Source organism: Dasypus novemcinctus, chromosome 16, assembly GCF_030445035.2.
Source record: "Dasypus novemcinctus isolate mDasNov1 chromosome 16, mDasNov1.1.hap2, whole genome shotgun sequence".
Classification (NCBI taxonomy): domain Eukaryota; kingdom Metazoa; phylum Chordata; class Mammalia; order Cingulata; family Dasypodidae; genus Dasypus; species Dasypus novemcinctus.
The window spans coordinates 38,335,832-38,579,624 of NC_080688.1; the positions used below are offsets into that span (position 1 = coordinate 38,335,832).

The window sequence follows — 243,793 nt, forward strand, 5'->3', positions numbered from 1 at the left end:
GGCAAAGGGAAGGATTGTTCCTTCAGAATGCAGCATATGCATTCAATCAGAGACCTCTACATGGTATTATGCCCCCCGTAGAAAGAATGCATGGGTTTGGGAAGGAAGCAGGAGTGGTATCACTTACCATCATCTCCAAAATCTTCTGTGCTTCCCATCCTAGCAACTTTGGGTGCTGCAGGGTTGGAAAAAGGTATACACTCTTGTCAAGTGATACAGCAAGGGTCCTGTTTGACACAAGCCATGGCTGCCCCCAGAACACTTCAGACTCCTTATGTCCAGGGACAAGAAGGCAAGAAGATTAATCCTCATTGTGGTAGGAATAATACAGCCTGATCAACAGGGGAAGATAGGGTGGCTTTTATACAATGTAGGCAGGGAGGAATACATGTGGAACCAAAGAAATCTACTTGTTTGTCTCCTGGTTCTTCCGTGACCCATTGTAACCATGAACAAACATGTTCAGCAACCTTGGTCCAAGAAATGTATGATTACCAAAGCTTGCCAAGGCACACAAATGGAGAAACCATGGTGACAGAAATGGAGGTACATATGGGTAAAACAGAATGAACTTTCATTTACCATGGCAAATCTAGTTACTCCTATTCCAGAATAAGCTTTGAGTCACAGGTAAGCCATTTGTCGAGATGATAGCTGAGAAGAAGATAATTTAGAATGGATAAGGGAAGAGGGTGAAGATGACTACAAATTGGGTCCCTGCAATGAACTTTAGCAACAGGGCCTATAGTTCATCCCACTAACCTCCTCTTCTAAGTTTCTCCTCAGGAAGAGAGGTCCAACGACTCATGTAGGAGTTGCATCCCAAACCTGTGTGAAGATTTGCACCCCAACTCTGTGTGGCATAAGGATTGGACTGTGGTGGTCATGAAGATGTGACCTAAGATCCCCAATTATGAGGCATAATTGACAGCCTCAGATCCTTCCCTTCTGTACACACTACTCTGTTTTCTTCAAGGCTATGCTTCTCATGTGTGCTCTTGGCTGGAGGTATTAAAACAGAGGTATTAAGGCAGGCCCATTTCAGGAATGTGGAGGACGCCTCAGTAACTTTGACTTGAAGTGTCTACATCAGCCAGGTTGAAACTTCTTTGGAACTGTGCTATAGTCTGAGCTCCTCTTACTCAATTCTCCTCCTTTCCTTCTCTTCTTCATGTTCTGAAGCCTCTCCTACCTTCCCCTGATCCTTCCACCAATAAAACTCTTTTCCTGTAGGACCTGATCTAACATACCCAGGAAACCTAAAGGATTATGGAAAAAAGGATCTACATTTATGTTGGCAATCAGAATGCTTTTTAAGACTGAAAATTATACAAGGGGATCGGAGACTTATTTCTTTATTTTTACTGTAATGGAGGTAATCTGTTAAGGGAAGCAGCATCTGAGGATGATTAAGAAAATAAATCTGGAGCAAAAATGACTTCGTATCTAAAAATTTGCAAAAAACATAGTTAGGGTAAGAAAAGGTTGATCCAGTCTTAGTACCAAGGTAAAAGAGGGCCTACTATACTGTATTTCTGTGTTGGTGCCACTGACACTGATCTGCCCAGAGCTTGTCTTACTTGTATTCATAACTTATCTGAAAATGTTTAGAGATTGTCATTCCTAAATCAGCATTTTTGGTTTGGGTCTTGGTGCAAGAAACACCTTTAATTTTCTAGTTTCTATTCATTTGCTGTTCACATGGCTGTGGCCTCACCCACAGAATAATAACTGGTTCTCCTGTTCTGATGGAGTAAAGCTAAGTTAGAAGCCATAGTTTGGTGGACTCTGGTTAGATGACTCAGGTTCAGCCAGTGTTGTGGTTGACTTAACCTAAAATAAAGAGCAATGGTCCATTCATTTTCTGGACATGTCCCAGATTATAAGAGCAGTCCAAAGTCAAATTGGATCCATAAAAGGTGTGGTTTTCTGGGAATCACCCAGGATCCTAGAATTATTCTTATTCTTGGTGACTAATGGACAAACCACGTCATGTCTCTGGGCCTTTATTTTCTAACAGATAACATACACTTTCCCTTTAAGAAGATTTTGGTGTTTTACATGTGTATATATAGAGAGAGAATGCCTTGAAATTCTTTGTGTGAAGGAAATGAAAGCTGTAATGTGTACCATTTTTAACTTTAAGGCCAAAGAAATTGATCAAATTAGGTATTTTCAACTTAAACAATCTCTTTGAGTGCGCATTTTATTGGCACTTTTATTTCTCAAGGGTGTAGACTGTGCCTATTATATCTTGGGCGGTAATATATAGTACATATCGTATCAACTTGCAGGAAGCAATGTGGTAGAATGAAGGGAGTCACTGACTGAGAATCCAGAGACCAGGGAGCTAGTTCCAACCTTGATTCTTCCACAAATCACTTGGCTTTAATTTTCTCATCTTCAAATGAGAACACTGGGGTTAATTATCTCTGAAATAACATGCAAGTTAAAAAAAAATGATGATAATTTGTCAAGTTGTTACTCTTTTATGTTGCTCTAATGTTGAGCCACTTTAAAAAAAAAAAAGAAATATGGAGGCATTTACAAGTAAATACTTCTATTTTATTTTTCTCAAAATATGTACTGCTTTTTAAAAGCCTCTGTGGTATGTATAGTTCAAAGAACATTATACCTGTGTTCTAATAATGAATGTGCCACTAAGTACTTTTGGGGACTATGGGAAACTCACCTCACTTTTGTTGATTTGTTTCCTTAACTGTAAAATTAGCGTGTTAAATTGGATTAATTCTCAAGTCTCCTCTTAATCCAAAATCCATTCCAGTCCTAATAGTCTATGATTCTTGAGGTGATATTTTTACATGTCTATGTTTTTTCCCCTTCTATTATAGAGGTAATACCTGCTCATTTTTAAATGCCCAAAGAATACTAAAACATATTAAGTAAAAATTGAGAGTCTATCATAATGCTATCCCTTAGAGATTAGTGTCAACAGCTTGGTATATATTCTAAATTTTCTATGATACATTTATATAGTATTATTATTATTATTTTACAAAATTGAGCTCATATAAGACATACTTTTATGCTATGTGTTTTTTCATTTAATAATATATCACAAATATCTTTCAATTGAACATATGTAACTCTTTTTCATGACTATTTCTATGAATGAATGTAGCCACTTTATTTACCTTCTCTTGATAAACATTTAAATTGTTTTAAAAATTTTATAATAGGCATTCTGAATCATATAGAGGTATTTTTTTTTTGTTTATTTTTATACAACTTTGGAAGTATTTCTCCAGAGTAAATTCCTTAAAATATGCCAAAATGCTCTCCAAAGGAATGTTATCAATGTATATTCCCTGGAATAATGTATGAGATAATAACACTAGGTGGTGCTAAGCATGCTAATTCAAGCTTATTGTGGGGACAAGAATTTGAGAGGCTTATCTAGTTTGGGCCTTGTCCCAAAATGAATCTAGATTATTGCTGACATGGTTCTCCATCAGACATAGTATATTCAGTCCCAGAAAGCAGAACTAGTGCCAATTTATGGAAACAACAGACAGATAAATTCTGGCTCAATAGAAGGATGAAACTTTCTAGCAATCAGAATTTTCCCATAAAAGAGTGCATTGTTTATTATTAGTGAGTACTAATGGTAATCAACTGAAAGCTAGATGACCTTTTGTTAAATAAGTAATAGGACCTAATGGCTTGTAAAGTTTCCTTCAGATTCTAAGACTCAAGACACCCAGATCTGAAAGGCAAGAATTATCTGAGCCTTTGAGGCAAAGGTAAGAGCTGAAGTAATTACCTAATCCAAAAGTAAATCAAACAAAAACACATTTGCTCTGATTGTCTAGGAAATCGCATATGTGTTTCACTTCACCTGTGGGTCTGTACAGATGAGAAACCCCTGAACACTCAAGAACATGATGACTTCTATGGCCCCAAGCTTGATTTCACATTTCCTCTGACAGAGGGCTACAGAAGCAAGAGAAAGCAACAAGAGAAAAGGTCTACAGAAGGCCTGGGTTGAATTGTATATGTTTATGAAGAAAAGTACCAACTAGACCATATGTACTAAGGGGGAAATATCATAAAGATATTTCCCAAAGAAATTCCTAAGCCAAACCCTTTCTGAGGCAAAAATATCATCTTAGGGCACATTCCTCTAGTCATGCATGCATGAGCAGACTACTTCCTGTTGCAAGCTCATTCTGAAAAAGAATTGCAGTCCACATGGCAAACCTGGCTTTCCATGAAAGCAAAGGACAGAGTGAACAAAACAATCCTCACTTTCAGTGACATTTCTTTATTTTAAGTAGGATGTAGAATATTCAGGGAACAGAAATTCTGTTGAGAAATTCTGGCCCTTTGAAATAGAGTTGAATATCAGTTTTGAAACACCAGTTAAACTTGGCCAAAATCTTTTATTTTATTTTTTTTCACTTTCTTTTTTTTTTATTGACTTTGTAATAATATTACATTAAAAATATATATGTGAGGTCCCATTCAACCCCACCCCCCCTCCCCCCCCCCAACAACACTCGTTCCCATCATCATGACACATCCATTGGATTTGGTAAGTACATCTTTGGGCACCTCTGCACCTCATAGACAATGGTCCACATCGTGGGCCATACTCTCCTCCATTCCATCCAGTGGGCCCTGTGAGGATTTACAATGTCCGGTGATTACCTCTGAAGCACCATCCAGGGCAGCTCCATGTCCCAAAGACGCCTCCACCTCTCATCTCTTCCTGCCTTTCCCCATGAGATTTTTATGGCTCAGGAACTTAAAAAATAATCAATCAATTATTTCTTTACAAGGTTTCCAACTGACCCCGAGTACAAATGATTATCTTATATCTTATGATCAAAATGTGTCCCTGATCAAGGGTAACTGGGAATGTCACAGAGGCATACATGATACCACTCAAAGGAGGAGGCTAACCCATTTGGTGCCTGATTTTCACTTTAGACATTAATTCCTTTATTGTCATCAATTTCAGGAAGAATTCTGTATCCTGACATGGAATGTATACTTGGACTTATTTTTAGATTGAAACAAATGAAACACCCAATTTTGGACCTCCAAGAACAGCAATTTCATATGGTTCAGCCTGACCAAGATCCCATTCCTCTAGACCTCAGTTTCTTTATCTGTAAGTTGGGGCATTCAACAAGATGCATGAGAAGGTCTAATATTCTACAATTCTAAAAGTTACAGGATCATGTTCATACACAGATTTTTATGTGCAGGATTATGTATATGTTATATGTGGGGTTTTTAAATTTTTTATACTTGTATGAGCTTATTCAGCTATTTAAATATTTAGAAGGGGTAGAATTCCTTGAGCTTTAAGTCAAATTTAACTTTGTGTGTATTAATTGCTTGGTCATGTATAGGAATTCTAAGAGGAATACTCAATAATTACAGTCATAACCTTCTTCCAACACCTTCTGGAGCCCGCGCCTGAGTCTGTAAATGAGAAGGGAACATATCATGCCACAGGAGTTTCACAACTCCTTTTGGGTACTTACTTCATCATAAAGGATAATTTATGAAATTATAAATGTGCCAGATTCTCCCAGAGTAGGTGTTCACTCTTGTAAGTGCTAAACCACTAAAAGAGCATTAACTCTTTCAGACAATCATTCATTCTGCAAACATTGCCTGGGTGTTTATTATATGTGAGGCAATGGGCTAGGGTTTGAGATATGGAAATAAACAGTTCCTATTTTCAGAGATCTCACAGTCTATTGGACAAAACACTAATGACATAATGTGGCAGGAGAAAGGCAATGGAGGGCTTACTTTACAAAGAAAGTGGCATCTTAATTGGAATGTAAAGAATGAGAAGGCGTTTACCAGTGGCAGGGAGAAAGGATACCACAGGTCAGTATATCATCATGCACAAAATATGAAGACCTCAAAGGGTATTCCACATTCAGAGAAAGGTGAGAACACCTCTAGAAAGATACTATAGGAAATCAGACAAGAGGGTAGATTGGGACTAGCTTTTTAAGTCCTAAAGGCCACACTAAAGAATATGAATTTCATTTTTATGTAGTGGAGAACCATTGAGAGGTGTTTGTGTGTATCGGGGGTGGGAAGTTGGTAAACAGGATAGAAAAGTGACCAAATTTGACAGATTATCTTTTGAATGACAGTGTGGAGGGTAGTTTGAAAGGAGATAAGTTGGCATCATCAAGATCAGTTAAAAGGACAATCCAATAATATGGAAAAGAGATAAAAGTTTAAATTTAATGGAGTTCCACTGACTAGCACCCAGAAACTTAAACTCATGCATCTGCAGCATTCAATCCCAAGTTTTATCTAATCATTAATTGATCAATTAAACTGGCTTAACTGATTTTTTTTCAAACAAATTCACTAGTTTTTGTGGCATAGCATAGTAATAATTAACTGTTCATTAATTATCATAAAATTATTTTAGGCTGGTGAGACAACATGGAAATTTTTTGGTTTTCTAAAGGGTTTTAGGATGAAATGGATGCCCGAAGGGCATTTGTTAAATAGGTGAGGGAAAAAAATTTGGTATTACAATTAAGACCTCCTGTTTGAATGGCATACGAACTCAGTACAGCAAGTTATAATTTTTTATTGTAGAAAGGAAACTTCAGGGATAAAATAACAGCACACAAAGGAAAACTCAGAGTTTATTTGGAATCTTTCAGGTAACTCTTTGCAGCAACAGAGCCATTTTCCTATGCTTTGCTTAGAGGACTTTAAAGATTGGTTTTCCTTATTTGGAAAACATGTAGGAGGCAGGCCCCAAGCAAACTAGGGAATGGCAAACCTGAAAGTCAGCATTTGCTTCATATAATCCACAAATGAATTATGCACATGCCAAAAATAAAATTTTATTCTCAATTTCTAAATCGCAGACAACTGATAAAAATTAACAATTATGCTTGGTGGTATTCTCATTCTAGGTATAAGACTCTGTATAGGGTGGAAGGAATGAGGTGGTCAAATGAAAAGAGTGAATTATCTGCACTCCCACCAACTATAATAGGTCAGAGACAGGTTTCTCATGATCTAAGGCAGGCCTGAGTGAAAGAGGGCCCCTGGGAATCTTAGACACTGCCAAGAAAAGACTAGAGATTGGATTCCAAAGAGATGACAATAGAGATGGATACCAAGGAAATGAGTAAAAAGGGGTTCAGGGTCACAGGACTAAATTATAGCACAGTGGAATAAAAAAGGGGAGGGGGAAAGGAGTACCTATATAGAAGGATCAGCAGATTTTGAGTAATGTAAAAAGTTTGTCTTTTCATTCAAAACAGTGTCTCTGACTGAGCAAAAGTTTTAAAATTTTGGTGCAGCCCAAATTCTAGTTTCTTTTATGGATCATGCTTCTATATGTCTAATGCCAAATCATGAATATTATTTCAGATGTTTTCATCTAAAAGTTTTACGGTTGTTGTATTAGTCAGCTAAAGGGGTGCTGATGCAAAATACCAGAAATTGGTTGGTTTTTATAAAGGGTGTTTATTTGGGGTAGGAGCTTACAGATACCAGGCCATAAAGCATAAGTTACTTCCCTCACCAAAGTCTATTTTCACGTGTTGGAGCAAGATGGCTGCCAACTGTCTGCGAGGGTTCAGGCTTCCTGGGTTCCTCTGGACTCAGGTCCTCTCATTTCTCCACAAGGTCAGCTTTAGACTCTCAGGCAAACAGCTCTGTCTCTCTCCCTGGGGCTCCAGCTTCAGCATCAAACTCCAACATCAAAATTCCAACATTAAAAGCCCTCAACTCTGTCCTTTGCCATGCTTTTTATGCCCTAATGATGTGGCCCAATCAAAGCCCTAATCATAACTTAATCATGGCCCAGGTTCAGACCAGTTTACAAACATAATCCAAATCTGTTTTTGGAATTCATAACTATGTCAAACTGTTACCGTTTAATTTTACATTTTTACATTTAAGTCTATGGTATATTTTGATTTAATTTATGTATAAGGTATGAGGTTCAGATCAAAGTTAATTTTTGCATATGTATATCCAACTATTCATCTTAATCAAAAACCAATTGAGAAAAAGAAAAGTGAACAAACAAAACAAAACAAAAAACAATTGGATTGTATTGAAAGTTCTTGTGAGAACAATTAGGCAAGAAAAAGAAATAACATGCATCCAAATTGGAATGGAAGAAGTAAAAGTTTCACTATTTGCAGATGATATGACCTTATATACAGAAAATCCCGAAAAATCTACAACAAAGCTCTAGAGCTAATAAAGGAATTCAGCAAAGTGACCAGGTACAAGATCAACATCCAAAAATTAGTAGTGTTTCTATCCATAAGCAATGAACAATCAAAGCAAGAAATCAAGTAAAAAATTCCATTCACAATATCAACTAAAAGAGTCAAATATCTAGGAATAAATCTAGCCAAGAATGTAAACAACTTGTACATAGAAACTATAAAACATTGCTACAAGAAATCAAAGAAATCCTAAATAAATGAAGGACTTTCTATGTTCATGAAACGGAAGACTAACTAGCATTAAGATGTCAATACTACCCAAAGCAATTTATAGATTCAGTGCAATCCCAATAAAAATTCCAGCAATGTTCTTTGCTGAAATGGAAAATCTAATCACCATAATTATGTAGAACAGTAAGGGCACCCAAATAGCTAAAGCCATCTTGAAAAAGAAAACTGAGGTTGGAGGACTCACACTTCCTGATCTCAAAACTTTTACAAAGCCACAATAATTAAAACAGTATGGTACTGGCACCACAACAGACATATAGACAAATGGAATAGAATTGAAAGCTCAGAAATCAACCTTCACATTTATGGCCAACTAATTTTTGACAAGGGCACAAAGACCATTCAATTGGAAGGAATAGTCTCTTTAAAATATAGTGCTGGGAAAACTCAATCTCCATTTGCCAAAAATAAAAATAAAAAGAGGAGGATCCTTACCTCACACCATATACAAAAGTCAATTCAAAATGAATCAAAAATTGTTATGGAGGGAGGAGTGGGGTGAGGGGGGTGGGGGGTATATGGGGACCTCATACATTTTTTAAAGATTTATTTATTTATTTATTTCTCTCCCCTCCCCCCCACCCACCCTGGTTGTCTGTTCTCTGTGTCTATTTGCTGCATCTTCTTCTTTGTCTGCTTCTGTTGTTGTCAGCGACACGGGAATCTGTGTTTCTTTTTGTTGTGTCATTTTGTTGTGTCAGCTCTCCGTGTGTGCAGAACCATTCCTGGGCAGGCTGTACTTTCTTTAGCACTGGGTGGCTCTCCTTACATGGCACACTCCTTGCGCGTGGGGCTTCCCTATGCAGGGGACACCCCTGCATGGCACGGCACTCCTTACACACGTCAGCACTGCGCATGGGCCAGCTGCACACGGGTCAAGGAGGCCCAGGGTTTGAACTGCGGACCTCCCATGTGGTAAATGGATGCCCTAACCACTGGGCCAAGTCTGCCACCCTGGGACCTCATATTTTTTTAATGTAATATTAAAAAAAAAATAAAGACAAAAAAAATTAATCAAAAACCTTAACATAAGGCTAGAACTATCGAACTCTTAGATTAAAACGTAAGTAAGCATCTTCAGGACCTTGTGTTAGGCAATAGTTTCTTAGACTTGACACCCAAAACACATGCAACAAAAGGAAAAATAGATAAGTGGGACCTCCTCCAAATTAAAAACTTTGTACCTCAGAGGACTTTTTTTTTTTTTATTTCACTCCTCCCTCTTGTTATTTGGGCTCACTGTCTGCTCTCTGTGTCTCTTTGTTGTATGCTCTTTGTGTCTGCTAGTCTTCCTTTTAGGAGGCACTGGGAACTGAATCCAGGACATCCCATGTGGGAAGAAGGTTCCCAATTGCTTGAGCCAACTCTACTCCCTGCTTGTTGTGTCTCCGTTGTGTTTCCTCATTGTATCATCTTGTTGCATCATCTCATTGCATGAGCTCACTGTGCCAGCCCATCACGCCAGCTTGCTGTCTTGCTCGTCTTCTTTAGGAAGTACTGGGAATTGAGCCCAGGACCTCCCATGAGGTAGGTGGCCACCCAACTGCTTGAGCAACATCTGCTTCCCCCTCAGAGACTTTATCATGAAAATAAATTGACAACCTACACAATGGGAAAAAATATTTGGAAACCACATATTTGATAAAGGTTTAATATCCATAATATATAAAGAAATCCTTCCACTTAACAACAAAAAGACAAACACTCCAATTTTAAAATGGGCAAAAGAGTTGACGTGACTCATCCTGTAGCACACCTGCAATCTACATCTTGGATTGTGTACTTACATCTTTTCTTGTTTCTTAATAAACTCTTTACTCCCTTGCCTACTCAATAGCATGTCCTTTAATTCTTTTACATGACAAAGTCAAGAAACTAGAAGCCCAGACCCCAGAGCATTCCACTAACATATTTGGCAAACCAACCCAGAAGACAAAGGAGCAAGTAATGCTCCTGAACCCCACTGAAGACTGTCTGCTTGTGCCTAGGAACTTGTAAATCAGGTTTGGGGTTCACTTGTTACAAATTGGATAGCAGTGAAAGGATCAATGTTGCTGTAGCATGCTGGCTGTGTGGTGGACATACCAAGTGGAACAATAAGTACCACAGTAAGAATTAACCAAGAGCATAAAAAAACTCAAGCAAACAATTCCCACGTCCCCCCAGCATGACTCCTGGAGATGAGATTCCCTGTCACCGAGAGATTACTACCAAGCAACAACCAGCAATGCAACTGGAAAAAGACCTTGAATAAAAGGGGGAAAAGGCAAAGACAAATGAGTTTATAAGGTTAAGAGACCTCAAAGTGAGTCGGGAAGTCATCCTAGAAGTAACACTTTTTCACATCTCAGCAGGATCTCACTGACTGCCAAAGTAGATACTATCCCAAATAGTGGGACTGCTGAGGGCTCTGAAAACACCCAGGTCCTATGGTTAGGGCAGATAGCTCTGGAGTTTGGTGCCTTGCCAGTGGGCCCTATTTTGGAATTTGTGCTCCTGAGTGTGACAGAGTAGGACTCAGTTATGGCTTCCCTACACATGGCTCATCTGTCCCTTCTGTTTGAACCTATAGTTGGTGCAGGAGTTGGTAAATGTGCATCCAAAAGATGTATATCTTTGGGCTGTCCATGTGCCAGCTGGGCTCTAAGCCTCACCAGAGTTGCAGCACCTACTCTCAAATTCACTGGACTCACCCAAGACAACTAACAAGGAGGTAAGGATCGACAACCACCATACCAAGGAAACGAGAGTCTAAACTGCAAGCAAAACAGTTCCGTCCATCAACTAGCTGTATGGGATTGAAGCCCCCTATCAATTAGAGATGGAGTGGACATCCCCATCCCAGCATCCTTAGGATTGGGGTATGAACTATGGACTGGAATGGACTTACTGGTGTTCTACTGTAGACTAGCAATGGAAGAAACTATATCATTGATGTGGAAGCAGTGGCCACTGGAGGATCTGAGGGCAAGGAGAGGGAAAAACAGGTGTAATACAGGGGCATTTTCAGGTCTTGGGACTCATCCTGAATGACATTGCATGACAGATATAGGCCATTATATATCTTCCCATAACCTACAGAATTGTGTTGGAGAGAGTGTAAACATAACGTAAACTATAATCCATGCTCAGTTCTCAAAAATGCATTTATCAATTGCAATGAATGTACCACACTAATAAAGGATGTTGATGTTGTTAATGTGGGAAAATGAGGGAGATGTGGGGAACAGGGCATAAGGGAATCCCTATATTTTTTATGTACATTTATGTAATCTAAGTATCTTTTTTAAAAATACTTTAAAAAAAGAACTCAAGGATGAATGCTGTTTCCCATCGACTTTGGAAGGATGCAGCCTCTGAAGGCACCTGACTTTCTCACTCTCATGGTCCAAATCAACACCTTCTAGAACAAGATATTAGTCATGTTGGGATTTACAACAATGGTGCCAGACCCATCTTCCCTTAACCTCAATAGAAAAGCCAGAGAGTTTTACACTTTGTCAGGCAGGGCCTATGCCCCCTAAGCAGGAAGCAGCTACATTGCACTTCAGCTCCCCCTTAAGAATAAGGGTGTAAACTCTCTGAGGGAGTGTTGAGTCAAGTCAGTATGGGGATAAGAGGGAAGACCCAGTAGACCTGGCAGAGAACATGGTCATGAGACCCTGCCTGGAAACTCATTGCTACTAAGAAAGCCAGAAAGACCCCACAGAGACCCTGGCCATGAGGTCCCACTTGGAACTCTTTCCAGAGTGAAAGGGAAGCCCTGGATACTTCCAAACAAAAGCTCTCATTGGGCCCCCGAGAGCTAACAGGTGGAATAACCAATCAGAACAGCAAACAGCTGGGGCCTCTCCCCAACATTAGGAAGGGTGAGGAGGAAAGATCTTTAAAAGGCCTAACCTGGGGCCCCATAAGTGCAACTCATCCTGAAGCATGCCTGCAATCCATGTCTTCGGTTTTGTACTTACCTCTTTTCTTGTTTCTTAATTAACTCTTCACTCCCTTGCCTACCATTTAATACCCATTAGAATGACTGCTATTTAAAAATGGAAAACAGCAGGTTTTGGAGAGGATGCAGAGAAATATGAACACTCATTCTTTGCTGGTGGCAGTGTGAAGTGATACAGCCACTGTGGAAAACAGTTTGGCAGGTCCTCAGAAAGCTAAGTACAGAACTACCATATAACCCAACAATATCTGGGTCTCAAGCAGATATTGGCCCACCAGTGTTCATAGCAGCATTATTCATAATTGCCAAAAGATGGAAGCAACCCAAGTGTCCATCAACTGATGAATGGATAATAAAATGTGGTATATACATACAATGGAATATTATTCAGCAGTAAATTGGAATGAAGTCCTGATGCATGGACAACATGGATGAACCTTGAAGACATCATGTTGAGTGTAATAAGCCAGACACAAAAGGACAAATATTGTATGATCTCACTGATTTGAAACAATTAGAATAGGCAAACTTATAGAGTCAGAATTTAGAATATAGGTTAACAGGGTCAGAGTGGGGATAGGGAATGGGCAATTAAGGCTTAAAATGTATAGCGTTCTTATTTGGAATTATGGAAATGTTTAGGTAATAGAGATAATAGAGGGTGGTCATAGTAGCACAACATTGTGAATGCAACTAACGACACTAAAATATGTAACTGAATATGATTAAAAAGGGAAATATTAGAGTGTATATTTCGTAACAGAATAAAAAATTTTTCTTAAATGAATGGAACTCCATTATACAAACAATGAATCCTAAGTTAAACCATGGATTTTAGTTAATAGTACTATTATAAAAATGTGCAATTGTAACAAATGATCCATACCAATGCAAGGTGTTAGTATGGGAATCCTGTATTTTGTGCATGATTGTTTGGTAAATCTCCAACTTCTGTAATAAAGAAGAAAAAAACCAATTGGCTATATTTGTGTAGGCTGGTTTCTGGACTCTATTTCGTATCACCGATCTGCATTGGTCTATCCCTTCACCAATACCACCCTGTCTTGGTTACTGTAGCTTTCTAGTAAGTCTTAAAAATAAATAATATGAGTCCTCCAACTTTATTCTTCTTTTCAAAAATTGCTTTGGCTATTCTAGGATTTTTATCTTCCCATATAAATTTTTAAATTGATATGTGTGTGTGTGTATAAATGTTTTTTCCTGGGATTTAGATTAAAGTTGTATTAAATTTATAAAACAAATTGGGGAGAGCTAACATATTTACTATATCTTCCAATCCATGAATGTGGTATGTCTGTCCATTTATTTTTATATATTTCATATTTTGTAGTTTTCTGTATTCAGATCCTGTACATATTTTGTTAAATTTATACCTAAATATTTCCTTTTTTAGCTATTGTAAATGTTTTCTTTTTTATAATTTCAGTTTCCAATTGTTCATTGCTAGAATATAAATATAATTGAGTTTTATGCTCACTTTGTATCTTGTAACCTTTCTAAAACTCACCCATTTCGTGGGGGCAGGGTTGGTAGATTCCTTAAGATTTTGTAAGTAAACAATCATGTTTTTTTCTAGTAAAAAATTTCATTTCTTCTTTTCCACTTAGTATACATTTTATTACTTTTCCTTGCCTTAATGCACTAGTTAGGGATTCTAGTATGATGCTGACTAAGAAGGGTGAGAGAGGACATCCTTGCCTTGTTCACGATCTTCGGGGAGCATATTATATTTTCAGCAAGCATGATGTTAGCCATAGGTTTTTTGTAAAATCCCCTCAACAGGTTGAAAACCTTCCCTTCTTTTCCTAGTGTTCTGCGATTTTTTTAAAAATCATGAGTGAATGTTGAATCTTGTCAAATACTTTTTCTGCATCATTTGATAGGATCATGTGTTTTTTCTTCTTTAGATTGTTCATGTAGTGGATTGTATTGATCAATTTTTAAATATTGAACAAGACTTACATTTCTGGAATAAAATCCCACTTGACCATGGTGTCTTATTTTTCTTATGTATTGCCATATTTGATTTGCTAGTATTTTGTTGGGGACTTTTGTGTTTATGTTCATGGGGGATATTTTATTGGACTGTACTAGTCTTGTTTTGATATTAGAGTAATTCTTGCTTCATTAAAAGAGTTAGGAAGTGTTCCCTCCTCTTCTATTTTCTGGCAGTGATAGTGTGGAACTGGTGTTATTTCTTCTTTAAATGTTTGGTAGAATGTGCCATTGAAACCTTTTGGGTCTGGAGATGTCTTTTTGAGAAGCATTTAACTAAAATTTAATGTCTTTAATAGACTCAGGGCAAGTCATGCTATCTATTTCATTTTGGGTAAGTTTCAGTGTTTTGAGATATGGATACATTTAATCAAACTTAACATTTTATGTGTGTAGAGTTGTTCATACTACCCCATTATTATCCATTTATTATATACAGGAACTTCAAGGACATCTCCTCTTTCATTCCTGATACTGAGAACTTGTGCTTTCTCTCTTTTTCCCTTTGTCAGTCTGAATATAGCATTTTTCATTTTATAGCTCTTTTGGAAGAACCACTTTTGTTTTCTATTTTTATTTCTATTTCTATTCTATATTTCATTTATTCCTGCTCTAATTTTCATAACTTTCTTTCTTCTGCTTGCTTTGGTTTTAGTTTGTTGGTCTTTTTCTAATTCCTCCATGTGATTAGGTCTCCGATTTGGCCTATTTCTTCTTGAAAATTGTAAGCATTTAGGGCTATAAATTTTCCTCTGAGCATTACCTTTAAGGCATCTCATAAATATTGCAATGTTTTGTCCTGATTTTCATTAGTCTCAAGATATTTCCTAATTTCTTCTTTTGCTCATTAATAGTTTAAGGGTGTGTTGTTTAACTCCCATCTATTTGTGGATTTTCCAATTCTGTGTTATTGATCTCTAGCATCATTCCCTTGTGGTCAGAGAAGACACTTTGTAAAATTTCTATCATTTTAAATGCATTGAGACTTGTTTTATGACCTAATTATGGCCTATCATGAAGAATGTCCCTTGAGCACTTTGGAAGAATTCATATCCTCCTGTGTTGTGGGACATTGTTCTGTATATGGCTGTTAGGTCCGGTTCATTTATCATATTGTTCAAGTACCCTACTTCTTTACTGAGCTCCTGTCTAGATGTTCTATCTAATGATGAAAGTGGTGTTTCAAGTCTCCAACTATTATTGTAAAGGTGTCTATTTATCCTTTCAATTTTTCCAGTGTTTGCCCTCATGTACTTTGGAATGCTGTGGTTAGGTGCATAAATATTTATGATTGTTATTACTTTTTGGTCAATTGGTCCTTTTATGAACTAATATTAATCCTTCTAGACTACCTCTTTCATTCACAATCACATTTATAAATCAGCAGTGTTAGTTATACTCATTATAAGGTGCTACCATCAACTCTATCCATAACCACATATTTACAATCAAACATTAAACATTCTCCATACATTCAGTATCAGCTCCTTTTTCTCAATTCCATTCTGTCTCCTACTAACCTATACTCAATAGTTTAACACCATAAGTTTCCTCATCATATTTAGTTCATATCAGTGAAACCTTTTAATATTCATCCTTTTGTGTCTGACTTATTTCACTCAACATAATATCCTCAAGGTTCATCCATGTTGTTATGTGTTTCCCTAGTTCATTTCTCCTTACAGCTGAGTAGTATTCCACCATATGTATATACCACATTTTGTTTATCTATTAATCAGTTGATGGGCACTTAGGTTGTTTCTGTCTTTTGGCAATTGTGAATAATGCCACTATGAACATCAGTGTGCAAATAACTATTTGCATCCTTGTAGTTCTTCTAAGTCTATTCCTAGTAACAGGATTATAGATAATATGGCAATTCTATATTTATTTTCCTGAGGTACTGTCAAACTATCTTCCATAATTCTTTTAACCATAAAATATATTTTAAAGAACTCAACGGATTGTGGGAAGATGGCTATGAACTAAAAGGCAGAGCTGAATGCTCTCACAAAAACAATACAGAAAGAGCCAAAAGCTGTCCAAGAGACCTGCTTTGGAGGTCAGCAGACAAGGACAGTGCTATACAACTCCTAGGAGGGTGAGGGACAGAGAGACAAAGAAGCCAAAACAACAGATGTGAGTTACCAAGCCCCTGTGGCAGTCGGAAAGTGTTCCCTTCTCTCTCCCCAAGATATTAAGCTGGGATAAAACCCCTGGCTCACTGTAGCTGACTGAGAGGAGAATAGACATCTTTCTCCCTGTCAGCTGCTTCAAGGGAAAAGGAAGGGGATATCAGGGTGCTTTTCTTCAGTGAATTCAGACAGCAGAGCCCACTGTGAAACTACTATCTGAAGATTCTACACAGGAACACAGGAAAGCAAAGACTGAATCACTTCTGTGGAAAGGTGTGTTGATGAGCAGTATCTGCTTGCCTGTCTACAAATTGCATGAACAAAAACTGTTCTTGGTGCTTTCTGTATCCTACTCCTGGGAGAAAATCTGGCCCCACTAGGAAGTCCCTGACCTGATTTTGATAACTTAAGTCAGGCAATTTTAAGACTTAGAATAAGCTAAAACAAACATCAAAGAACTGTGGGGGGAAAAAAACAGGCAAGAGATTGGCCATCAGAGAAAATTCACCAACGTACCCAGATGCCTAGACATCAGCAAAAACTACAAGCCATACTTGGAAACAGGAAAAGATGGTCCAGCCAAAAGAACAAACCAAAAGTCCTGAAGAGATACAGGATCTAAGACAACTAACCAGTGATAATCACACAAATCTCCTAAATCACTTCAAAGAATTTAAAGAAAATATGACTAAAGAAATAAAGGATATTCAGAAGACACTAGGAGAGCATAAAGAAAAATTTGAAAGCATGCAAAGAAAAGCAACAGACCTTATATTTATGAAAAACACAATGGATGGTATTTTTAAAAACCACATTAGAGGTATATAAGAGCAGATTTAAATTGCTTAAAGACAGATTAAGTGATTTGGAAGACAAAACATTTGAACTGGAAAAGACAGGCAAACAGAAGGAGAAGAGAATGGGAAAAAATGGACCAGAGTCTCAGGGAATTGAACAACAATGGAAAAAGTACAAACATTCACATAATTGATGCCTCAGAAGGAGAAGAGAATGGAAAAGGAGCAGAAAGAATATTGAGGAAATAATGACTGAAGACTTCCAATCCTTATGAAGGATATAAATAGCAATATCCCAGAAGGACAATGCACCTCAAACAGAATAAATTCGAATAGAGCTACCCCAAGACACCTACTATTCAGAATGATAAATATCAGAGATAAAGAAGATTCTGAAAGGAGCAAGAGGAAAGCAAAGCATCACATACAAGGAAAATGCATTAAGATTAAGTGTGCTGACCTCTCATCAGAAACCATGGAGGTGAGAAGAAAGTAATATAGTGTATTTAAGGTACTGAAAGAGAAAAACCACCAGCCAAGAATTCTGTATCTGCAAAAGTGCCCTTCAAAAAATGAGGATGTGTTCAAAGTCTTCACAGACAAACAAAAAAGTGATAGAATATATTACCAAAAGACCAGATTTACAAGAGATACTAAAGGGGATGCTGCAGCCTGAAAGGAAAAAACAAAAAACAGGGGAGAGGGATTTGGAGAAAAGTTAAGCAATGAAGATTATTAGGAAGGATAAACTAAAGGATAAGAAGATAGACAATAGGATGATATAACAACAGAGAGCTGAAGGACAAAATGGATGAAATAGTGTCTTTACAGTAATAAAATGAATGCTAATGGATAGAACACCCCAGTCAAAAGACATTGACTGATAGAATGGGAAAAATATATATATGAGCCATCTGCATGTTGTCTACAAGAAACTCACCTCAGATATATGGCACAACCAGGTTAAAAGTGAAAGGTTGAAAAAAGTTATTCCATTCAAATAGTAACCAAAAAAGAGCTGGAATAGTGATTCTAATATCAGACAAAATAGATTTCAAATGCAAAACTGTTATAAGGGATGAGGAAAGTCACTTTATACTAATTAAAGGGGAAATTCACCAAGAAATTAGTATACTAAATATTTATACACCCCACCTGAATGCCCCAAGATACATGAGGCACACTGGCAAAATCGAAGGGAGAAACAGATGCCTCAAAGTAATAGTTAGAGACTCCAATACACCACTCTCAGTATTGGATATAACATCTAGGCAGAGGGTAAATAAACAGAGAGCTTGAATAATGTAACAAATGAATTAGACCTAACAGACATCTATAGAGCATTGCACTCCAAAACAGCAGGATATACTTTATTTCAAATGCTCATGGATCCTTCTCCAAGATAGACCAATACGTTGTGTCACAAGACAAGTCTCAATAAATTTAAGTAGATTGAAATTATACAGAACACTTTCTCTGATCACAACTGAAGTTGGAAATCAATAATGGATGAAAAAAGGGTAAATTCATAAATATATGGAGATTAAATAACATACTTAAATAATCAGGGGGTCAAAAAATTGCAAGAGAATTCAGCAAATAATCCTGAGATGAATAAAAATGAGAACACAACATAACAAAGTCTAAAGGGATACTGCAAAGGCAGTGCTGAGAGGGAAATTTATAGCCCCCAATGTTTGCATTGAAAAAGAAGAAAAGGCTAAAATTGAAGATCTAAGTGCAACTTGGAAGAACTAGAAAAAGAACAGTAAACCAATCCCAAACCAAGTCAAATGAAAGAAATAATAAAGATCAGAGCAGAAATAAATGATATTGAGAACAAAAAAACAATAGAGAGAAACAATAGACACAAATAAATAAAATCAGAAATGAGAAGGGGGACATTACCACTGACCCCACAGAAATAAGAGAGACATAAGAGGATACTATAAACAACTGTATGCCAAGAAAACTAGACAATGTAGAGAAGATGGACAAATTCCTAGAAACATGCAAACCACCTACACTGGCCCAAGAAGACATAGAATACTTCAACAAACCAATCACAAGTAAAGAGATTGAAATAGTCATCAAAAACTTCCCAAAGATGAAAAGCTCAGGACCAGATGGTTTCACAGGTGAATTTTTCCAGTCATTCAAAGACAATCTGATACCAATCTTGCTCAAGCTCTTACAAAACTTGAACAGGTACAATGCTACCAAACTCATTCTACAAAGTCACCATCACCCTAATACCAAAACCAGATAAAGTTACTACAAAAAAAAATAAAATTACAGACCAGTATCTCTAATGAATATAGAGGCAAAAATCCTCAACAGAATACTTGCAAACAGAATCCAAAAAAAACATTAAAAGAATTATACACCATGATCAAGTGGGTTTTATCCCAGGTATGCAAGGGTAGTTCAACAAAAGAAAATTAATTAGTGTAATAAACCACTTTGATAAATTGAAAAAGAAAAGTCACATGATCATCTCAATTGATATAGAAAAGACATTTGACAAAATGCAGCATCTTTTTTTGATAAAAACCCTCCAAAAGATAGGAATAGAAGGAAGCTTTCTCAATATAGTAAAGTACATATATGAAAAACCTATAGCTAGTATAGAAGTCAATGGTGAAAGACTGAAAGTTTTCCCACTGAGATCAGGAACAAGACAGGGATGCCCAGTATTACCATTTTTATTTAATATTGTGCTAGAGATTCTAGCTAGAACAACAAGGCTAGATAAAGAAATAAAGGACACCTATATAGGAAAGGAAGAAATTAAACTTTCACTACCCATAATGATATGATCCTATATCTAGAATCTCCTGAAAAATCCACAAAGCCCCTAGAACTAATAGATGAGTTCAACAAAATGACAGGATACAAGATCAATACACAAAAATCAATAGTGTTGCCATACACTACTGATGTGCAATCTGAGGAGAAAATCAGAAAAAAACTCATTTAGAATAGCCCCTAAAACAAATTTTTAGGAATAAACTTAACAAAGGACATAAAGGACCTGTGTTCAGAAAATTGTAAAATATTGCTAAAAAATACTGAAGAAGACTTTTAATTAAATGGAAGGACATTCTCTGTTCATGGATTGGAAGATTAAATATCATTAAGATGTCAATTCTACCCAAACTGATTTACAGAATCAATGCAATCCCAATAAAAATTCCAATGCCCTTTTTGCAGAAGTGGAAAAACCAATTATCAAATTTATTTGGAAGTTTAAGGGACCCTTAATTGTCAAAAAGATCTTTTTAAAAAAAGAGATGAAGTTACAAGACTCCCACTTCCAGACTTTAAAGTGTATTACTGAGCTACAGTGGTAAAAACAGCATGGTACTGGCATAAATACAAACACATTGATCAATGGAACTGAATCAAGGACTCAGAAATAGACCCTTACATCTACGGTCAAGTGATTTTTGACAAGGTTGTAAAGTCCTCCAAGCTGGGCCAGAATAGTCTATTCAACAAATGGTGCTATGGGAACTGGATATTCATATCCCAAAGAAAGAAAGAAGATCCATCTCTCACAACTTATACAAAAATTAACTCAAAATGGTTTAAGGACCGAAATATAAAAGCAACAACCATAAAACCCTAGAAGAAAATGTAGGAAAATATCTTCAAGATCTTATGGTTGGTGGCAGTTTCTTAATCCTTATACCCAAAGCATAAGCAACAAAAGAAAAAATAGATAAATGGTACCTCCTCAAAATTGAACACTTTTGCACCTCAAAGGACTTTGTCAAAAGGGTGAAAATCAGCTGATTCAGTGGGAGAAAATATTTGGCAATGACATACCCAATAAGGGTTTAATGTCTATGATATACAAAGAGATCATACAACTCAATAAAGAGACAAACCACCCAATTAAAAAATGAGGAAAAGAATTGAAAAGACAATTGTCCAAAGAAGAAATACAAATGGCAAAAGAACACATGAAAAAATGTTCAAAATCACTAGCTCTTAGGGAAATGCAAATCAAAACCACAATAAGATATCATTTCTCATCTATTAAACTAGCTGCTATTAAAAAGTTGGAAAACTAAATGTTGGAGAGAATGTGAAGAGATAGGAATGCTTATTCACTGTTGGCGGGAATGTAGAATGTTATAGCCACTGTAGGGGACCGTTTGGCAGTTCCTAAGGAAGGTGAATATAGACTTGCCATGTGACCCAGTAATACCATTACTAGGTATATATCCAGAAGAACTGAGAGCAGAGACATGAACAGCCATCTGCACACTGATGTTTATAGTGGCATTATTCATGATTGCCAAAAGTTGGAAACAACCCAGGTGTCCATCAACTGATGAATGTATAAACAAACTGTAGTGTATACACATGATGGAACATTATGCAGAAGTAAGAAGAAAGAAGTCATGAAGCATAGGACAACATGGATGAACCTGGAGGTTCATTATGAAACTTTCAACATTATTTTGAGTGAAGCAAGCCAGACACAAAAGGACAAATACTGTAGGACTGTGCTATTATGAACTAAATATACTGTGTAAACTCATGGAGTTAATAATTAGAATATAGGTCACCAGAAAATAGAAAGAGGGTAGAGAATGGAAAGCTGAGGGTTAATCTGTGAAGAATTATTTAAAAGGTTGTTTGTAAATGTTTGGAAATGAATAGAAATGGTTAGAGTATATCATGGTGTTTGTAACAAGCAGTGCTATTGTATGGGTATGACAGTGATATGAAAGTTTAAGGTCATGTATATTACTAAAAGAAAGCTAAAAACTAACATGGGGCTGAATAAGATTGTAAAACCTCATGTAAAACATGAATATGGGTGATAACACATATATAAGACTGTTTTTACAAAATATAAATACAAATATATTAGAGAGAAGGAAAAAGAATAGCAGCTATGAATGGCAGGTGAGACATAGAGAGATTGAGTGATGATGAGTTTTGTTTTTTGTTTATTATTATTGGAATAAAGAAAGTGCTCTGGGAGTGATTGGGGTCGTGAATGCACAAACATGTTATTACACCGAATACCACTGATTGTACTCTTTGGATGAATTTATGTTTTATTAATATGTATTAATAAAGTTGGGGGAAAAAGGACTCAAGAAGAGAAGAATCTTATATTTAAACAGATATTTATTAATACCATTCATATGTTTTCCCTTCATTCCTGATGCTCCAAATTTCCTTCTGGTATCATTTCCTTTCCATAGAAGAACTTCATTTAGTAATTCTCTGAAAGCAGGTCTGTTGGCAATTAATTCTCTTAGTTTTCTTTCATCTGAAAATGTCCTTATTTTACCATCATTCCTGGATTAACAATTCTTTTCTTTCAGCACTCAAAAATGTTCTCTGCTTTCTTCTTGCCTCCACAGTTTCAGAAGAGAAATCTGTGGTCATTTGAATAATGCATCATTTTACTTTTCCTATTTTCAAGATAAGTTTTCTTTAGTTTATTTTAGAGTTTAATCAGGATGTTTCTTGGCATGGATTACTTTGGGTTTAGCCTATTTAAAATTCACTGAGCTTCTTGAATCTGTAGGTTTTATATCTTTCACCAAATTTCAGATATTTTCAGCCATTATTTATTTATTCAAATAATGTTTCTGCCCCATATTCTTTCTCCTCACCTTCTGGGACTCTAGTATGTTTCTGAGAAGTTCTGTTCATTTTTTCCATCCTTTTTCTGTCCGTTTTTCAAAATGATCTATCTTCATATTTACCAACTCTTTCTTCTACCTTGCTCATCCTCCTATTAAGCCCATTCAGTCAATTTTTAAATTTTAGTTATTGTATTTTTCGGTTCTAAATTTTCCATTTGATTCTTTCTTATATTATCTATTTCTTTGTTGAGACTTTCTAGCTTCCATTATTTTCAAGGGTGTATGCCCTACATTTTTAGAATGTAATTTGTAGGACAATAATACCAAAATCTGTGGCACATTGGCATTGGCATCTTTGATTTTTATGGAAGTTAAGATGTTCCTAGTTCTTCATAGTCTAGTAATTTTGGATTGTGTCCTGGTCATTTTGAATACTACGGTCTGAGATTCTGGGTCTTGTTTTAATCTTATGGAGAATTTGGCTATTTTTGTTCTAGCAAGCAATATATCTGGTCAAGTTCAGGCCACAAGTTCTGTGGAATGTGATTTCAATGTCAGTTTTTAAAGCCTGTCCCATGTGTATGAACTCAATGGCTAATGTAGGACTGGGCTGTGCTTTATCCCTTAGTTTAGTTTTCAAAGTTTTTGGTATTTTGTTTAAGGTCTGATCCATGTATGCACAGTGCAGGGGTGAGCCCAAGAGTTAATAGAATCTTCATGGATTTTCTTCCCAGGAACTCCCCTTTTCATGATCTCCCTGGTACTTTCAGTTTCCTGGAGATCTCTTTTCAATCCTCAGTCAGGAAGCTGAACTGTTCTCCATTCTTACTGAGACTGGCCCCTCATATGGGGCCAAGCAGCAGGAGAACAGAAAGAGAACAAAAAAAGCAACAGCATTCTATTCTTTAAGGACCATAGCTTCTCAAATCAGAGAAAACAATTCCCCTCCACCAGTGTTTTAGGTGTCTGAGGACCCCAGTTGCTGTTGTTCTTGCTGGGTACTGGAGTACAACATAATTGATAAAATATTACCAAAAAGAAAAATAAAAATGGGGGAATCTCCCCAACTTTCCCTGAGTATTATCTGATCCCTTTTCTGTTCTTCTAGCCAGAACTAGTGGAGGTGTTCTCCTGGAGCTCTTTCTGCCCATGCCAATGCTCATTTCTTGGTTTTGGACTGCTCAAGTTGAGGTTGTGGGCTACCAGAGGATAAAAAAAAATGGTAATCTCATGCCCTGTTCAGTGATATTTTGAATTCTGTTTTTCTGCCTTCTTCCTGCTAGTATTTACTTTTAGAGTCCTCAAATAGCTGCTCCATGCATTCTGTCCAGGTTTTATAGTTGTATTCAGTGGGACAGGCAGGGTGGATTGTGCTTACTCCATCCTAGCTGGAACTGGAAACTTAACAGATACTTGAATAGATTGTGCCTGTACTTTCAAAAATCTTAATTGCAGCACTGCTTCCATTAAGCCAATATTTGTTTTCTTCATTTTCTTAACTATAACCCAGTTATATTACATTAGAATTTTGCTATCCATTGACCCACCAGAGATACTGTTTTTTTTTTCAGAAATCAGAAGCATACATGTTGATAATTTCCCCAAATAACTATTTGGCCATTTTCATTTCTACTACTTTCTATTGTTTTCTATTTTACTAGACTGAGAGACTACAGTACCTTCAATTATGTGAAGACATAATTTGTATTTAGGAGAAGAAAATAACAGAATATTGTTTTGCTTGGCTTAATAGCAATTTGAATGCCTGTGTGGCTGGGCCATTTAATTATGCTATTTAAAACAACTAACAACACTCTAGAAAGTCCCAACATCCCAACAACTATCCAGTTGAATGGCAAGTGACATAAAAAAAGAACATGTTTTTAAATAAATTTGTGCCGCTGTCTAATATTTTGAAGCAATTGACAATTCTGAATTATTGAAATAAAAGAGATTTTCCTCTTTATGTGCCTAGTTTTTCAATGCACTTACATTTATTAAATCTGAAGACCCCCATGGTCTTTTATAGAATAAAAATGCCATGAAAGAAGTATAGGCATGAAATACTCCCAAAAGGCATTTGTCTTGTGTACTCAAGTGTAATGTTAGCTCTTTTGGAGCAGAAACCATATCTTTGTTGGTATATTCTATAGGGCTAAATATATTACCTGGCAAATGGAACTGCCAAAGACAAAAATTTGGATAATAAGTCTGGAATCTAAGAAAGACACACAAAGGCAGATGGTGTAGAAAGAACTGATAGAAGTAAATTGCATGTATCTCCAAATGTGATGGAATTGGCTAGAAGTGTGAGGAGGCGTTGAATAAAATTTACCAACTATCTTAAGGCTATGGTAGGAAAAAAAGAGTGACTGCAAATGAATATAACTGACTTTTCAGATAGCAAAGAGAACAAAATTTATGAGTCTGTCTAAGCATAGCAGTCTGATGATAATAGTTCACTAAAATCCTTGTTTACTAATAAGCATTAAAAGTTAGAAGCACAGCACATTTTTAATATGTAAAACATTTCTTATCCAATAAAACTTTGACGAGTAGCACATATTTTTATAAGAATTTGTATAAAAACTTTTCCCAAGACTCCCTCTCACTCCAGATAGGAAAAACACATATGGTTTGAAATGGAAACAACAAATATACAATGTTTATCCCAATAGTTCCTTGTGGAACTTATAATATTAAAAATTGTTGAAAAGGGGAAGACAGGTTTCCACCAGTCATTCAAATTGCAGGGAGGAAGTGGTCACAGAAAGAATGTGTGTGGAAAGCCCTCAACTATCAAGGTTAAAATCACCACTTGCCAATTTAGGGTTATTGGCCTGGGCTAGTAACCTGATACACAGGAAGCTAAAGCTTAATTTAAAAGACCATATTTTTATAAGCAGAGTAGGTTGTCCAGAGAAAAATACTAAGATATATTTTTGTGAAGCTGGTGAAGAAGACTGATCCCACAACGAGTTGTTAAAATATAGCCATTTTCTCTTTAGGAGTTCCTCTGTACCTAGAATGGCATTCTGCACATAGCAAGTTCTCAATATAAGAGAATCAGGTCTATGATTTTGTAGTCATATTATGTTACCCTTTGATTTGATTCAGTTTAGAGTATCCAAATGGATTTTCTCCAAAATACACGAACAATATAATATGTAGTTTATTATTACTATCAGTCTTAAATTATTTTACCTGCTTTAATGAAAAACAGAGAGCCTTTGAATAGAGTGGGCATTCAATAAATGTCTGAAGGATAAGGACATGAATGAATGAATTAGCCAGGTTTTAACATCTGATGAAGGAAAGGAGGTTACCTGATTCTCAAATTGACCCATTCTCTCTTGTGGCTCCCTGCACCAAACTTCCAGAGCCAGCACGCGCACAATGAAAGAATACATCTGAATGAAGCTTCTCAATTGCTCTCTCATTACCACTGGGCTTCTGGCATCCAGCACGACTTGGAGTCCTAGTGTTAAGGAATGCATTCAGAGCCTCTGCCGGCACAGGCATGTCACAGTGATGCTTCTAAAACAAAGTAGAACTCAGGTTTGTTTCAAGTCTTCACTTGCTTTTCATGGAGGGTGTGCTGGCAGCTGTTGTCATCATTAGCCTTGTGGCAATGGTTTTTTCCCTTAAATGTCTAATGTCTCATATGAAAGCTTAAAGCTTATTAAATAGGGAGGGATTTTGGCATATGTGCCAATGTCAAACAGTAAAGTTTTTATTTTCTCCTGTTGTAACAGCTTTAAAGATCTGAATTTCCAAATCTCAGTCCCTAACACTACTCAGGATTTTAAAATTAGATAATGGGGTGAAAACAAGAGGATCCCAATTTCTTCTTTTCATTTATGATCTTTGCCAGAAAGCTAGCAAATGAAAGATTTAGAGCCCTCTAGGCACTTTTTAAAAAAAATTCTCTTGTAATCCTAGTGTTTATGGGATGAGTAAGCTGTCCATCCATGCTTCTATAAACTAGGGTTAGATATCTGAGTCTACATGCTCAACCCAAGAGAGGCTACAGTGGCATTAGCATTTCTTTAGCAGCTGACTCAAGTAGCACATTTAGCAGCCCATAAAAACTAGTGTTCATTGAGCACTTACTATATGCCAGGTAAAATCTTAAGTGCTTTGCATCATACAATTTTTGCAACACACTTTGAGGTAGATATTTATCTTCATTTTCCAGATGAGAAAACTGAGGATTAAAGAGATTATAGTAACTTGCCCAAGTTTGTATCCACTATAAGGAAAACTTTTTAAAAAGGGCAATTAGCACTGTCTATTGTTATGAAAACATCCACCCAATTAGACTGTACATTCTTCTAAGGCAAGAATTATATCTACTTCATCTTTTTATCCTCTACAATACCTGGAACAATGCTCCACACATACGAATTTCTTATAAAAGCACACTGAACAAATAGAAGGTCACTTAGTTCTAGAATAGCAGTACATTTCTTTCTCTGGAATTTTGTAATTTTTTTCATATTAGAGGATGAGTTTAAGTTCCAGAACCCTCAAAGTCTTTCATACTCATATACACACATACTTGTTTAACCAAGTATAAATCAGGGTCCCTTCTTCTAATCCTAAAACGCACAAGCCTCTGGGGCCAAAAGCAGCAGCAGCTTAATAGGTAAACCTCAACACTAAGTAACAGGTTGGGACAGGTAATTAAGGATACCGAATCTATTTGAAATTGCAGTGGAAATTTAGGGAAGTAGAATGCATTTATCAGAGCTGGAGTTTGGCCAGAATTCTCAGGAAAATACCAATTACCTTTGATAATATAAAGTACTGTATAAACACTATTTAACTGAATTCTGTCACAGGTAAGAATTTCAGAGACCCACAGAAGGGACCTATTATCCTCCAACTGATAAATTCTTCCATTGAGAAGGGTTCTTTGTACTTTCATATTAAACCCTCTGATTCAACAAAGAAAATCTCTTGTTGTCATGTTATTAATAATAGTGAAAGTGAATACTAGTTAATGGAGTAGGAGAAAGTAAGAGTTCTTTCCAGTAGTACAACCTATTGCACACATTAAATTAATGTAGATAGTTCCCTTCTGCAAAGTATCACCAGAGTCTCTGACATCTCAATAGAGACCCCAAGAAAGCTGATTTCATCAAAATGGAAACTTTTTCAGACAGTTCCTCGCTGTGCCAGATAGTTTAGGTGTAATTTTGCTTGGGCTGAAATTGAGGAAATGGATTAAATGACTTTCCAAGGTCTCTAGCCAGCTTCAATTTAGGAATTATATTAAAAGATTTAACCGAAAACATAAGAAATTTTTAAGAGGTGGAAGAACTATAGATTTAAAAGATATCCCAACTAAACACAATGTGTAGACCTGCTTGAAACCTGTCTTAAACAAACCAATTTTTTAAAGATATAATTGGAGAAAATGAAAACAATATTTGATGGTATTAAGAAATTACTATTAATTTTAATTACTATTAATATTAATTTTATAAATTTTAATTTTTAAATATAATGATAATTATATTTTTTGTCTTTATTTGTTTTTTTATTACATTCAAAAAATATGAGGTCTCCATATACCTCCCACCCCTCTCACCCCCCTCCTCCCCCCATAACAACAACCTCCTCCATCATCATGAGACATTCATTGCATTTGGTGAGTACATCTCTGAGCACCGCTGCACCTGATGGTCAATGGTCCACACCATAGCCCATACTCTTCCACAGTCCACCCAGTGGGCCATGGGAGGATATACAATGTCCAGTAACTGTTCCTGCAGCACCACCCAGGACAATTCCAACCCCCCAAAATGCCCCCACATCACATCTCTTCCTCCTACTTCCTACCCCAGCAGCCATCATGGCCACTTTCTCCACACCAATGCCACATTGATAATTATATTTTTGAGATATATACTGTGATGCTTAGGCTATTGTGTCAACTTGGCCAGGTAATTGTGCCCAGTTGTTTGGTCAAGCAAGCACTGGGCTAACTGTAATACAAGGGCATTTATGGACTTCAGTCACCATTGACTTCACTGCAGTGGTAGATCATAGATACTGATTATAATTACATCAGTCAGGGAGATTATCATCAGCAATGAGTGACACTTAACCCAATCAGTTGAATGCCTTAAAAGAGGAAGTAATTCCAGCATTGAGAGAGAATTTCCAAGCTCGTCTTTGGACAGTCAACATTTCACAGAACTCGTCAAGAATCTTCACTGGACATTCATCGGAACTTCTGGTTGCAGCCTGCCTGCAGAACCTGGACTTGTGCATCCCCATGGCTGTGTGAGACTCTGATAAATCTTTTACTATCAACAAATATCCCTTGTCAATTCTGTTTCCCTAGAGAACCCTGACTAATACGTATACTATAGTAGTTATGAATGAAATTACAAAATGCCTGGGATTGGTGTCAATATAATACGAGATGGGAGAAGTTGGTTGAGGGTATACATGAAACAAGATTGTGCTGATAATTATTGAAGTGTGGTGATGGGTATATGGGGGTTCATTACACTATTTTTACCACTTTTGTATTTGTAATTTTCCATAACAAAAAAATTTTTTAAGAAAAAAGTAAATTAATTTGACTATTCACCATAGATGGTGGCATAGATAGGATGGCCCATGCTCAAATGCAATTTCTGATATATTAGTAACACCACAATTTTCTTTCCTCTCAAAAAAAAACATAAAAGAATGGAAATGTATGACAGGAACATGATTATAACACTAATTTTGAATTTGCACTAATTTATAAAGTAAGTAGATTCTTCTAAAACACAATTAAAAATAAAACATGAACACTTATATTATTGTTTACTTCATGTATGTTTGAAATTTTCCATTATAAAAAGTTTTTTAGAAAATGAATCTCAAACTCAAGCAAATCACATTATTTTCTAAATTCCAGGCTGAGCTGAAACCAATTAATTAATGACATTTTACTGAAAAACAGATAAATCCAAAGCACTTTTTAAAAAGCATTTAACTTTTAAATATCTAATAAAATTATTCATTTTTTGTTTGTAAACATTCAAATGATATTTACTAAAATACGACAAACTCCCATTAACATGCTAAAAGATATCGTGAATACCAGACAAGAAAAATATGGTCCCTGCCTTCAAGATTTACAGTCTAATTTATTTATTTTTTCTGTCTTTTGTTTTGTTCTTTTTTTTAACTGCCTAGTTTAAAAGATGAGATTTACATAGGAAATAATTAGGGCATAATAAAAGTCTGCATACCCAATAAATTAATGTACAGTGCTAATTAAACTATATTTTGTAAAAAATAAAAACAATGCTCTCTAAACAAAACTGAAGCCAACCAATTTCTCATTCAGTTCAAATTCCTACATCTGTCAATTTACTTCATTTATAATTATCATTGTTATTACTGCTTCCATGTTGTTGTTGTTTTAAAGATTAATTTTTTATGTATTTCTCTTCCCTACCCCCTGTTGTCTGCTCTCTGTGTCCATTCACTGTGTGTTCTTCTGCGTCCGCTTGTATTCTTGTCAGCAGCACTGGGAAACTATGTCTCTTTTTGTTGCGTCATCTTGCTGCATGAGCTCTCCATGTGTGCAGTGCCACTCCTGGGCGACTCTCCTTACAGGGTGCACTCCTTGTGCGTGGGGCTCCCCTATGCAGGGGACACCCCTGTATGGCATAGCACTCCTTGCACACATCAGCACTGCATGGGGCCAGCTTCACCACACAGGTCAGGAGGCCCTGGGTTTGAACCTTGGACCTCCCATGTGGTAGGCAGATAGTCTACCCATTGAGCCAAATCCACTTCCCTCCATGTTGTTTTAAAGATTCTGTTGTTGCCTAAAGTCTTCTAAGCATATATGGCAGACTTTAATTGATCTCACATGATCCCCACTGTCCACCGTTCATTCCTTTGTGTAATCTCCTCCCCTTAAGGGTGGGCTTCTAAAGACTAGAATATAACAGAGATGGTCAGATGGCTTGTCATTCCTGTGATGATGTTATGCTTTATACAACTCTGTCTTACTAGCAGATTCCCTCTAGAGATTCCTTTCATGTCTTCATATAGTAAGCAGTCAGCCATGTTGGGAAAGGCCCACATGACATGCCTACTGGCAGCCCAGAGGAAATGCAGTCAGCTGCTAGGATCTGAGGGCAGCCCCTAGTCAAGAGCCAGCAGGAAGCTGGGTCCCTCAGTACTATAGTCACACAAAAAAAATTAATTCAGCCAAAAACTTGGGTGTGCTTGGAAACAGAGTCTTCCCCAGTCAAGCCTCAAATGAGAATACAAGCAACACCTTGATTGCAGCTTTGTGAAACCCTAAGCCAGGGGTTCTTAACCTTTTTTGTTCCATGGACCCCTTTGCTGGACGGGTAAAATGAATATGACAGTAATTTATTTATTTATTTATTTTAAAGATTTATTTACTTATTTATTTCTCCCCCCTCCCCCCCCCCCCCCCCCCGCAACCCCAGTTGTCTGTTCTCTATGTCTATTTGCTGCGTGTTTTTCTTTCTCTGCTTCTGTTGTTGTCAGTGGTACAGGAATCTGTATTTCTTTTTGTTGCGTCATCTTGTTGTGTCAGCTCTCCGTGTGTGTGGCGCCATTCCTGGGCAGGCTGAACTTTCTTTCGTGCTGGGCGGCTTTCCTTACTGGGCACACTCCTTGCGCGTGGGGCTCCCCTACATGGGGGACACCCCTGCATGGCACAGCACTCCTTGTGAGCATCAGCACTACGCATGGGCCAGCTGTACACGGGTCAAGGAGGCCCGGAGTTTGAACTGCAGACCTACCATGTGGTAGACGGACGCCCTAACCACTGGGCCAAGTCAGCTTCCCAGTAATTTATTTATTGCATGCTTTCATAAGTGAAGGAAATGCTAGATTTCAGTTAGAGGTCAGAGAAAATAAAGATATTAAGTTGATTTTTTTTCAGTTCAAGCTTATGAACCCCCTGAAATCTTTCCAAGGACCACGAAGGGCCCCCTGGTTAAGAACCCATGCCCTAAGCAGAGGAGCCTGTTAAGTCAGTGTCCAGACTCCTGGTCCATAGAAACTGTGGGGTAATACATATTGTGTGTCGTTTTAAGCTAGTGAATTTGTTGTAATTTATTATACAGCAATAGAAAGCTAATATAACAAAATTTAAAATAATATGCAAGAGCTAACTGAATCCTTTATCTTGTGTGTTTTATTTGTTTTGGTTTGTTGAAAAGTAAAAACAGAAGATTTTGCCTGACTAAAGTCATAAAGTCTATTAAAAGGACTTCTATCCCACCCTGGGAAGAAAACTTTTTCAGATTTACTCAGATTTTTAGGGGGACACAGTGATTCCAGGGAAAGAATCTAAGAAAATTGGACTGTGTTATATCTGGGTTAGATAGGAAAATGGACAGTATCTCCATTAATCTTCAACTTTTTAAGCTTACTTTGAATTCCTGGAATTAACTCCACTTGAACATTATGTATTATCTTTTTTACATATTATTGAATTTGATTTGCTAAAATTTTGTTAAGAATTTTTGAATCTATGTCCATGAGGGACATAGGTCTAGGTTCTTTTCTTGTAATAACATTGTGTAGGTCTGGTATCAGGGTAATGCTGTCCTCAGACAATGAGTCAGAAAATATTCCCTCTTCTTCAATTTGTTGGAAAAGTTTGCATAAAATTCGCATTATTTCTTCCTTAAATGTTTCATAAAGTTCACCAGGGAAACTAATCTGGGACTGGAGTTATTGGATTTTTTTCCCCTCTGGCAAAATTTTTAACTACAGATTCAATTGCCTTAATAGATACAGGGCTATATGGGTTATCTGTTTAAACTTGAGTGAGTTTTGGTAGTTTTATGTCCTTCAAGGAATTTCTCCACCTCAGCTATGTTTTTGTGGTTGTTTTGTTGTTTGTTGATTGTTTTAGGAGGTACCAGGGATTGAGCCCAGGTCCTCCTACATGGGAAGCAGGTGCTCAACCACTTGAGCTACATCTGCTTTCCTTAGCTCTGTTTTGAAATACATTGTCATAAATTGTATAGTATTTCCTTATTACTCCTCTATTATCCTTTTAATGTATATTTTTCCTAATATCTATAAAATTTTTAGTAACATCACCTCTTTCATTCCTGATATTGATAATTTATATTTTCTTTCATTTTTTTCCTGATCAGTTTGACTAGAAATTTACCCATTTTCTTGACATGCTCAAAGAATTTTTGGCTGTATTGATTTTGCTTTGTTTACAATTTCAGCAACTTGTTCTCTTGTCATTATTGTTTTCTTTTTTCTGCTTACTCTGGTTTAATTTACTCTATTTTCTAGTTTCTTCAAATAGAAGCTAAGATCATTCATTCAAAACCTTTCTTCTTTACTAATACAGGCATTTAATACTATAAATTTCTCTATCAGGTTTTTCTTTGTGTATTTTAAAGTCTATGATTAGGCATAAAAATGTTTAGGATTGTTATATCCTCTTGATGAACTGACTCCTTTATTATGATGAAATGACCCTGTTTAGCCCTGGTAATATTCTTTGCTCTGAAATCTATTTTGATATTATTATAGCTACTTCAGCTTACCTTTGATTAGTGTTAGTATGGTATAACTTTTTCCATCCTTTCATTTTTAATCCTTTCTGTGTCTTCAAAATTTTTTTAAAGATTTATTTTATTTTATTTATCCCCTCATCCCCACTTGCACTCACTGTTGCTCTGTGTCCATTTGCTACACATTCTTCTGTATCTGCTTGTACTCTCTTTAGGAGGTACCAGGAACCAATCCCAGGACCTTCCAACATGGGAGAGAGACACTCAATTGCTTGAGCTACCTTAGCTCCCTGGTTTGTTGTGTCTCTCACTGTCTCTCCTCTATATCTCTTTTTTGTTGCATCATCTTCTTGCATCAGCTTGCTGCACAGGCCAGCTCTCCATATAGACCAGCTCTCCATGTAGGCCGACTCACCATATGGACCAGCTCGATTTCACCAGGAGGCCCCAGGAACTGAACCTGGGACCCTCCATATGGTAGATGGGAGCCCAATCTCTTTGGAGACATCCACTTCCCATCTTCAAATTTAAAATGGGTTTCTGGTAAACATTTCAAGATCATTCACATTTAACGCAATTATTGATATGGTTGGTGTCATTCTACCATCTTCCTGTTTTATTTCTATTCCCCACCTGTATTTTGTGCCCTTTTTCTTATTTTTCTGCCTTTTTTATAGAATGAGTAATTTTTCTTATTTTATTTTATCTCCTTGTTAGCATATTTGTTATAATTATTTGTTCCAGTTTGTGAGTGTGTAGGTGGTTGTTTTAGAGTTTACTTATCACAATCTACCATCAAATAATATTATATCAGCTTCATATATAGTTTAAGACTGTTACAATAGTATACTTCCATTTCATCCCTCCTTGCCTTTGTGCTATTGTTTTCATATATTTTATTTCTGCAGATGTTGGAAATATTGCTAGAATATTTGCTTTAATAGCAGTTATCTTTTAAGGAGTTTTTTAACATAAGAAAAAAGTCTTCTATATTTAACCACAAATTTACCATTTTCAGTCTTCTTCATTCCTTTGTGTAGTCCTAGATTTCTATCTGGAATCATTTTCCCTCTCTCTGAAGGGCACCATTGTATTAGCCAGCCAAAGGGGTGCTGATGCAAAATACCAGAAATCTGTTGGCCTTTATAAAGGGTGTTTACTTGGGATAGAAGCTTACATTTACCAGACCATAAAGCATAAGTTATTTCCTTCACCAAAGTCTATTGCCATGTGTTGGGGCAAGATGGCTGCCGACCTCTGCAAAGAGTTCAGGCTTCTTGGGTTCCTCTCTTCTGAGGGCGCATTTCTCTCTGGGCTCAGCTGCTGTGCTCTCTCCACAATGCCACGAAGGGGTGGGGACTCAGTGCCCTACAGATATGGCCCAATCAAAGTCTTAATCATAATTTAATCAATGAAAAGTGATACCTCTGACAAACCATTTTGCAAACATAATCCAATAACTATTTTTGGAATTCTTAAACAATGCCAAAATGCTACAATCATTTTCTTATAGTGTAGTCCTATTTGTGATTACTTATTTCATTTTGTATGTCCGAAATGTCTTTATTTGGTTTCATTGCTGAAAAATATTTCCACTTGGTATAGAATTATAAGTTGACAGGTTATTTTTCTTTCAGCACTTTGAACATGGTGCTCCATTGTGTTCTGGCTTGCACTGTTTCTAATAAGAAGTCTGCTGTAATTCTTACCTTTATTCCTCAGGACATAATGGTTCCTTTTTTTACTGGCTGCTTTTAATATTTTCTCTTTATCTCTGGTTTTTTAATACCTTCTCTTATCACTGGTTTATTGTGGTGTGCAGTGGTGTAGATTTCTTCATGATATTTGTGCTTAGAGTTTGTTAGCTTCTTTAATCGCAAGATTTATTATTTTTCATTATTATTTTTTCAAATAATTTCTCTGTTCCTTCCTCTCATTTCTCTCCCTTGGCAATTCCAAGTTCATATATATTAGGCTGCTTGAATTTGTCCCACAATTCACTGATGCACTGTTGTTGTTTTTTCCAGTCTTTTTCTATCTGTGTTTCACTTTGAATAGTTTCTATTTGTATGTCTTCTGTTTCACTAATCTTTTCTACTATAGGTCTAATCTGCTGTTATTCCATATAGTGCATTTTTCATCTCATATTCTTTTCCCCTAGAAGTCAAATTTTGGTCTTTTAAAACATCTTTCATGTCTCTACTTAACATGCTCAACCTTTCCTCTACATTCTTGAACCTATGAACATAGGGATGATAACTGTTTCAATGTCTTTGTCTACTAATTTATCACTTGTATAGTTTTTGGGTCTGCTTCAATTGCTTTTTCTCCTTGTTAAGCATCATACTTTCCTGCTTCTGTGCATGTGTGGTAATTTTTGACTGGATGCCATACATTAAGATTTTACTTTGTTGAGTGCTGGATAATTTTTGTATTCCTAAAATTATTTTTCATTTTGTTCTGGGATGCAATTAACTTTCTTTTCAGGCTCACTAGGTAGGGCAAGGGCAGCATTTGGTTGACGGATACTTTGCCCCACTCCTGAGACAATATCTTTCTGACTCCTCTACCTGGTGCTCCATGAAATAAAAGATTTTCTACTATGCCTGCTGGGAGAACTATTCCCTCTGATCCTTTTGGGTGTTCTTTCTCTAGCCATGGATAGTTTCTTCATATGCATGTGCAGATCAGTATTTAAATGAAGACTCAAGGGGAAACCCTCTGCAGAACTCCAGGGCTTGCTTTCTATGCAGCTATGTCTCTGGTACTCGGCCCTGTGAACTCTATTAATCTTGGCCCCTCATAACTTCCATCTCTATCTTTTCAACTCAGGGATACTACTGTTTTACACATGGGATCTTCTCTCTTTACTGCACTGTGGAACTCTCTCTAGGCAGTACTCTAGACCAATTATAGTGCTTTCCTCATTTGTTTCCCTACTCTTAGTGATTATTGTTCTCCACCACCTGATTTCATTGCCTGAAAACTTGTTTCATGAATTGTGTTGATATTATTGTTTTCAGCCAGGAGAATAAATACAGTCTCTGGTCTCCATCTTTGCAAGAGTCAGCGTTTTCTCACTAATCTTAAATAGTATACAATGGGTGTAAATACCCTGTCCATGAACTTTGGTATTTCTCATCCTGAGAACTACATTTATGTCTCATATAGTACAATATCTCTTAGTGCTAAACCACTAAAGAAAAAACAGGAATGTTTATTATGATAAATAATTTGGACAAGTGTAGATTTACACCTTATTTTAAAGAAATGAATGTTCGTGACATTGAATTGTACACATCCAAGTTGTTGGAAATGCACACTGACAATTTTTTCTAGGGATAGATACCTCTACCCTTATAATCCAATAAATGTAACTTTTCAGTCCCTGTAAAACAGGGGAGAAATTGAGTGCAAACAATTAAGTATATTTTATTTTTAAACTCTTCTTTTTGAAAAAAATTTATTAGTAGATTTGCTTAATTTTCTAAAGGACTCTGTGCTAGAAGAACATGGAATTTGTACTATTTCTATAAAGTGGATAGGAATTGCTGCCACTGCATATTGGTTGCTGCCTCCAGCAAGAGCTTTCAGGGTAAGTAAATGGCAGGAAATCTTCTATTTAGGAGTTTTCTTAAGTCCATTTCATCACAGTCTGTGTACTCTCAAAGGGCCCTCTTTACTGACTCATGAGGAAATAATGGTGTATCATTCACTAGTTCTGGGTGGTTTTTTTTTATTCAAAACAGTTGTTGGGTGCTTTATTAGTCCGCGAAAGGGGTGCTGGTGCAAGGTACCAGAAATCTGTTGGCTTTTATAAAGGGTATTTATTTGGAGTAAAAATTTATAGTTACAAGGCCTAAAGAGTCCAGCTCAAGGTTACTTTCTTATCAAACTCTTTTGCCATGTGTTGAAGCAAGATGGTGGGCAACATCTATGAGGGTTCAACCTTCCTCTTTCCTCGTAAGGCTCTATGGGTACAACTTCTTTCAATCTCAGCTGTAGGCTGGCCTAGGGCTCATCTCTCTTCCTGGGGCTTATTTCTTTCTGGGCTCAACTGCTCTGGTCTCTTCACAAGGTCAGCTATAAACTATCAGGCAAATGGCTCATCTCTCTTCCCAAGGCCTCTGTTGTGTCTATGGTCTATGGAGCTGTCTCTCTTCCTCTGTGTATCTTCTCTGTGTTTCTACTTCTGTGTGAGTGTCTGTTTATATACTTCACCAAGGAGGCAGGAACTCAACCCTGCATGCCCTAATGACACGGTCAAATCAAAGCTCTAATCTTGATTTAATCAAGCAAACATAAAGCCTTTGACTTTAAATCAATCAAAGGGTATAATGCCCAGAGGAACAGACCAATTAACAAACATAATCTATAGCTCTTTTTGGAATTCATAAATGATATCAAACTGCCACAGGTGGTATTTTAGTTTGCTTAAGACTGCCAATGCAATATACCAGAAATGGGTTGGCTTTTCTAATAGGAATTTATTAGGTTAAATGTTTACAGTTCTGAGGCCATGAAAAATGTCTAAGTCAAGCATCAGCAGAGACGCTCTCTCACCAAAGGTTGGCTGCTGGATCCTGGGCTCCTGCCATGTGGCAAGGCAAAATGGCAGCTCTGTCAGTCTCTCTCTGTTTTCTCCACCAGGCTTTCTCCCTGAGTTCAGCTGTGGGGATCAGGTACAGTGGTTAGTCTCTCTCCTCTCCTCTCCTCTGGGCTTCATCTCTTCAACTTTGAGATGCTCCATGATTCCAGCCTCCAGCCTCTTGGGGTTTTTCCATCTTTCTGCAGCTGTAGGCAACCCAGGGTCCTCTCTCACATGGCAGGATAAAATGGCAGCTGTCTTTCTCTGCATTCCATTTATGTAAGACTCCAATAAAAGTGTTAGGACCCCACTGTAGGTCCTGCAATCTAATCAAAGGCCCTTAACTGAAGCCATCTAATCAAAGTCATCTAATCAAAAGGTCCTTTGACTGAATCTAATCAAAAGGTTCCACCACATAAAACGGGTTTACAGGTCCAGGAATGACTTAGCTTAAGAACACAATTTTGGGGGGTCCATAAGAGACTCAAACCAGGGCAGGTAGTTTATCTGATAAGAAAAATGAGTAATAAATTTGAATGGTATAATTTGCCTCTTGTGGAGTCCAGTCAAGGAGGACAAGATTGAAAAGCTCTAGTGATAAGGAAGTACTGAAAGGCACAGCCATCACATTTGATTTTACATAATGTAACCAAGCACAAACAAGAAATGCCTCACAACTCTGCCCACTTATTGTAAGTCCTCCAATGTATCTGTCCAAGCACGTCCTTACAGTGTTTAAGCCGATAGCAAGATTATTTGACTTGCTTTGGCAAAGTTCTGTGTATTTTGAGTGCAGAAAATTACTTTAATAGATTCAATTATATATACTATGCCATGTTCCACTAGGACTAGTCAGGGTAAAGACAGTAACAGAGCTGACAATGAAAACCACATCAGAACAGATTGTTTCTTCACCTATTGGGAAAAGAGTAATTTAACTGGCACATGTAGCCTTTCTAAGATTTGTATATTGAGTGCCAAAATGGAAATAATGACATTCTGAGTCACCCTCATACTTTACCTGACACGAGCTATTTATTCCTTCAGGAAATAAGTTTTTGACCAAAAATTATATTTCTTTCAAAAATTTTAGGTTATTGAGGGAAGATAGTCTCTGACTTCTATTGTTTAGCTGATATTTACTTGTTGCTGAGCTACAAAAAATACCCTGTTTCATATTTTCCTTTCAAAGGAAAAGTTGAACATTTTTCATTCATATCCCTAGCTTTGAGTCAGAGTCTTTATGGTTTGCTTGCCTGATGAAATAGAACAGCAATTCCTGTTAGAACCTGAAATCAGCCTCTGTGCTTTCAACATAATCAGAAAGCCTTCATCTCATTTGCCTCCTTATCTGTTACATTTGATTACAGATAGTGATAGATACAGGTGATACTATTTTTCAGTCTTTGAGGGGAACATATTTGTTTAATACTCCAAGACTTGGAGTTTAGCACCTTTCATCCAAAGACCCAATTAAATAAATTAACAAGTGAAATAAGACTAGTAATCAGAGCTTATTTTTGATAGTGTTCATATTCATTTGGTCATTTGAACAAATATGAATATGGCAGTACTAGCTACACAATTTACAGAGCCTAGGGTAAAATGAAAATGTGGGGCTCCTTGTCCAAAATTATCAAGAATTTCAGGACATAACATTAAACCAAACACACACAGTCCCTTCAGAGCACAGAGCCCTATGCAACTTCACAAATCACACATGCATGCCCCATACAGAGCAGATATTCTGAGACAAGAGCTATCATTAATGCCCACTCTTCTGCTTAATATTTTTACCTATTCAGATTATCACATACATCATTTATGATGTCTTAATACCAATGAGGAAAAGACACTAAATTCACTGTAGAATCAGTGAATATTCAAATTCTATTAAGGAAAAGGAGAAACAGTTGCTCATAAGGAAATAGAAACATCTCTACATGTTTTATAAACTGCATAATAATCATTACTTAATGATTGAGTTTAATGGTACTTGGGTCAGATGATTTTAAGTCGGCTTTAATGTGTAACTAGATCAGTGGTCCCCAAACTGGTAAACTCTTTTATGGTTCTAATAATTCCTCCATCTGAAACTGGTTAATCAATATTGAAATCAAGTTTAATATTAATGGGAAGTCAAGGGGCAGAGGTAGAATGAGTGAGAGAAGGCAGCTGAGCTGAGGATATTAATATATTGATATCCTATGACTACATAGGGCTAAGAAACTATAACACATCTACAAATAATAAATACCATATGGTGAGTGTCTGCTATACCTGGAGCTGTGATAAGCACATCAATTTATTCCTCCTAACAACTCTATGGACTAGGGAAGAGAGAGTATTCACAAAAGTAAAGTAAGTCACTTAAATGGACATCACAAAAAAGATTGCATTATGAACAATATCATCAGGGAGTGGATATAGCTCAAGCAGTTGAGCTTCCACATCCCATATGGGAGATCCCAGGTTTGAATCCTGGTGTCTCCTGAAAACAAACAAACAACAACAACAAAAAAGAACAACAGCAAAACAAATGAAAAAACCAACTCAGGGAAGCTGTTGTGGCTCAGAGGTTGCCCACTGGCTTCCCTCATAGATCCCAGGTTCAATCTCTGACCCCCAGTACCTAAAAAAAAAAAAAAAAAGAACTATAGCACTTGTGGTCCAAGCACAATCAAAAAAAGGTAACTAAGAAGATGAGAAGAGTTGACTACAGAGTCTATTTACAAAAGTGTGGGCATATTTTAGAGAAGCTGATAAGGGAGCCCCAAGGGGAGGAGGTGTTCCTGTAGCCTGCAAAGGGTAACAGTGTGCAGAGGCCTGTCAGGACTGTGGCCCTCATTAGGACACAGACAACCAGTGGTGACCTCACAGAGAGAGAGCTGGGAAAATAAATGCCAAGACCTCCCCACCCATGCACCCCATTAATCAAACCTAACAGAAGCCACAAGATAAGGGAGCTTAATGATATAGTCTATTGGTTCTCAAACGCATCAGATACACCTGTAGGGCTGGCTTGTTAAAATACAGATTGCTGGGCCTCACCTCCCCAGTTTCTGACATAGCAGGTCTCAGGTAGCACCCAGGAATTTGCATTTCTAGTAAGTCCCCAGATGAGAGGAATGTTGCTAGTTTAGGCACCGCACTTGGAAAACCTCTGTGTAGTCTAAGCAGGTCAACCTCTCTGGGTAGAGAGATGGAGTGTGCAACTGGAAAACACCCAGCACAGGAACAATGGAAGTTGTTTTGAGGACACTAGACTTGTTTATCATCAAGAAAACCACTCCACTGATGACTGTTCTTTTGTTTTGTTCTTTTTTTTTCCCCCAGGAATGCTGAAAGATTTAGTTGTTGCCTTGGTAAGATCTAAAAGAGGCTTAGAATATTTTCAGCATACCTCCTGAATAGCTCCTTTAAAAACCCAAAACTTCAGATAGTGTCTAGTCTAGACTGCCTCTTACCAACCAAAGCCGGTGCCTGCAGGAACGAGGGTGTTGACAGGCAAAGCACAAAAGAGCATTGACCTTTCCTTTTACTACTCTAAGTTCAGGAGACTAGGGTGTACTTTGTAAAAGATCTAGAAAATTGAAGGTCTCATTGCTAAATCCATGGCAGATGTTATGACTTTCCTGACGATAAGAAAACATTAGTAAGTTTTTGGTGGGTGGAATAATCAGTCAAGACTTGTACTTAATAAAATATAAGGCTGAACTAGAAGGTCTATCACTTATATCGCAGGGTTTGCTATTACTGGTCCTTACTTTGTTTTCATTGAAAATCAACAATAAGATTATGTGAAAGATAACGGAATCCTCCCCAGCAATGCAGAAATAGAATGCAAAACTCTAAGTTAAAAATTTACCCTGACCTGTATACACAAAGTAAAGCATGTCAGATTAATGAATGACCTGGTTGGGAAAACTTGTAGACAAGAGTCTATAACCTGTATGTGAGAGAGGAAAGGTTGTATTCATTTTCTGGCAGAGATTTCAGAAAGACATAATTTATATGAAAAATAAAAAGTTCTCAAGAAATATGCCAAGCCATAATTATCATATTTATCCCTTCAAGTGCTTAATATTAACCTTAAGTTGCCTACTCAATATATACACAGTATTTTTGTTCATTTGTCTTTTAGAATTTTTGTTAATTTTGGAAGATGTGCACTTTTTTTCATTTTATCTGGAGAAAAGCTGATGAGATGGGAGAAATAGATTAGGTTTAAATAAGTTATTTAAATCCGAATTCTAGCTACTACATTCCTAGGGGGAGGAATGGTGGTAGTTGTTAACATGCACATTCATCATTTATTTACCTATTTGCAGGCAAATTTCTAAGGCTATAATCACCTTAGCATTTTTAATTCCAAATACCAGTTTAAGAATCAAAATGAATAATTATTTTAGACAGGAGGTCATTTAATTGTATTAGCATTTTTAGTTGACAGTGTTTCGTCCATGAACTGGACTTAACATCATGTACTTCAAAAGCTGGATTATGATCAAAATGATGCTGAATCACATAGAAAGGAACAGATGCATCAATATCCACTAAAGAACAGATTAAGCCTTTTCATGAAGATGGTGCCAAAAGGGAAGAAGGAAATACCTGCCCCTCCTAAAACGGAAGCCAAAGCAAAAGCTTTGAAAGCCAAGAAGGCAGTACCAAAAGGCGTCCATGGTCACACACAAAAAAAGATCCACACATCACCCACCTTCCGGAGGTGTAAGACACTGCATCTCAGGAGAAAGCCCAAATATCCTTGGAAAAGCACCCCCAGCAGAAACAAGCTTGACCACTATGCCATCATCAAGTTCCTCTGACCACTGAGTCAGCCATGAAGAATACTGAAGACAACAACATGTTTGTGTTCATTGTGGATGTCAAGGCCAACAAGCAGCAGATCAAGCAAGCTGTGAAGAAGCTCTATGACACTGATGTGGACAAGGTCAACACCCTGATCAGGCCTATGTTCAACTGGCTCCTGACTATGATGCTTTGGATGTTGCCAACAAAATTGGGACCATCTGAACTGAGTCTAGCTGGCTAATTCTAAATACAAGTTTTTGACCATAAAAAAGGAGAGAGAACACTTTAAGTTGAATTATTTTTTTAAAATTTTTATTTATTTATTTATTATTTTTTTTTAAATTACATTATGAAAAATATGAGGTCCCATTCAACCCCACCGCCCCCGCCCCCCACTCCCCCCACAGCAACACTCTCTCCCATCATCATGACACATCCATTGCACCTGGTAAGTTCATCTCTGAGCATCACTGCACCCCATAGTCAATGGTCCACATCATAACCCAGACTCTCTCACGTTCCATCCAGTGGGCCCTGGGGGGATCTATAATGTCCCGTAATTGTCCGTGAAGCACTATCCAGGACAACTCCACATCCCGAAAACGCCTCCACATCTCATCTCTTCCTCCCGTTCCCCACACCCAGCAGCCACCATGGCTACCGTTCCCACACCCATTCCACATTTTCTCTGTGGACATTGGATTGGTTGTGTCCATTGCACATCAATGTCAAGTGAGGGCTTAGATTCCACATGGGTACTGGATGCACTCCTCCTGCTTCCAGTTGTAGACACTCTAGGCTCCATGTTGTGGTGGTTGACCTTCTTCAACTCCATGTTAGCTGAGTGGAGTAAGTCCAATAAGTCAAAGTGTAGGAGCTGAAGTCTGTTGAGGCTCTGGGCCTGGGTGTCATATTATCAGTCCAGAGATTCAAATCCCCTACATATATCTTAAACCCAGCACCAACTACAATTCCAATAAAGTTGAATTATTTGTCAAATAATAGAAATTGTCAGTCCAAAGATGAATGATTATAAACCACTCTGCCCATAATTGTATTTGCCTATTCATCTGAAAATAGCTACTTTGCTCTAATTGCACAGAAATAGCAATAACTTAGGCATTTATTGGGCCAATATTACCTTTGACATATTAGGGCTTCCACACTGGGGTGGAAACATAAAGAGAACTGAAGCTAAGTAGATGCTTGAGTCTGGTCAGCAATTCAAATCACAGTGCCTGGAGCAAGGCAGCCAAGAAGGTGGATGAAGTGGACAAGGCATGAAATACAGTCAACCTCTCTGGGGAGATATGATCATCAGTTGATGGAAGAGCAATATAATTTTTAAAAGTTAAATAAAATAAATACTACTTGTCATAAAACTTTCAAGCAGTACAGAAGTGCATAAACTGAAGAGTAACTTTACCCCTCCTTTCTAATCAAATTTCCAAGAATATTTGTGCTCATCTAGGCATTTTCTATGCAAATATAAAAATGTAAATATGAATACCCTTTGTTTATGCAAAAAGTAGATCATACTGTACATAATGATATGAAAATTATTTTTCATTTAGTATACCTTAGAGATTTTGCTATAGTGATTACATATTATTTTGAATTGCTACATAGAATGCATGTACCGTAATTTAATTAGCCAATTTCCTATGGATGGACATTTAGGTTGATTCTAGGTTTTTGCTATTAAAACAATTTGCAGAGCTAGAGGACAGGCTGAAACAGTCTGAAAAAAAAAGATCTTGTAGGGTTTAGGACACCAGGAGAAGGCTGGACACCACCCAGAGGAGAGAGGAACAGAGGGAACTCACGGCAACAAACTGTGAATTGAAAGCCTCCCTGCTGCTGCTGGCGCCCTCCCCCCACTAAAGACCCTTTAGAATACTCAGGCTTTGGGGCCAGCAGCTACTAACAAAGGGGGTCCAGGGACTCACCACCCCAGGAAAGGGTAGAGAGACACAGCCAAAGGCTGACTCAGCTTGACACACAAATTTGGTCTGCAGTGTCCCACGAGCCCTTCCGGGTTGGGTGGGACCACACCATTGTTTTTCCTGGGAGCCAGCAAGGGTCTAAAGACATAGGACGCTCCCAATCTCCTTCCCTGCTAACCAGTACTGACTGCTGAGGACACAGAGGGGCGTGGAAATATTTCCTACCCAGGAAAAGGTAGGGGACTGCCAGAGAAGGCTGGAGAACTGTCTCTAAGAAAGTATGAATTACAAGGCTCTTAGCCTTCAGGCAAGAACCTCTATCACGTTGATCCAGTCAGTGTTGCAACAAACACAAGGCATTCAACTGAGAGGGCTGCCAAAGAGCACCGTTTGCAGGCAGACCAAGGAAGTGCATGGGAGAAAATTAACAGTAAGAGATGTTTTCCCGGCCTTTATAGCCTCCCTCCCCAAGGTCCTAGGAAGTGGCTCTGCAACAAATTACCAGGTCCAGAGCACAATTTTGAGCAACTAGCCAGGACAATGCTGATTGAACCAAGAATCAAAGAGCAGCAGGAACACACAGACTCCTGCCACTAAATCCCTATAAATGAGGAAGAAATTGAGTATCTGAGTAAACTACATCCTAATCATCAGCAAAAAATTACAAGCCATACTAAACAAAATGGAAAACATGGCCCAAGAAAAGGACTATATCAAAGCCCCAGAAGAGACATAGGATTGGAGAGAACTAATGAATGAGGTATGCACAAATTCCCAAAATCGAATTAAAGAGTTGAAAAACAATATGGCTAAAGAGATAAATGACATCCAGAAGACACTGAGCAAGCACAAAGAAGAATTTGAAATCCTGAATAGAAAGTAGCAGAGATCATGGGAATGAAAGACACAATAGGTGAGATTAAAAACACATTAGAGGGAAGCGGATTTGGCCCAACAGATAGGGCATCTGTCTACCACAAGTGAGGTCCAAGGTTCAAACCCAGGGCCTCCTGACCCATGTGATGAGCTGGCCCACACACAGTGTTGTTGCACACAAGGAGTGCCATGCCACGCAAGGGTGTCCCCCACATAGAGGAGCCCCACGTGCAAGGAGTGCACCCCTTCAGGAGAGCCACCCAGCACAAAAAAAGTGCAACCTGACCAGGAATGGCACCACGCACACATGGAGAGCTGACACAGTAAAATGATGCAACAAAAAGAGAACACAGATTTCCACAGAAGAACACACAGGGAATGGACACAGAGAGTAGACAACTGGGGGGTGGGGGTGGGAGGGGGAGATAAATAAATAAAAAATAAATCCTAAAAAAATCACATTAGAATCATACAGCAGCAGACTTGAAATCACAGAAGAATAAGTGATAGTGAAAACAGCTGAAATTGAAGAAAGACTAGAACAGAGAGAGAAAAGAATGGGAAAAAATTGTGCAGGGACTCAGAGAGTTGAATGACAACACAAAATGCAACAATATACGTGTCATGGGAGTTCCAAAAGGAGGAGAGAAGGGAAGAGAGGCAAAAAGAGTATTTGAGGAAGTAATAGCAGAAAATTTCCCAACTCTCATGAAAGAAATGAACTTATATGTCCAAGAAGCACACCATACCACAAACAGAATAAATCTGAATAGAACTACTCCAAGACACCTACTGCTCAAGATGTCAAATGTCAAAGATAAAGAGAAAATTCTGAGAGCAGCAAGGGAGATGCAAACCATCATATACAAGGGACACCCAGTAAGACTTAGCATGGATTTCTCACCAGAAACCATGGAGGCAAAAAGACAATGGTATGAAACAATTAGAATAGTAAAAGAGAAAAACTGCTGAGAATTCTTTATCCAGCAAAATTGTCTTTCAGATATGAAGGTGAGTATAAAATATTCACAAGCAAACAGAAAGTAAGAAAGTTCTTAAACAAGAACCCACCTTTGCAGGAAATATTAAAGGAAGCCTTAGAGCCTGAAAGGAAAAGACAGGAGAGAGAGGCCTGGAGGAGAATATAGAAGAAAGAATACCCAAAAGAGTAAAAAAGACAGACAGAAATATGATAATGACATATGAAAACCAAAGAATAAAGTGGTGGAAGTAAATAATGCATTTACAGTAATATCACAGAATGTGAATGGATTAAATTCACCAATCAAAAGATACAGGCTGACAGAATGGGTAAAGAAAAATATGCTACTTACAAGAGACTAACCTTAGACCTAGGGATGCAAACTGGCTGAAAGTGAAAGGTTGGAAGAGGTACTCCACGCAAACAGTAATCGAAAGAGACAGGGGTAACTATACTAATATTGGACAAAGCAGACTTTAAATTCAAAAAAGTTGTAAGAGATACAGAAGGTCATTATATACTAATAAAAGGGATAATCCACCAGGAAGATATAACAGTCATAAATATCCACACACCTAAACGAGATGCCCCAGAATATATGAGACAAACTCTGGCAAAACTGAAGGGAGAAATAGACATATCTATTGGAGACTTCAACACACCAAGCACATCATTAGACAGAACAACCTGACAGAGATCAACAAGGAAACAGAACCTGAACAATATGATAAATGAGTTAGACCTAACAGACATATACAGAATAGTTGAATCCAAACTCAGTGGGTTATACATTCTTCTCAAGTGCCCATTGATCGTTCTCCAGGATAGACCACATGTTAGGGCATAATGAAGCTCTCAAAAATACAAAAAGACTGAAATTATACAAAGCACCTTCTCAGATCCTAATGGAATGAGATTGGAAATCAATAATAGACAGGAAAAAGTAAATTCTCAAATGTGTAGAGGCTAAAGAACACATTCCTAAATAATCAGTGGGTCAAAGAAGAAATTGCAAGTGAAATTAGGAAATAGATTGGGACAAATGAAAACAGGAACACAATTTATCAAAACTTATGGGATTTAACACAGGTAGGCTTGAGAGGGAAATTTATAGCCCTAAACACTTATATTGAAAAAGAAGAGAAAGCTAAACTCAAAGATTTAACTGAGCAACTAGAGAAACTAGAAAAAGAATAGCAAACCAGTCCCAAAGCAAGAAGAAGGAAAGAATAAATATAGATTAGAGAGAAATAAATGAAATTGAGAACAAAAAATACAGAGAAAATCAACAAAACAAAAGCTGGTTCTTTGAGAAGATCAAAAAAATTGACAAACCCCTAGCTACACTAACAAAGAAAAAAAAAAGTGAGAAGATGCAAATAAATACAATCAGAAATGAAAGGGGGCAAGTTACGACTGACCACACAGAAATAAATAGGATCATAGGGATATTATGAGAAACTGTATGCCAACAAACTAGACAACCTAGACGAAATGGACAAATTCCTAGAGATGCACAAACAACCTATACTGATGCTACAAGAAATAAACTTAACAAACCAATCACATTTAAAGAGATTGAAACTGTCATCAAAAATCTCCCAACAAGGTCCGCGGTTCAAGCCCGGGCCTCCTTGACCCATGTGGAGCTGGTCCATGTGCAGTGCTGATGCGCGCAAGGAGTGCCGTGCCACACAGAGGTGTACCCCGCGTAGGGGAGCCCCACGCGCAAGGAGTGCACCTGTAAGGAGAGCCGCCCAGCGCGAAGGAGGGAGCAGCCTGCCCAGGAATGGCGCCGCCCACACTTCCCGTGCCACTGACGACAACAGAAGCGGACAAAGAAACAAGACGCAGTAAAAAGACACAGAAAATAGACAACCGGGGGAGGGGAGGGGAATTAAAGAAATAAAATAAATCTAAAAAAAAAAATCTCCCAACAAAAAATTCCAGGATCAGATGGCTTCACAGGTGAATGCTACCAAGCATTTCAGAAAGAATTAATACTAATCCTGTTTAAACTCTTCCAAAAAATTGAAGAGGAGGGAAAGTTAGCCAACACAATTTATGAAGCCAACATCACCCTAATAGCAAAGCCAGATAAAGACACTACAAGAAAAGAAAATTACAGACCAATCTCTCTAATGAACACAGATGCAAAAATTCTCAACAAAATACTTGCGAATTAAATCCAACAGTCTATCAAAAGACTTATGCATCACAACCAAGTGGGATTTATTCCTGGTATGCAAGATTGGCCCAACATAAGAAAATCAATCAACATAATACACCACATTAACAAATTAAGAGTAAAAAAAACACACGATCATCTCAATCGATGCTGAAAAGGCATTCAAAAAATCCAGCATGCTTTTTTGATAAAAAAAAAAAAAAACACTTCAAAAGATAGGAATAGAAGGAAAAGTCCTCAGTATGATAAAAGGCATATATGAAAAACTCACAGCCAACATCATACTCAATGGGGAAAGGTTGAAAGCTTTCCTTCTAAGATTGGGAACAAGACAAGGATGCCCACTATCACCACTGTTATTCAACACTGTACTAGAAGTTCTAGCTAGGACAATTAGACAAGAAAAAAAAATTAAAGGTATCCAAATAGGAAAAGAGAAAGTAAAACTCTATTTGCAGATGACATGATCCTATATTTAGAAAATTCTGAAACGTCTATGACAAAGCTACTTGAGCTAATAAATGAGTTCAGCAAAGTGGCAGGATACAAGATCAACATGCAAAAATCAGTAATATTTCTTTACACTAGTACTGAACAATCTGAGGAGAAAAGCACTTACAATAGCAACAAAAACACTCAAATATTTAGTGGGTGGAGAGTGGTTTCTTTGTGGTGAGTTGGGCCAGCTGAGCCCCCCTTTGAATCTCAGAAGGGACCCTGACCAGATGAAGAGAGAAGAAGGGGGATCCCTCAGGCAGGCTGTCATGCCCGGGGAGAAAAAACAATTAGATTAGAGAGGGAGTAGGGATGGAGCCTAATCAGCAGAACTCTAGAAAGCTGTAGAAATCTAAAAACACCTAGGGGAAAGGGGACAGAGAGCTCTCTGAAGACTGAGAAGCCTAAGGAGGTAATTTAGCTCGGTGAAGGAACCCCTGCCTTCATAGACGAGGTCCCTGGTTTGATTCTCAGGTCGACCAAGCAAGTAAGCTGCCTGCTTATTAGACATCCAGCTGATACTTTATGACAGGGAACACATAGACATTCTTTTTGTTTTAGGCTTTCTTGGATATGTTATTTTTTTTTAAAGATTCCTTTTTAATTTTTTAAATTATTTTTTTAGTCACTAAAGCCCAGTACACCACCTGCAGAGGGCAGGGGATAGGGTGACTGATTGATTGATGCAGCCTGAGACGCTCCTTATGGGCCTAAAGGGAAGGCTATTTTTCATTGGTTGTTTTTTTGTTTTTGTTGTTTTTGTTGCTCCTGTTTTGTTTCGTGTTTGTTGTTTTCCCCTTCCTTTGTTTACCCATTTTTTTCCTTTAACCCATTTTTTTTCTGCCCACATTAGTCTTTTCTTTCCTTCATTTTTCTATCTTCTGTTTTCTGTTGTTTTTCATTCATTCCACCTCTTTTTGTTTGGTCTTCAGTTTTTATGTTTATTTCTCTCTCACACTTTTTTTCCTCTGTTTTCTTTCCTTATATTTTTCTTTTTCTTTTTCTTTTTTTTTTTTTCTTTTTTCTTTTCCTCTCTTCTCATCATTCTGGTCTTTTAACTCATTCTATATATTTTTTTCTATTTTGTTTCTTATTTCATATTTTCTATTCCACTTTTTAAATCTTATTTGCCTATAATTTTTATGATTTTTTCCTCATGTTATTTATTTTCCTAGGTCTTGTACGGTTCCTTGTCTACCTTTTTAAAATCATTATTGCTATTATTCTTTTTCTCTTCTTATCTCTTTCCTTTTCTCTGGTCTTAATTTTTGGTATCAAAGGAACATAAACAACAGCAAGGAAATAGAATAAGAGGAATGAAGTATCAAGTGAAACCTTACAACACACAAAAACAACAACAAAATAAAACCCTAGAGTAGAAAGAGAAGCTAACCAATCAAAAAACCGATCAAGATAAACAGATGCCTAGACACCAACAAAAAAGTATAAGCCATACTAAGAAACATGAAGACATGACCCAGTCTAACGGACAAACTAAAAAACAGGAGCTGATGCAGAACATGGAGCAACTAATCAAAGATGTCCAAACAAATATCATGAATCAACTCATGAAGTGAAGGAAGAGATTAAGGATGTTAAAAAGACACCAGGAGAACATACCAAAGAAATTATAAACATACCTAAAAAAAATAATGGATATGATGGTTCAAAAATGAGGGAGAGTTCAAAATATTCACAGATAAATAGAAATTAAGAGAGTATGTCAATAAGAAACCTGCCCTTCAAGGTTCTGCAGGTTGAAAGGGAAAAATGGGAGAAAGAGGGTTGGAGGAGAGTACAAGATTAATTAAGAAGAAAAAAAGAGAAATAAAAATAATATATGCCATACATAAACCTAAAGAAAATATGGCTAAATAAGTAATTCCTTGACAGTATTAACACTGAATATTAACAGCTTAACTCTCCAATCAAGAGACACAGATTAGCAGAAGGGATAAGGAAATATGACCCATCTATATGCTGTCTACAAGAAACTCACCTTAGACCCAGGGATGTGAGGATGCTAAAAATGAATGATTGGGAAACAATTTTACATGCAAATAATAGCCAAAAAAGGGCAAGAGTAGCTATACTAATATTGGACAAAATAGACTTTAAATGCAAAACTATTGTAAGAGACAAAGAAGAACATTATGTAATAATAAAAGGGGAAATCTATGAAGAAGAACAATCATAAACTTTCATGCACCTAACCAGTGTGCCTCAAAATACATGAGGCAAACACTGGAAAAACTAAGTGAAGAAATAGATGCCTCTACAATTATAGTGAGGGACTTTAATACACCATTATTACCATTAGACAGAACATCTCGACAGAGAATCAATAAAGAAACAAAGACCTTGAATAATACAGTAGAGGATCTGGACCTAAAAGACATATACAGAATCTTACACCCAAATACAGTGGGAAATACATTCTTCTGAAGTACACATGAATCATTCCCCAGGATAACCACAAGCTAGGCCACAGAACAACTCTCAGTGAATTCAGAAAGATTGAAATTACACAAAGTAATTTCTCTGACCACAACAGAATGAAATAGAAAATCAGTAAGGGGCAGAGAAGCAGATTAGGCACAAAGATATGGAAGTTAACCAACACACTCTTAGACTATGAGGGGGTCAAGGAGGAAATTGCAAAAGAAATCAGTAACTACCTTGAAATGAATGAAAATGACAGCACAATGTATCAAAACCTATGGGATGCAGCAAAACCTGTACTGAGAGGGAAATTCATAGCCATAAATGTGTATATTTAAAAAGAAGAAAGAGGTAAAATCAAAGACCTAATTGCACACCTAGAGCAACTAGAAAAAGCAAACTAACCCCAAAGAAAGTAGAAAGAAGGAAATAAGAAAGATTAGAGCAGAGCTAAATGAAATAGAAAATAAGAAGGCACCAGAAAAAATAAAATGAAAAGTTGATCCTTTGAGAAGATTAATAAAATTGACAAACACTTAGGTAGACTAACCAAGAGAAAAAGAGAGAAGATGTAAATATCTAAAATAAGAAATGAGGAAGGGGATATCACCACTGACCCCACTGAAATAGAGTATCTAATTTTATGCCAACAAGATGGATAATTTAGAGAAAATGGACAAATTCCTAAAACACAGAAGCAGCCTCAATTGACAAAGGAAGAAATTGAGGGACTCAACAGATCAATCACAAGTAATAAGATTGAAATAGTCATCAAAACCTCCCAACTAACAAGAGCCCAGGACACAGTGACTCCACAGGTGAACTCTACCAAACATTTCAGAAAGAGCTAATACCAATCCTGCTTAAAGTCTTCCAAAAAATGGAAGTGGAGTGAACACTGCCTAACTCATTCTATGAAGCCAACATCACCCTAATACCAAAGCTAAACAAAGATGCCACAAGAAAGGAAAACTATAGATCAGTCTCTCTAATGAAACCAAATGCCAAAATCCTCAACAAAATACTCTCTAATCATATTTAAAAACACATCAAATGAATTATATACCACAACCAAGTGGACTTCATCTCTGGTATGCAAGGATGGTTCAACATAATAAAATCAATCAAAGTAATATACCACATTAACAGATTGAAAGAACAAAATCACATGATCATCTCAACTGATGCAGAAAAGTATTTGACAAAATACAGCACCCTTTCCTGATTAAAAAAAAAAAACACTTCAAAATATAGGAATAGAAGGAAACTTCCTCAACATCGTAAAGAATATATATGAAAATCCCACAGCTAACATCATATTCAAGGGTGAAATCTTAAAAGCTTTCCCTCTAAGCTCTGGAACAAAACAAAGATGCCCACTGTCACAGCTCTTACTTAAAAGCTCTGAAATAAGACAAGGATGCCCACTGTCACCCCTTGTATTTAACATTGTGTTACAAGTCTTTGCTCAAGCACTTAGGAAAGAAAAATATGTAAAAGGCATCCAAATTAGAAAGGAAGAAGTAAAAATATTACAATTTGCTGATGACACAACCCTATACCTCAAAACCCCTGAGAAATCTACAACATAGCTTCTAGAGATTATAAATTAGTTCATTAAAGTTGCAGGTTATAAGATTAATGTGCAAAAATCAGTAGCATTTCTGTATAGCAATAATGAGCAATCTGAGGAGAAAACCAAGAAAAAAAATCCCATTTACAATAGCAACTAAAAAAATCAAATATCTAAACATGTAAATGACTTGTACATAGGAAACTACTACACAAGGAAATCAAAGAAGACCTAAATAAATGTAAAAATATTCCCTGTTCATGGATTAGAGGACTAAACATCATTATGATGTCTATCCTACCCAAATTGATTTACAGATTTTACACAATCCCAATAAAAATTACCACAGCACTTTTCACTGAATTGGAAAAGCTAACTATGAAACTTATTTGGAAGGGAAAGAGGCCCTGAATAGCCAAAGACATATTGAAAAAGAAAAATGAAATTGGAAGAATCATACTACCTGACTTTAAAGCAAATTACCAAGCTCCAGTGGTCAAAATTTCATGGTATTGGCACAAGGATAGGTATACTGATCAATGGAACTGAATTGAGAGTTCTTTTTTTTTAATTTATCCTTTTTTTTAAATATTACATTAAAAAATATGAGGTCCCCATATACCCCCCACCCCCCTCACCCCACTACTCCCCGCATAGCAACATTCTCCTCCATCATCCTGAGACATTCATTGCATTTGGTGAATACATCTCTGAGCATCGCTGCACCTCATGGTCAATAGTCCACATCATAGCCCACACATTCCCATGTTCCATCCAGTGGGTCATGGGAGGATCTACGATGTCCAGTAATTGTCCCTGCAGCACCACCCAGGACAACCCCAAGTCCAGGAAATGCCTCCACATCTCATCTCTTCCTCCCATTCCCCACACCCAGCAGCCACCATGGCCACTTTCTCCATACCAATGCCACATTTTCTTCGATTACTAACCACAATAGTTCATGAATAGAATATTGGCAAGTCCACTCTAATCCATATTCTATTTCTCCCTCCTGCGGACCTTGGATTGGTTGTACCCATTCCACATCTATATCAAGAGGGGGCTTAGATTCCACATGGATGCTGGATGCAATCCTCCTGCTTTCAGTTGTAGACACTCTTGGCTCCATGGTGTGGTGGTTGACCTTCTTCAACTCCATGTTAGTTGAGTGGGGTACGTCCAATAAACCAGAGTGTAAGAGCTGAAGTCTGTTGAGGCTCAGGGCCTGACTATCATACAGTCAGTCCAGAGATACAGATCCCCTGGGTATAAATTAAACCCCAGCACCAACTACAATTCTGGTGAAGTAACAGGAAAGGCTTGTGAAAAGAGATCACATCTGAGTCCAGCTCCAACACACAGAAACACAAACTCCAAAGAAGGGCCAGCTGACATGGCCCTGAACTCCATCTGCCATGACCATAAAACCTGTGGGTCTCTGTAGCCCTCAGAAGAACCAATACCTGGGGTTGTATCTACTTTATCTGTCTCTGGGACTCTGCTCAGATGTGCATAAGGGCAACCCGTCTGATAACCTCCCGGGTCTTTTTTAGAGACTCATACCATATAAACTCATTTGTCCTTTCCATTTCCCACTTGATTTAGGTCAAAAAGCATTTTTAACTCCTGTTGTTATATGTAGACAGAGATATTCTGCTGGTCCGAGTTGAACCTTTTATTCAAGGTCATTTTCTAGTTACATCATCAGCTGGTACTTGGTAGTAATCCCTCAGCGCCAGGGAGGCTCATCCCTGGGAGTCATGTCCCACACTGGGGGGAAGGCAATGAATTTACATGCTGAGTTTGGCTTCGAGACTGGCCACATTTGAGCAACACAGAGGCTCTCAGGAGGTAACTCTTAGGCACACTGCTGCTCTAGGCCTTGTTTTTATTTCAGGTGCACAGGCTCACAAGCATAGTCATTAGTATCAGGGGCTCATTGTTGGACCTTCATTCTTTTTTGGTCTTTGCCGTTGCACTTGGGGGATTGTTGCTGTTCCTTTAGGGACTGTGATAGAGCTCCCCTGGCTAGGAACTCAGCACTCCCTCAGTTGTTGTTTTTAATTGTTTCCACGATGAAAATATCCAAACATTTTTATGTACCCTGGATATATGCCCTGTAGAACTCCCTGCCAACTCTGTGTCCTCTGTCAATAACATCCCACACCAGTATTCCTCCCCTGCCATTGTTGAACCTCTCTGTGATCCAAAACTTCCTGAAAAGTGAAGCCCAATATATTGCCAGGTTCCCTTAATAGTAAAATGGAATATAGCAATGAGTTTAAAGGTTAGATATAGAATACATATTAATTTGGAAAAATTCTACATCCTATCTTTTTCTTTTCTTTTTTCTAATTATTAAGCTTATCTTCACAAGAGTTTTAAATCACAGTATGAATTGAGAGTTCTGATATAGATCCTTGCATACACAGTAAACTGATATTCAACAAGGCCAAAAAGTCCATTCAACTGGGAAAGAATGGCCTCTTAAACAAATGGTGCTTGGAGAACTGGATATCCATATCCTAAAGAATGAGAGAAGAACATCATCTCACACCTTATACAAAAATTAATTGATGATGGATCAAACCTCTAAATATAAAAGCCACGACCATAAAGATCTTAGAAGATAATGTCAGGAAGCATCTATAGGATCTTGTATTAGGAAATAGTGTCATGAACTTTATACCCAAAGCACAAAGAACAAAAGAAAAAATAGATAAATGAGACCTCCTCAAAATTAAAAACATTTACACCTCAAAGGAGTTTGTCAAGAAAGTTAAAAGGCAGTCTACTCAATGGGAGAAAATGTTTGGTAACCTTATATCTGATAGGGGCCTAATATCCAGCATATATAAAGAAATCCTATACCTCAAAAATAAAAAGACAAACAACCCATTTAAAAAATGGAAAAGTGATTTGAATAAACACTTCTCCAAAGAAGAAATACAAATGGCTAAAAAGCACGTGAAGAGATGCTCAACATCACTAGCTATTAGGGAAATGCAAAACAAAACTACAATAAGGTATCATCTTATACCCATTAGACTGGCGGCTATTAAAAAACAGAGTACTACAAATGTTGGAGAAGATTTAGAGGAATGGGAATCCTTAAACACTGCTTGTGGGAATGTAGAATGGGGGAGCCATTATGGAGGACAGTTTGGCAGTTCCCCAGCAAGTTAACTATAGAAATGCCAAATCATCCAGCAATCCCACTGCTGGATATATACTAAGAAGAATTGAAAGCAGGGACACGAACAGGTATATGCACACCAATGCATTATTCACTACTGCCAAAAGTTGGAAATAACCCCAATGTCCATCAACAGATGAAGAGATAAACAAATTGTGGTATATATGTACAATGGAATATTATTCAGCTGTAAGAAGGAAATGCAATATTAAAACATATTAATATTTTATGTTTTATGGATGAATCTTGAAGATCTTATGTTGAATGAAGCAAGCAAGACACTGAAGGACAAATATTACATGACCTCACGGATATGAATTAAGCAAATTGAGCAGACTCGCAAAGCTAGAGTCTGGACAATAGGTTTACAAGAGACAGGGAGAAGAGGGTTGTGAGCTAATGCCCATAAGGGCAAACCTATGATAAGGTGGAAGTATGAAGTTGTGTAATGGATGGGCATATCAGTGGTGCAGTCATGCTATTGGATTGGGCGGTGCTTGTTTGTGAAGGGGGTAGGGTGGGGAGGATGAGTTGGACTGTCCATGGAACTGGGGGGAGGGTTGGGGGAGGAGCCAGGAGAACACTGGGGATTTGCAGGCATATGGTTGAAACTACAACGTTGGGAATATTCTTTTGGCAATATGGCGGGAGGGTTACTGGCTTGGGGTGTTGGATGTGGAGGGCATTCAGGATAGGGCACACTTGAGGCAGGCTTCTAGTGAGTATGGAAGTATTCATCTTATCATGGTGTGTTGTGTCAGTTTGTGGAGACCCACATAATGAGTGGGAAGGTGTTGGACTCCCATTCTGGGGAGTCCTGCTATGTTCTCAAGTAGAGGAGCAAGAGTTCTGGAGAGCATAGGCAGTGCTTAATAGGGGAGGACAGACCAGTATGTCAATCCCTCAATGTTGTTGCAAGTAACTATGAATCTTGTTCTTCAAGGAGTGAAGTTTGGTGGCTGCCATGGGTCCTGAAGGGAGAGGGAGGGAGGAATAGAATAAATGGAACATGGGGCATATCAGGGGTGATGGTAGTGTTCTACATGATCTTTCAATGTTGGATACAGGCCATGTTAAATTTCATCAAAACTTATAAAAGCATATGGTACAAGATGTAAACTATAATGTAAATCATTGACCATGGTTAGTAGCAATGTTTCAATATTTATATATCAATTATAACAAATGTACCATTCACATGTAAAATATTATTAAAAGGTGAAAGGGAAAAAGGGGGATAATGTTAGGTATTTGAAAATCCCCTGTATTCTGTACATGGCTTTTCTGTAAACTAAAGCTTCTTTGAAGACAAAATGAAAAAAATAAGACACTGGGGGAATAAACAGAAAAATAAGTCACTATACATACAAGACAACAAATCTTACAGTGATAAAAGACATAATGTAAAAAAATTTTTTTTTACTTTTATATTTTTTAATTATTTTTTATTATTCCAAAAAATTTTTAATTTTTTAATTTTATTTATTTTTTAAACTATCATTATTATTTCATTTTCTTATTAATTGTATTTGGTTATTTTCTTAACTTCATTTCTAAGAAGTTTGGATCACAGAAGGGTCACAACTGTGGCAGGGGAAGATCATTGGTGTGGGATATCAGTGATGGGGGATGCATGGGAGGAGGTTCACCTGGGATATAACTAAAAGTCATATAAGTGTGTTCAAGTGTCCATGGGGCATTGTCATCGTGGGTAGAGATTCAAATAATAACCAAAAGAATATTGAATTTTCATCCTGGGGAGCTCTACCACATTCTCTAATGGGACAGCAAGAATACCCCAAGTACGGGGGCAGTAACTAGTGAAGAAGGATGGACCATTGATAGGCCCTTGATATTGGTGACTACTTATGAACTTTAACTTTTGAAGTTGAAACTTAGCCTAGTATTATATATTGCCTAAAAGTTACCTCCTGAGAGCCTCCTTGTTGCTCAAATGTGGCCTGTCTGTAAGCCAAACTCAGGATGTAAATGTATTACCTTCCCCCAGGGTGGGACATGACTCCCCAAGATCAGCCTCCCTGGCATGGAGGAATTACTACCAAGCAGCAACCAGCAATGCAATTGGACATAGACATTGACCAAAAGAGGGAAAGGGTAAAGACAAAAGGGTAAAGTACACTTACTGATATTCTACTATAGACTATTGTGATTCTAGTAATGGAAGTACTTTCATCATTGATGTGGAGGTAGTGGCCACTGGAGGTTCTGAGGGGAGGGAGAGGGAAAAACAGGTGTAATATGGGGATATTTTCGGGACTTGGGAATTGTCCTGAATGACATTGCAATGATGCACAAACCATTATATATCTTGTCATAACCTACAAAATTGTGTGGGAGAGTGTGTAAACTACAATGTAAACTATAATCCATGCCTAGTGGCAATGCTCCAAAATGTGTTCATCAATTTTAACAAATGTACCACTCTAATGAAAGATGTTGTTAATGTGGGAAAATGTGGGGGGGTTTGGGAGCGGGGCATATAGGAATCCCCAATATTTTTTGCGTAACATTTATATAATCTAAGTATTTTTTAAAATAAAAAAGTACACTAAAATATATATATAGTAAAATTGATCTTGAAATTTGAAACTAATATCAACAAAATGGTTTTTAAAAACAATTGAAGAGACCAACTCCTTTGTTCTATTCTCCCTGCTACCTCATTTCAGGGTCTTACACTTTGGATATAACTTTTATAGTTTATTATGGAAAAAAAAACAACATTGAAGAAATGTGAGCTTGTCTTTACAATGAAGTAGGAAGGTTGCACAGGACTTCTATAGCCCTCAGTACAGAATAGTTGCTTCATGATTAAGTTCAGATTAGTTAAGTTTGGTAAATTGGACAAAGAAACAATAATACACACTGTACTGTTACACTCTTGTTTTAATTAACAAAGCATTTAGCGCATTGCTTTATTAATCAAAACACTGCAATTGGAAAAAGTAAAGCTAGATAATTTATCAATTATTCACTATTTTCATATAAACTTTATAATATTTATAATGAAAGGGGAAATTTAAAAATTCATAACCATGGAAGCAATAGGAATCATGAAAATCTAAAATATGCACTCTATTCTAGTGTGGTATACTTCAGTTACAGTTAATGAGAGAAAATAGGGATTATACAAAAAACCTAGAGACATGAATGACAATAATAAATTGTTTGAAACTTCAAGTTACATAGCCAGAAAAGAGATACTTTGATAAGTGGTATCAATTACTATCTCTTGCATTGAAGAGATGAAGTCTTTAAGTAATTCTGCCCCCCTTTTTCCTTCTCTGCCATAGCTTGCCCCAATGATCTGAGATTCATACCCTCTTATTCTCTGGGGAATAACATGAAAGTGATTGTTTGAAAATGAAATGAGGGGTTGAAACCCTATACTTCAGAAGGCAGAATTAGTTCCCTGACACACAATACCAATCCTTGCTGTGTTAAGAATGTCAGTGTTTCACATGCCCCGCTCAGGAAGAGTTATTTCAATACACACTTCTGTGGTGTTATTCAGTTTGGTTACACCTTGGGGAATTTAATTTCATGCTAAGCTTTCAGATAGTGCTTTCCAGTGACAAGAGCAAATCCAGGCATCATAATGCACCAACTGGTCATTCAGGGAAAATGAAAACAACTTAGTCTGCTAAGGCTTGATCAGAACTTTGCCTCTTACCCTGGAAGTTAGCCTTAGAGAACTGAGAAAAAAGTTGAGCATTGGCAACTCCTGAGATATTAATACAAAAGGTAAATATAATTGAACAAAAGACAGTATGATTACATATGGGCTTCTCTTATGGCCATGAAGTAAAATGGCAATGAAAATTGGATGTCAGAGATATAACTAAACTCATGAGATTTCACGAGAGGCTTAAGAAACAGCCTGACTGGGAAAACAGAGGTAAAACACCTGCACTACTAGTCCACACATGAACAATGCATTTATTTTCAAACAAAGAGCAGATAATGCTCAAGCTGCGGAAAGGGAGATCTATTTTTCAGAAAAACTAGGGACACCTGAAAGAAACACAAGGGGCATTGTGTTTAGGAATGAAACATGTGATCTAGGGAAATGCCAGTTTATCCAAGCTTTGGCTGGGTTACTTCTTTGTTAGGAGAAGGGACATATTTTTGAAACAACTGTGATTAACTGAGGTTTAATGTGCCTTCTTAGAATTACCTGTAATTTTAAAAGATTACATCGTAGCTTGTTACCATAGCTAAAGAGTGAATCAGATGATCTAAAAAAAAAAAACAAATCGCAAATATTTTTTGTAAGATACTTAAATTACATAAATGGGGCAGTGGACTTGGCCCAGTGGTTAGGGCATCTGTCTATCACATGGGAGGTCTGCGGTTCAAACCCTGGGCCTCCTTGACCCGTGTGGAGCTGGCCCACACGCAGTGCTGATTCACGCAAGGAGTGCCGTGCCACGCAGGGGTGTCCCCGCGTAAGGGAGCCCCACATGCAAGGAGTGCGCCCCATAAGGAGAGCCACCTGGCATGAAAGAAAGTTCAGCCTGCCCAGGAATGGCACCGCACATACGGAGAGCTGACACAGATGATACAACAAAAAGAAACACAGATTCCTGTGCCGCTGACAACAAAGGAAGAGGACAAAGAAGAAGACGCAGCAAATAGACACAGAGAACAGACAACCAGGGTGTGGGGGGGCGGGAAGGGGAGAGAAATAAATAAATAAATAAATAAATCTTTTTTTAAAATTACATAAATGTAATTTATGCCCTGCTCGCTATCCTTCCACATTTTCCCACATTAACAACATCCTTCATTAGTGTGGTATATTCATTACAACTGATGAACAATTTTGGAATATTGCCACTAAGAATGGATTATAGTTTACATTGTAGTTCACATTCTCTCCCACACAATTTTGTAGGTTATGACAAGATATATAATGGCCTGTATCTGTCATTGCAATGTCATTCAGGGCAATTCCTAAATTCCAAGAATGTCCCCATGTTACACCTGTTTTTCCCTCTCCCTCCCCTCAGAACCTCCAGTGGCCACTGCCTCCATATCAATGATAAAAGTTCATCCAATGCTAGAATCACAATAGTCTATAGTAGAATACCAATAAGTCTACTTTAGTCCATAGTTCATTTTCCAATCCTGAGCATTCTGGGATGCTGATGCCCATTCCACTTGTAACAGAGGGAGGCTTCGATCCCGTAGAGCAATGGATGGACTATCTTGCTTGCAGTTGCACACTCTCTGTTCCATCATCATCTCCTTGTTAGTTGTCCTGGGTGAGTCCAGTGAATTAGAGAGTAGGTGTTGCCACTCTGTTGAGATTCAGAGCCCAGCTGATAAATGGACAGCCCAAAGATTTAAGTCTCCTGGACATACACCTACCAACTCCTGCACTAATTATAGGTTAAAATAGAAGGGGCAGAAGAGCCATGTGTAGGGAAACCACAAGTGAGTTCAACTCTGTCACACTGGGGAGCATAAATTCCCAAGTAGAGCCCACTGACAGGGCACCACACTCCTGAGCTGTCTGCCCTGCCTGTACTGTCTGGATGTCTCCACTATTTGAGGAAGTATTTACTTCTGCAGTCAATGAGATCCTGCTGAGACATGCATAAATGTAACTTCTGGAATGACGTCCCAACTCACTTTGAAGTCTCTTAGCCTTATAAACTCATTTGTCTTTACCCTTTCCCCCATTTGGTCAATGTCTATGTCCAGTTGTGTGGCTAGCTGCTGCTTGGTAGTAATCCTCTCATGCCAGGGAGGTTGATCCCCAGGAGTCATGTCCCACTCTGGGGGAAGGTAATGCATTTACATCCTGAGATTGGCTTAGAGAAAGGCCGGATTTGAGCAACAGGGAGGCTCTAAGGAGGTAACTCTTAGGCAATATATAATAATAGGCTAAGTTTCAATTTCAAAAGTAAAGGTTTATAAGTACAGTAAAGGTTCATCAGTATCAAGGGCCTATCAATGGTCCATCCTCCTTCACTAGGTACTGCCCCTGTACTTGGGGTATTCTTGCTGTCCCATTAGAGAATGTGGCAGAGGTCCACAGGATGGAATTCAATATTCTTTCAGTTATTGTGTGTAACTCTACCCACTGTGACAATGCCTCATGAACTTTGAACACATTTCACATGTATTTTATTCTTTATAATTTTTCCCCAACACAGAGGAACTCTAAGTGTAATTTTTTTTTAATTCAGTTTGGTCTCTCTCTTGACCTTTTGTTCCTTAACATGGTCATACCAACACCAGTTATTTTATATTTCTCAAAGTTTAAGTAATCATTCTAGTGACTGAAAAATCACTCTGCAAAACTGAAATTCAAAAAAGATAATTTTTCACAATTTATCTTCAATGGGTCTCCTTGTTTCATATTCTCCTTTATTCAAAGGATAGTATCTGAGTGAATTTTTCTTATACATACTAAAACACAATAGCACTCATAGACACAAGAAGTCTCTGGATCATGAGTTAGCTTAAAGAATGAATATAAATTGCTAGTAATGCCATTTGAATCTCATGCAATTTCTGAACAAGAAGGCATTCTTCTAGCTGAAATTACAGAAATATATAACTATCAAACAGAGCAGGAGAGAGGAGGAGAGAAAAAAATAAATAAAATTGATCCAACCAATTGAAAGAAGATGAGAAGGGGGAAACAGAAGAAAAAAAAATAAAACAGAGTAAAAGAAAGCACAAAATAACATGATAAAAGTCACTAAATATGCCAGCAATCACTAAGCAGGGTAAATATACCACACACAAGAGAAACACTCGTAAAATTCTTATATTTTTTAAAATACAACTATATTCTTTTAATAAAAGACATTTAAAACCTAAGAGCACAGAAAGGTTGAAAGTAATATTATAGAAAAAGATATACCAGTCAATTACTAACAAAATTAAAAGACAGAATTCCAAAATGGCCCTCAAGATTCCTGGTCCCTCACATACATACCTCTTTCCCCAGTGATTTAGTCAGGTATTGCTGTGATGGTGTACTGCAGATGTCCTAATGAGTTAACATTAAAATAAGGAGATTTCCTTTCTTTTGTTACATGAGCCATTTAAGTCTGTGTCTAGAGGTCAAAGACAGGGGAAGTCAGAGGTTCAAAGCATGAAAGGGAATCAGTGGATGAGAAGTTCTCCATCACTGGCTTGAAGATGAAGGGGGGCATGTGGCAAGGAATGCAGGTGGCTACCTGGACCTGAGAGTGACCTCTGGCTGGCTATTAGGTAGCAAACAGGGACCTTGTTCCTCCAGTGAAAAGGAATTGAATCCAGGCCACAACCACAGGAGCTTAGAAGCCCTGAGTTCAAGAGAATAGTACAGGCCAGCTAACACCTTTGTTTTTATCCATGTGAGATCCTAAACAGAGAACCCAGCTGTGCCTTTCCTGGACTGTACCTCACAGAATTGTGAGGTAATAAATGAGTGATTTTCTAAGCTGCTGAATGCAGTAGTTACACAGCATAGAAAACTTAGAGTATTTGGTACCAGAAATATGGTTCTGCTATAACAAATACTTTTGGAAATGGTTTTGGAATTGGGCAGTGAGGTATTTTGTGGTACTTGACAAGCTGATTCTAAAATGTATATAGACAAAACAATGGACTAGAATAACACAATTTAGAAAAAGAAGAAAAAGTAGGAGATATAGCATGAATAGATATTAAGACATTATAGAAGCTCAATAATTTAGACAATATAACATTGGCACAGAGAAAGACAAATAGACCATAAAAATAAAAAAATGGAAAGACCTGATATAAAGTATATATGTTTTCTCTGTTATGATTTATAAACAATTCAGTGGGAAAAAGGTAGCATATTCAATATATAGCACTAGGCAAAGTAATAATTCATATGGAAAAAAATAAGTTCATCCCTATCTCACACCAAAAAAAAAAAAATCCATTGTGGTAGATTGCATTATGTACCCCAATTTAGGCATGTTCTTAATCTTGTTTGCATTCCTGTGGATGTGAATCCATTATAAATAGAACCTCTTGAAGATATTATTTTTAGTTAAGTGTGGCCCACCTGTATAAGGGTGAGTCTTAAATCAGAATACTGGAGGCCTTACAAAATAAAATCTCAGGAAGGAGTCCAAAAGGAGAAGTTAGCCAGAATCAAAAGAAGAGGACATCACCATGTGACAAGAGGCAGGAATGCAACCCAAGGGACCTCAAGGATTGCTGACATCCAACAAAAGAAGGCTTGAGATTTGGGGTAGAAAGTATGGTCTTACCAATTACCAGAAAAGTTGGTTTATCCAGAAAAGTCCATTTTGCATTTAAGTGGTTCTGCCAACAGAAATTGGATTGAGAATGCATACCTCTTGCCAACAGTTTTGCCAGGCTCTCTCTTTTCCCCTAGGAGACCTTCTGTATGTGTTACTCCTTAGCTGCTTGTGCTACGCCGTGGGTCTCTGTGGACTTGAGTCCTAGTGTCTGGGTATGTGTTGTTCTAACTCAGTGCTGTAAGTGACTCAATAATCTGCATCTGTGGCAGGAAAGAACCAGGCCATGCTGCCTCTGTGAAACTCCCAAGCTGTGCAAATTCAAGTGAGGAAGAGGTATCTAGACTAGTGGATCCAGGAAGAAAATCTCCTACCTGATCTCAGGGGTCATTTGTCTTTTTCTTTGATTCAGCATTTGTAGAGTCCTGCTCCAGTATCTATTGCCCTCCAGAGTTTCAAACAAGTGGAATTTGTTCTTTTATTAGTTGATTTTGAGGGGAAACTTTTTCATAGAATGTCTTACATTGCTATGTTGATGGCCCAGGGTTTTCATTCTTATTACAACCTCCTATAAGTTTGAAATTATTTCAAAATAACTTTTTTGAATCATTAAGTAGAAACTGACAGAAATATAGGAAGAAATTCAATACCCTTTTCTCAGCTACTGATAAAATAGTAAGGATAAAAAATCAGTAAGGAAATAGAATACTAATTGTCTTGACCTAATTAAGACACACCAGCCAAGAACTGCAGAATGTACATTCTACTTAAGTGTACATGGAAAAATCGTTAAGAATATATACTAGGCTATAAACCTCAAAAGATTAAAATCTTATCTATGTACTCTGGCCACAATTAAAATAAATTAGAAATTAATTATTATAAGATAGCTAGAAAATTCACAAATATCTGGAAATTATATAAGGTACCTCTACTTAATACTGGAGTCAACGAAAAAAACACACAAGGGAAATTATGAAGTAGTTCTGGTGCATGCCACCCATGCCCCTCTGATGCTTTTCCCAGTGACAGGGAAGGAGCAGAAAGGAAAGCAGATGAGGCTCTAATCTAAATTTAGTCTCTTGCATTTTTGTTAACTTTCTATTTTGAAATAGAAATCACAGAAAATGGCAAATATAGTACAGAAAGATCCCACGTACCCTTCACCCAATTTTCCCCACTTCATCTTATGTAACTGTAGCAGAATATCAAAACCAGTAAATTGACATTGTGTCATTATCTGTGCATTTACTCACATGTGTAAGTTCATGTAACTACCATCGCATTTGAGATACAGAACCATCACCACAAAGATTTCCCTTGAGCTACCCATTTATAGTCACAAACTTCACTGTCCTTGACCTGCAACCACTAATTTGTTCTCCATGTCTATAACATTTCCAGAATGTTATATAAATGGAATTATACAATATCTAACTTTTTCATATTGGTGTTTTTCACTCAGCATTATGTCATTGAGATCCTTCTCGGTTGTTGCATGTACCAAAAGTCTGTTCCTTTTTATTGCTGAGTAGTATTCCATGGTATGGATGTATCAGAGTTTGTTTGCCTATTGACCTACTATAAGACATTTTGGTTGTTCACAGTCTGGGGCTATTAAAAACAAAGTTTCTATGAATAATTGTGTAAAGGTTGTTATGTAAACATAAGTTTTCATTTTCTGGGATAAATGCCAGAGGTGCAATTACTAAGTTATAAGCTAAGTATGTTCAATTTTTTACAACACTGCAAAACTCTTTTTCAGAGTGGTTGTACCATTTTACATTCCCACCAACAATGTATGAGCCATCCAGTTTCTCTGCATCCTCACCAGCATTCCATACTCTCAATAATTTTTTTAAAAATTTTAGTTGTTCTAGTAGGTACTTGGGGGTATCTCATTGTAGTTTTAATATGTATTTCCCCAATGGTTAGCAAAATTGAAAATATTTTCATGTGCTAATTTGCCATCTGCATATCACCTTTGGTGATGGGAAGAGTGTCAAGGTTATATTGGAAGAAAAGCATGTGGAATAGATAATGTTGCAGTCATAATCTTATAAAGGGTATTTGAGAAAGTAGATCTTGAGTTGGACAGAGTTTGGATAGGCAGGTATAAGGAAAGGCATTTTGGGCGTATTTTGTTATATGCATTCTATCACTGAGAAATTTAAAACAATGCAGTGTTTTCATTTACTCAATAATGTATAACTGGAAAGAAAGATATGGAGATATGGAGGACAGGGCCCAGCAATTTCACTTAATAAAACCACCTAAAAATACCATTTATTCATCTTTATATCCCAAAACTTATTCCCTTTGATAATTGCCTGTATATCTTCAGCCTCTACTCTTTCTCCTCTTCTTCTCTGCAGCCCTAAACTTCAACCTGTATCTGTTCTCCTTAAAACCAAACTGCTATTTACTCAACTTCTCACATCCTCTTCCATCATAAGTTCAGAAGAAAATAAAAGAATTATGTTGATATTATTCATCCTTTAATTGTCAGGAAAGGACATATGTTCCTTATGATTTGTAAGGTAACCTAAGGGAAGAGCAGAAGTTTTATAAATAGAGTGTGAGAGAGATAGGGTATCGTCATTTTTCACTGGCTTCAGAGCAATGTATTTCTATATATACCTATGTGTTTATGTGTGCCTAATTAAATGCATTTATGGATTAGTAAACTAATGTTCACAAAATGAACACGTGGCTTAACAAGTCAAAGAAATGGCAAGTTGAAGATAATACTGACAATGTAAGCATAATACCAAAAACAAGGAAACAGCATAATTTCTTCTTCATCAATCCCATCTTCATTTAAAAACAGGCAGGACTTGCAGGAAGATGGCATCAGGCTAGGTAGGCAGGGCTCAACTCTCACAAAAATAGTGGAGGAAGGGCTAAAAGCTGCCTGAGGGACCTACTTTGAGGAACTGTAGACCAAGAGATTGCTGCATACCCCCCAGGAGGCGAGGGAGAGATGCAGCAGAAATGAAAACTGTAAATTACTAAAACCCACAGCCAAGAATGGCACCCATCCCTCACCCTCAAGGCAAATAGCCTGGATAAAGCTCTATGGGAAGAGGGTGGGGGTGATGGAGGCCAGAGAGTGGTTTCTCTTTAGTGAATTTGGTCAGCAGAACCCACTTCGAATCTCAGCTCTGTCCAGACCAGAATCAGTCAAGTGGAGATTGAGTCACCTCTACCAATGAGCACCATCTTCTAGTCATCTAGGAAACTACAAGGAGAAAAAAAAAACAAACCCTTTTTTTTTTTTTTCCAAGCCCCTGGGAGCAGATCTGTTCCCCATTAGTGAGCCCTTGACCTTATTTTGATTACTTAAACTGGACAATTTTAAAGACTTGGAATAAGTTGAACCAAAATTCAAAGAAGAATTGTAAAACAAAACCACTAGGCAAGAGAGAGAGATTGACCATCAGAATAAATTCACCAACATATTCAGATGCTAAGACATTAGAAAAAATTACAAGCCATACTAAGAAATAGGAAGAGATGGCCCAACCAAAGTAACAAACCAAAAATCCTACTGAGATACAGGGTTTAAGACAACTAATCAATGATAACCACACAAATCACTTAAATCAATTCAGAGTTGAAGGAAAACATGACTAAAGAGATCATGCATATTAAGAAGACACTGGGTGAGCATAACGAACAATTTGAAATCCTGCAAAGAAAAGTAACAGCTTATGGGAATGAAAGTCACAATGCAGGAGATTAATAAATGAGGGAAACAAATGTAGCACAAGCAATTAGGCTCCCATCTACCATATGGGAGGTCCGGGGTTCATTTCCTGGGGCCTCCTGGTGAAGGCAAGCTGGCCTAAGTGGAGTGCTGGCCCATACAGAAGTGCTGGTACACACAGGAGTGCTGGCCTGTGCAGCAAACTGGCCTGAGCAGAGACCTGGTGCAGCAAGATGACACAACAAAAACAGACAGAGGAGAGACAATAAGTCATGCAGCATACCAGGCACCTGAGGTGGTACAAGTTACTGAGCACTTCTCTCCCACTCTGCAAAGTCGCAGGATCAGTTCCCAGTGCCATCTAAAGAAAAGACAAGCAGACATAGAAGAATGACAGCAAATGGACAAAGAGAGCAGACAACAAGGGGGGAGGGGAAAAATAAATAAATAAATATTTTTTAAAAAATAAATGAGAAGCATAGAGTAGCAGATTTGAATTGATGGAGGACAGAATTAGTGAAATCGAGGACAGAACATCTGAATTTGAAAAGACAGGAGAAAAGAATGGGAAAAAGGGAACAGAGTCTCTAGAACTTGAGTGACAATGTGAAATGCACAAATATATGCATTATCAGTGGCACATAGGGGAAGAGAATGAAAAAGGAGCAGAAAGAACATTGAAGAAATAATGACTGAAGACCTCCCAACCCTTATGAAAGACATAAATATCAATATCCAATAAGGACAATGCACTCCAAACAAAAGCACCTGCATCACATACATGGGAACCTCAGTAAGACTAAGTGCCAACCTCTCATCAGAAACCACGAAAATGAGAAGAAACTGGTATGTTGTATTTAAGGTACTGAAAGAGAAAAACTGCCAGCCAAAAATTCTTTATCTGGCAAAATCTCCTTCAAAAATGAGGGAGAGGGGAAGTGGATTTGGCTCAACTGATAAGAGTGTCCACCTACCATATAGGAGTTCCAGGGTTCAATACCCAGGTTCTCCTGACCCATATGGTGAGCTGGCCCATGTGCAGTGCTGATGCACACAAGGAGTGCCATGCCACACAGGGGTGTCCCCGCTTAGGTGAGCCCCATGTGCAAGGACTGTGCCCTGCAAGGAGAGCCGTCCCATGTGAAAAAAGTGCAGCCTGCCCAGGAGTGGTGCCACATACACAGAAAGCTGGCACAGCAAGATGATGCAATAAAAAGAGACAGATTCCCAGTGCCACCAAGAATGCAAACTGACACAGAAAAACACATAGTGAATGGACACAGAAAGCAGACAATGGTGGGGGGAAAGGGGTGAGAAAAATAAATAAATAAATCTTTAAAAAAAAATTGAGGGAGAGGAGAGCCAGTGTAGCTCAGGGTTGAGTGCCAGCTTCCTACAAATAAGGTCCTGGGTTCAATCCCCAGCCCTGGTACCTCCGAAAAAAAAAGAGGGAGTGATTAAATTCTTCACAGGTAAACACAAAATGAGAGAATATGTTACCAAAGGACCAGATTTACAAGAGACACCAAAGAGACTCTAAAGCCTGAAAAGAAAAAATAAGGGTGAGAGACTTGAAAGAAGAGTGTAGAAATGAAGATCAAGGGTAATCTAAACAGCTAAAAGGAAGAAAACAGTAAGATATGACAATGGAAAGTCAAAGGATAAAATCAACAAAGTAAGTAATGCCTTTACAGTAATAACATCAAACATTAATGGATTGAATTCCCTAACCAAAAGACATACACTTGGAAGCAGATGTGGCTCAACCACTTGGGCAACTGCCTACTACATGGGAGTCCTGGATTCAGGTCCCAGTGCCTCCTAAAAAGATGATAAGTAGGTACCATCTCCTGCCGCAACAGAACTAGACACCACCTCCCACTGCAACAGACTAGACACAACCACAACAGAGCTAGACTTTACCACCACAGAGCTAGACACTGCCTTCTGCCACAATAAGCTAGACTCTGCCCCCACTGCAACAAGAAGAGGCCACAAGCCAGCAGACACTGCAGCCCACTGGGAGCAGATGTGGCTCAGTCCATTGGGCACTCATTTCTCATGTGGAAGGTTCAGGATTCGGTTCCCAGGGCCTCCAAGAGAAGTCAAGCAAACAATGAGCAACAGATGAGCGAACTATCTTGGGGGAGGAGGAAATAAATAAAGAAAAATAAAGTAAATAAAAAATAAGCCTTTAGGAAAAAAACATAGACTGACAGGTTGGCTAAAAACTTATGAGCCATATCTGTGCCATCTACAGGAGACTCACCTCAGACATAAGGACACAACAAAGTTGAAAGTGAAAGATTGGAAAAAGATATTCCATGCAAATAGTTACCAAAAAGGATCCGGAGTAGTGATATCTGACAAAATAGATTTTAAATGCAAAAGTGTTATAAGAGATGAAGAAGGTCATTATATATTAATAAAAGGGGAATTCAGCAAGAAGAAATAGCTATAATAAATATTTATGCACTTAAACTGGGTGCCCCAAGGTACATAAGGCACACACTGGCAAAGCTAAAGGGAAAAAATTAAAATCTCTGCAATAATAGTTGGAACCTCAATACGTCATTCTCAGCACTAGTTAGAACATTTGGACAAAGGATAAATACAAGGAAACAGAGAGCTTGACTAGTATGATAAATGAACTAGACCTAACAGACCTTTGTAGACCATTAAACCCCAAAAGAGAAGGACATACATTCTTTTCAAGTGCTCATGGTTCCTTCTTCAAGATAGGTCATATGTTGGGTCACAAAACAAGTCTTGATAAATTTTAAAAGTCTGAAATTATACAAAATTATTTCTCTGATCATAATGGACTGAAGCTGGAAAGCAACAGCAGACATAAAGAGGGAAAATTCACAAATATAGAGAGATTAAAGAACACACTCTTAAATAACCAGTGAGTCAGAGAAGAAATTACAGAAGAAATCAGTAAATATCTTGAATATCAAGAATAAACCATATCTTTGGGGGCAGGGAAACGGACTTGGCCCAGTGGTTAGGGCGTCCATCTACCACATGGGAGGTCCGTGGTTCAAACCCCAGGCCTTCTTGACCCATGTGGAGCTGGCCCATGCACAGTGCTGATGCGTGCAAGGAGTGCCATGCCACGCAGGGGTGTCCCCCGTGTAGGGGAGTCCCATGCGCAAGGAGTGCACCCGTAAGGAGAACCGCCCAGTGTGAAAGAAAGTGCAGCCTGCCCAGGAACGGCACTGCCCACACTTCCCATGCCACTGACGACAACAGAAGCGGACAAAGAAACAAGACGCAGCAAATAGACACAGAGAACAGACAACCGGGGGAGGGAGGTATTAAATAAATAAATAAATAAATCTTAAAAAAAAAAAAAACCTTTGGGGGAAGCAGATGTGACTCAAGCAATTGAGCTCCTGCCTTCCAGATGGGAGACCCGGGTTTGGTTCCTGATGCCTCCTGGAGAAGATGAGCAAGACAAGCTGGTGTGATGGTGCAGTGAGCTGATGCAACAAGATGACACAATAAAGAGACATACAGAAAAAATGCAATAAGAAACACAATAAAGCAGGGAGCAAAGGTAGCTCAAGTGATCGAGCACCTCTCTCCCACATGGAAGGTCCGAGGTTCAGTTCCCAGTGCCTCCTAAAGAGAAGACGAGCAGACACAGAGCACACACAGCAAATGGATACAGAGAGCAGACAGTGTATGCAAACAATGGTAGGGGGGGCAATAAATAAAATAAATCTTTTAAAAAAAGAGCTATGGGATACAGCAAAGGCAGCACTGAGAGGAAAACTTATAGCTCTTATTGCTATAAAAAAAGAAGAGGGGAGCAGATGTACCTCAAGTGGTTGGGTGCCTGCTTCCCATGTACCAGATCCTGGGTTCAATCCCTGGTCCCTCCTTAAAAATAAAGAGCTAAAATTGAATCTAAATTCACACTTGGGGGAACTAGAAAAATAACAGTAAAGAAATCCCAAACAAAGAAGAAGGAAAGAAATAATAAAGATCAGGGCAGAAATATATGAAATTGAGAACAAAAAAATAGAATCAACAAAACCAAAAGTTGGTTATTTGGAGAAGATTTTTTAAAAATCAACAAACCCTTAGCTAAACGGACAAAAATAAAGGAGGGAAGATGCATATAAATAAAATCAGAAATGAGAAGGGGGACACTACCACTGAACCTGCAAAAATAAGAGCGATCATAAGAGAATACTATGAACAAATGTACACAACAAACTAGACAATATAGATGAAATGGATAAATTCCTAGAAACCCATGAACAACCTACACTGTCCCTAGAAGAAATAGAAGACCTCAGCAAACAAATCACAAGTGAAGAGATTGAAGCAGTCATCAAAAACCTCCCAAAGATTAAAAGGCCAAGAACTGATGGCTTCACAGGTGAAGTCTACCAAATATTCAAAGACAACCTAATACCAATCTTGCTCTAGCTCTTCCAATAAAATTGAACAAGAAAGAACACTACCAAACTCATTCTATGAAGCCAATGTCACCCTAATACCAAAACCAGATAAAGATACTATAAAAAAAGAAAATTACAGACCAATTTCTCCAGTGAATATAAATGCAAAAATTCTCAACAAAATATTTGCAAACTGAATCCAAAAAACATTAAAAGAATTATACACCATGAAAAAGTGAGTTTTATCCCAGTTATGCAAGTGTGGTTCAACACAAGAAAATCAATTAGTGTAATAAGCCATATTAATAAATTGAAAAAGAAAAATCATGTAATCCTCTCGATTGATGCAGAAAAGGTATTTGACAAAATACAGCATACTTTCTTGATAAAAACACTCCAAAAGATAAGAATAGAAGGAAAATTTCTCAACATGGTAAAGAAAATAAGAAAAACCCACAGCTAGCATTGTGTTCAACAGTGAAAGACTGAAAGTTTTCCTGCTGTGATCAGAACAATACAAGCATGCCCATTTTCATCTCTTTTATTCAATATTGTGTTAGAAGTTCTAACTAAAGCAATTAGGTTAGATAAGAAATTAAAAGGCTCCCAAATAGAAAAGGAAGAAGTAAAACTTTATCTAGTCCTTACGATATGAACCTATATCTAGAAAATCCTGAAAATATACAACAAAGCTACTAGAACTAATAGAAAAGTTCAGCAAAGTGGCAGGACACAAGATTAATACACAAAAATCAGTAGCATTTCTATATACTCTTGATGGGCAATTTATAATAGCAACTAAAAAAATCAAATATTTAGGAATAAAGTTAACCAAGGACGTAAAGGACTTGTAATCAGAAAACTACAAAACAAGACTGAAAGAAACCAAAGAAGACCTAAATAAATGGAAGGACATTCTGTTTTCATGGATTAGAAGACTAAATATTGTTGCAATGTCATTTCTACCCAAACCAATTTACATATTTAATACAATCCCAATAAAATCCCAACAGCCTTTCTTGCAGAAATGTTCAAGTCAATTCCCAAAAATTTTTGGAAGGGTAAGGTGCCCTGATTAAACAAAAATGTCTTTTTTTTTTTTTTAAGATTTATTTATTTATTTATTTCTCTCCCCTTCCCCCCACCCCCACCCGGTTGTCTGTTCTCTGTGTCTATTTGCTGCATCTTCTTTGTCCCCTTCTGTTGTTTCTTTTTTTTGCATCATCTTGCTGTGTCAGCTCTCCATGTATGTGGCACCATTCCTGGGCAGGCTGCACTTTCTTTTGTGCTGGGTGGCTCTCCTTACAGGGCGCAATCCTTGCATGTGGGGCTCCCCTATGCGGGGGACACCACTGCATGGCAGGGAATTCCTTGCATGCATCAGCACTGCACTGCAGCACCGTGCGTGGGCCAGGTCCACACAGGTGAAGGAGGCCCAGGGTTTGAACCACGGACCTCCCATGTGGTAGATGGACGCCTTAACCACTGGGCCAAGCCCGCCACCCCCAAAAATGTCTTTAAATAAACAAATTTGGAGGACTGTCACTTTCTGACTTTTTTTTTTAAGATTTATTTATTTATTTAATTTCCCCCCTCCCCCAGTTGTCTGTTCTCCATGCCTATTTGCTGCGTCTTGTTTCTTTGTCCGTTTCTGTTGTCGTCAGTGGCACGGGAAGTGTGGGTGGTGCCATTCCTGGGCAGGCTGCACTTTCTTTCACACTGGGCGGCTCTCCTTACGGGGCGCACTCCCTGTGCGTGGGGCTCCCCTACGCGGGGGGGACACCCCTACGTGGCAGGGCACTCCCTGCGCGCATCAGCACTGTGCATGGGCCAGCTCCACATGGGTCAAGAAGGCCTGTGGTTCGAACCGCGGACCTCCCATGTGGTAGACGGACGCCCCAACCACTGGGCCAAGTCCGTTTCCCACTTTCTGACTTAAAAGCATATTACGGGGAGGCAGGGCAAGATGGCATCTGAGTAAGTACACCATCATCATCTCTCCTGCAAAGGACCAGCTGAGTGGTGACAGAATCCTGCCAGAGAGGGCTGTTTCAGGAACCTACAAAGCAGGAGGGGTCTGGACTTCAGTCTGGAGAGACTGTGACAAAATTGGTACTTTCTCAAAGTAAAACTTTGGGTTTCTAACACTGAACTCAGAAGCTGTGGGAAGGGCCACAGCATTCCCTGAAAACTGCCAGTCATGGAGCAGAGTTCCCAAGTCCCGTGTTCCCTAAATGCACAAACCCTAAGCCCATTTTCTCTGAACCCCCACAACCCACATTTCACAGACCCATGTACCCTGAGTCCACATTTTCCCTGGCCTCTGTTTCCCAAACCTAGCAATCCCAGAAATCTGGCATTGCCCTAGCCATCCAGTCTTGGACTAACTCCAGGCATGGGAGGGTTTAGGTGGGAGGTGCAGATGGCCCCAAGGAGTGTAGGTTGAACTTTCTGGTCCCCCTTTTTACTGAGTTGGAGGAGCATATCAGCCAACTTGGGGAGAGCCTAGGAAGAGAGGAGAGGCAAATCTGCTGAGAGAGGTTGATTTACCTAAATGACCTGGGATAGGAAACTTGGTCTGGGAGAAGGTGGAGTAAGAAAATTAACTGGCCCCCCTGTAGCACATCTAAGGAAGAGGGACAGTAGGACGTGCTTTGCAGGCTTCTAATAGCATATTTAGGGTTCCTGGCAAGGGGTAGGTGCTCTCTCTCAAGAGCCATTTGAATTTCCTACCAGAGCCCTCACACAACCTTCCTACTGCCCAGGGAGAGAGGGAAGTGAAGAAGGGAGAAAGGGGGAAGGTCAGATTCCTAAGCAGTTTATTCAAATACAAAAATGATTCCTTGCTTGAGGCCTTGTCTGGTCTTTTTTGTTGGTTTGTTTTCTTGTTTTTCCTTCCACTTTATTCCCCCATGGCCCCCCTTTTTTCCTTTCTCTTTTTCTTGCTTGTTTTTTTTTCTTTTTTCCCTTTTCTTTTTCTTTATTCTTCTTTTTCTTTTTTTATATTAGGTTCTGCAGGCAACATTTCTTATTTTCTGTGTTTCCTCATCCTCAATTTCCATTTTCCTGTGTATACTGATTTTGGCTACCAATGCTATCCCCTTTCCTTTACATCTTTCTACCCTCCATCATTTATTGTTTCTCCTACATTCCACCACTCTTTGTTTACCCCCAATATATTTGATTTTTTATCTCTAATACCTCTATTCTGTTTTCTATCTTTTATCCACTCTGTATATTATTGTCCTTTCTGTTCTCTTTCCCTCTCTCCTGACCACAATGACCTCTTATTCATAGTATATTCCTCCCCATATTCAGTTTACTATCCCATTATAGGTACTCTACTTTTTTACTGTTATAATTCTACACAGCTTACATGAGTTCAATATCCATTCTCCAAGATCTCACCTAGTTCTTCTGCTAACATTCGCTATCAATACTACTATTACATTTTTTCTTTTCTTGCCCCTTTTGCTTTCTCTGGCCCTAATATTTTCCTTCAAGGGAACTCAGCCAACAACAAGGAAATAGAATAAGAAGAACAAAGTGACAAAGAGAAGACTTAACATGCACACAAAAACAACAACTAATTAAAGCTGAGATGAAGAAGCTAATCAACTGAATAAACCCAAAAAGATAAAGTGATGACCAGACAGCAACAAAAAACTACAAACCATACCAATAGTCAGGAAAATATGACCCAATCCAATGAACAAACTAAAAACCAGGAAGAGAAGTGGAACATTGAACAACTAATTAAAGCTCTCAAAACATATATCATGGACCAATTTAATAAAGTGAAGGAAAAGATTAAGGTATTAAGAAAACACTTGGAGAGCATACAAGAGAAATAGCAATCATATGCAAAAAGATAGCAGATATGATGGGGATGAGCAGCACAATCCAAGAAATCAAACAAACACTTTCAGCAAATAATAGCAGATTTGAAGAGGCAGAGGAAAGAATTAGTGATGTGGAAGACAGTACATCTGAAATCAAACATAGTAGAATTGATCGATAAAAAGATAGAAAAAAATCCAGCAGGGACTTAGGGACCTGAATGACAAAGCAAAATGTGCAAACACATGCATTATAGGCATCCCAAAAGGAGAAGAGAAGGGAAAGGGGACAGAAGGGTGTTGGACGAAATAATGGCTGAATACTTCCCAAACCTATTGCAGGAGATAGAGGTACATGTCCAGAAGCACAATGCACCCCAAACAGCATAAATCCCAACAGGTCTACCCCAAGACAAATACTTGTCAAATTATCCAATGCACAAGACAAAAAGAAAATACTAAAAGCAGCAAGAGAAAAGAGAACCATCACATACAAGGGAGGCGCCATAAGATTAAGTGCTGATTTCTCATCAGAAACAATGGAGGCAAGAAGGCAGTGGTATGACAGTCAAGGTACTAAAAGAAAAGAATTCCCAACCAAGAATATTCTATTCAGCAAAGCTAGCATTGAAAAATGATGGAGAGTTCAAAATATTCACAGATAAAGAGAAACTAAGAAAGTGTGCCAACAAGAAACCTGCCCTTCAAGAAATATTAAAGGAAGTTCTTCAGAAGGAAAGAAAAAAAACAGGAGGGACAGAGTTGGAGGAGAATGTAAGAACAACTAAAATGACAAAAAGAGAAAAAAAAAATCAAGCAACATATGACAAACAGAAATCCAAAGAAAATATGGCTAATGTAAGTAATTCCATGAAAGTAATAATACTGAATGTCAATGGATTAAACTCACCTGTTAAGAGACATAGATTGGAAGACTGGATAAGGAAATATGACTGATCTATATGCTGTCTACAAGAAACATATCTTAGACCCAGGAATTCAAGGAGATTGAAAGTGAATGGCTGGAAAACAATCTTACAGGCAAACAATAACCAAAAAAGGGCAGGAGTAACTATATTAATATCAGACAAAATAGACTTTAAATGAAAAACTATTTTGAGAGACAAAGATGGACACTACATATTAGTGAAAGGGAAAATCTTTCAAGAAGAAAGAACAATCATAAACATTTATGCCCCTAAGAAGGGCACCTCCAAATATGTGAGGCAAACACTGGAGAAACTAAGGGAAGGAATAGATGCCTCTAAAATTAAAGTGGGAGACTTTAACACACCACTATCACCATTGGGCAGTACATCTCAAATGAGAATCAATAAAGAAACAAAGACTTTGAACAATATATTAGAGGATCTGGACATCATAGACATATGCAGAACATTACACCCAAATAGAACAGATATACATTCTTCTCAAGTGCACATGGATCATTCTCCAAGATAGATCACATGCTAGGCAACAAAGAAACTCTCAATGAATTCAGAAAGATTGAAATCATACAAAATAATTTCTCTGACCACAGTGGAATGAAGCTGGAAATCTGCAAGGGCCAGAAACCCAGATTTGGCACCAAGATATGGAAGTTAAACAACACACTCTTAGAAAAACAGCAGGTCAAGGAGGAAATCTCAACAGAAATCAATAACTACCTTGACACTAATGAAAATGGTAACACAACATATCAAAACTTATGGGATGCAGCAAAAGCTGTACTGAGAGGGAGATTCATAGCCATAAATTCATACATCAAAAAAGAAGAAAGAGCTAAAATTGAAGAACTAACTGCACAAATGGAGGAATTAGTAAAAAAAAAAAAAAAAAACTAACCCCAGAGAAAGAAGAAAGAAATAACAAAGATCAGTGCAGAACTAAATGAAATGGAAAATAAGAAAGTGCTTGAAAAAATAAACAAAACAAAGAGCTGCTTCTTTGAGAAGATCAATAAAATTGACAAGCTCTTAACTAGACTAACAAAGGAAAAAAGAGAGAAGATGCAAGTACACAAAATAAGAAACAAGAAAGGGGATATCACCATGGACCCTACTGAAATAAAGACTATCATAAGAGGATACTTTGAATAACTACATTCCAACAAGAAAGACAATTTAGAGGAAATGGACAAATTCCTAGAAATACAAAAGCACCCTACATTGACAAAAGAAGAAATCAAGATCTCAACAAACGAATCACAAGTAAAGAGATAGAATCAGTCATTAAAAACCTCCCAACTAAGAAGAGCCCTGGTCCAGATGGTTTCACAGGTGAATTCTACCAAACATTCCAGAAAGAACCAACACCAATCTTACTTAAACTCTTCCAAAAATTCAAAATAGAGGAACATTGCCTAACTCATTTTATGATGCCAACATTACCCTAATACCAAAGCCAAACAAAGTTACCACAAGAAAGGAAAATTACAGACCAATCTCTCTAATGAACCTACATGCGAAAATCCTCGACAAAATACTTGCTTATCATATTCAATAATACATTAAATGAGTTATACACCTGACCAAGTGGGTTTCATTCCTGGTATGCAAGGATGGTTCAACATAAGAAAATCAATTAATATAATACACCACATAAACAGATTGAAGGAAAAAAATCACATGATCATATCTATAGATGAAGAAAAAGCATTTGACAAAATACAGCACAATTTCTTGATAAAAACACTGCAAAAGATAGGAATAGAAGGAAACTTTCTGAACATGATAAAGGATATATATGAAAAACCCACAGCTAACATCATTTACAATGGTGAAATCCTAAAATCTTTCCCTCTAAGATCAGAAACAAGACAAGGATGCTCACTATCATCCCTTCTATTTAACATTGTGTTAGAAGTACTTGCTTGAGCACTGAGGCAAGAACCTGACGTAAAAGACATCAAAATTGGAAAGCAAGAAGTCAAAATTTCACTATTTGCAGATGACCTGATTCTATACATAGAAAGCCCTGAGAAGTCTACAACAAAACTTCTAGAACTTATAAATGAGTTCAGTAATGTCACAGGTTATAAGATCACAAAAATCAGTAGAATTTCTGTACACTGATGATGAGCAATCTGAGGAGGAAATCAATAAACAAATATCATTGACAATAGTAAATTAAAAAATCAAATACCTAGGAACAAATTTAATTAAAGATGTAAAAGACTTATACACAGAAAATTAGACAACACTGTTCAAGGAAATCAAAGAAGACCTAAATAAATGAAAGAATATTCCCTGTTCATGGATAGGAAGACTAAATACTATTGAGATGTCTATCCTACCAAAACTAATCTACAGATTCAGTGCAATCCCAATAAAAATCAACACAGCATTTTTAAATGAACTAGAAAAACTAACTATGAAATTTGTTTTGAAAGGAAAATGGCCCCAAATAGCCAAAGACATATTGAAAAAGAAAAACGAAATTGGAGGATTCACACTACATGACTTCAAACATACTATAAAGCTACAGTAGTGAAAACAGCATGGTATTGGCACAATGATAGACACACTGACCAATGGAACTGATTTGAGAGTTCTGTTATAGATCCTCATATATACAGTCATCTGAAATTCAACAAGGCCACTAAGTCCATTTAACTAGGAGATAACAGCCTCTTCAACAAATGGTGCCTAGAGAATTGGATATCCATATGCAAAAGAAGGAAAGAGGATTATCATCTCACACCTTATGCAAAAATCAACTCAAGATGGATCAAAGACTTAAATATAAGAGCCAAGACCATAAATACCTTGGAAAACAACATAGGGAAGCATCTACAGGACCTTTAATAGGAAATGGCTTCATGAACTTCAAACCCAAAGCACGAGCAGCAAAAGAACAAATAGATAAATGTGACTTCCTCAAAGGAGTTTGTCAGGAAAGTGAAAAAAGAGCCTACATAATGGGAGAAAATATTTGGTAACCATATATCTGATAGAGGACTTAACTCCTGCATATATTAAGAACTCCAATATCTCAAAAATAAAAAGACAAAACAACCCATTTTAAAAATGGGCAAATGGGAAGTGGATATGGCTCAACTGATAGAGCATCAGCCTACCATATGGAAGGTCCAATGTTTGAAGCCAGGGCCTCCTGACCTGTGTGGTGAGCTGGCCCACACCCAGTGCTGATGTGTACAAGGAGTGCCATGCCATGCAGGGGTGTCACCCTGCAAGGTGAGCTGCCTTGCATGAAAAATGTGCAGCCTGTCCAGGAGTGGCACCGCAGACATGGAGAGCTGATTTCAGCAAGATGATGCAACAAAAAGAGACAGATTCCCAGTGCCACTGACAAGAATGTAAATGGACACAGAAGAACACACAGCAAATGGACACGGAGAACAGACAACAGGTGGAGGGGAGGGAAGGAGAGAGAGATAAACCTTTTTTTAAAAAAAAAAAGTGGGCAAAAGATCTGAACAGATTCTTCTCCAAAGAGGAAATACAAATGGCTAAAAAGCACATGAAAAAATGTTCAGAATCACTAGCTATTAGGGAAACGCAAATCAAAACTGCAATGAGATACCATCTTACTCCCATTAGACTGGCAGCTATCAAAAAAACAGAAGACTACATGTGCTGGAGAGGATGTGGAGGAATGGGAACACTCATCCACTGCTGGTGGGAATGCAGAAGGATCCAGCCATTCTGGAGGAGAGTTTAGCAGTTTCTTAAAAAGTTAGCTATAGACTTGCCATATGACCCAGTGTTTCCACTGCTGGACATATACCCAAAAGAACTTAAAATAAAGACACAAACTGATATATGCACACCAGCATTCATAGCAGCATTATTCACTACTGCCAAAAGTTGGAATCAACCCAAATGCCCATCAACAAAGGAACAGATAAATAAAATGTGGTATATACATACAGTGGAATACTACTCAGCCATAAGAAGGAATACAGTACAAACACATGGGATAACATGGATGAATCTTGATGAACTTAGGTTGAGTGAAACAAACAAGGCATTGAAGGACAAATACTGCATGACCTCTCTGATATGAAATAAGCTAACCAAGCTGTCTCAGAGAGCTAGAGACTAGAAGATAGACTTAAAGGAATCTGAGGGGGAGAGGAAGGTTGTGAGCTGAAGCCTACATGGGTGAAGTCTATGATAAGCTGGAGGTAAGTATTTGTATGGGGAAGTGATAAGATGGGGTCATAGTGATACCTTTGGGTGGGGCTTTGTGGGCTTGGGAGAGGCTAGGGTTGGGAGGATGGGTCAGATGGCCCAAGGAATTGGGGGGAGGGCTGGGGGGAACATTTGAACATGGGAGACTGTCAGGTATTTGGTTGAAACTATAATGTTGAGAAAACTCTTTAGAAAATATAATAAGGAAGGATTACATGTTTACGGTGCTTAAGGGTGGGCATCTGGCACAGGGGCAGGCTTCTAGGGAGTGTGTGAGTGTTCATTTTGTCACAGTGTGTTAAATCATTGGGTGGAGACCATACAATGAGTGTGAAGGTATATCCACATCCTGGGGAGACCTGTTATTCTCAAACAGAGGGAATTGTGTCCCTTGAGAGAATCGGTGGCTCGCAATGGGTTAGGACAGTCTAGTATGTCAAGCCCTCAGCATTGCTGCAAGTATCTGTATATCTGGTCCCTCAAGTACTGAAGATTGATTGTCACTGTGAGCCCTGAGGGGAGGGAGAGAGAGGTATAGAATAGATGGAAGCAGGGTAACTGGGGGGCAATGGAAGTGCTCCATAAGATCATGTAACAATGGATATAGGGCATGTTAACTTACACCAAAAATGTGTAAAAGTCTGTAAGCTAAAATGTAAACCGTAATGTAAAACATAAGGAAACTGAAAATTTCAAAATTTGTACAGTCTAAAATATAAACCATAATGTAAACCAAATGTTTGATAGCTATGTTTCAAAATCTGTACATCAACTGCAGCAAATACAACATGAACATGTAAAAAGATCATTGCTGGGGAAGGGGTAAAATGGTTTGATGTTGGATATATGGGAGTCCCCTATATTGTATATGTGAATTATTGTGATCTAAAACTTTTTGAAGACAAAAGTAAAAATGAGAAAGAAAAAAAGAAAGAAAGGATGTGGACACTGAAGAAGAAATGAAAGAAAGTGCTTTGCCACTGTGCATAGAGGGAAACACCTGTTACAGTGATGAAAGGCAAAATGTTAAAAACAAAGCTTTATAATATTTTTCTTTTCTTAATACACCAATTTGTTTTTACTTTATTTTAGTATTCCTAAATTAGTAGGTATATTTCTAATCTTTAAACCTATCACTGTGTTTCATTTTCCTATTAATTGAATTTGGCAATATATTAAGCTTCATTGTTGAAGAAGTTTGGGCCACGAGAGGTTCAACTATGGCAGGGAAGGAATACTGGTGTGGGGTGTTATTGATGGGGGGCACATGGTTGGGAGGGAGTTCTCCAGGGCATGTATATAGGGGACATAAAAATGTTCTGATATATGTTGGGTATTTTCATAGTAGTTACAGTTACAAATGACAATGGACAGAGTGCTGAGTTCCTACTCATGGGAGCTCTGTCACATTCCCCAGTGGAATAGCAATAATCCCCCAAGTGCAATGGCAAAGACGAACAAGGAAGAATAGTCCAATGATGGGCTCTTGATACTGATGACTATGCTTATGAGGCTGTTTGCCTAAAATATGAACTAGGCCTAGAGATGCAGGGTGCCTAAGAGTTACCTCCTGAGAGCCTCTGTGTTGCTCAAATATGGCCACTCTCTAAGCCAAACTCAGCATGTAAATGCATTATCTTCCCCCCAGCATGGGACATGACTCCCAGGGATGAGCCTCCTTGGTGGTGAGAGATTACTACCAATCACTAACCAATGATGGAACTAGAAGAGACTTTGAATAAAAGGGTCAACTCAGACCAGCAGAATATCTCAACCTACATATACGATCATGTGTTAAAAACTGCTTTTTGACCTTGAATAAAAGGAGGAAATGGCAAAGACAAACAAGTTTATATGGCTAAGAGTCTTCAAAAAAGAGTCGGGAGGTCACCAGAGGGGTCATGCTTATGCATGCCTCAGCAGGACCCCAAAAACAGCCAAAGTAGATACAACCCTAGGTACTGATTCTCTTGAGGGCTACAGAGGCCCACAGGGTGTATAGTCATGGCAGATAGATTGGGAGTTATGTGCCATGTCAGTGGGCCCTACTTTGGAATTTGTGCCCCTGTGAGTGATGGAGCTGGACTCAGATGTGACCTTTCTACACATGCCTCTTCTGTCACTTTTACTGAACCTGTGGTTGGCATTAGGAATGGTGTATACTTAGGGAACTTGAATCTCTGGACCGCCCATGAGCCAGGTGGGCCCTGAGCCTCAGCAGAGTTGCAACTCCTACTCCCTGGTTTTTGGACTTACCCAGGTCAGCCAACAGGGGGGTGAAGATGGTCAACCACCACACCAGGGAACCAAGAGTGCCTACAACTGCAAGCAGAAGAATTGCATTCATCATCCATGTGGAATCTAAGCCCCCTCTGGATATAGAGGTGGAGTGGACATCACCATCCCAGGGTCCACAGAATGGAGGAATAAAATATGGATTACAGCGGATTTACTGATATTCTACTATAAAACTATTGTGACTAGTAATAGAAGAAATTGTAGCATTGATGTGGGGAAAGTGGCCACAGTTGCTGAGGGCAGGGAGAGGGAAGAAGAGATGTAATGTGGAGTTGAACAACTTGGAATTGTCCTGAACAATATTGCGGGGTCAAATACTGGACATTATATATCCTGCCATAACCCACTGAATGTACTGGGGGAGAGTGTGAACTACAGAGTAAACTGTTATCCATGTGGTGCAGCAGCGCTCCAAAATGTGTTCGCCGAGTGCGATGAGTGTGCCACAGTAATGGGGGAGGTTGTTGGTGTGGGAGGAGTGGGATGGCGGGTGGGGGGTATATGGGAACCTCTTATGTTTTTTTTAATGTAACATTTTTTTGTGATGTATGTATCTTCAAAAAAATACAATTTACGAAAATGATGGGGTGGGGGGTGGGGAGTGGGTTATATGGAACCCTTTTATGTTTTTTTAATGTAACATTCTGTGTGATCTATTAACTTTAACCAAAAAATGTGTTTTAAAATAAATAAATAAAGCACATTACTTAGCAATAGTGGAAAAAACAGCATGGTACTGGGGTAAAGACAGACATTTTGACCAATGGAACCAATCAAGAACTCACATCTATGGTCAAGTGATATTTGACAAGGCTGTCAAGCACATCCCGCTGGGCCAGAACAGTCTATTCAACAAATGGTGCTGGGAGAACTGGATAGCCATATCCAAAAGAAAGGAAGAGGGCCCTTATTTCACACCTTATACAAAAATTAACTCAAAATGGATCAAAGACCTAAATATAAAAGCTACAACCATAAAAGTCCTAGAAGAAAATGTAGGGTAACATCTTCAAGATATTGTGGTAGATGGTAGTTTCTTAAACCATACACCCAAAGCACGAGCAATGAAAGGAAAAATAGACAAATGGGACCTCCTCATAATTAAACACTCTTGTTCTTCAAAAGATTTTGCCTAGAAAATAAAGGCAGCCTACTCAATGGGAGAAAATATTTGGAAACCACATCTCCTGTAAGGGGTTGCTGTCCATGTTATATAAAGAGATCAATACAGCTCAACAATAAAAAAAAAAAAGACAAGCAACCCAATTTAAAAATGGGGGAAAAAATCTTGAATAGACATTTCTCCAAAGAGGAAATATAAATGGTCAAAAAGCACATGAAGAGTGTTCAACATCACTAGCTATTAGGGAAATGCAGGTCAAAATTACAATGAGATACTATTTCACACCTTATAGAATGGCCATCATCAAAAAAACCAGAGAACTACAGGTGCTGGAGAGGATGTGGGAAAATAGGAACACTCCTTCACCACTGGTGGGAATGTAGAACCATGATCTTGTTTGGGAAACAGATTGATAGTATCTCAAGAAGCTGAATATAGTAACTGCCATATGATCCAGCAATCACATTACAAGGAATATATTCAGAAGAACTGAAAGTAAGGATTTGAACTGATTTTTTGCAGCATTATTCACAATTTCTATAAGAAATCAGCCAAAGTGTTCATCAACCAATTAATAGATAAACAAAATGTGTTATATATATATACAATGGAATACTACTCAGCTGTAAGTAGAAATGAAACCAGGATGCATAGAACAACATGAATGAATCTTGAAGATATTATGTTAAGCAAAATAAGCCAGACACAAAAGGACAAATATTGTATGGTATCACTAATAAGAACTAAATATGATGAGTAAACTCACGGAGGTAAACTCCATAGTATAGGTTACTAGGAAATAGAATGTGGGTTGAGAATGGGAGTTAATGCTTAATGAATGTAGAAATTTTAATAAGGCCTATTATTAAAGTGTGGAAATGAATAGAGTTGATGGTAACACATTATAGTGAGTATAACTAACACTTGCTGGTTTATAAAAATGAGATTGTGGCTGAAATGGGTAATGTGTGGACATAAATGTCAGTTGAAGGGAAACTAGAGAAAATCTAGGGAATGTATAACAGTGATTTTGGTGGTAGATGAAGGTTGTGGTTAATAGTATAAATATAGAATTTTCTTCTTTTACAAAGTGTTAAGAATATGGTGATACATGGGGAAATTACAACTAATGCAACTTGAACAATAGTTAACAGTAATATTGTAATATTTTTTGCAGCAATGGCAAGGAAGATATCATATCTATTCTGAGAGAAACAATTATGGGGTATAAGGGGCTTTTTCCCTTTTGGAATGCTGAAATGTTCTAGAATTGACTAAGGTGATGACAGCACAACTCTGTGATGAAAATAGGAGCCACTGAGTGTGCCCTTTGAATAGATTGTACAAAACATGGGGCTGTATAACAGGGAATCCAATGGTGGAAGATAGACTGTGGTTAACAGAAGAAATATAAGAATGTACTCTCATGAACTCTAACAAATATACAATATTAATACAGGGTGTTAATATTCCCTATAATAACTTTATAATCCCTCTCTACAGATGAAGAAACTAAGTTCAGAAACCTAATAACTTGTCCAAAATCTTATAACTAATATAATACATGATTGAACAGGGATCTGAACCCAAGCCTTTCTCATTTTGAAGTTCAAATTCTTAACAACTATACCATAATCCTAAAGGGGTAAGAATTAGAAGAATAGCAAGAGGGATACAGAAGCTTGCCAAGGCCTTCCACGTCAGAAGTAATGACATGTTGCTACTTAGAAAAATGTGACCTCCAGCTATGTCTCTAGCTAATTACAACTAAAGACACTGGGCAAGATACTCTCAAACATAAGAAATCTCCTTCTAGCATGTACCATTGGAAAAAATAAGTTGTAATGACACAAATATAAAGTGAGAGAAAGAACTGAGAAATATTAACTTTTGTAAAGGTTGCTGAGATTACTTTTCATTGGAGAGTCTAGTTATTATTTCTGGCACAAAAAATGAAGCTACTTGCAAATTCCTATCTCTTAATTTGGCACAAGGTAGCAATTTAAAGGGAAAAAACTATGGATGGAAAAAAATCACAGCTTACAGCACACAGAGAACCAAAAAGTGATGCAATTTTCATGGCATGTCTCCTCAAGTAGAAGAATTCATTAGCACCTATATAATACTTAAGTAATTTCAGACAAAGCAAGTTTCAATATTTAACCATAAGTTCATTTTGCTTTGTAGTTCTAACTTCTTATTTGAAATTTAAGTACATCAATTACGTCAACATTCAATACAGATCTTATATATGCATTTCACGTTCTTTCCCCTTAAAGTCTTGAGTAATAGTAAGATTTTCTAATTAAGAAATTCTCAAGGGTATTTCTGCTACTAAATGTAGTTTGGGGCCTTAAAAATGGAAAATATGCCATATTGCTCTTTTCTGTTCAGTTCTTAATAAAGTTTAATTTACACTTGTTTTTCAATGATAGATAATGTTTAAGGAGAGTATTCAGCTCCCATCTGTTCTCACTACAGTGGAAACTGCCCCTAGTCAATAAGGAAGGGCCCTACTAGCTTTATACATTAAATAACCTGATCCTTGACCAAAGATAGGCAGACATCTAATCCTGAGTCAATCTGATTCTCCCTCCTGGAGATTTGGAATTGGGACCCAATTCTAGACAACACAGGCAGCTTACTTAAACTGAGTTGCTGTGTGGAAGGCATCCCTCTTTCCACACTCCTCTCCCTCATATACAAATACTGAGAAGCAAAAGTAACAAAGATAAAAATTACATTATCTCGAAAATGCCAGAAAGAGATGTACCCTTGTTTGAGTTGCTGAGGATAAAGGATAAGATCCTAGTGCCACAGGTCTCAGAAGCCACAGAAACAAAGGTGATAAAACTGCTCTGTATGGCACAATTTTCCTCCAGGGAAGAGAAAGAAAGAAGTCAGCAAGAAAATTTGAAGTGGAATGGCTTTCTGGGGTGAAGAGATAAAGGAAATTTCTCAGCTATGGCTGAAGGTATCTACTGCACTCTACACTGTCATAAACATGGGAGGTACTGGGTTGGGTTCCCAGTGTTTGGTTCCTGGTGCCTCCTAAATAAAAAACAGACAACGAGTAAAAAACCATGAGCAGACAACAAATGCAAACAACAAGCCTAAAAAATAAGCAAACAGATGAGGGAGACATGGGGGAGGGGAAGTATATATATATATATATATATATATATTTATTTATTTATTTATTTATTTATTTATTACAAACAACAACAACAAAACTCTGAAACATCCTACAAAGTCTACTATATATGGAAACAGGGTCCCAGAACCAGAAGTGTCTATGAGAATATCATCCTGACATTCCCCCATTCCCTTAATTCAGTGCCTCATCACCCAGAAATCTGTAAGAATCTTACAGACATTTACAGATTTTCACTTGGTATGGAATATGGTTCTGAACAATATTAACCAAAGCTCAAAGTCCTAGGATATTTCAGCTGACATTTGGATCCACGAAGAAAGAGAAATGAAGTAGACTTGAGGAGAGATGCAGAATTGAAATCCTTATGCTCCAAAGAAGGTGAATGAGAATAATGAGTCCTGCTTATTTCTGGTTTTAATTCTCATTTGGTCAGATTGACTCCCTGTCTTTGAAATAATGTACTTACATCCTCTTAGGATGCATCCTCTTAGGATACCTTCAAAATAAATCTCTCCCCTCCTCTTTTTGGCTTAAAAAGTATCTCAAGTCTGTTTCATTTGTGATCAAAAAATTTTAGTTGTATAAATACCTATAAAGGGGAATGAAAAATAAACAGTATAACGAGGTAGAAAGTTATTGGGGTAAGGTATATGGGAATCCCCTACATTTTCTATGTTAACATGTATGTAATCTAAAACTTCTTTTAAAATAAAGAAAAAAAGAAAGTTATTGGAAGTTTTAATCACACTTCTGCTATTCCTGGTAGAACATTTGATACCACAAGAATACAGTGAGTAAAAGTAATATCTTAATTTTTCCAAACTAGTGTCCCACAGAATATCTTACACAGTATTAGGTAGGCATTAGTATCTGTGATATCTGTGCTATAAAGAAAGAGTGTACTGACATCAAATATGTTTGTGAAATATTAGCATGGAATAAATGGTTTCTGAGAAATAGGAGAAAACTTTTTTTGGAGATGGGTAACTATAAAACCCTTCCCACTGAGTGGCAGAAAAAAGGTTTGTTATTGAAGGGAACTTGAAAAGTAATTACCTCCTTAATGAAATCAAATATAAATAAAGATTACTAAAATCATAGAAATGCTATCAACTTGAGGATCAAAATACATTTCATCTCTAAGGCAGTATAATGCAATGATTAAATACATTAATCTGAGAGCCAGGCTGCCAATCTCCCTATATCTATTTCTTCATCTTTAAAAATAATACCTAGCTCACAATATTTTGTGAGAACTAAATGAGTTAATATAAAAAGCGCTTAGAGGTGGCAAGCACTCTATTGTTACTACGAATAAGCTATAGTCTAAACTCTATTATTTTATCAACTTCCAAGAGAAACTAAAAATTTTCTATATTTTGTTTACCAGTTCAGATAAAAGAAAGTGACCAGTGCAGAAAGAATCAATATGGGACACAGGAAAGGATTGGCAACTGACACTACAGGAAGCCTTAGGACAAGGATTCTGATCAGAACCAGGATACAGGGTTCCACAATATCCTATTGAAGGATTTGTAGTTGGCCACAATCTAGTTACAACTTCATATTATTTCTGTATTTTAATGTATAATTATTTTTATGTTCTCTGATTCATTTTGCCTTTTCAAGGTATAAAGGAGGCATACTGTACCTGGGGCCAACCACTTCCACTTGAATGGCTATCATATCTCCAAGGTCATATCAGTAGGGACTAAATAATTTCTGTAATTTAATATTAATTTACTTGAATCATGTGTGGGTTTATCCTTTTCTTTCTTAACTAAGCATTATCTGGCCACTACCATTCAATATTTTAAACTGATAATTAATGCTTAACAGAATTGTCTTAAATAGACCTTTACCCTTGGGGGTATCATAAATTAGTATTAACAAGAAGAAATCCTCCCAGAGTTCAAAACCTGACGCAATTACATACAAAAAATAGTCAAATGAACTTTTCTTATTTTCTTTGTCACTTGTTACACAAGTATAACAGAACTCAAAATAATTGGTAGAATATTTTAGATAATTCAAAAATATGAGACAAAATTATTGTGAACGAAATTCTCCTTCAAAATATGATTATTCTCTAAAACTTAAACTGAGTTCATCTAAAACCATGAAAGTTAGTTACTATGTTGCATATATTTACAAATTCTCCTTGAGAATGAGACTTTTAATTGCCCTCCCCCCCAAAATTATTTAAAAACATTATTGAGATATATAACAATGTCAACTATTCTGGTTTTATGAAAATTTTTAAAATCCTTAAAATTTGAAAGCATAGCCATGTTCCAACATACAAATTTTTTTTTAGAACTCTCCATATTTTACATTGAACTTTTAGCTAGAAATGTCCTTATAAATTAACTATTTCTGGCGGCAGACTTGGCCCAGTGGTTAGGGTGTCTGCCTACCACAAGGGAGGTCTGTGGTTCAAACCGCGGGCCTCCTTGACCCATGTGGAGCTGGCCCATGAGCAGTGCTGATGTGTGCAAGGAGTGCGTTGCCACGCAAGGCCCCCGCATAGGCGAGCCCCACGGGCAAGGAGTGCACCCCCGTAAGGAGAGCCACCCAGCACGAAAGAAAGTGCAGCTTGTCCAGGAACGGTGCCGCACACAGGGAGAACTGACACAAGATGATGCAACGAAAAGAGACACAGATTCCTGTGCCACTGACAACAACAGAAGCGGACAAAAGAAGAAGACGCAGCAAATAGACACAGAGAACAGACAACCAGGGTGGGGGGTGGGGAAGGGGAGATAAATAAATAAATAAATAAATAAATAAATAAATAAATAAATAAATAAATAAATCTTTGAAAAATAAATTAATTAATTAACTATTTCAGTTCCCTCATTTTGCAAATGAGCAAACTGAAAACCAGAATAATGATTTCCAAAGTGACAGAATAGAGCCATAATACAGATGTGCAAAGTCCAAGATTCTTTACATGTTGCTTCTGCATTATGTCTTAATGATTTTACCAAGGTTTAGGTTTTTGGACCAAAAAAATAGCTTATCTAAATTTTTTTTTAATTTGTTTTCATTTCTCTTGGGTAAATGCCTCAGATGGAATGGCTGTGTCATATGGTTGGGGTACATTTAACAGTTTTAAGAAACTGTCAAACTGTCTTCCAAAGTAGCCATGCCATTTTACATTCCCATCAACAGTTTATGAGAATTCCACTTGCTTCATATCCTTGCCAACATTTGGCATGTTTAGGCTTTTTAACTGTGTATATTCAAACGGTCATGTAGTGGTAACTCATTGTTTTTTGGTTTGTTTGGTTTTTTCTTTTTTCTTCATTGTGTTTTTGATTTGCATTTCCCTAATGATTAATGATCCTGAGCATGTTTACTTGCCATCTATGTATCTTCTTTGGTGATACATCCGTTCAAATATCTTGCCTACTTTTAATTGGATTATTTGTTTCCTTGTTACTAAATTTTGTGGGTTCTTTACATATGCTTGATACAAGCCATTTATCAGATACGTTTCAAATATTTTCTCCCATCTATGGCTTATCTTTTTGTTTTCTTAATAGTGTCTTTTGAAGATCAGAAGTTCTTAACTCACTGGGGCTGAGAGACTTGGCTCTGGGCACACAGCAGTCATTAAATGGCACATGCATCCACTCAAAAATAAAAAATAAAGTTCTTAATTTTCATAAAGTCCACTTAAAGTTTTTTTATTTCTTTTGGAGGTCATGCTTTTGGTGGTGTATCCAGGAAACTTTCATATAACCTAAGGTTACAAAGATTTTCTCCTATGTTTTCTCCTGGAAATCTTAAAGTTTTATATTTTACACTTAGATCCATAATTTGTTTTAAGTTCATATCTGTACGATGTGCAGTGGAGGTTCATTTTTGGGGGAGTAGGAGCTATGAGGAGCCGATTGTTCCAGCATAATTCATTGAATTATTCTTTATCACTGAATTGCCTTTGTATCTTTGTCAAAATATATGTGTGTAGGTCTATTTCTGGACTATTTATTCATTTTCATTAACTTATTTGTCTAACTTGTCCATACCACACCACTTTCATTACTGTAGCTTTTTTTAAAGAAAAAACTTTTATTACATTAACATATATACAAAAATTTTCCATTTTAGCCTCTTTCAAGTAGATAATTCAGTGGTGTTAATCACCACTTCACTACCTCATGGTTTTGTTTTGTTTAAGCAGTTTTATTGAGATATATTCACATATCATACTACTGTAGCTTTATAATAAACCTTAAATTCAGGTAGTATAAGCAGCAGTGTTCTGCCCACTGCAAGAGTTGATCATGGGAAGCAGAATTGGCCCAGTGGTTAGGGTGTCCGTCTACCACATGGGAGGTCCGTGGTTCAAACCCCGGGCCTCCTTGACCCGTGTGGAGATGGCCCATGCACAGTGCTGATGCATGCAAGGAGTGCCCTGACACACAGGGGTGTCCCCACATACAGGAGCCCCATGCGCAAGGAGTTTGCCCCGTAAGGAGAGCCACCCAGCGCAAAGGAAAGTTGGGTCTTTATATTTAAAGTGTGTTTCTTGAAGACAGCATATAGTTAGGTTTTGCATTTTTATCCATTCTGACAATCTATGCCCTTTAGTTGGAGTCTAAACAATTTACATTGAGTTAGGTTAAAATCATTTTATTATTTGTTTTCTATTTGTCCCAGTTATTCTCTGTTCCCCTTATCCTCTTATTATTCTTTCTTTTAAATATTGGATTTTTAATGATCCCATTTTTATGTCTTTTGTTCACTGATTAGCTACAACTTTTTCTGTGCTAATTTTATGGTTGCTTTAGCATATATGGCATATATATTATACATATTCCATTTATCATATCCACCTTAAAGGATACCACTTTCAGGTATAGTATAAAAACCACACAGCACTATACTTCCAACTCCTAGCCTTTGTGCTATTGCTGTCATATTTCTTAATTTTACATGGATTATAAACCCCACATTGTTATCATTTTTCATTAGCCAAATATCTTATTAACCCACATTCCTACCATATCTGGTACTTTCCTTTGTGCAGATGTGGATTTCCATTTGATATCATATTCCTTCTGTCTTGTTGTGGGAAACTGGCTTACCTGTTCCCAATTTGTTGCACTTGTCCCCAATTTTTGTAAATGTTGCTGTGCTGATGAGGAACAGCTGCTTTGGAGTTCCTAATAAATGATGTGGAAACTAGGGTTGAGGCTCTCAGTTCCAAAAGCTGTGAGTCCCCTGGTCCCATCTTTTCTCCTCTCTTGTGTGTCTCTCTCTGTCCATTACTTTGTAAAGTTCTGTGTTGCCTTCCCTTTGAGCCAACCTATTGCTGAGCTGGTTCTCAGCAACTGGCACCCAACGTGGGACCCAAAGGGAAGAAGTCTCGTTTGGAGCGAAACTAAAAGGTGGTGTAATGGCATAAAGCCCCGAGTGGTACCGAAAACCTTCCAAGTCCTCAGTAAGAAAGGACACTCTCGGGGGTTTTTGCAGCATTACGATGGGAAACAGAGACAGTTCAACAAAATATCACCCATATGTCTGTCTCTTGAAACAACTTCTCAAAGCAAGAGGAGCTATGGTCACTGAGCCTTGTATTTTGGAACTCTTACAGGTTGTAGAACAATATTGTTCATGGTTTCTAGCAATAGGAAGTTTAGAACAAGGAGACTGGGAAAAAGTGGGAAGAGAGTTAGAAAAATTACTTGTATGAGGTATTTCACTCCCTATTACTATTTGACCCACTTTGATTATAATTAAATCTGCTTTAGAACCCTCACAAACAGAAGAGGATGAAGATAGAGATTGTGAGGAAATGCCTCCCATTGTCTTGCCTTCAGTCCCTTCATTAACTGACTTTAGAAAATCAGATTCCCCTCCACTGACTCCCTCTCCTCTCCGCTTTCCCCTCCCATATCTGGAGATGCTCAGCCAAAGTTGTCCTCTCTACAGGCTAAATAGAAGGGAGGCATTTCAAATGTCCTTTCCAGTTAACATACAAGAAAGAAGAGCTTCCTGAGTAGACCCTCAAAACCTGAATGGAGTTTATGAGTTCACCCACGAACCTTTCCCATTTAAAATACTGAAAGAGTTAAAATCAGCAGTACCAGGAAACGGACTTTGGCCCAGTGGTTAGGGCGTCCATCTACCACATGGGAGGCCCGCGGTTCAAGCCCTGGGCCTCCTTGACCCGTGTGGAGCTGGCCCATGCGCAGAGCTGATGCGCACAAGGAGTGCCCTGCCACGCAGGGGTGTCCCCCGCGCAGGGGAGCCCCACACGCAAGGAGTGCACCCATAGGAGAGCCACCCAGCGCGAAGGAGGGAGCAGCCTGCCGAGGAATGGCGCCGCCCACACTTCCCGTGCCGCTGACGACAACAGAAGCGGACAAAGAAACAAGATGCAGCAAAAAGACACAGAAAACAGACAACCGGGGGAGGGGAGGGGAATTAAATAAATAAAAATAAATCTTTAAAAAAAAAAAAAATCAGCAGTACCACAGTATGGTCCAAATTCTCCTTTTACCTGTGGCTCAGTGCAGGGGCTTGTGGAAGGCTCTAGGCTAGTCCCAGCTGACTGGTCTGCATTAGCAGCCATCACCCTAGGGCCTGGAGAATTTTTACAATTCAAAACCTGGTGGATGGGCCATGCAGAGACTCAGGCTGCTCATAATAGAGCCCATAATATCCCCATTTCCTTGGACCAATTAGTGGGGGTGGGGAACTGGGTGGGAGTAGATCAACAATTAGCCATGAATGATCAAGCCATCGCACAGGTTCAATGCTGCTGCTTAAGAGCCTGGGAAAAGATCAAGGTTAAAGTCCAGCCTCCAGTGTCATTCTAAAAAATATTACAGGGACCTAAAGAACCCTACCCTGATCTTATTGCTCAGTTACAAGAGACTATCAAAAACAAGTCAATAATTTAGAGACTGTGGATACTATTTTGTAGCTGATGGCTTATGAAAATTCTAATCAGGATTGTCAGAAAGCTATAGGGATTATGAAGGGTAAAGTGGATTTGACTGGATATATTAAATTGTGCCAGGATGTAGGGATGGAGGGTCAACCTGCTACAATGATGACTCAGGCTATGGCAGAGATGAAAATCAATAAGAGATTTTCTGGAAAAAGCTTTAATTGTGGAAAAACTGGTCATATGAAAAAAGATTGTTGGAAAAGGTTTGAGGGAAAAATGCCATTCAGACAGAATATTTCAGCTCGGAAACAACCTGAGTTGTGTCCCTGCTGTGGTAAAGAATATCATTGGATCTAACCTATGTTGGTCTAAATACCATCAGAACGGCACCCCCTTGTCAGGAAACTTCCAACAGGGCCTGCTCCCAGTCCCGCTCCAAAAGGGGGTTTTCCTGGTTCAGTAGAGCAACCCTGGCACTCCCCAACACTCCGCAGTGTCCTGGATTTATCCCCCGCAACGGCAGGAAGCACAGTCGTAGATATCTCTATGGCTGAAACTGTTATCTTGCTTCCAGGGGATATCCCAGTCTGTGTAAAAATGGGAATAAAGGGCCTTTACCAATTGGCACGGTCAGATTTCTCCTTGGGAGAAGCAGTCTTACCTCACAGGGAGTTAGAGTATACACAGGAATAATTGATTGTTACTATCAAGGAGAGATAAAAGTTATCATGTCCACATCAATTCCTTGGAAAGCCGATATTGGAGATCACATAGCACAATTGTTGTTGCTCCCTTATTTTCAATAGGCGCTAGTAAGAAAGTTCAAGGGAAAAATGGTTTTGGAAGTACAGGAATGACTAGAGTACTTTTAACTGAAAAAACTATAGAATTTCATGCTGTTTGTGAAGTAACCATTCAAAACAAATGGTTTAAAGGACTTATTGATACTGGAGCTGACATTTCTATCATTAGTTCTAACCATTGACCCCCTGCTTGGCCATTACAAGATGCATCTATTTCTGTTGTGGGACTTGGCACTCCCAGATGTTTGAAACAAAGTGTGCAGATTTTTCAGTGTCTGGGACCTGATGGGCAACCGGCCACCCTGCAGCTGTATGGTGCAGACTTACCTATTAATCTTTGAGGATGTGATCTATTACAACACTGGCAGGCTGAAATTTATATTCCCCAGGAGGGCCAATATAGTAAAAAATGTCAACAATTATTAGGAAACAAGGACATGTTCCAGGATTAGGGTTGGGTACACTCCACCAGGAAATTGTTAAACCAATCGATCTCACAGCTTGTGGTAATCATGAAGGATTAGGATATTCACCTTTTCCATAATGACCACTGTTCAGTCTAGCCTCCTTAGATCACCCAAACCCATCCCTCTCAGGTGGACTACAACTTCTTTGGTTTGGGTTGAACAGTGGATATTAACTCAAGACAAAGTGGAAGCACTTCATACATTAGTTAAGGAACAATTAGACAAGGGGCATATTGAAGAATCTTTTAGTCCTTGGAACTCTCCAATGTTTCCTATTAAGAAAAAATCAGGCAAATGGAGGTTTTTAACAGACCTCTGAGCAGTAAATGCAGTCATTCAACCTATGGGTGCACTACAGCCAGGTTTGCCCACACCAGCTATGATCCCTCTTGTTATTGATTTAAAGGATTGTTTCTTTGCAATACCTTTGGCTCCCCAAGACTGCGAGAAATTTGCATCCTCATTGCCTTCTTTCAATAACAAAGAACCTATGAAATGGTTTCAGTGGAAATATCTTCCTCAAGGAATGCTTAATAGCCCTACTATATGTCAAAATTTTGTAGCTAAAGCTTTAGATCCAGTCAGATTAGTTTTTCCTTCCTGTTACATTATACGTTATACGGATGATATATTATGTGCTGCTCCCTCTTCCCATTCTTTAGTTTTAGCATTTCAAGCCTGAGAAAAGAGTTTAACTGCAGTGGGGTTAAACCTTGCCCCTGAGAAAATTCAAGAGATTACCCCCATTTCTTATCTCAGGACTATTGTTGATAAACTTACAATTAAACCTCAGAAAGTCTAGATTCATAGAGACTCTATTAAAACTTTGAATGATTTTCAAAAATTACTAGGAGACATAAACTGACTGAGGCGCAAAGTGGGCATTTCCACATATGAACTGTCTAATCTTTTTTCTTTATTAAGAGGAGATCCTCAATTAAATAGCCCCTGAGTTCTGATGAAAGAAGAACAAGAATTAAAACTTATAGAGGAAAAAATTCAAAGTGCCCAAGTTAAACACATTAATCCAGAACAGCCACTGCAATTGCTTATTTTGCCTTTTTTATACTCTCCCACGGGAGTCCTTACATAGCAAGATCATAATGTAGAACGGATATTTTTGCCTAATAGTATTGTTAAGACTTTATCTTCTTATGTGGATTTTATGGCCCAGGTTATACTTAAAGGCTGTGAATACACTTGTGCCCTTCACAGACAGGACCCTTCTCATATCATTCTCCCACTTTTATGCAAAGAAGTTGAGGCTTGTTTACAAAGTCACTTAAAATGGCAAATAGCCCTTGCTGATTATGTTGGAAAAATAGATAATCACTACCCTAATAATCCTATATTACAATTCTTTAAGTGCACTCAATTGATTTTACCTAACATAACTAGGTTTCAACCAATATCTGATGCCCGTACAATCTTTACTGATGGGTCTGGAAATGGTGCAGTTGGGTATACTGGGTATAAAACTAAGAAAAGTCCTACTCCTGGATTCTTGGCTCAGCAGGCTGAATTAGTAGCAATGCTTACTGCTTTGCAGGACATACCAGAGTCCATAAACATTCTTTCGGATTCTGCTTATGTCATTCAAGTAACCTAATTAATTGAAATAGCTTTTATCAAACCCAATATAAATCAATTTCTTTATACTTTTTCACAAACTTCAACAGATAATTAGGAACAGAAAAAGTCCATTTTTTATTGCTCACATTCAAATTTACCCAGACCATTGGTATGGGGCAATGATGAAGCTGATAAATTAGTTACTCCTATTTTACAAGAAGCTATTCATTTTCATAATTTAAACCATCTGAATGCAGCTGGCCTCAGAGCTCATTTCCCTTTAACATGGATGCAAGCTAAGGACATTGTTTGCACTTGTCCATCCTGTCAAATTCTCAGTAATCCAAAACAATCAGAACCTGGAGTGAACCCCCATGGTTTAACTGTTAACTCTCTGTGTCAAATGGATATAACTCATATCTCCTCCTTTGGAAAATTATGTTATGTTCATGTCTCTATAGATACTTGTTCAGGATTCATTTGGGCTATAGCTCAGACTGGAGAAACTGCTCGACATATAAGGCAGCATTTGTTAGTTTGCTTTGCCGTAATGGGTCTTCCTCAGTTTCTAAAAACAGACAATGCTCCTGCTTATACCAGTGTCTCCCTTAAAAGGTTTCTAGATACTTGGAGTATTTCACACACCACAGGACTTCCTTATAACCACCAAGGGCAAGCTGTTGTCGAGCAAGCAAATCAAACCCTTAAATTCATGCTACAAAAACAAAAAGGGGAAACAGCGAGACACTGCATGTGCAGTTACACAAAGCATTATTCACTCTTAATTTTCTTAACTATGGAACAACCCTGGAAGGGACAGCAGCTGAAAGGCATTTCCAAAATAATTCAAAAAGTCAAACCCAAAATCTGTCTGAAAAACCTTTAATTTGGTGGAATGATCCACTGACCAATGAATGGTCGACATTCATAACTTGGGGAAGAGGGTTTGCTTGCATTTCCCCAGGAGATGAAGAACATCCTGTGTGGGTACCAGGTCATTGGATAAAGCCATACCATGAACACCAAGAGATGAAGAAGTTCCTGTGGAACCCAGAACCTCTAGTCAGGCAGATGGAGAGATGGACACTGAAAACTACACAGCTGGGTCTCATTCAGAAGACTAGAATGACTTTACATCAAAGTATCTAAACTACAGAAACTTGTTCAAGCATGGCATCATAAAGCAAGTTTGGCTTAGGGACAGAAAGAGATTAAGAAGGAAATTGAGAAGAGGAAAACTGGAAAATAAATGTTGGATTAGAAAAGAAAGCAAGAAGAATAATTAACGAAAAGAATGTTAAAGGAAAGAAACAGAGAAAAGGCAGAAGACAGGGCAGCTCGAGACCGTATAAAAGTCAAATTAAAATCAATGAAGAGGGAAACGGACTTTGGCCCAGTGGTTAGGGCGTCCGTCTACCACATGGGAGGCCCGCGGTTCAAGCCCCGGGCCTCCTTGACCCGTGTGGAGCTGGCCCATGCGCAGTGCTGATGCGCGCAAGGAGTGCCGCCCCACGCAGGGGGTCCCACGCGTATGGGAGCCCCACGCGCAAGGAGTGCACCCATAAGGATAGAAGCGGTCACAGAAGAACACACAGTGAATGGACAGAGAGAGCAGACAACTGGGGGGGTGGGGGGGGGAAGGGGAGAGAAATAAATAAAAAATACATCTTTAAAAAAATAAAATAAAATAAAATGAATGAAGAAATTCTAAGTAGATTTGGAACTTCCTTTGTGTTTGTCTGTTTGTTCAATGTCAATGTGTATGTTGTAATTGTTTCAGTGTATGTTGTAACTGTTTTTGTGATTGTTCATTGTCAGTGTATATTCTGATACCTCTGGATGGTGATATAATTTGATTTAAAAAAAAACTGAAAGAGCTCTATACAAATGGCCAAAAATTAAGTAAGCACTTATATTATTACTTAAGTTTAAAATGTTAATGAGATCTCTATAACAGTAAAAAGTGTGAGTCTTGATTAATAGACTTACTATGTCTCTTCATAAAAAATAGTTCTTGCTTAAATTGAAATGAATAATTTAATTTTCTTCATAGGATAAAATGGAAGATGTAAAAGTTAAGCGAATATTGAAAAAAGTTAAGAGGTTTGGGGGAATGCTAACTGAAATTTAAGATGTATTTTGTCTTAAAATAAAATGGTTAGTTTTATAAAATCAGAAAATGGAAATATGCAGGACAGAACTAGCATGCATATAGCAAGTTGTAAAAGTATTGTGATAGTATTCAGTGAGTTAATGTGTTTTGGAAAAGTAAAACGAACCAGAATGAACACAAAAAGTATAAAAACTGTGTGAAAAGGTCAGCAATGGACTTCTGCAGTTTTTCCTCATGGCCTTCTGCCCTGGCCTGATGGCAATGAATCTGGCTGCATAGAAGAAACCTGTGGCAGTGACCCTACTAAGAAACAGCAGAGACAATGGTATTTTTTAAGAGCCTGGAAGAGGCAAACAACTGGGACAATCTGTAAGGTCCCTGCTACTCTATCAAATTATTAAATGTTGTTTGGCTGGGCAAGACAAAACTATACTCTCTGCTGTAACTGATAAAGTACAAAGTTTTCTCATGTTAATAGAATTTGTAATATTGTTGGAATACTAAAAATCTTTTATCCCGCACTAAGATGTGTTAATTAAGAAAGGTCCTTCATGGGAGTAGGAGGACCTCTGGCAGCCTGCTTTAAAAATGAAAAAAAGAGAGAGAAGGTGGATATTGACTTAGCTTGTAAATTGGATGTGGCCCCAGGTCCAGTAAAGATGATGCTAAGAACACTATAAAAACTGGAGAAAATGAGATAATTTTTGATCAAGTACTGGCCTATATAGCCTTACTGGTAAGAAATCTTAAGCCTATGAGAAATAAATCATTGCTAGTTGGAAGTTTGTATAATCTCCTGTAGTTATGGATTATGTATAAAATGCTGATCTAAATTTGGAAGAAAAATTACAAAATGTAAATATCCAACTGAGATTAACATGTGATTGGAATGTATCTAACTTTTGCATAACCCCACATGTTTATAATAATAGTCTAATTGCTAGCTGATGTAATGGGTATTCAGAAAGTTGATTTGAAATTGTTATTTGTTTATCTTAAACGATGGCTGGAATTACAGATGGACTATAGTCACTAAACCCTATGACTTAGGGGAAAAGTTGGGAGGAAGTATTCTGGGAGAAATGTTGCTTGTTGGTCTTTGTTTCTTTTGAACTTAGTCCTGAGAAGCATGCAACAAACCCTTCCAGGTAGAAAGTAGCAAGAAACCACAGAATCTGCCTTTGCTGCTTTATAAAAACAAAAAGGGGGAAATGTTGTGGGAAACTGGCTTACCTGTTCCCTATTCGTTGCACTTGTCCCCAATTTTTGAAAACATTGCTGTGCTGATGAGGAACAGCTGCTTTGGAGTTCCTAATAAATATGATGTGGAAACTTGGGGAGAGGCTCTCAGTTCCAGAAGCTGGGAGTCCCCTAGTCTCATCTTTGTCTCCTCTTTTGTGTCTCTCTCCGTCCATTATTTCGTAAAGTTCTGTGTTGCCATCCCTTGGAGCCAACCTACCGCTGAGCTGGTTCTCAGCATTGTCTTCTTTAACATTTCTTGTAGTGCGTGTCTGCTGGTGATGAATTGCTTTAAGTCTTTTTTTAAAAAAGGCTTTATTTCCATTTTTCTGAAAGATAATTTGGCTGAGTATAGAATTCCAGGTTTATAGTTTTGTTTTGATTTCAGTACTTTAAAGTTGTTGTTTCATGGTTGCCTTGTTTCCAATGAGAAGTTTGCAGTCATTCTTATCTTAGTTCCTCAATATAGAATGTGGGGCTTTTTCTTTAACTGCTTTTGAGATTTTCCCTTTATTATTGCTTTTAAGCAATTTGATTATAATGTGCCTTAATGTACTTTTTTTCATTTTTCTTATGCTTGGGGTTCATAGAGCATCTAGATTCTATGGGGGTTTCATTTTTTTCAAGATCAGAAATAATTTGGTCATTATCTCTTTAAATATTTTTTCCTTCTCCCTGCTTTCTTTTGGGGACTTCAATTACATGTATATTAGGCTACTGAATCTTACAGATGTGTCACTGATTAATTTTTCAGTCTTTTTACTTTCTGTGTTCCATTTTGGATAATTTTTAATTCTATGTCTTCATATTCACTAATATTTTATACTGCAATGTCTAATCCACCATTAATCAAACCGAGTGTATTCTTCATCTTAAACATAGTTTTCATCTCTAGAAGTTTCATTTGGGACTTCTTTTTTATCTTCCACATATCTACTTATGCTTAATTTTTTCTCTACCATCTTAAATACATAGAATATAGTATAATAGTTTTAATGTCCTTGTCTATTAATTATATCATCTCTCATTTCTAGGTTGCTCTTGACTAATTAGTATTTCTCATTAAGATGAGTCATCTTTTCCATCCTTTTGCATGAATCATAATTTTTCATTATAAGCCAAATCTTTTAATTTTTACTTTGTGGGGGTGCTGGATCTTTATTTTTATAAATATTCTTGAACTTTTTTCTAGGATGCAGTAATTTAGAAATAATCTGACCCTTTTGGTCTTGCTTTGAAACTTAATTAGGCAGGACCAGAGCATTTAATTTTTTTTTTTTAACAAAATTCACATTTAGATTGAAATGAACTGTACAAAATTGGTTTTCTTCCAGAGCATCTAATTTTGCTCTACTACTGAGCCAAAGCTTTCCTGAGTGCATGACCCAATGCCTAGTGAATTATGAAGTTCTCCTCTCCAGTTGGTGGGAAAAGGAATCCTGTAGTTTAGCAGTGTGAGCCCTAGGTATTTTCCCCTCTAATCCTTTCAGGTGGTTCTTCTCCTGGCCTTCAGTAGTTTATTCACACACACGCATAGATCAGAACTCATGTAAAGACTCAAGGATGGCCTTCTGCAAATCTGTGGAGCTCTGTCTGGGCAGCTTTCTTCTCTTCGGTGTTTCATCCTATGTTTCTATCTGCTGTACCATCCCTGGACTCCCTACTCCATCTCAATTCTCTAAGACCTGGGTTCCTTTTCTCCTCACCCATAGCCCAGAAATTCTCTCCAGGCAGTAAGCTGATGTAATTGTAAGGCTCACTTTGTTCCATCTTTCTTAGGTATCACTGTTCTTTGTTGGTTGATGTACAATGTCTTGAAAACCATTATTTTATATTTTATCCTTGTTGTTGCTGTTGTTGTTTCAGGTAGTAGGGTAAACCTGATTCCTTTAACACCATCTTGGCTAGAAGCAGAAGTCTTTTTTTTTTTTTTTTAGGTACTGGGGCCGGGGATTAAACCTAGGAACTCATATGTGGGAAGTTGGCCTTCAACCACTGGGCCACCTCAGCTTCCCTCAGTTGGCTTTCTCGTTTGTTCTGCTTGTTGTTTTTGTTTTTTCAGGAAGCACTGGGATCCAAAAGACAGGTGGGTGCTCAACTGCTTGAACCACATCTGCTCCCAGGGCTTCATTTTTAGTGTAATAGCATCTGCAATCTTCTTTAGAGAACTTCTCTTAGATTACTAGAGCCATTTCTCATGGAGATACTGAAAATATGAATATGTCAGGAAGTTTACATTGCCCTGGGTAACTATTAGCCAGTGGCTGATTCTGGAGTATGATAAAATAGCCCAGCTCCTTTGCCTCCAGGTGAGGTAAACTCTGTTATAATTTATGCTTTGGAGTTCCTTGGGATCAGGGTGATGCTATCATACCTTTCTTATTCTCCTTTCTGGCTCTGCTCCCCACTGGTTTCACACTGGGGCACATTTCTAATAAATCACTTGCACCTGAATCCATGTCTCAGCACCAACTTTTGGAGACCCCAATCTAAAATCAGCTTGCACTTGAAAATTGATCTTCTGTAAAATGTCTCTTCAGCTGATCTATCTTGCTTTTGCTTATGCATTTTTTCTGAATTGTTTACTTGTCCCCCCAAAAACCTTAGAATAAGAATTTTTGAGCTGAATAGATATTTAGAAATTATCTGGTCAAACGTCCTCATTTAAAAAATGAAGCAACTGAAGTATAAGTGTTAAATTACTATCCATGTTTACATAAACTAAGAGTAATTGAGGCAACTCTGAAATGGGTTTCCTGATTTAGGCTTATACAGGTAAAACATGTTCTTAATTTCATAATGATCAGGTTTTATTAGTTCTTGCGCAATACATTACAAACACCTATGCATATTGCCAGATATAAATGTTTGTGCCTACTTTTGTTGCAGGTTCAAGTTTATACTTATATTAGTTTGATTACCTTTCCCATTTTATGATCTTCAAACATTAACCCCTGGTGATGATTTCCTATTACCATTGCATCAATTGGAAACCATTTCCAAATCACTGGGGTAGTTTGGCTTAATTACATTATAGAAAATAACAACTGACTTTTTTTTGTTTTACTCATAAAGTAGAATATAATTCTGGCTCAATGTAGATGACATTTTGTCTTGTCATTATGGCAAGTTTAATATTGCTGTATGATGTTGTCAAAATGAAATCAGAAAAAAACTATACTTGGGGAAATCTAGGTTGAAATAAAAGAAAATAAACTCTTGTGTTTAAGAAAATACTTCAAATTTAAATCTCATACTATTATTACTCTGAATAAATGTGAAAAAATGAAATTTATGATACAAGAGATACTGCACATTTTTTCATTAATTAAAAACTACTGACTATGCCAAATCATTCCCTCCTCTGGAGATAATTCTTTATAAAACTGGGCCTTAATGGGTAAAAAGGTATAGATGAGAGAAAGGAAGGCTATTGGATAACCACAGGCTGATATAAATGAAATTTCCAGGTGAAAAACAGGGAAGAAATTCAACAAAAGACCACTGTGTCTCCCAGTCAAACTCTACCATTTGGGTAATATTACTCTTTTAGAATTCAAATCCCCTCATAGGTGATTAAATGTGTTGGCCAATCACATAATTGCTTTTATTTTTATAGATTTATTTATTTCTCTCCCTACCCCCCCCCCCCCCGTTGTCTGTTTTATGTTTCTATTTGCTTCGTCATCTTCTTTGTCCACTTCTGTTGTCAGTGGCATGGAAATCTGTGTTTCTTTTTGCTGCGTCATCTTGTTTAAGTTCTCCGTATGTTCGGCGCCATTCCTGGACAGGCTGCACTTTCTTTCACACTGGGCGGCTCTCCTTATGGGGCGCACTCCTTGCTCGTGCATAATTGCTTTTAATGAAAATAACACCTAAATGTTACCAACCTGCATGGAAAGAGTTTGCTTAGGGAAAGAAAGGATAACAATTATGAATGGAGAGTTAATTCGTCCCATTCCCATAGAAGGTCTGCTGCTTCAAGATAATGGTTAATATCCTGGGCTTAGGAGGCGGACTACCTGGGTTTGTAAAAGTGCCTTTACCACTAAACAGTTATTTTGTCTTCAGTAAATTACCTAATTTCTGTGTCTCATCTTCCTCATTGTAAGATAGGAAACAATACACAGTGTCTTTCTACTAGCAATTAAATGATGAAAAAGTGCTTAGAAGTATGCCTGGAATTCATCAGCAATGAATAGCTGCTATTATTACCATTATTAGATACTATAAGAAAATGGCCATACAAGCCGTTCAGAAACTCTCAATGTCTCATAGCTGAAAAAATGGGTAGAAAGTGAAAAATAGGGTATCAATAAAATTAATAAAATGTAGTGATTAGTAATGGAAGAAATTGTAGCAATGATGTGGAGAAAGTGGCCACAGTAGCTGCTGAGGGTAGGAAGAGAGAAGAGATATGATGTGGGGGCATTTTCAGGACTTGGAGTTGTCCTGGGTGGTACTGCAGGAACAGATGCTGGACACTGTATGTCCTGCCATGGCCCACTGAGTGGACTGGGCAGAGTAAATCACTATCCATGTGTTGCAGCAGTGCTCCAAAATGTGTTCACCAAATGCAATAAATGTTCCACAATGATGAAAGAGGTTGTTGATGTGGGAAGAGTGGAGTGAGGGGGGTGGGAGGTATCTGAGGACCTCATATTTGTTAAATGTAACATTTAAAGAAAAAAATAGAGAAAAAAAAAAGAGTATAGGAAAGTACTATACTATTTCTAGGTTATTGAATGTTTTATCATGAAAAAAATATTATATATGACATGTTTCATTGCCTTCTCTACCCATAATCCCCATCATAAGAATCTTCCAGTTCACAGCACCACAGGTCTGAGGCCTACTCAGCCAGGTTTGTACCATGGACCCATGGACACCTGACCCAAGTCCATCCAATGATTTGGGTGACCAAAAACCTCAAGTTCATATTCCCTTCCTCTCTACCTCCCTTCCTTACTCCTTTTCTTCATCTCCCTTCTGCTTCTTTTCCTCATTCTCCTCCTTCTTCTTTCCATCTCTCTCTCTCTCTCCACCTTCTTTCTTTTTCTTTCCCTTAGTCACCGGCTATGTGAATTTGAAGTAAAAAATCAAAGCAACTTCAATAAGTTCCTAGGGAACAGTGACTCTATAGAGAGCTGCGGTCTTGGGGCTGTCAGCCATGTTTAACCTGAGAAGAAATAGGGATTCTTCTGAATTCCATGTCTTCATTTTTCTTAAATTACTCTTGTTTTGGAGCACATTGTCCAGTAGTTCCTTAAGAAAAGATGTATGGGAGATACAGTTTGTGAGATTTATTTGTTCAAGAGCTATATTTATTCCACCCTCATAGCTGATTACAAGTTTGAATAAAAATAGAATTCTTGATTTGTAAATAGTATTTTCCCAGAATGTTGAAGGCATTTACCCAATGCTTTCTACATTTCTATTTAGTGTTAAGAAGTCCTGTGCTATTCTGATTCCAGTTCTTGTTTCGTGACCATTTTTGTTTTGGTTTTGGTTTTGGTTTTCTCTCTTTCATTAGGTGTTTAATTTTGCTTGTTATTTGGTGAGCTTTTCCATCAGAAACAGTTGTTTCATTTCTGGGGAAAAATGTTGAGTTATTTGATAATTTTCTATCCTCTGTTTTCTATGTTCTTCCTTGACTTTTCTTAAGTGTTTGTATTCCTAGATTAATTTTCTTATTTTTAATTTTTTTCATCATCTTCTAATTTCCCTCTTCTTTATCTTTCTATTTTATTTTCTAGAAGTTTTCCTAAACTTTATATTCCAGCTCCCTCTGTTTACTTTATTTCTATTATATTTTTTATCTTCTATTTTTAATTCTACAAAAGTTCTGTTTTTAGGTAACATTCTGTTATTTCATGTAATCAGTATCTTCACTTATTTCTTTGAAGATGTTATAATGTGGTTTTCATTCTTCTGTTCCTCACATTGACTCTTTTTCTCTAACCTCATTTTATCTTTTGGTTTCTTTTGGTCTCTGTTTTTCATGTTAGAGTTTTCTACATGTGAGAATGAGGCATAAAAATGCTGATATGCAACTCTGTGCACCTGGGTGAGATTTATTTATTTATAGTAAGGTGATGTTGACTGATAGCTTCTCACTAGGGTATGGTTTTCAACTTGATACTATTGATATTTTGAACCAGATTATATGTTGGGGGTGTTGGGTACTGTCCTGCGCAGTGTAGGATTTTATCAGCATCACTGATCCCTACCCACTATATGCCAGTAGGACAACTTCCTTCACCCCCACTCCATTTGTGACAATCAAAAATTTCATCAGATGTTGCCAAATGTGTACAGGGGGGCAAAATCACCCCTAGTTAAGAAATACTGCATTAGAGTAACTAAGGTCTTGAGATTTTCCCAGAGAGAAATTCTCTAGTTTCCTGCTTTGGGAATAGGAAACCCAAACCTGGTTATCAGCATTCAAAAGTCAAGCAGAGGAATTACTACAGTGTAGGTTCTTTGTCTTTTTTCACCATGTGTTTCCTGTACCTGGCACGGTTCCTGACAAAGAATAGACATGGATAATTTGAGTTGAACTGTCGAAATTTCAAAGTAAGATCTCTCGAAGTTATCCCTCATGTATAGAAATAGGAATTCTTACAATTTTAGAGTAGGGTGGTAGGAGGATCATTTGAGAACAAGGAAGATAACACACCCAGGGAAATGTTTAGTCAACCTACACCTTATTTCCCTTCCTCTAGAAATGCTTCCTTCTAGCTCTCAGGTCATTAACCTAGTGTGGACATCAACCTTTTCCCTCAAGGCTAAGCTAGACCATGCAAGTCCAAGTGGACTAGGAGAAGTGGTTGGACATTATGGGATTCTTCTTCACTGTAAATAAGCTGTTTCTAGAAGCTTCAGTCTGCAGAGAGCCCTAGAGCACTGAAAGGGCTACTTACCTCTTGATGATAATAGATCACTTATATATATATCTACAATGAGAGGTTTATAATAATGGACTCTTGCTATACTTGACACAGATCTACCCCTCCCACTAGAACTTTGAATTATTTTGCTGGAGGCTACAACATTTTGAGTAGTTTGTTGGGAGTTGACGGAAGGTGGGGATAACTTACCCTGTACAAGCTTAGCAGAGCCGCTCCAGCATGTTGGGCTTCTCTTTGATGCAGACTGGTTGGACGGGTTCTGGATCTACAGAAGAACCGGTTTGACTAGACTGTTATGCCAACATATTCTGGTTTGATTCCATGTTCCACAGATGGTAGAAACCTGCCCAGCCAGTTAAATGAAAGGCATATTAGGTTTATCCATTGCACACGGTATATAGCTTAGATGCAGCACAACTCTTCCACACAGAAGTAGTGTCTAGCAAACTCTAGTGTGGTCCAGAGACGTGGCTTCTACTGGTTTAATACTTAAGTTCATAGCTTCAGGGAAAGTCAGCAGTAAAACACCTTCTGCTTTTGACCAAAAGTAAAGATTTTCTAAATAAACTGAAGGGTAAGTTCATACATTTTTAAAAATATTTTACAACTTTATGAATTTTGGGGGGAATGTTGAATTAAGATGATGTTTAAGAAGGTAGTATCTATTTTAGCATGCTAATATTAATTATACCAATGCTAATACTATGCCTTTTCTGGAAAGCTGGCTAGATATTGTTTTATGACACTTGCATAGATGTCCATTGCTTTGTTTAGATGTTATTTGATATATAATACATTTTTACTGCACTTTTTTGAAAGTTTGGCATGGCTTTAGTAATTTAAAAGGTTGGAATGAATAATTTTGCTAAATACATTTTGATTATCTTAAGCCACCTGCTTCTTTGATAATATACTATTATGTTTCACAAGCTGTTGCTATATGGATATATGTTTTATGCATTAAATCTAATTTGAATAGAAATAATTGCCTTTTTAAATAAAGCAAAACAAAAAACAAAACAAAACAAAAAAGCATTTGCCTGCTTGGTGTTCTTAAGTATGTTAGAGGAAAAATTCACAGCCAAAATTGAGTATGAAAAATGAAGATTGTGGAATCTGGTAACTGATTAATTATTTGAGCTCAAAAGGACTTCTGAGCTGAATAGAAAGGAATGAAGACAGGTTTTGTCATGCCTATTAGGTCTGAAAAACTTTTTAGGTTAAAAAAATGTTGGATCTTCCTGTCATTTATACTGTATTTTAAAATAATTCTTTTGCTTCTCTCTTTCATTGATCCAATTAATTTATATTAGTAGTGTTATTTCAAAGGAAAGTCACCACTCTCTTTACATTTATTTTGACATACCAAAATACTCCCTTAGTTATTAATATAGGTTAAATTAGAAAAACACAAATTTTGTGGCATTCAATTTAACATAACAGCTGACATATGGATTTATCTGGGAATTTTTTTAGAAAATGTAACATTTATACTGAGTACTTTCTTTTCAAGAGCTGTCTTTAGGCCATCTGAATAGGACTTTGCCTTGAACTGAGCAAGCAAGACAGAGGCATCCTTGTAATTGTTGCCAGTGCTGCACTGTTATTATGTTCAAATTATAAAACTATAAAATTTCCTTTGGGTGTTAATAAAGAATAAAGAAAAAAAGTGAGAACAAATGTTCAGAGAAGACTTAATTTTTTTGCAGGGAAGCCCTCTGGACGCCGTTAGTCCTGCTTCAAGGCAATACTATGTAAAACTTCTGATAATTCAGCTACACTACTGAAAAGCAGTATAATGTGTATCTGCAAAAAGAATGTGCTGATTCAGCAAACCAAAATTAATTTCATTCAGTATAAATTGTATTCCGACGACTTTAGTTGTTTAAATTTCTCCTCTTAATTAGTTTCCAGTCAAGGTACATATATATATAAATAGGGCATACTTTTAGAGTACAATGTTTCTGGTTAATATATTGCATATAGTGACTTTTAAAAATTTAAAACATAATGTGCTTAAAATGCAGATCATATTGTCTTAACATAAACTTAATTTGGGATTCCAATTGATTGAGCATTTTTTTATGTTTATGATTTTGAGGAAAGATATTTAGGAACTAGCTACATTATATATTTCATATGAAATCCATGGGTAAAATTTCAAATCTAATTCTATATTTTGGGGGGGATTCCAAATACATGAAAATCCTATTAAGTGGCTTTTATGTATTTTCCATAAATTGATTCCTTTAAAATATTCCAACATTGCAATATTTTAATTAAGAATATGTGAAAATTATATATCGAATTAGGAATCTGTAAGTATATGGATGTGTAGGTTTTATACAGCACCTTGGGGCCCAGTTAAAAAAATGTTCTACTCATTTAAAAATCTTTTTATTCTTTAGGTCTAATCAGGGATGTGTTCCTTTGTCTTCATCCCTAGTCATACAACTTCACACAATGAATCTTTTGTCAACAATGCTAGCTTTCTGAACTATAACCTCTTTCCTTCCTGAATATCTTCATGTTTCCTGCTAAAAGCACTTTGAATCACGAAATTTTCAAGCCACAGGGAATCTTGGAAAATAACTAATGAATCCAACTCCTTATTTTTGACTTGAGGAATGAAAAGCCCAGAAATGTAGCATAAGTAACTACTGTACAATCTAAAGGTAGAGGTAAGGCCAAAATATCCCAGTTTCTTGAATACCAGCCTCTCCTAGTAGTTTTTTCATTACCTTACACTGACTCTTCTGAATACTACATGAAATCTAATCTGCTTTCTAAGGTATTTGCAAAAAAAAAAAAAGTACAATTGTATTGTGTAGTTGCCTAAGAGTCTTTGCTGAACTGAAAAATCATTTGATTTTCTATTTTAATTGCCCTCAAACATTTTTGGCAGTGGTTTAATTTATGGGGTTGCCATTTGGAAAGGAAAGTGACTACTACTTCAAACCTAATCATAAAATGTTGTCTCAAACTGATAAGACTGTCTCACAATCTTAATATTTGCTCAGATTATTTGTGGTTCTGTTGTCCATTTTGTAATACTGTTTTAAACTGTCTCAACTGTTTAAGCATTCATGCATTTTTATCATTCTGACATGGATATAGTTTAGGGTTTACTTAAAAATTTAGTACTTCTAAAACTTGGTTATAACTGGCAGGAAAATTTCAATAAGGTTATGAAAACCAAAATATCAAGATTCAAATTGTATCTTAGAGGTGATAGTACCCACTATTTAAGTGGCGGGTTTTTAAAACAGTGCTTTGCACACATACTCAAAAATGCTTTAAAGATTTTTAGCTTGAAAAAGTCCTAGAAATAGGATAAGAATGCGTGAAAAACAACAGCTCCAAAACATTCCCTAATTTCAGTTCTGATTCCTTTTTCTTTTCACAGGTATGGATACTTTCACAGGTAGGGATGTTACCTGAGGGATGCTTCTGAATTTGATAATTTTAGTTCAGTCCAAGTGGACCCTTTTGAAAACAATAATTACTTTCATTTCTTTTTTATCTTTACAATAAACAGAAAGCATAGCACACTGAAAAGCATATGGGCTTTTAGCCAAACTAACATGGGTTTGAATATTGACTCTACTACAATCTATATCATTATTGCCCCCAACATTTTTGGCACAGTGGCTCAATGTATGGGTTAATTTATCCACAAATTATTCCATATGGCTTAATTGGAAATTATTTAACTCAATTAGCTTTCTTTTCTCCATCTGTAGGTTAGGGTTACTAATGTCATTTTCTAAGTGTTGTTGAAAAGCTAAATAAGATACTGTGTGTAAAACACCTAGCATAGTTCTTAAAACATATTGCTAAGCAAAGATTAGTACCCCCACACACACCTTTTAACAGAATAATAAATTTCATTAAATAATAGCTTAAGAGAACTCAACGCTTAACTTAGAATAAACATTTTATTTCTGTCAGAGAAATAAAAATTAAATCAGCAACTTTGGTGAAGCTTAAGATTTAATGTTGGAAAACATTTTAATCTTGCTAAATTTGCAAAATTAGTAATGAATATACTCCAACCAAATTAAATGCTTACTTCAAAGAAGGCTTGGTTTAACTTATTTTGGGAGGAATATACCATTGTGATGAAAATGTTTCAATAATTTTTAAAAACTCAAATTATAGTTATCTATGCCAAAAGAAGGAAGTGGGATATGGACAATCCATATTACAATACCTTGCCAAGTATCTGAAATTTTCCAAGGGAATTTTATATATATTTTTATCTATTATCTCATATGACATTAAAAGAGTTAGCCAAGAATTTCCATATGCTCTTAGAATTGTGCTCTATTACCAACTGAAATATTTCTTCAGAGTTCTAGAATATGTTTTTTTCCCAAAAAATCTCACTGCTGAATTAAATTTACTGTAGGTTAATATTAAATTATATTTCACTCTCTTGATAGTAAATAATGATGGAGACAGTGAGTCCAAAAAATATGTTGAGTATTAAGAAATAAGACAGAATAGGATTTTGTTTTATTAGCCTTCTCTTTACACCATTAGTGAAGGATGAATTCCAGCTCTAGGATTATGGGAATAGGTGAACACAAGACACTTGACACTGGACAGATGAGGCTGACAGCAGTTTATTAGTCAGAAATACTCACAGTCCAGGGGAGGAGGAAAGCACCAGTCAGGACCACATGAGGTTTGCACTCAGGAATAGAGTGAACAAACAGGTGCTGTGGGAGGCAGGCTTTGTAGTAACAAGGTGTGAAGATCCTTGGTTCCTGTGGGAGAATGTGATTGGCTTGTTTGAATTATTCCATGGGCTGGCAGGGGACTGAAGCCATTCACCATGATAGGGAGGGCTGTTTGGTTAGGGGATGTACCTTATTTGCTGGAGCAGAGGGAGAAAGGAATTTATAGTTAGGACAATTGACGCCCTCTCAGTTTTACCATATGTTACGGAAACATGTAATATTAATTTTAGGCCATACACTAAAGATTTAACATTTTCTAAAGATAATATTAAATTAGCTTCAGACTGATAAATCATCAGGATGTACCTGATGAGCAAAGTTCACACATAAACTATTTATGAAATGTACGTCACTGATCAGAAAGGAGTTCAGAATACTGTGACATTCTAAAAACTTGTCTTACTAAAGTTGAGTCAATTGACACATCTTCTAATGAAAGAATAAAAATGGTGAAACAGGACTTAATATTAGAACCAATAGAGAGATCCATTTATGACAAACTGATCTTATTGCACTCTCACAAAGCTCTTATTAAACTTAAATTTCTTGAAAGATGTTTAATTGCTATGCAAATAGCTTTCTCCTGTTGTCATAATTTGAATATATATCCATAGTAAAGGAATTTTATCTCTTAAATTTTAGAGCATATATATAGATTATACACCTGAAGAAAAATTACCACTTAACTGATTTTTCCCACTAATTATGTATTCTTAAAGCTATTTCATTAGATACATAATCAATTTAGCCTTTTGTGACTCTTCACTAAGTTAGTATTTAATTTGCATTTATTTTTGTACATTTAGGGTATTACTATAAGCAAATGAAAAGGAGGCAAGAGGAATAACAAAAATTTTAAAGATACTTTAAAAGTATTTCTATATAAATGGCTAATTTGGATAATTCAGGACTAACCAAACTTGCTACAAATCGAAAACTAATTCAGAAACAGCATTATAGATCACCGTGCTAAAAACATAAACCTTAAAAGTAACCAAAAAACTATTATCAGAGAAGTCATGTATTAGTGACAAAGTAAAAATATAACTTGATTGGCAAATTTTTAGTTTCAACATTACATTTTAAGTCTATTCCTTTAAAGGTTCTTTTCCTATCACACCTACAAAGATTTAGATCAGGAGTGAGAAACACTTCCTTCTAATACAAAACATGGAATTTTATATCTAATGGATTACTGCATGGACCTTAAAACATTAAGAAATATAAGCTAGATTACAATTTTAAGTGGCTTGCTGAAGAATATTTATGGACATGGAGCAATATTATAGACTTGCTCTCTGATGAGGTCTTCTATAAAAAATTTACATGTAACATATACATGTCTAAATTTGGAGAGCAGGGGTCTCCTGACTTAAAGCAGATGAAATACAGTCTGAGATGGTAAGTTCTTTAGTTTCCTATGCTTCTCCTGCAAATATCATGAAATAAGTTGGCATAAACACTGGGAATTAGCTTAGAGTTTTGAGGCTGAGTAAATGTCCAAATCAAGGCATCAGGGTGATTCTTTCTTCCCAAAGACTGGTTGCCTGCAATTCATGGCAAAGCACATGACAGCATATGCAGCTTTCTTCCTTTTCTTCCAAGTTTCACGGCTTTCAGCTTCTTGCTTCCATGGCCTTCTCTCTCTCTGTTTGTCTATTAACTCCATTTATAGAGGACTACAGTAATAGGACTAAGTATCATCCTGAAAGAGGTGGATCACACCTTAACTACAGTAGCCTCCTCTAAAGGACCTACATACAACGGATCCACACCCACAAGAATGGATTAAAGAACATGTGTTTCTGGGATACAAACCACCACAATAAGATCATTCACATTTCTGAAAATATTAATATTGTAATCAAGAGTACAATAATTTAATAAATACTGAATAAAAACCATGTACACAAGCAGTTTAGCAAGCTGTTGAATTCTACTCTACACACTTTCAAAGCAACTGTTTGACAAAATTTAAAACAAATGTATGTTGCCAGGAACAATTAGTATAAAACAGAACTACATTTTTAACTCTTAAAAACTATAAGATACAACTAACCTACCATCAGGGAAAGGAAAACATGCAATTTTAGCAAGCATGTAAGTTAATATCAAGTACAGTCACAAGGCAGATTTTATAAATTATTTGATTCTCATTTGGCTACTTTTTGTCAAAAAAAGAAAGTTACTCTAAACCTGGCTAAAGGCCATTCAGCAAGAAAAGTTCTTCAGTCAATTCTGTCAAATTAATACCACAGACTTTCCCCTCTAGTTTTACTTGTTAAGATACGAGTGTTTACTTCTTTGAGATGAATGACAAGTTGTTCTAGTTCCATCATAAGCCTAAACATCTAGCATAAATTAAATTCTCAGCAGTTTCTTGGTACAATAACAAATCATATGCTAATATTAAAGTTAGAGCCAAGAAAATAATGAAATCACAAGTCAATATTAAAGTTGGAACCAAGAAAATAATCCCAAATCAAACTTCTACAAAGGAAGAATACAATGCTTATGAAATAAACCTTGGGTTATTTTTTAAATTTGACTTCCCATTCTGTGGTTTTTTGGCTTAGTTTATTGGAACATTTGATAAATGGTGCCATGACACTATGTTTAGTCTCTGTGGAGCCAGTTAGCTTTAATTTTTTTTCCATAGTCACAGATTATGTCAAGCAGTATAACTACTGTAATAACCTAGCAATATTTCTCAAAGTGTAGTCCATGAATCATCTGAATCCCCTGGGAGATGCCTATTACTAGTACAGATTGATAAACTCTCTGTTGGGTAAGTCCTAGGAATCTGCATATTTACATATTTTCTAGATTATTCTAAAGCCCACTAGAGTTTGAGAAGCAGCAGGGAAAGATTCCCCATTTATAAAAGACATTGAGCAAGGATGTATGAGTCCCTTCATATCCAACCTATTATCACTATCAGAAAAATATCCTCTGATATACACATTCAACCAATCTTGGGTCAGTATTATAATGCATCCTTACAAATGACTGCATACAATTAATATGACTGTCCCAATTATGCATGCAAAGTTTTAAAACTTAAATCTTCCAGTGATAATCTAAAAAGAATGGAATGGAAACCATCTTTTTCCTTTATCTTTTAGTTTGGGTTCTCAGTGGAGAGCCTGGTATCTCAGCTTATGTTCAGGTTCTTTATTTGGGAAGTCATCTCAGGGAACAGGAGTGGCAGGATAGGAAATGGAAACAGGGAAGGAGGAAAACCCAAAACAAGAGTGCTTCATGAGTTCATCACCCAGTATGGGCTTAATCTTTATATATTATTCAGAGCCATGGTGTACCTCAGAATTGCCTGGATGCAAGAGAGGAGCATTTATTCACCAGTTCTGACTCTCACAGGTTAAGGGCTGCCATTTGGGTTGTCCATTTCCTCACAATTCCTGGTTGCGCATGTGTTTCCAGTGGCTTCACAGAAGCCCCATCGGCCGAAAGTCAGGTTAGAAGCTGTCAGATTTTACCTGCATGTATCTGGCTGCCACACCAATAGCAAGCAGTATCCAAAAGGTATCTAATACACAACTATTACAGGATGAATACAGTCAAATTGTTTTTTCCTTACTTCTCTCACTGTAATATTAACTAATTCAATATACAATAATAATGGATTTTCTGAGAAAAAAGTATAGTAATTTCAAATGGAAAGTGAGGAACTTACGCCTATTTTTGTCCAATGTATTTGATCCATTCCCACAAACCCTGAGGGGACTGAAACTTGATCTTATGGGAGAAAGGTATTTTCTAATAAACTATAATTTATTTCCTGAACTTGGTTGCCAATTTTAAAGGGCAAAAGAGCAGCAAAATGAACAATTAGTATGTACTCTGTAAATACTCTGATGTCCAGCATTGATCCTGAGATTTTATTAAGATTACTTTGGTAAAATTATAGTAAAAACAGATTGACTACACTGGACCCTCAAGTAACACTTCTCATTATAGAGAAACATGGGATTTTGAATAGTACAAGTTTGTCTTGGACTGTGTCCAAGAGGGTCTGGTTACAAGAACTAATTCATTATAACCTATAATGTGATCCTGGAGCATGGCTCTGAAGAATACATTATATGAATGCCCTAGTCAAGTAGATTATTAAAAATAGAAAAACTGACAATCAATCCTGTGCTTTAATTAAGTAAATGCCTTATTTGCTTGCATAATGGAAGAAACTTAGTTTTGAGAAAGTAAAGGAGAAATCGGGACAAATTAAAAAGAAAGTGAAGTAAAAGCATGTGGCCTTTTCATTTAATTAAAAATAGAGTAAATATCTGAGTTTTTAAATAACTATCTCTCTTAGAAGGTGATTAAAGTAGCTAATAAACTGATTAAGGATGAAATTGAGAGATGGGACTGAAGAGTGCACAGCAAATAAGAAAAAGTGGGGACAAACAATGCTGAACAAAGAATAATAACAGATACCTAGACCCTATTTTCAAAAGGGGAAATCAAATTCATGCAAGTCTTTACTAAATTAGCTCAGATTACAATCAACCTGATACCAACACTCTCTTTCTTGAATCTGAAGCTAAGATCATAAATCACTGTTAAGTAAATTATTTCTTTCAACCACCAATTCCTGAATAAATTAATAAATTAGTTTCTCCTTTTTATACAGCTTTGCATCTGGGCTATGTGAATTTTTAAATCCCTTGGAATAGAATGGAAATAATAACAATATAATAATATTATCACATAAATTTAATTATGTGAATAAAATAAGATTATATATAAAATAAATGAACAAGTTATAATTTAATCCAATTTATAATTATAAATCACAATTAGAATAACAATTCAACAGCTTCACAATTCTATTACTTTAGCAATTGAAGAGATCTCTTTGATTAGCTGTAGCTCTTAAATCTACCTATGATTAATAACAGTCTTATAGTGATTAGATACATATATACATCTCATTCAAACCTATCAACAATCCTAGGTATACTCAAGATATATGGTATCATCTCCATTTTATTGGTAAAGAAACTGAAGCATGAAGAAGTTCAATTATTTGGTCAGCAGGATTAGAATTCAATCAACAAATCAGGGTGCTGCTGCTTCCCAATATCAATCTGTATAAACATATTACTATATTGCTGTAGTTTCTAGATCACATCAGGATTTGCCTTCTGCCTGGAATATCTTCCACCACTCTGTTCTCAGTAGGTAAACTACTTCAAACTTCTTGGAAGTTTTCTTCAGGAAATTTCACATGAATATTTCATTCTAACACCACCACCTTTGGGCACAGTAAGAATCAGTATTCTCATTTTCTAGCTGGGGAAATAAGACTTGCAGAAAACATGCAGATATTCAGAAAGAGGGCCAGAGCTTAAGCCCTGGTTTTATCTCCCACCTAAAGCTTCTGTTCACAGTACTAAGAGTTTGGGATTAAGGTGTTTTGCCTTCATTGATACTAGAGAACAATCACATTTTTTGGAGCACTTCCTACTTCGGTCCTTTCTGAGATTACAACAAATTTCAAAGGCTTTCAATCCACTTACTTTTTTTTTTTTAATTCTTCCCCCCTTGCAGCTTGCTTGCTGTCTGCTGTGTCCATTCGCTGTGTGCTCTTCTGTTGTCTCTATTTTATTTTTATTTTTCCTGCCCCCCCCCCTTTGTGGCTTGATTGTTGTCTGCTCTCTGTGTACATTCACTGTGCACTCTTTCTTCTGTGTTTTTACTTGTCTCCCTTTTTGTTGCGTCACCTTGCTGAATCGGCTCTCCATGGTGTGTGGGCGAGCCTGCCTTCACAAGGAAGCCCCGGGACACGAACCCAGGGCCTCCCATATGGTAGACGGGAGCCCAACTGATTGAGTCACAGCTGCTTCCTCAATCTACTTACTTTTAAATTTACTACATAAAAGAATCCACATTTTGGGTCTGACAAAGCTAGTGTAAATATTTCTGCTAATTCCACTGAAAGTCAATTTATATTCTTCTTGCAAATGTCCATACCTATTGTTAGGCAAATAAAAGATATTCGTGTCTTAATTACTGAGAAATATGGTTATTAATGCAAGAAAATTTTTAAAAAATGAACTGAGATTGATCCACTTTAGCTCTGACTGAGGGAGCCCTGTTTATTTCCAACTCAATTATGAGACTCAATTAAAATTGCTATCTAAAAAAAAGAAGAAAAAAGAAAAAGAAAAAAAAGGAATAAAAAATTGCTATCTAATTTTAAAAGTATTTTAGTAACCTCTTAAAATGTGAAGTTTTCTAAAGTAAACAGAAAAATTTACTGGGATTGTGAATTAGCTAGCCTTTAGGTAGTAATGTTTTCTGGTTAAAGTTTTTGGTTAAAAATTAGTTATTTTCTCAGAAAACATTTCCTAAATTAAAAAATAGAAAAGCACAGATTAAGTTTTATACAATGGGATCTCAATTGACAAACAAAAAGAATAAAGGCTGAGAGAATTAAAATTGTTAAAAATTATTTCTATGATTAATTTTGTTTACTTATTGTTACTAGAGTGTTTATTTGCCTTATTTATAAAAACTGTGTGATAGGTACGTTTGAATAAGAAATACTTATTAAATAATGGGATTTGCTATTATGCATGATTTTCAACTTACAGAAGGGTCTGGGAAAGTACTGGTTGCATAAAATGAGGTCCTACTATATAAATTCTATTATTCCAAAACAGCATGATGAAATCATATCCAGAAGACTGGTTTGGAGTGTTGAATTCTATTATCTACCAGTTTGTACATGTAATGCTAGTCCACCCACCTTTCAACCTGTTGCATCTGTGAAAAGATGAAAACAATATTCATTCTATCTTTTTGACAGTTATGTTTAGGTTCAAAGGAGAAGATCTATAGGAAAAGTACATTGTATTTTATCACTGTTAATTGTTCTTAGATCCACCTCCTATCAGTATTTAAACAAACCACCTTTCAACTCATAGGAATTTCAGAGTACTATCAATAATTTTAAAAGGTACAATTCCTATGTAGCCTGTATTATCTATGCTTAGCCTTCTATAAAAAGGGTTTAGACAGATCTGTACATAGCATATTAAGGTGGGAGTGGGAAAGAGATGGGAAATGCCCAGCAGAAACAGTGGAAATTGCATTAGACTGGAATCTGTGTCTCCTAGTCCCAACTCCATCATGGTTCTCTAGGTAAATCATTTAAGCTCAATTGTTCATTCAACATTCATTTGTTCATTGTATATGCTAGACTTGTGCTATCCAATACAGTAGCCACTAGCTACATGTAGCTTTGAACACTTAAAATGTGGCTCACCCAAACTGAGTTGTACTGTAAAGGTGAAATACACACTGGATTTTGAAGACAAAGTACAAAGAAAAAAATACAAATATCAATCAATGTTTATATTGATTACATGTTGAAAAGATAATATTTTGGATAAACTCAGGTAAATAAAACATATCAAGTTAATTTCACCTATTTCTTTTTACTTTTTGAAATGTGGCTACTAGTGAATTTTAAATTGCATATGTGGCTTTATTGGATAGCACAATGCTAAGGATCTGGTAAGAACTAGGAATACTGAGAAGGGTAGAGAAAGCACAGTTTCTGCTATCAAGGAGCCCACAGCCAGTTGGGGAATATAATAACATATAGAAATAATTACAATATAAGCGTGTTAGGTGCAATGAGAAAGTTATGTATAGAGTGCTGTGGAAGACTGAGGAGGGCCATTTGTGAGAGTAGAAGGGTGTAGAAAGAAGGGATACAAAAGAAGTTAGGCTAGTCTTCTAGAAACAATACTACCGGAACTTAGTCTTAAAGAATAAGTGGCAAGGTGAAATGTCCAGAATGGGGGTGGAGGTAATTCCAAAAGATTGTATGAGCCAAGACAAAGAAATAGCAAAGGGGAAGAGAGGAATAAAAGCAGTTTCCTGTTGATAGAGGGAAAGGATGTGATGTAAGGTAGAGTGTGTACAAGACTAAGAAGGGTTTTAGTGACAATTTAAAGGACCACTCTCACTGCTGTTGGAAAATACACTATAAGGGGAAAACAGTAGAAGTAGAAAGATAATTGATAAATATTTTAGAAAGGTTATTGCTGTTGAAATGGTTTGACGTAATGGTGGCTTTGACCAGAGGAAAAGAAGGTGGTGAGAAGCAACTGGATTTGGATTATATTTTTATCTGCAAAATAGTATTGCCTAATTGACAGGGTTGAGAAAGGAAAAGGGAAGGTTAAGAAGATCACATTTGTTGAGCCATACCTGTTGTCTTGTTTAACTAAGGAGGCTGGGTTGTCTGCTAAGAGTTGAGGAAACAATGAAGGTTTGGAAAACACCAAAGGACACATGAGAAGGAGCTGAATAAAGGCTATTTTAAAGGTCAACTGATGTCCTATATGAGGTTTGAAACCATGTACTTTTACTGATATCAGTCTAACCTGTTATGTGATTTTCTCTTCACACTAAGCTACTCAGTTGTATGAGTTAAGCAAAGATTGCAGAATCAAATAATTTCATTTTTAATGGCTTAAGTTATATGATTTAAAAATCTACATGCATTTCAAAATTTTACAGTTCTAACAATTTTTTAAATAGAGCATCTTAACCATGGGCCTCAAATGGATTATAGGTGCACTGAGACATTAAAATCCCCACTCCTAAGCAAGGCTGTGCTGGGCCTGGGGGACTTTCTATCACAAAATGTAATACACATATTCATTTGCTAAGTATGCCATGATTGATAATTTCGGGAAACATTGTTCAAAGCCATAAAATATGGGAAAACCAGTATTTCAAAGAGTTCAAAATAGCTGCTCCTCTTTAAGTTTTCTCAGCAAATCTTTGGGCACTTAATAAGTTATTCCACGGTATGGGTCTTTTTTTTTTTTTTTTTAGGTACTGGGGTTCGGTATTGAACCCCAGCAGCTCTGGGAACCAAACCCAGGAACTTCCATGTGGGAAGCAGGTGCTCAACCTCTTGAGCCACATCCACTCCTGTATGGGTCTTAAAGCTACTTTTTGGGGTAACTGTCTATAAGTATGTCCATCATTTCCACTGTTAAAATGACCACTATAAAACCTAAGAAAGAGAATCTAGGAATTTTTAATATATTCAAAGGGTACCACATACATAAAAAATAGGAATCCTTCAAAGGTTAGCTCATTCATTCATTAATCCACAATGAACTGACTGTGGCAGGCACTGGGTTTTGGAGATAAAATGAACAAGACATGATTTTGACCTCAAGAAATTTACAGTCGGGAGGTGGGGAGACACATAAATTTAAATAAGTGCAAGATAAGGAAGCGCATGGTGCTGTGAAAGCATCTAATAGAAAAGTCCAGTGAAACAAGATAAAAGAATGATTACTAATTAGTTAGGCAAAGGGTGGCAGTGGCTTTAGCCAAGAATTCCAGGCAGAGGGAACAACATGTAAAGGGCCTGTTTCCTAGAAGACTAGCTTTCATGGTACTAAAAGGCCAGTGTCGCCAGAAGGCAGAGCATGTTTGGAAATGAAGCTGAGAGGTAGTGGAAACAGTTCAGGCTTTCTTCAAAGAGTAACAGAAAGCTACTGAAGGATTTTATGCAGCATAATGACATTATCAGAGACACTTTTCAAAGATCACAGTAGATATAATGATCTCAAAGTCAGCACAGTTTAAGGTGGGAGGAGAGTAATAGGTCAGGTCACTCTACATGATAGTTTTCTTCCGGACCACAAGTAGAGTGTTCAGTTGCTACACTGTTTAATGAGTTCTTCTATTTGTTACAAAAGATTCAATTCCATTATAAGCATTTATACAAGCTTTGCTCTGCCAATTATTCCTCCTAAATTGTCTTAAAAATGGCATGGTGAATTTTTCATTCATTTTCTTTAAAAAGTGTTATGAATTAAGTGACATCTATTAATATGTGAATAAATGATGGCTACCATTACAAGGTAATGAAGGTTCAGTAACTCTTTTAAAGATACCAACTACGGCAGTGCTAGAAATGGTATGTAAACATCCTGTTACGATGCCCAATTTCAAGGAGAAAGTTATGTTTTTCCTCTCTCTTTTTTAAAAGATTTATGTATACCCCCTCCCCCACCCATCCCCCCACTGTCTGCTCTCTGTGTCCATTCACTGTGTGTTCTTCTGTGTCTGCTTGTATTCTCACCAGGTGGCTCTGGGAATCGATTGTGGGATCTTCTGGAGTGGGGGAGAGGCGATTACTCTCTTGCACCACCTCAACTCCCTGTTCTGCTACGTCTTCTAATTTGCTCTCCTCTGTGCCTCTTGTGTCACCTTGCTGCGCTAGCTCTCCCCATGGCAGGCACTCCTGCGCAGGGCGGCTTTCCCACGCTGGGCAGCACTACTGTGCAGGAGACACTCCCACATGGGCCAGCACTCTGCGTGGGCCAGCTCGCTGCATGGGCCGGCTTGCCCTCACCAGGAGGCCCAGGCAATGAACCCTGGATCTCCTGCTTGGGGGACAGGAGCCCAATTGCTTGAGCCACATCCGTTTCTCTGTTACTCATCTCTTAAGAGTTGGGATGAGTGGGAAAATTACCTTCATTCACACTTAACCATCACACTTTATTACTTTATCATTAAAATTCCTAATGGTCTACAACGCTCCTTCTAGAAAGCAAGCTAAAATAAAACATTCCGTCAGTTTGAATATCATAAACAGGCAGCCATAGGAAAACCTGATGTTGCTTTAAACATTACCTAACAGCAAGTTGTCCCAACAAATAATGCTGGTCCCTTATTTCCCTCTTCTTTCAGGTTCTCCAGAAACTTTCAATGTAATCTCAACCAAATATGCCTCGTTTTAATGTAGGGAGTTCTGTCAGGTCACATTATGAAACTGTAGGCAATGGCTACCAAGCAGAAAACTACTATAGATTGATCCGCGTCCATTCCCACATCAGTTAATTTTAACTCTCCGTTTGGTACAGGTCACTCACAGGCTTTCTCCGAAATGTGCCTAAGTCAGACACACCGTAAGGATAACCTGTACCTAAGACGCAGGACTTGAGGCTCTCCTGGCAGAGCGGCTTGAATTTTCTCCAGGTCATTTCAAAATCGCTTCGGCGGTCGCCGGGCCCTCTGAGCCGCAGCCACCGCCCTCCTTCCCGGGCGCGCTCCCGGCAGCCGTCGCCCTCCTTCCCGGGCGCGCTCCCTGCAGCCGTCGCCCTCCTTCCCGGGCGCGCTCCCGGCAGCCGTCGCCCTCCTTCCCGGGCGCGCTCCCTGCAGCCGTCGCCCTCCTTCCCGGGCGCGCTCCCTGCAGCCGTCGCCCTCCTCCCCAGGCGCGCTCCCTGCAGCCGTCGCCCTCCTCCCCAGGCGCGCTCCCTGCAGCCGTCGCCCTCCTCCCCAGGCGCGCGACCAGCGCCTCTCCTGCCAGAGCGCGGGGGGCGCGGCTGGGCCCGCCGAAGGAAGGGGCGTGGCGCGGCGGGAACTCCCACGTGACGTCGCGCGGCCCCGGGCGGGCGGGGCGCTCTGCCTGCGAGCTCTGCCCGCGGCCCTCGGCCTTCCCCCTCCCCCTAGAAAGTGCGGGCTGCCATGAGGGGCGCGAGTTCCCGCCCGGGGGTGGCGGTCTGGTGAAGGAAACGGGCGAAAGAAGAAAAAGCCAGGGGTCGTCTCTTCACAGCCCCAGAGGGGGCCCGCCTCCTAACGGCGGCGTTCGGAGTCTCGAGGGAGCCTTGGGAAGCCGTGAGTAAGGGGCCGCTCCCTCCCCCACCGCAGAGATGTTCGAGCTGCTACTTCCGGTGGAGAGCGGAGCGCGCGCTGCACGCCGCGGTTCGCTCCCGGGGTGCGGGGCGGCGCCCAGAGCTCAGGCTGGGTCTGAGGAAGTAGTCTGGCGCACGCTGAACGAGGCGGGAGGATTTACTCGCCCTCGCTGCAGCTCCCTTCGTGTCCCGCGCGGGCGAGGAGACGTCTCGGCGCAGAGCCCGCCCCACGCCTGCGCCGCCGCGCGTGCCAGTCGCGCCTGGTAAAGCCTGCCGGGCGTTTTCGGGAGACCCGCCCGCGAAACCCGAGCGGCGCGTGAGGAGAGGTCGTGGCTCAGGGGCCCGGGATAGGGGTCCGGGCCTCTGCCCTGCTCAGAGGACAGCTCAGACCCCCTGCTCAGTTTTTCTAGGTGCCCTGTGGGATTCGAGACGCGTCTCTGCCTCTCTTGACGGAGCACCTTCAACGTGGTGGTTTACACGGCCCAGGGGCACACAGAAATGTCTTAAATTATTGCAGATCGACGAGCCCAGATTGCAATTTGGAAAGCCAGATGTACAATTCTGAGAAGTTCAGGAGCATCATTGTCCCGCGAGTAACGGGCCACTGCCCAAAGAGGGATGCCGACAAATACTGGGCGTTCCATCATAGGTTGGAGAGGTTTTCCTGAGTCAGGATTTGCAAATCTAGTATGGTTAAGGTGTTTTCATGTGGTTAAAAAAAAAAAGCCACTTAACTTAAAAATTTTTTACTTCTTTGAATAGAGATGCGTTTCTTAAACGAGGCTTAAGTTTATACTCTTGGTTCTAAACTATTAACGCTAGTTTAAATCATTAAAATAATTAAAACTTTGTTTTGACTTTAATTAATACAAATAATTAATCAGCTCCCCACCCCCCTTTTTTTGGCCAGAGAGTACCTTGTAGTTATTGGTATCACGACTTGTTTTAGCCCTTACGAAACTATGTCCTAGCTGTGTGACCATGAGCAATTCACTAATCCCTCTAGTCTCCCTAAAATGAAATTAATAGTAATAACTTTTGTGAAGTTCTGAGGATTAGATAAGATGAAAGTCAACAGCACGGTCCCTGGCATATAGTAAATACTAAATGGTGGCTTTTATTGACAGTCATATAGGCCGATTTACTTTTTAGGGTTAAAAATAGTATAATACAAGTCTCTTTGGAAACAAAGCTGTACTAAAGCAGTGCACTTCATCCCACTTTTTAAAACTTTATGGTGAAAATAATAAACAGTCACAAGTGAGAAACTCTAGAATTAGGGACCTCCTCATATCTATCACCCAGGTTTAGTAATTGTCAATGCTCAATCCCTTCTTTCATCTCCTCATCCAACATCCATTTTTTGTTTGTTTTAGCTGGAGTATTTTAAAGCAAATCCCAGACAGTATGTAGAACCTGTAAAACCTCAGTATATATCTCTTTCAACAGATAAAGACTTAAAAAATCATTATCATACACAAGAAATTAACAACAAATCCCAAATATTGTCTAAAATCTAGTATACATTCTGTTTTTACTTATTGTCTTAAAAATATCCCAAATTTTGAAAAGCTTAATAAAAGTGTATTTTTGTTTCTTCAGTGCTTTGCAATTTAAGTGGCTTCACACACAACCCTGCCCCCTTTAGATATGCCTTTAGATATTGTTTATTTTAGCTCCTTCATCATGCACCTTAAGAAATAGTTAGCAAGAGACACTTAAATCAGTTTGGCTATTTTTTAGCAATGATAGGCACTGGCCAACAGGCCAGGTGTGAGATTTAGTAGATTTGTTAATCATTTTACTTTTGGTGGTAGCTAAATAGTGGCTTCAGTTTAAGAATGCATACTAAAATATTTGCAAATCCTCTTGAACTTAATAGCCAATCACTTCCTTTAGTGACTACATAAATAATAAAACTTAATCCTTCTCCACTACTCTGACAGGCACAAAGTAAATCTTCCCTAATTGCCTTTCCCTGTAAATTTTAAACTTTTAGATATTTATAGATCTTTGTTGTATGTGGTATCTTGCTCATTGACTTATTATGAGAAAACTGTACAGTTCATTTGTGTCAATGTATCAGTCATTTGTCTTGCTCTCATACGTATGTCTATATGTATGTATATACATTATAAAACAAGTGTGTATACATATAGATATGTATATTCTTAAATCAAGAATATTTCAGAATGTTTTGGGTTCACTTTAATCCAAAAATAAAAAAGCAATAACATTTTTTATAATGTTAAACCAATACTGACCATGAGTAATCAACAACCTTCCCATATCATAACCCTTTAAATTTAACATAATTTGGATGAAATTTAGTTTAACTAAAGGCTAAATTAAGAAATCAAGGCTCTTAATCATGTTTTCCCCTTACCTCCCCCCAAAAGTGATGGATTATGGGTAAGTAAGGTACACTTGAGAACAACTGGGCTTGGGTTTCATACTTGACTAAAATTTATGTAAAGCAACATGCAAAATTCATTTGCAATGTTACCTTTTGTTTCAGCTATTAGTACTGTCTACAAAGAAAACTTCGTATCTATATAATGTAACAGAACGCGTCAGAAAATATTAGGCAAATAAAAGTGTGGCATATATTAAGCAAGATGAACATCTCTGGAAGCAGTTGTGGAAGTCCTAGTTCTGCAGATATATCTAATGACTTTAAGGAGCTTTGGACAAAACTGAAGGAGTATCATGATAAAGAAGTACAAGGTAAAACCTTTTCTCAAATACTGATAGTATTTTGGGAGGCTGTTGAGTAATAACTTTGTATGACAATTATCTCTATTTGTAGAAGAAAGAAATTACTTTTAAGTTCAAAAATCCAATCGTTAGGGGACCTTTGCCATTGTTATTTTTATGGTTGCGTTGTTACTTTTTTCAAGTTGTTACTTTTTAACTACAGACAACTACTATAGGACATAGTTCTTCTACAACTTGTAGTTACTTTTGGCAATATGTGTGGTGTGGTGGAAAGGGTCTAGAAATTGGCATCCAAAGACCTGGATTTTGAATTCTGATTTCGTTCACCTACTTGCTCTGTAATCGCATCACATAACCTCTGAACTTAATTTTCTTCTATAAAATGGGCTTTGAAATATTTATTCAAAGGATTATTTGTAGACATTAAAATATACATAAGTCATTCAACAAACCTTTTGGAATCTGCTCTTAAGCATTGAGATACAAAGGTGAATGGCTTGAGCAAATTATGCTTGTTATGAGGATATGCATATTTGTGGTATGTTGAAATAAACTCCATATAAAGGAATTTTCTATTTAAACTAAGCTCAAACTTTTTAAGTTTTAATATACTTTACCTAATTTTGTGACTTTCATACATTTCTGCTTGTATGGGAAATTAACTTTTTTTTTTTAAGATTTATTTTTTTATCTCTCTCTCTCCCCTTCCCCCTCCCCCATTGTCTGTTCTCTGTGTCCATTTGCTGTGTGTTCTTCTGTGTCCGCTTGTATTCTTGTCAGTGGCACTGGGAATCTGTGTCTTTGTTGTGTCATCTTACTGCGTTAGCTCCATGTGTGCAGTGCCACTCCTGGACAGGCTGCACTTTTTTTGCACTGGGCGGCTCTCCTTATGGGGCTCACTCCTTGCACATGGGGCTCCCCTATGTGGGCGATACCCCTGCATGGTATGGCCTTCCTTGCGCACGTTAGCAGTGCGCAAGGGCCAGCTAATCATACGGGTCAGGAGGCCCTAGGTTTGAACCCTGGACCTCTCATATGGTAGGTGGATGCTCTAGCTGTTAAGCCAAATCCGCTTCCTACATTTGTATTCTTGATTACCTATTATAACCATAGGTTTAATACTGTAATGGTTCATAATTTACACTCTAACATAGTCAAGTGCCATTAAAAAATGATCCATCTAAATGTAAAGTATAGTATGTGAATCTGTGTTGGAGTCTTCCCATGGCAAATATAGTTTCTGGCAGAACGTCATGATAATAGCGTCATCATTAATCAGTGGGTTCTGAAACATGAACCCCAGAAGTAATTTTCTTACAAGCTGGAGTGTACTTGGAGACACTTGTTCAAGAAATGTCTTTTGGTTACTTACTCTATACCAGACCTTGTGAATAAGGATGAATCAGATATAATATTAGTTTTTAAGGAAATTTTTGGTGTAGTTATCTACAAACATAAAGGGAAGAAACAGGTATTTGAGGGGAAAGGAGACTGGTTTTTTGTCAGACTTTACAATTGGCTTTACAGTTGGATTAAGTCTGATTATCTAGGCAAAAGAGAGGGTTGGTAGGGAGAAGGATTGCTCTTTGTAGAGATACTAGCATGTGCAAACATGAAGATAAGAGCTAACTTTTTTTTGAGAAACTATAGTCAGTTTGTTCATAGCTCTAAAAGAGCCGTTACAGTGAGGAGTAGGAACTGATTGGGGAGAAGGATAGGAAATGATGCCAGAAAAGTATAGATCCAGATTTTATAAGACTGCATATGCTATGCTACAGTGTTGGTCTTTATGCCTTGTCTTTAGGATTAAGTCTAGAACTTTGATCTTGAGTGCCTACTTCCATTGATTGGTAGTAATACAAATAGTGCTATGTTGAGAGAGAGGCTATGTGATGTAGTGATTAAGTTTATAAATTCTGGCTATTTAGAAGCCATCTTACCACTTAAATTGAGGTGGTAACCTTGTGCAAATTATATAAATTTATAGTGCCTCAGTGTATTAGTTAGCCAAAGTGGTACTGATGCAAAATACCAGAAATCTGTTGGCTTTTATAAAGGGTATTTATTTGGGGTGGAAGCTTACAGTTACCAGGCATAAAGCATAAGGTACTTCCCTCACCAAAGTCTTTTGCCACATGTTGGAGCAAGAAGGCTGCCGACATCTGCCAAGAGTTAAGGCTTCCGCTTCCTCTCAAGGTTCAGTCGTCCCAGGTTCTTCCAAAATCAGCTGTAGGCTGGGATAAGTCTCATCTCTCTGCGAGGGCAGGCTCAGCTGCTCTCCTCGCTCCACAAGGCCAGCTGTGAACTATTAGGCAAATGGTTGTCTCTCTTCCCAGGGTCTCTGCTGTGTCTAGTGGAGACTTCTCTCTTTACGCATGTGTCTGCTTCCCTGTGCATTTACTTCCCAGGGCTCCAGCATTAAAACTCCAACTCTGCTCCTCTACAGTACAGTTTTCTCTGAGTCCCCACCCAGGGGGGGGGTGGAGGGAGGACGGGACACTCAACATAAAACTGACAGTGGCCCAATCAAAGCCTAATCATTATTTAATCACGTAAAAGTAAAACCTCTGAATCCAGTACAATCTAATTTTCCCAGAGGAGCAGACCAGTTCACAAACATAATCCACTATCTATTTTTGGAATTCATAAACAATGCCAAACTGCTGCATTCAGTTTCTTCAGCTGTGAAATGGAAATACTAATGATACCTGTCTCATATTGTATTAGCTTAACATATGTAAAGCATTTGGAAGAATGTCTGACACATAGTAAGAAATAATATTGTTAAACATGGTTGCTGTCATTCTGAATCAGTGATCATAATGTATTATGGACCTGCTGCTAACCATCCCATCTATAGGCTGTGGGATACTACAGAGAAGTTTTAACAGATTTCACATATTACTTTCTTTTTTTTTTCTTTTTTTGTCTTTATTTTTTTAATGTTACATTAAAAAAATATGAGGTCCCCATATACCCTCCACCCCCCTCACCCCACTCCTCCGCCCATAACAACAACCTCCTCCATCATCATGAGACATTCATTGCATTTGGTGAATACATCTCTGAGCACCGCTGCACCTCATGGTCAATGGTCCACATCACAGCCCACACTCTCCCACAGTCCACCCATGGGCCATGGGAGAAAATACAATGTCCGGTAACTGTCCCTGCATTGTCTCCTTTGTGGTTGTGGGTTGTTGTTTTTTTTTTTTGCTGTTTTTTTTTTTTAATCTCTGGGAGAAAAAATAAAGGGATGACTGAAATAACAAACATGGGAAAATTTTAATGGTCAAGAAATATTAGAAAATTCTTAGTCTCCATTTCTTAATTTTAGTTTTTTATTCCCTAGTTAGATAAACATTATAAATTCTGTTTAAGTTTTTTTATCCTAAAATGTTGGGGTTTAGCCACCTCTGTTCACCTGTTCTATTTACTGCTCTGTTAGGCTCATTCTTTGACAGATTATACTGACTAAATCTTCCATTAAAGCCCGCTTCCAGCACATACGCCTCTAGCACCTTCCTGATGCAGTCTGGGTGCCATAGTGTTCACTTAGAAAATCCAATTATCAGTGGAATTATTACTGTTTTTTTTTCATTGATTTTTTTTTTTGTTACTGCTATTACCTTTAGCTTTTTTCTAAAAAAGTCTTAACACAAAGTAAACAGTGCAGTTATCCCCCTTCACACAGACATGTAATCGTTTTCGTTATTCTTGTTGGTGTATATTATTCTAGAATTGTTTTCTGGAGTATGAAAATATGTTCTTTTTTCATTTAAGATTTTTATTTTAGACAAATTTACACATAAAGTAGTATAAAGGACTACTCTATACCTATTACTCAGCTTCAGCTGTTCATACGTGCCAATCTTGTTTTTACTAGTTTTCCATGCATTTTTCTGTCCCTCCTCCACTCAGTTACTTTGAAGTAATTTCATTTTAAATATATAATTTCATCTATAAATATGTATCTCCAGGAGTCTTATTTAGCATAATATATGAAAATATAAAAATTCTGTGTTTGTCTAAAACCCTGAAATGCTTTATTACTCATTTACTTTAAAATTTTTATTTTTCGGTAATATTGTAGAAAGTTGGGAAAGGGAAAATAAATCACTGCTCCACAAGAATAATATTCAGTCTTTTTGTTTATTCTTTTCTATTTAAAAAATGCGTATAGCTTATTGCGTTGTTGTGATCAGTCTTGTATTGGCGTATTTTTGCTATCATTTCATTAAATAACTATTTTTTGTCATCTTGCACATAATTGCCATTTTAGATTCCCACCCAAGATGGTTCCCTCATCTGTTTGCTCTGTTTTGCGTTCATTGCTCGTTGTTTTTGTTTGTTTGTTTGTTTGCTTTTGCTTGTTTTCTGTTTGTTTTTTCTTTAGGAGGCATGGGGAACCAAACCTGGGACCTTCCATGTGGGAGGCAGGTGCTCAACTGCCTTAGCTACATCTGTTCCCTGCTTGTTTTTGTTTTTGCTTATCGTCTACTCGTTGTTTGCTTGTTGTTTTTTCTTGTCTGCTCATTGTGTTTTTGCTTGTTTTTGCTCAATGTCTGCTCATTGTTTGTTTGTCTTCTTTAGGAGACACTGGGACCTCCCATGCAGGAGATGGGCACTCAGCTGCTTGAGCCACATCTACTCCCTGCTCATTTTTGTTTTTGCTCATTGTCTTGTTCATTGTTCTTTTTTTTTTCTTGTCTGCTCGTTTTTTTCTCATTGTCTGCTTGTTGTTCTTGTTTGAGATCTGCTCATTTGTTTGTCGTCTTTAGGAGGTACCAGGAACCAAACCCAGAACCTCCCATGTGGGAGGTAGGTACTCAAGTGCTTGAGCCACATCTGCTCCCCCTTTAGAATTTTAATACATACTCTTTTAAAACTGGACCAATTTTATTTCTAGGCTCTTAATTTAACAGCAATAAAGTATTCATGATGATTGATGGATTTCTTCCTTATATTCTTATATTACAAGGTTTTCAAGATATACCTGTTTTACAATGAGAAAACCTCATGAAGGTAAATAAAATATTTTAATAAAAACAATATGGGGAAGCCAGTGTAGCTCAGTGACTGAATGCCGGCTTCTCATGTACAAGATCCTAAGTTCAATCCCCAGCCCTGGCACCTCAAAAACAAAACAAAACAAAAAACCAACAATAATATGCCGTATTCCTCAGATTATAGAATATATAAAACACAAATATTGCATAGTGGATAATTCTTTTAATTGTATACTCCTCATGGCTATGCTCTAATATCTCCACACTTCAGGAGAGTTAGTTTATATACTCTGAAAAACTTTAGAGAAAGAATACAGCACTTATTGGTTTATATGATTAATATTCATGTCTATAAATGGTAGGTATTGAATATATGAGCTGATGAGCGAAGATAACCTTTGTTACATTATAATGATCAGGCTACTTTTCCCAATCTCAGAATCACTTATGGATTCTTAAAGATATTAAATGAATAAGGACTATTTTAAAAAATTAATATGTCATTTAAAAACTTACTGGGGAGCGGATATAGCCCAAGTGGTTGAGTGGCTGCTTCCCATGTATGAGGTCTTGGATTTGGACCCGGTACCTCCTAAAAACAAAACAAAACAAAAACAGAAAAAACCGACTCTCATTGGGGAGCAGATGTAGCTTAGTAGTTGAGCACTTGGGTCTGTGTTCAATTCCTGGTATCTCCTAAATAAAATTTTTAAAAGTTATTTTTCTTGGGGCCAAGCAAATTTGCTGAAGGCAGAGCCCTTTTCTTAGCATTAGCTCTCTTATCAGTGTGTTCCCCAGAGTCCATATAAAATTAGAACCTCCAAATGTGTGATAACATCAAAGACATGCCTGTAGGGTACTTAATTTTTAAGGGAGTGGGGGATCTATTTTGAGAAACCAGTCTTAAGAGACCATTTGAAAGACATCAAACATGAACTTGTCTGGACTTCGCAGGTTTTGAAGTAATATAGGAATCAAAATTGACTCATTACTCTTAAACCTCATGACAGTAAAACACAAAAGAGAAGTGTTATGAATAGTAGACTTGAAATACATAATTTTTACATAGCTACCCAAAGAATTATAAAAATGGAAACTTACATGCATCCAAATAACCTGCTGTATGTATTTAAAGCTTTTTTCTTTGCCCCATTTGACCAAAACATAATAAAATGATAGCAAAAATAATCCAGATACTAGGTAGTGTGTACACTGATCACAAAAATTTAATAAGCTGTATGGATTTCTTTTAAAACTAGGAAAGCATAATTAAAGTCTATCAACTTCTCTTGAAGAGCAGCAATATACAAATCAGATTAAGATTATTTTTGTTGAAAAATTCTGGAGGCATTTGTGACTGAATTTTTGTAACCTTTACCCTTAGAATAATTGTACTTTTTCATGATTGTTCATTTTACTGTCTTATGTTCCTTTTGTGATAAACGCTGTTAGTATTAGGGTTAGATATAAATTGTTACTGATAAAATATCATCTTTATGCTTTGAATTTAGATTAATAGGTTGTCTTAATAGAATTTAATAGAAGTTTTAAGGTTCTTTAAATTTCTAAAGTTTTAATAAAGTTTATTCATTTGAATACAATTTTTTACCTTTTTAAATCTCTTCCAGTATTATTATTAAAAGCACAAGTAATAAAATGGAATTTGTAAAGTATTTATTTTTCAGAACTCCACCATTTAGTAAATTGTTCTTGTCCCTGTCAGGTTCTGCTGTCAACATCTTGGCTAATGTATTTTTCATATCTGGTAAATCTGATCATCAGGTTCATAGAAAACTGGGCAGATTTGGGGGGGGGGGGACAAAATTGGAACCTCTTTAAAGAAATGGGAAAGTGTGGAGGCTCTACTATGACAAGATAAATATTTCTTGATTCAATTTTGGATTGCCTCATTTATTTTCTCAGATGTTGCATCACATATTCCAAAAAGAAAACATTCATATTAAAACTATATAAATTATATGCATTGATAATTTTGGTCCATAACTGAGTCCTACTCATTTTTAAGAATGCTGTCAGTAACTCTCATATCTCTTAATTTTTCTTTTATAGTAACATCAGTAAATTCAATAAAATCCACAAAAAATAATTTACTCGTTTTGAGATAATTTAATCTTAAAAGCATTGCAGAAAAACAAATTTTCACTTTGGTATTAATTTATTAGGCAATTTCAGAAATCCTAGTAGTAGTGCTTTTGGTGGAAATTTATTTACTTGATCCATATATAAAGCCACTGTTTGGTCCAGAAAGGTAATGTTAGACTTAACAATTTATAGTTTGAAACCATAAATAATTTGCTTTAAAGTGATAGTATTCCTGTCATATATGGTTTATTCTGGGAAGTGTTTCTTGAAGTAGAGAACAAAATAAGTACGAATTGACACAGCAGTGATTTTTATGTATAACAAATTGAATTCTTGCCTCATTTTTGAATTCTTAAATTTGTGTGGTATGTTATAACTATACATACAAGCCTTTGTTTCTTTTCCTCAAAAATTCATAAATGATTGGGTGTAGGGTTAATTGTGGTACGTACAGTACTTGGTCTTTTGAGTGCTTTTTCCTCAATGAGTGTCTCAGGTTGCCAGTGTTACAATCCCAAATACTTTGTTGAACAGACTACCTGTTCATACAGGAGCTGCATTGTTGTATAGCCTCATTCCTTCCGATGGGTGTGGAGCAGGATTAAAGCACACTTTATAGGGGTTCTAATAGTAGATGCCTAATTGACTTGATGAATAACAAATGCTTAAAATTTAAACACACACACACACATATATATAAACCTGTTTCAGGGCTGAACTGCATGACAGAACAAATGCCCCACAGGTGTTGAATACGTACAAGATAAAAGAGTAGTCTTTCCATATTTCCCAAGAATTTCCTTTTGATGTTTATATGGATTTTCTATCTCATTGTTTCTTCTTTTAAAATGGTTCATGGGAAGAATCTATTTCATCTTTTGCTGCACTTTTCACCTCTAAAGGCAATCCTGAGTTTTAGAAGTTCCCCAAATTGAAAGCAAGAAAATCTGTCAACAAGTAAATTTTCACAAACTTGGGAAAGGAAGAAGAGAGGAATGACTCTAGTCTTTAGTCTTTGTCCTGGTAGGGTCCTGAATTTGTCATTGTTACTTGAAAAAAAAGAAAAGAAAGCTGCTCAGACTGGGAACTTAGCAGATTGACAGATGGAAAAGATTTTTAAAGAATCAGAAGATCCTACTTGTTTATATTCTGAACTTTTCTGAACATTTTTTGAAGATAAGTTTTCCCTTTATTATATTTTCTATTTTAACAATTTCCCAGTTCTCTTATGGTAAATATTTTTCCGTATATATATATGTATTTTCAGCTTTTTATTTTGAGCTACTTGCAGTTTTAAGAAATAAGCCAGTAAGATGGCAGGTACTCTTTATCCAGTATCTACCAATGGTAACATCTTGTATAATGTAGTACAGTGTCACAACCAAGAAATTGGCAATCTTATTCAGATTCCACCACTTTTACATGTACTCAATTTTTGTATGTGTATTTAGTTCTATGCAGTTTTATCACGTATATTCATGTGACCAACAGCAAGGATCCTTCATGCCACCCTTTTAAATCCCCAGCCATCCTCTTCAGACCCCCACCACTTCAATCTCAGGCCACCAATAATCTGTTCTTTGTTTTTATAATTTTGTTAGTTTAAGAATATTACATGAGTTTTATACATATATACATACATATATATAATTATATTCTGTATGTAACTGTTCAGATTTTTATTCACTCAGCTTAATTCCCTTGAGATCCATCCAAGTTGTTCCGTGTGTCGGTGGAGTAGCATTCCATGGATCAGTATACCACAGTCTAACAGTTCACTTGTTGAAGGACATTTGGATTTCTAGTGTTTGGCTATTGTGAGTAAAGCCATTGTGAACATTCATGTGCAGATTTATTCATAACCTTTTTTTTTAAATTGCTGTAGAAATGAAGGTAAAATGTGTCATGTGAGTTGGATATTTCCTAGAGATGAAATTTGAGGTATAAGGCAAAACTATAACATCACAAAAATTTTCTAGGGCCTTTATTTTTCCATGTGTCTGGGTTTCCTGGCATTAAATTATTACCACCTGGGGACAATAAGGAGAGTTGAGCTCCCCATTGATATGTCTGTGACTTCTAACTTACTTCATCCTTAGCACCATGGGAGGATGGTATAGATTTGCTTATTTATTTATTTATTTATTTCTCTCCCCTTTCCCCCAACCCCCCTTGTCTGTTCTCTCTGTCCATTTGCTGTGTGTTCTTCTGTGTCGGCTTGCATTCTTGTCAGGTGGTACCAGGAGTCTATGTCTCTCTTTGTTGCATTGTCTTGCTGCATCAGCTCTCCGTGTGTGCAGCACCACTCCTGGGTGGACTACCCTTTTTTTGCACAGGGTGGCTCTCCTTGCAGGGCACACTCCTTGCCCTTGGGGCTTCCCTATGCAGAGGACACGCCTGCGTGGCATGGCACTCCTTGTGCGGCAGCACTGTGCATGGGCCAGCTTACCACACGGGTCAGGAGGCCCTGGGTACCGAACCCTGGACCTCCTATATGGTAGGTGGATGCTCTTAATAGTTAAGCCACATCCACTTCCCATAGGTTTGCTTTTTAAAATCTCTTATTTGTCTAAATTATGTTGTTCAAAAGATGATCCTAAATTAAACAGACAATAAAGAATCCTGTTCTTAAAACAGATAAGTTTATTAATATTTTTATACATATTACATGGAAAGCTTTTCTGAATTTATAATGTATTAAAATCCATAGATAAATTACCAAAGGCAAATAGAAAATAACCTTCTACTAATCAATCAACTAATAACTAATAACTATTAATCAGTCAACTAATAACTATTTATTGGGGACTAACTCTGCCCCAAGTAAAATAAATTACTGTGTATATATAGAATTTTTTAAAAACTTTCTGGGCAGTTTATTTTTAAAGATAAATAATTTGCTACTGGGCAAATTATAAAATATTAAAAGCACTGACTGAGAAATCAGAAAAGTAAATGCAAAAAGTTTTTCTCTTTGTAATAATCATTCTGCCTAGATAACCACAACATAGCATAGAAAATGGAATATAAAGCAGTATAATGTTTTATCTTTTGATATGTTTTCTTTTGGTCTACATTTTATTTTTTTCTTCCCCTACCCTGCCCTGCTATTTTTGCTGTGTCCATTTCACTGTGTGATCTTCTGTATCTATTTTCTCTTTTTTTTTTAATCTTCTCATCTTTCTCCCCTAGGATTCACCAAAATTAAATCCTGGGGACCTCTGATTTGGAGAGAGGCTCCCTGTCAATTGTGCCACCTCAGTTCCTGGTCTCTGTTGCACTTCTCCTTGACTCCCCTTCGTCTCTCTTTTGTTGCGTCATCATCTTGCTGTGTGACTCACTTGTACGGGCACTGGCTAACTGTGCAGGCTTCGGCTTGCTGTGCAGGCACTTGGCTAATCATGCGGGCACTTGCCTCACCACATGGGCACCCATGTGGGCACTCAGCTCGCCACACGGGCACTGGCTCGCTGCACAGGCACACTTTCTCTTCTTCTTTTTCACAGGAGATCCCAGGGATCGAACCCGGGTCCTCCCATATGGTAGGCGGAGGCCCTATCACCTGAGCCACATCTGCTTCCCTCTACTTTTTAAATCAGAGTATATAAATAGGTTTGGAGTCCAAGTTTATGTTTCAAACAGTGTAGTGTTGATAAATGAGCTTTTTTTTTTACTTAAGGATTTTAATAACTGTGTATTATTCTGCCAACTATATCACATTTTAAGCCTTTTATATTGCTACAAATTCAATATTCTTTGTGAATATGGATTTCTCTCTACTTTTGGATTGTGTCCTTAGAGGTTAGAATCCAAAAAGTGAGATACTGAGGGAAAAAACATGAATGTTATGACCCTTGATGCTACTGCTAAATTGCTTTCCAAAAAAAAATGGTGCAAGTTTATATCTCCAGCAAAGCATGGGACTATAGTTTTACAACATTGTGTATTATAATTTTTAAAGTTTGCTAATTGTTTTCATTTGCATTTTTTTAGTTCCTAGTGGTCTTGGGTATATTTTGATGTTTGTTTAATGGCTCTTGTTAGTTATGGTTCATGAAAATTAGAAATGTCACCCTATTTAGTGACATAGCCTTTCTTGCAGTTCCATGCCCACTAGCCTGTATTCTTCACAATAACTGCATGAGTCCCATAGTCTGTGATCTCTTATGCTTCTGTGTCACACTTAGTTAAAATATTAAAAATACATATAACAAATCTTGAGATAAAATCACTAGTGTCCTTGCTTAAGTACATTTCTGTAAGCATTGTTGCTCCTGGTCAAGGACTTCATGTTACAGTCTAGTTTAATCCCAAAAGACTTGAGCCTGAATAAGCAGTGTTGCTGTTAGCTAATACATAGGCTATGTTAAAACATAGACCTTCATTTATAGTGAACTTGTAATTATATGCTTGCCCCTGCTATTAGAAAGGAAATAACTTCTTTTAGGTGGGGAAAATTTCATACTACCTAGTTGTCATATAATAGACTAAGCAATAATGTTGCAGATATGTTTTTGTGACCTCAGGGTAAAAGTAAGGAAAATGCCCTCTCTTCAAACTAATGGGACCTGGTTCATTATTCAGAGGTCAGAGTGAAAGAAATTTTTTTTTTTAAGTTTTTATTGTGGTAACATATATGCAGCACTAAATTCCCCATTTTAACCACTTTCATGTGTACAATTCAGTGATATTAATTATATTCACAGTATTATGCTACCATCACCACCATCCATTACCAAAACTTTTTACCACTCCAGACAGAAACTACCAATGAAGCAATTTAATCCCCACCTTGTCCCCCACTCCCAGCTCATGGGAACCTTTAATCTACTTTCTGTGTCTATGAATTTGCTTATTCTAGTGATTTCTGATAGTTGAAATCATACATTATCTTTCTCCTTTTGTGCATGACTTATTTTACTGAGCATAATGTCTTCCAGGCATGTATCAGAATTTCGTTTCTTTTCACGAATGAATACTGTACTGTTGTATGTAGACCACATTTTGTTTATTTATCCATCAATGGACAGGTTGCATCCGCTTTTTCGCTATTGTGAATAATGCTGCTACGAATATAAATGTACAAATATCTGTTTGAGTCCTTGCTTTCAATTCTTTTCAGTATATACATAGAAGTGGAGCTTCTGGGTGATATAATAATTCTATGTTTAACTTTTTGAGGACCTGCCAACTGTTTTCCACAGCAACTGTACCATTTTTACTTCTGTCACAATGCATGAGAGTTCCAATTTCTCTGCATTCTCACCAATACTTGTTATTTTCCAATTAAAAAATAATAATAATGTCATCCTAGCATGTGAGAAATAGTTCTCATTGTGGTTTTGATTTGCATTTCCCGGATAGCTAATGATATCGAACATCTTTTCATGTGCTTATTAACCATTTGTTTATCTTTGGAGAAATGTTCAGATCCTTTGCCCATTTTTTTAAGTAGGTTGTCTTTTTATTCAAATGTTGTAGGAGTTCTTTATATACTCTAGATATTAAACTCTTATCTGATATATAATTTCCAAAGTTTTTTTCACATTCTATAGGATATTTTCACTTTCTTTATAATGTGGATTATTTAATAGTATAATATTAGACTTAGAAGAGAACTTAGATCAACTGTTTTAGAAATAGTAAAATATATCAACAAATCACTGTCTTTTTTTCTTTTTACTTTTCAGGTTTACAAGTAAAAGTAACCAAACTGAAAAAAGAACGAATTCTGTAAGTACTAGTATGGAACCCTGACCTCAATGTCTTATTTATAATTTATAAGGAAATTAGCTTTACTTAAAGTGGAGCTTGAATAGTTGACAGCAATTTTTTAAAATTCTAAAGTAAAATGAATAACTTTATAATTTATAGTATAGTCTTAGTTAATATTTGCATGTATTTTTGTTTTATTATAATTTATATATATAAAATATTTTCCATAAGGTATCAAGACTGGAACTGATCTGTAAATTCATTTTGATCCATTATCAATAGCATTCTTTTTTCAGCTAGGATTAACATCTAGAATTCAATATACAAGAGGGGGAGCAGAACAATTTTGGGATTTCTAAACTCATAAAAATTTATTACTACATGACTATTCTAAGGCCTCTTTTACATAGCTTGAAATTATCAGAGGACCCCCTGAATTGTTTTTATTATTAAGTCCAAAATCACCTGATTTTCTAAGTTAGTTGCAGTTTTTATTCAGTGTTTTTTAGACTTGCCCACTCAGAATTCTGAGATGAGTCATTGTAAAATATTATTATCCATAACAAAAAACATTATTGTGTTTACTTTGTGGGATATACTCATAGGCTGCAGTTACCTCATTTTCCTAAAGCTTCCAAGACTGTAACAGAAAGTTACAGTTACTGACCAGCCATCAGAACATACCCAATTTTTTTCTCTGTTACAATCTGAAAAAGAAAATTGGTAAGTTTTTTTCATACCTGGCAAATCATATTTGGAAATAGACTTAGATTCAGAAATATAAAACCATCACTTTTTTAAAAGTTTTGTTTAAATTTATAATTGTTCTTAATTACTAATATTTTAAATGCTTTGCATTATTGAAAGTGTGCATGTTTTTCCCTCCAAGATATCATTTTAAATCTCCTAAACCAAAGAATAATAATTTTTCTGTTTCTGTGGTAGAACTATGCTTAGTTCCCACAATTTAGAAATGGTTCTTTACTTCTAGAAGAAATTAAATAAGTCTTTTCTAAGTAGGAAATTTAGTATATATATCTTATTAGTTATGATATTTTCTATTGTGAAAACAGAAAACAACCAGAACAGTAAGGAATATGTATTATTTCACATCGAAGCCCTAAATTAAGGAGAGTTAAGGACTGATTAATTCAGGGACTCAACAAAATCATCAAAGATCCAGTTATTTTTGTCCTTTTTCTCTGTCATCCTTAGCATTCTAGGCCCTGTTAGTCTGGATTCATTGCAGAATAGCAAAATTGCCACCATCATTCTAGTCACCATGTACATTGTATCCAGAAGCAGAGAGGGTAATATCCTAGTATATTTCTCCTAAGTCATTGACCGTAACTCTTTTGTGCTCATTTCTAAACAATAACTGGCATAGAGAATTGAAATTAACATTATTGGTTTAGGCTAATAATGATTCTGAAACTATTTTATGTTTCTACTAGGATTGAGTAAATAAGTAAATATAGGTAATAAGAGCTGGATTTCTCACTGTCAGAACATGGTGGTTTGAAGCTTTTTCTACCCCCAGAAAAGCATTGTCTTAAGTCTAATCCATTCCTGTGGAGGTGAACCCATTGTAAGTAGGACCTTTTGATCACATTACTTCAGTTAAGGTGTGACTCACTTCATTCAGGATGGGACTCGATCCTATTACTGAGTCCTTTATGAATGGAATGAATACAGAGAGAGAAAAAGCCATGGAAGCAAGAAGCTAGAGTCATCAAAACCCCTAAGAGAAGGGAGAGACCAGCAGATGCCATCATGAATCTTACCATGTGACAGAGAAGCCAAAATCACTGGCAGCCAGCCTCAGAATTCCAGTCTTCAGAAAGAAAGCATTACCTTCATGAGGCCTTGATTTGGACTATTTCTCAACCACAAAACTGTAAGCTAATAAATTCCCATTGTTTAAGCCAACTTATATCATAGTATTTGCTGGAGCAGCCTAGGAAAATAGAATACAGCATAAAAAGTTACAAGTTAAGAAAAGGAAGAATGCTAAAATGAACCCTGTGCTACTGGATTGGAATTGGAATTATCATTAAGAACTCAATGGTTGGTAATATAGATGGGTATTTAGGTAGATGGATGGATGGATGGATACACAGGTACAGAAGTATATATACATATGTGTTAATGTCTGAGGACATACATTGATTTTCTAGGTTTGGTCCATTGACAGAGCCTAAAAGCAATGACACCCATTAGTAATAAGCATACGCATCCCAGATCTTGATTTGTAAACAACATTCTTCAGTAAAAGGAATCAAGGCTCATTGGAGAAATGGCTGATACCAGGGCTAGGGCACAAAAAGTACAAGATGAGCTGGAACATCCATTGCCAGAAAATAAAGAAGTACTCAAAAAATGATGTGAGCCATTAAAAAAGTACACAAGACAACCTGAAAAAACTCCCAATGGCAAAATCTAGGACAACTTGGGCAATGAAATAATGGTATTAATAGTAATGAATTATAATCCAAAGATTAAAATATATATGTCCTTAGTGATATATGTATTTATATAAATAAAAGAAGGAAAAGGGTCTCTTCCTTAGTGGAATTCTAATTAGTAAATATGGAAAGAATGATGGAATTAGAAACGCAACAGTTGGCCAACATCACAGCATTAATTGCTGTAGGCAAGAAATATGAATGGAGGCCAAAAAGTAGATGAAGTATAATGAGAAAATATTTGCTTAGCCTCAAAATATCGTCCCACAAGATATTTATTAATTACAACAGTAAAAATAGTAACATCATAATAGAGCAACTTGTCAGACTCCATCTCATCAAATGATCAAAGTTAACATCACTTGTAATAAGATAATGTCAACCTCATGTACCTCCTGATATGATAGGCTAAAGGCACAATATCACTTCTTTCATATTTGCCAAAAATGATAGCTCAGTTTGAATCGTAAGGATATATCAGACAAAAATAAATTGAGGAATAGTCTACAAAATAAGTGGCTAGTACTTCTCAAATGTATCAAGGTTGTGAAAAACGAAGATGGAGAACCTATCTCACATTAGAGGAAACATGACAGTGAAATGCAATATAGGATCCTGGATTATGTCTTGGACCAGAAAATTTAGAGGGATAATTGGTAAAATTTGAATGTGGTCTGTAGTTCAGTTAGTTGTATCAGTGTTAATTTCTTGATTTTGATCATTGTAGTCTGATTATGTAAAACATTAACATTTTGGGGAGCTGGGTGATAGTTATTGTAGCAGTTTGATATGGTTATGAATTCCAAAAATAGATACTGGATTATGTTTGTAATCTGGTCTATACATGGGTGTGATTAAGTTATGATTAGGGCTTTGATTGGGCTACATTATTAGGGTGTTGAGTCCCCACCCCCTGGTGGGTAGGGACTCACAGATAAAAGGCAAGGCAAAGGGCAGAGTTGGAGGGTTTTTGATGTTGGAGTTTTGATGTTGGATTTTGATGCTGAAGCCTTAAGCTGGAGCCCCGGGAAGTAAGCTTACAGAGGAAACAGAAGTAAGCCCCAGGAAGAGAGGAACCCTGAGCCCAGGGAGCAGCAAGTCCTGGGAAGAGAGGAACCCTGAACACAGAGAGAAGCAAGACCCTGGAAGAGAGGAACCCAGGAAGCCTGAACCCTCACAGACGTTGGCATCCATCTTGCTCCAACACATGAAAATAGACTTTGGTGAGGGAAATAACTTATGCTTATGACCTGGTAACTCTAAGCTCCTACCCCAAATACCCTTTATAAAAACCAACCAATTTCTGGTATTTTGCATCAGCATCCCTTTGGCTGACTAATACAGTTATACAATTACTCTTTGCTCTATGTTTAACATAGAAAAAAATCTGTAAGTTTGAAGTTATTTCAAAATGAAACATTAAAAAGTCAGGCATAAGCTTTATTTATTGCGACTTACAGACAGGAGAGAATCACTGAAGGCAGCAGTTCAGAGAATGAAGATAGTGCTCCTCAAACTTTGAAAAAATGAGGGGTGATGTATAAGGGGTTTCAGAACAAGAACATTCCATAGAGTATGACAACAGAGTTTCTGCGAGAGTCACATGAAGGGTACACATGGGTTCTTGTGATGTTTTCACTATGCTTGTAGGAAGGACATTTACCAAGGACATTTATTACTTTGGGTAAATTATAGTTGTTTTTTTGTTTTTGTTTTTGTTTTTTTTTTTTTAAATGAAATTTTTTGTCTTTTTTTTTTTTAAGATACAGAGATCTTTTAAAAAATGTTACATTAAAAAATATAAAATGTTCCCATATACCCCACTCCCTATCCCCCCACACACTCCTCCCACATCAACAACCTCTTTTATCAGTGTAGCACATTCATTGCATTTGATGAATACATTTTGGAGCACTGCTACACTGCATGGATTATAGTTTACATTGTAGTTTACACTTTCCCCCAGTCCAATCAGTGGGTTATGGCAGGATACATAATATCCTACATCTGTCCCTGAAGTATTATTCAGGACAAGTCCAAGTCCCGAAAATGTCCCCGTATCGCACCTCTTCCCTCTTCTGTTATCAGCAACTCCTATGGCCTCTGTTTCCACATGAGTGATAACTAGTTCTTCCAATGCTAGAGTCACAAATCTATATATGCACACCAATGTTCATAGTGGCATTGTTCACTATAGGCAAAAGTTTGAATCACCCCAAATGCATCAAAAGATGAATGGATAAACAAAATGTGGTATGTACATAAAATGGAATACTACTTAGTTGTAAGAAGGAATACAGTACTAACACATGAGACAACATGGATGAATCTTGAGGACCTTATGTTGAGTGAAGCAAACCAGGCATTGAATGAAAACAGTACATGACCTCTCTGATATGAATGAAGCAAATCAAGCTGTCTTGGAGAGCTAGAGGCTGGAAGATAGGCATATAGGAAATGGGGTGGGGGGGCGGGAGAAGGTTGTGCCCTGATGCCTACACGGGCAAAATCTATGATAAAGTGGAGGTAAGTAGTTGTGCAGTGAAGGGATAAGATGGGGAAGATTTTAGTTTATGATAATAACATGTATGCATTCTCTCCCCTCTGGGGAGGGTTGTTGACCTCTAACTTGTGTCTAGGTCACACAGGCTGAGAACTTGGGGGTGGGGCTGTGCCCCCCACAAGTACTTACTCCAAAAATAAATATTATGATATTACATCAGTTGGATGAGGAAATTGGATCATTTCCTAGGATAATAAAATAATATTTCTCTTTTTCTCTCCACTTGAAATCAAAAAGGAAAAATGATCTATTTTACTTAGGGATAAATAGGCTTTTCTTCAGTGGTGAAAATATTTTATTAGAGTGGTTTGAGGTCTAAAATTATGAAATACACTTATTTTATTGTTTGCATCTTCATTTTTGTTTATAGCCCAGATAGTGATGGTTGCTACAAGAATTGTTAATCAGATGAGTACTGTCAGTGACTTGGTATGGTGATTTAATACATACCAAACTAAATAGCTAAATTACTCTCTGTTGGAGTCATACTACAAGTCTCCCCTTTCATCTCTAATAACCCTAATAAGAGTTCTTGTTCTCTCTGGCCTTTTCTAGTAGCAAAGGTTTCATATTTTAGAGTTGATTAGTAGACAATGAACTTTTTATATTGTACCTTGTTCAGTGTTGAAGTTAATGATTTTGTAAATGCTGGATTAACAACCATTGATTAGAATGACATCCTTTAGAGCCAAAATATTGGTTACCTTTAAGAAGCAGTATTAAAACACATAACTCATTGAGTTTGCTATTTAATTATATATTTTAAATTACTTTATAATAAAAAATATATAAAATATAAAAATTATTTTATATAAAAATAAAAATTGTATTATATTCTAAAATATTAGTATTTTAAATGTTAGATTTAGAGCTCTAAAATAGTATTTTATCTTACCTTGCATCAGAACCATGTCTCACTTCCTTGCAGATTAAATAAGACACTTATAAGCAGTCATCTAGATTTGCTTATTACAGATACACTTTTTATAACAAACTTTTCATGTGAAATGTGAGTCTCCACACCCATAACCAAAAAGCTACATGGAAAAGCTTCTTAAATTTTTAAATGACTGTTGAATATTACTTTATCAAAAATCTCCTAAAACATCTATGACTATTAAAGAAAAAAATCAAGACTGAAACAAAGCTGGCTATTCAGCAACTGATAATGTCTTACTTCACAATATAGTTTACAGAGTCATTTGATGCTCCTAACAACCTTTTAATATATATTAACTCCATTGCTGCATAGCTCGGGTAGCCTGGATTTATATTTTGGAAACACAGGTAAATAGTTAAATTCCTCGAGTAATCAGAGAATTAAAGGGATGTTTTCTTTTATTCTCCCCAGAGTAAGTTGTGGAACCAGGGTTCTCGATATTATCGTAACACCTCTTCCTTACAGTATATTTTATAATATACAGTCAGGGTGCAGTAGCAGGAAGTCTTATTTCCATATTGTTTGAATAACTATATTGTTAAAGATATTCTAGTCCTTAGGGATTCCAGCTGGAGGAAGGATTTAGAAAAGGAATCTATATATCTATCACTTAAACATTTCTGTCCTGTGTTTTGATCATAGTCAAGTTGTCTGTGACCATGGCTAATGCTTTTCTTATACACAAATTCATTTATCAAATCAAACATGTAGAAATGTTAACTGCTGAATATTATGAGCTTATTTGAAATTGTACTGAAACTTGGTTTACCTCATTATTTTAACCTGCTTGTGGGCATGGACTGTGCCCATTTTTACCAATGTATACCCAGCACTTACCAAGTGATTGACTATCTTAATGGTCATTTCACGAATCTGGTTATCCTATCTAACCTCCATTATTTACGGTGTAAAATCAATAATTGCGACACTTCTGTGATGCATTAAAAAAGTCTTTGTAAGGACAACCAACACAATGGCAGCAGAGTAAAGAGCTCCTAGGGGCAGCTCATACTACAGGGCAGTTAGTAATCATCCAGAGCTATCTAAAGCTTCTGTGCAGGGGCTTCAGGAAACTGGAAGAGCATCCTGCAACATCCTTGAAAGAATGGAAAAGGAGACTGCCCATCTGCAGAGAAGATTTGTAAGTAGAGTATCATGGAGGCTGGTGCCATACTCCACTGGTGACACAGGCTGCCTCAGGAGCTATTCCGTGGCTGGAACTGGAAACTCCGTTTCCAAAAAAATGGGGGAGGAAAATACAGTTGGGCCCCAACTTCAGCTACTGATTTGTAAATTCAGTGGGCTAAAGTATAAGCCTGAGAACAGCTAAAGTATGAACCTATCCAAGTCAGAAAGAGGCCGGTAGCTACCATTTTAAATCTGACCCTAGCATTAGCAGAAGCTGGGTGGACTGAAAATCACAGTGCTGGTATTGACCAACTCCTTTCCATCCAGATTGGATTGCAGCTCTAACCTAAGCCCCACCCTACCTCCAGCTGGGAGGAAGCTGGAGGAACCTGCACCAGCCTCTCCAAGAAACCATAGGCCACGCCGTGGATGCTGGTGATCAGCCTACTCTGGCAAGCGCAAGTTACCTCAGCAGCTATTTTGTGGCTGGAATTTTCATCTCCAAAAAGGAAGGGAGAGATGGTTGGCCACCAGCTTTATCAACTGATTAGTAAATTCAGCTGGCAAAAGTGTAACCCTAAGAACAGTTAAAGTTTGAATGTATCCAAGTTGGAAAGAAGCCAGTAGCTGCCATTTTGACTCTGGCAGGACCTCCACTAGCCTCTCCAGGTAACTGTAGATATATTTGGCTGGCACAGAGTGAATATTTGGAAGTCTCCCAGGGCAACTGCAGTTATTTGGACCCCTCAGCCTACATTGCTGCCCACACCTGCAGCTCCATCCTGCCCCAATCATGGGAGGAAGGGGCATGATGCTTCATTAGTCTCTTGGGGCAACTACAGTCTAGGCCTGCACGACTTGGATTATTACGGCTGTGGCTCTGTCCCTACCCCTGGCAAAGAAGAAAGGTGTGAGAAAATTCATTGTCCCCAAGGCAGCTTGACCCTCCATAGCTTACAGCACCAACTCTATCCTTGGCTCCTACTAAACAACCATCAAGAGAGAAAGGGCAAGAAAGCCCTAAACTAAAGAGAGAAACTGCACCCAGAATAAGTACATCTTGTTAGCCAGATGCCAAGACATCAACAAAAAACTACAATCCATACCAAGAAACAGGAAGATATGGCCTAATTAAAAGGAACAAGGTAAGACTCCAGATGACATAAAGGGGTTGAGACAACTAATAATAGATGTTCAAACAAATCTCCTTAATATATTCAAAGAGATGGCTAAAGAAATTAAGGATATTAGGAAGACATTGGATGAGTACAATGAAGAATTTGAAAGCATGCATAGAAAAACAGCACATCTTATAGGAAACAAAGGTGCAATAAATGAAATAAAAAAGTACACTGGAGTCATATAACAGCAGATTTGAGGAGGCAGAAGAAAGAATTGGTGAGCTTGAAGACATGGCTTCTGAAAGCAAACATATGAAAGAACAGTTGAAGAAAAGAATGGGAAAAAATTGAACAAGGTCTCAGGAAACTAAATGACAGCAAGAGATGTGCAAATATACATGACATGGATGTCCCAGAAGGAGAAGAGAAGGGAAAAGGGGCAGAAGGAGTATTTGAAGAAATAATGGTAGAAAATTTCCCAACCCTATTGAAGGACATAGCTATCCATGTACAAGAAGCACAGTGTAGTCCATCCAAACAAATCTGAATAGACCAACTCTGAGACACATACTAATCAGAATGTCAAATGCCAGCGACAAGGAGAGAATTCTATGAGCAGCAAGAGAAACCAATGCATACCAATAAGATTAAGTGCCAGTTTCTCATCAGAAACCATGGAGGAAAGAAGACAGTGGTATGATATATTTAAAATACTGCAAGAGAAAAACTTCCAACCAAGAATCTTATATCCACAAGATTGTCTTTCAGAAATGAGGGTAAGTTTAGAATATTCACAGATACACAGAAACCATATGAGTAATTACAAATAATAATACTCTTGTATTATATTTTTTGTTATGTAACTCCGCTTTTTATTTCTTACAGGTTCTAAAATGCAAATACATAAAAAGTAATGATAAATTTATGGTTTTGAATATACAGTGTCCAAAGATATAATTTATTGTAAGTACAACAAAAATGTTGGGGGACAAAAGGGTATAATAATAATACAACTGTGTAAGCTGTTGAAATTAAGTTAGTATTAAACATGATTTTTACAGATTTAGGATATTAAATTTTAGCCCCATGGTAACCACAAAGAAAATACCTCAAAAGTAGATACAGAAGAAAATGAGAAGGGATTCAAAATGGTACAATAAAAAAACAAATGACTATGAAATAAGTTATTAATTAAATAATTGAGGGACAAAAAAGGTGTAAGATTTACAGAGACCAAATAGCAAATGGCAGAAGAAACTCCTGCATTTTCAGTAGTTATTTTAAATGTGAATGGATTAAACTCTTTGGTCAGAATGGATAGAAATATGTATATACCATGCAAAGACAGTCCTAAATCAATAGTAGAAACATTCAGTACACCACTTTTGATACCGGTTAGAACATCTAGACAAAAAATATATATATAAAATGTTTCGTCCAAAAACAAGAGATACACATTCTTCTTTAGTGCACATGGATCATTCTCCAGGATAGACCATGAGTTAGTTCACAATATGAGTCTCAATAAATTAAAAAACATGGACTCATACAATATATGTTCTCCAACCACAGTGGAATTAAACTTGCAATCAGTAACAGGAAGAAGTAAAAAATGTACAAATGTATGGAAATAAAAAGCACTCTTAAACCACTGGATATCACAAAAAGATATCACAAGGGAAATTAAGAAGTATCAATTATACACCATGGTTAAGTAATATTCATCCCAGATAAGAAAGGGTATTTCAGCATAAGAAAATCAATTAATGTAATTGATTCCCCACATTAAGAAGTTATATTCTATGGTGCAAGACTGAAAACTTTCCCGCCATGATCCTCCATGGAGGGGACCTTGGCTTTGGGAAAGAATTCAATCTCTTTATCATATAAGGAACTTACCATGCAATGACTGTTAAACTTACTTATTAGTATTTTTATTACATTCAGTAAAACTTTTTAAATATATTTTGTTTAGCTTTTTTAAGAAAAGGCATATATGTCTACTGTCACCACTGTTGCTCAACATTGTCCTGAAAGTTCTAGCCAGAGCAATTGGGCAAGAAAAAGAAAGAAAGGGTATTCACATGTGAAAGGAAAAGGTAAAACTTTCTTTATTTGTAGATTACATGATCCTGTATACAGGAAATCTTGAACAATCCACAAAAAAGCTACTAGAATTAATAATTCAGCAAAGTGACAGGGTACAAGATCAACACACAAAAATCAGTAATATTTCTATATACCAATAATAAGCAGTCTGAGGAGGAAATCAAGAAAAAACTCCATTTACAGTAACAACTAAAAAAAGCAAATATCTAGAAATAAATATAACCAAGGTTGTAAATGACCTTTACACAGAGAAGTATAAAAACATTGCACAAGGAAATCAAAGGAGGCCTAAATAAAGGGAAGGACATTCCGTGGTCATGGATTAGAAGACTAAATATTGTTAAAATGTCAGTTCTATCCAGAGTGATTTAGAGATTCAATGCAACTTAATCAAAATTTCGACAGCTATCCTGCCAAAATGGACAAACCAAGCATCAAACCTGTATGGAAGGGTAAGGGGTTCTGAATAGCCAAAGCCTTCTTGAAAAAGAATGAAGTTGGAGGATTCTCACTTCCTGATCTTAAAACTTATTACAAAGCCACAGTAATCAAAACAACATGGTATTGGCACAGGACAGCTACAAAGACCAAAAAGCTACACATCTAAGGCCAAGTGATTTTTGACAAGAGTTCCTTGTCCACTCAGTGGGGAAAGAACAGTCTTTTCAGAAAATTGTGCTGGGAATGCTGGATGTCCATATGCAAAAGAATGAATTCTACCTGACATCATATAATCAATTCAAAATGGATGAAAGACGTAAATATAAAAACCAGAACTATAAAACTGCTAGAAGAAAACATAGAGAAACATCTTTATGTCCTTGTGTTAGGCAGTGGTTTCTTAGCTTTATACCCGAAGCACAAGCAACAAGAAAAACTAGATAAACAGGACCTCATCAAAATTTAAAACTTTTGTGCATCAAAGGATTTCATCAAGAAAAAAGACAATCTATAGAATGTGAGAAAATATTTGCAAACCACATATCTGATAAGAATTTAACATCCAGAATATATTTTTTTTTAAGATTTATTTATTTTTATTTATTTAATTCCCTTCCCTCCCCCGGTTGTCTGTTTTCTGTGTCTTTTTGCTGCGTCTTGTTTCTTTGTCCGCTTCTGTTGTCGTCAGCGGCAACGGCAGGGAAGTGTGGGCGGCGCCATTCCTCAGCAGGCTGCTCCCTCCTTCGCGCTGGGCGGCTCCTTATGGGTGCACTCCTTGTGCGTGGGGCTCCCCCACGCGGGGGACACCCCTGTGTGGCACGGCACTCCTTGCGCGCATCAGCACTGCGCATGGGCCAGCTCCACAAGGGTCAAGGAGGCCCAGGGCTTGAACCGCGGGCCTCCCATGTGGTAGACGGACGCCCTAACCACTGGGCCAAAGTCCGTTTCCCCAGAATATATTTTTAAAATCCTACAACTCAACAACAAAAAGACAAACAACCTAATTTAAAAGTAGGCAAAGACTTAAATAGACATTTTTCCTGAGAAGATATACAAATGGCTAAAAAGCACATGAAAAGATGCTCAACATCGCATGCCATTCCTAAAATGTCAATTAAAAGCACAATGAGATACCATTTCATACTTACTAGAATGCCTACTGTTTAAAAAATGGAAAATAAGCATTGAAGAGGATATAGAGCAATAGGACACTTGTCCATTGTTGGTGTGAAATAAAATGGTACGAGCTGTTGTGCATTTTCCTCAGAAAATTAAGTATACAGTTAACCATATGACCCAGCAGTCCCACTTCTAAATTCATACCCAAAAGAATTGAAAAACAGGGACTTCAACAGATATTTGCACATGGATGTTCATAGCAGTGTTATTCACAACTTCTAAAAGATGGTAGCAACCCAACTGACCATAAACTGATGAATGGATAAATAAAATATGATATGGTCATACAATGGAATGTAGTCATAAAAGAATGAAGTGGATACATGTGACAGCATGGAAAAACCTTGAGAACATCATGTTGAGTGAAATAAGATACAAAAGGACAAAGATTACATGATCTCACTGATGAGAAATAATTAACATAAGCAAATTCATAGAGTCAGAAACCAGAATACAGGTTACCAGGAGCCAGGGTGGGGCTAGAGAATGTGGAGTTAATGCTCAGGTGGTAATAATTGGTGGTATTGTAGCACAATATTGTAAATGTTATTGACACCACTGAATTATATATTTGATTGCCGTTAAAAGGGCACATTTAAGGTTTTATATTTGTTATGAGATTTAAAAATTAATAGAACTGTGTAACAGTGACTTGTAATTTAAAATATGGACTATAGTTAATAGTACACTTGTAATTATATTCTTTCATAACTTTTAAAGCGTTACCACACTAACGCAATGTGTTCATAAAAATATAAGGGAGCTCTATTTTCTGCATGATTTTCCTGTAAACCTACAATTTCTTTAATGAAATAAATTATTGAAAAGCAAAAAATCATGATAACTACTATTTTCCACTGATGAAACACAAAGATAACTTTACTATATTCAGCCATCAAGTTTTATAGCATTACTAAGAAAATTCTCTTGTTAGCTGCTGAGAAATTTCAAAATCCTAAAGTATATAAATTACTCTCTACAATTAAGTCCTTGTTTTCTTTTTAATTTTTAAATTAAGAAATGTATAGAATTGCAAAACAAAATCCTGAAATTATACTGTTTTCATTATCACAAGTTTCTTTTTAGAGTGTTACTTGAACATACATCATTATCCTCATTTTTTCATTCATTATAGTTCCCTTTTCTCCCCTTATCCCTTTATCCACCATTGTCCCCAATATATGAAATGTGATTTTAAAGTAATATGAAGTCTGGTTTCTGTGGTATATGAGTGTTTTAAGAGGGAGAGGACTTACGGAATCCATCTCATTAGTTACATTTTTATATTCAAGATTTATCCAGTTTGACATGGCAGTTACATTTACAGTGTTCCATCACCTAAGAAAAACAGGAGGCCACCTACTAGTAGAAAATGATACTGAAATTCTAGTAAAAGGCTGCCAGTGGGAAAGGTGCGTTGCCATTGCTTAGAGGTAAAGTTGGTGATTGACATACTAAGAATTAACTTCCTTTGAATGAGACCCAAGGTAGACCTGTTTAGTATAGTCTCCTCTTGTTTTTTAAAATTGCATGACTTTTTTGCATTGTTTGGAATTCATCTGTTTGCTTTCCTAAGGAATTCTTTAAATTATTCCTACAATTAGTAGAAGCTCATTATGTTTACCATTGAGTTGACCTGAATATTTATTAAGCAGCTGAAGTTCATTGTAACACCTCAGGCTATTAGTCTTCCTAATAATTTGGTAATTAAACAAATACTATTTTGTTCTGAATTATTTTGAACAAAACAGTAATAGAATATATGAATATAGGGAAATTAGACATCATATTAATTATTACAAAACTCTCTTTAATTTTTCCTGATTTTTTAAAAATCATTTTAACTTTTCACTTCTCAAATATATATGTGTATAATTTTTCAGTATATGAATCTCAATTTAACATTTTATTGCTATATTTTTATGACAGATGCTTTAGATTAAATACTAAATTTGAATGGATATTAGTTTGTAACAAGCGGTTAACTTTTTTTTTTTTTAAAGATTTATTTCTTTATTTCTTTCCCCTTCCCCCCAACCCCGGTTGTCTATTCTCTGTGTCTATTTACTGCGTCTTCTTTGTCCACTTCCGTTGTCAGTGGCACGGGAATCTGTATTTCTTTTTGTTGCATCATCTTGTTGTATCATCTCTCCGTGTGTGCGGCGCCATTCCTGGGCAGGCTGTACTTTCTTTTCGTGCGGGGCGGCTCTCCTTACAGTGCGCACTCTTTGCACGTGGGGCTCCTCTACGCAGGGGACACCCCTGCATGGCACGGCACTCCTTGCGCACATCAGCACTGCACATGGGCCAGCTCCACACGGGTCAGGGAGGCCTGGGGTTTGAACCGCTTACCTCCCATGTGGTAGACGGACGCCCTAACCACTGGGCCAAGTCCACCACCACAAGCGGTTAACTTTGAACACATCTTTAATTGTGCCCCTACAATTAGACACATTATTGCTCTTGATTATATTTGTTGAATACTCCAAAATAGAATGAGTGAAAATATGGTGCTGCTTCTGAATAAAATGCATATTCTAGAAGTATTAGAAAATCTTTATTCTTTTACTAAGTGAGAAACAGCTGAATTAATAAATTCCAGTTATCTGTTACTATCGTTTCCAAACTTTCTAATGTCTCATATCTTTAATAAAAAGTTATTTTGACAACATTGAGTCATTGGTGGAATCAGCATCTATTCTTTATTTTTCAGCATTGTGTAATGAATGCTTGGTATGTAGGATAACATTTTTCTATAAAAATATTGCAGAGCAAATTCTGGTATAATTTGAATTCTGATTAACGAAAGATTCAAGCCTTATCTTGAAAGCTGTTTTGATATAAGAATTTTTCATGATATATAAATGTTGAGACCATTCTTTGGAGTTCTCATAACAATTATCCTGTTGAATGTTTTTTGCTTAAACACCTACTTGTTATTAACTTTTAGAGATGCACAAAGATTAGAAGAATTTTTCACCAAAAACCAACAACTCAGAGAGCAACAGAAAGTACTTCATGAAACAATTAAAGTTTTAGAAGATCGGTAAGTCTGGTAATTGGTTTTTTTGTTTTGTTTTGTTTTGTTTTTTGAGTAATAGGCGATTTTCCTCTTCATAGGGAGTATGTTGGTTTTAATTTATAATCCATTTGGAGATTCAGAATGATCTTTTCCTCAACTCTCTGCCACCTTTGAATAAGTACTTTATGAAATTAAGGATTTACTCTTACAGGCTTGTTTTTTATTAATTACAGTGATCACATCAGTTTACCTTTTAAGTGATATCTTTATCGGGTGTTTGGTTTTAGATAAGGTTAAGGTTAGTACTGTTTTAATTCTTTTGATGCTTCAACTCATTTTCATTCTAAGGTGGTGGAAACTGTGTCAGAGTTCTCTTCTGCTTCTTTTCTTTTTTCTTACTGTTCTCTTTTCTTCCCTGCATTCTTCTCCCCTTCCAGGATTTATGATTCTCCAGGATAATGCCTATCAATTACTTTAGCTCCACACATACTTCTTTATTTTCCACTCCTGTGAGATTAACACCTCAAAGTGAGAACATGTTCAGAATTTGCTGGATTCCCTTACTGAAGTGTAAATGCTATTTTAGGACCTTGATTTCTTTATTATTAAAATTTTTCCTTAACAATGATTTCTTATTTGATACAGAAGGGATGGAGGGTTTAGTAGTAGAATAATCTATTATTCTGCACATATTCAAACCAAAGTTGCATACCCTTCTACTACTACTTCTACTACTACTACTACTGCTACTGACTCAGTAGATGCAGTTTACCAAAATAGGAAGCCTATTGTGGAATAAAGATCTGTATATTATGAAATCATATATGTGACACTGAATTCCAACTTTATCCTGTGTCCTTAATTCAGATTCAAGGACAAATATTTGAGTCTTTACTGTGCTTAGGTGTTGCTGTAAGGGCTAGAGATAATTCATACTCTCATGGAGCATATATTTAATTTTCAAAAGTTGGGAGTGAGTTGTGCAGCAAACAAGATGATTTCAGACCATAATGCTATGAAGAAAATAAAATTGAATGATATAATTGAGTGACCATAAACATTACGATATGAAGGCATACTGTTGGGTGGTCAGGATTGGTCTTTCTAAGGAGTTACCATTTGAACTGACGTGAATGAAACAAAAAAGAACCAGTCACTTGAAGAACTAGAGACAAAAAGAGATTAAAAAAAGAAAAAACAAATGCAAAAACCTAATGTAGAAATAAGTTTGAAATATTTGGGAAACATAAAGTCCACTTAGGATCTAGCTTAATGAGTAAGGAATGAACAGTAGGAATGAGATTGAAAAGGTGAGCATTTTGTAGAGTCTTAGGTAAAATGTTTGGATTTTCATCACAGTGAAAAGCCATTAGAGGGTTTATGTAGGGAAATAAATACCAAAGGGTGATATGAGCAGGTACTAACAGCATCTATTATGATATCCATATCGAGATGTCAAGAGGTGGTTGTACATATGAATCTGGAGCTAGCCAAGTGGACAGGTTAGAGGTAGAGAAACAATTTGAAAGTTATATTGGCACATAAATGACATTTAAAAACACAAGACAGGATAGGATCTCCTAAAAACATTTTAATGGGTGTAGAAAGAGAATAGAAGAGGTCTCAGGGCTAAGTACTTGGGTGTAGTAATTAAGGTTTAACGAAAGATAAGGACCCTGTCAGTAAGGAGATTGAGAAAGAGAAGCTATCAAAGTAGGAGGAAATCAGAAACATATGGCATGACACTACTGCTACTTTCTTCACAGAGCTATTTTGAAGATAATGAGATAATGCACAATAGAAAATAAGTCTTATAATCTCCTTCGTGAATGGTACACTGATTTCAACCTTTAACACTCCAGGCTATGCTTTGTATACCGCAGACCAGATCTGGTCTCCTTCCAGCTAAGATATTAGGAAGCTTGGAAACAATCCATCCATCTCACCCTTTCCCAGTACAGCATCAAAAAGGAAACTATCCATTACCCTTCTGTTAGTATACTAAGAGGATTTCCTTCTCTTTTCTCTAGCTATGTAGTAGAATATTTGGTGGGAAAGGTGGGATACATATCATTCTCAGCCTTTAACTCTCCAGCAATCTCTGAGAAGCACACACCAAGATGAGATTAGACATGTAAGAGAATAATGGGAGAAACACTCGTGAAGGAAACTCTCCATGAATCTAATCCCTGAAGAGAGAGGAAGGAAGAAAGAGCTTAGACCACATTGCAGTTTTAGAAATGGTTCAGTAAGGTCGATGGGGAGTCCTGGAGCCATAGTATACTTGGTCTGCTCACTCATTGGCTAGGATCTGAATGTAGGATGCCTGGTGTTCACCTCTGTGAACAGGTGAAAGATTTCAGAGCATAGCAGTGGGACCAGTGACTTTGCTCCCCGTTATTGGAAGTAATGAGTGCTGCATTTTCATGGTTGCCTAAATCAAGGGCTGGTTGTATTTTTTTCCAGCACCCTTCCTAAGTTGGTCATTAGCAAGTTGTTTAGAGCCCAAAGTTAATACACTAAAGATAAAGTTTTCATTGTATTTTGTTAGAATTGGCTTAATACAAGTGGCTCTCCATTTTATCCTCTAGGTAGTATTTTTCATCTTATCCCTTAAAGATAGCCTCTTTTCTCTATGATACATTCTACCTCTGGTCACTAATTTCATGTGGATGTTATGGCTTCTTTGCCATTTCTCAGCCTAAATGTTCTTTTGTCTATCATAGAGGGAAAATACTCTAGTTTTATGAAACTGCAGGGAAAAAAAAGATATTTTTAATAATTAAATATGTTAATAGAATAGAGAAGAGTAATTCAGAAAAGGTTTTATTTTTTTTATTTTTATTTTTTTTAAAGATTTATTTATTTATTTAATTCCCCCCCTCCCCCGGTTGTCTGTTCTCTGTGTCTATTTGCTGCGTCTTGTTTCTTTGTCTGCTTCTGTTGTCGTCAGCGGCACAGGAAGTGTGGGTGGCGCCATTCCTGGGCAGGCTGCAGTTTCTTTCGCGCTGGGCGGCTCTCCTTACGGGTGCACTCCTTGCACGTGGGGCTCCCTTACGCAGGGCACTCCTTGCACGCATCAGCACTGCGCATGGGCTGGCTCCACACGGGTCAAGGAGGCCCGGGGTTTGAACCGCGGACCTCCCATGTGGTAGACAGACGCCCTAACCACTGGGCCAAGTCCGTTTCCCCAGAAAAGATTTTAAAGGGTAGAATAGGGGCCCTCATCCTGACATTTCTTCTAAGAAAGGTCCTGGAGAAGGAAAACAATTAAAGAAAGGAAGGGCAAGGTGCAAAGGGTGACAACTGGCCGCCCAAACTGAGGCACGTAAGTATAGGGAACGAGGGAAGGCAGCCGAATTGATGGAGTTTAGAAATATTTTCAAGTCATCCTTTCCAATTGTTAACCTTTACATCTCTAGGTAGATTGGGCTATAAATCATCACATTGTATTAATCTGATGGTGTAGTATGTAGCTCATTTCTTTATATGCATGCTTTTTATTTCCTTTCTTCAAATACAAATCTGAAATTTCATTCTGAGTACACTTGAAGATTTACTCCTCATTTCACAAAGCCTAATTTAATTAAACCCAGATCATTATTTTTTAAAAATTGGGAACTGGTAAGTATTGAGGGCTCACTTTGTACCCAGGCATTGTCCTAGTACTTAACCTTCATATTTATGCTGTCAGGTAGATACTAGATCCATTTTACATGTGAGGAAACTAAGGTGGTAAAGAGTTACGAAACTTTCCCAAAGATCATATAATAGATAATTAGGTTAGCTCGACCCCCAAACTCCCCATACATGAGTTACACCTTAAATGATCATTTCATACTATTGGTGCTTGACGTAAAGTTACCAAAACAGATACTTGGAAATACTAACTCTTCAACAATGCTTATTATCTGTTTTTCCTGAAAGTTTTTTTGTTTTTATTATTTTTCTTTTAAATTGCTGCTAACTAAATACTACCTTCATATGTCTATGTAGGTAAGATTTGGTGAAGTTTTGCCTTATTTGATATTTTGTATTGTTTTTATGTCATACATGAAGAAAGATATCTGGAGCAAGTTTTAAAAATCGGTAAAAATTAATGTTTTTGCTGAGAACTTTAAAAGTAAATTTTTTTTCTTTAAATCTTTAAGCAGTATTTCTGAAAATTGTTTCCTACTCTTCATAAGATGAAATGATTCTTTCTTGTGCTAATGTTTTGAAAACATTGTGTGATGTTTAAATGAAAGGGCTTACCCAGTAAAGGTAAATTAGATAATGAAAAGTTCAAATTTTATGAAGCTAATTTATATTTTACTACTTTTATTATTACATTACAAGCTTTTCTTAATGGAACTCAAAGTTTTTCAGATTACATAAATGTTACATAAAAAATGTAGGGGATTCCCATATGCCCTGCTCCCTACCCCTCCCACACTTTCCCACATTAACAACATCCTTCTTAAGTGTGGTACATTTGTTACAATTGATGAACACATATTGGAGTATTGTTGCTAAGTATGGATTTTAGTTTACATTGTAGTTTACACTCTCCTGCTCATTTGGTAAGTTATTATAAGATACATAATAACCTGTATCTGTCATTGCAATGTCATGCAAGACAATTCCCAAGTCCCAAAAATGCCCCCAATTACACCTATTTTTCCCTCTCCCTCCCCTCAGAACCTCCAGGGGCCACTGCCTCTACATCCATGATAAAAGTTCTTCCATTGCTAGAATCACAATAAGTCTATAATAGGATAACAGTAAGTCTACGTTTGTCCATTGTTCATTCCCCAATCCTGAGGATTCTGGGATGGTGATGCCCAGTCCACCTCTAATTGAGAGGGGGCTTAGATCCCATGGAGCAGATTCACTAAATCTTAAGATGTAGTTACTGTGCTGGAGAAACAGACAGACTATATTTTAAAAAACTGAACAAATCAGTTTATGGTTGTTTAATAGAGTTTAATTTTTTAAAAAGCATTTTTGGCAGTCATAGGAAACATCTTAAATTTCACTTGTTATTGAAAGGAAAAAATAAGTAATCAGAAGATTTTATGGTTCTGCAACTATTTTTCAAATACTGGACTAAGTGTTCTTTTGTCTCGCTAGCTCTTCTTACTCTTAAGTTTCAATTTAAACATCATATTTTTCAGGGCACCTTCTCTGACTTTCTAGACTAGATTAAATTCTGCCCTGTGCTTTCATAGTACACTGTATTTTCGCTATTCTAATGTGAATCATACTTTGCTATAATTACTTTTTATTGCCTGTCTTTCTCTAGTACACTGTTAAATTCTTTAAAAAGAAGTGACATGATCTTGGTCACTGTTGTATTTACTACCCTAAGTGTAATGTAGGTTTTCACTTAGTCCCTAATGAATGAAAATGAATACATTTGAGGAAATCTTTTTTGGCTGTAACAAAACATTGAGCCTACTTGTTAAGCTAGTAAGCTTTAATAGCAAAATGAGAACTTTCATTTCTTTAAACTTACAAACCAGAATAAAACTGAGTGCATTTTTCTTTCTCCTCTTAAAAGTGTAGTTTCTCCACTTTACCTTTTACCTCTTTATAGCTACTGAAACTATAATCTTCTGTGAAAATGGACTTGTTTTTTTCCTTTCTCTGACATCAGTAGTGGAAGATAGGCAAGAGGAAAGCATTGAAACCCTGCAGTTGGAAACAAGAGCTAGCATATTTTCTCACAGTCATTTAAACTTTAACTAGGACCAGCAGGCAATCAATAATTGACCCTCTTTCTCAGATATTATCAAGAATAGCATATGACCAGCAGAAACAGGAAGTAATAAACAGACTGGGGAATATTGTGTCATTGTATAACTATATAAACCAGTGGCATTTTAAACTTGAAAATAGAGTTCCGAGGTTTGTTTTTTTCCCATGATGCCTCCTGACATTTTAATATGTCACATTTGAGTCCTTAGAAACAATGAAGTGTTCTGTTTTTTAATGACAAACTATCTAATGGAATGACATTTAAATAAATCACTAAAATTGTTTAATGCCATTTAACTTCTTCAGTGGCTTTTCAATGTCAGTATCTCTTTACTCTATAGCTAAGTAGTTTACTTCTCAGTATAAATTGTTTACCACATCGGGCCAGCTGTTATAACCTTTATTTCATAACCCCCAGCTATTAATTTGAACAGGGAAGTGGACTTGGCCCAGTGGATAGGGCGTCCGTCTTCCACATGGGAGATCTGCAGTTCAAACCCTGGGCCTCTGTGACCCGTGTGGAGCTGGCCCATGTGCAGTGCTGATGGGTGCAAGGAGTGCCGTGCCACGCAGGGGTGTCCCCCGCGTAGGGGAGCCCCACACGCAAGGAGTGCACCCTGTAAAGAGAGCCACCCAGCGTGAAAGAAAGTGCAGCCTGCCCAAGAATGGCGCCGCACACATGGAGAACTGACGCAACAAGATGATGCAACAAAAAGAAACACAAGGAAACGGACTTGGCCCAGTGGTTAGGGCGTCTGTCTACCACATGGGAGGTCCGCAGTTCAAACCCGGGCCTCCTTGACCTGTGTGGAGCTGGCCCATGCGCAGTGCTGATGCACGCAAGGAGTGCCATGCCACGCAAGGGTGTCCCCCGCGTAGGGGAGCCCCACGCGCAAGGAGTGCACCCGTGAGGAGAGCCACCCAGCGTGAAAAGAAAGTGCAGCCTGCCCAGGAATGGCGCCACCCACACTTCCCATGCCGCTGACAACAACAGAAGTGGACAAAGAAACAAGACGCAGCAAACAGACACCAAGAACAGATAACCGGGGGAGGGGGGGGAGTTAAATAAATAAATAAATCTTAAAAAAAAAAAAAAGAAACACAAATTCCTGGTGCCCCTGATAAGAATAGAAGCAGCCACAGAAGAACACACAGCAAATGGACACAGAGAGCAGACAAGTGGGGAGGGCGGAGAGAAATAAATAAAAAATAAATCTTAAAAAAAGATGTTTTTATCTTACTGTCACACTTAGTTGGTATTTTGACTGGCTATAAAATTTTAGGTTAAAAATAATTTTCCCTTGAAATCTTGAAGGCATTGCCCCATTGCATTGTTTGTTAGTACCCAGTAATAAGTCCAAAGTCATTCTAATTTTTCTTCCTTTATAGTCAAAGATATTTTTTTTTCTTCTTAGAATTTAAGGTCTTTTTATTCTTGATCTGAAATTTCAAAATGGTGTGTGTGTACATGCAAGCATATGCATATGTGTGTTTGCTTCATTGTGCTGGGTACTAAGTCCATTAACCCAAAGACTAATTCTATTAAAACTCTGGCAAATTTTTTTCTATTATTTCCTCTTTCCAATATTTTTTGTCCTCTCTTTCTGAGCTCTTCCTAGTCAGATATTGGACCTTATGAACTGATCCTCGATCATCTTTTCTCTTATTTTCTATTACTTGTTTTTTCTTCCATGTTCTGGAAGATTTCTTCTATTTTACTCTTCAACCCTCCTGTTGAAGTTATTTTGATAGTCACATGTTTAATATCCAGGAGCTCTTTGTTTATAATTGCTTCATATATACATATATGTGTATGTGTATCCTTTTCTTTTTTTATTATTGCATCTCTTCTCAGATTTTTCAGAGATACTGGGCAGCTTTTTTCCCCCAGGGGTCTTTTCTGCCCTCTGAATTAATTCTCTTTCTGAATCACTTCTTTTTATTTCAGTTTTTCTCTTTCATGTTATCAGTTTCTGTCATACATCCAGTGATCTCTGGCTGTCTGTTAATATTGAAGAATAGGAGGCTGGGTTGTATCTTCTGAATAATAAACATGGTTGTTTCCTCTGCTATTAACTGTATATATCAGTTTTCTCCCAGCCCTTCTTGCAGCCTCTTCCCCTGGAGTTTTTTTTTATGAGTAGGAAAGTGGAGTGGGAGCTCTATGTATGTCATGGAAGCTTTAGTTTTCAGCTGGTTTGGGGCTGGAGGGCCCCCAGTGAATAGGATGTTAACACTGGGGCACTCAGCTATGGCCCTACTTTGTATTTCTCTTGGCGATTTCTTCTTTAACTCATTGTTTAATTAGGAGTGTATTGTTTATATTTTTATGTATTTATGCATTTCCAAAATTTCCTTCTTTTTTATTTTTATTTGATTTTTATTTAATTGCACGGTGAGAGAACATACTTTGTATGATTTCAATGCTTTTAACTTCCTGAAACTTATTTTATGACCTCTCAAGTGGACTATCCTGGGTAATGGTCTATGTGTATTGGGAAGAATGTGTTTTCTGCCTTTGTTGGATGAAGTATTCTGTAGATATCAGTTTAAGTCTAGATGGTGTGTGTTCAAGTCTTTTTGTATACCCATACTGATTTTCTTTCTTACTTGTTCTGTCCAATAAGAGGTATTGAATTCATCAACTACTAATTGCTGGATTTCTATTTCTTCTTTCAATTCTGTTGATTTTTGGTCTGTATATTTTAGGGCATTAGTGTTAGATGCATATATGGTTATAGTTATTATATCTTCCTAATTGATCCTTTTATCACTGTAAAACTCATTGTTTGTCTCTAGTAACACTTTTTTTAAATCTGTAAGTCTGATGTTTGTTTAGCCAGTCCATCTTTTTTCTGGTGACTGTTTGCATAGTATATCTTTTTGCATCCCTTTACTTCTCATCTCTTTGTATCTTCAGATTCTAAATGTGTCTCTCACAGATAGCATATATTTGGGCCTATTTTTTTGTCCAATCTGTCAATCTCTGCCTTTGATTTGAGGATTTAATCTATTAACATTTATTATTTATATGATTGGATTTATGCCTGCCGTTTTGCTGTTTGTTTTCCACATCTTGTGTCTTTGTTCCTTCTTTACTGCCTTCCTTTATATTAGGTTGATATTTTCTAGTGTACCATTCTAATTCCTTTGTTAATTTTTGAACTATATTTTAGAATTATTTTCTTAGTGGTTGCTCTCAAGGTTTTAATATATATCTTAAATTATCAGTATCTGTATCAGATCAATACTAACTTTAATTCCAGTAAAATACAGAAACTTTGCTCCAATGTAATTACACTCCCTTCTTCCTTTTTCATGCTATTTTCGTATGATAGTTATGTCATTATAGAAAACGACAGTAATGTTATACTTCTTTTTTTTATCTTGTTTTTTAAAGAAACTAAGAGGAGAAATATATATTTATAAAATCTCTTGTAGTGCACACTTATTTACTGTTCTTGGTACTCTTCATTTCTTCCTGTGGATTTGAGTTGCCATCTGGTGCTATGTCCTGGCTCTAATATAGAGCCCCCTCTTTTGTACTGTTACTGTCATCTATAGTGCACCTTTAAATGATACAAGGCCTACAACACAATTTTATAATTATTATAAAATATAATTGTCTTTAAGTTGGTTAAGAGAAAATAAAATATACATAAATAAATAAAATTACCTTTACTAGTACTCCTGGTTTTCTCAAGTGGATTGGAATTATTGTCTGGTGTTGCTTACTTTTCAGCCTGAAGAGCTCTTTCAGCATTTCCTGTAAGGCAAGCCTATTTTTCTGGGAATGTCTTTGCCTTCATTTCTGAAAGATAGTTTTGCTAAAAATAGAATTCTTGGTTGAGAGCTTTTTTTTCTTCAATAATTTGATTATGTTACCCTACTGCTTTCTGGCCTCCATTGAGTCTGATATGTCAGCTATTAATCATTCTGGTATTCCCTTGTACAAGTCTCTTTTCTCTTGTTGCTTTCAAGATTTTCTATCTTTGTCTTTCAACACTTTGACTACTATGTGTCTAGTTGTAGAGCTCTTTGTGTTTATTCTACTTGGTTTCCTTAACTTGTTAGGTATGTAGGTTCATATTTTCCATCATATTTGAGAAATTTTTAGACATTATTTCTTCAGATATTTTTTCTGCTTCATTCTTTCTCTGCTCTCCTCCTGTATTATCATTACTTGGATATTGATGCACTTAATGGAGTTCCACACACATCTGAGTTTCAATTCATATTTCTTCAAACTTTATTTCAATTGATCTGTCTTCTGTTTACTGATCTTCTGTTTACTGATTTCTTTTGCCAGTTCAGATGTACCATTGGACCCTGCTAATGAATTTTCCATTTTAATTTTTTTGCTTTTCCCATTTGGTTCTTTTTTTGTAATTTATACACATTTATGAGTCATTGTAATTGTGCCTTTCTTTTTTTCATTACACATGGTTTTCTTCAGTTCTCTGAACATATTTATAGTAGCTCCTGTGAAGTCTTTGTCTGTAAGTCTACCATCTGGGTCCCCTCAACGGCAGTTTCTATTGCTTGCTTTTTTTTCTTATGTATAGACCATACTTTATTGCTGCTGGAACTGAATGTGGCTTGGGGCCTCCTTTCAAAGTTTAGGGAGCTTACAAAGCTGCCCCACATTCAGCCAGGGATTAGTAACTCACAAGTATTCTGATTGCTCCTCAGTAAACACTACCTTGCACATGCATATGGACTTTTGGGCCAGCAGGGATGAGTGTGATCTTAGCACGGTTTCTTTGTGTATATCTTTCTCCAGATCTCCCTATATTTTTGTATGGTCTGCCATTTTGTTTGCTTTTACTAGTGTCACAGTAATATTTAGCCTTCTTAATTGGAGATTCTTAACCTTCCCTCATGTCTGTCTTCTGTGATTTCTATTGTTTTCAATTCCTGGAATGGATTTTTTCTGTACTCTGTTCCAAATAGTCTGCCCTTCCAGTGCCGTGAAGCTTCACAGCCTGCCACACCTACTCTGGAAAGAACCTCTGCAACATGGTACTAGATCCATGGAAGGGAATATGAGCTGCCAATCCTCACAATCCTCACTGCCAGTATTGAACTTTTTTTTTTTAAAGATTTATTTTTATTTATTTAATTCCCCTCCCCTCCCCCGGTTGTCTGTTTTCTGTGTCTTTTTGCTGCGTCTTGTCCGCTTCTGTTGTCGTCAGCGGCACAGGAAGTGTGGGCGGCGCCATTCCTCGGCAGGCTGCTCCCTCCTTCGCGCTGGGCGGCTCTCCTTATGGGTGCACTCCTTGCGCGTGGGGTTCCCCTACGCGGGGGACACCCCTGTGTGGCACGGCACTCCTTGCACGCATCAGCACTGCGCATGGGCTAGCTCCACACGGGTCAAGGAGGCCCCGGGGGCTTGAACCGCGGACCTCCCATGTGGTAGACAGACGCCCTAACCACTGGGCCAAAGTCCGTTTCCCCAGTATTGGACTTTTGCAACACAGAACTGTGAATGTGCCATAGACTCCTACTGTTTTTAGCAAGATTCAGTGGATTTTCTTGAATAAATGCTTTTCAACTGCTATGTGCCCTTTGCTAAATTTCAAGAGACTTTAAATGATTGTTTTTGATAGTTTTGTTCCATTCTGTCGCTCTTTATTTGGGAGAGGATTTACTAAGCTCCTCACACAGCCTGTCTGCCTATGGTATTATTTGTTCTCCAGGAAGGGATGGGGGTCATGGGGAGCAAGCTGATGCTATGATAGATTTTCAATTACTTCTTATTTCTGCTCTCCATTATATTTGCTAACTAGGAGACTAGAATATCTCTGAAAGTCTTCAGGCAAATCAATCACTCATCTTTACTGCAGCTGCATCTGAAGTGTCCTGGTTGGCTGTTTTCTCTTTATTTTATCTGTAAACAGACTTCTGTCTTTCTAACAGAAATTTGTTGAAATCTCTTGAGGACCGACGGTTTCCTTTCTAGTTTTTTTTCTATTTCAGGTTTATTTCTTTATTGTTACTCTCTATCATGGAAGGAAAAAAGTAAACATGCTTGTGCTCAAACGTCTTAAAACTTGAATTTGTGCCTTATATTTAACCACTTTCTGCTTCACTGCTTGCTTCATTCATTACCTCCCTGAACCTCTGAAAGCATTTGAGTTCACAGCCCTTTTTTTGAGTGAATGTATGTGTATTCATCTGTGATATTTAAGGTTGACACTTTCTTGGAAAAGACCTTACTGTCTACATTCTTTAGCCCATTTATGAGATATGCTTTCTTGGGTATTTTATTTCCTGAAATGTCTAAAAAGAACTCATGGTCTTCAGTTGTATACCTTATACTTATAATCATTCCTTCTCCAAAATTATTCCTATTTTTGCCTTTCCTGTGCTTCCCAGAGTCATTAACTTCAAATTCAAAGAATCATAGACACTTAAGAGTAGAAAATATTTTACAGGTTCATTTGATTCATTGCACCACCATTAGATTTACTTAGAAGCTTCTTTTTTAAAACCCATGAGTTTTTCTAGTTATGAATTTTTGTTTAATAAATTCTGATGAATTTTAAAAGAGCTACAATTCAGAGTAAAAGTGTATCAGCTCTCCCTGTCACTAACCGATGGCACTAAACCCATGAGTTTTTCTAGTTATGAATTTTAGTTTAATGAATTTTGATGAATTTTAAAAGAGCTACAATTCAGATTAAAAGTGTATCAGCTCTCCCTGTCACCAACCGATGGCATTAGCAGTGGAGCATTGTCATTTTTTAAGTAGACCAATGATTCTCAACTTTCAGATTACAACCCCCTTTATAAAAATCTTTTGTAATTTTCCTTTTACTATTCTGAAATGAAATTTGTCAGTATTATAATCTACCCATACACATAGTTTTTAGGGGAAAAAATGTTGCAAGTATAATATAAAAAGAAATGCAGGCATATCTCATTGTCTTTCACTTCATTGTACTTCACAGATAAAGCATTTTTTACAAATTGAAGGTATATGGCTGCATCAAGCAAGTCTAATTGGTGCCTTTTACCAATAGCATGCACTCCCTTCATGTCTCTGTGTCACATTTTGGTGATTTTCACAATATTTCAAACTTTACCATTATTTTATCTGTTATGGTGATCTTTGATTAGTGATCTTTGTTATTACTATTGTAATTGTTTTGGGGTACCACAAACTGCGCCCATGTAAGATGGCATACTTAATCCATAAATGTTGTGTTTGTTCTGGCTGCTCTACCAACCTGCCGTTTCTCCATCTCTCTCCCTCTACTCTGGCCTCCCTTTTTCCTGGGACACAACAATACTGAAGTTAGGCCAATTAATAACACTATAATGGCCTCTAAATGTTCAAGTGAAAGGAAGAGTCAAACATCTCTCACTTTTAATCAAGAGCTAGAAATGATCAAGCTTAATGAGGAAGGTATGTTGTATTAGGGTTCTCTAGAGAAATAGAATCAACAAAAGATATCTGTCAATAATATGTGATTCTGTAAGAGTCTCTCACACAGCCGTGGGGATGCCCAAGCCGCAAGCAGGGGCTGTAATGAAAGTCCAGTGAAGGTTCTTGACAAGTTCTGGGAGATGTTGGCTGTCCAAAGACAAGCTGGGAAATTCTCAATGCTGGAATCACTTCCCCTTTTAAGGCATTCAACTGATTGGGTTAAACGTCACTCATTGCTGATGGCAGTCTCCCTGACTGATGTAATTATAACCAGCTATCTATGATTTACCACTGCAGTAAAGTCAATGGCGGCCAAAGTCCATAAATGCCCTTGTATTGCAGTTAGCCCAGTGCTTGCTTGACCAAACAACTGGGCACAATTACCTGGCTGAGTTGACACAACAGCCTAACCATCACACAGGTCAAAAGCCAAGATAGCCAAGTTGTGAATGCAAAGGAAAAGAAGGAAATTAAGTGCTAATCCAGTGAACACACAAATGATAGGAAAGCAAAACAGCCTTATTGCTGGTACTGAGAAAGTTTTTGTGTTCTGGATCAAAATAGCCACAACATTCCCTTAGGCTAAAGCATAATCCAGAGCAAGGCCTTAACCCTTTTCAATTCTGTGAAGGCTAAGAGAGGTGAGGAAGCTGCAGAAGAAGAGTTTAATGCTATCAGAGGTCAGTTATTGAGGTTTAAGGGAAGAAACTATCTCCATGACATGAAAGTACAAGATGAAGCAGCAAGTGCTGATGTAGAAGCTGCAGTGAGTTATCCAGAAGATCTAGCTAAGATAATTGATGAAGGTGGCTATACTAAACAACACATTTTCATTGTAGACCAAAGAGCCTTCTTTTGGAGAAAAAAGCCCTCAAGGTCATAACTGGAGAGGAGAAAGTCAATGCCTGGTTTCAAAGCACAGGGTAACTCTCTTGTTAGGAGCTAATGCAGCTGGTGACTTTAAGTTGAAGCCAGTGCTTATTTACCATTCTGAAAATCCTAGGGCCTTTAAGAATTATGCTAAATCTCTGCCTGTGCTCTGTAAGTGGGACAGCAAAGCCTGGATGACAACACATCTGTTTACAACATGGTTTACTGAAATATTTTAAGTCCACTGTTGAGACCTACTGCTCAGAAAAAAAAGATTCCTTTCAAAATATTACTGCTCATTGACAGTGTATCTGGTCACCCAAGAGTTATGATGGAAATGTATGAGATAATTATTGTTTTCATGCCTGCTAACATAACTTCCATTCTATAGCCCATGGATCAAGGAGTAATTTTTACTTTCAATTCTTATCTAAAAAACACATTTCATAAGGCTATGGCTGCCACAGATAATGATTCCTCTAATCAGTCTAGGAAAAGTCAATTGAAAATGTTCTGGAAAGGATTCAACATTCTAGATTCTTTTAAAAAGACATTTATGAGTTATGGGAGGAGGACAAAATATCAGTATTAACAGGAATTTGGAAGAAATTGATTCTGACTCTCATGGATGATATTGAGGGGTTTAAGGCAAATGGAGAAAGTAACTGCAGATGTGGTAGAAATAGCGAAAGAACCAATTATTATTTAGAACTATTAAAAGTGGAGCTTGAAGATGTGATTAAATTGCTACAATCTTATTATATGAATGAAGAGTTCCTTCTTATGGATGACCAAAGAAAGTGGTTTCTTGAAATGGAATCTACTGATAAAGATACTGTGAATATTGTTGAAATGACAACAAAGAATTTAGACTATTGTATCAACTTAGTTGATAAAACAGTAGCAGGGCTTGAGAGGACTGACTCCAATTTTGTAAAAAGTTCTACTGTGGGTAAAATGCTATTAAATAGCATGACATTTTACCAAGAATATTTTGTGAAGGTAGGATTCAATTGGTGTGACAAACTTCATTGTTGTCTTATTTTAAGAAATTGCCACAACCAATCCAACCTTCAGTAACCACCACCCAATTGGTTAGTAGCCATCAACATGAAAGCAAGACCCTCCACCAGCAAAAAGATTACAGCTTGCTGGAGGCTCAGATGGTAGTTAACATTTTTTAGCAATAAAGTGTTTTTAAATTAACATTTTTTAGACATAATGCTATTACATACTTAATAAACTACAGCATAGTGCAAACAAAATTTTTTATACATTGAGAAAAAGAAATTTGTGGAACTCACTTTATTGTATTGTTTTATTGCAATGGTCTAGAACCAAACCCACAATATCTCCAAGGTATGCTTGAAATTGTAAAAGGTGATGTCTTAATTGCAGATCTCAGCTTCCATAGTTTTCCTCCTGAAGTTGTTTCCCCTTCAGTCTCTCCTTTCCATGTCCTTTTTATTCCAGGCTGACAGTGGTTTTGTTCTTACAGCTCTCTTAACAAGTCTTTTGGTTTAGCTTATAGGAAGCAGGGGTCCAAGCCATCAGACAGTAAGACTTGCCACAAGTCTTGACCATAACTGCCTCTTCAATCCTGATTTACAAGTTTCAAGTTTAGTTAAGTCCTCAAATGGGGCACTTTCTTCTAGGGACTTGGTTTCCAGAGGCTTAATATTTTTGGAATCAGTTTCTGTTTTCTTTTTGCCCAGTAGTTTAGTCCTCAGCTTATTTAATTCATCTACCATTTTGCAATAAGCTTCAAGGAGAAGCCAAATCGCACTCTCTGAGTTTACTTTGGAAAGTTCTTCAGCTAAATGCCCAGGCTCACCATTTTCAAATTCTGCCTTCCATAAAATATCAGTAGTCAATCATCCTAAGTTCTCTGCAGCTTTAAAACATGGATCACTTTCCTCCAGTTTCCAATAATAGTTTCATCATTTACTTCTAAGGCATTACAAAATGTCTGTTTAGCATCCATATTACTATCAAGTCTCTTCAAAGCACTGTAGGTCTTTTCCACCAAGCATCTCACAATTCCTCCAAAAAGTACCCCTTACCTATTTATAAAACCATTCCAGCATTTTGGTAATTGCAAAAGCACTACCCCTCTCCTGGTACCAAATTTTGTATTAGCCAAAGGGATGCTGATGCAAAATACCAGAAGTCTGTTGGCTTCTATAAAGAATATTTATTTGGGGTAGGAACTTATAGATACCAGGCCATAAAGCATAAGTTACTTCCCTCACCAAAGTCTATTTCCACCAAAGTCTATTGGAGCAAGATAGCTGCAGACATCTGCCAGGGTTCAGGCTTCCTGGGTTCCTCTCTTCCCAGGTCTTGCTTCTCTCTGGGCTCAGGAGCCCTCTCTTCCTGGGCCTTGCTTCTCTTTCCTCTGTGTGCTTACTTTCTGGGGCTCCAGTTTAAGACTTCAGCATCAAACGCCAATATCAAAACTCCAACATCAAAAACCTCTAACTCTGTCCTTTGCCATGTCTTCTAACACCCTACTGGTATGGCCCAATCAGAGCCCTAATCATAATTTAATCATATCCAGGTATATACCTGATTACAAACATAATCCAGTATCTATTTTTGGAATTCATTACTATATCAAACTGCTGCTGCACATGGAAAACTTGAATGTGTAACCAGAGGAATAGCATCAAAAATCGGATGCCTTTTAGTCTTACTTTAGCCCTTCTCTCAGCTGTGAATTTGTTTAAGCCAGAATTAAAAGTGAAGCATATACCAAACTTGTTCTAGAAAGCCAAGATCACCCAATACCAAAACCAGATAAAGATACTACAAAAAAAAAACTACAGACCAGTATCTCTAATGAGTATAGATGATCCTCAACAAAATACTTGCAAACCCAATCCAAAAGCACATTAAAAGAATTATACATCACAGTTAAGTGGGTTTTATCCTGTGTATGCATGGGTGGTTCAACACAAGAAAATTAATTAGTGTAATAAACCACATTAATAAATTTTTTAAAAATCACGAGTCTCCTGATTGATGTAGAAGAGGCATTTGACAAAATACAGCATCCTTTCTTGATAAAAACTCTTGGAAAGATAGGAATAGAAGGAAGCTTTCTCAATATGATAAAATGTGTATTTGAAAAACCTGCAGCTAGCATTGTACTCAGTGGTGAAAGGCTGAACACTTTCTCACTGAGATCACAAACAAGACAAGGATGCCCACTGTCACCTCTGTTGTTCAGTATTGTGCTAGAAGTTCTAGCTAGAGCATTTAGGCTAGATACAGAAATAAAAGGCACCCAAATAGGAAAGAAAGAAGTAAAATGTTCCCTATTCACTGAAGATATGGTCCTATATCTAGAAAATCCCAAAAAGTTCTCCAACAAACTACTAGAACTAATAGAAGAGTTCAGCAAAGTGGTGGGATATATGATTAATAAGCAAAAATCAATAGCGTTTGATTTGCATATCACACCTATTAGAGTGGTCACTATGAAAAGTCAGAAAACTACAATGTTAGGATGTGGAGAGAGAGGAATGCTTATTCACTGTTGGTGGGAATGCAGAATGATACAGTCAGTATGGAGGACTATTTGGCAGTTCCTAAGGAAGTTGAATATAGACCTGCCTTGTGATCTGGCAATATCACTACTGGTTATATACCTAGAAGAACTGAGAGCAGTGACACAAACAGATATCTGCACACCAATGCTCACAGTGACATTATTCACTATTGCCAAAAGATGGAAACAACCCAGGTGTCCATCATCCAATGAATGGATAAACAAACTGTGGTATATACACATGATGGAATATTATGCAGCTTTAAGAAGAAATGAAGTCATGAAGCATATGACAATATGGATGAACCTGGAGGACATTATGTTAAGCAAGCCAGACACAGAAGGAAAAATACTGTATGATTGCACTATTATGAACTAAATATACTGTGTAAACTCATGGAGCTAGTAACTAGAATATAGGTCACCAGAAAATAGAATGAGGTTAGAGAATGGAAAGCTGAGGATTAATCAGTGCAGAATTGGTAAAAAGATTGTTTGTGAATCTTTGAAAATGAGTAGAAAAGTGAAAGCACATCATAGTGTTTTTAACTAGCAGAGCTGTTATATGGATATGACAGTGGTTGAAAGGGAAAGTCTAAGGACATGTATATTACTGGAAGGAAAGCTAACAAATGTAACATGGGACTGTATAACATAGTGAAACCTCATTTGAAATACAAATATGGGTAGTATTGCATATAATACTGTTTCTACAAAATATAAATACAAATAAACTAGACAAAAACAGATTAGCTATGTATGGCAGGAGAAGCATAGGAAAATTGAGAGGTGATGAGTTTTGGTTTTTTATTATTGGAATATTGAAAATGCTGTAATAATGACTGAAGTGTTAAATGAACAACTATGTGATTATACCAAGTACCATCATTGTACACTTCAGGTTAATTTATGCTTTATTAATATGTATCAATAAAATTGATTTGTAAAAAAACACACACACACACTCACACAAAAACAGGAACCCCTGGCATGTTGTACAGGTCCTAAGGTGATGTAAAGGACTACTCCCTCCATGTTTCATCCCTGTGGCAGTAACCCACAGAAATAACAAAGACTCCACCCGTCCCTTTCCAGCAGCTACAGTGCTGATGAGTTTGACTCTAGGAGAAGAGATCTTCTGGGATTGGTGGTCCCTGCCCCCTCTGCTGCACAGGCATTTGAGGTTTATTTGAAACACCAAATTGCCAGGCCCTCCCTATCGACTGAAACATCAGTAAGGCACTTAAGAAGTGCCTGGGCTGTTGTTATCTACGGGTCACACTTCCTTTTCTCACCTGTTTTCCTCACGCCCTCTGTGTTCTCTGTTGGTACATGGCAAGGACCTGTTTATGTGCCCACCTCCCCTCACCAAATTAGGAGTTCCTTCAGGGCAGAGCCCCTGAATTGTTTGCCTCTGTTGTCTAGGCTTTGGTGCCTGCTGCAACATGGAAAACTTAATTGGAAAAAAAAAATGAAGCATGGGGATTAAGGCATACGGGAAGCTAAGCACAATAAAAGTGCTGGTGCTGAAAGCTTTATTATAAGCCATAGATGGTTCGGTAGATCAGGGCTTGCTTCCCACACTCCAAAGCAAGTATGCCAGGACAGCAGGTGTAGCTGTTCTGAGTATTCAGGAATTCTCTCTAACACTTAACAACATTAAGTAGTGGCTAGAGGAGAGGAGTGCAGTCAATTTCAGTTTATTTTCACAGTTGACAAAAGTGCTTAATTTTAGGAATAAGACATGAAAAGAATATAGGAGGAGTAGGAGGAAAAAAGGGTGCCTAGTTTTAAAGCTTTGTTCTGTTTTTTTTTTTTGTTTGCTTTTTTTAAAAATATTTTTTAGATTTATTTTTCTCTCACTTTTTTTTTTTTGTAAGTCTTTTTTTTTGGTTTTAAAGCTTTGAAGAATCTGTGGAGAAGGAGCTTCTGAAAAGATTCCTAAGCCCCATCCCTCTGATTCTCATTCTATTGGTCATGATTGGGAATTGAATCTTTTTCCTTCCTTCCTCTCTTCCTTTTAAAGCTTCCAGGCAGATTAAAAAAAAAAACAGCCAGCTTTGGGGACCACTCATCTCATTATATATTCAACCTGTGTTTAGAGTACCTTCCCAATTTCTGAGTGATTTTTTTTTTTCCTGTGGTTAAACATGTCCAGTGACAAATTAAGTCCTACCTCCTTAGGTAGCCCATTCCATTGCTAAACAGTGGGAAGGTTTTCTTTATACTAAAATAATATCTGTGCATGTAATTTCTGTCCATTGGCCCTAGTTTTACCCTTAGATCATAAATCTCTTTCAGATGATTGACTTTTCAAATACTTGAAAACAGCTGCCAAGTGCTGCCAATGATCTTTTCTACTGAGTAATTTTCCCTATTTCTTTCATTTTGTTTGTGTAGTCAGAATTGTACAACCTCATGTTTTAAAGATTTAAATAGATTTTCCCCCTAGGCTAAAAAAAATAGGAAGCGTACTGTTGTTCTTCTCCCCAATTTCTTCTTCTTCAGAAGCAGTCATGTTCAAGTCTGCATATTATTTTGATATGTACTTTAAAAATATTTATATTGCTTTTTGAATTTTTTCTTGACTTCACTTTTTTCTTCTCCTACCCTCTATACACACATGCTTTCCATTTCTTTCTCCTAACATAGTTGTAATAATTTTGGTTCACTCATTCAATTTTTTTATTATTATGATTATGTAAATGCAGTTCAGAGCTGAGTCATGTTGTGAACTGTGATCAATTTTCCTTCCTGTGTAAGTTTTTATTGTCCTTAGTGTTTATAATGGGTCCTGTTTTCATATGCTTGATTTTCTGTGTACCAACCACTAATTCAATCCCAAACTTCCCATTATGAATTTATCCAGGTGTTAAGATGGATAAGATATTCATTCATTTCCCTGAGTGAACAGACCTCTCATGGAGTCTCTGATCTGTTCCAGTTTGGACTGTGACCTCTTTATCTAGTACATACTAATCATTAGAAGTTCCTTTTACTGCTTTCCTGTTTTATGTATCCTGTGAATTCCTCTGTCTCATTTTATTTTCCTTTATTTTGATGGAGTACCTTCATCAGTAGATTTCTGAAGTAGAGTTTATGGAAGGTAAAAATATTTAACTTTATTTTATGAAATCAAACACATGTAAAAGACATAACAGTATAACTAACTCCAATGTACCCATCATCCAGCTTCAACAGTTAACTGTGGCCAATCTTGTTTAATCTATATTCCCACTAATACCCCTTACAACCCATTAATTTGAAGAAAAGTTATGGCATCATGTCATTCATCTAAATATTTCAATATGTATCTCTTAAGAAATGGAAGATACCCCCCAGCATGAGACATGACTCCTGGGGATGAGCCTCCCTGGCACTGAGGGATTGCTACCAAGTACCAGCTGATGATGTGGCTGGAGAATGACCTTGAATAAAAGAGTCAACTCAGACCAGCAGAATATCTCGGCCTACATGTAATATTAGGAGTTAAAGATGCTTTTTGACCTTGAATAAAAGGGGGAAATGGAAAGGACAAATGAGTTTATATGGCTATGAGTCTCCAAAAAAGAGCCAGGAGGTCATCAGAGGGGTCGCCCTTACACACACCTCAGCAGAGTCCCAGAGACAGCTAAAGTAGATAATCCCAGGTATTGGTTCTTCTGAGGGCTACAGAGACCCACAGGGTCTGTGGTCATAGCAGATGGACTTCAGTGCCATGTCAGTTAGCCCTACTTTGGAGTTTGTGTTTCTGTGTGATGGAGCTGGACTCAGATGTGATCTTTGTTCACAAGCCTCTCCTGTTACTTTTACCTGATCTGTGGTTGGCACTGGGGTTTAGTGTATACTCAGGGGACCTGAATCTAACAGACTTACAACTCCTACCCTCTGGTTTATTGGACTTAGCCCAGCCAGCTAACAGGGGTGAAACAGGTCAACCACCACACCAGGGAGCCAAGAGTGCCTACAGCTGCAAACAGGAGAATTGTATCCATCATCCAAGTGGAATCTGAGCACTGTCTCGATATAAAGGTGAAGTGGACATAACCATCCCAGGGTCCACAGAATGGAGGAATAGAGTATGGATTAGAGTGGGCTTACTGATATTCTATTCTGGAACTATTGTGATTAGTAATGGAAGTAAATGTAGCATTAAGGTGGAGAAAGTGGCCATGGTAGCTGCTGAGGGTGGGGAGTGGGAAGAAGAAATGTGATAAGGGGGCATTTTCAGGACTTGGAGTTGTCCTGGGTGGTACTGCAGGGACAGTTACTGGACATTGTATGTCCCCCCATGGCCCGCTGGGTGGACTGGGGGAGAGTGTAAACTGTAAAGTGGACCATTGACCATGTGGTGCAGCAGTGCTCAGAGATGTATTCACCAAGTGCAATGAATGTCCCATGATGATGGAGAAGGTTGTGGTTATGGGAGAAGTGGGGTGAGGGGGTTGGGGGGTATTTGGGAATCTCATGTTTTTTTAATGTAACATTAAAAAAAATTAAGACAAAGAAAAAAAGGAAGATATATATTACAATATATAATACTATTGTTACATTTTTAAAAGTTAAAAAGATAGGAAGCAGGAGGGGGTGTGGCTCAAGCAGTTGGGCTACCACCTACCACAGTGGAGGTCCCGGGTTCACTTCCTGGTGCCTCCTGAAAAAACAAAAACGGACAAGCCAAACAAATGAAAATCTGAATTCAGGGCAGCCAATGTGGCTCAGGGGTTGAGTGCTGGCTTCCCACATATGAGGTCCCTGGTTCATTCCCTGGTACCTCAAAAAAAATTTTTTTTAAGATAGGAAGCAAAATGTTTGAGAATTTACAGGCCTGAAAATTTTCTTTAATTGATAGTTACAGAATATTGAAGTTGAAGTCAGAAATAATTTTCCTTCAGTATTCTAAGTCATTTATCTTTTAATTTTCAGTATTGCTGTAGAAATCCCACACTATTTTGATTTCTGATACTTTCTGTGTGATCTGTTTTTACTTGTTTTTGTTTGTGCTGGAGACTACAGTTTTTTTCAAGTCCTTCAAGTATTAGACTGTTTCCTTGAATTATTTTATTGTTTTCTTCTCATTTTTTTTCCAGCTCATTCTTTCTGGAATACCTATTATTGATATGATGAACCTTCTGGAATAATCTCTTTTTTTTTATCTTCTCTATTTTCTGTCACCACATTTTTATACTGCTTTTCAAGGAGATTTTCTCACATTTTTTTTTTCTCATCTTAATAGAGTTTTTTTTACCCTTCCGTTATATTTTTAATTTTCAAGATCTAGCTTTTATTCTATTAATGTTTCCTCTTTATGACTTCCTATTCTCATTTCCTAGTTCCAATATCTTTTCTTATCTCTGAGAGTATTCTTTATAGTTTCGTAGTGGTGTTGGTGATGTTTATTTTTCTTCTCCTGACATTGCTTATGTTTCATTCAGATTCTTTTTTTTTGTCTTATTTGCTTTGGTTTCTTCTCACTTTATAAGGTTTTCTCAGTCTCTGTTTATCTGTTTATATTTAAGAGAGAGGAATATGAAGTTGATTGGAAGCTCAGAGTATATGGGTACAGATTGTTACTACAAGCTTCACTGTATGGTGATTTGACTGGTCTAGGTCATTGATGATCCCCTAATTCATTATCTTTAGATCTTTCTTATTAAGTTGGTAATAATTCCTAGAGAAACCTCCTTTAATTCTGCTCCAGGCTTTGTAATAGGGCTGTCTACCAGTGTTCCAGTAACCATGTAGATGACAGGAGACTGGGCAAGGGTCTAAGTACTTGGTGTGCATTTACACTGATTTCAGTATTGTACTCCTACCCTTTACTCTACCTGGTGTCCCCCCAAATCACACACTTTCTCTTATAGACTTCCTGAAAATTAAACCTCTAGTCTTCTGCTGGGATGTGGAAGAAGTAATCACTTAACTGCTCACAATATGGGGGAGAATATGGTGATCTATTGACTCCTGATACTAATTTTTGGACTTTTGGGAAATTCTGCAGTGTAAGTTGCATCAGGTCTAGGTCAACACTGTCCAATATGCATTATCCAATATAATGACTAAAAATATGTGGTTATTGAGCACTTGAATGTGACTGAAGAAGTCCATTTTTAGATTAGATTTAATGTATTTTTAAATAATTACATGTGGCTGTGGCTGTGGCTGTGGCTAGTGTATTGAACAATGTTGAACGGTGTGGTTCTAAGTTTTTTCCACCGTTTATTTAGGATTCAAACACTCTTAGGTTAGTTTCTATTTGTCCACCATCTGCCTTGCTTCCTGTTTTTCGTTTCTTCTCCCATCCTCTTGTTCTTGTAAGTTTGTGTCTCTAAAAAATATATACCTTTACTGTAATTTTAGTGGGATTTTTTGGAGGGAGCAAAAATAGGTGAAAATGTTCAGTTTATCTTCACCTAAATATGCAGTTTTTCTTCATACAACATGGTTTCAGAGCTCCTGATCATCCTAATACCCAAGCACTGCAATTAAGCCATGATGCCCAGCTCTTTATTCCTTTATTAGAATAGAAATTCTAATTCTATTAATGTAATCCATGATCTTATTTTTTATATCGACATCTGTACTGTTGATAGTTTTACTTTCATATAAAGATCTCTAGGTCCTTTTTTTAAAAAAAATTATTATACAGTTGTTTTCATGTTTTATTTCCTTAACTTATTTTAAAATTCATGACATGTACTACCAGGCTATGAATTCCATAGACACTTAACTACATGTTATCTTATTGTCTTAAGTTATTGAGTTGAAATTATGTACCTTAGAACATATTTCTAAAATTCCTAATGTGGAGTGTGTATCTCTTTTTTTTTTTTTTTTAGATTTATTTTTATTTATTTAATTCCCCTCCCCTCCCCTGGTTGTCTGTTTTTCTGTGTCTTTTTGCTGCGTCTTGTTTCTTTGTCCACTTTTGTTGTCGTTAGCGGCACGGGAAGTGTGGGCGGCACCATTCCTTGGCAGGCTGCTCCCTCCTTCGAGCTGGGCGGCTCTCCCTATGGGTGCACTCCTTGCGCATGGGGCTCCCCTATGCGGGGGACACCCCTGTGTGGCACCGCACTCCTTGCGCGCATCAGCACTACGCATGGGCCAGCTCCACACGGGTCAAGGAGGCCCGGGGCTTGAACCGCGGACCTCCCATGTGGTAGACCGACGCCCTAACCACTGGGCCAAAGTCGGTTTCCCTGTATCTCTTTTTTAACTATGTGTTTTTTCTGATTATATAAATAATAAAATAGAAATTTTGAAAGCTATAGAAAAACTCTTAAGAATAAAACTTCCTGTAATTTGTTACCTAAAAGATAATATTATTAACATTTTGGGCTAAACCTTTTACTTTCTTTCCCTCTACATGTATGCAGTATATGTATTCCTCCTTCCCTTTAGGACTCACAAATAATAAGTAATCTGTTTTGTAATCCGAATTTATTTTTTACATAATAAATTGAGAATTTTTAGTTTTACTAACATTAATTTTTTTTAATTCTGAAAAGAACAAAATATGAGGTGATTTTTTTATTAATACTTTGTTTTCCTTGACCTTTAGTATTTATTCAACTAATAAACACTTATTACATGTTATATCCTGAGCAGGACAGATGCAAAAGTTACTTAAGACATAATTCTGTTCTTTGGTACTGGGGGGGTTTCATATTTTGGCTACAATAAATTAAAACAAGGTCATTTTCTTCAGTAACTAAGTTTCCTTGGATAGAGTTTAAAATTGGCAGATTTTTTTTTTTTACAGAATTTCACCCGTATTCCAACCTGTTAGGAAATACTGTTTTAGCATGATTTAAGCATGTTTAACATGATTTTAGCATGATTTAAGCATCACGGCTTTAACGTAATTTATGTTAAAGCCGTAATGCATCATTAAAATAGTTGATTTTTCTCTAGATATGCCAAGTTAAAATAAGAGGAAATATCTTTTAGTAGATGAAAAATATTTTGTTTTTATTTCATAGGTTGAGAGCAGGATTATGTGATCGCTGTGCCGTAACTGAAGATCATATGCGGAAAAAACAGCAAGAGTTTGAAAATATCCGACAGCAGAATCTTAAACTTATCACAGAGCTTAGTGAGTTTCCTTTCTTCATTTATTAAGTCTTTAAAGCAAAATATCCTATTTTTAAAACCTATTAGTAAATTGGTTAAAATCAAATAGATTTATAATTTTTTTCTCATGTAAGTAAAAAGTTAAATGTCCTTTTTGTAGGTTTATTATGCTGATTTTAGTAGGAAATGAGGGTACAAAAAGATTGTGCAAATACTGTCTACATTGGTCTTAAAGTTGGTCTCACCAGTTATAAAACAAGAAGTTACCTTTGAACATGTCTGTATTTACTTCTTTGACTTTGTCTTTATTTCATGTAAATTGACCCCCACTTAGTAAAGTTAAATACAAATCAGACACTTAAATTTAATGTTCTACAAAGGTTCTTTTTTGTTTATACAACATACTATTTGAGTATACTATTTTCAGTTTATTGTTCTTGCCCATTCAATGTAGGGTTTCCTTATATTCTTCCTGGTCTTCTTCTCTTAGTTTTTTTCTCTTCTAACACTTTGCTTAGCCTTCTTCTCTTTTCATTCTTTATCTCTTGGTATCCTTGACCTAGATTCCTTGTAAGCAACTCAAAATCAACATGTTCAAAATGTAATTCTCTTCTTTTCCAAATTAATTCCATCCTGTGACTTTTTTCCCCCCTGTTAATTATATTGCTGTCGTCTGGTGATTCAAGCAAGAATATATGAATTATTACTACATTTCTATAATACATTATCATATTATTTTTAAAATAAATTAAAAGAATATAATTTTATTCTGCTCCCAGGGAAAGTTACTGTTAAAAGTCTGATATGTGTCCTTCCAGTTCCAGAAATGTTTCTGTTTGTGTCTTTCTATCCTTCTCTTTTAAATTTTAATGGAATCATACTCCTACTTCTTGTTCTGAAACTTGCTTTCTCACTTTAGACTGTGTCTTGGGAATCTTTACATGTTAAAAAGCTTCTATGGTGTGTGTGAATGTGTGCCTATTTTTATTTAGGAATAAGTATATCATCAATGAGCAGAAAATTATTACATCCCAATAAATATGGTTGAGTTATGCAATCATATGAAAGTTAGTACTAGAAATAATCTACTGTAATGTCTGCATATCTGGTAGATATCCAGCACCTTTTTAACTGCCTGAAAAAGAACTAAAAACTCAAAACAAGCAAAAAGGTTTAGTTTAGGTACTAAGGTATAGGACAGAGTTCTTTTTAAAGGAATACATTGTATTCCTTTAGTGTAGCTGTCATTTATTTAACCATACTCATATTCATGGACAGCTCAATTTTTTGTTGGACTAAGAATATCCATTTCCCACCATCCCCTTCACCTTTGAGAAAAAAATGTATTAATTGCTAATATCCAATCTGGTGGGTGAAAGTACCTTTGTTAAATTTGCCTTCTCATTACTATTCAGATAAGTATCTTTTCACATTATCTTTAGTTTGCATTTTTCATGGATAAATAGCTATTATCTTTTCCCAATTTTCTGTTGCCCTGTTTAATCTTTTTGAATTTTCTAAATTAAGACCTCTGAGTGTTAGGGAAGGATTATTAACCTTTGGTTATACGTAGTGTGCAAATATTTTCTTCCTCACTGTCTATTGTCCGTTGATTTTGTTTTAGTACTTCTCTTGACATAATTTGGTGTCTTGTTTAAAAAGGCTTTCTCTATCCCAAAAATACAGACATACTCTCCAATTATTTTTACAGTACACACACTTTAAAATTTTTAGATATTTAATCCGTCTCAAATTTTTAACATGGAACATGAGGTAGACTTTTACCATCTGTAGGTTGTCTGGGCATTCATCTTCAACCTTGTCTCCTGGTCACAAAATAGCTGCTCATTTTCAGGTCTCATGTTTGCATTTCAGACAGCAAGAGGCAAAAGACTGAAAGGAACATCCTAGCAGAATCTTTCTCCTAAAAAAAAATAGCTTTCTTTAAATAATTTTTGCTTAAATTTCATTGGCCAGAATTCTCTCCCTTTTTTCCCCAACTTCCTATCGTTGGAAAATGGGGATTTGAAGGAAGTTGCTAATGGAAACTAGGTCAGACCACCAGTACTTTCTGTTCTAATTTGCTATTATTTCTGTAGTTTTATAGTATGTTTTGATAACTTGCTTAGAAAATAAAGTCCCTATTGTATAATTTCAAGCACATTTACTCTTTGAAATAAATTTTGGAGTGAATTTATTATGTTCAATAGAATATCCTGATGGGAGTTTAATGTGGAGTGGTATGTTATAATATGAGAATAAACAGCTTTATAACCATCTTTTTCTAAAACTTTGATATACTTCACTGTCTATTCCAGTCTTCTTTTATGTTATTCATTAATGCTTTTACTATATTCCCTGTTAATTTTATTCCTGGGTATTTCATATTTGTTGCCATTCCAAACAAGTGTATGAATAATACTAGTTTTTATGGCCTTGTATCTGCTACCCTCCTAATCTCTCTAATTAGCTGTATTATATTGTGAATTGTTTAGGTAATAATTTTCAGTTATTTTTACTGTTTTTTGTTGTTTGCTTGACATACTGCATTGGCTAGGGAATTCAGAATATTGCCTAATAGTAGCAGTTTATGGTAAAGGATAGGCGATAATATTTCACTATTTAGTGTGTCACAGGCTGCTGGATGATACACAAAATCAAATTAATGATATTTTCTTCTGTTCTTCTTTTGCTAAGAGTTTTATTTAGTTTAATCGAGAATTTATCAAATTCTTTTCTTGGCATCTATTGAGTGAATCATAGAGTTTTTCTCCTGTAATATGGTAATATAGTGGGTTCTATTCATTGATTTTCTTTTTTTTTTACTTTGATAATCTACCCAACAGTATTCTTTTTTTAATTTTTTTATTGTCTTTTTTTTGAAGTTACATAAATCACAAAAAAATGTTACATTAAAAAATATAAGAGGTTCCTATATACCCCCACCCCCCACCCCCACTCCTCCCACATCAACAACCTCTTTCATCATTGTGGCACATTCATTGCATTTGGTGAATACATTTTGCAGCGCTACTGCACTGCATGTATTATAGTTTACATTGTAGTTTACACTCTCCCCCAGTCCAGTCAGTGGGTTATGGCAGGATATATAATATCCAGCATCTGTCCCTGCAGTATCATTTAGGACAACTCCCAGTCCCAAAAATGCCCCCACATTTCATCTCTAATTCCCTCTCCCTGCCCTCAGCAACTGCCTTGGCCACTTTCTTCAGATCAATGCTACAGTTTCTTCCATTACTAGTCACAGTAGTTCTATAATAAAATACCAGTAAGTTCACTCTAACCCATATTTTATTCCTCCATCCTGTGGACCCTGGGTTGGTGATGTCCACTCACCTCTATATCCAGAGGAGGCTTAGATCCCACATTGTTGATGGATGCAATTCTCCTGCTTGCAATTGTAGGCACTCTCAGTTCCCTGGTGTGGTGGTTGACCATCTTCACCTCCTTGTTAGCCGACCTGTACAAGTCCAACAAACCAGAGAGTAGGAGCTGCAACTCTGCTGAGGCTTAGAGCCCAGCTGACACATGGCCTGTCCAGAGATTGAAGTCTCCTGGGTATACACCAACCCCAACACCAACCACAGGTTCAGTAAAAGTGATAGAAGAGGCATGTGTAGAAATTTCACATTTGAGTCCAACTCTATCACACTCAGGAACACAAATTCCCAGGTAGAGCCCACTGACAAGGCACTGAACTCCAGAGCCAACTGCCATGATCAAAGAACCTGTGTGTCTCCGTAGGCCTCAGGAGCACCTGTACCTGGGATTGTATCTACTTTGGCTTCTCTGGGATCCTGCTGAGGCATGTGTAAGCGTGACCCCTCTGATGATTCCTGACTCTTTTTTGAAGACTCTTAGCCATATTAACTCATTTATCTTTACCATTTCCCCCTTTTCTTCAAGGTCTCTTTCTAATTGCATCACCAGTTAGTGATTGGTAGTAATCCCTTGGTGCCAGGGAGCCTCACCCCCGGGAGTCATGTCCCATGCTGGGGGGGAAGGTAATGCATTTACATGCTGAGTTTGGCTTAGAGAGTGGCTACATTTGAGTAACATGGAGGCTCTCAGGAGGTAACTCTTCGGCACCCTTATGCTCTAGGCCTAATTCAAATTTAGCCACACAGGCTCATAAGCATAGTCATCAGTATCAAGGGCTCATCATTGGAGCATCCTTCTTCACTGATGTTTGCCCTCGCACTTGGGGGATTATTGCTCTTCCTCTGGGGAATGTGACAGAGCTCCCCTGGCTAGGAACTCTGCAGTCCCTCAGTTGTTGTTTGTAACTGTTAACTACTATGAAAATATCCAGCATATATCTGAACAATTTTATGTACCCTATATACATGCCCTGGAGAACTCCCTCCCAACCATGTGGTGCCCATCAATAATACCCCACCAACATTCCTCCTCTGCAATAGTTGAACCCCGCTGTGGTCCAAAACTTCCTAAAAAATGAAGCCTAATATGTTGAAAATGAAATAGTACTGATAGGTTTAAAGATTAGAAATAGAATACATACTGATTTAGAAAAACTAAAAGTAAAAATGAATTGGGGTATTAAAAAACAAAAAATATCATAATACTTTGTTTTTGATGTTTTGCCTTTTATCACTGTAATAGGTTTTGCCCTGTATGTACAGTAGCAAGGCAGTTTCTTTCATTTCTTCCTCAGTGTCTACATCCTTTCTTCTTTTTTTTTTTTAATTTTTAATTTTGCCATTTTCTAGTGCCAAACTGTTTCGTTTCTAGAACAGAATAGATGAATGTTGGGTACATTAATATTTTGTTAAATTGAAAGTTTCCCAGTTTTTCTGCTCTCAAGGTGCTTTTTCTATATTTTAAATAACATAAGAACAGTCTTTGAAGGCATATAAGAATATTTGTGAAATCATCTAGTTTGCTACTGTTTTTAGAATTAGATATTACCACCTTTTAAATTTTATTGTTATTGTTCTCAGTTTTTTATTTCTTCTTAAGTTGATTGTGGTAATTTAAGTTTATAGACATTAAACCTATTTCATTTAGATTTTCTAACTTTCTAGTATGATGTTTTTTATATTCTTATTTTTTTAAAAAAACTCCATACGATAGATATGTTCCTTTTTACCTTTCTCATGTTATTTGTTTGCCCTTATTTACCTTGATTAGATATGACATGAGTCATTCTTTCTAGGCCTTTTCAGAGGACAGAGCTAGGAAATAGATAAAATACTTGATGAGTTCATGTTGAAATTTCAAGTTCAATATTACAGAGCTTTTATTAATCTCTCCTTTATTACATGTGTATTTCTTCTACACTGAAATCCTGGTTCTGAAGGACACAGGGATGATAAAATTAAAATATCCCATAATTACTCATTTAACATTTTATCTCATATTACAAGCATAATAGTTTCAGCATATTACCCTTAAAAATACCACCAATATAATTACTGAAAAGTTCAGTAAAATTAATGTCACATAAAAATGAGCAACAGAAAAGTTATCTACAACTTCAAGCAGGAGAGTCCCATCCATCAGCCACATGGGACTGAAACCCCACTCTCATTTAGAGGTGGAATGCACATCACCATCCCAGAATCCTCAGGATCAGGGAATGAACTATGGACTAGATTGGACTTGCTGGTATTCTAGTATAGACTTATTGTTATTCTAGCAATGGAAGAATTTATATCATTGATGTGGAGACTGTGGCTCTTCTGAGGTCAGGGAGAGGGAAAAACAGGTGTAATACGGGGACATTTTCAAGTCTTGTCCTGAATGACCTTGCAATAACAGATATAGGCCGTTATGTCTTGCCATAACTACAGAATTGTGTGGGAGAGAGTGTAAACTACATGTAAACTATAGTGGCAATGCTCCAAAGTATGGTCATCAATTGCAATGAATGTACCACACTGAAAAAAAAAGTTATTGAGATCATATCCCATATAAAGTTGTTATAAGAATAAAATACAAGGGCTTCTGTTTTTGAATTGTTAATGTTTCTTTCTAGTTGCTCTGTTTTTACATAAGAATTTGGAGAGATTAAAAAACTATGTTGTCACTGCTGCCACTTTTCCTGAATCCCCCCCCCCTTTCTTTTTAAAGATTTATTTTTCTCCCCTTCCCCCCCCCCCCCAGTTGTCTGCTCTCTGTGTCCATTCATTGTATGTTCTTCTGTGACCGCTTCTATCCTTATCAGTGGCACCGGGAATCTGTGTTTCTTTTTGTTGCGTCATCTTGCTGCATCAGCTCTCTGTATGTGCGGCGCCATTCCTGGACAGGCTGTTCTTTCTTTCGCTCTGGGCGGCTCTCCTTACAGGGCGCCCTTCCTGTGCATGGGGCTCCCCTACACAGGGGACACCCCTGCGTGGCACGGCACACATCAGCACTGTGCATGGGCCAGTTCCACATAGGTCAAAGAGACCCAGGGTTTGAACTGTGGACCTCCCATGTGGTCGGTGGACGCCCTATCTATCGGGCCAAGTCTGCTTCCCCCATTTTTTAATATGCTACTTTTTTCTTTCTATCCTGCCTTTTCTTTCTGTAGTACTTTTTTTAAACCCTTACTTTTTTTTCTGTCGTATTCTTATTTTTCACAGTTAATGAATATCGAGGGTGTTTGTGTTCTTATTCAATTTCTATTTGATCCTTTTCTTTTTTTTTTAAGCCTTTTATATTTTTTCCTTTTTAGCCTTAAATTTTACCATGCTTTCTTAAAGTATGAAGTTAATATCTTAATATTCTTCTGAATAATAGAGACTTTAGAACACTTAACTCTGACCATCTCTTTTTCACTTACATGCTATTTTTGTCCAGCATTTCATTTCTACATTTTAACCCTATAATTAGATACTTTTAAAACAATTATTTTATTCAGACAGTGTTTTTAAGATTTACTTACATGTTTTGCCATTTTCTTTTTTCATTATGTCTTTACATCTCACTTTCCTTCTGGGATTATTTTCCTTTCTGAGATACATTTTTACAAGTTCCTTTAGAAGGGATTGTTGGTTCTAAACTCTTTCAGTTTTTATCTGAAAATGTTTTTACTTTACCCTTATTCTTGTAAGGTTATTTTGCTGAGTAACAATTCTTTATAGGTTTTACTACATTTTGGATGAGGTTTTTATTTTTTAAGTTCTGCTTAGTATACATTATATTTCTCTAGAATCACATCTTTAAAAATTTTTGGAAAACTGCCAGCTACCAGCTCTTCAAATATTGTGTCTTCTCGATTCTCTCTTAATTATTCTGAGATTCTGATGACACTTCCTTGTTCTATCCTTTATATGTCTCTTAACATCTTTTGCATATTTTTCATCCCCTTGTTTCTCTCTACTGCATTCTCTAATTTCCTCAGATCTTTTATTCAATATGCTAGCTATTTCCTCAACCATTCTGTCAGTTATTTTATTTCAGTAACCACATTCTTCATTTCTAAAAATTCTATTTGGTTCTTTTTCTTTTTTTTTTTTAATTAATTTATTTATTTCTCTCCCCTTCCCCCCACCCTCACCCCGGTTGTCTGCTCTCTGTGTCTATTTGCTGTGTTGTCTTTGTCCGCTTCTGTTGTTGTGAGCAGCACGGGAATCTGTGTTTCTTTTTGTTGCGTCATCTTGTTGTGTCAGTTCTCCGTGTGTGCAGCACCATTCCTGGGCAGGCTGCACTTTCTTTCGCGCTGGGCGGCTCTCCTTACAGGGCGCACTCCTTGCGTGTGGGGCTCCCCTACATGGGGGACACCCCTGCGTGGCACAGTAATCCTTGCGCGCATTAGCACTGCATGTGGGCCAGCCCCACATGGGTCCAGGAGGACCGGGGTTTGAACTGCAGACCTCCCATGTGGTAGACGGAGACCCTAACCATTGGGCTAAGTCCGCCGCCTTTGGTTCTTTTTTAAGACTACCTAGTCTCTTTTTTTCTTCCTAATAAATTTTTCAAAAATACAGAAAGGTAGGGAGATTATTAACCCCCATATACCGATCCCATAGACTTAGTGTTCATGTTTTACTATATTTGCTTCATCTCTTTCTCACTACTTTAGAGAGCTATATCTTATGTCTTTAGCCTAAGGGCAACTTTCAGCCACCCATTATTTACCCATTAAGCAGTTTCTGGACCTTGCTATCTGCTAGTGAGATAGGAAGTTCTGTTAGAAAAATTTACTATTTAAATTTTCTGTAAGTCCTTTGTCTTTGTTGGATTTTACCATCAATCTGAGCCTGTCTAGTTTTAAATCACTCAGGAATTTTTTATAGTTTTGATCAAGTAGTGGTAACCTTTCTGGCTTTTTCAATTTTGGAATGGACTATCTTTTTAAATAAAATTTTATTGAAGTATATCGTTCATACATGAACATATATAAATAATAAGTGTATAGTAAAATTAATTATCTACAAAACAAACATGCATACAAGGCTCCCGTATATCTGTCCACCACCAACACCTTGCATTGTTGTGAAACATTTGTTACAAACTATGAAAGAACATGATCAGAATATTACAACTGGGAAGCGGATGTGGCTAAGGCAAGTGGGTTCCCGCCTACCATATGGGAGGTCACTGGTTTGGATCCTGGTGCCTCCTAAAGAGGACAGTGAGCTTCAGGAAGACGCAGCAAGCTGACACAAGAGACACAAGAAGAAGAAAGAAAAACATAATGAAAATATTACTACTAACGATAGCGCATATCTTATATTTGGTATATTTTCCCCCCAACCCACCCAGTTATTAACACCCTACCTGAGTATTATATATTTGTAATCTTTCAGGAGAAAGCATTCTCATATTTATCCTGTTTACCATAATCCATCCTCCACCACTGTATTCCCTGCTTTATACAGTCCCATGCTTTGTACAGTCCATTCAAAGTGTACACTCAGTGGTTCTCATTTTCTTAACAGAGTTGTGCTGTCATCACTACAGTCAATTTTAGAATGTTTTCATTATCTCAAAGGGAAAATTCCTATACTCCCTTAGATACCCCATTATTTTATACCGCCCTATTTTAGAGTTGTTTTGACATTGTTTGAGTTTGGAGAAATCTAGAAATTAGAAATTAAGGTCCTCTTTGACTGTTCTCACCCCTAGAGAGGATGAATTGCCAAATACTGCTGATTCTGTCTCTGAAACAGCTCTTGTCTTCATTTCTTATTTCTCCATCTCCCACATTAGTCCAGGTACTCATTTCTTTTAATGATGCCCCAACTTTTCCTATTGCCAATACTTTCTTCTTACTTCAGTGTGTACATACTAACAAATCAATCTTTCCAAACTATGACTGTGAATGCATCATTTATCTATGAAAAATGATACCTGATAAACCTTAAGATAAAGTTCAGGTTTATTGGCCTGGTATTAAAGGCTTTCACCATTTATTATACCTAATCTTTATGTCTAACTTTGTTCTACTAATTCTGTGCATGAATAGCCTTCCGTCCTTTTCAGTTGTCCTCTCTCTCATGAATCCTTATGAGCCCAAAGTAACCTTTTTCCTCCTTGAAATTCCCTTTCCGTACTTTGTTTGTACCTCTCTAGTGACCCTTTTCATTTTTGATTGTATAAAATGTCTCCCTTATTAGACATCTAGGTTAATGTCCATATGTTAAGTTTTTTAGCTCCTACACAGGATATAGTTACCTTATATATTTTACTGCAAGTCTTCAAAACGTTTACTCAATGTAAAAAATAGTTTAGATTTATAAACCACTGACTTAAATTTTTGGAATATTGTAATCTTCTTTGGTAGGAATTAATAATATATGCTATGATTTTAATTTCTTAGCTCTACTATGCCTAGAAAAGCACATTTTTGACCAATGACCTCATACTAAGTATTGATGATAGTTTTGTGTTGGCAGCATTGGAAATTATAGCCCAAAATTCACCTTCTCTATAAACTAACTGGGAATGGATAGAAAAACTTAGTGGAGGTAGATTCAAACAAACAAATACTACTTTAATAGAAACATTTGAATTACAGATGCTATAATTATTGATGAAACAAAATGTGGAAGAAAATTAGATCTAATAAATTTGCTTATGTTATGAAAATTACAGTGATATTCAGTGTTTCATAGCTTTTATGCTCAGATTTACTTCAAGATGGGTAACTCTCATTAAAATGGTATTTGAAATTATAAGAACTGTGTAACCACATAGAATACTTTCTTATCTTCAGTAGGAATAATTATACTATAAATCCCAGTATGCAAGGTACTCTTTCTTTGCTGTCCACAAGCATTGCATGATATTATCCAGTCAATCAGTTACCTGGAAATAATATTATATGAAATGTAGTAATCACTACCTAGTAACAAATTAGTGTTGCACAGTAGCATTAACCCTGACTAACATTATGACTTAGAATTAGAAAATCCTAATTTTTCCATTATTGTTGACATAATTTATAGAAAAAGCCTGTCAGCGTTAATATAACTACATTATCTGCCTTCTTTTTCACATTATATTTAAGTGAATGAAAAGAATACTCTACAGGAAGAAAATAAAAAACTTTCTGAACAACTGCAGCAGAAAATTGGGTAAGTATTTTTCCCTAATTGCAGCAGAAAATTGAGTTATTTTTTTCCCAATATTTCTTTCTTCATTTTAGTTACTATATAAACTGTATAGATAAATTACAAGTTGGAGATTTCATTTTGTAAAAATTATGAAGTGTTCTGCTATGAAAAGTTCAAAGAAATTCACTGTATTTTTGTTTGTGTATTGGGAATATGTATGAAGAGTATATGTATCTCTTAGGTTAATGGGTAAGAATATCGGAAGTCTCTCTTGCTCTCTTGCCTTCGCCCTATCCTGGTGCCTGTCCTGGTGCCGGTCCGTGTGCAGGTACCTGCCTTCTGCACCCTGCTCTCACTGTTTTTCCCCCTGCCAAGATTACCGCACAAGCAAAACCTGCACATTTATAATCTATAATGAGAAGCTGTAGTCTGTAAATCAGCCTGCTTTATCACTTTTCAGCTCCGTCCCCTCTGCCTGGGACCCATGATCTGTTATTTTCTCCCATTTCTCTTCCCTCCCTACCTTAATGAATTACTGCCCTAACTAACCCAGTGTGCTCTTGAAATTCATTCCTGCAACATAGTCAAGAACCTAGTCAAAATCCGGTTACAATATAGCAGTTCTATATTTAGTTTCTTGAGGAAATTCAAATATGTCTTCTACAAAGGCTCACCGTTATACATTCCCACCGACAGTGTAGGAGTGTTTCTATTTCTCCACATCCTCTCCAGCACCTATAGTTTTCTGCTTTTGTAATAATAGCCATTCTATAAGGTGTGAAATGATACCTCAGTGTAGTTGTGATCTGCGCTCCCCTAATAGCTAATGATGTTAAACATTTTTTGTGTTTTGGCCATTTCTATTTCCTCTTTGGATAAATGTCTATTTAAGTCTTTTGCCCATTTTTTAACTGGGTTGCTTGTCCTTTTGTTGCTGGGTTGTACTATCTCTTTATGTAGCATGGATATCAAAACCTTATTGGACTGTGCTTACCACCTTATTGACTTTTCACCTTATTGACAAAGATCTTTGATGCATAAAATTGTTTAAGTTTGAGGACGTCCCATTTATCTATTTTTTCCTTTGTTGCTCATGCTTTGGGTGTAAGGTTTAAGAAACCGCTGCTTACCACAAGAGTTTGAGTGACTCACTCCTGTACTAGAAGAGATATAAGAGAACCATGAAATGAAGCGGTGTGGGGCTCCTGACAGGCACCAGGGCTCGAGGGGCACAGGTCCCCCTTGCCTGTGAAGACTACAATCTCTTAAAGGCCTGATGATAGGGAGGAGGAGGTGGCAATGCCTGAAGTGATCATCATTTCTTTGTGTACAGTTCATTTCTTATTTAAAATTTAATTGCCAGTAAAAAGTTTATTGGCTTTTTCTGAAAGTAAAACATTTCAGCCATGGTCAAAAAGGAAAAATATACTGGAGAGGATAGTATTCAGATTCTTTAGCTGAAGATGGTAGGAAGACATTCAGAATTGCTTTACCAAAAATAGGGAGTTATGGTTGGGGTATTGGGAATTTACAGAAGTGAAGTACTGCAAGAGCCTGGCTGCCCTGCGAACGGACACAGAGAGCAGACAACAAGCAAGCCTCAAGTGGGGGGAATAACTTAAAAAAAAAAAAAGGACTCTGGGTGTCTGTGGGCAGTTTGCATCTTCTCTGGTTTCTCCTCTGGTGGGCTCGTGGCTGTTGACATCTTTAGTCTAGGTTCTTAAGGTTTAAAAAGAGAAGCTTGAGGTGTATGTGGCTGGCTTCAAGGGACAGTATTTGGTAACCTACTCATTAATTTCTCCCATTTTTAAAAAGTGCTATTGTTAATTCAAAGAAATGATGGCTAGTTTCTTAGGAGAGCACTTGCCAAAAAATGCCAATGAGCCACTACTGAATTTTGTGTTAATAATGTCCTCCAGAACTTGTTGGAAAGCCTTTATTAGCACTAAGTATTTTCCTTTCAGTTCTTTGGGATTTTCTATATATAGGATCAAGTCATCTGTGAATAAAATAGTTTTACTACTTCCTTTCAAATTTGGAAGTTTCTTTTTCTTTTCTAATTTTTTTTGCTAGAACTTCTTGTACAATGTTGAACACTACTGGTGAGAGCAGACATTGTTGTCGTTTTTAAAAAAGATTTATTTCTCCACTCCCTTGTTGTCTGCTCTCTGTGTCTCTTCACTATGTGTTCTTCTGTGTCTGCTTATCTTCTCTTTAGGTGGCACTGGGAACCAATCCTGGGACCTTCCAGAGTGGGAGAGAGGTGCTCAATCTCTTGTACCACCTCAGTTCCCTCGTCTGCTGCATCTCTTCATCTTTCCCTATGTCTCTTTTTATTGTGTCATCTTGCTGCTCCAGGTGTCTGCTCAGGCCAGCTTACCGCATGGGCCAGCACTCCTGTATGGGCCAGCACTCCTCCATGGGCAAGCATTCTGCCCAGGCCAGCTAACTATGTGGGCCAAATTGCGTTCACCAGGTGGCCCCAGAAATCAAACCCTGGACCTCCCATATGGCGGATGGGAGCTCAGTTGCTTGAGCCACATCTGCTTCCCCGACATTGTTGTCTTATACCTAAAATTAGGGGGAAACTTTAAGTCTTTCAGCATTGACATCAATTAACATTGATTGATTTTCTTATACTGAACCATCAATGTATTTCTGGGGAAAATCCTCTTTGGTCATAGTGAATAATGCTATTAATATCCTGGTGAATTCATTTTAGTCCTATTAATATCCTGGTGAATTCAGTTTGCCAGTATTTTGTTGAGGAGTTTTGCATTTTTTGTTCATAAGGGTAATTGGTCTCAAATTTTCTTTTCCTATTCTATCTTTTTTTTTTTAAAGATTTATTTTTTATTTATTTAATTCCCCTCCCCTCCCCCGGTTGTCTGTTTTCTGTGTCTTTTTGCTGCGTCTTGTTTCTTTGTCCGCTTCTGTTGTCGTCAGCGGCACGGGAAGTGTGGGCGGCGCCATTCCTCGGCAGGCTGCTCCCTCCTTCGCGCTGGGCGGCTCTCCTTATGGGTGCACTCCTTGCGCGTGGGGCTCCCCTACGCGGGGGACACCCCTGTGTAGCAGGGCACTCCTTGCGCGCATCAGCACTGCGCATGGGCCAGCTCCACACGGGTCAAGGCAGCCCGGGGCTTGAACCGCGGACCTCCCATGTGGTAGACGGACGCCCTAACCACTGGGCCACAGTCCGTTTCCCCTATTCTATCTTTACCTGACTTTGCTAACAGGTAAAGCTAACCTCATAGAATAAGTTAGGGATTGCTTTCTCCTCTTCATATTTTTGGAAGAATTTGATCAGAGTTGGTAATTCTTCTCTGAATGTTTAGTAGAATTAGTCAGTGAAGCCATCTAGTCTCAGACATGTTTTTGATTATTGAGTCAATCTCTTTACTTCTTATAGGTCTGTTGAGATTTTCTATTTTCTTGAGTCACTTTGAGGTATTTGTGTGTTTCTAGAAATATGTCCATTTCACCTAGATTATCTAATTTGTTGGCATAAAATTGTTCATGATATTACTTTATAATCCTCTTTATTGCTGTAAGATCAATAGTAATGTCCCCAATTTGAATTTTGATTTCAGTTATTTCCATCAGAGATTAAGAAGACCAAGCATATTTTCCAGACTAGCCCCCCTGACCAAGTTAAAATGGTTTCTAATAATTCATCTCTTTATATTCTTCTCAATTATAGTTCTAAAATACTTGCATTATATACACAAGTATGCTTCTTCAAGTTTCATAATCTATTAACTTCTTTCATTTATTCACTTAGCACAAATTGCCAAGTGTCTATACCATAGGTGAGGCATTAGAGGAAATACTGGGGATTTATTGATTAGCAAATCAGTAATGGTGGTGACAAAGTCTGTTTTTCTAGTACAAGCTTCTGGCCTTACTCCTTACATGCCGCTACCTGCTCCCTCCCCTCTCCTAACTACTTTGAAACCAATCTTACAGCCTTAGGACTGCAGAGAAAAACATCTCTGCCTGAAGGGGAGAAAAGGGATAAAGACAACATCACATCCCAGCTATTCTAAATATCAAATATCTAAATATCTGATATCTCCCTTTTTTCTTCCTCTCACTCCTGCTATCCAGGATTCTGAGAGTTTCCTAACTGGGTAGTTATATTCCTCCTCCCTCCAAGTCCTTACAGAACCAGGTGACCTAATTACTGCAAAGGAAAACATTCCAAATGAAGTGTTGCTAATCTTAACCTCAGAAAATCCCTCACCCCTTTCCGTGGAACTGAACCATCCTAAGTACAACCTCAGTAAATCTCTCATCCATCCCAGTAATCAACCCCCCTTACTATCTTCCAAGGCTTTTTCTCCAAACTTCCAATAGCTTGTTGTCTCTATTTCAGTGAAGTTGAATTCAGTTCTCTCTCCCTCTGTAATAGCCCCCGGAAAAAAGTCATCCTTGGGTATTTAACATTATCTGGTGCAGTTTTTGTCTTTGACAGTTCTTAATTGTTTTATAAATCAATCACATGAATAAACATCTCACATTATGATAAGATAGTAGCGGCAACTAGGGATACTAGTTTAGGATTCGAGGATTAGGGAATACCTTTCTGGGATAATAAGTGGTGGTACAAGTGGTAGAAAGAAAGCTAGATATTTGTTTTATCTTTTGGTGACTTAAATGATAGGATTTGATTCACAAATGTGTAGATGGAGAGAGATGGAAGGTAATATAAATCTTTCAGACACTGTCGGAATGTTTTCTTTCGTACAGTTTTACAAAAAAACTTGTTAGTCTAAATATGAAATTATATGTGTACATGTTTGATTCTTAGATGCAGATATTTCCTTACCTGACAAAGAATCATAGGAATATTAACTACGTTTACCTCTGTGGCACTCAATGCTTTCTTTCCTCTCCCCTCACCCCTACCCCTATGACTTAGGAGAGAGCCGTTAAAATCCAGTGAGGAATGGTGTTTTTATTTTTCTGCAAGGCAGAAATCTCTGTATTATTCTCAAACCAGGGTTGGGTAGAAATGGGCCACTTCTGCAGGCCTGAAATGTTTAGAAGAAATCTGGAGTTTCAGGAATTTTTAAGAACATTAATGCATATGCCTTTTTCTGTGTTCTCAGGATCACATTCATTCCAAAATAAGGCTATTCCTTTAAGACCCACTTGCTGGGTTGAGGATTCTGCCTTCACTAGTGTTTTATTCCCTTCTAATTTAAGCTCTGAGCTTGATCTTTGGGTTGTCTGCTGTCAGATCCAAGAGATGAGAGAAAGAGTCTCATTATGTACTGCCAAGGAGGTCCTTTGGCTTTAACACTAGTCATTAAATTAGTGATTAATCACATAAACACAAAAGAATATAGAGAAATATCAAAGCATGGTGATTTAAAGTGTTGTAATTTTTGTAATGGTTTATTTTAAATAATAGAGAAATTATCAAAATACTCATCTTTCAAATAAGCATTTGAGTTTTGTTACCTGCCTTCCAGCCCTTGCTTATAAAAGCAAACTATTTCCTGTTATACAAGTCTCAGGCCTAGAAAACTTCTTCCTCCCTCTATTAGTCTTCTCTCTCCCTCCATTTCTATAAAGAATAAAAACAATAACTTATATCTACCTGCCATTTACTCTTTTATGTGTTTTATGTTTATTATTTCTAATCCTCACTATGATTCTGCAAGATCGCATTATAACCCCTTCTTTACAGATGGGACCAAAGTTAGCAAAAGTCACATAACTTGCTATGGTCTCACAACAAGTAGGTAATGAGACTATCACTCAAAACCCATATTTTCTGACTTAAAGTCTCTGTTCTTTCTACTGTGTGTCAATCAATGTCTTTTTAAAAAATTCTGTTTTTCTGGATATGGTCTGCCTAATGCAGAGCAGAATTATATGACTCTCTCTTAGTTCCCATTTATATAAAGCATGTGTAGTATATCTTAAGATATTTATGAATATCACAGATAGGTAAGATACCAAGTGTGTAGAGGTTAATACAGAATTAGATAGGCGATTGCCCTAAAGCCAAGGTATATGAACTATATCAAAACTAGGTTATTGCTTCTTGGCCCTTGGCTAAGATCCAGTGCAGTATCTGTTATCAGTTTAATATCTGATAGGTCTTCTATATTAAATGGATTTTTGGAGTAGGGAGATGGAATAGGGGCTTGCTTAGTCTACTCCATGCATCGACCTGGTATCTCAGTACCTCCAAGAAGAGTGAACCCACTTTGGGAAAAAAATAAATAGAAAAAGAAAAACAAAGAAAAAGAAAAAATATAGATTATATGAGGGGACCTATGTGGAAGAGGTGACCAGGGACTGAACATTTCAGATCTGCTTAATAAACCCGGTGCACCATCACACTTATGGCAAAGTTTGTGCGTTTCAGGACACTGCCTTCCAGGGTTTTCCATCCAGCTTTCACCAAGGGCTTCCTTAGTCTGAAGAATTCCATTACAAAGAATCAGTGGCTCTTAACACCTAGCAAGGACTATGCCAGAAGATGAGAATTGGCATCTGGCCTGGGAAAACTGGCCAAGAACTCAAAGATGCAACATTGGAGTCATCAATAGAAAAAATACTTAAAATTCATCAGATGGGAAGATGGTTTGTTGCTGGAAGATCTGCTGTTGGTCTTGGAGCATTGTGCTACTATGACTTGGGAATGTCTAATGAAATTGGAACTATTGAAAAGTCTGTAATTTGACCTTAGTATGTGAAGGATAAAATTCATTCTACCTATTTGTACTTACCAGAAAGAATTGGTTTAACAGCTTTGCCTGCCTTGTCAATGAATGGATATCCTGTTCTTATGAACTTCATGATGAGAGACTCTTGGGTGACAACTGGTACAACCTTTGTAGCCATGATTGGAACTGGAATGCTGATATGTTCAATACCTTATGACCACTGTCCTGACCCAAAGCATGTTGCTTGTTTGCTACATTCTTTTGATGGATTACAATGGCTTCTCTGGCAATATTAGGGGGCCCTCTTCTCATCAGAGCTGCTTGGTACACAGCCAGCATTGTGGGTGGCCTCTCCACTGTGACCACGTATGCTCCTGGTGAGAAGTTTAGGAACATGGGCACCCCCTGGGAGTGGGCCTAGGGCTTGTCTTTCTGTCCTCATTGTGATATACCTACCATTCTTCCACCTACCATAGTAGCCGGTGCCACACTGTACTCGGTGGCAGTTTACAGTGGATTGGTTCTTTTCAGCAGATTCCTTCTGTGTGGACACCCAGGAAGTAATCAGGTGTGCTGAAGTAGCACTGTTATATGAAGGTCAAGATATGATCCTTTCAGTTCAATGATGAGAATCTATATGGATACATTAAATATATTTAAGCAAATTTCCACTATGATAGAAAGAAATGAAATGACTCAGCTACTGGCTTCTCTAGTACATCAGATGTCTTGCTTGTTTAATAGGGGCAGATATTCACTAAGGAGTTTGTACACGTAGCTTTTGTTGAAGTTTAGAAGACAAGGACATGTCAACATGTTTAAAATGTTCCAATATTAATGTGATGCTTCAATCCTGCTTTTTCTTCTGGAGAATAATTTCAGTGGTTATCTTCCAGATAAGCACATACATTTCCAATTCTCATGTTAGAGTAATTTAAAATGTTTTAATGAACATGTAAACTAAGATTATGTTATCATAATTATTTTATCTATTTTTAAATTTATTTGGTTAAGTAAAAATAGAAAACTTGTGTTTACCTGCATATTTTTGGATTTAAGAATATTATCAGTACTGTCCTAAATGACATAGAGGTTTCGTAAAGGAACTAAAAGAGATGGGATGGGTCACCACAGTCTTACTTTGAATATTTAGAATTTGAAATTTAAGACCTAGCAGGGGGGAGCGGACTTGGCCCAGTGGTTAGGGCATCCGTCTACCACATGGGAGGTCCGCGGTTCAAACCCCGGGCGTCCTTCACCCATGTGGAGCTGGCCCATGCACAGTGCTGATGCATGCAAGAAATGCCCTGCCACGCAGGGGTGTCCCCCGCATAGGGGAGACCCACGCACAAGGAGTTCACCCCATAAGGAGAGCCGCCTAGCACAAAAGAAAGTGCAGCCTGCCCAGGAATGGCGCCGCACACACAGAGAGCTGACACAAGAGGACACAACAAAAAGAAACACAGATTCCCGTGCCACTGACAACAGAAGTGGACAAAGAAGAACACGCAGCAAAATAGACACAGAGAACAGACAACTGGGGTGGGGGGTGGGGGTGGGGGAGAGAAATAAAATAAATACATAAATCTTTATTTAAAAAAAAAAAAAAAAAGACCCAGCAGGGCATATGCCAGCATTTATTTGGAACAATAAATGTGGTAGAGAGCTAGTGAGATTTATCTGGCTATTTGGAAACAAACAAGGGACCACTTTTTCATCTGCTGGATTTAGCAAAATCAGTAATCATAAAACAAAGATAGGTGATTCATTTTTCTGCCCCTCCACCTGAGTGCTCTCTTTACAAGGTAGACATGGTCAAATCTGGCCCTTATTGTTACAGTATTCCAGAATGTTAACTTCAGAAAATCCCTAATATATTTTTGTAGAAGTCTTACTTTTGGATTTCTAGAAAAACTATTCTTAAAGTTATCAAGATAAAATATTCAAAGCATGAAGTTTGTTCCATATTTGAGAATTCAGTAATGTGTTCATAGTTGTTGGTTTTTTGCCTGTTTATTAAAATGTATAAATGAATACATATTTTCCTTTCTATTCTCTTTGAGATTTAAAGCCTTTATCAAAAAAGCTTATATTTGAGAACACAAAAGCCGTTTTTCTCTTAAGACTATTGGTTTTTTGTGTTTCCTCTCAGATTAAGCCCTAAAAAGCAAAGCAAAATTAGTTATATCTTTATGAACTGTATCAGTAAAAAGTAGAATGGATAAACTGCTGCTTTAGGGTTTCTCCTAGCAAAATTTTCCTTCTCCTGCATAGATCATTATTTAACTTCCTTGTGACACTTGTAAATTTTTTAATACAGATGAGATATTTTTTGAAGTCTTTAATGAAAGAAATATGTCTGTATACGGTTACTGAGATGATTGCTATTTTTGACAAATATTTATTGTAGTAATCCAGAAATAACTATTCTAACCATCTCAAATTATACAAGATGCTTATTTCTGAAATAAAGTTATAGCCAGAAAAAGAAACTAGACTATGTCATTTGCTTGGCAGACATACTAATTCTAATTCATTCTAGTTTAGAATTTATTTGGTTTTAGTGCTCTCAAATTCACAAATTTTTCTTGCTAAAGCTCACTGATACTTTTTAAAAAAGAAGAAAAGACTACAGCTTAAAATACAGTGAAGTGGGACGCGGACTTGGCCCAGTGGTTAGGGCATCCGTCTACCACATGGGAGGTCCGCAGTTCAAACCCCAGGCCTCCTTGATCCATGTGGAGCTGGCCCATGCGCAGTGCGGATGCGCGCAAGGAGTGCCATGCCACGCAGGGATTCCCCCGCGTAGGGGAGCCCCACGCACAAGGAGTCCGCCCCGTAAGGAGAGCCGCCCAGCGCAAAAAAAAGTGCAGCCTGCCCAGGAATGGTGCCACACACATGGAGAGATGACACAACAAGATGATGCAGCAAAAAGAAACACAGATTCCCGTGCCGCTGACAACAACAGAAGCGGATAAAGAATACCACACAGCGAATAGACGCAGAGAACAGACAGCGGGGGGGGGGGGGGGTAGAAATAAATAAATCTTTGAAAAAAAAATACAGTGAAGAATACTTGTGTTGATGAGCTCAGGGCCATGTATGTTAGGACATGCCTTAGAGCAATAAAATAGGTGATCTTTCAATTCTCTACTGAAATTTAAGATAGTGCTCTCCTTAAGGAAATTTCCTTTTATTTGACAATTTTTTAAAAATAGCAAGAAACATTTGTGAAGGCAACCTAGTTTCCTCTGCCTAAACCTCTGTAACAGGATGCTATTAATGTCTGAAATTCCCCTGAACTTTAGAAAACAAATTATTTGACACTATGTTTCTGACTCATTAAATACAGTAATTCTAGCTCACCTGAGCTTATTTTGGTATCTTGACTGCCATACATGGTAGTGCAGTTATTTAGTGACACTACAGTAAAAGATTATTTAGTAAAAGTTTGGCATTATAAAATTTAGAGAGAAGAGAGGAGAAGGAGCCAACTCTGTTGATCATAGAAATCAAATAAATAAGCTAAGTGTTGAGGTCATGATTCTTTGTTTTTAGAAATAGATGTGCTGAGTCTGAAAGAAAGTCAAAGGAGTCTGTATTCTTAAGATTTCAAAGGACTTTAAGGATTCATTTCATTCAGTCTTCTAAATTAAATTCCTTGTACAATTTCTTTAACATTGTTCAAACACCTTTACTACAAGTTCATTGTCTTACAAGCCTATTTAATTTTAGTCAACTGATAGTATTAGAAAGTCTTTTCTAAGCTTTAGTAGAAACCACCCTCCTTGTATTTGATGATTCTGGTTTTGACTTTTCAGTCCATCTGGAACACATCTACCTTTCCACTTGATGGCCTTTTATATATATGCATGAAGACAGCTATGAGGGCTCCTTTGAGTCTTGTCTTCACTAAAGTAAATATCCTTTGGTTCATTAACTATTCCTCATGTGCCATTGCTTGGAGAATCTTCAGAGTACCATTTCTCTTAAATGTTTTAGTTTGACAATATTTTATAAGAACTTAATATTCTAGGTATAGTCTGACCAATAGAGCAATATCATCACCTCCCTTTTTCTATATCGTTCTACTTATATTAATGTGGTCAAAACATATATTATGTTACTGTTGGTTCATTGTTGGGTTTACAGTTAACTAGTATCAATGCCTACGCCCTGTTTCTTCTAGCTGCTACTTTAGATTTGCTGTTTTAGGTATAAATATAGAACTTTAGAGTCATGGCTTCATGATTATTGAAGAAACCTTATGTCACTTAGTCTCCTTCATTTTAAGGTAATAGCACTACTGATTAAACAACTACTTATTTTCTGGGCAGTAGGTTACATCCATACATATTCCTATAAAAAGAAGTAAGAAAGTACAGTACTTTACCTATTTTTAGATGAGAAAACTGAGGCTCAGAATGGTGAGGTTACTTGCCCAGTGTGACTAGTAAGTGCCAGACCCAGGGTTTAAACTCAGTTCTCCCTCACTTCAGAGTTTGTATACCCCTTCTCTAGTCTTTGGGCTAAAAGAGCCTCGAAAGGTTACCTGTATGGTATCACTCTGTGTAAGTGGTAGAACCAGGACTCTATCCATTACTCAGTTCAGTGCAGTTATTCCTGTTACATTTCATTTTGTTGTATTTGACCCATTATTTTAACGTTCCTCTGGCAGTCTTTCATAGGCTGATTTTTTTTTTCTGCCAAATATGGTTAATTTTTATTCTTAGCTTTGTTTCTTCTACAAATTTGATGAATAAATATTTCATCAGTGCCTTGAATCAAGACCATGTAACATTAAAAAAATAAAGGCAAAAAAAAATGTTGACTAAAATCTGCCAGAGGATGAAGGTCTGAGGCACACCACTACAGAGTTCCTTCATTAATGATAATTTATTATGTGATATTGTTCAGTCAGTTAGGAGTCTGTGTTACTCTCTTGATACCAAGTTTATATTACCTTTTGTTTACAGTGAGAGGGTATCAAAGAGAATCATTGTCAGATGCCTTCCTGAGAGCCAGGAAGCCCTATAAAGCACTCCTCGGAACAACGGGTCTAATAACCCTACATACATTTTAAAGTCTTATTTGAACTATTCATATTATGAAACTTATACTGGTTTAGAGATCAGGGATTCCTTTCCTTAAGAGCTAACTAATAAATTCTCTGAAAATAACTTCTATAATTTATTAAAATCTGGTATCAGACTCATTCATTTGTAATTTAGGGAATCTCCTTCTTCCCTTATTTGAAAATCAGAATGTTTTAATGAATTTGATAGCTATAATATTGTTTCTTTAAGTTTAAACTATGTTTAATTGGAAATAAAAGTTCTTCAGAGCAGAGGGGAAAAGCTGAGTGTTAACTTTTCTACAAACTCCTTTTGAAGAAAGACCCTAGATCCTAAGGTCTTGGGAAGAAAAGAATGACTAAAACAATTTTGATAGGAATCTAAAGGGAAGCCTGAGAACAAAACTATCAACCAGAAATATTAAAAGGAAAAGTGAAAGAAGACTGACCAATGTGCATAATTCATTTAACCAAAAGCTGTGTCACGAACTCAAAGTGAGACCTAATAAAAAAAGAAAGAAAGAAAAACTTGCTTAACACAAGTTTTTCTCCTTTTCTTTTGTGACAAAGAAGACAAACTAGCACTTGTCTCCTTAATTTGGATATCACTAAAAGCTAGTTTTGCTTTTTGTTTTTTGTGGGGAGGGGGATTGGTTTGTTGGTTTTTTTCCCCTTTTGTGCTCCCAGCTACTTCTAGATTGACTCTGCCAGGAAATCAGTTTCTTTTCTTGACTCATTTGTGTTTCAGGTTGAATTTTTATGACTAATAGGTGAGTAGGTGATTAGTTAAAGTTAGGTCGGATAAATTTCACACTCCATTAATTTATAAAGCTTTCTCATATGACTTGGCTTACTTTGTTTTTCCAGAATAAGACAGGATTGTAGGGAGAGATTAAAAATTAGATATTAAGTATAAAGAGTGTTCCTCACTATAGAATATTAAGGTTGTTAACCACAAGTAATATCGATATATTACAAGAAACTGTTATAAATCTTTCTTAGGAAAAATTAATCTTTATCCCCTAATGCCCTACATATATCTCTGTCAGTTTATAAAATTCTCATTCTTTTATTCTTTGGTTGGAAATAGTACTACAAATTGATATGAGTATGGTAGAATAGACTGATTTGTCACGTAAAACCCAGACTGGTAAGAATCACATTTGCAAATAAGATCAGTAACGACTTTTGACACAGGAAGGTCAACTAGCTTTATTTTACTCAACAACCACAATCACAGACCCAGTCTTTAGGTGTCATTGCTCTGGATTTGAACTGAGTAAGAATATATACCTAGATGAGCAAAAATATATTTTTCTAGTGCAATCTGTCGTTTTTCCTTCATTAAACATATTTATTGTGCACTTACTATGTGCCAAGCACTATCTAGGTGTTTGTGATACATCAGTGAATCAAAGATCTTTGTATTCTAGTGCTTACATACTATCACACAAGCAGGACACATACTAGGGTATAGAGTGGTTTGCTGTTTTTAAGTAGTGTGGTCAAAGTAAACCTTAATGAGAGAATAAGATTTCAGCAAAGACTTGAAGGAAATGAAATAATTAGCTTAATTAACCTGGGTATCTGGGGCGTGAGCCTTCGAAACAGATGCAACAGCTAGATAAAAGAATCTAAGGTGGGATTGTGCATGTGTGCTTGAGGAACACCAAGGAATTGAATGTGGCTAGAGTAGAATATGATAGGGAAGGAGGTCAGAGAGGTAATAGAAAGGGTGATCAGATCATATAGGACCTTGTAGGTTATTAAAAAGTACTGTTTCTTGTATTCTTAGTGAAATGGGGAGATGTCACAGAGTTTTAAGCAGAGGGGTGATATGGTATGACTAAAATTTTAAAAAGGATTGTTCTGATTGCTGTGTTGAGAATATGGGTAATAGAAAAAAGCAATGGTGCCCTTATGCACAACTGAGCAGAGTCTAAGAAACAGATAAAGTAGATACAATCCCCAGGTATTGGTTCCTTTGAGGGCTAAAGGGACCCACGGGTTCTATGGTCATGGCAGATAGGGTTCACTGCCATGTCAGATGGCCCTTCTTTGGAGCTGGTGTTTCTGCGTGATGAAACTGGACCCAGAGGGGATCTCTTTTCATAAGACTATCATGCTACTTTACTGGAATTGTAGTTGGTATTGGGGTTTAAGATATATTTAGGGGATTGAATCTTTTTACTGACAATATGATAGCCAGGCCCTGAGCCTCAACAGACTCCAGCTCCTACAATCTGATTTATTGGACTCACCTCACTCAGCTAAGATGGAGTTGAAGAAGGACAACCACCACACCATGGAGCCTAGAGTGCCTACAACTGAAAGCAGGAGGATTGCATCCAGTAACCATGTGGAATCTGAGCCTCCTCTTGACATAGAGGTGCAACGGACACAACCAATCCAAGGTCCACAGAGAAAAGGTGGCATTGGAGTGGGAAAAGTGGACATGGTGGCTGGTGGATATGGGGAATGGCAGGAAGAGATGAGATGTGGAGGCACCTTTGGGACTTGGAGTTGCCCTGGATGGTGCTTCAGGGGCAATCACCAGACATTGTAAATCCTCCCAGGGCCCACTGGATGGAATGGGGGAGAGTGTGGGCCATGATGTGGACCAATGACCATGAGGTGCAGAGATACCCAGAGATGTACTTACCAAATGCAATGGATGTGTCATGATGATGGGAGTGAGTGTTGCTTGGGGGGGAGGGGTGCGGTGGGGGTGGTGGGGTTGAATGGGACCTCATATTTTTTTAATGTAATATTTTTACAAAATCAAAAAATATATATATAAAAAAAAGCAATGGTGAAAACTCAGGATTTGAAGCCTACTTACAGTCACTTCTCTCATAGTTTATACTAAGAATAACACATTATGTGACAAACCAGTCTATTTTATTATATTCATATCAATTTGTAGTACTATTTCCAACTAAAGAATAAAAGAATGAGAATTTTATAAACTGACAGAGATATATATAAGGCATTAGGGGATAAAGATTAATTTTTCCTAAGAAAGATTTATAACCGTTTCTTGGAATATATTGATATTACTTGTGGTTAACAACCTTAATATTCTATAGTGAGGAACACTCTTTATACCTAATATCTAATTTTTAATCTCTTCCTGCAATCCTGTCTTATTCTGGAAAAACAAAGTAAGCCAAGTCATATGAGAAAGCTTTATAACCGTTAACATTGAATTAACGGTATGCCCTGGCATTTGACTGTCTAGATTTAAATCCTAGCTCTATTACCATTTCAGTAAGTGATTTAACTTCTGCATCTTCATTTCTTCATTTGTAAAATGAGAGTAATAATAGCACTTACCTCACAGAGCTATGATGATTAAAACAATACGTGTAGCTCTTCTAAACCGTACGTGGCTGTGTAAACACTCAACAAATGTTGGTAATTATCAGTGTTAGTATTACTTATCATCCTGCAATTGTAACTTGCCAAGTCATGTTCATTCCACTGCCAAAGTGTTTAACATTAGCCCTTTCCTTTCCATACCTGCTTTCAGCATTCTAGTTCAAACCCACAGAAGCTCTTGCCTGAACCATTATAACCACTATCTAATTGATTTTTTTGTCTCCTTAGCTTTTGTCCTAGTCAGTCTTGCCCACAACTGCTAGATTATCACATTACTTCCATGCTCTAAAACCTTAATTCCTTTCCTTCTCATTTTCTAATTTTTACACTCCTAAATCAAAGATTTCCTTCATGTAGTTTTGGTTTGTCGTTCTCTAACACAAGTAGAATATTGCATGCCTTTATTCAAATTCTTTGGATCCTCTGCTGATCTGTGGTGCCATTTAAAAATCCTCTTAATCTCACCTCAAGTGCTACCAACTACACTTTATACTTCACCCCCCTACCTGGTACTATAGTTATGTTATGTTATGTTATGTTATAGTTATAGTTATGTTAGTACTTCTCTAATCTTTGAATTTAAATTTATTACATTAGATGGAAGGAATTACATCTCTATATCTAAGTCTGCTTTAATACCATACCATACAGTAAATGTTTTAATAAATATTTGTGGAATTAATTTTCTTTCAATTGTCATTTTTTCCTCTAGGAATGATCAGCAGCCTAAAGCAGCTGACCTTGGATCTGAAGATGTTATTCCAGATTCCCCAATAACAGCTTTTTCATTTTCTGGAGTTAACCGACTTCGAAGAAAGGAAAATCTCCATGTCCGATATGCAGAACAAACACATACTAAATTGGAGCATTCTGTGTGTATCAATGGTAAGGTTTAGAGTTTTATCTTAGTTTTCTGTTTTGGTGTAAAAGTATTCCATCCATTTTTAGTTTTTATATTATTCAATCTAGTATAAGATAGTTGTTGTTCAGGTGATTATGTTATAACTGTTGAGTTTAACTTTAAAGTTCTTATTGGTTCCATTAGTGAAGTGACTGGAAAGGCCTTTTTTGCCTGTATTTTCTAAGGACGTGTTGCTCCTCTTACTATATAACCACTCAGCATTTTATGAATAGTGAATGGTTTCTGTGTAGTGTGTGTGTGTGTATGTGTATCTTAATATCACTTTCTGCCTCCTGTGTGCCAAATACTATGCTGAGTGCTTTGCATACATTTTTACTATATTTATTTCTCATAAGTCTTGTGAATTAGCTATTGCCACGTTCATTTCATAGAGGAGGAAAGGTAGGCTTAGAGAGGTTAACTCACCCAAGACCACTTACCAAGAGGTAGATTAGTCAGATTTAAAATATAGGTCTTCCTGGCTCTAAACTTTTATACTTTTCAGTCTTGGCACATGTGTTTCCATCATTGCAGCCACCTTTACCTGGCTGTTTTTTCTTTGTTGCAATGTTTAGCAGTTGGCAGTAATTAATACATGTCTTTATAATGTATTTTGTAGCTTAGCAATACCATATTTCTAACTCTAGACTGCTAAATGCTTTGGAACAACTCTTTCATGTAGCCCTGAAATTTATTGTGTGACATGATACAATGACTATTTTTTTTTACTATTAGTCTAAAGTAAATGGTTCAGACTTTTAATTGTAAACCTAAATTGTTTTGTACCGAAGAAAGCATTTGTAGGGAGGGTGTATGTACATCATCTTAGAGGTATCTGTATAATGCAGATAAATTGACAGTAGCTGTGCCTTTAAAAGAATATAAATAGGACTTCTTCGATATTGGAAAATTGTGCAATTCACCAAGCTTTCTGCACCACTTATTATAAGCAGGTGTCATGGTTCTTTCTGCTAAGAGGATGCAGAGAAAGATATTTTGAAGATTGGACTTTCTCCCCATTTTATAGGCGCTTTTGTCACCATCTAGTGGAAAACAAATGAACTGTTAAAAATCCTTACACATAATTAGGAGCTAAATTAAAATGTAAAATCATGAATCTAGAATGAATTTTCATATGTTTTTTTTAGTCTCTAGTCAAACAAGACATGAGTCATTACAGGTAGCATCTGTATGATTTAAATCAGGTTTGAATCCATGTATAAGACTATCCAGGGGTAAAAATCACAGCAGTTTCTTGTTTTTTTCTGTATCTAGTATTTATACTTCTGGCTTATTTCTTCATTCTATGAGAACAGCATATCACTATTTAAATACTTACTTTGTCTATTTTAGTCTTGTTCTGGTCATTTTTACATGGAATATGAAATTTTAGTTTTAAAATATATAACTTGAGTTACACAAATTATAAAATTGATTATTAATTAGTCCTTTTTTCTTTCTAACCACTTTTGCTTATTTATCTTAAAATTTATAGTGCTTTTTAATGTTTTCTAATTTTAGTTAATAAAGCTCTGCTTCCCTTTTCTTTGTCCTTTGTTTGGTTTTCTTTGAATTAAATCCTTAAGCAGCTGAATAATTTCTGATAAAGCATGTTTCAGGATTTCCTTCCAGAAAATAAAAACTCTAAAACAAAGATTACAGAAATATATGAAGCCATATACATTTAAAATTAACCTGTTGATTTTTAACAAATGCTCAAGGAAAAGCAGCATTAAAATATTACTAACATAGATTACTTAGGTCAGAAGAAGCTTATATGTGCTAGTCCTCTCTGCAACTGTCCTTAATTCCCAGGTTTTTTTCCTTATTGAAATGAAATAAACTTACTGCTTCTTAGAATATTAAAATTATATTAATAAAATTGTGCTTATATTGCTTTTAAAGACAGGTTTATATTGGTTCATCAAAATGATATTTTGATAATATTTTTCATCATTGTTTGTTTATATGTAATTTCTCCCCTTTTTCCTCTTAGAATCGAGAAAAGTTCCAAAGTCTTCAACTCATTCACAGCATAACCCTAATGAAAATGAAATTTTAGTGGCTGACACTTGTGATCAAAGTCAATCTTCCATGGCTAGTAAGAAAGATACTGAAATTACTTCATAAGTTTAAAATTTGTGTTAATTGGTGGCAACAGTCTGAACTAAATATATTAAAATATTTCCATACAATTTTATTGATATTAGTAGTTGTTTAGCAGTCCTTCTCATGCTGGAAAGTAATGTTATCCTATTAATACATATTAATATCCTATCCTTTATTAATACAAGTTGCTAATCATTTTTAAGAAGAGAAGACTTTACTGTCGTGTACTCATTCATTCAACAAATACTTGCGTCTACTCAAATATTGAGTCTAGTGTGTACCAACCACTAAAGAAAGCAAAGCCCTTGCCCTCATGGAACTTACAGTCTAATTGGGGAAGAAAGAAAATAAATATATGTCAGATAGAGGCAAGTGCTATAAAGAAAATAGAACAGGGTAAGAAGGGACATTGGAAAGCTTAACCCCTAAAATAACATTTGAGCAAGACTGAGGGAAGCAAATGAGAAATGAGTCATGTGGCTTTCTGGTGGTGGGGCATCCGACTAGAGAAATCAGCAAGCACAAAGGCCTTGACATGAGAGTGCTGTTTGCTTTGTGTGAGGAACATTAAGGAGGCCAGTGTGGCTGGAAGAGAATGAGTGAAGGGAGATTGATTGGAACAAAAAAAAAAAAATAGAGTTGATATTTACTAAGGTGGAAGAGAATGGGAGCAGCATGTTTGCAGGGTATGGGGTGAGAGTTTGGTTTAGGGAATTTTGTTTGTGATGCTGGATAAACATTCAGATAGAAATTTTGGATAGGTGGGTAGATGTGAGTTCAAGTTTAGAGGAGAGGTCTGGAATGGAGTTATATGTAGAAGTTGTCAGCATGTAGATGGTATTTAAATCATGAGACTGCCTGAGATAGCAAAGCAAGAGAATGTAGAATTGCTTTTCACCACAAATATTGCCTCTCTCCTCCATTTAAAACTCTTAGATATCTCTTCATGGCCTATAGGATAAGTTCTAAACTCAGCATGATGTGTTCCCTAATCTACCTAACTAGGCTCCTCTCCTACTCTTTCCTTCTTTTGCACTTTAGTTTTTAGCAGCTAAACTACATGTAGTTCCCAGAATGTATAATTTTGTTTCACATGTCTCAACCCTTAAACATGCCTAAAATTTCTTTGCATCCCCCAACCCAACTGGCCTGTCAAATTCCTCTTTCTTTCAAGATTCTATTTAGGTCTCACTTTGTATAGTTTTCCTTGATTCCCTAAGCCATATTTATGAGTCCTCCTATGTTTAAATCATCCCTTATATGACCTTTATTATAATACTTATCACATTTTATTATGATTCTCTTTTAACCTTTCTGTTTTAACTGTAAGCCGTAAGCTCCTTGAAGACAAGAAACTTTTCTTTTCATCTAGTACTTAGCACTGTGCCTGATAGATAATTGATGTACCATAAAGACTTGTGAAGTATTGAAATTCCCCATGCATAAAATTTTATAAAATACTCCAACATAGTGATTCACATAAAAATATGTTAGGCTAAAATTTTGAAATTATACAGTACTAAAAATCTCCCCCATACAGTATATTTTTATGAAAAATAATAATGATTTGATATTTGTGCTCTATCTTAGGTCACAATAAATCCATTTAAATATATATTATTTTTATGATCTTTTTTGAATTTGCATTAAGAAAAGTAACTGCCTTTATTACATTCAATTCATTTAAGCAAAATAGAAAACTTGAGAACTGAACAAGATTAGTAAGTGTGAATGCTAGATACCTATGATTTATTGCAATTTATAGTGGTTATTAGGGCTTTGTTGTACAGAATTTAAAATTTTGTTCAATGCCATATTATAAAGTGATTCTTTGAATCTCTTTGTTTTCTTTTTTGTTTTTTATATATCTAGTCTCTATAATTGTTTTTTTTCCTTCCCTTATTCAGAAACACATGGAGCAAGCAGTTATCCCACTAAGTCATCTTTTAATTTAGCTACAGCTGTTGCTGAAACACTTGGACTTAGTGTTCAAGAAGAATCTGTAAGTAATTGTTTAGTTTGTTAATAATATGAATTAGATGATTTATTCTTTTAGGTCAGTTTTTATAGAATTGAGCAAGAGAAAAGGGTTTTTTTTGTTTGATTTTTAAGAGAAGAGTTTTTTTTATCCCAAACATCACTGGATAAAGGCCTAAAACAATATTGATGTGAGTAGGAAGGTCCATTTATTTTGTCTGTCCTGAGTAGTTCCAGAAATCTAGTGTTAAGAATTCTTGGGGTATGGATTGAGTCAAAATTTAGGAGAATTATGATGGTTTAGAGGATTTGGCCAATCCTCACCTACCTTCCACCCCCATTTCCTTCTGAGAGAAGACCAGACGTTTAGATTGATCTCAGAATTTATTGGATCTATTCAACGTCCTTTAATATCGAGTTTGATTTGGAAAACAGACTGAATTCTTGGGACCACTATAGCTACTTTAGCCCTTCTTTGTCCTTATCAGACATTCTTCCTTTTTTCTTAATCCCTAGGACATAGAAGACTTGAATTTTCAATTTTACAGAAAAATTTTCTTTCAACATAGTTTTAAAATAGTATTACTTTGCTTTAGTCAGTAAGTGTATATGTATTTTTATAAAACTTTCTTGCTGTTGGATTTCTAAAAGTAGAATCAGTTTTTCATTAGATTTTTTAAAATATATTTTTATTACAGAAGTTGTGAGATTTTTCATTAGATTTTGAGGTTTTGTTCTTTCGAGTTTCAAATCCATCTTCAAGTGATGGTAGTTTTTAACCCTAGAACTTTAAACATATTTTAATGGTTTCTAATTCCCTTCTACTCATATTCTTGCAAAGTCAGTTGTTTATTATCTGTTAAACTCCAAATATAAATAATATATCCAATGATATATCAAAGTGGTGATCCACAGACCAATAACATTTGCATTTGTTGGAGATACAGAATCTCAGAAATAACCCTAGAGCTCTTGAAAGAGAACTTGCAGTTTAACAAGATCCCTATTTGATTTGTATACATGTTAAAGTTTGAGAAGCACTGATCTCTAAAGGACCCTTTTGAATTCATCTCCTGTCAGTATAACTATCTCTATTCTTTTCCACACATCTTACTAAAGTTCTTTGAAATCAGAGTTTTATAAACCAATAATAGAATGCACTTAAGTAAAATATTAAAATATTGATACTTTTTTCTCTTTAAACATAAAATGTGCTTCATATTTTTTATATTGTAGTGAAATTCACATACCATAAAATTAACCATTTTAAAGTGTACACTTTAGTGGCATTTAGTACATTCTTAGTGTTGTCCAACCAACACCTTTGTTTACATCCAAAACCATCATTAGCCCAAAAGAAAATTCCATACCAGTTAAGCAATCAAGTCCTCATTCTCCCTCCCCAAGCCCTGGCAGCCACCAGTCTGCTTTCTGTCTTCTAGGAGTTTTATAGTTCTGGGTCTTATATATAGGTCTTTGATCCATTTGGAGTTGATCATAAAGTGTGAGGTAGGAATCCAACTTCTTTTTTTTTTTTTTCCACGAGGACATCCAGTTTTCCCAGCATCATTTTTTGAAAAGACTATTCTTTCCCTATCGAGTGGACTTGGCACCCTTGTCAAAAATCAGTTGGCCATATATGTGAAGGTTTATTTCTAAACTCTCAATTTGATTTTCTTGGTCTATTTGTATGCTATTAGCAATTGATATTTAATATATACCCTTTGTAATGTTGAGGAAGTTTCCTGCTGTTCCTAGTTTTATAATTGTTATTATCAAGAAAGGGTGCCGTGGGAAGTGGATGTGACTCAAGTGATAGGGCCTCTACCTATCATATGGGAGGACCCAGATTCTATCCCTGGGACCTCCTGGTGAAATAGAAGAAGAGAAAGTGTTGCCTGCATGGCGACCCAGTGCCATCATGGAGAGCCGAGTGCCTCCGTGGTAAGCCGAGTGCCCGCACGGTGAGCCAACTGCCCACATAAGGACCCACGTGGTGAGCCAGGACCCGCATGGTGAGCCGAGTGCCTGCATGGTGAACCATTGCCCACACAGCAAGCCAGTGCGCGCTTGCAAGCCAAGTGCCTACTCAGCAAGACGAATGCCCGCACAGTGAGCCAGTGCCCGTGCAAGTGAGTCATGCAGCAAGATGGTGATGCAACAAAAGAGAGACAAAGGGGGGAGTCAAGGTGAAGCACAGCAGAAACCAGGAACTGAGGTGGCACAATTGACAGGGAACCTCTTTCTACATCAGAAGTCCCTGGGATTGAAACCCAGTGAATCCCAGAGGAGAAAGACGAGAAGAGAAGACAAAAAGAGAAATAGATATAGAAGATCACACAGTGAATGGACACAGACAGCATAAACAGCAGGGCGGGGAGGGGGCAGGGAAGGAAAAAAAAGAGTGCTATATTCTTTCAAATGCCTTTTTTGCATCAATTGAGATGAACGTTTGGTTTTTTCCCTCTGTTGTTCTGATAATGTATATTATGTTAATTGTTTTTCTTATTTTGAATTACCCTTGCATACTTGGGATAACTCCCACTTGTTCGTTATGTATAATTCTTTCGATGTGCTCTTGGATTTGGTTTGCTAGTATTTTGTTGAAGATTTTTTTACATCTACGTTAATAAGGAATTTTGGGTTGTAGTTTTCTTTTCATGTGGTATCTTTAACTGGCCTTGGTATTAGGGTAATGTTGGCCTCATAGATTGAATTAGGAAGTATTCCCTCCTCTTCAATTTTTAGGAAGAGTTTGAGCAAATAAGTGTAAATTTTTCTTGGAATGTTTGGTAAAATTCACCTGTGAAGCCATTTGCTCTTGGACTTTTCCTTATTGGGAGGGTTTTGATTATTGATTCAATCTCATTACTAATTATTGGTATGTTGAGATCTGTTTCTTCTTGAGTCAGTATAAGTAGTTTGTGTGTTTCTAGGAATTTTTCCATTTCATCTAGATTATCCAATTTTTTGACATCTAGTTGTTTGTAGTGTACCATTGTAGTACTTTTTATATCTGCAGGGTCAGCAGTAATATCCACCTTCTCCTTTCTGATTTTAGTCATTTGTTTCCGTTCTTTTTTTCTCTAGCTCATTTTTTTCCTTTCTAATCTTTATTTCCTTCCTCCTGCTCACTTTGGCTTAATTTGCTGTTTTTCTAGATCTTCCAGTTATGGGGTTAGGTCCCTGATTTGAGATTTTCTTTTTTAATAATGTAGGTGTGTTTAGAGCTATAAATTTTCTTCTCAACATTGCCTATGCTCTGTCCCATAAGTTTTGAAATGTTATGTTTTCATTTTCATTTACCTCAAGATTTTTCCTAACTTTCCTTTCTTTTTTTTTAATTTCTCTCCCCTTCCATCCATTGTCTGCTCTCTCTATCCATTCGCTGTGTGTTCTTTTGCATTCGCTTGTATTATCTGGCAGCACTGGGAAATCACATCTCCCTTTTTTGGTTGTTGTTGCGTCATCATACTGCATCAGCTCTGTGTGTGTGTGGCGCCACTCCTGGGCAGATTGCACTTTTTTCACATGGGGCAGCTCTCCTTGCGGGGCGCACTCCTTGCATGTGAGGCACCCCTGCACAGGGACGCCCATGCATGGCATAGCCTCCTTGTGCGCTGAAGCACTGCACGTGGGCCAGCTCACCACGGGTCAGGAGGCCTTGGGGATTGAACGCTGGACCCTCCATGTGGTAGACGGATGCTCTGTCAGTTCAGCCATGACTGCTTCCCTCCTAATTTTCCTTTTGATTTCATCTTTGATCCATTGGTTGTTTAAGGTTCTACAATGCAAAGACATAAGAAGTAATGATAAATCTATAGTTTGGGACATGCAATATATAAAAATATAATTTGTAACAAATACAACACAAAAGTGGGAGGTTATAGAAACAGTATATGTATCTGCTATTGAAGTTGGTTATCATATCAAATGTGATTGTTAAAGATTTAGGATATTAAGTATTAGCCCCATGGTAACCACAGAGAACACATATGAAAAATATAATCAGAAAGAAATGAGAAGCAGAAATGGTACAATGCAAAAAGAAATTAAACTAATTGGAGGTAGGCTTTATTGGAAGAGTTGAGGGTCAAAAAAGTTATAAGATTTATAAACAAAGTAGCAAAATGGCAGAAGAAACTTTTACACTTTCAATAGTTACTTTAAATGTAAATGGATTAAACTAGTCAAAAGGCAGATTGGGAGAATGGATTTAAAAATAATAATAATCTAGCTATATACTGTTTACAAGAGATTCACCTTAAATTCAAAGATATCAGTAGGTTGAAAGTAAAAGGATGAAAAAAATATTCCATGTATATAGTAATCAAAAGAAAGCTGGGGTAGCTGTACTAATACCAGATAAAATAGACTTTAAGTTAAAAATTGATATGAGGGACAAAGAAGGTTACTATATAGTGATAAGTGGTCAAACAAGAAGACACAGAAGTTATAAATAAACATGCATCTAGTGGCAGAGCCCTCAAGTATATAAATATTGATAGATTTAAAGAAAAAAATAGATGGTGGGAGGCAGAGGTGGCTCAGGTGATTGGTCTCACATCTACCATATGGGAGGCCCTGGGTTTGATTCCTAGGGCTTCCTGGTGAAGGCAAGCTGGCCTATGCTGCCGTGGAGAGCTGAGAGCAGACAGCGAACGCAAACAGCGAGGGGGTGGGGGGAATAAATAAATGAAGTAAAAATAAATCTTAAAAAAAAAAGAAATGGATGGTGCTATAGCCATAGTAGATTTCAGTACATCACTTTAATTAATGGATAGAACATGTAGACAGAAAATTAGTAAGAAAATACAAGACTTGAATAGTACTCTAAACTACCTAGACCTAATAGACAGATATAGAACACTTAATCCAACAGCAGCAGATACACATTCTTCTCTAGTGCACATGGATCATTCTCCAGGATAGGTCACAAAACAAGTCTCAAATTCAAAAATGTTGAAACCATACAATGTATGTTCTCCGACCACAGTGAATTGAAGCAGCAGTCAAGTAAAAGAAAGAAAACTGGAAAATTTCCAAATATGTGTTAAACAATATACTCTTAAGCATAATGTTTTTGAGGTTTATTCACACTATAGCATGTGTCCATACTTCATTTTTATGGCTGAATAACATTTCATTTTATGTATGTTTCATTTTTTACTATTGAAGGAATCTCAAGATCCCATGAGTCCTCTTGGTGATGAGCTCTACCATTGTTTGGAAGGAGAACACAAGAAACAACCTTTTGAAGAGTCCACAGGAAATAGTGAGGATGGTTTAAGGTAATTTGGGCACTTTGATTTTTAAAAAATTTTAATGAGCAATTGAGATTGCATTATATAATGAATTCCATATATATATATATAACTAAACTATTTTCCTCAGCATATAGTTTGTTATTCTGTTTTCATTTTTAAAATTTTTCTTCTAACTTATTATCCTATTTTTTAGTAGGGAAAAAAATTTTAACTCTCTTTATTTATTTAGATTTTCAGATTCTACATCAAAGACTCATCCCCAAGAATTAACTACTAGGGTATCATCTCCTGTATTTGGAGCTACCTCTAATGTGAAAAATAGTTTAGCTTTGAATACAAGCATGTCACCTTCTCTTTTAGAGACTGGGAAAAAAATCTATCTGAAAACAGCCCCTTTCAGCAACACTTCTAATTCCAGATCAGAAAAAACTAGATCAAAATCTGAAGACAGCATCTTTTTGACACATCATAATCTTGAGTCTGAAGTGAACATGATCATTAGCCAGTCATCTTCTAAAAAACAGATGCTTACAAATAAAAACATAAATGCGTCCACAGGTGTACAGAACAGCACTACTCACATTAAAGATGCCGTTATTGATAAAGATATACTTTTGATGCCTCTGAAACCATTAGGAGGAAGAACAACCAAAAGGAAGAAAACTGAGGAAGAAAGTGAACATGAAGTAAGTTACCCCCAAGCCTCTTTTGATAAAGAAAATGCTTTGCCTTTTCCAACGGAAAGTCATTTTTCCATTACTGGTGATTTGGTGATGGATAAACCTCTGGATCTCTCTGATCGGTTTTCAACTATTCAACGTCAAGAGAAAAGCCAAGGAATTGAGACCTCTAAAAATAGGTCCAGGCAAATGACTCTTTATGAGGCTTTGAAACCTATTCCAAAGAGTTCTTCCTCAGGTCATAAGGCCTTGAATGGGAGCTGCGTGTTAACCAAAGATTCCCCAGAAGATCCCTGTGTACAAGAGTGCATCCTCCAGAGTAAATCCTCTCCAGATAATAAAGCACCATTACAAGTAAAAGAAGAAAATCCAGTCTTCAAAATCCCTCCACATCCATGTGAAAGTTTGGAGACAGAGAATCTTTTTGATGGCCTAAAGGTTTGTGTTAAGTTCAAGGATTTCGATTAAAATGGTTACTTGTGATTTCCTCAAAACGCTAATAATTTTTTCCCTTTTAGGGTGCTGGTTCTCATGAGCCAGTGAAAATGAAAACCAGGTCAATCCAAGGAGCATGTGAGCTTACATCTGTTCTTCAGTTAAATCCATGTAGAATCGCTAAAACAAAGTCTCTACAAAATAGTGAAGGTATATACACTATAAGTATTCTTTCCATTCTTTTAGAATGACTTTAAATTGAATATTTTAATCCAAGACATTATTTACATTCTTTGGATAGATTGAATTGTTTGGAGGTAAAAATATTTCTTGCTGTATGGTTCTGTGTTTATGGGATGATTGTCACTCGTGTGATTTTACCTGTGATTTTCCATATTCTTGTGCTTTGAGAAAAAAATGCATTGAGATCTTTTAATACCTACTTTTATAGGTGATTATATGGAATTATTTATGTAGTTATTTTCTTTACAAAACCTTGAAAGATTTAAACTACAGAATTTTAAAGAGTAAAATGTAGAACTTTCATCACCCAAATCTTGTTTCTCACCTCATAGGTAACCTGTCCTTTTTCCTTTGCAGTTACTTGTGTATCCAAACATATACACAAATATACATCTGTATAGGTTTTTAAACTTCTTATTTGAAAACATTATTTTCTCTGATATGTTGTAAAAGAATCTTAAATATTTCTCTACTTCATATGTAGTATCTTTTCTTTTATTCCTCTTTGGAGAGTTATTCCTTCATTCTGGGTTTATTTTCCTCTTTTCCTGATGCACTTTTGGGGGGGGGGTAGTTGTAAGTTTACAGAAAAATCATGTAGAAAGTACAGAGTTCTGATACACCCTCAGAGACGTATTTTTTCATTGTTCTTCCAGCAAGGGTTTCATTCAGTCTTGGTGTGAAAACTTTTTTACTCCCATTCCTGAATGTTTTTAGCTTTTTGTTGTTATTCTTTTCATGACTGCCATAGAGTTTATAGTATACCAGCTTAACCTTCTACGTCTACTTAGAGTTATTATTTTGCCACTTGTTCTATAACTGTACTTCATGAAGTTGTTATGTATTGTATTAACATACATTGAAAACCCCTCCAGACAATGTTATAATTTTAACTTTTTAAAAAAACATTTTAGTGAGATAAATTCATATACCAAAAAATTCATCCTTTAAAATGTACAATAGTTTTAGTATATTCACATAGTTATATAAACATCACTCAGTCTACGTTTAGAACATTATCTTCACTCCAAAGAGAAACCTCTTATCTGTTAGCCCTCACTCTCCATTCTCCACCCCCTATATTCCTCTCCCACAACACAACCCTAGTCAACCACTAATCTATTTTCTGTTACTATAGATTTGCCTATTCTAGGCTTTTCATATATAAGTGGAATCGAACAAAATGTGATCTTTTGTGACTTCTTTCACTTAGCATAATGTTTTCAGTTTTCATCCATGTTGTTCTTTAGCACTTCATTCCTTTTTATTGCTAAAACAGTTCCATTGTCTATACCACATATTATTTATCCATCATTTGATGGGTTTTTCTTTTTGGCTATTATGAATAATGCTATTATGAGCATTGTGTCCCAAGTTTTTGTGTGGCCATATGTTTCCATTTTTCTTGGTTTATACCTAGGAGTGCAGTTGCTGGGTCATATGCTAACTCTGTCATAACCTTCTGAGGAACTGCCAAACTGTTTTCCAAAGCAGCTACACCATTTTACATTCCCACCAGCAGCGTGTGAGAGTGCCAATTTCTTCACACTCTCACCAGCACTTTTATTATCATTTTTTATTTTAATAATAGCCATCCTAGTGTGTGATGTGGTATCTCATTGTGGTTTTGATTTGCATTTCCTAATGGCATTCTCTGATTTGTATCTTTCTCTATCCCCCTTGTTGAGTATCTTTTCTAGTGCTTATTGGCCGTTTGTGTATTTAATTTGGGCAACTGTCTATTCAGATCCTTTGCCCATTTTCACTTGGGATATTTATGTCTTTTATTGAGTTGTAAAAATTCTTTCTATATCCTAGATAAAAGTCCCTTATCAGACATGGTTTGCAAAAACCTCCCATTTCATGGGTCCCCTAGTGTCTTGGTGAGAAATTTAGAAATCAATTTTTAATTTTGTATGTTTTCTCCTATCTAAGACGTATCTTTTGAAAATATCCAGTGGAGTATAGATCCAGGAGCAGACCTTTCTCAGTATAAAATGGATATTACTGTAATAGATACAAAGGTAAGTTAAAAAGTAAAAAACCAAGGCCCATTTCGTTCCTATTCTAGTGAGTTCTTAGTCAGCCTTCTCTCTTAGCTCACTAGAAACTTGGGATAATCACCTCTTAAAACTTGAGTTTATCTGTTTCTGAAAACTAAGAAGTAAAATGCTCATTCTTCCAAACTTATGGCATTTTTAAAAAGGTAATAACACTTTTCTGACTTCAAATATAATGTAAAATGCTGTTTTTATATTTTACATTATTTTACTGTATATCAAAATTCATTCTACCAGTTAGCAATGTTTAAAAATACTATATACTTTTTAAAGCTTAAAACTCAGTAGACTTATTTTTTGGCTCTTATTTAAATTCTATATATTAGAGAAGTTCTTTTTCACTTGATAGCATTTTAAGATTGAAGTATTCAGCAGTGCTAGAATATAATATATATATTTATACACCCACCAAGAAATCAAATTTGATTTATAAAATTGTGGTTTGTAGTTTATATTTACGTTCATTGTAATAAGACAGATTGGAGAATAAGGGATCACAAAGGTTAAGTGTTATATGATAATTCTCCTTTTCTTTGACTTTTCTTTTTCAAGGGTTGAGAGGGATTGTATGTTTTACATACAATCCAAAATATTTTATAGGCAATAAACTAAAATGTTTTACAGGCAATAAAACTAAATAATGTTTTACAGGCAATAAACTAAGTGTTTTACGGGCAATAAAAACTCAAATTGATATCTGTTCCTCACATGTAATAAGTAAATAAAAATCCATAGAGGAATAATTATTAAATTTTTTAATTTTTTAATATTTATTCAGGATGACAGTCAGTCAAAATTAGGAGGAGAGACAGTAGACATGGACTGTACATTGGTTAGTGAAACTATGCTTTTGAAAATGAAGAAGCAAGAACAAAAAGGAGAAAAAAGTCCAGGTAGAATTTGCTTTTTTCTTTAAATTTTAACAAAATTGTAGAGAGAAGTTTATAGTCATATCATTGTACTATTGAGCACGAGTGACCTGTGATTTATTTGTGGGAGATAAATCAGTTTTTTCTCATATTCTTTTAATTTTGGGTTTCTCTTAGTAAAGCTCAGTTTCAGTTATTTGGGAAAAACATCTTTACCCAAAATACTTTTTCTTTCTTTTTCTTTCTTAAACAATGGGGATTTATTGTCTCATGGCTTAGGCTAGGAGAAGTCCAAAATTATGGTATCATCAAGATGATGCTGGAGGAAGCAGACTTGGCTGGGTAGGGCATCCGTCTACCGCACGGGAGGTCCGCGGTTCAAACCCCGGGCCTCCTTGACCCGTGTGCAGCTGGCCCATGCGCAGTGCTGATGCACACAAGGAGTGCCATGCCATGCAGGGGTGCCCCCCACGTAGGGGAGCCCCACACACAAGGAGTGTACCCCGTAAGGAGAGCCCCCCAGCGCGAAAGAAAGTGCAGCCTACCCAGGAATGGTGCCACCCACACGGGGAGCTGACACAACAAGATGACGCAACAAAAAGAAACACAGATTCCCGAGCCGCTGACAACAACAGAAGCAGACAAAGAAGAACACGTAGCAAATGGGCACAGAGAACAGACAACTGGCGTGGGGCGGGGAAAGGGGAGAGAAATAAAATAAATCTTTTAAAAAAATAACAAAAAAGTAAAAAAAGGGAAACGGGCTTGGCCCAGTGGTTAGGGCGTCCGTCTACCACATGGGAGGTCCGCAGTTCAAACCCCGGGCCTCCTTGACCCCTGTGGAGCTGGCCCATGCGCAGTGCTGATGTGCGCAAGGAGTGCCATGCCACGCAGGGGTGTCCTCCGCGTAGGGAAGCCCCACGCGCAAGGAGTACGCCCCGTAAGGAAAGCCGCCCAGCGCGAAAGAAAAGTGCAGCCTGCCCAGGAATGGCGCCACCCACACTTCCCGTGCCGCTGACGACAACAGAAGCGGACAAAGAAACAAGACGCAGCAAATAGACACTGAGAACAGACAAACGGGGGGGGGGGGGGGATTAAATAAATAAATAAATCTTAAAAGAAAAAAAAAGATGATGCTGGGAAGTGGACTTGGCCCAGTGGTTAGGGCGTCCGTCTAACACATGGGGGGTCCGCGGTTCAAACCCTGGGCCTCCTTGACCCATGTGCAGCTGGCCCATGCGCAGTGCTGATACGCGCAAGAAGTGCCGTGCCACGCAGGGGTGTCCCCCGCGTGGGGGAGCCCCATGAGCAAGGAGTGTGCCTCATTAGAGCCGCCAGTGCAAAAGAAAGTGCAGCTTGCCCAAGAATGGCACCGCACACACGGAAAGCTGACAAAACAAGATGATGCAACAAAAAAACAGATTCCCGGTGCCACTGATAAGGATAGAGGCGGTCACAGAAGAACACACAGTGAATGGACAGAGAGAGCAGACAACGGGGGGTGGGACAGAAGGGGGAGAGAAATCTTTAAAAGAAAAAAAGATGATGCTTTTCCAAGAAGACTTGCACTCTGAGGCTGGCTGCCTATGATCCTTTGCCCTTGGCTTCTCTGTCACATGGCAGTGCACATGGTGGCCTCTCCTGGCTTTTCCTTCTTTGTTGGAAACACTGACTTTCGGATTCTGGTTGCTTGCTCCCAATTTCTCCCTCTGTCTGAGTTTCAATCTGCTTATAAAAGAACTCCAATAATAGGATTAAGAACCATCATCATTGTGTTGGGCCACCCCTTATCTGAAGTGACCTCATCAAAAGGTCCTCTTTCCAAGGTTCACACCCATGTTTTTCTGGGGTACATAGCTCCAAACAACAACCACCATCTACTGACAAAACGTAGCATTGTGCCACTTGACAGAAAAAAAATTAAAAGAGCCCAAATCCATTTTCACAGAGGAGGCATAAAGGATGCCTTTGAAAATTAGAGAAAATAAATCAGTAACTGGCATGATCATGGTGGGAAAAAATACATTATAGATAAATAGCTACAATAAGTTGTTTGTATATAGATTTAAATATACAATATAAAAATACATATACATGAAAAACGTAGAGGAAACCAAACAAAATTTCTGATAAGAGAGAGGTAAACATCGTGAGACTAGTAGATCTAAATATCTTCTAAGTTATTGGTCATGCTGGTCTCCTTAACCTGGCTACTTGGTACAGAAGCATTCAGATTGTTATGATTTTATGCAAATGTATAATTATATAATATACTGATTTTTACATATTATATGGAATTGAATTATTTCTGTTAATACTAAACTAGCAAGTACAGATGATGATGCAAGAAACACTTCTTTTTGCGACTTCATTAGAAAAGTAAGTAGGTAAGCAAAATTCTGTAGAGATTTTAATGTCAGCTATTAATTTACTTTTCTTCCCTTAATATGATATATTTTCTATTTTAATGTTCATAAGAGATTTAGTTATGTGATAACAACAGAAACAGTATTTTCTTTACATGGGTAAAGGTCATTTAAAGCAATAACATAAAGCATTTATGCATATTCAGTGACTACCCCTGTGACCAGGGGATTTATTCTTGCTTCATGCACATTTGAATTATTGTGGCAGTTCCTAGGAGTTTCACATTGGTCTACATAGAAAGTAAAAAGTTTGCTTGTTGCCCTAAGTCAATGCTCTTATGTGTAGATGGAGAAAGAAAGATGAATGATAGCTTGGAAGATATGTTTGAGCGGACAACACATGAAGAATATGAATCCTGTTTGGCAGATAGTTTCCCCCAAGTAGCAGATGAAAAGGAGGAATTGTCAGCAGCCACAAAGACACCAAACAGTAAGGCTGTTTTTAAGTGTGACTTCTCTTTAAACAAGTTCAGTAAATTTAAGTCATCAAGCTCATTAACAGGCTAGATAAGGGTAAAGTTTCATGTTGTTTAAATTTCTTTTCTACAGTTCTTTTTTTTTAATTTGAGATAATCTCAGACTTAGAGAAGAATTACAAACAATATAGTTCAGAGAGCTCTCCTATACCTTTCACCCAGTTTCCCTTTATGGTAACATCTCCTATAAACAGAGAACATTTATCAAAACTGAAATTCATCCTGGCTGTATAAATTTCTTCTTACTATAAGCACAAAGCTTATAAAAGTTTTGAGAAACTTTCTGTTAAGTAATAAATTAATTGTGATAGAATAGGAGAAAGCTTTACAAAACATTCAGACCCGTCTTCTGCTATGAATTCTTTCCTATCCCAGACAAATACCTAATATAACTCTTATCAGTCTTCTTAAGATCTGTTTCAGTAGAAGCAGTAATTTTATGATGTTAAGGGAGCTATCAAATGAAGATAATCTGGACTAAAAGTTAGTTAAAATGCTTGCTAAATATTTTCATATTCTTACCGTGAGTAAAGTAGTCGGGATGTTTAGTCTAATGCAAAGGTTGTTTTATGCTAGTTTAAATGAACATATCTTCTACTGTGGCACAGTCTATCTCAATTATGCTTTCTTTATGTTTCCATCGGGTTTTTAAAATGACAACCCTTAACTCAAGTGAATGAGACCCTAACCAGAGTTACAGAATAGTAGCCTTTTCATGCATATTCCATGGCAAAAACTTGATCTAGTAAATTTTGTAGTACAAGATTACAGCAATTGGTTTGATCCATGAGCTCTAACTCTATTTTGTCAGCAATTTTCTGTTAAAATTTTCTAATATTTTTATTTCCTAGTTATAACCTATCTTAAAGATACATTATAAAAATCAACAGAAGGGAGCAGATATGACTCAAGCAGTTGAGCATCCGCCTCCCACATTGGGAGGTCCCAGGTTCAATTCCCAGTCTCCTGAAAAAATCAAAAAGCAAACAACAAGCAAAACAAATGATAAAACCAACTCAGGGAAGCCAATGGGTTCGGTGGTTGAGCACCAGCTTCCCACATATGAGGTCCTGGGTTCAATCCCCAGCCCCAGGTACCTCAAAAAAAGTGGAATCTATGAAAAGCTGTTTTTTTAAATATATTTTTATTTGGCAGTTTGAACTTACTAAACAGTCACGCACATGTGTAGACTTGCCAAACACATACCAAACACATCAAAAAAAACTATTTTGTTTTGTTACTTGGTTATAATAGGCATTTGGCAGTTCTTTTAAAGTTCTAAAGTACTTTCAGAAATGTGATTTTTAGTTATAGTAATTCTAAGATAAGTGAGACAATCAGCATGCTTCTCATTTTGCAGTTGGAAAAAAAAGTGAGGGAAGTAGTTATAGAAAATTCAGATGATTTGCCCAGGACCTAGAATATGATGCCCAATAGAAATGAAAGTTTTGGTACCTGTCAGTAATTTCCAAACAAGCTATTTTCCAGTAAGTTCTGCATTCAGTTTGTGGTATGCTTATTTTGTTTACAGCCCATGGTGATAAACTTGATAAAGTCAAACAGAAAGCATTTGTGGAGCCATATTTTAAAGATGATGAAAGGTGAGTTGGTGTTGATTGAAACCAGCAATGTGATTGGGAGAACAAATGCTGCATTCAGCTCACAATAGGTTAGCTCGAAGGGAAGGCAACGCAGAAGTAAAGGTAGAGGCACAAGAGGGAAGACAAACCTGGGACCAGGGGACTCACAGCTTCTGGAACTGAGAGCCTCAACCCTAGTTTTCCCCTAGCGTTTATTGGGAAACTACCAAGCAGCTGTTTGCTATCTGAACTGCAACATCATTTACAGTAACAGGGAACAACTGCAACATCTAACAACTGCTACATTTAACAGGTGTAACATTTACAATAACAGGTAAGCCACTTTCCCACAACAAACAAAGAGCTAGCTTTGTCAGAGTATCTCTGAACTGTTAAATTGCTACTTTGGTTAAAATAAACTACACGTCATTTACTTTATGGTCATAACAAAAAGAGACTCTAGTGTAAAGATGACAAATTTTACAAATAAGGAAATTTTTACCACCACTAACCTTTTTTTGACAGTGGTAATAGTTATTTTCTCTGCTGTACTATATTAGATATCTTATTTTTATTCTGTTTTATTTTTAATTACTTGAACTTTGGAAATTTATTCAATTATATACTGTGGGAATTCATTAAATTGTATACTGTAACTTTTATATAGTGTAAGTATTTAAATGATGAGTCTTAGATTTTGCTTCAGAATTCTTTTATGAGGATTTTTAAACCTTTAAAAAAAACTTTAAGCATATTGATTTTGTTTTTTATTTATTTATTTATTTATTTCTCTCCCCTCCTCCCCCCCACCCCGGTTGTTTGTTCTCTGTGTCTATTTGCTGCGTCTTGTTTCTCTGTCCACTTCTGTTGTTGTTAGCAGCACGGGAATCTGTGTTTCTTTTTGTTGCGTCATCTTGTTGTGTCAGCTTTCCGCATGTGCAGCGCCATTCCTGGGCAGGCTGAACTTTCTTTCGTGCTGGGCGGCTCTCCTTACGGGGCACACTCCTTGCGCGTGGGGCTCCCCTACGCTGGGGACACCCCTGCGTGGCACCGCACTCCTTGCACGCATCAGCACTGCACATGGGCCAGCTGCACACGGGTCAAGGAGGCCCGGGGTTTGAACCGCAGACCTCCCGTGTGGTAGACGGACGCCCTAACCACTGGGACAAGACCATTTCCCAAGCATATTGATTTTGAACTATAGTGCTTCTTTCTGCCTTTTAGACAAGGATTGCAAATTCTTTTATCTTTGGTCATGCACTATTCATTCTTGAAATGAATTAAGGTATAGTCATTCATTCAAAAAATTTAATGCTTTTTTCCTTTAAGTACTGATGTTGGCAAATTGAGTCACTCAGTAAGTAGTTTTTCTTTATACTTTTATTTATGTTGGAAAAATTTAGAAATCCTGCAAGCCAAGATAAATTTTTATTTTATGCTTATAATTCTTTAATAGATAAGAGATGTCATTTGTTGTTAAAAGCTTAACTTTTCCCTTCACCAGTTTTCCAAAGAAATGGTGCCCTAGCATCTAAAATGTAACGAGGCACGGGTTTTGGGTTTTGTTTTCTATTTTTTATTTTTATAAGTAGCTTTATGAAGCCATGGGTTTAAATATATTTGATGTATTTATTATCCTATTTGTGCTCAAATTGTCACATCTTTGCCCAATGGAAGCTCTTTGAATTGACTCTCCAGTAGTCTTTATAGCCTCCTTGATTCCTGGGATAATAAGGTGTTCTAGAATCTCTTGGGTATGTCCTGTCTTGCCCTGGCATCTGCATTTATCCAGGAGCCTGTTTTCTTTTAGTGAGAAGTTGTATTTAACCCTAGTACTCCAAAGCATATTAGTCTGGACATTAGGGTTGCTTGTTGCTACAATTGGTCATTATCTCTAAACCTTGTGGATGGACAGCATTAGGAATAAGGTGTTTATTTCATTTTGCTTTTTAAGATAAATCGCACTTGTTCATTGTGATATCTCCAATCAAATTCAGAACTACCTTCTTTGTCTTCCGTCTGTACCTCCTTTCCTGCCTGCTAGAAATCCCGCTTCTCAATACTACCAACTTAATTCCTCATTTTACTTTATTCCACAATACATGCAGAGTAGTCTCAGAATAATACATACCACCACAAATAATATGATTAATTAAAATGGTTTTAAGACTTTTTGCATGTTCTTTTTGTCCTTCAGATATGTCTTATTAGAAATGTATAGTCAAATCTTGTTTCCTTTGTACTTATGCCACTAACTCAGTATCTGATTTTCATTTTGCTTGATTTCTTAGGAATTATTTTTTCTTTTTATATTTAATTCTTTTTAAAAATTACATAAAATATGTACATGGTATATTCAGATAAGTCTAGCTTCTATCCTTGTCCCCTATTATCCTATTCATTCCTATGGGTAACAATTTGTTAAAAATATATAATTTTCCTTCCATTTTAAAAAATAACATAGGTATATATATTCATACTCTTCCCCCTTAGAAAAATGGTAGAATGCTATATATATTCCTTTTACTACCTTGTTTTTTTTCCACCTAATTATATATCCTGGAAATAACTAAAAATAGTAGGTATATAGTGATATTCCTCATTTCTCTTCTTAGCTGAATAGTACTTCATTGTGTGACTGTACCATAGTTTATTCCCTGTCAGTGAGTATGTGGGCTGTTCACAGAGTTATGCTAGCACAAATAGGGCTGCAATGAATAGTTTTGTACATTCTCTTTTCATATTTTTTTCTTTTCATTTTCAGGATAGACTCCTAGAAGTAGGATTGCAGAGTACAAACTGTCATTTTAAATGTTTCTTCTAAAGTTTGCTAACTTTTTTTTTTTTAACCATGAGTAGTTTTATTTATTCTGAAGTCACTAGATAGCTGGAACCACAAAAGGCAGTCCCAGAATTAGCATGGTTCCTTTCCCCCTGAGAATACTAGCAAATTCTGGGGAAATGGGTTGTGTTGTATCAGGGACAAGAAGTTTAGTAATCTCTGAGGTGAGTCTTTGAGATCTATTACAGATGACAATCTACTAGTGGTTTCCCTGTTATATTATTACATTATGGTGTACTATAGAAACTGAATGGATATATTCCTCCAAGAAAAGGATATGGCCAAATTGTATTCTGCATAAGCTCAGGATTCCATAAACTATTGGAAAGAAAATTTAGTTATACTGATAGTTTTTTTTTTTAATCTGTCTTTTCTTGGTTTCCCATTTTTAATTCACAGAGTGTTCCAGAATTAAGGGTTCTGGGACTTAAACACAAAAATGACCTATAACTTCACAAGCTTTGAAATACAGCAAACAAAGCTTTCCTTTGAAGGAAAATGCTTGCCAGGAGCGTCTTACCTTAACTGTAACACATCAAAGATAAATATGTTACCAATAAGTTATTTTTTAAAAATCACCTTTTGTGAGTCAGACTGTTTAAGCTCACTGGAGATTTTCCTATTATAAACAAAATATACATGCTATCATCTAACTCTTCATTTACTTATTTTTATAAATTTGGATTTTCCATATTGGGCTTTTTAAAGCAGGGTACAAGTATATGAATAAGAACGTTTTATGCCTCTTAATTCCCTTTTTTCTCTGAAGTACTCCATAGCATATTAATATATACCACATTAATCCAGACCTCAGGATTTGACACTTCCTAAGTTTCTAGTTAACAGTAGGATCTGATATATTTAAGGGCAAGCATAAATGATATTTGTACCTAGTATTTGAAGAACTCAGGTGAGTGGAGACAGAAAAAGGAAACTTCTTTTTTTTTTCCTTCTGTTATTTGGGGAGGAATCGTTTGGCCCTGCAATCTCAGTTGTTAGTATTAATACTAGAAAACTGAGTTAACAGAAACATTATTCTCTTTCTTGGTTATGTTATAGAACATAGTAGAATTCCTGAGTATAATAATACAGTATTCCTTTTTTAATATTATTATATTTTACCCCCTACTTTATTATTTTCAGCCAGTCAGAACTATTAGGAAATAATAGTTAACTTTTTCAGTTATAGAGAAATATACCCATAAAAATAGCTTATATGTAGTAGGTACTCCATAAATATTTGATGACAATAGATAAATATTTCTTTAATAAGCATTTCAAATAAAATGAATGAATATTTTAGAATTATTCTTCTCTGGGATCCCACCTTTATTAATTTAAACCCTAAACCAAAGATCTTGGTAATACAAAACTAGATTCAATTTTAATTTAATTAATTTTCCCCCCAGAGAGACTAGCCTACAAAATTTTCCTCATATTGAGGTGGTTCGTAAAAAAGAAGAGAGAAGAAAATTGCTTGGACATACATGTAAGGAATGTGAAATTGTAAGTATTTTAATGTAAACACTGTCCAATGGTGTAAATAAAAGTCCTCAATTTCTGCTAGGTTTTCATTAAGTTAATCTGGAACCTCAGGCAAGCCCTAGTTCTTATTACCAGATTACGAAATTTGTGTCAGTTTTCTTCTCTGTGTTTGCTTGTACTTAATTTTTTCCCTTGTGTTGCATTATGACAAAGGTTCATGCACATATACCGCTTGGGAAAATCTTTGATATTTCAATAGGAAATTTTAACATTTATTAACCATAATTCTTGGGAAATGAGGTATATTCATAATTGTTTTTCTCTAAACAGTTTTCCCCAGACATTTCCCTTCATAAACAAAATGTGATGAATAGGCTCTAGATCACCTTAGAAACAGTTGTAATTTTCCTTTTATACAGTGACTGCCTTAGATTATTGAACTAATTGTCCTATTAATGAATAGTGCTAGGCAGTTTCTGTGTTTTCTTGAAACATTTTTTTGTTTCATTCCTTGCTATCCATTAGGTGTCACATATCTGCCTCCAATAGTTTACTTCTCCATTTAAATTTCCTATTTAATAATTATGGGCTGGAAAATTTGATAACCACACATTAAAATTATGTGTGAAAATATGAGTAGATTTCAGGTAAGCATTTGGTGTTAGAAATGTGCTCTAATACACTAATAGTGGCAGTATAAATTAGGATGACTGTCTTGGAAAACTATCTGGCAATACAAGCAATACCTCCTCTATCATGCTTTTTCATAACACAAATTGAATAGATTATCATTTCTTAACTAAGGAACATGGGTCAACACTAGCTGCACTAGTCTACTGTTCTTTCTCAGATATGTTTTAATTTGGTAACATTGTCTTTCCTAATAAACCATGATTCTCTAAGGTCTTTCCATCTCAAATCCCGACTAAAATTTTTAAATTCCTGTTTTCATAGCATTGAGGATAGGGAAAAAGGAAAAAAAAAAAAAGTTGTTTAAGAGATACTCTAAAGATTTTGTTTAGTCTATGTAAGAGAAAAATGTATTTAAAAACTTTTACTTCAAACTTAAATTCTAGTCCTAACTCTGGCACTTTCAATGGAGAGTATCTTGGGTAAATTATTACTTCTTTGATTTTTTCAGTCTCTCAAGTGCAAAATGAAGGAATTGACTGTGTTTTATATGATCCTGTAATCTATGTTTTATTAAACTTCAAACTACTTTCCTTGTTTTCTTAATGTCTTGAGCTTGAAGACCTGTACAGTTTTTACATGCAAGTTTTATCTTTGTTTGCATGAAGTTATGATCGTTTTTTAAAAGTACTGCTTAAAGGGGAAAATCATAAAGCCCACAACATTCAGACCTAAGCTTTTATATTTAAAAATTATAAAAATATCACAGTTACTTTGAAGCATACATGTTATATCCATATAATAGTTGAGAGTAGTGCTATTCAAAATGCAAGTCTCTAAATTTTTATTACTATCATGAAACACACTGTAAATTAGCTGGAATTTTTTATTCATTGCAAGACTTTATTGATGAAGGAAGTAGTATGATGATTTACATTGTGATGCAAGCTCCTTTTCTCAACTGTGAAACATTTCACAGACCAGCACCGGTTATTGTTAGTAAGTAATAATTGTGTCTCTGGGTATTAATTACTATTATCAGCAAGAACTAACTTTCCTTGGAATGCTGGATACTTTAATAAATACCTTCCATAGCTTATAGTTAATAATAAATAAGCATAACACTCCATTTATTATTCCTGAGTGAAAAAGCTTATAAGCCCTTATTATTAGTATTATGCAGATATACCAGCAGAAGAACGAGAAAAGAAGTTGGCTTCCTGCTCAAGACATCGATTCCGCTACATTCCACCAAACACACCAGAAAATTTCTGGGAAGTTGGTTTTCCTTCCACTCAAACTTGTATGGAGAGAGGTGAGAGCATAGATTATAACATTTGGGAATAATACTTTTTTTTTAAATGCCATATATATCCAAGTCTGAACATTAAACTTTTTCTCCATGTTTCTCTTTTCTTTCTGCTACAAGTAATAGTTTTATTTCATAAATACAAATTCCTAGAGATAAAAGGCTTACCTTCAGCTCCTCAAGTAACTTATTAGGATTGGAGATTATTTATAATCACTACAATATGATTGTATATTTATCCTTGTTTATCATTCAAATTCAGAGAGCAGTTTCTCTTTCATCTTGTCATCAAAATGACCTTTAATAAAATAAATAGCTTACAAAACTTACCAGCAGTTTTAAGAACATCATTTTAAAGATATTACTCTGAACATTGTATTTTAAAATCTCTCTTATCCAAAATGCTGGATATTTATAAACCATATTTGGGTAAAAAGGGCTGTTGTTTAGAAGGTTGTTGACCCACCACCAGCTCCTTCAAATAAGACACTTACATTTTAATGTAATTTGAGAATATATGCAGCTTAAAGGTATTTAAAAGAATGTCATGAGTTGTGACTTTTACTCTATCTTATCAGCATTATCACTTAGCAACATATTGCTAAAAAATGTGCATACATGCTTTCCTGATTTCATATGAATTTTATCCCAAAATTTAGTTAGGTATAGTGTTCTGAAATCCTGATGCCACAGTAATATCTTTGGGGCATCATACTCCTATTTCAGTGCTCTGGGAGGACTGTGAACCTGGACAGTCCCAGCAATTGGGCAATAGCCATTAAGGTCTAAACTTTATTATAACCATTGTTTTAAATGAAATGAAATCCTCTCACATCCTTAGTCCCCTCCCCCCCATTTTTAATATATATATATCTATGAAGGTTTTTTAATTACTATTTTTAAAGAAGCTTTAGATTATGTAAATCAGAAATATAGGGGATTCCCATATACCCCACTCCCTCCCCTACTTTCCCCCTTTAAAAACATCTTTCATTAGTGTGGTACATTTGTTACCATTGATGCACACATATTGAAGCATTGCTACTAACCATGGACTATAGTTTACATTATCGTGTACGCTTTGCACCACACAATTTTGCAGGTTTTGACAAAATGTATAATGGCCTGTTTCCATCATTGCAGTGTCATGCAGGACAATTACAGTGTCCCCAAAATGTCCCATGTTACACCTATTCATTCCTCTCCCTCCCCTCAGAACCTGTGATGACCACTGCCTTTATATTCGTGATATAAGTTCTTCCATTGCTAGAATAATAATAAGTCTACTTTAATCCATAGTTGCAACTATTTAAGAGCTGTTCGGCTAAGCAGTGTCCATCTTAAAAACCCTTTGTTGTGAAAATATCATTCCAGGGGGTTTTAAAGAGCATCTAATAGCTAGTTTTTATGAAGGGACCTCTTTAGCTCAAGGTTTTACTCCCTACATTACTATATCCTTAGGCTTTTTTGCAACACATGGCATTTAAAACACAGTTGTTATTAAAGGAATGTTGGCACAGACATTCAGTTGGATATGTCTTTTATGAGAGAACGCTCTCTTATGTTTTATGAAGAATTTTATTTCAAAATGGACCCTAAAACATAAGGAATAAACAAATTAAATATATACAGTTTATCATATACCAAATATACCTCAATAAAATAGTTATTTTTTAAAAAAACCATAAGCAGAATCTATTAGCTAAGCAAAGACTTATCTTGAACTCTCCTGTTTTTTGCTGTTTTTTTCCATGGTCTGCAGACTGCCCGATTATAGACTAAATCATCTTGTCTTTTGGTTTAAAGCACTGAGTTTTATAAAAATGTGATGTGACTTCCTAGCCGTAACTGGAAAATACAGTAATTCTCAGAACATTTATGATTGGAATTTTAGGTCATGACAAGTTTAATTAATTAATAGTCTTCAGGTCTCAAGCTTATATTTGTAAATTATAATCATCTAAAAAATTTACCCACAAGAAAGTAAAATAACTTTGATTAAATATCAAATAATAAAAGTACCATCTAGAATTCCAATTCAGCCTTACCCATAGTGACTATTTTCAATTAAGAATCCTAATGGTCCTATTATATCACTAACAATGAGGGAGAGGGGAGGGGACCTTTCTCACTTTTAAAGACACTCCAGATATTTAGTTGTATGATCATTTTTCCCAAAAATGCCAAGTCTCTGACAGGTATTATCATGTTTCCACTTTCTCCACTAACAAGTCAGATTAAGTCCCCTATGACATGATATCTCTCTGCCTGATCATCAGATACAATCAGACCATCTGGATAGAGCCTGCGTTAGCACCCTAATATAGCCCAGGAGTGTGGGAGAGTACAGTCCTTCCCACCCTGCAAATTACATTATTTGAGACACCTTGAAAGAATCCAATGGTCTAAAGCAGGGATTCTTAACAAGGGGTCAATGAGCTTGAATTGAAATTCAAAAAAACATTCTTCTGGAGGCATGTTGGTGCGGGTCTGACATGTTTATTAAGTAATACACAATGTAGTGTTTTGGACTTAGTAAGGGGTCCATACTTTACACCTGACTGGCAAAGGGGTTCGTGCCAGTAACAAAAAAGGTTAAGAACCTCAAGTCTAGAGAGTATAGGAGCATGTCTAATGAAATAGCTACTGTGAAAAGTCTTTTTGATAGACACATTTATCATAATGACAAAGAGTTCATATTTAGATAAAAAGGAAATAACTTTTTAAAGTTGAAGACCTCTGAGTTGAACTTTGGAAATATGCAAAACTTCTATGTCAACACTTAATGTGTAAGTTAAAGAATTCACCTATGGGAGGCAGAAGAGGAAAGTACTAAAGAAGTCTCGTTCTGAAATTAGATTTGGGCAAGGTCCAAGCCTTGTAAGTTTGAACGATATATTTAATTTTCCTAGGCCTCCATTATCTCATCTGTGCAACAGGTGTAGTAGAAAATACTTCAAAGGAATGTGAGTTATTTGAGATGTTACATGTAAAATATGCTGTTATTCTTTTAAATGAGGAAACTGATGCTAAGTAAGTTAAATCGTTTGTCATCATCACCTAGCTAGTAATCAAAAGAATAATGTAAACGTAGACGGCATTAAATAAAACATTTACTGTATATATGCTGAAGAAATGTGTATTGCAAATACAGCACTCTAAATTTGTAAAACTTTTTTAAGGTTACATTAAGGAAGATCTTGATCCTTGTCCTCGTCCAAAAAGACGGCAACCTTACAATGCAATGTTTTCCCCAAAAGGGAAGGAGCAGAAGACATAGATGTAAGCAAAAACTGGTGAACAGAGGACAATTTTTTTCCTTTTTTTGTTATTTATAGTTAAAGTTGATATTAAACCTGATTTTTTTGGATCTCCTGTAAACTGATTTATAAATCAATGTTGTATTGAAAATATCTTTAAATGGCATTTACCAACCACGTAACTATTTAAAATGTAGGTGGATTTATGTTGTATTTTCTTGCTTTTGCACCTTTAAAACAATAAGTTGTCTTCATTTTGCACTCTAATTTAAGAGGTGTTTATTTACTTTATTTGGTAATACCTAAATATAATTTCAAAAATATTTTAGTCTGTTTTAGTCTGTGATTTGTTCCCTTCAGATCTTTTTCTCCATCTTCCCTTGATATTTACATTCAGCAGTGTCTCCATGTTATTACAAATCTTCATTCTCTTAGTCCTTTGCTTTTCTGTAAGTCATACCAGTGTCTGGCATTTAGGTCTTTTTTTTTTTTTTTTTTTTAAGAAAAGGCTAAATTTGAATAGTCCTTTCAACTCTCCAGCTGCTTTCTTTGTTGAATTGAAATAAGATTCTACTCTGTAGTAAATTCTTTTCGAGATGACCACATATGTACTGTACTTTATACTATAAGTTGACAACATTCTCTGATATGATCATCTGATCATAAAATTCCAGCTCTTCATGTTTTTTCATCAGGCTTTTTTTTTTCTGGTAAAGTTTTCAAGCTGAATTTGCTGAGTTCTTCTTGCCTTTTGTATTCATGTTTATTTGTATTATTTCTTTGGCTTGACTGATGTAATCAATTTTCAATTTGGCATCAAAATAGATTTCTCAATTTAGCAACTTTCAATTCCTCTAGGACATAGTGACTGAACCACTAAGATGACTGAGCACACCTGTGTCATTTTACTCTGTTTATTGACATCTTTTTGTTTATTCCTTTAATCCGTATCTTGACAGCATTACATGAATAAGAGTGTTACATAAGACACTGAATGGAATGCCTCACAAAAACCTATATGACCTTATACATGTAATAATCATTACTTTTTGAAGTTCCCACAGTCTCTTTGCTTAGAGTCTAGTCTTCCTCTTGATCATGTTTCCTATGTGAATAAAAGACATTGGTTTGTATTCCCCACAGAGAGCAAAGGAAAGGAAATTAAATTTATTGAGAATCTGCTGTATGTCTAGCCATTATGTACATTGTTCAGTTCCAAGTGTTATTGTGACATTTTTACAATCCTATCATAATTTCTGTTCTGCACTTTTTCTCCCTTCCCAAATTGTTTATCCTGTGTTTGATTTTTGTTCTCTACTGGTAATCAACTAATCTCCTAAAAATAACAGCAACCATTTATTGGTCACTTACTATATCCTAGGAACTGTGTTTTGCTCCTCACATAGATTTTTTCCCTTTAATCTTCAAATAACCCTGTAAACTCATGTATCACTTATCAATTACAATAAGCTGTAAAAGAAAATCATTCCCAAAAAACAGCAAGTTAAACCACAAATAACTGGTTTTACTTTGCTTACATTAAAAAGTCCTGGAGCTCAGCAGTCCAAGGCTGGTAATGCAACTCTGTGAAACCATCAGGAATCCACATTTCTTCCAGCTTTCTGCTCTTCCATACTTTGTATGTGGCCTTTATTCTTGAGGCTATAAAATAGCTATGCCATCTCTAGCATCATGCCCATATTCTAGACAGGAAGAAGAGAAAAAGAGAAAAGCACATGTCATTGGATTCTGTCCCCATTTTAAAAGTGTTCCAGAAAGCCCCACCCAGGAACTTCCTCTTATTTCTCAGTGGCCAGAGTTGTCACATGGCTGTCTCTTATAACTGGTAAGATGAAATTGGAACCCAGGATTGTCTCATTCCACATTCAGAGCTCTTATCCATTATAGTGTGTGATTCTAAAGCCAGGAGTCTTAGAGACATCTGGATTTGCACAGGGCACCACAGAATGTACCGTTTGAGGATATGCTATTGGCTAGCTCTATCTTTAAATGATATAATTGTTGCCGCCTTTCTCCGCCCCTCCTCCCCTTTCAGCCCCCGCCGCCCTTCCCGCCAGTCCTGCCCATATTGCCAACCTACAATCTGCCCTCTTCCCCAGTAACTGCTTACCTCAGGTCTATCCATCAGCTTCAGCCTGTCCACAGCCGCCCCTTAGCCAACCCTCCCTTCATCACACCCCTCCCTCTACCCACCCCTATATAGCTAAGTGTACTTCCGTAATAAAGCAGACCTGTTCTTGCGCTCAAGCGGTCTCCGTGGTTTTTCCCCAACCGCGCGTCCCCCACTCCTGGAGAACCGGTGCTCCCTCTTGGGGCACCCCCCGCCGGTGGTTCGGCAGGAGCAAGCCCCCCCGACTCTTGGGCCTGAGTGAGGACGAAACCCTCTCGCTCAGCTACATATAATGAAACAGACACTTAAAAATACTGGAATTGAAAGGATGCATTTAATTGCAAAACTGCAGTTTATGACATAGTTAATACTCAACTTTTCTTTAAAAAGATAGTATATATAAAAGGACTTTTTACATTTGTAAAGCATTATTCATGTTTGATAATATTTTCATGCAAATATATGTCAGTCACTGATTATATAAAGTTTCAAATTGTCTTAGAAACGTATTAAAGATCTCTGATTTGAACTTTGGAAATATGCAGAACCTCTATGTCAGCACTTAACACTTAAGTAACACCTTTCCTGCCTTGACAAACAGATATGCTGATAGAAGGCATTTTTAGGTCCTCTTGAAGTATTCAAGAAATAACTCTTGAAAGTCTGCAAAGATTCCTCCCAGGATTGTCTTTAATTCAAATTCAATTGTAAAATAGAAATAGTGTTACATAAACCAAACATTAGTTCAACACCTATATATCCAGCACTTTGTCTTCACTAGACACAATACAAGGGACATTGTCAGAATCACCCACAATTTGACAAATTTTCTTCAAAGGAGCAACACCAAAACATTATCCATTGTATCTTAACAGGCATGAATATGAATTCACTTTTGAAAAATACTGGTTCAGAAATAAGCATTTGAAATATATTTCAGAATTTACTGTTGTGGTTCTTACTCTCAAAAAGCAGTTTGACATTGAAAAGTCTCTTTAAGTTGATGCTGTTAGAATGATTCCTTAGAAAACTGAACTGTCATTATACTTGAGTCTTTAGCATGCACTTAAGTGAAGGTTTTATGAAGCAGTTGTCTACTATCACACCAGCAGAGACCAGAAGAGAGTCTTTTTTTTTTTTATCATCAATGGACATTAGGGGCTGAGTTAGTACAATAATAAAAAAAAAAAAACTCTAGGATAAATACAATATGAATTGGGAATTTTTGATACAGTAATAAAAGCTCATTGGGGGAAAAAGTTTTCAACATAGCTATTGTTGGAATAAAACAAATGACAGAGGTAAGAATTCATAATTGAGAGAAAGAAAAATCAACAGTATTGTGTACCTGTCATATACTGGGCATTTAAGGTCACCTAGTGAGAGAACAGACATAGATATAAAAAGATACCTAAGAAAAAAAAGCAGCTTAGGCTGAATTTCAAAGAAATGTTAAGGACAATTAGAACTTAAACTATATGCCTTGAGGATGAGTTGGACCTAAAGAAGCAGAGAGGAAGATATAATGTAATCTTAACTGGGGAACTAGACTGAATGTGAAAATGCTAGAATACTAAGAATCAGGAGGGGCCTTAAAAATCATTTGGTTCTAGCCCCTCACTTTATAATGAGGAAACAGAAGCCCAAAGATATTTGTGATTTGCCCAAGGTCCCAAAGGGCTGGAACAAGAATGTGACATGCCTGAGACCTACTCTGGTACTTTTCCTCCCTTCCTAGGTATAAATGGTAGATCTTAAGAGTAGAGAAGCTCAATGGTCTATCAGTAAGAGGCAGTGAGGAAGTTGACTTGTGTCTTGAGTGCATGTGGTGATTCTAATGCTGCTGGAACAAGAACCACATGTACCTAATCTTAAAAATCACTCTGATGCTTGGTGCTTGGTAAATTCAGATGCCCATGCTCTTCCCCTGGAGATTTTTGATTCAGCTGTGACCTGCATTACAGGCTCCTTGTCTCCAGATCATTAGCATAGGCAAATCCAAGAAATACTGTTTTAGGACGAGAGAGAAAACTAAATAGCAAAATGCTAAGCTGCTAACTTTCTCTGGTTGAAAATCTTTTGACCAAGTTGGTAACAGTAGGAATGGAAATGAAGAAATTTAAGCAACAACTTGATGATTATCTATTGCCTACCAGACTGACAACTGAGGATGCAAAGATGAATATGATCTTGTCTCTCCTCAGTGAATATAACCAACTCAGTGGTAATGGGGACTTTACAAAGTAAGAATCAATTAGACTACGCCTACCACTGGAAATGGGGAAGACTCTTGTTCTCCATGTCATAAATAAATCTCCGTTTCATTAAAGAGTAGGAATTGAATCATCCATAATTGTAAAGTGAACTTTTTTTACACATTAAAGAATTCAGGAACAATTCCATGGATATTTCCCCAATAAAATAATTTCTTAAACCAGAGACAAGATTATTTTATAGGACTGCAACACTTTGGCTCTGGAGTAGCCTTTCTAATGCATTTCCCTAATATATGTTACCCCCACTCGAAATTCAAGGTGCCCATTATCCAGTTGATTTGTCCAGGCCTTTTTGCTCTCTCTTTCCCCCTATGTATCCATTTATTTATTCATTTATTCACTCAGAGATCCCTGCGTTTATCCTGACTGACTTTGGGCTCTTTGAGGTACATTAACATTTCCACCAAAGCCTGGTAAGACAAATAAAAGATGAAACTCAGCCCAATCTTAGACCAGCAATCTATTTTGATAAGATATTGCGAGGGGAGAATAGACTCAAAATTTGAATGATGATAAGGATTTCCACCGATCCATGCATCTATCAACCTAGATGAATAATTCTTGGGGAAAAAAGAGATGTAAGCAAGTTTGGGAAAGCCTCTAAATTTAAGTTAAGGTATTCATATTTCCAGGTAAGATGAATTAGCTTGTTGCAGACCAATACTCTCATTAAGAAAAACTAGAGAAGCCAGACAAATTGCAAATATCATCTCCCTAAGTGCTCCAGGGAGCTGCTGAAGCAGCAATGGCTAGAAGTACTAAGATTATGGAAAGGGAAGAAACCTCCAGAAGGTGAGCTGAATTCTGTTAACAGTTTTTCCTTGGGTGCAGAAGGCTGAGAAATCCTGGCTCCACCAGCCAAAAGTAACTTCCAGCACATAAACCTTGTGTCAGAGTCTCGTTTCCTAGGTCACCTGACCTAATACAAACCATTTACTATTTTACTATTTCTGCTCTCAGCATTCAATTACATGTCTCCTTTACCACATGTGCAAGAGTATCTCCACCTTAAGAAATACCTGAATAATATAGTAGGTGTATATTCAACTTCACAAAATAATATCAAATTATTTTCTAAAGTACCTCTTTACACTCTTCTCAACAGTGTTTAAAATTTTCATTGTTCCTTATCCTTTATATTGCATATTTGTTTGTAAAAGAAAATAGAGCCAGCCCAGGGTGTAGAATAATTGTGTGTTAAGAGGTAGAAGCTAACTTGTCCAATACTAAATATTTGGAGGCTGACCTGTGGGGAAGGAATTCCTAGTGCAGAGATCCATAGACACTCAGGTCAGTCAGTCCTGGTAGAATGCTAAGGCAACAGTTCAGTCTCTAGTCCTCCATGTTCTGTACCTGCAACAGCAAGGCTTGGTTCCCAACTTTATAATCTTACCAGGGGAAGGACTAGTGCTCCCCAACTGATGAAGACTGGTGACCAAGGTTATGTCACATCTGCTCTTGGATCCCAACCCCCATGCACACCAGAGGAGGGGCTGGTACTTCCCAAGATGCATGAAAGCCTCACAGCCCCAGGGACCAGGGGCCCTCTCCCACAGACTGATATCCAGCTATTCTAGATTACTATAAGATTACATCAGAATGAGGTAAACAACAGGGTATCTGCATCCCAGCTACTGCTTTTGTGCTTATGAGTTTCCCACAAGACAAAGTATTCCAAAGGATTTGTTGATGTGCTGTCTTGTCAGTCCCTCATTTGGGTAACATGGGGAAGATAAGTCACAGTTAAATGCTGCCGATCTGGTAGCCATTATTTTTCCATTGTATACAAGGACATGCATATCTTTACTCCATTTTAGTATGTGTTGATGTTGCTTAGTTTAGTTCTCAGGGAACAATCACCTTTCCTTTCAAGTTCTCAAACAGGACCTCATTTTAGCCTCTAAGCCTTATCAGCTCACTTGGGAGAGTTTGTTGACATCTCCAGGAACCTCAGACAAATTTGTCCATGAAACAATAATAGTGAAACCAAGTAGTAGTACCAGAATGGGAGACAACTTGAAAGACAAGCTTGGTGACTTCTTTATACATGCACACACTGTAGTGAAAGAGGAACAGAACTTTTTGGAATTAGATTTAGACTTAGTTGGTAAAATTAGGAGTCATGTTTCCTGTTTTCTAATCCTTGTTCTTGAAACATCAGTTATTTGAGCAGTATTAAATCATCTTCATAAACAGGGCCTTTCCTGCTCTTTCTACTTTACCCATAAAAGAATAAATCGCTTTAGTCAAACACCACCAACACATTCCTCTCCTGTGTAGCTGCAACTGAGTGTACGTCAGCCCATGATGCCTAAATACCAATGAGCAAAGGTACCATGTTGGTTGCATTAGTGGTGCATGGTGCTTCTGCATTAAGAGGCAAGGTTTACTTGATCCCCCCATTTTAAGGCAGCTTTATGTGTGAATTCACTAAACTTGCAAAAGGAGCACAAAGAAGGTATGGTGGGAGAGATACTCAGGGCCTAATATGGTGTCTTAAACATAGTAAACGTCACTTAAATGTTTCTTGAATGAATAAGTGATGCATGAGTCTGAGAACTAGGATTACTGGGACTTGGCCGACCGTTCACTTCTGTGTTACTCTGGGCAAGTCTTTTTGCTTTAGGTTCCACATTGGTAGAAAAAATGGACTGGATGATATGACCTTTGAGGTCCCATCTAGCTCTATCAGCTTCTTACAGTGAGTTCAGACTATAGGATCAGATGAAAACATGACCTTTGGAACCAGGTAAACCAGGGCTGGAGGTCCAGCTTTGTCATTTGGAGTAGGACATGGGCAGTGCACTCAAATTCTCTGAGCTTTCCATACCTATAAATAAGGATATTATGAGGTGATTAAATGAGATGACTTAAGTGCTTACTACAGTGCCTGGCACATGGTAACAATTCAGTAATTGCTAGTTATCATTATTGTCAGGTATTACAGAAATGATGAATTAGAAAGAAAGTGTTTTGGAGAAGTCAGAATTTGAGTTGGTCATTAAGACTAGGTAAGAATTAGAAAGGCAGGGGGAGCATAGTGGGATTGGGGATTCCACAAAGGAAAGGGGTTGTATGAGCAAATGCCTAGAGGCAGGCAAATAGGGGGGTTTTGCAGGTTATGGTGGGGGCTACAAGAAGACAATTAGTCCAGCATTGAAGTCACAACCCATTAGGACAACAGGGATGTTTAACTCAGGATCTCTAAGCAAACTTGCACAGAGAGATGCTCTAAGACACCAACACCCGTTCTGAGCCCTGGGTGCTCCCTGCTTTTTAAATGTTCGGACTCTGGAGGAGAGATAAGAGCAAGTAGCACTTCTTGGCCTCAGAATGGTATAAAATGAGTCTTTTTTAAAGAGTGAACTTCACTCCATAAGTACCACTTCTCATTTTGCTTGTAATGAAGTCAGCAGAAACAAGGTAGGAGTTTGAAAAGTCTCCCCACGACCAAGTGAAAACCAAAAGACCAAATTAGTACTTTTCAAAGACTACTCACAAAGGATTTTCCGAAGTATACACAGCCTTGTTTCATAATTCAGTGCTTGAAAGACAAGCCTGCAGATTGCAGCACCCAGAACGCTGATAGTTCAGCCTGGAGGTGTGTGTTTCAGGGACAGTGTTTTCTCAGCAGCTCTACCTGTCCCCCAAATTGAGCTTCCCGGGCATCTCTTTTGTTCCAGACAAGGGAGGTGGACAGAGTTAACCTGACACAAGTGCTGAATTATTCAGCGATGTTCCTTGTCACACCCTTCCTCTCATAGAAAACAGGCTGAAAGCTTCTTAATCAGTAAAACAGCATAGAAGGGAGGCGTGGGGAGGCATCATGCCCAAAAATATTAAAGCATGACCTCCTTAAGTAATTTCCAAACATCTACAAGAAGGAATAAGGTAGAAATGTTAGAAAATATGATACCCTGT

At 36.9% G+C, this 243,793-nt stretch overlaps 1 protein-coding gene and 3 pseudogenes across 7 annotated transcripts; all 4 read left to right on the forward strand.

Annotated features, from left to right (window-relative positions):
- The first annotated feature begins 42,725 nt into the window (after positions 1 to 42,725).
- LOC105746754 (large ribosomal subunit protein uL23-like) lies at positions 42,726 to 43,182 on the forward strand (annotated as a pseudogene).
- An 81,285-nt stretch (positions 43,183 to 124,467) lies between these two features.
- On the forward strand, positions 124,468 to 237,733 carry RBBP8 (RB binding protein 8, endonuclease). 7 transcript variants are annotated; one of them, XM_004465112.3, is made up of 19 exons: positions 124,468 to 125,055; positions 127,591 to 127,799; positions 140,593 to 140,635; positions 155,514 to 155,609; positions 181,162 to 181,274; positions 191,733 to 191,799; positions 207,629 to 207,801; positions 209,814 to 209,918; positions 211,834 to 211,928; positions 217,082 to 217,194; positions 217,400 to 218,288; positions 218,369 to 218,495; positions 220,464 to 220,552; positions 221,367 to 221,481; positions 224,170 to 224,313; positions 225,891 to 225,960; positions 230,191 to 230,287; positions 232,070 to 232,211; positions 235,388 to 237,733. In XM_004465112.3, exons 2-19 carry the CDS (start codon positions 127,691 to 127,693, stop codon positions 235,483 to 235,485), a joined length of 2,685 nt encoding a protein of 894 aa, XP_004465169.2. In that variant the 5' UTR covers positions 124,468 to 125,055; positions 127,591 to 127,690; the 3' UTR covers positions 235,486 to 237,733. The 7 variants fall into 7 exon arrangements, with proteins under 7 accessions (XP_004465169.2, XP_004465168.2, XP_058133521.1 ...); XM_004465111.5 differs by having other exon boundaries at positions 124,673 to 125,335; XM_058277538.1 differs by having other exon boundaries at positions 124,689 to 125,055; positions 127,598 to 127,799.
- LOC111765735 (U2 spliceosomal RNA) lies at positions 197,826 to 197,999 on the forward strand (annotated as a pseudogene).
- Positions 198,001 to 199,312, forward strand: LOC131273670 (growth hormone-inducible transmembrane protein pseudogene; annotated as a pseudogene).
- Positions 237,734 to 243,793: the final 6,060 nt, after the last annotated feature.

Excerpts from the sequence above, each read along its gene's own strand:
- RBBP8 (XM_004465112.3), top strand. The coding sequence starts at position 127,691 with ATGAACATCTCTGGAAGCAGTTGTGGAAGTCCTAGTTCTGCAGATATA. Across the intron at positions 155,610-181,161 it reads ATTAAAGTTTTAGAAGATCG|GTTGAGAGCAGGATTATGTG; the intron begins GTAAGTCTGGTA and ends TTTATTTCATAG. Across the intron at positions 218,496-220,463 it reads GTCTCTACAAAATAGTGAAG|ACGTATCTTTTGAAAATATC; the intron begins GTATATACACTA and ends CTCCTATCTAAG.